Source organism: Homarus americanus, unplaced genomic scaffold, assembly GCF_018991925.1.
Source record: "Homarus americanus isolate GMGI-L3 unplaced genomic scaffold, GMGI_Hamer_2.0 scaffold21314, whole genome shotgun sequence".
NCBI classification, from domain to species: domain Eukaryota; kingdom Metazoa; phylum Arthropoda; class Malacostraca; order Decapoda; family Nephropidae; genus Homarus; species Homarus americanus.
The window spans coordinates 918,447-1,206,804 of NW_024720811.1; the positions used below are offsets into that span (position 1 = coordinate 918,447).

Sequence of the window (288,358 nt, forward strand, 5' to 3'; positions counted from 1 at the left end):
CGTTTTCCAGGCAGTTCATTTTGATGTTGTCTAGGTATCTTGTTTTGGAACCCCATGCTATAAATATTTATTTTCAGGAGCATCTTTAAATATAAAAGTTCATTCTTTAAAATTGTGCACTGTAATGCTGAGAGTTGGTTACTCCTGCATGTAAGCCAAGGATCAAAGTAATATTCTTAATTGGAAGATATTCCACCTTCTCAATGTGGAAAATGGTATTAAGCTTGAGAAACTTGTCAAGTCAAGAAAGCTACAGGCAATGACCAATATACAATGGGGTTAGGGACCTCATAAAGCCATTGATGAGTGATTGATCATGTATAAATACAGTGAACCCTCGAAGATTCAGACCCAGTAAATCCAGATTTTTTTAAATTTCGGACAAAATTTGGGGGTTCCCGGAGCTAAGAAGCATTCCCAAAACAGAGCAAAGATCATCTTAAGGCCCATGTAACTATGATGTCAGCGTGTGGGACACAGGTGCCCGAGGAGGTGGGAAACATAAACTGAGTTGTCAATTGTTGTTTGTGGGAATATTAATTAATTCACTCTAGTAATGATACAATGTTTCTTACATGGTTTATGTACTGTAGTTTGTTTATCACTGTGCCCATCACTGTTTTTAAATTAGACTCTAAGTTTGTCTCCCATACGTATTTTGATCATATGCATGGCAACAGGAGCGTGTAAGGGCAGTGAGTGAATGCCAGTTAGCGCGTCGTCTGCAGTATTTACTCTCCTCGCTCCCTGCCATATTTCACTGGATTTACTGTTATTATTAGTGTTTACTGATATAATAGTGCTTAATAGTGATCATACATGGTATTGTAGCCAGGTTAGACTCTATCACTGTAACCACCAGGCAACTGGGCCAAGCTGAGAGGTGTTATGGTTGTTTTTCAACCCATATTTTTGGGTAGACATACAGTACATAACTTTCTTCATTTATTTTTACTCAGTTACATACACACACTATCCTACATACATATTGTGAAAAAAGTAAAAGAAATAATTGTCCTAAGGTCAAACACATAAAGGGAATATACACCTCTTTGTACACTAATTAGCTGACTGAGTGAAGGCGTGTGCGTAGAGTGCATGGGTGGAGAGCGTTGTTAGGGAATTGACGGAGGTAACATCCTAGCTGGTTTCCGTTACTGTGGTGAAGCAGGGAGTGTATGCAAATGGCAACTGTGTTAAACATTCATTTGTCTTTTATTTACTGGTTTGGCAATACAGTAGTTTTTATTGTAACTTATTTATTGGTAATATTTTTATTTATTCCTCACATTTACTGGTACGTACTCTAAATATATTATTTTAAGAAAACAACATCTACAGGAGGAAAATACACACAAAGTTTATTCCTAAATAGTCACTGCTAAAATGGGGTGTGTGTTTTATATGGCGTAAAATTCTGTACTGCACAGTTTTGTGTTTTTGGTGTTTTTTATGTCATTGTTTATCGTTTTTATACATTTAGTACATTCGCCGGAAGGTAGGGGCACGCGTTTTTTTCAAACAGGTGGACCCCCCTTTAGTCTGGATCTTTGAGAGTTCAATGAATTAATAACTTAGGTTCTGTTTCTAAGGTCCTGAAGAGCGCAAACAAGTCCAGTATCTTTCTGCTATAATGATTAAATAATATCTAAATAAATCAGATAAGTTATAAATAGTAGACAAAATGAATAGATTTTTACAAAATAAAGAATTTATTTTAATTTACCTTAAATGATATGTACAGTCCGTAGTAAGTTGTGAACCCCCCAGCTGTCACTACAAGTACTTTCAGGGAGATATACAGTACATAATTTATTTATTATTTTTTTTTTTTTTTAATTTATTACAAGTATACACAATCTTTCATACAGAATGTGAGAACAAAAAATTAAGGTAAAAAACATAAAGGTAATAAACATCCCTTACGTTTGCGGGACTAATCACAGAGTGGGGTTAGACGTGTATATTTTATTATTATTATTATTATTTTGTTTTTGTTTTTATTATTATTGCTACATGCACAATCTTTCATACAGAATGTACAAACAAAAATAATAAAAAGAAATTATAAGGTAAAAAACAAATGAAGAAAATGACATTTCTTATGTCCCAGGGATAGTGTGTATCATGTGAATGGGGTGTGACATTGGGATCTCATCCTCCCCCCCAGCTGTGAGCTGTGCTATTGTTATTACTGTATTCAACTTGCAATTTTGGATGTACAGTAAGTCCTCGCTTAACGTCGGGGTTACGTTCTTAAAAACGTGATGTTATACAAAACGACGTTAAATGGATCAATTTTCCTCGTCAGAAACAGATAAAATACGGGAGTTATGTTCCCCAGCCTCCCTTTGCCCCATGAAATACATTACTTATACAGAAAATCATTGTCATTTCTATAGAGAATAGTGCATACATATACAACTACTAAGCTTGTATTGGTATTCACCGATGGGCGGAGGTGGTAGAGCGAGTGTGTGGTGAGTAGTGGAGCGATGGAGGAGGATGGTGAGTCACTGAGACTGCGGCTGCCTCCTGCTCTGACTGGGGTTCCTCTGCCGCTGTTTGCTCCTCCTCACTTGCTCCACACCATTCCTAAATATTCTGTCTATTACACCATCCCATACACAGGCCCACCCAGTTTCACCCTTAGAAATAAACTTAAGAAGCTTCTCAATGAATTCTATACACAAATTTCTCTTACACTAGTCTTCAAAACCCACAGGTTAATTAAAAAATTCTTTAAAACTAAAGACACCATACCCACACACCTGCAATCCTCAGTTGTTTATCAATTTACGTGTGCTAGCTGTAAGGCAGCATATATAGGTAAAACAAAAAGACACTCGATAACTCGCATCCAAGAATAGTTGGGCTGTTCCGTCCGAACAGGCCAGTTAATAAACACAACCACCACATTCAGCTGTCCGTAACCACGCCCACCAACATGACCACCCGCTTTTGCCGTCTGATTTCTCAGTTCTTGGCAGGAGCAACTGTGAGACGGACCTCCTCATTATGGAAACCTTGCATCAGTATAAAGTAAAGCCATCCATTTGTGTTATGGCTTCCTGTGAATTGTTGTTTTTCACACAAAGGCCCGTCTAAATTAAGGTAATCCAATACCTCCTGTATATTTTAGTTATTTTCTGTTCTTAGTTTTGTACGTAGATCTCTCGTCATTTGTATTGGTTTTAAATTATAATTCTTTTTTATTAATCTTGCAGAAGGTAAATTTTGGTATAATGTTATGTTTTTATTGTATATATCACCTGTATTTTTTGTTTTTTTTTAAACTTTTTGTTTTCTAGGCTCTGATGATGGAAAATGATTTTCCGAAATGTTAGTGATTAAAGAAACCCAATTTAGTCAAGATGTTTGTGTTTTCCCTGGCTCTCCTCTTTGTTTTATATATATATATATATATATATATATATATATATTTTTTTTTTTTCATTAGCCCAATAAAGCACGCGGACTTCTACATGTTGGCATGGCGAGTTATTGCTAGGCATTAACATACCTAGGTATAAGCTAGGCGTCGCATTCTGGACTATATCACAAAAACGGGTTTTTAGAAAAAAACAGCTTTTTTTTCTTGATAACATAAATAGGTAAATCCTTTCAACAGTCCTGCTAATTATAGTTGCAGTTCAAATAGACCCCATGACCTAACAATTACAGTAGGATTGGGGCCCATTTGCACTGAGCCCTACTCTAAATGGTCCAGTTAGTTTAGTTGGGACCTAGTAGGATTGGGGACCTATTTGGTCATTCACTATTACTGTTTCCTTCTGGACACACAAACCTCAGTTGTATGTCATTGGTATTAATTATTGTGTGAATAAAAAGTGCAGAAGCCAAATCCATGTTTTGGGGTTTAGGTTAAAATGGCTTTTGATCATGGTAAAATATCCAATGTCTTCTGTAAATTATAAAATGGGGGTTTTGCTGTGTTCTTGGGGTATGGAAATGGTTATATTAAACACTTTTGTATTCACTTTAAGATGGGTGAGATGTATGAACATGTTTCCAGGTCAGAAACCATGTTAATTTGCAGTTATATCTCTGTTAGCCGGAACAATTGGTGCAGACCACTTTCGGAAATGAGAGATTTCCAGGTAATGAGACGACTCTCAAAGCCGGAAAAAATGCCCCATTCCTGGAATTTTTCCGGGTATATACTGAAAAAAAGTGTTTTTGAATTTTCCGAATAATGCGCATTACAGGTACTCCCCGACTTACGACCGACTCGACTTACGTCCACCCACACTTACGACCGCCTCAGTCGTACCAAAAGTTGGTCAAATTATGTATTTTTGAGTCCCAAAGTCAGTACACAGACAAAATTTTCATCTGTAATTCACTTTAAAATGGCTGGCAAGCTTAAAAGTGAGTGTTTTGTGGTGCTGAAAAGAAAAAGAGACCCAAATTTTTTTATTTTCTGTGTTATTTAAGCATTTACGACTTACGACCTGGATGTCGGTCCCTAACCCTGTCGTAAGTCGGGGAGTACCTTTATTTCATTCTCGGAATTTGCTTCCAGACCCGGAGGAAAAAACTGGCAGAGTTTCTAGAACTTGGAATTTTCCAAAATTACACATTATTTCATCCATGAAATTTGCTCCCAGACCCAGAAAAACAAATTTAAAGAGGTTTTTGAATTTTTCTTGGAATTGTTCAGAAAATGCACCTGATTTTCAACCTCGGAAAATCGTTCCCAAACCCAGAATTGAGATAAATTTTCCAAAAAAAATCTGAGTAAATTTCAATTGCAGGTATTGGAGAGTTCTTACTAAGAGGGATTCTGGCTAATGGTGATATTACTGTACTGTATTCCTATGATGACAACCTACTAATGTGATATACTGTACTCATATTTTGTGTAACTCCTCTGCCTTGCTTGCATTTATTCTTTGAACAATCAGTCCTTTTTTTTTACAAAACACTTTTAAGAGTAAGCAAATAAATCGTTGATGTGAATGAATTTAAGGAATTAGGAGGTAGCTGTGGGTAGTTTTAAATCATGGTGTTTAGTCTGTTCAGTTCCTCTTGCATAAATATGGATGCACAGATTCATCTTCCAATGTTAAAATCTTCATTCTTTTCCTAGATAATTCACCTTTGGCTGTAAAATATATCAATCCACAAAGTCAGGTTTCTCATTTACTAAATGTAACTGAGCAAAAGCTTTATTTGTTGTACCTTATACAGTACTGTACAGTACTTGAAGTTCAGTCTTAATGTCAGTCAAATAAGTTACTTTACATTAAAACTGTGTCTTGTTACAGTCTTCATTTATTACAAGAAACTTTACTGAAATTTAGTGTTGTACTTATGCAGTAGTTCAAAAGATTTAATACAGTATTTTGAAGAGAAGAATATTTGTTAATTTTTTCTATAATTTCATTAACCCTTTCCACTTGATTAAGGGTCTCAGTGGTGGTGCATCAATTATCTCTTGTGCAATATCTGTGAAGACCACACTTTCATTACCCGTGTCTAAAGAAATAAATCCATCATCTCGGTGTTAATAGGATATAACCCAGTGAAAATGAACACTTGCCAGTTTATCATTTTTCCCGTTTGTGAACTGGTTGGTGTAGCCACAACTTATACTGTATACAATGACACCAGTCAATCATCTGAAGGGTTAAAGAATACATGTTTACAACATTAATTTTAAAGTTTTAATTTATGATGCAAGTGTGTAATTCTTATTGGTCTGACATGAAAATGGAATAGTATTACATTTGATGAACTATGTGTCAAGGAAATACAGTAAATAGATTATTTGTTATACTCTACTGTCAAGAATATGTAAATAGCCACATGTATTGTAAATTTGTCACATTAAATATTGTATAAAATCAAGTGATTATTTGTATAATTTATTTTTTTACAAACAATATTCCACCATCAGAATATACCTTACAGTATTTACCTAATGGTCACCCAAACTACAGGAAAGGAGGCCAGTGACTTGTGTAGGACAATATTAATAATAGCTGATCTTTTATTTCTCAAAAGCACCAGTTAACGTAAAATCAGATGATTCATATTACGCTTAATAACCCACAAAACATGTAGCTATGCCTTCTTTATTGAGTCCCCCGTCTGAGGCATTAGTTTTCTCATCGCTTCAAGATGCCTGAGTCCTCCGTTTTCCCTCAATCTTACAGTGCACCCGAGAACCTTAGTATAACGACACAAAATTTGAAATTGCAACTGTAGTCTTATCTGTTTAGGCAACTTAACTAAATATGTCGGATTACAGATGGAACATTCAAGATCCCTTGTGAGTGATGTTGAAAGCTTCAACTGTCTTTATTGTTAGTGAAACTTGTCAAGTAAGTGAGTGTCAAGTCTGCCAGTACGAGCGGCATGTCCTTATATCATCCTTGGGGATACCCATGAGTTTATAAGTGCTACTGAAATTAGATCATTTTGATACCCAAACATCAGAGAATCTGGTGTTTGTAGTTTAGTTAGTGTCAGTTGCCTATTTAAGAAATTTATTAATCTCCTGAACTATTCCATCAAACTGTATAATCTCCAAAATCTAACGTATGTCTGTGAATAGTTCCTTGTTCGTAGTTTTGCTGAGTTTGTGAAAATAGTGTTCTTAGTGTGTGTATTTGACGTCCATTTCACTTTTTCCTGGCAAGCTCAATCTCTGATTAGATTATAAAAATAGACGTAAGAATTTCACCTGACCCATGGCATTGATTTTCATAGTTAAATATACAGCGACTGAGTTGAATGTAATTTCTGTCATTGCGCGATTAGCGTTTCTGGCATGTGTAGCGCACAGGCTTGAGTTGCCAGTTAGCCATATATAAACTCGTGTACGAGGAGCAGCGTCACATCTCTGACGCTGTTCAATCATATTTCAGGTATGTGTATGTTCTCACACCTGCCTTATTAAGTCAGTTTTAACTCGAATGTAAAGTAAATATTGTCTGTCATTGCCAGACGAAACATTATTTGTGATTGAGTTATTTTTTACATCTCTGACGCTGTTCCATTATATCCCAGGCACAGTGTGTGTGTTAGTTGAATACCCGATAGTCACCGGGGGACTGGTAGCTGTGTACCAGCTGGCTGTCTTGCAGTATGTTGTTAATTCGGCAAGATTAAATTGTGTGAGTCCGCACCCTAGGACCTAGGCCTGAACTCCCTCGCAGTGTGTCGGACTGCAACCAACCCTAACAGCGCTCTTTGTTTGTTGTGGTGACACCAGTGTTACATCCTGGGGCACTCCTTACAGTTATATGGGCCAAAGTATTATTGTTGTATATGAGTGGGGATAATTAGCAGAAATATAGTTATCCCATGTTGAGTAATGAACCCATAAATATTGATAGTACCAGTAATAACGTGTCATGTGGGTTGTGAGTACATCATTTATATGTTCTACCAACTGAGGGAAAAGTGCCATGTTGTTCATTCCAAAATAACATGATGTTATAAATAATATGTTAATTTGAGATATTGTCTAGTGTGTCATATAACCATCTGTATTGACAATGAAGTAATATAATGGTCGTTTAACGTTGTAACCAAGAATTGAAGATTTAATTTGCTACTTGTAAAAGTAAGACCTAAGGGTCCAGTCCTATCTGAGCATGTAAAATAACCACCTTATTTGTCAAAGAAATAATATAACAGTTGTTTAATGATGTAATAAGTAACTGAAGATCTATTTTATGAATTGTAAAGTAAGACCTAAAGGGTCCAGTCTTGTCTGAGTGTACTTATTTAACATGTTGTTCACTCCTTATGTTATTAAATATTGAAGTACTGTATAATCATCCATATGTGTATGAATGTGTGCGTGTATGCCCATGTATGAGTCATGTCGTCCTCAGCTCGTCTTTATTCACATCACATGTTTGACAGTCATAACATAACATGTAGCTCTCACGGCTGATCGGTCCCGTGTAGACAACAGTATTGACGCCCGGCCACCTGCTGAACCACGTGTTCTAAACTAACAAGTGTGAATTATTGCTGTAAAAACTTATTGTGAGATTAATCAAATGTTAGAGTCTTATGTAAATGTGTGTGTGTGTGTCATTTAATTTTTTACTTTGTCACTATGAAAATATATGATATATATTATGGACACAAAACAAACAACAACACACACACACACCTACACCTACATCTATGGGTCAAAAGACAAATGTAGACACACGAGGAAAGTAATTTATTTTGGTGAAAAAAAAAACAGCAGTGAGGAAACAACACCACAATAATAATAAAAAAATATAAATAAAATAACAACAACAACAACAATAATAATAATAATAATAATAATAATAATGATAATACTACTACTACTACTACTAATAATAATAATAAAACCAAAATATATAAACAATAAACCAAATATTTCCAACACAACTTTTAAACTTTTAGAGAAAATATGACCATAAAAATCTGATAAAACCCCAACATCCCGAGGGTGTAGGAGTGACTGGACGTGACAGGGACTTCATCGTAACTACCATTTTTTTTCTGAATATTCTCTCCATCTATCTATCTGGGTTTGTAACTGTCTCTCTTTCTTTCTCTCTCTCTCTCCATTTATCAACTTGTATTTCTCTATTTCTCCTCCTCTTCATCTGTCTCTTTTTCTATGGGTGATGGGGGGTCAGGTGAGGGGTGATGGTGGAAGGGAGGAGGGGACAGCTGAGAAAGAGAGAGAGAGATAATAACTGTTGTAGCCATAAGCACTGAAGGCAATAGGTAGTACACTAAGAACCTTTCCCAGCCACAGTCATCAGGGTACCAGTGTGTGTGTGTAATAATAATAATAATAATAATAATAATAATAATAATAATAAAAAACGGTTTATTGAAAAAGTTCAGCAGCCCGAAGGCTGAAAATAAACATTGAACAAAAATGACTTTTTACATGCAAAGACATGGGGTGGGTGGGTTGTTTAACAAAAGCTTTCATGACTGAAAGAAGGAACATGCAGTAAACATACAAATTATTATAGTTTACAGTTGATGGCCCGAGCTGGTCATGGAGACACCAGGTGGTGTGGTGTTCATGTGGTGTAGTAACTCGTCCGTAGGTGTTGATATGAAGGACCTCACGTGGTCATGGAGAAACCGGGTGGTGTGGTGTTCACGTGGTGTAGTAACTCGTCCTCGGGTGTTGATATGAAGGACCTCACATGGTCATGGGGACACCGTGTGGTGTGGTGTTCACGTGATGTAGTGAATCGTCCTCGGGTGTTGATATGAAGGACCTCACGTGGTCATGGGGACACCGTATGGTGTGGTGTTCACGTGGTGTAGTGACTCGTCCTCGGGTGTTGATATGAAGGACCTCATGGGGACACCAGGTGGTGTGGGGTGGTGTCACAGTACCTCACTCTGCTCGGTGATGTTGTGTTATCTCGTAGTCAGGTGCATAGCCGACCTGCTGTTATTCCCAGGGTGGACGGATTAACATTGTCTGGTCAGAGGATGGTTCACAGGGGTGTTTATCTCAGTGGTGGGTCGCGGCTCTCACTGGTACTGTCTAGTGCTGAATTCACTGGCTTAAACACTGTTCATCACTGACCCCACTTCTTTCCAAAACGAAATTGTTACTTTTGATTATGTAGATATCCCGGTGGTGAGGATAGGTCAGGGAGAGGGACTTCAAGAATGGCCGAACATGGCGGGTGTGTGAGTGTTTGTTGATAGAGCAGCCGTCATCATGGGTCTTCTGGTGGGCAGTAAGTAGCCTTTCACGAGATGGACGAGGAGGAGTAAAGTAGGGGAGGTGAGAAGGAGTGAGGTAAGGTAGAAGAGGAGGAAGGAAGGGGGCAGGAGGTGAGGAAGACCAACACAGCCACCTTCTCTGAGTGTCTGTGTTTTCGTTGTATATGTCTGTTTTTGTCTCTCTCTCTCTTACTATCTGTACTTCTCATTTTATTACTGTTTTTTCCTGTTCCTGTCAATTAATATTTTTCTACCTTTGTACATCTGTTTGTCCCTATTATGTAAGTACTGAAGTTATAAACACCTAAAATAAACTTAGCACCACAGCTAAGTTATGAACCGTTTGTGAATAGTTCTTACGGTAGTTTGTATGGACTTCAGATCTCCCGGTAGTTATGAACTTCATACCTCAGCGGTGTTAGTGAATATGAGCCATGGAATATATGTAATACAGGGGGCCCCAAATTCGCGGTTCTCGTTATTCGCGGATGACACCCTGGATGTACCCAAGAATGTCTGTGGGTTGTTTTAAAGTTGCCGGCATTTTTGCAGTTGGGACAGGGAGCCATTCGTTCTGGAGACAGTAATTTCTTTTACCTGTATTGTAAATATGTGTGTGTGTGTGTGTCTACACACACACAAACAAAACACATATAAATAAATAATAATGGGAAAATCCTATCACAAGTAATCAGAAAAAATTTATTAAAAATGCGTGTCTACCCTCAAGTCCGTGCTCTATTAATAAAGTACTGTACTGTAATAGAGAACGGACTTGAGGGTAGACTGTCATATTTTTAATAAATCTGTTTCTGATTATATGTGATAGAATTTTCCCATTATTATTTATTTCTGTGTTTTGTGTGTGTATCTACACACACATACAATACTACAGGTAAAAGAAATCATTGTCCTAAGGGCAAACACATAAAGGGAACATACATTTCTTTGTACACAAGTCAAAATGTATCCCCCCCCCCGTCTGCAAATGTTATTCGCTGATTTGCGGCCATTTTGAGAACCTAACCCCAGCGAATTTGGGGGGTCCGCTGTAAAACTTTATTTATGCTTTGTAATACATTAATTACTTTTATATTAAAATCAATGTGTATTTGTCTGCTAAAATATTATCTATAGCATCACTCCCCTGCCCCTTTTCATATTGGCTGCAAGTGAGCATTGAATCCACACTGAAAGAGATTACATCAGTCAATCAATATGGGTATCAACTATAAATTCTTATTTTCACTACAGTACTGTGAATCCAAGGTTTATTTTTTATAGGCATATAATGTATACATGAATTTCTGTGATAAAATATTTAAAAGGAAGTTTCAGAAACCATCACTCCATGTACATTTACCCAGTTCATTAATTATGCAAGGTTCACTCTCAAGTGGTGAGCAGACATTGCAAAGGTCCAACACCTCAAAACTGAAAGGATTCATTCTTAAGTCTTATGTACTTGCTAAACTTTGCTGTTCATTTATGATTTACCAGTGGCATCCCTTACAAGCATGAGTGCAAAGCAAGCATTAAGTGACAAGACTGCTTCAGTGACCAAAAAGCAGAGGAAATTATTTTATGGTGAAAATGTAAGTGAGTGAGTTGGATGAATTATGAGGTGGCAGCTGTTCTCATGCGGACTACCGAAAGTGTGTGTGTACTGTACTGTGTATTGATGATATTAAGAACGAAGTTCTTAATGTCATTACTACTAATTGAATGAGATACTTACCAATAATACTCCTATCTTATTCACACCTCTAACCAAAGGACAGATAAATTTACCTGACAGCTGCATGGAGTCTGTCACTCTGATCTTGATAGTCATACAAACAGGTTCACAATCCATGGTTTGTAATAGGCATCTTTGTAGAAGATTTTGGAGAAATCATCCACAATTACACTACATATGTATTATGTACTACAAGAAATGTGTATGTGCCATTATGTGGTAAAGTAAAGTAAGTAAATAAAGAAATTATACTTTTATTATGTAAATACTGTACAATATTTTCTTTGGTATTGTTTTGTATATGCTGAAGGCTTAAGTGTTTGCAAGTTTGAATAACAACCCTTAATTTTCCAGCATGAAATACATTTATCTGTAATACAAAATATACTTGATTTACATACAATTACTGTATATACATGTTCTATAATCAGCTGAATAAGCTTCCCATAAGACAAACTTTCAGATAACTAAAGGAATGCTTACTTAAAAACATAGTTCATAGAAAAGGCTTAGATGTGTGAGAAACTTGGGTCTGACCTACTAATATAACTCCATCAGTAGAGGAGGTCAGGGTTATGGTGGGGTCTGGAGGGGCAGTGATGGGCAGTAGGTATCCAAGCTGCAGTGCCGGGGGAGTGCCACCAATGGTTATACATCCAGGACCTGGTACAGAATGACAAGAATAACAACACAAGGTTTTAAAAGATTTTACAGAACTTTAAATTTACTGTAAGCCAACAGTTATGACAAAATCAACAAAGTTGTGATTTATTTTGTTTTACCAAACAAAGAAAAATATGATTCCCGTTTCTTGTCAAGTTATAGTGTATTGGCAGAGGAAGACACAGTCCTGTGTGTGGTCATGTCATTTAAATATTGTAGCTTTATAGGGTTGATTTAACAAATTTCACAATACTTTTTTGAGTCAACTTATGGAGGTGCAAAATAAATACACATACAGCTACTCCCTGACTTACGACCTACTCGACTTACGACCACCCGGACATACGACCGCCTCAGTTGTACCAAAATTTTGTCAAATTACATATTTTCGAGTCCCAACGTCAGTGATTGTGCTGTGTACTGAAAAAATTTTCGTTTGTAATTCACTTTAAAATGGCTGGCAAACTTAAATGTGAGAGTTTTGTGGTACTGAGAAGAAAAAGAGACACCCATTTTAGTTTTTCTATGTATTATTTAAGCATTTTCGACTTACGACCTGGATTTGGGTCCCTAACCCCGTCGTAAGTCGGGGAGCAGCTGTATACTCTATATCAGTCTATAAACAACAACTATCAAACTGCAATTACTGATGATTTAATTGTATTTAAGTTTTTATAGAGTTATGTAATGCAAAGACATGTCATGATGAGAATGTTTACTAATGCCACTGCAGCTCTCACTCTGAAGCGTTGGTGTGGCAAGAGTAGTCGTGAATGATGTGTGGGAGGCCATCAGTTCTCTTCCATCACTGGCATCCATTTCACCCCCACAGCCCACAACTGGTGCAGTACTGCCAAGCAACAGTGACCCACCATCACTCCCCTGTGTGAGGTTACGGGTGTCATAGCTGTGATCTGGCCATACCTGAAATGTTCAAGTTATCATCAGTGATAAAGGTAAAACTAACTACAGTAATCCTGTGTTTTTCGCACTTTTTTTATCGCGTTTTTTTTTACTAAAAAATTATATTCCTGTATATATAAAATATCCTTAAAAAAAAACAAAAATTGTGCCATTTTCGATATTCCCCACTGCGGTGCAGCAAACAGACGCCACCTTTTCCCGCCTCAGACACCCTCTGCTCCGAGAAGCCTCAGTCCACACGTGCCTACCGTACTGTGAACGCTACTGTGATTACCTCTTCTGCTTGTCCTCCCACATGGCTCCGGGACGTAAGCCAGCCTCATCAAAGGCAAATATTACTAGCAAAGACTCTAAAGTGACCAAGAGATCAAGAATAGTGATGACCTTAACGGAAAAAACAGTTTTATTGGACAAGCTCAGAGGTGGTATGAGCTATGGCTCGAGATGTGGTGAAGATACAAGTCTTCAAGTGAAGGAATGTGGGTGGAAGTGGACTGGCTGGCTGGCTGGCGTGACTGTGTGAGGGCGGGCAGACGCCGGGGCAGCAGGGAGAGGCTGGAAATGCGGGTGTTACCGACCTCAGCGAAATATACATTTTTTTATTTACTTGTACAGTGGTCCCTCAGTTAACGAACGGTTCGATTAACGAAATTTCGGTTAACGAACAAGGATCTTCAATTCGGTTAACGAACAAAACTTTGATTAACGAAATCCTTACAAACATGTTTTGTTGTGAGCTCAGCTGATGGGCTAGTCTGCCAATTCAGTAATCTATTCTATGTTTACATTCGTTTCCAGTGGAGTAAATATCAAGAAATTTGTGCTCTTTAATATTTTTGCATTTTATATATTAAAATTATTAGTCATTTTAAAATTTAGTTAACATATTGATAATATATGAAGTACAAGGAACTAGTTTTTTGTGCGCTCATCAGCCGCTTGACTCAGCCACCAGGCGTCAGTTTGGCTTTGTTGACAGTGGAGTGAACATCCATTTTGTTGGTGTCTTGAATATTTTTGCATTTTTACATTGAAATTATTGGTCATTCTGAAATTTAGTTAACATATTGATAATACTGTATATAGCGCAGTGCAGTGTTGATTTAAATAAAATAATCTTGAATTACACCTAGTGAACTTAAAATTTTATTGCTGAAATTACTGCATCGAGCATGGGTCCACTGAAAGGTGATTTCTCCTCCATCCCCACTTCCTTCTCTTCTTCCTTCTCCTCCACCCCCACTTCTAATTCCCATCATCATCATCAACCAGGAACCTTCTACATACACACCTCAAAGTAAGTGTACCTTACTGCATTTTTTTTTACTTTGTATGTACTTTTCTGTGAGCTGGAACCAATTACCCATATCCCATTGAAACAATGGATTCGGTTAATGAAATTTTCGGCTAACAAATGACTCTGTGGAACGAATTGTGTTTGTTAACCGAAGGACCATTGTAAATTATTTTTTTTTGTACTGTATAACTGTGTTTACGTTTTTCCATTATTATACTACAATATGATTAGTTTCAAATAATGATGTTAGTAAATGCCGGTACAGTGCATCAGTGATCAGTGTGACCACTGGGACGTGAATGGAGAGCATGGCGTGATTAAGTGCAAGACCTACCTGAGCTGTTTGGTGGCCACAGGTACAGTGATTCCTAAAAGAGTATTCGCGGTTTTGGCTATTCGTGGGAGTTTCAGGAACGTAATTCCCGTGAAAAACACTGGATTACTGTAGAAGTAAATTTGAAACGTAGCCTCGTCATACAGAAAATGCTTAAATGAGCTTGTTAAATATATTCTTGCTTTCCTTATTGGGGGAAATTTAATGCATTGAATCTTTGAGAATCAAATTCTTGGCCATTACTCATAACTACAGTACATTAAGGCAGTATGTAACAGTGATTCTCTAACAAGATGCCCCACGACAACTACAGCATGTAGATGGTGTGAAAGGACTATATTGAGCATGTTATCTATTGACTGCCTTTACTACTCTCCTACTGCTGCATGGGACAGATTAAGGTGTACAAAACCTCAAATAGGGTGTGGAAATAACAAAGGAGAATGATTACAGGACAAGCGAGTACAGCAGGAATGGGTTAAGTCAGCAAGTAGAAATAGCATACTGTACACACGTTGACCAAAAAGTCACACCCCACAGGGATCATAATTAATACAAGATTAAAATATGAGTCAGATGCAATACAAATATATCACTCTACCTGTAATTCAGACACTTCTGGTCCCATCTTGATTTTGATATCATCTAGGCAGGTAACTTGAGTCGCCTCTGGTGTATTTTTAAGAGGATCAGTGGGGGTTTGGACAACTGATCCTGCCTTCACTTTTTTAGACTTTCCTGTAAATATTTACAAATAAAAATTATTTTACCAAAGAAATTAAGAGAATGACAATTTGTTTCTCAAAAGGAACAATATTTTTTTTCACTGGCTTCTAAAGAAACTAGAAAATAGTGGTGATATACAGTTCCTTTCAAGCCTTTTCCAACTACAGTGTATTAGTGTCCTCAAAATCAGGAGTAACACAGACTCACTCATTCATGGAAATACAGTAAACAGACAGACAGACCGACACACCTGAGCGAGGCAGCACAGGTCCCCGCGCCCGTGGTACACCAGCACCCTTCTGGTCCTCTATCTTGTGAATCTTGTGCAGGTGAGTCTGTATCACAACTAGTTCTTATTAGAAACAATTACTATGACATGCAAACAACTTATAGGTAGATGTATACAAAGATGGTCATGGGGAGTGATGTGTGATGACAATACCACCAAAAACATATTACTGTACCTAAAGCCCATTTGTATACACTTATATTGCATCCATTCATTCAACTTTCTGTATTAGAACTATGGATAAGAGGTTAAAGTCACAGAGAAAACAGAGAAAGTTAGTTAGTTTCACACTCAGAAGACTTTTCCTACCATAGTGTACCGGTAAGGTTGGGTGACCTGAGTTGAGAACAAACACACTTCATTGTGACCACATTTTTACTAATAAAATGGGAATAGTCTGTGATGGTATTTTTATCCACACTCAGGCCCTATCTATCAGATTACCCCTGTAGCCTTACACAACCCAGCATCAGCCATCAACAACACATTTATATCTACAATCCACTTGGTGTTGTGTTGTGCACACACACACACACACAATGGAACCAGTGTTGAATAGTGGTGAACAGTGCTTAAGTCAGTGAAAAACAACTCGACAGTTGAGTCTGAGCCAAGCTAACCTTCACACAGTGAGGTCCCAGGTACCCAGTGATAATTCCTCTGAGAATCCACGATAGAGAGGCCTGGGACCACACCTCACCCACTTGAGTGAGTGAATTCCTGTGACAGCGGACCACGTGGTGTCCCCATTATGCACGACACCGCATAGTGAATGAGTTGCTACAGCATCAGTGAAGTTCCTCATAACACCTGCGAGGGAATTACTACACCACGTGATGCCCCTCATAACACCATCCGTGAGGGAATTACTACGCCATGTGATGCCCCTCATAACACCATCCGTGAGGGAATTACTACGCCATGTGATGCCCCTTATAACACCACCTGTGAGGGAATTACTACACCACATCAGGCCCCTCATAACACCATCTGTGAGGGAATTATTACACCACATCAGGCCCCTCATAATGCCATCTGTGAGGGAAGTACTACACCACATCAGGCCCCTCAAACACCATCTGTGAGGGAACTACTACATCATCAGGCCCCTCGTAACACCACCTGTGAGGGAATTACTACACCACGTCAAGCCCCTCATAACACCACCTGTGAGGGAACTAGTACTCCACTCGATGCCCCTCATGACGCCATCTATGAGGGAGTTACTACACTACGTGTCTGCTGTTCAACACCTCAGCTCACATGATCTACGTGTGTAAACATTAATCTGTATGTTCACTGTATATGTTCCTTCACCTTTCTCTAATGAAGGTTTTGGTTAAACCACCAATGTATGTAATAAGTCATTTATGTCCAACGTATATTTTCAGCCTTCGGGCTGCAAACTTTTTCAACAAACCGTTTATTATTATTATCATCACACACACACACACACACACACTAGTTGCTTCCTTACTGTGACATTATTTCATAGCATTACAAATAGAGCATCTTGTGTAAATTCATTTCAAATAAAAGGAGAAAATCCTGATCTTGCATTGTTGTCCCATTTCCATAGATTTTTGTACTCCATGATCCACTGCACACAACTTTGAGGGGATTAAGATAATGGATTAAGTCTGAAACTGACCTGTAAGTTGTCTTTGCGTCTACAAGTATACCCACACATATGACACATGAACGGCTTCACATTATTGTGTTTATACATGTGGTCTCGTAGACGTTTGCTATCTGCATACTGCTGGCCACACTGTTCACACTCAAATGGCTTCTCACCGGTGTGACTTCGACGGTGACGCCACAAACTACTCAATGTTGGTGCACTGGAAAATGACACGGACACATTACTGTTATTATACAAGATACATATAAGAACGTTTATACCAACCTCATCCCAAGCTGGAGGGTGAATGTGGATCTGTTACTCAGTTATTAAGAAAGCTCAAAACATAAAAATACTGTACAAACATAGTGGAGAAAAAATACTAGCTTGCAGGGAAGACAAACTACATCTTCCACTTGATGAATGTAAAGTGAACAAATTGATGGAGGTTTACTCGCTGCTGCAGTTTTTATATACAAATACCACACAATATCAATCTCACTATGGTCTTATATCTTCATCTATGAGCTATTGGAAACAACAAAAGGAGATTCTATGTGAGGGCAAAAAATTTTAAGACAATTTTAAGAAACAAATCATAGTATTGGTGGTTATTTTATAGTTGGTGATGAATAAACCAGAGAAAATGCACAACTTGTTTAACTTACTGGAATCCACAAGTTTCACAGACATATGGCTTCTCCTTCGTGTGTGTTCTTATGTGCTTGGCCAGAGCCGTTTTCTCCGTCGTTGCATACGTACAGTGATTACACTTGAAAGGCTTGTCTATTGTATGGCGACGCACCTAAGGAATATTATGTTTGTAATTATGTCAAGGAGTTATCAGTCTCATCCTTAGTGAAGATGTATTTTCTGTAGCAGCAAAGTGATTCATCTGGTCAGGATGATTTAAACATTATTAAGGATATTCACTTGACAGTCCAGTTTTGATATCTTCAAGAAATAATTACATCATACTTCAACATAATTCACCAGTTTATGAAATGTTCTCTAACCCATTATAGTATATGCTTTTGAAAACTGTGATAGTAAGTGTAGAATATAGATTTATACAAATACAGTGTACAGTATATAGCATGTCTAATCTGTGTGTGTGTGACAAATTATGTGAACTGCTTGTACAGTAGTACATCATACCAGAACACATCTATGGCAGTAAGAATGAATGAATGACAATAAATAAATGTATAATGTGTGTGTGTGTGTGTGTGTGTGTGTGTGTGTGTTTGATCACCTGCAGCTACACTTCATAAAGCAGGAAAAGGACTGAGGAAAATAACTGCTCATGGGTTACTACTATTTCTACTTGAGAGTTGACAATATTACTGTACTGTGTCAGTACTGTACAGTACCTGTAATGTTCTCAATAAACAAATTATTACTTTGCTGCTTTAATAAAACCATCATTTATTCATCAGTGAGATACAGTGTTCTTCAGAGTCAACAGATCAGCTTGCATAGTCATTACTGAACACAGGTTAGTCACTATACTGTATACTGCATTGTTCAGTGTCTTAATTATTTTCATAAATTTGAAAGAATTTAAGAAAAGCTGACTGGATTTTTGTTATACAGTAGAGTCCCCTTTCTTTGATGTAATTATATTGGTATTTACTAGGTTGTTCTAAAATGCAAAAACTGTACTGTACTATGAGGTGAACAACATCTCTAACTTACAGTGTGGGCCTTAAGCTTGTAGTCAGCGAGGGTAGTAAAGGCACATTCAGGGCATGAGAGGGACTGAGTGAGGGGTCGACCCTCTGCATCACGTTGGTGTTTTGACGCCAAGTGTTTAATTAGGTTGAACTTCTGGCTATACATCACAGGACAACATTCACACTGTTGAGAATAAACTATATTAGACCAAACATCAGCACTGTACATCGGTTATTCATAAATCATAACCATTGGTTTAAAAAAAAATAAAAAATAATATTCTTTTTAAATAATATTATCTCGGTTTTAATAATTTTCAAGTATTTGTAGCCCATTTTATAATCATAAACAATACATTCTTGATAATTTAGCAATCATTTAACTCTTTTCCATGAAAAAAAATAACTGAAAAGGACAAATTTGAGAAACCCAAGCTTTGATCAGTCATCCAGACTCATCCTGCATGCTTAAAGGCAAAACCTAAGTCTAAGTTCAACTTAATGCATGAAAAACTACTCTACTTTTACAGCTGAAAGCTTTAAGGAATTAATTTAAGTACAGTTGAAGAGAGAGATGGCATTGGCAACTTGACTTATATACTGTATATATATATATATACTGTAGATAAAAAAAAACATGTTTTTTGTTTGGTTTAAACAATGGTTTAAATCGGACAACCCGGTCCTAATCAAAGGAGACCATCACTAGAGCCCACCTTGTACATGACCTCCTCCCCGCGATGTACTCTCAAGTGGGTCTTGACTGTAGCACGAGTCTTGAACTTTTTGTTACACACAGCACAGGTGTTACAGTCTTTGGTGATGTGAGAATTTGCATGTTGTACCAAGGAACTATGTAGAGGACTGCTGAAGTCACACAGCTGACCTAAAAATTGGGTAAACACGCACATTAGTTAAACAAATTATTGTATAAATAATTGCCAATTAATGGAAAATTGAGTCTGCACAACATTTACTACAGGGATCAAATTAAATTTTTTCTAATAACATTTGATGAAATAATCCCACAACCTTAGTATAGTCTGGAGTAAGTTACGGATTTACTGAAAAAGAGACAAAAAAAAAAGGATGAAAATTTTTTAAACCCACAAAACATAGTATTTAGGATCACCTAAAAATTAGACCTCCTAACATATTGTACTTCGAGATTAACCACTCTGATGATAACCTAATCTAAGTACCCCAGGATGTACTTAGGTCTATTCTAGGTATGACTATCTGACCCCTGTGTTCAGATTATTATTCAGTTGTAAAACTGTACCTGGTACTAAGTTGGGCACAACGAGTGTTAATGTCCATCTTATTACAGTACAATGCTTCACATATACTGTACTCTTGTCTACACTAAGTTGAGTCATTTGATGATAAATGGACCAACTACAATACTGTAATGCTAGAGTGTACACTATGTTATGATGTTGGAAATTTTGCATAAATGTTTCAACTCGGTCCAAAACTTGACATCCTTAACACTATCCTCAAGTGAACATTTTGCCATTACAGTACTTACATTTGGCTACAGTACCAATTTCATGTTCATTCCACAGATGAAGGGTGAGTTTATCCAAGTGCTTGAACATTCTAGGGCACTGTGAACATTTATGGGCGTCCTCCTCCTCACTACCACTGTGTTCTTCTGGCACTAATCCAGGACTAGAGGGCACAGTGCCTGATGGGGTGGTGTTGGCTTTACAATTGTTTGATGACACTGTGGTGGTAGTGGTTGTGTTGACAGTGGGAGTGACAGAGGTTGATGTGCTGTTATTACATGTGGTTACACTCTCAGAAATGTTAACAGATGAGTTTACAGTAACTGCTGAAGATACTGGCTGAGCACTGATGTGTGGTGACAATGATGAAGAGGAAGTTGATGTTGTTGTATTACTACTACAAGACTTAGATGTGGGAGAAAGAGAAGCAATGGGGGAGTGTGTCAGAGAAGTAGTTGTGTGTGACAGGTAAGGGGAATTTGGCCAAGTTACTATGGGCGAAGAAGTTGCAAATGAAGAAGCAGAAGTGAGAGAGAAAATAGTATTTGATGAGGAAGAGCTGATGTTTGATACAACAGAAGGGTGTACAGAAGGAGTTGACATAATTGGTGGATACATAGTAGGAGCTGAGCCAATAGAGGGCTGTATTACCAATGGATTAGAAGAAGAGGATGAGTGAGAGAGCATGGGTGTTGTGGATATGGAGGACATGGCCAACTGTGGAGTGGATAGGGATGACTGAGTAAGAATACTACTACTGGAATCTGAAGATGGCAAAGCAAGTGAATTTGATAAGCTGGGGTTAGAAGCAGAAGACCCAGATGACTCTATAATGAGAGGAACTGTGGTTACTGATGAGTGTGGCAGAGAGGAAGAATATGTCGAGGTTGTAGGTGTCCCTGACTGTGTGATGGGGGTCAGGATTGATACAGATGACTCACTTAGAGGAGATGGTGTAGGACCTGAAGACTGTATGTGAGAAGGAACTGATGATATTTGTGACAAAATGTGACCAGGTGAGACAGATGACTGAGTGAACATGGGGCTGGTTGACTGGGAATAAGAATCTGTAGGATATGAAATACTAAGAGCTTCACCATCTACAGACTGAACAGGGACAGCCTGCATAGGAACAGTAGATAAAGTATGATGAACTTGTGAGAGGTCTGGCTGATTAACAACAGCTGTGGACAAGACAGATGGCTGAAGAAATGGGGTGAAAGAGAAGTTAGATTGGGTAAGTAGAGGAGTTGGGTTGGGGAGAGAAGACTGTGCTAACAATGGATTACTATTAGCAACAGTGGAGTGACTAAACATAGATAGACTACTTGGACATGTAGTTTGTGTTAAAAGTGGAGTAGCCATAGACATGGGGGAGGCTATTAAGGGGACCGTGTTTGAGGCCGTGGCTCGGTTTAAAAGAGACGAATTGGCCAGAGAGGAATGTACGTGTAGAGGCCCCTCGTTCAATATTTGTGGCAACGTGACGGTGTCAGTGATGGATGGTTGTGCATGAAGAGTGTTGGCACCAGGTATGTGGGGAATCACTGGAGGTCGGCCTTCTGGTAAAACTACCATCCAGTTTTCCTTGTTGTTCCTTGTACTTGTCTGATCTTCTGGGCTGTAAGAGACAAAAGTCACTATAACAGTACAAACTACACAACAGGTAACAATAAAGAAAGACAAAATAAAAGGAACTAAGAAAAAGTACAAGTGATCCTATATTTACTTCAGATAAAAATTTCCTTGAATGATACGAGAGCGTAGAAGAAATCAAACAATATGCACAGGCTGAAGTACCTAACTGAGGGGAGCGATGAGAAAATTGCCGACTGCCGCTGAGACGTATCTTGAAGAGACACACCGCCGATGCTGTCCTTAACCTTTAGTCTTACTCGAGAATCTGCAGTAGCCCGGAGAGACCTCCGAGATCGCAGCCACCTGGGACTGATGGTCATTTTAGCCTCGTCAGACAGAAGAATGCTATCCATGTCCACCACTGATGGACTCGGAGCTGTTGCGTTGAAGAGGTACAGTACAGTACTGGGAAACATGATCACTACATTTTGCACATCACATAATCATTAATACTTCCAAACCTTAAAAGAGAATGGAAACATTAAACAACTGCAGGGAAAAAAAAAGAGGCCAAAAATGTAATAAACTATCTTGTACAATTGCTATTACTGAACCTTTACAACTCTGAAAGCAGGACATAGTGCCTAATTTTCCTCAGGCATTTATGATTCTATTTATATACTTGCACATTTAAAAAAATTATGATGATCCAATATTTATTTAAATCATCAATAATTAAATACTGAAGAACTGAAACAAGCTAAAATATTTTTGCATACTGTATCAACTGTATTACAAAATCAATTCCACTTACTTGTACAAAAATTTAGGACTGTAGAAATATGAGCTGTATTTAGAAAAACTAGAGCAGGCAGTGAATGTAGAAGTAGGGGCGACTTATACAATACTGGGGTTAGAGAAATAACACAACACCTAACATGTCTTATTGACCGAGGGGGATTCTACAACCCAACCTAGGAAAATTTATTCGTTTTTGACACAGACGAGGCTAGCATGAGGGTCGCTTTATGACAACACTGCATCCTACTGTAAAACATATCTGAAAACATTATATAAGAAAGCCAACACAAATGAATGCTGGGTCTTGAGTCTTCCTGACATGCATGAAGAATCAAGTATACTACACATATAGAGCTGTACAGGGAGGAAGTGATGTCTATTTAACATTGAAGAGAATTATTAAAGTGAGAACTGAAATAACAATAGATGCTGGTCTACCACACACACATATATAGAGATAAGTACTTCACTTGTGACTCCACCTTACCATCTGCTGCCAGAGCCTCCAGCAACATGAAAGTGTTATAAGCATCATCTGTGTCACCTTCCAGGACACACGTGTTAGAATGTCGAGGGTCTATCTGAACACTGCGCTCCTCTTTTCCATGTTCTTCTAGTGTTGTGTTCAATATCCTTCCACCTTCAATAACAACTTCAGGTTCACCCCTAAAATTGAGAACGGTTCCCGTGTACACCACGTCCCCGTCAGGCTTGCCGTACACCTCGCCACACTCCGGTGGTCTGCTCTTGAACACTGATGTGGTTTCTTCTAACACTGAACTTTCAAATATTGAAGGAACATTATTCTTCATCTGATTGCACTGAATGGCAAAGGCATCCCCATCTGTCCCTGGTGCAGTGCACAGTTCACTGAATGACATGTTGGTGGAGGAGCCAAGTGCATTAATGTTGGTGTCTATTTTTAGTGGCTCAGAATATTTAGGAGGGTCCTGTAGTATGCCTTGTTCATGGGGTTTAACAGCCACCAGAGGAATGGTTGTGTTGTCACCAAGTCCACAATTGCTTTCAGTTCTTTCTAACTGCATGAGGGAATTATCTGTGGTTATTTCCATCACACCTGAGGTATCTATTGATGTGTAGTTCATGTCAGCGTGTGCTATATACTGTGGTTCTGGTCCTGTGATATATCCTCCTGCATCCGCTTGGAATCCAAAGACTTGAAGGGAGCGCACAAGAGCCAAGACATGCGGCAAACGATGGTGAGGCACCAAGAGTTCTCCACAGTACATGTACTCCACCACTGCACGCAAGTCATCTGTAAAACACAATGTGTTCAGTAACCTACAGTACTAAAGTACTTTTAAATCTTGCATTGGACAAGAGGCAACTACAGTCCAAACTGCAAGACCAGAAAGCTATTGTGATTATCAAGATTCATTTAAATCTACTTCAAGATATTCAACATTATAACCTGAAATTGACTTAACTAACTAGATTGGGTTAGGATGGGTTTGATCAGATTTTTTAATTTCCAGAAATAGTGTTCAATAAATCTCAAAATTTACAAAATGTTTTCTTCAATAAGGCTCAAAGGAAAACAATAAGACCTTGCAAGGCAAGCTTAATATCACCAAAACTATTACTGAAAAATTGTAGTATATATGTTTACTTACTTGGAGCAATGAGCATGCCAAGGTTAGCAGTGGACATGTGTAGCTCTACCATCCCTGAACCAAGTGACTGTAGGCGATCCATGAAGAACCGACTCCCGGCAGCCAGCACCGCCTTATGTGCATATATGTGAGCCTCATCACACACCAGCCTCACGTCCAAGAGGCACGACTGAGCATAGAGGCGATACAAGCTATTGGCCAGCACAAGACTGTGGCCTGTCCACGAGAGGCGGTCACTGTCACAGGTAGCCATCTTGATCCTCAGTGAGTCAGCACCTCTTCCTCTCCATATCTTCCTTACACCACTTCCTGTTCATAAATATTAACACATTGTAAATCAACAAAGTATGACATCCTACTGAAATAAAGATGTTATTTGGACAGTCGATATAATTCATTATGTATCAACAACAACAGCCACACACTGTTCCCTGTTGGCCACCGATTATTTTCTTTTAATAAAAAAATTTCAAATTACTTAAACAAAAAGTGTTAATTACTTAAAGAGATAAAACATTGCTTGATCTGGGTAAAGTTTTACTCAACTCAACCAGCTGAACAAACACTTGCTTATAAATACAAAGATCAACAACAAGTGATCACTGCAAACTTATAACAAATAATCAATACTATATATGGATGATCACAACAATAGTATACTAACAATGTACTTAAGTGACATACGTGTACAAACTACCGTTCAATTAGTTGCAGAGGGATCAAGTAAAATTACCCCAAACCCATCATTATGAAGATTCCTCTCTATATACTTTTATCCTCTTCACCACTGATCAGTTCGTTAGCCGCTTGGGTGAACGGTCACGTCTCTTTCACACACTGTTGGCAAGTACTGGGCATGTACTGGCTCCTGAACGTATCTGAAGCTACTCCAGATAGTGTGGTAGTGTGGTAGGGATCCAGCCTCTGTTTACCCTCCACAGCTGATCAACTCTCGCTACCATAACTTCCAGCACAAATCGCTATATCTGTCTCCTCCAAAACTCCCCTTTTATATCAGAGTTATCATTTATTTCCAAACAACTTTCATCCTGTCTTTATCTTTATCTGTAATGTAAAATTTGGACACTGCAATCAATATAAAAATCCTAAAGTATATCCTTGTCAGTAAATCTAGCGAACTTTGCTAAAACTCTTGGATAGGGTTAACAGGGGCTCGGTAAATACTATATATATTTTTTAATTTTGTTATAATGTGAATAATTATCAGTTTACTTATAATACCTAACAAAACTACATAAATTGATACACTGACTGTCCACCTGGGGCAGTGTGTGTGCTTAGCGATGATGTAAAGCCAAGAATCTCTTTTAGGTATTGGGATAACCTTAGTTTTAACTACAACCCTTCATAGCTGTAATTTCTGCCTTGTACTATGACCTGAGAAGCTTTTGTGCCCTTGTAACCATATATTATTTAAAATTCGACCTAATTGGTAAAGAAAAATACAACTACCCAGGTATTCTTTACTGCCTGGACATTATTTTCATCTCCCCGAGACTGAGTCGTGCAAGAGATTTAATGTGAGAATGATCCTTCAGAATGTGAACCACCAGTAACAAAAAAAACCAGATAGTGGAGGCAGCAGCAGTGTACCCAGTTCAGGTCCTGCCGTCCAGGAGTCAACAGGTGAGTGAACAGTGTCCTTGGTCTAGCAGCATTCTAGTTTACCTGCTTTAACTCTCAATTATCATCCAGAATCAAACTATGTACATTCGAAAACCACAAGTGAAAGGTGTTGATCATTACAGTTTCAGGAAGTGACACAGGCCGAGTTATACATATACTGAAGTTAAAATAGACAAGACTGAAGTTGTAGTTAGTGTATGTGTTTTTCCAGTGATCTATAACAGGCCCTGGGATTCCCCTGAAAGGCTGAAAAGTATAAATTCTTCGATGGCTATAGAGTGTGTTTCTTTGATATAATACTACTAGTCTGTGTAAGAGAGGAGGAGATTCACCAGTCATTGTTATTTGGCTGTATTTCAGGAGGAACTCTGAACATTGAATTAATTGCTGCCGGCTTGCCAGACGTAGGAAATAGGAAAATTGTAAAGCTCGCCCGTTTATAGACCAAAGTAGTGTATTAAAATATATCTCTCTCTGTATTATATGTATATGTATGTATGTATATATATATATATATATATATATATATATATATATATATATATATATATATATATATATATAAACTTGTGTGATTTATAACAGGGGAGAGGATCGTTTGCAAAAGCCTTTTTATTAGTGTAATAAAAAGAGGTGTGAACACAAATTATCAATGTGTTTGTGTGTCGCCACCCTATAGGGATTATTTAAGTAACATCGTTGACCATGAATAGATCAAGGATGTTGTAGTATGGGAGGCTGGTGGGCGGCAGTTTTCACCCGACAATAACTTTATTATTACACTATATACTTTATCTTCTTCTGATCGGATAGTTAGCCACTGGGGCGGTCGGTCACGATTGTTACACACTGTTGGCAAGTACGTACTAAGCTTGACCCGACTCCAGAACACACACACACACACACCACACAAAGCGGTTTAACCCCCAAGGTTCAGTGGGAACAGACAGTTAAAGTATGAATTTTATTTTAATGCTCTGTGTAATGCAGTACAGTGAGCCTCTTTAGCCCCCGGACCTGCCACTGTTACAAACCTTAATGACCAGATGGGTGGGTTGGTTTTGGTAGTGGAGGGAGTCTTTAATAGAACTGAGCAAAGTTTACTAAATATGAGCGAAGTTCCATTAAGTTATAGCAAAAAAAAGTTATTTCGACAAGGTGAAGATGCCTGTGCTGTTTTGTTTTAAGATTTAATTAAATTATTATTCCCACTTAATGAGTCACACACTGATGGTTTTGTTTTATCTCGATTACAATGAACAAATCTGCCGTGATAACTTATGGGAATCCAGATCCCTTGGCTGACGAAATCAAGGCAGAGGCATGGCTGCTCTGCCTTGTCCTTGGTAATACTGTTGTTGAGCAATAACGAATTACAGCATCTGTCCTTGATTTCGCCAGCCAAGGGACCAGGATTCCAATAAGTTATCACGGCAGATTTGTTCATTGTAATAAAGAAAAAACAAAACCACCAGATTGGCAGACACCTTGTGGGATTTCGAGATGTTGTCTCACACTCAGGATGGGATGGAGAAAGGAAACTCACAATGTGCTCTCTGTTTATATATTGTATTGGATGTACAGTCGGAAACCATAATCTCTAGCCCACCTGGGTCGGTGCTGGAGGTTAGCACAGCGTCCCTTCTGGACGGGGGCCCAGTCTAACTATCACGAGGACTGTGTGTTTGTGCGTGTGTTGCCTGGTGATAGAGTGGGCCCCCTTCCAGAAAGGACGCTGTACTAACCTCCAGCACCGACCCAGGTGGGCTAGAGATTATGGTTTCCGACTGTACAGTGCAGCTTGGTGCTTAGAAATTGCAGCGTGGTTACAAGTGTGATGTACACACCTAGGTCCTTCTCACATTCAGTCTCAACTTGTGCAGTTTCTTCATCCCGTTGGGACATATGATGCGCCACCTTACCGTTGGTACGCCACAGGTGCATCCTCTTACACTTCGTGACATTGAATCTCAGCAGCCATTTCTTTGACCAGTCCTGGAGCCCACAGAGATCCTTCTGCAGCTCTTCTCAGTCCGCTTGGTTCTTGACTTTCCGAAATAACTTGGCGTCATCGGCAAACATTTGTGTGGAGGAGTGTACAACGTCAGGCATGTCATTTATGAAACAAACAAACAACAGCGGGCCCAATATGCTCCCATGTGGTACTGTGGGGTAACATTTGTTTGGTGTTCTCACTCAGGATGGGATGGAGAAAGGAAACTCACAATGTGCTCTCTGTATACATGTTGTATTGGATGTACAATGCAGCTTGGTGCTGGGAAGTGGCAGCGTGGTTACAAGCGTGATGTAGAGAGAGCTGGTTGGTGAGGGTGCTCAGAGGAGGACAGCTTGTGGGTCGCCATGCTCGCCGGCGGGAGCGAGGGCCGCTAGGCAGCGGCGGAGGAGGAGGAGGACGTGTTGCTTGCTGGTTGATGGAGGTAGAAAGAGAGAGCTCACCACGAGGTCAGGTCTTAAATAGCGGGGGTAGGCGTGGCTTAGTAGTTGACCTCCGTGATGTATGGCGGGGCTGGTTGACCTAGCCCATGAGGCATCCACTGGAGAATTCGTGGGGTCGGCTACTCAGCGACAAACAGAGTTTGTAGGGGAGAAATCCACTACAATACTCCCTCCTTCCCTCCAGGCAGTGTAGGAGACTTGTTGTCTGCAGGGTTGCATAGCACATGTGAGGCAGAACGGGCGGTGCATGCCTCATGTGAGACAACGGCGATGGCGTGGATGAGCCGGTCGCTAGAGACAACTGTCTAGATACACAATATCTGTGGGAGTAGAGAGGGAGAAAAAGGGTGTGTGGAGGCGATGAATGTTGTGCTTCCCTCACGGCAGGTACAGAGTCGTCAGATGCGCCTGCTGGGGCGTGTGGGCCTGGGTCAGGAGCAGGGGCTGCGTCAGCAGAAGCGGATGAGGGCTCGTGACAGCAGCTGGGTCCACGACAGCAGCAGGGTGCAGGACATTAGCAGGGAGTACCTGAGGGAGAAAAGAGGGGTGTGTGGGTCCGCACTCAGGAGCAGGGGCTGCGTCAAGAGAAGCGGCAGGGGGTACTGCTGGGCCGGGGCGGCGTCTGAGGCAGGACGGGTGTGTTGGGGTCGGTAGGACATGGTGCTTGGGGCAGGAAGAGGAGCGGCTGTCTGCTTAGAGTAGCAGAGCTGCTCTAGGGTGTCTAACCTGCGGTTTAGAGACAGTAGCTGTAGAGCCGATGAGAGCTGCCTCTGTGTGGATAAGCCAGTCTTCCATGTTGCTTGGAGACTGGGAGAGTGATCTGTTTCTCCTCCATCCTGTGTGAGTGCGAATCTCCGGGGGTCACCATTTGTGAGGAACAGGTTGTTTGGTTCACACTCAGTATGGGATGGAGAAAGGAAACTCACAATGTGCTCACTGTATACATGTTGTATTGGATGTACAATGCAGCTTTGTGCTGGGAAGACAGCATGGTTACAAGCGTTGAGTAGAGAGAGCTGGTTGGTGAGGGTGCTCAGAGGACAGCTTGTGGGTCGCCATGCTCGACGGCGGGAGCGAGGGCCGCCAGGCAGCGGCGGAGGAGGAGGTGTAGCTTGCTGCGGCTGTAGCTAGAAGAAGAGCGAGATCACCACGAGGTCAGGTCTTAAATAGCGGGGGTTGGCGTGGCTTAGTAGTTGACTTCCGTGATGTATGGCGGCGCTGGTTGACCTAGACCATGAGGCATCCACTGGAGAATTCGTGGGGTCGGCTACTCAGCGACAAACAGCGTTTGTAGGGGAGAAATCCACTACAGTACCCCACTTGTGACAGGTACGGATGATGATTTCGTGCCATTAATCACCACACACTGCTTGTGGTCATGTAGAAAGTCTTCTATCCACGCTAGGACATTTCCCCGAATTCCGTTCCCTTCCAGTTTGATTTTCAGCCTTTCATGGGGTACACTGTGACTCTCACATTGTGGTCACAAATGGAAGATGAACCTGATAACTATATGTACTGCCGGCCCAGGGTCGTAACTGCTCTGTCACTGCTTGTGGAGTATGTAGTGTATATAATATCTTATTTAGTCTGATGAACTTTCCCTCACAGGCAAGATGGCGAGGGTGTGGATATGGGCGTTGATGGTGGTGGTGATGTGGGCAGTCGTGGTGGTGCTGGGTGATGGCCAACAACACCAGGAGCCACAGCAGGAGGAGGTGGAGGAGAAACAAGAACAGCAACAAACAAAACAACATCCACAACAGCTGAAGCAACAAGAGCGTCGACCAAATGTGGTGGTGCTGATTGCAGACGACCTGGGCATTGGGGACCTTGGGTGCTACGGTAACACCACCATCAACACCCCAAACATAGACAGGTATGGTGGTAGTGGTGCTGGTACTTGAGGGGTCAGACCACAGCTCTTGATACCACTTTCACAGTTTCCAATAAATAGTATGAGGCCAATTTTATGACCTCTGAGCTGATCTCAAGATGTTAATTAGTGGTAGTTGGGAGAGTTCAATCATTACCATCATAAACCTTAATTACAATAATCATAAAATTATATCTTCATTCAAATTTAATTTTTGAATTTATTTCTCGTGTAAACTTAAATTAAAAGTACTGTACTGTATTGTTAGCCATTTATTTCTCAAACCAAGTGTTTTTGTGTGTGTGTGTGTGTGTTTGTCGCCCCGGCAGGGTGGCGAGTGAGGGCATACGGCTCACCCATCATCTCGCTGCATCTGCACTCTGTACCCCCAGTCGTGCTGCCCTGCTCACTGCCCGCTACCCAGCACGCTATGGTAACTTGTGTGGTTGTTGGCAAAATTTAACAGTAAATGTTGGTATATGTTAACATACATACATGATACATCATTGTATTATAAAGAGTGTACTGTAACGGAATTTTAATGAAAAACTATTACATGTATAAACATCAGACACCTGTAGGAAGTAAGTGCTGCTGTAGTAACACCCACACACATCACAGGTCTGGTGGGAGACAAGAGCACACCACCGGTCGTGGTACACGTCGCCAGTAAAGTTGGACTCCCTGTGGACGAAGTGACCCTCGCTAATGCCCTCAGCGCTGCCAACTACACCACAGCTGCTGTTGGTATGTACTGTATCACACTCAGGCATTTAACGATGACCTTCTGGGATACACAACTCTGAAAGGTTTATTCCCATGATGTAGAAGTGATCCTTGGCCTAGCCTAATCTAAGAATATACTGTGTCATTTTCTCCTTCATACATAATTAGTGGTTTGTTTGCATAATAGACAATGTCTAGAATAAACATAATGCAAGTAGTAGCCATTCTGAGTACAGTAGTAGTAGCCATTCTGAGTACAGTAGTAGTAGTAATGAGAGGAGATAAAATTGGAAGCTTTCCTTTAAAGTTCAGTTTTGTATTTTATTTTCTAAGTTTTGGGGTGCATAGATAATGAGACTTACATCACACCCTCAGGCAAGTGGCATCTGGGCATGAGGTGCGGGCTGCTGGGACGTGGGTGTCGGGGGCCCCAACAACATGGCTTCCAGTCTTTCTATGGCATTCCTTTCACCCTTATTGAAGACATAGCAGGTTCCCACCCCTTCTGGATATTCCCCTTGGAGGACCGCTTCTACCAGGTATATATACTGTTTCTACCCTTTCTAGCTAAGGCTCAAATCAAAGTGTATTTTACAGTACAGGTAATTGATTATGAGTCTTGTTGCTGATGTATGGTGATGTTTTAACTAATTTCTTTCAATATTTATTATGTGATTTATGTTTGTAGCCTACACCAGGAAACTACACTACACATACTACATCAGGAAACAGTCAGGAACTGTCCAACTGTATTATAAACTGGAAATGAGGAAAAATGACTTTAGTTAGAGTGAACAGTGCTTTCTTTTTTTTAGCTTTTATCCTCTTCACCACTGATCGACTCGTTAGCCGCTTGGGCAATTGGTCACGTCTCTGTTACTTTTCCCTTTCTTTTATCCTCTTCACCAAATGATCGACTCATTAGCCACTTGGGCGATCGGTCACGTTTCTGTTATGCACTGTTGGCAAGTACTGGGCATGCACTGGCTTCTGAATGTACCTGAACCCGTTCCAGTGTTGATCAAGTCTTGTCTTGAAAGAGCTCACACTCGGTGCCGTCACAACACTTTCTGGTAGATTGTTCCAAGAGTTCACAACTCTCACTCCGAAAGAATTTTGCTCTCACAGTTTTCTGAACCTGCGGCTTCTTCAATCTTGAGCTGTGACCCCTTGTGGGGCGAGTGTCCGCCAGCTCCAAGTAAGGACACTCGACTGAGTAGTGCCCCCTGAGATGCTTATACACCTCAACTAGGTCACCCCTTGCCCGTCTATAGTATAAGCTAGGCAAGTTCAGGCACTCCAATCTCTCAGGGTAGCTGAGGTGCCGAAGTGCAGGCACCAGTCTGGTGGCCCTCCTCTGAACATTTTCAACCAACTGACAGTCCCTAGCATATCTCGGGGACCAGACGGGGTGACAGTATTCCAGATGGGGAAGCACTTCACTCTTCAAGATCGTTACGAGGAACGGACTGTCTAGATATCTGAACGACCTTCTTATAAGACCCAATAATTTATTTGCCTGATTTACCTTCTTCTCGCAATGGCCCGAGAACTTCAGGTCATTGTCAACATACACACCTAGGTCCTTCTCACATTCAGTCTCAAATAGTGCAGTTTCTTCATCCCGTTGGGACATATGATGTGCCTCCTTACTTCAAAGGACTCTGTAAACACAAACTTCAAGGGACTTTCTAAACACAAACTTCAAGGGACTCTGTAAACACAAACTTCAAGGGAGTCTGTACGGTAAACACAAACCTCAAGGGACTCTGTAAACACAGCATATATTTGTGTCCCCAGATGCTGTTATCATTGTGGGTGGTTAATGCCCTGACGCTGTGCTGGCTGCGGTGGCGTCGAAGGACAATTGCCGTGTGCATAGGGGTGGTGACGCTCGCCCTCTCCACCAGCTGGTTCCTGCACACCCACTACCGCTTCCATACTGCAAGATGGTGGAAGGTTAGTGTGCCCTTATATTATTGTCATGGTTAACAGTTATATATTGTTATGGTTAACAGTTATACAGTATAGTCTGGGTTTAAGCGGATATTTTATACGCGGACGGCCATTTACGCGGCACCTGTCCAGAAGCGATAATTATTATTTACGCAGTAAATGGCATCATATACGCGGCAAGCGGCGGGGCAAGGTGCTGGGCGCTGATGTCACCGCTGACGTCAGACTCGTGCCGGTGACGTCGCGGACTGTGATTGGGCCACATATCCTTACCACCCACACACCTCCTCCTTGCCACCCCCGCCACCCTCCCTCTCCACCGCCGCGTCAGTCTCACTGTCTCCGTGTATATTCACTTGTGCTCAGGAACCAGTGTTTTTTTTTTCTTTCTACATAATGGCTACTGCGAGGCTCGGTCTGTTGCTGTAGCATTGGAGAATGCAAAAGAGGCTGCACAGGGTGTTAGAGCTGCAGGCTTCTCCGAGACCACCGACGACGACATCCTGGAGGTAATCAGGCAACCTGAGGTGACTGCAGACGAGATGTTGGAAGATGATGACATCAGTGAGCAGCGAGGTGTTACAGAACAACAAGAGCAGAAACTAACACATGCTGATGTGAAGGAAGTCATCGAGTTAGCCGAGAGAATGAAGCTCATTCTTGCCAAAGACCCAGTCAATCATCGCCACGAAGTGTCTAATAACCATCTGTTGAAAGCCAGGAGCCCTATGTTATGTTCAGCTGTATCACGACCACATCAATGCTAGCCGTCAACAAAACATCACCGAGTTCTTTACCCCTCAACCACTACAGCCAGCCCAAGTCAGTGATAGTGAGGATGTGGACTTCGAGGGGTTTGACAAGGAGGCCCTGCTAGCCTCTTTGGTGGATAGAGAGACAGGTGAGGGCCAATAATCTGCCTCGGAACCAACCCCCCATCCCCGTGTGCCCAGCCATCTCTTCTACTAACGTAAGTGTTAAAAAAATGAATATTATTGATATTTCTCTTATATATTAATTGTGTGTGCATACCATCATAAAATTAAGATGTTATTTTTACTACACTGTACAGTATTGTGTCTGTGATAGCCAAAAAAAGGGTAGTCTGGCGGTCGGCCCAGTCTCTATTTCAATTACTGTAATCCCATAGGTTCTCTTATTTTTTTTATGCATTTCACTTTAGACGCGGACCTCCATGGGTTTAATTAACCGCGTAAAACCAGACTATACTGTATACTCTTATTGTTATGGTTAACAGTTACTGTATATATTGTCATGATTAACAGTTATATTATGGTCTTGATTAATAATTACTGTATATTATGTCATGGTTAACAGTTACACATTGTTACATTAACAGTTATATACACAGTTATTGTCACTGTTAACAGTCGTATAATGGCACGGTTAACACAGGTGTCCCCTTGGATGGACCAACACATGAACGGTCTGGTGATGCACAATGACCGGGTGGTGGAGCAGCCACTGAAGCTGGAGGGTCTCTCACAGCTCCTGGTGGACCACTCCGTTAGGTTCATCGCCGACCATGCACAAGACCAGCGCCCCTTCTTCCTCTACCACTCCTTTGCTCACGTCCACACGCCCATGTTCTCGGCCCCAGAGATGGCGGGACGCAGCAAACACGGAAGGTGGGTTTAGTTCTTCACTTTTATTGTAACGAGATTTATTTTTATATTTTATTGTAACGAGATTTATTTTTATATGTCTTCATATTATTCTTGTTCTTTTTTGTTCTCTCCTTATTTTCTTTCTCTTCCTTTTTCACTCAATACGTTAGGGTGATGGTGGTTACTCCTTCACTAATCTTCTCATTTTATTTCATCATCTCCATCTGATCAACTTTATTGTATATTCAGACATATACCTCATTGGTCAGTTCATAACGCCAGTACCCATTATAGTTCTCCATATGCGAACGGTTTGGTTTTCCTTAAAATGACCGCTTTGACTTCATTCATGATTTCAACACATTTCCTCTGGCAATTACCTCCCCTGGCACCTGCCAACACCGGAGGACAAAATTTTCATTAAAAAGTCTGAAATCAAAAGTGTTAGTGTAGATGGTCACTACATGTACTGGGCCCAGATTCTCATAGCTGTGTAGGTTGGATTTTCTCCTTAATTAGTAAATATTGGTTCAGGACAAATGGATGATTTAATAAAAGTTCATAAACACCTCAAAGGGAATTACTCAGTCACACTCCGGAACCGAGTGTGACGGAACTCCTTAAAGACCGGATTACATCATTGTGGAATATCTTCAGGTACATACAGCACAAGAGCCTGGACATACCGAGTAGAAACACAACACACACACACACATTGATCTCGTAATTACATATTATGGTGGTAACAAACTCACTATGCTCTCGTTGTTACAGGTATGGTGATAACGTTGAAGAAATGGATGCTGGAGTTGGAAGGATCATGGCTGCCCTCAAAGAACACAGCCTCGACCAGAATACGCTCGTGTACTTCCTCTCTGACCACGGGGGCGACCTGGAGGTTGTGGGTCAGGACGGTCAGCGTGTGGGAGGCTACAATGGACGCTTCAAGGGTCAGTAACTTCAACACTCCTTGAGAACAGTAAATTAACCCAATGAATACAATATCATCATGCGTGGTGAATTGGTTAACACTATCATATTCAAAGTGTGAAGCCACCATACTCAAGGGCTTACATCATTGTATGCAAGGGCTGAAGTCTCTGCACTCAAGTGTATGAGTTGGTGGCTCACACACATACAGCAGCTAACACAACTTGACAAAAGATGTACAATACAAACATAATAATTAACTTGATAAAGCTAATGGAAATATTAACGACCAAATTACAGGCGGCAAGAGAATGGGTAGTGCCGAGGGTGGGATCCGTGTGCCAGGAATCTATCGCTGGTCAGGTCACATCCCTGCTGGGGTAATAGGAGATGCCCCTACCTCTCTCCTGGACATGATGCCCACCATCCTTGACCTGGCTGGCCTCCCTCCCCTGCCTGACCTTCTCCCTCACCTGCCTCCCAGAGTACGTATAATACCTGTCTGTATTAAGTCAGTTGGTTGTGTCCAATCCGCCATAATGCTGCCTTATGTTGACCTAACTGATGGATGTTTTCCGTGTGTAAGGTGTTTATTGTAGTGGTGCCTCACACAGTCACTGGCCAACTCCTGCTCACCTTATGTTGTACAATGAAATGATTCCTTAACTGAAGTTTTCTCAAGCATAAAGATCAACTACATAACCGAACACCTCCACCAACCTTCACCATCTTACACCAGGGTACAGCACATCAGAGGCCCATTGAGTCATTGTACACCTTGATTTTAGTTCTCTTACTTAAAAATCAGAATTATACAAGACTTCAGTTATTCTTTCCTCCCTTGTTCTGTACAGTAAGTCCTCGTTTAACATTGCCCCCGATAATGTTGTTTCGTTATAACGTCGCTACTCTTTAGATACCAATAATTCGGTTAACGTCCCAACGACTGAATATAACGTCTTTTTCTGCATTGTCACAAGCTACGTTTTACGGCGCATTACCCTCTCTCGTCTTGGCACACTACCTCTCACTAGCGTCAGTCTTTGTTAGGCTTCTACAGCATTCGTGCATGCTTAAGTGTTTTTGCTCTTAATACTGTACTCTACCAATTCGAAATGGCTTCCAAGTGCCCATCAAGTGCTACTGCTAGTGTTGTGAAGAAGCAACGTAAGACCATTAGCCTTGCTACGAAAATGGAAGTTTTAAACCAGGAGAAGGAGCCACCCACCAGGTCTCAGTGACTCCCCACCCTCCTCCTCCGCTCCCGCCCTCCTCCTCCGCTCCACCACCTCCGTCCATGTATTTCATGTAATGTATTTCATGGGGCAAAGGGAGGCTCAGGAACATAACTCCCTTATTTTACCTATTTCTTATGGGGAAAATTGATTCCGCTGACGTTGTTTCCGTTAACGTTGCAGTTTTCAGGAACAGAACCACGACGTTAAGCGAGGACTTACTGTACTGTGAGATAACTGGTGTAGTGTACTGGTGGTGATGAGTGGTGATGATGAGAGGTAATAAGTGGTGATGATGAGAGGTAATAAGTGGTGATGATGAGAGGTAATAAGTGGTGATGATGAGAGGTAATAAGTGGTGATGATGAGAGGTAATAAGTGGTGATGAGAGGTAATAAGTGGTGATGATGAGAGGTAACGATGATAATTGATGAAAGATGAGGAGTCATGTTACTTACTTGATTGCATCCTTACATCGAGTGACTGAAGGCAGAGTCTGTACGGTAACTTATTGAGGCCATCCATCAGCAACTTCTAGGAGTGAAAAAACCTACAATTGAAACCTCCATATAACGGACTTCTCCCTCTCTCTCCATGTAGTTCGCTATATGGAGGTTTCACATCTAAAGGACCCTTGACATAGTGGACTTTCTTCACCATATACAGTACAGTATTCCTTTAAATAGAGGTTTCACTGCATCTTTAATCTCCCTCGCAGGAACTGGACGGTGTGAGCATCGCTAACTTACTGACCAAAGGGGAACATCCGCCGTCCCGCACACTAATACACCACTGTGGTCACGAGATACATTCTGTCAGACTCACTTCAGGTAACTGTAATGTGATCCAGGTAATAAGTAGTTCAACTCCGGGTAACTTTAACCTGATTGAGGTAACGAGTGTTTAAGGCAGAACCCTCCATGGTCTATGTACACCATATACTGCTATACCTGCAGGTACTATATAAAGTACATAGTGAAATGCATACAGTACCTGCATTGTCTACATACAGTATATACATGCCAATCCAAATGTGAACCTGAATGACAAATTTACCTCACAAATATTTTATTATTTTATGTGCAGCAGTCAAGTGGATACAGCGTTTGCCATCCTGTGCCATGGGCTAATGGTTCGATCCCCCGGCACTCACAGTTCTCCCAGCTGTAAATGGGTACCTAAATTTACAGCTTGGGGAAGGGAATGCAGTCTATTGCAATACCGGCCATGTTGCCTCCTTGTGTAATGAAGGCTTAGCATACGGTGTTGTATTACCCACACTGTCCCTAATGGGCAGTCATGCCTATGGGACCCATTTTCACTTTTTTCATGATGATTATTATTATTATTATTATTATCATCATGTACAGTAGTAAATATAGCTCCTGTTAATATATTCCCTCCTCCTCAGGTAACCTGGCATACAAAATGAATCTGGTGGGGTACAATTGGGAGAAGGATAGTACACAGCATGGCTGGGGCATCAACACCCTCCGTTCGTGTTGGGACTTCATCGACTACGGTTACGAGCCTCAACTATTTAACCTCTTCAAAGATCCATATGAAGATCATCCTATTCCTGTTGATTCAATTGAGTAAGTCGAGACTCTTCCTGGTATAATGCTGGGTTAAGTTTGGTTAGGTTAGATATAATGCTGGGTTATATACTACAGTATATTGTCGTCTTTGTCTCTTAGTTCATTGCTGTGTGTAATAGCATTAAACATTCTCAGGGTTAAAGATTTGGTAATTTTACAGGTACATACAAGTGACCGGGATAATGAAGCAGTTTGTGGCCGAGTGGAAAGCGCGGGTACCATATCCTCCCTCACAGATGTCGAATGTTGCTAACACCATGCACTCTCTCTGGCTCCAGCCATTCCGTTCACTGTGGTAACACTTGTTTACATTATGACTGACCACTAGTACCAAGATGATAAGTCAACCTGCAGACAGATGAACAATTATCAGATCTCCCAGCTCTGTTTTGTTCAGTACAACAAACAAAACAGAGAGGAGGTGTCGTCATCACTGTGTATAGACTGTAGTTGCAGGCTGGCTGTGATGTAGTACTATACTAGTGGACTCATACTGTCACCTCTTAATTAAATTCATCCCTTTTGAGTGTTAATTTTATCACATTCTTCATCATTTCCCAAATGATCAAATAATACTGTACTGTACTGTACTATTTCCTTAACCTTCATTCTCGTTACATAAATTATCACATGAATAAATTGTCGTGACAGTAAGTAAATTCTGACATTCTCAGAGTGGTCGATCACACCTCCGTCATCTTCCTTGCCTAGCCACATGTGCTGGCACATCTCTTGCTCACTTCTGAAATTTAAAATAAATAAATTTTTGGAAACAAACTTTTGTGTTACTCTGTACAATATGTCCTTTTATCTGGTCACTCCACACAACCCTGATGCTCACCCCACAGTCATAGATTGTGTGTGGATAATTATGTGTGATTCAAGTGTTTTAGGTGTGTGTGTGTTACAGTTGTCTGCTTTTACTTTACTTTTATCCTCTTCGCCACTGATCGGCTCGTTAGCCGCTTGAGCGATCGGTCACGTCTCTGATTACTTTTCCTTTTCATTTATCTTCTTCACCAAAAGATCGGCTCGCTAGCCGCCCGGTGATTGGTCAAGTCTCTGTCACGCACTGTTGGCAAATACTGGGCATGCACTGGCTCCTGAATGTACCTGAACCCACTCCAGTGTTGGTCAAGTCTTATCTTGAAAGAGCTCACACTCGGTGCCGTCACAACACTCTCTGGTAGATTGTTCCAAGAGTTCACAACCCTCACTCCAAAAAAGTTTGCTGCAGGTTTGTGACTCAGGTGAGATGTGTGTTACACAGGGGCAGATCCAGGAATATCAAAAGGGGGAGGGGGTCCAAAAAGTTGTGGTTAGAGGAACTTGGCAAGCACAGCGAGCCCACCCAGCTGGGGGGTGGGGGGGGGGGCGCTATTGTGGGGTACGGGATATTTGGTTCACACTCAGGATGGGATGGAGAATGGAAACTCACAATGTGCTCTCTGTATGCATATTGTATTGGATGTACAGTGCAGCTTGGTGCTGGGAAGTGGCAGCATGGTTACAAGCATCATGTAGAGAGAGCTGGTTGGTGAGGATGCTCAGAGGAGGACCAGCTTGTGGGTCGCAATGGTCGCTGGCGGGAGCGAGGGCCGCCAGGCAGGAGGAGGAGGAGGAGGTGTTGCTTGCTGATTGGTGTAGGCAGAAAGAGGAGAGGTAGGTCACCACGAGGTCAGGTCTTATATAGCAGAGGTAGGCGTGGCTTAATAGTTGACCTCTGTCATGTAAGGCAGCACTGGTTGACCTAGACCACGAGGCATACACTGGGAATTCTTGGGGTCGGCTACTCAGTGACAAGCGTTTGTAGGGAAGGAATCCACTACAATACTCCCCCTTCCCTCCAGGCGGTGTAGGAGACTTGTTGTCTGCAGGGTTGCATGGCACATGTGAGGCAGAACGGGCGGTTCATGCCACATGTGAGCCATAACGGCGAGGGCGTAGATGAGCCGGCCGCTAGAGGAGACATTTGTCTAGATACACAATATCTGTGGGAGTAGAGAGGGGGAAAAAGGGTGTGTGGAGGCGATGAATGTTGTGCTTCCCTCACGGCAGGTACAGAGTCCTCAGATGCGCCTGCTGGGGTGTGTGGGCCTGGGTCAGGAGCAGGGGCTGTGTCAGCAGGAGCGGAGGAGGGTCCACGACAGCAGCAGGGTGCAGGACATTAGCAGGGAGTACCTGAGGGAGAAAAGAGGGGTGTGTGGGTCCGCACTCAGGAGCAGGGGCCGCGTCAGGAGGAGTGGCAGGGGGTACTGCTGGGCCAGGGCGGCGTCTGAGGCAGGACGGGTGTGCTGGGGTCGGTAGGACGTGGTGCTTGGGGCAGGAAGAGGAGCTGGTTTCTGCTTAGAGAAGCAGTGCTGCTCTAGGGTGTCTAAACTGCAGTGTAGAGACAGGAGCTGTAGAGCCGATGAGAGCTGCCTCTGTGTGGATAAGCCAGTCTTCCATGTTGCTTGAAGACTGGGAGAGTGATCGGTTTCTCCTCCATCCTGTGTGAGTGTGAATCTCTGGGGGTCACCATTGGTGGGGTATGGGTTGTTTGGTTCACACTCAGGATGGGATGGAGAAAGGAAACTCACAATGCGCTCTCTGTATACATATTGTATTGTATGTACAATGCAGCTTGGTGCTGGGAAGGCAGCATGGTTACAAGCGTTGAGTAGAGAGAGCTGGTTGGTGAGGGTGCTCAGCAGAGGACCAGCTTGTGGGTCGCCATGCTCGCCGGCGGGAGCGAGGACCGCCAGGCAGGAGGAGGAGGAGGTGTTGCTTGGTGGCTGTGAGTAGAAAGAGAGCGGTAGGTCACCACGAGGTCAGGTCTTATATAGCGGAGGTAGGAGTGGCTTAATAGTTGACCTCCGTCATGTAAGGCGGCGCTGGTTGACCTAGACCACGAGGCATACACTGGGGAATTAGCGGAGTCGGCTACTCGGCGACAAGCGTTTGTCGGGGAGGAATCCACTACACTATAAACCCCCCAGATTTTTTTTTAAGTCCAATCAACATTAAAGGCATTTTTAAGCCATGTGCACTTAATATTAGGAGATATTCTAAAGTCAATAGTAGTTACTGCACTAAAGACAAAGCATTGGAATTTTCTGATGAAAATGGGGGGTCCAGACCCACTCAGGTGTGTGTCTCAGGTGTTAGAGGAGACTCGGGTGTGTCTCTCAGGTGTTAGAGGAGACTCGGGTGTGTCTCTCAGGTGTTAGAGGAGACTCGGGTGTGTCTCTCAGGTGTTAGAGGAGACTCGGGTGTGTCTCAGGTGTTAGGAGGGTGTGTCTCTCAGGTGTTAGAGGAGACTCACTCAGGTGTTAGGAGAGACTCGGGTGTGTCTCTCAGGTGTTAGAGGAGGGTGTGTCTCTCAGGTGTTAGAGACTCAGGTGTGTCTCTCAGGTGTTAGAGGAGACTCAGGTGTGTCTCTCAGGTGTTAGAGGAGACTCGGGTGTGTCTCAGGTGTTAGAGGAGACTCAGGTGTGTCTCTCAGGTGTTAGAGGAGACTCGGGTGTGTCTCTCAGGTGTTAGAGGAGACTCAGTGTGTCTCTCAGGTGTTAGAGGAGACTCAGGTGTGTCTCTCAGGTGTTAGAGGAGACTCGGGTGTGTCTCTCAGGTGTTAGAGGAGACTCGGGTGTGTCTCTCAGGTGTTAGAGGAGACTCGGGTGTGTCTCTCAGGTGTTAGAGGAGACTCGGGTGTGTCTCTCAGGTGTTAGAGGAGACTCGGGTGGGTGTTACATTGTAAGAGCGCCGGTTGCTACTACTTACTGCTGAACCACTGAGGCCATCAATTGTAAGAACGCGCAACACAAGCTGCCCCCCTGTGAGGGCTTGGCACTCTTACAACTTACGTTGATACTCTGACCTGGTAGCGTGACGTGAGAGGAAGGCCCATGGGTTCATGTAAATATAGTATCGAGTATTAGGGAAAGAACAAGGGTGAATACTATAGGTGAATCATAGACCCACATACAACAAGTGTTACGGAAACCGAGCAGTCAAGAAGGCAATTTTCTTAAGTTACTTTACTTTATCTTTTACTTTTATTCTAATCTAAAAATTTAAAGGATTTCTTTACCTGTGTGTGTCTAGGGGCTTTTGGGTTGAAATAATTTAGTTATAATACCTTGTAAAACTCATGACCAATTACGTAACAAATGACAATCTGTTTGTATTGTAAAGTTTTCTCGTTTGTTTTTACTGTTGGGTTTAGTTATTACAGCATTACTTGGCTTAATTGAATAGTTGATACCACACTCATGGTTGACAGGCAGTACCCAACACTGTATAAATATTAGGACGTGAAAAATATGCAAGTGATTTTTCAGTATTATACTTAATATAAAATAAACACAAAAACATATATACAAGGGTGAAAAATAATGTACTCAGCTGTAATGATACACGTTACAACTAGAGGGTCTTTTGATTCCTCGTGTACAGGTTAGTGCCGGAACAGTGGATCACGTCACGACAGAGCAACAGAAGCCGACGGTGGTGAGAGCCGAACTGCCGGGGTCATTTTGCTCAGAAGGGACATAGATGGCGTCCCAAAAGCCGGCAAGGTTTTTCACCAATCAGGTACCAACTCCTGTCTCGTTTTTTTCATAGTTTGCCTGTTAGTAACTTGTGGTTTGGTGGTAGTGGAGTAAGCCGTGCAGATAGAGGTGACGGCGCGGTGTATGTACAGGGGACTCGGGTGTGTCTCAGGTGTGTTGCAGGTGTGTGGCTGAAATGTGTGTTACAGGAGACTCAGGTTTGTGTTGCAGGTGTGTGAGACTGAGATGTAAGTTGCAGGTGTGTTACAGGAAACTTAGGTGTGTGTTGCAGGTGTGTGACAAAGATGTATGTTGTAAGTGTGTTACAGGAGGCTCAGGTGTGGCTTAGGTGTGCCTTGGGTGTGTGGTTGAGAAGTGCGTTACAGGACTCAGGTGTGTGATGCACGTGTGTGGCTCAGATTTTTACCGGGGTCAAAAATATTTTCTTTCTCCTCTCTCGCCCGAAGACCTGATGAGGTATCTACTTGGTTCAACTTATCCAACACGAAGAGAAGGTTTCACTGGTTCACCGAAAATATCTACCTGGTTCACATTGTGCTCAACAGATGTGATCTTGTACCCCGATACCAATTAAAAGACCTATTGTTTTACATCATCTGAGGCTAAAATTGTTTATATTTTCGGAGTTTAAGTTTAATTTAACTTTTCTTGAATTTATCCCAGCCAAATTTTTTGTTTATTTATCAATGCTCAGCTGAGACTGGTTGACCTATCATAACTCGATATTCACTTTGTAAAATATCAGTTAATGTCATGGCAGCTTCCTCCAAAAATGTCTGTTGCAGGTGGTGTGAGTTTTTAACCTTCTGTTTCGGGAGAATGTGGGCGGTGTAGTTAGTCATGTGTGAGCTTAAAACACGTAAAATATAATAATCTGAAGAATGCTATAAGGACACCATGTAGGTTTACTTTATTTTTTTAATTTTTGGGAGGTTTCTTTGTTTCACTGTTCGCACGTAAGTCCACACGTAAGTTTATTAATAAGGTTAAGGTAGGTTGGGATAGATGAGGATAGATCGAGTATTTTATTTAAGTTACATTAGGTTAAGTTAGACACGACAGGTTAAGTTAGTGTTTGTAATAATGACACGATTTTCCGTGATGTTGGGTGAATGTAACACTGCCAACAGCTGCTGTGACCACTGCCAGAAACATCTAAACTCTAAAAACTTATAATAATAATAATACGGTAAAGTACTGTGTTTAGCGTGTTCACACTGAGTGCCACAAGCTGTAGATTACCTCATAACCTGCATGTTTGTATATACATACCACCTGCATGATTCACTCACTCGCTCGCCACACCCAAACAAGAAAATAAAACTTTAAAGGTTTCACGAGTACACAGGTGAGTGACGCAGTGTACAGGCCAGGTGGTGTCATAACTAATGCCTCCCTTCCCTCGTGGCCACACAACACGGGGATAAATAATTCTCTATTCTTAATATAAAAATAAGTGTAGATACACACACACACATACTAGTACAGGGACATATACAAATCCAGGTACAGAGATACATGAACAGATACAACTGTAGAGTTTTTAAGTTACAACATTAGGCAAAACCACCCACGATCAATGATGTTAATAATTTACCATCACCTCGGAAACAGCAGCTCAGGTATACAGGTACAGCTACAAGTACAGGTAGACACGCAAGTACAGGTAAAGAGAAGTACAGGTAGAGGATCAGTGAACACTTCCGTCCTGTGACCTTGTACTGAGGGGCTTGTTCAGTACAGGTCTACGAATCACCCTGTACACACACACACGCACACACGCACACACACACACACGCACACACACACACACACACACACACACACACACACACACACGCTTTTGACTGACTGGATGGATGGATGACTGGCAGACTGAGTGAGTGAAAGATATAGTGACTGACAGACAAGACATACAGACAGACTGATTTGAGAGACCAATTTGACCACTCTCTCTTTAGCTCTCCAGTCTTCTCTCGCTCTCTCTCTCTGTTTGTTTGTCTGTCTGTCTCTCTCAACAACACTGAACTGGTGAGGTCAGCTGGGTGTAAGTGTGGGTCCAGAGGTAAGTATGGGGACCCTGGCACAGGCTGGGTCACTCCGGGTACTTATAGTCAGGCTGTGAGGGCCGCTGCTTCACTCCTCAACACGAGCCACACGCCAGCAGTCCTCCCCGCCACCTGTACTGCCATACACACTCGCTCTGTACCACCGGGGGCTCCTCCAGTACCACACACGGGTGAAACTGTAGTAATAGCCTGCCTGGCGCACGGTCGTCACTGCAGGCAAAAGATAGTGGACGTCCGTCTGCCACGAGAAAGTTATTGCCGAGTGCAGAGGAACGTTAGTCGCTGTTGACTACCCTTACTAGCGCTAATTTTATGGTATTATCTTATTTTGCACCACTGTTGGGAAAAGGCTGGCGAATGTTCGTCTGGCGGTATACCCTCCCAGGTTCTACTACCATTACTACTACCTCGTGTTGTCAACTACGATAATAGTATGAACCAAAACCCTGCCAAGATGACTCTACTGTTCACCACAGCAGTACTCTCTCTCTCGTCTGGCGTTACTAGCGCCAGGCTGGGCATGTCGTGGCCAGACATGCAGCTACAGGAGGCAGCCACCAGGACGCTGCAGGAGGTGGTGGAGGGGCCGCTGAGGGGACACAAGGTGACGGTACTGATGCATGTCGAGGTGGAGGAGGTGGTGGTGGTGGATGCCCTCCTCGCCGCCCTCAACATGGACCTCCACGTCATCAGGATAGGAGGCGGCGACGTAGGCCACTTTAACCTCAGCCTCCAGGATATAGACGTTCACCTCACCGTGCTGGAGGGGGACCAGCTGGAGGAGGCAGAGAACGCCACCTATGACCAGGATCCACCAATCACAGGTAACTCCTTACCTTCACCTCCTCATCATAAGTTCACAGGTAAATATAACTTCCTCCTGGCGCACTTGAGGTAGTATCCAACAGACACATTTAAGCCACGACACAAAGATGGATTCTCAAAGACTTGGACATAGTAACTGCCTTAACTAGACATGAGGACACACACACACACACACACACACACACACACACACACACAACTGCTCACCAAAAACAGACAAAATAATGAATTCTTAAAAGTTTGCAGGTAAACATCTCTCTTAACCACAGACACTGATAAAGTTCCCTTAACCAACGCCTCTGCTAGACACTCCCTCAAACATTTATACAGAAACCTTCACTACTAACTAAAGATGGCGTCGGGAGTGCACTGAGACTCTGGTCACTAGAAGCGTTTATACATCTCCAGTCAGAGGAAAACTTAACTCGGTGATATTCGAGAATCAGGATCTGTTGGCTGGTCAGGCCTTAACAACAACTGTACGAGGTTGTCAACTCCTCCACAGCTCTGACTGATCCACTGACTGACTGACTCACTCACTCACTGATCCACTGATTTATTCTCTAACTCACTTACTCACTGGCCCACCGAGAGAGCTTTTCTTCTCCGTCACCGCCCCCTACCTCCTCGCCGCGGGTTGCTCACTAATATTGTTCACGTCGTGGTTGTCCAGACACTCGAGACAGTGGCTTGGTGGACCTCATGGAAACACATTTTAAAATCCTCAATATTAAGGAGTGTATAACATGATCATTTTCTTCACGACGTCACACACACAAACAAACAAACAAACAAACAAACAAACAAACACACACACACACACACACACACCTACTTCAGGGCGGATCCAGGAATATCAAAAGGGGTGGGGGTCCAAGAAGTTGTGGGTGGGGGACTTGGCGAGCACAGCGAGCCCACTCAGCTGTTTTTTGGGGGGGAGGGGGGCGCTGTAAGCGCCCCAGAATTTTATATTTTTTTAAATCTGACCAATATCATGGACATTTTGAGGCCATTTTGTAGTCATGTGCACTTGATATTGGGAGACATTCTGAAGTCAGTAGTAAATAATCTTTACTATACAAAAATGCCTGAGTACAATACTGCATTAAAGAAGTACAGGAATTTTCTGGTGAAAATGGGGGGTCTGGACCCCTTGGATCCGCCCTTGCACCTACACACACACACACACCAGACATAACAGATATAAGAAGGTTGTTAACACACTAAGTGATACACCTGGTATGGAACAATTTACCTGGTGAAGGTGTACAGTTTAGGCAACACCTCAGTCAATATTAACACTGAACAAACTTATCTGGTGGAGGACCATAACCCCCCGACGAGGCCACTAGCAGTTGTTAAGTGGCAGGTAAACAAACAAGGTGTGTGTGTGTATAGGACCTGTTATACATTTTCCTGGTAAGACTCTGGTACCCCGCTCTACTATACAAACAAAAGGTGTACACACTGGCCTACTGATGCCATGGCTCTTGGCATAAAAATAATTCAAAATAACTAGAAAATTTTTGCATTAAATATAACTTTATAAGTTCCATAAATAAGAAAAAATCCTTCATGTTAAATGAACAGTAAATAAAATCCTCGCCTGTACGACATTTTTCCCGTTGTCTTTAGCTCGCGTCTCAGCCAATCTTCCAAAGACTATATACGAAAGATAGAAAAGCTTGAGCTTTTGGGTGTGCGTGTAGTAAGGGCCTCTGAGGCAGAGGGCAGAGAGCATCCCTGATCACCATGAGGAATTTAGAGCCTACCTGCAAAACAGACAGCAAAATGAACTATTCTTATCCCCTGTCACAGCAGATGAATTACTGGTCATCATAAAAATGTCCAAAGATGCAGCAGCAGGCGAAGACAATATACCAATGAGCATCATTAAGAAAGTAGCCCACTTATTACTACCTGTTCTCCTCCACATTTGTAACTCCTCCTTCACTAGCGGTGTCTTTCCTGATAAACTGAAAATTGCTAAAGTCCACCAGGCATATAAATAATCTGGGGACAAAGGTCTCTTCAAGAATTACCGCCTATATCAGTCCTCCCAGCCTTGAGTAAGATACTGGAAAAGCTAGCATGTAGTAGACTAAATTCCTTCTGCAATGCCAATAACATCTTTACAGACTCACAGTTTGGATTTAGAGCTAGAAGGTCGACTGAGAGTGCTCTGCTATCCTTTACTAATAACATCTTAAATTCCTCTGATGACAGTCAGTTCACAGTCGGTATATTCTTGGACCTCTTCTCTAAAGCCTTCGATACTGTCGACCATACCATCCTCCTTTCAAAACTTGAACATTACGGCGTTAGGAGCCTGTCCCACAATTGGTTTACCTCATATCTGTCCAGCAGGATGCAGTATGTCTGTTATAATAACCACCAATCTGACTCCTCGCCAATCTTGTATGGAGTCCCCCAAGGTTCAATTCTCGGTCCAGTACTGTTTTTGTTGTACATAAACGACATAGTCCACGCCAGCTCACTCATAAAATACAACTTATTTGCAGACGATAGTAATCTCTATGCCAGCAACTCAGACCTCCATTCCTTGAGAACTATGAGCACTGAATTAAATAAAGTCGGGACCTCTGTAATACGTAATAAACTGACCTTAAACCTTGAGAAAACCCACTACACGATCTTTCACAGAAGAAAAAAAAATACCTCCAGACTTGAACCCCCCTGTACCTTGGTAATATAGTCCTCAAACTCGAACAAAATACTAAATTCCTCGGAGTTATTGTTGATGAGAAACTTAACTGGAGAAACCACATACAAACCATTCACAGTAAAATCAATAAACAGTGCGGTATCATGTATCACACTCGACAGTCACTCACTCTCACAGCAATGAAAGAAATCTATCATGATCTTGTTTACCAACACCTGATACACTGTCACACACTAGGGGGGGGGGGGCACTGGCTCTTCAAAAACACAATCTCTGGTTACTGCACAAAAGAGAGTTGTACGAACAATGACCTCCTTGAAAAAAACAGATCACACAGATCTGACTGAGGATCAGAAGATTCCAGGTTCGCATCCTGGCAAGGTCGCCACTTGTAAAGGCCTGGGCCTTAGGGATAGAAATCCCTTACCAGGCTAATCAGGATCTTAATAAAGGAAAGTCAAGGACCCTGGTTTTCTGAGGAATAACAAACAACCGTTTGAGATTGACATCTCTTTACTATAAAAATATAACACAAAACTCTGACACCACTCAACAAACATCAAATAACAATTACGGGAGTCAAACAATTAAGTCAAGTCAACAGTTAATGGAGTCAAACAATTAATGGAAGCAAACAATTAAAGGAATCAAACAAATAATGGGAGTCAGCAATTAATGGATTCACACAATTAAATGGAGTCAACAATTGATAGAATCGAACAATAAAGGGGAGTCAGCAGTTAATGGAATCACACAATCATGGAATCAAAATGAACAAATATTTCCTAGGGCAGTGGCCCTGGGGGAAGGTTCTGGAACACGGTGATGCACACTCAGGGTAGGGAAGCGTCCATTCAACTCCACACTCAAGAGACGTCTTGAAATGGCAGGAGAACACAGGGACACAGATGGAATGAGATGAACTGGCAGTCGTGGTATGGTAGTGGTAGATGACCAGAGAATTGACAGTCGATAGGTGAAGGTCTGGGGACACAGCCCACGAGTCCAGGACCTATGATGAGATCATAGCCAGAATTTGACGAACAGCTGGGTAGCTAGATAGTGACTGTATGGCGGCTGGGTTGAATCTGCCGGTGACGCAGATAGTCGCTGCCGTTCTCACCTCTGTCCAAACCGTCCCAAGTGTCGTCCGCACCAGCAAACAAGCGAGATAGCAGCGGTATCCAGCAGGAAGATCGTTTCCGCCCTTACAATCCCAATCCCCAAGTAAAATATTCAAGACAGCAGTACTATTATTTTGGATATCACGCACTGTACAACTCACCAACATACATTATTACTACAACATGACCTAAACACAATCTAAGGTGGTCAACACCTTCGTTACCTGAGGCATAACACATACACACACATTACTTGTGATATTTACTAGACAAACACTACTCGCCCTCCACACTGTATGTATATATGTATGTATGTATGTATTTATGTATGTATGTATTTATGTATATGTATGTATATGTATGTAATAATAATAATAATTAACGGGTTATTGAAAAAGTTTTGCAGCCCGAAGGCTGAAAATAAACATTAGACAAAAATGACTTATTACATACAAAGACCTGGAATAGGTGGGTTGTTTAACAAAAGCTTTCATTACTAAAACGAAAAAAAAATGAACTGAACATAAATTATTATAATTTGCAGTTGATGGCCCGGTCTCTTGCCATGCTGTGTGAGGTTACGTAGGCCACGTAGTTCAGTAACTCGTCCGTATGCATGTATGTATGCATGTATGTATGTATGTATGTATGCTTATGTATGTCGAGCCAGAGTATAAAACGTGACCACTTTGATAAATGACCATCAATTCCCTTCACCTGATGATGTATGGGGCTGTTAATCAGGGTCACTCGCCTGAACCCGGTAATAGCATCACTCAGATATGTAAGACTTAAGGGTTCGGGGAACACCTGATGATTAATTAACTCTTCAACCAGCTTATTTCACCTGGTGATTCAACACCCTAATTTTTGTATGTTGGTTAGATTAGGTTAGCATTATGATGTTTAATCATCAGTTGAAATTAACTTTGTGGGCTAATTTTCAGGTGATCCGTTGTTGGGGAGCGGGTCATGTTCCATACTCCTGACGAAGGCTGTGATGGAGGTGTGGCCAGGTGGGGGTTGGGGTTGTAGTTAGGAGCCGTCCCAGGTGCATAGACTACCAGGCTATTTAATCAGTAATGACTTAATAGCCACAGCCTTTTTACTGCAGTTTTTCATGTTGAATACAATACACTTTTATCATTCCACTCAGAATCGACGACTCTACCTATTGTTATGCGAGACACAAAATATACTGTTTCCTGAATGTACATTGAGATATTACAGTACAGTAGAGTACAGTATTGAGAAAACTGTGAAGTCTGCACACTGTAACTCCCATTTAAGCTGTTGACAAAACGTTTAAAGTTTATTCATAACTAAAACTCGATACCACCACATTTTAAAACGGAAGACGTCAATGGAGACTTAAACGCACCTACAGTGATTTACTTGCATATATATATATATATATATATATATATATATATATATATATATATATATATATATATATATATATATATATATATATATATATATACGAGACAAGAAACTCTCAACCCTGCCCATAAACTCAATTAGGGAAATGTTAACTAAGCCTATAGGTAGCCCTAGGACGGCCATCCTCCAATAGGAGGGACAACCATTATTATTATTATTATAAGGAGAAAAAGTACAAGTTTGTATTATTTTATCGTCAGTGATGTCTGCCGCCTCCCAAGTTACAACACAACACAACAAATTGAAACAGGAAGAGTGTGAGTTGATGTGATGCTATGGGTAGACGATAACACACCCCATCACACCACACTCCACCACACCACACCACACCCCAACACACCCCCCACCACACCACACACTCCACCACACACCACACCACACCACACCCCAACACACCCCCACCACCACACTACCACCGCACTACACCACACTACACCATACTACACCACACTATACCACACCACACTACACCACACCACACCACACTACACCACACCACACTACACCACACTATACCACACCACACCACACTACACCACACCACACCACACTACACCACACCATACTACACCACACTATACCACACCACACTACACCACACCACACTACACCACACTACACCACACTATACCACACCACACCCCCAACACACCACCCACACACACCACACCACACTACACCCACACCACACACACCACACCACACCACACCACAACACACACCACACCACACCACACTACCCACACCACACCACACCACCACACCACACCACACCACACACCACACACACCACACCACACCACACCACACCACACACACCACACACCACACCCCACCACACACACACCACACCCACCACACACACACCCCAACACACACACACCACACCACCCCACCACACCACACCACAACACACACCCACCACACCACACCACACCACACCCCACCACACCACACCACACCACACTACACCACACCCACCACACACACCCACAACACACACCACACCACACCACACCACACACACCACACACACCACACACAACATACACACACCACACACACCACACCACACCACACCACACCACACCCCACCAGACCCCACCACACCACACTACACCACACCACACCACACACCCACCACACTACACCACACCATCCCTTGATAGTGATGATAGTCGTCACAGGTGAAGTTTACAGTATTACCATCACAATGAAGAAAATACCCCTTGGTAAGTCATCACAATTATGTCAAGAAAGAAAAAGTAATTGCGTGCTCCAAGTTCTTGATAATTGAGTGTGTTGGTGAGTGAGTGGCAGACAGGCATCATTCCACACCTCACCTTTGTGCCGACACTAATCAATGGTTCCTAGTTAATTACCAAGCGCCAATATTACGTGAGGTGACAATCGTGTTCCTGTTCTTTACCATGCTTAAAGGTATCGATTAATTATACAATATTACTGTAGTAGTTTATCTAATTTAATATCTTGTAAGTGTCTTTCTTTGTTCTTAAGTCTTTACAATGTTTAGTGTTCATGTCTCACACACACACACATATGAGGAACATCATATGAGGAACAAGAGCCATCTCCAACACCCTGTGTTGGAGATGATTATAGGAATAAAGAAAGGAATTTATGAGAAATTAAAGGGAGGGAGAGCAGCTCAGAACTAGGTATAATGAACTATCTAGGAATGTTAAGAAAAATGTAAAGAAAGCAAAGAGAGACTATGAAATCAGAATAGCAAGAGAATCCAAGGCGAATCCCAAGTGATTTTTCCAGGTATAGAGGACAAAGGTCAAGGACAAAGTTGGGCCTTTAAAGTCAGGGAGGGGGGAAGTGATAAATGGCAGTGAAGAAATAAGCAAAGCATTGAACAGCTACGTCTTATCAGTTTTCACAGAAGAAATTCGCGAGGATATTTAGGGAAAGGAAGAAGAGAAATTAAAGAATATCACTATCAGAAAAGAGGATGTTCTTAAGAGGATAAATAAACTAAAGAAGAAAAAATCCCCAGGGCAGGATGAAATTTTCCCTCGTGTTTTGAAAGAGTGTAAGGAACAGATTAGCGGACCCCTCGTAAATTTATTTACAAAATCATTAGACACGGAGTTGTGCCAGACTTGTGGAAACAGGCAAATGTAGTACCCATATTCAAAAAGGGAGACGGAGCATCAGCGTCAAATTACCGGCCGATCAGTTTGACGTCAGTAGTGGGGAAATTTCTTGAATCAATTATAGCAGATAGCATCCGATCGCATTTAGAGAAAAGCAAATTAATCTACGACTCTCAACATGGGTTTACAAAGGGAAAATCTTGTCTAACAAATCTGCTGACGTTTTTAGGAAAGTCTTCGAGGTAGTAGATAATGACGAAAATTACGATGTTATTTACTTAGACTTTAGCAAAGCATTTGACAGTACCGCATCAGAGGCTTCTGAGAAAAGTTAAGGCTCATGGTATCGAGGGGAAAGTTTTAAATTGGATAAAATCATGGCTCACCGATAGAGAGGTGCAGAGGGTTCCCCAGGGGTCAGTACTAGGCCCACTCTTGTTCATAATCTACATAAACGATCTAGATACTGGGATCAGCAGTGACATAAGCAAGTTTGCGGATGACACCAAAATAGGGCGGCAGATTAATTCAGGGCAGGATGCAAATGCACTACAGGAGGATCTAAATAAATTGCAGGGGTGGTCTGAAAAATGACAAATGAAATTCAACACCAGCAAGTGCAGCGTACTTAATATTGGAAGAACAAATACTTTCAATGTATACAGCCTTAACAACATCAACCTAGAGAAGTCGACTTGTGAAAGAGACCTAGGGGTACTTGTAAGCCCGGACCTACAGCCTAGAAAATAGTGCGTTAATGTTCGAAATTAGGCAAACAGAGTATTGGGTTTTATATCTAAAAGTGTAAGTAATAAGAGTGCAGAGGTCTTATTGGAACTATATCTTGCGCTAGTCAGGCCGCACCTCTATTATGCGGTTCAGTTCTGGTGCCCTTATTATAGAATGGATATCAATTCACTAGAGTCAGTGCAACGAAGAATAACGAAAATGATTCCGGGACTTACCTGTAGAAACCTTCCATATCAGGATAGGTTAAAGAATCTAAACTTGCATTCCCTAGAAAGACGAAGAGTGCGGGGAGATATGATAGAAGTATTTAAGTGGGTGAAAGGAATCAATAAAGGGGATATAGATAAAGTTCTTATAATATCCGAGCAGGATAGGACTCGGAGCAACGGATTTAAGTTGGATAAGTTTAGGTTTAGGAGGGAGATAGGAAGGAACTGGTTCACAAATAGGGTGGTGGACGAGTGGAACAAGCTTAGCAACTTTGTAGTAAGTGCTGGAACGCTGGAAAGTTTCAAAAGGAGGCTAGATAAATTCATGGATGATAGAGAGTGGTAGTAACTCTCGACAGGAGCTGCCATGCACAGACCAACCGGCCTATTGCAGACTCCTTATTTTCTTATGTTCTTATGTGTGAGCTGAAGGACCTACCCGGACCACGTGGTACATCTGCAGCTGTAGTGAGGTAGCGGCTTAGCAGTCAACCAAGTGACTCACTCCCCGATATCACCATATGTAACTTATCATCTCTGTTCATTGTATATTTTCAGCCTTCGGGCTGTTATGTTTTCTTAATAAACCGTTAATTGTTATTTATTATTATTATTTATTATTACACACGCACACACACACAGTTATTCCTAATACTGTACACATGAATGTACCATCGCTGCAAACATTACAATATACTGTACATGGTACTGTCAATCATGGAAACCTTGCACCATCCTATTGTTCATTATACCATTAATGGCACCATGGCACCATTCCTGGCAGCATTCCCAGTAACCTAGCAGCTGCCCTCCTCCCTCAGACACCCTGGTGGCGCTGGTCAACACGGAGCTGCCGTGGCCGCTGTTGACGCCTCCTCAGTGGTGGATCTCCTCCACGCTCCTCCTCCTCCAACTCAACCTCACCTGCAACGCCTCCCGCTTCTTCGAAACCCGCCTTGCCCAGCAGACCCCGTCAGTAGTGTTGTTGTGTCCCGCCCACCACCACCAATGGCCAAAGGAACGGAACGACACACACAACAACACTTATAATGACGGCGACGACCCCCAAGACTATCCTCTATGGAAGGACGACCTCGTATCCCCTGGTGATGTCTCCTACAATGACATCGTCTTAGAGAACGACCTCATCTCTCTCACCATCTACGACCTTCTCACCGACTCCTTGGAGGAAGGGACCCTCGTTTTCAGGGTCCTAACGTGGCTGCCTTACGACCCTGACTGTAAGTTGGGATATCTAGGGACGTGGGACCCCTGGGTCTTCACGTCCTTCTCAGGCTTGTTCTACGACCGCTTCCAGTCCATGGGGGGGACGACCCTCCACGTCTCCAGTGACGACGACGACGCCCCGCTCCTCTTCCTTGATGACGATGGCGAGTTCGAAGGAACGTGTAAGAGGATCCTTGACGTGTTGTCTGACTGGCTCAACTTCACGTTCACACTCACCAACGGAGCTCCTGACAGTGAGTGACCCTACAGTATGTCCCCCACACCGTCTGCCCACCGCACTCCCTCTATACTAACACTACCACCTAGAACAGATTGTAAAAGACATGTATCTAGCAAAACACACACACACACACACACACACACACGTATCTATTAAGGTTACTGAAAATACAAAACACATACTATCCAATATTAAATAATTCATTCCAGCCTGGTGTGAAGCCCTCAGTAAAATGTAACAGAATATCACGTCTGTCAGTCACTAAACCTAACCTAACCTGTCCATAATCTACTGCCTCTCTACCCCCCCCCCCCTTCTCTCTCTCTCTCTGACAGGCAAGTGGGGCGAGATAGAGAACGGGACGTGGGTGGGGCTGCTGGGAGAGGTATATAAGGGCAACAAGGACTTGGCCATCAACTACTTCACCATCACCCATGAGAGGACTCGCTATTTCGACACCTCCATCTCTTACCTGACGGAGGGGTGAGTCCTCGTAATGGCTTCACTCTCACTCCACCGTACTGCTGCCCTCACGCTTACTCCCTCTCACTCTCTCCCACTCTACCGTACTGCTGCCCTCACTCTCTCACTCACAATCTCAGAAATGAACGAATTGACTGTCTTGAACACAACATTTTATAACAGTATAATATTTGGCATCACCATCACCCGGCCTCTGTTAACAATTGGCTGTTCATATGCCACTGTTTTAACATGATTGGTTTTCAACATGATACGTCACTAAATGGCTGTCCATTCCCAGATTCGGTTTCGTCCTGCCGACGCCACCTGAACTGCCACGATGGCGTAACCTGGTGTACCCGTTCACCTGGGTGGTCTGGGTGTCTGTGGGCGGCGTGCTCTTCACCTGCGGCTTCTCCTTCTACATCCTCACCTACCTGCAGCCGCACCACCACACCGCCCACCTCTTCGTCTCCCTCGCTTATGTCATGAGGGTACGGCCACCCATCTTGTGTAATTATAATAATAACTTTTCCGAGAATTTGGTACATAACCACTTGATCCCGTGTATGTGTGTGTGTGTGTGTGTGCGTGTGTGTGTGTGTGTGTGTGTGTGTGTGTGCGTGTGTGTGTGTGTGTGTGTGTGTGTGTGTTCAACAATAACACCACCAAGGCATAAATGGGCTGCCCTACAACTTCACGTCCTTCAAGTAATACCGAGAATTAAATGGTCCGAGAATTACCTTTACACCTGGCAAACAACACACCAAACCAACAGTATACTGACCTAACCTAATGCAAACAGCTTTAACCTAACTCATCCCCAATAATCGAACGTAACTTAATCTAAACCCAGTCCAACTAACTTAAACCTAACCTAACCTTGTAAGAGAATTTTACTGAATATCTATCTATACACTTATATATTTATTTATCTAACTACTACCACTCTATCTACGGTAATTATACTACAGTGTATTATCCCGGGGTCAGGGGCTGGTGAACCAGTCACACATTCAGGTGCCGCATGAATGGTCGCTGAGAATGTTCCTGGGTGGCTGGTGGATCACCGCCTACGTCCTCGTCATCTCCTACACGTGTAACCTGATCGCCGTGCTCACCGTGCCCGTCTACCCCACCAGGATCAACACCCTGGGGGAGCTGGCCGAGAGTAACTACAGGTAAGTGAGTTAAGTCAAGATAGTATACACCCATGGAGGAGTGGTGAAGGCTCCTCCTGCAAACCTGTAGTAGTTACTTAACCTAAATTAACCAAATAATTTAACCTAACTTGACGTGAATAACCCTTCCTACCCCGATCAAATAAAGTGATTCAAAGAAACCTATTGTAAATAACCAAACCAACCTTGCTCTAACACGAGCTGATACATTCGTGCCTGGCAGCCTTACACCGGGCAAGCATCTCGCCAGACAATTTCCCGTTGGAGGAAATTTTTCCAACGGACAAACTCCACCAGCTGAATTCTCTTGCAAGTCTTAATATTGTTAGCTTAAGTTAGGTTGGTCTATTCTAATAACTGACTAGTTTAGTCAGGTTTGGTTAGGTTAAATTAGGCTGCACGTTATTCTGGTCCAGGGCAGTACAGTATAGGCTACGTTATGAACTACAGCAAATAAAACTTACTTTCACTGTTCATGCTCACTTGTTCTAGTGTCAGATCATTTTTTTCTAAGAATCTCCTTACTAAGTACGATACATTAGAGTCTTTATGCGTAATGTTCTTCGAGGCCAAGAATTTTTTGCATTGTTTCTCAGGGCTCACTTTCCCTTAAGCTAAGCCACGTCTGTTTACGGTAAGAAATTCACCAAAAGCATTAATTGATGATTTTAGACAGACATTTCTTCTGGTATCATGCAGTGTGCATCATTCTATTCATTAAATCATACATGTTAAAATAAAGCTTCATTCATTTTAACTATGAATTACAGCATAATATAAACTTTTCCTTTTCTATTTTTGTTTATTTTTTTTTCGCCCCCAAGGCCCCGATGTGGGTCGGTGACCTGTGCCCCAGTGAGCTATTCCCCTTAAAAAGAAAAAAATAATAATACTGAAATAACAATACGACTATTACTATTAATATGCCTATATGTTTTCTGATTTTTTATGTTCTAAACTATTTTGTATTGTAATGTAAATGTGATGAATTCCCAATAAAATCAGTCAAACACGCGAGGCGAGTTATTAAAGCATTAGTGTCTGTATAGAGTGATAAGACCACTGCCATAACAATGAGGCTTTATCACGTGTGACCAACATTATTATGAAAAGTATCATCAAATAATACCAGTACAGTACAGTATCAGTGTTGGTCATTATCAGGTAACACATAAGGCTATCAATATCGTGCAGCTTTATGCTAAACTCTGGTGTGTGAGCCAGGGCGAAGACTAAATTTAGCAGTGTCCTTGGTACAAGAGCTCTTGCGAGACGGCGGAATCGCTGTCATGTCTGTCAAAAGCAAACAGAAACATTCACTTGAGGATGAAATTTCAGGCATCGGAGATTTTTTTAAACAAATATAACATAAACCATTATTGATTTTCCTACTGACGTAATTGTTGACCAACTTTTGAAGAGCTGACTAATTTTCGAATTCCACTTTTAAACATGCCCCCTCCTCCCTCCTCCACACAGACACGTGTCCAGTGAATAGATCCAGAGTGAAGGTTGATGCATCACTCATTGGTCCTTCATTATGAGAGAGATGTCGATGTAAATACTTGTTTTGTTTTAGAGGAAATATCACACATAACCCAATGGTGTGAGTAGTGAAGCGCGTGAAATTGCTTTAGGAGAGAAGATCTCGGAAATGTTTCATGCACCTTCTTCCTCAGTTTCCATAGTGCTTGACTGCAGGGAGGTTCGTATTAAAGTTTGTCTTTACACTGAGTGGCTGTCTCCCATCACTAGGTTGTGTATGTTGAACTACGGGGAGTTTGTGCCCGACGCCCTGGTCACCTCCTCTGATGCTGAGATGCGGCGGCTGGGGGGCAAGATGGACCTGGTGCCCGTCAAGGAGGATGGCTACTATGGCCAAGAGGACTGTGCCGCTCTCGTCCTCGATAACAAAAACGCTCACACAGAAACTTATGCTTACCTCAAACTTACCTACGTTGATATGGATTTAGGTGATAACGTGTATTTTATGAAGGAACAAATATATGAAGGCAATCTGGCTTTCATCTTCCAGAAAAATACACCCTGGAGGACGGCCTTCAACAAGGGACTCAGGCGTCTACTGGAGTCTGGCTTCATCCAAAAATGGCAGAAAGATATAATGGAGGAATATAGCAGATCCCAAGCTAAGGTTGGTTCCTCTAATGGCTCTTTCTCCCTTATCATTAATATTTTTCACACCTGGAAGACTTCCATCGTCTTAGGTCAACATTCTTCTACTACCCCACGACACTGTGTTTTAAATCTCCCTCTTCTAAATAGGTTACGAGCCTTTGAAAATCTACACCTGAAGAAATGAAGCCAAAACTCACTGTTATACCTGTAATACAGGTAAGACTCATATAGAAGATTTAGGAAAACATTTATAGAAGGAGGGTTGTAAAGTGAGGAAAGTTGGTAGTGTGGCCGATTAGCTATTTAAACTTGGACACATTAATAAATCATTATATCGAAGTTACTAGACAATGATTCTCTTACACAAACATGAAATGGATACACCTCCCACCGATAGTAACTCACCCTAAGGATAACTCTGACAATAACTCACGTGTGACCTGAGGGAGGCCCAGCAGGTGCTGCTGAAGAGAGTGCTGGACTATGTCTCCTGAGGGAGGCTGCTAGCTGGGGCTCGATGATGGGGAGGGAAGTTTCCCTCCAGACCTCGACCAGTGACGAGCATTACTTCTGTCTTCTTCCGAGTTCTGTCTCTGGGGAGGAGCTGTCGGCCCCTTCTCTGTTATAATAGTAATGCTAATGCTCCGTGGAAGGAGCTGCAGGCTCTTAAATTGGCGGTCACGAGCTGGAAGATGTCGTCACTAATCTGGGTGTGTGTGGCCAGGTGACAGGTGTACTGGATGGAGGGTAGCTTCTTAAGTAACACGGTCATGTCGCTGGGTTACCTAATGACACGGCGGTGAGAATTCTGGTTCATTGTGACCGTGACCTCTCTTGGGTCAGGTCTTAATCTCACTTTAATTACGAAGGGTTGGTCAACTTATGAGGGTGTATACACCTGCGTTTCCGGTCACTGCTATATGTGCTGTTCTTCTCTGGGCTGTAAGCTGTGGTCTGGTAAACAATCATTACAATTCCTTGATTATCCTGCTATTGACAACGTGTTACAAGTTATGGTCACGGGGTCAGTATTACTTGTGGTAGCTCTGGGTTACCATAATTCATCCCTACACATGTGATACTAACATTAACATTTATAGTACACTCATTCGTTTGCAGGATGGGCAGGGGTCAGTGCCACGACCTCTGAGTGTGGGTCACCTGCAAGGAGCCTTCTTTATCCTGGTGCTAGGTGTAGTGTGTGCTGGCTTGGTGTTCACGGTGGAGTACTGCACCAAGACTCCCACCATCATCACCAGCCGACCATCACCACAACCATTCATCATGCTGACCCACTAATGTTAACTATTGCTTTAAAGTCCGTTTATTAAATTCATATAAAAATGCGTGAATATGGAAGATGAACAAAGAATGATAATAATTACACCTACCTGGATTATATTAAATTGCCTTACTTAATTTTAACCCGAGATCTGTAATGGTATAAATGTGTCTACACCTAAGGTAATGGGGGGTCCCACAGACCCCAGAGGAAAAGAAATCACCAAAAACCAGGAAGTTACATCCAATAAAATTTAAAGGTATATACAAACATTTAAAGGTCTTAATTAGGCTTCTCGCTGAAAATTAAACAAAATAAAAATAAAAATAGCTGAATATATGAAAATATAGATTGAATTTCTTTTACCCTTTTACACTTATGTTTATTTATATATATATATATATATATATATATATATATATATATATATATATATATATATATATATATATATATATATATATATATATATATTGTTACGAACCACGCCATCTATTGTCCTGATCTACCTACCCAGCACTACGAGCACCGCCATCTAGGGACGAGACCCGAGTATGACTCGTCTTCGCACTCCGGGGTTTCCCTTCTCCATATCCTGGTTGTTGCGTCACTTCCTCCTCCAAGTCTTCTTCGTCAGCTCCAGTTCGAGGAGAGGTCAGTACACTCCGGGAAGTGACCACAGGATCATCTATCCTCTAACCCTACGGCACAGTGACTACCTACCGTCTTCTACAATACTCAGCCTTACTCGTCAGCCATCTCAGCTCCTCACTTAAGTATTTGTAATCTTGTATTGCCTCCCCCACCTCCACCTTGCTTCAAATTATTGTATGTTGTATTAATATGTATATACTGTTAATGTTTAGGTTAAGTTTGGTTAAGGGTAAATTATAGAAAGCTGAATATTATTTTAAGGAATTTATGGTACTTTATTATACACAACGAAAACTCTCATCCTTTGTCTACCCTTTTATAGTCCAATTGTTTTTGTTTTTTATTGTTGTTGCCTGTTGGGATCTGGGTAGACTTTTAACTATATTCTAAATCACCAACTCGTAACAACATGTATACAGAGAGAGAACATTGTGAGTTTCCTTCATCCCATCCTGAGTGTGACCCAACCACCTGTTCCTCACACTATAAAAATCTAATGTAAAAGGTATTCAAAACACACCGAAACCCATTGCAAAAATTATCCCAAACCTAACCTAACCTAACCTTGAACGTAATTTGCGCCAGAAATACCATTGAAGAAAGGTGTCATAGAATTACCAAAACTACCAACTACATCTATAAAGTTTTCTAGATCCTTATAGTATCAACAAATGAAATAATACCTACAATTTTAGTATTAATTAACCAGACAAGGCACTGTTATATAATTTAAATAAAGAATATTCACTTAATAAATATGTATGAGGTGAGGAGCTGTAGTATAAATAATGTAATTAAATCCAGTTTATCAAGCCCGGATAGCTCAGTCGGTAGAGCGTTAGGCTTTTAACCTAACGGTCCAGGGTTCGAGTCCCTGTTCGGGCGAGGTAGGTTTTTATCTTACATTATTAACCTTTATTCTTATTATTTTTACTATGTTTTAATGTTATTATAGTAAATATTTATTAGATTGTTATTTTTATATACTAGAGTGCGTTAATCAGGAGTCCTTGGTGATATTCTGGTAGTTTATCCTTAATTATCTCCCTACCTCCCTCCCTCTTTTTATACTTAAGACATTGGGTGGTTAATGATGATTGTAGTTGTGGTAGAGAGGTACAGTAGGAGGGGGTGTTACTAGTGGTTGTGGTAGAGTTGTAGGTAAGGGAGTAGTTGTGGTAGGAGTAAGGTAAGAGAAGTGTTCTTTAAACTTGCTCTTAGTTGTGGTAAGAAGCGGTTGTTTGTTGTGGTAGGGAGAGGATAATGAGCGGTTGGTTGATGGTTGTAGTAAGGAGAGATTGGTTGATAGTTATAGAAGTTACATGAAGTAAGTAGCTAGTGGCGGTTGTTTGTGGTTGCTTCAGGCGGTTAATAGTGGCCCTGTGGCGCAATGGTAGCGCGTCTGACTCCAGATCAGAAGGCTGGGTGTTCGAGTCACTCCAGGGTCAAGTAGGTTTTACTGTTTAATATATATTTTTGTTGTATAGATTTTGTATTTTAGTAATCCTCTGTTTATAAATATGTTCATTTTTATCACTGTTTGTTGCTTTGTACTTGTTAAATGTTTAGCTAATCCAGCTGGGTCAATACTTCTACACGCGACTTATTTTGGTCTACATTCTGTAAGTCCGGGAGATGGTAGGTAATTGTGTGTGTACAGTATATAGGAGGCAAGTTTCTTTACGCCATTTGCCTCTGTCTACCCAGTAGTAATTGGAAACCTGGACATTAATCGATTTACGGATCGTGTTCCGGGGTAATGATTAGCCAGTGCAGTTGGCGAGTTGTCCGGTCTTCTCTGGCACTGGGTCATGCAACTCGTTACTAAGGGTGTGGTTGTTGTGTTGGCGACAGCTTCTGCACCTTAAACAAATTCATGCCTAGGTGGCCCAAAAGCTGGCCATCCTCGTTACATGAGAGGCAACCATTATATAGGAGACGTTAATAATAATAATAATTAACGGTTTATTGAAAAAGTTCTGCAGCCCGAAGGCTGAAAATATACATTGGACATAAATGACTTATTACATACATCGGTGGTTTAACAAAAGCCTTCATTAGAGAAAGGTAAAGGAACATACAGTGAACATACAGATTAATGTGTGTGTGTACAGGAGACGATAAATAATTCATCTTAATATTGTCAGCTCTACCTGGGAACGACTTAAACTGAGGTATGTCGTGTCAGTATAATATAAAAAACTAATCAGTATTTGTTAAGAACTTTTTATTAATTTGTTCACTGATGACAACTTCAACATTGTTATTTTAATATGACAGAAATACTTGTTTAGTATGTTTGTGGATGTTTGGAACTACCGGCCATCGATAGACTCCGAGACCAGGGTGTGTGTGTGTGTGTGTGTGTGTGTGTGTACCCGAATCAAGGGGAAAAGCATGTATCGTAGTTTCTGTGTAGTTTGATAATATGACGAGGATGTGGCTGTTAATAGACTCTCGGGGAAGTTATAAAAGGTGTTCAACTGCTTCTTGGTTTTAGCCTTTATTGTGTAGAGTTTCACTGTGTTGGCTGTATAACATCTGGAGTAATACCGACATGTTTCTTGTGGATGCTGGTGGTAGTTAACTCACGGGTCAAAGGGTTCAGCTAACAGTGAGGGATGATTAGGTGAAAGCTATAATGTTAATGTCTGATTTAATGATGATGAATTAACCCTACAATGATAATGATCACTAGTAAAACACCTCTAATATGTCCACACATCTACACAGTACTGTACTGGTCCAAGTGGAAGAACACATTTAAGTGAAGATATATGTTTATGTATAGATAGATGGTGGTTATTATTGATAGAGTTGTGTTAGTGAGACTCCTGGAGCCACCGTCACGTATCTGAAGAGGTCGTCGTGAGTAGCGAGGAGGGCTGGGGTCACTTGGCTGTGGCGTGGAGGGGCGGTGTGCTGTACTGACGACATGTGGTTTGGTCCCTGATCCAAGAGTCCTCCAGGGGTGTCTGAAGGTGGTGGTGGGATATTGTGGTCTGCTGCTGTTAAAATGTCTCCAGAGGTGATGGCAGCCGCAGCAACCCGCCGTAGGTAAGTCACTTCCTGCCGTAGTGTGTCTCTCTCAAGGGTCGCAGCTCTCACCAACTCTAGCAGCTCAGAACTCTGTAGTGAAACACGAGATATTCATTATATACAAACACACATTTTACTGAATTGATCACTATCAGTAATTTATCACAAAAGGTATACAGTATATAGTCAGGAACATGATGCCTAACTGACCTCCATGCTGGCACTAACATACTAAAGAAAAACTAGTTATCGACTCACTTTAAAAACAAACGTGGAAGCACTGGTCACTTAACTCACTACCATCCAAGTTAACAACAATTTTGGAACACTTGGGCCCCGAATACTCAAAGGTTCGTGCGTTAAAGTTTACCACAACTGGTGACACAGATGCATCTGTCTGGCTCACTAACACACTGATACAAAGCTGGCGGCCATAATGGTTTCGAAATTGGTCTAGAGACGCTAACGTTACACAGTATGTTGTCTTGCCTATACAGCTGAGGGTAAATGTAAGAATTTAAGAAGCAAAAAGTGTCACAACTAAACGCGCTTTCGTGTACTGTATCCAATAAGTGGAAAATGAAGTTTCTAATTCAAGATTCTATCAAAGTTGTGTGCTCACTCATCCAGTAACCCCTCAAACCTTGGAGAATCCGGCCCCAGCTGACACCCGCATGCAACTAGCTATGCAGTACAGTCAGGCAGTCTAGCCTATAACTGGTGTGTTGTATATTATAGAGGCTTGTAACAGCCCACCTGCGAGATAGTGCATCAATCCTGTCCCCCAGCAAGTGAGTATACTTGTCAACACTATTTAGTCTGTTGTCGGCGGCCCACAGCATAAACTGGTACTTGAGGCAGTTTTCACACTGTGAGCTGTACCGCTGGATTAACCGTCCCAGGCGAGTCTCCTGTTTGTTCATGTCCACTTGTAGACCATCGACGACGCCTCCCACAACCTCTAAGATCATCATCAAGGTCACACATTTACCGCACTCCGTCTTACCCTCTTCTGCTCCACCGTAGCCAGGTTTTGCGTCATCACCCTTCCTTACTTCGCTGGAATCTTCACTTATACCTTCTTTATCTCCTGCTTTGCCTTCTTTCTCTCCCTTACTTCTCGAATCTTCCTTTTCTCCATTATTATCTACTTTGAGTGTTGAGTCCTTGTTGTCTCCTGCAGTTGTCTCACCCTGTCTCGCGTTATCGTCTTCCGGTCTAGTTCCTCCTTCGTCGTCTTTCTCATTGTTTCCTCTCGACTCATCTTTCTCTTCAGTCTTGTCTTTCCCTTCTTCGGTCTCTGTAGTATCTGTATCTTTTTCTTCTGTCTCTCCCGTCTTGTCTTTCGTTTCTTTAGTCTTCCTCTCTTCCATCTCTCCTTTTTCTGAATCAATATCTTTGTCTTCAGTCTTGTCTTCCACCTCTTCATTCTTCTCTTCCACCTCTTCATTCTTCTCTGTTATATCGATATCTTTTTCTTCTGTCTCTTCCGTTTTTTCTTTTATGTCATCCTCGGGTACAACGTCATCCTCGGGCACAACGTCATCCTTGGGCACAACGTCATCCTCGGGCACAACGTCATCCTTGGGCACAACGTCATCCTTGGGCACAACGTCATCCTCGGGCACAACGTCATCCTCAGGCACAACGTCATCCTCAGGCACAACGTCATCCTTGGGCACAACGTCATCCTCAGGCACAACGTCATCCTTGGGCACAACGTCATCCTCGGGCACAACGTCATCCTCGACCTTCGTGTTGTCACTGTTGTCTCCCGTCAGTTCTCGTGAGTCTGATATCTCCTGTGTGTTTGGTATGCTGGTGTCGGGGACGCCTGGTGTAGTGGCAGCAGCAGCAGTAGGATCGGTAGAAGGCAACGTGGTAGTGGTGTTTGGAACTGCAGGTGTGGAGGGCAGTCGACTATCACCCTCTGATACGCCCTCAGGAGCCCTTGTGTTGTCATCATGTTGGGTGGGTAGCGATGGCGAGGTAGCAGCAGTAGTAGTAGAGGCAAGGGCAGCCAGACCTCGACCCACCTCCTCCAGCCGTGTCCTGCAACAACACCAACATTACTAACGTATGATCTATACATACCTGCCGCTCCGCCTGCGTCGCTGTCACTTCTGCGCGCCTGAGTTTGCCGAGAGACTGTTCGTAGAGGGAACCATGGAGCCTCGCCTGTTGCTGCCCCTGTTGGATCTCCCTCTGCGCCTGTTGTAGTTCATCGCGAAGTTTGGACATCTCTTCTTCCTGCTGCGCGCGCATGTTCCTGTATACACCCGAACCCGCCCCAGAGTTTTAAACCACTCACCAGTTTTACCTCATATTTCTAGTACAGCATATATAGTATAGTACATGCAGTACAGCATAATAGTGCAGCATTTACAGTACAGCATATACAGTACGGTAAATAGATTTAAACACCACAAAAGCAAAAAGCAACTATTTGTATATTTCAAGGCGTCCTTAGAAATATTTACATTACACACGAAATTTCCTGTTAGAAAACTGACGGATTGAAATAATATAACAATACCTCTATTATTTAACTTAAGAATTAGTAATATATCGAGGGATTTACCTGTAACAAAGACATTTACTTGTAATATTGATGGATTTACCTGTATTAAAAAGAGGGATTTACCTGCAAAAGAGGGATTTATCAGTAATATAGAGGAATTTACCTGTAATATAGAGGGATTTACCTGTACTATAAAGAGAGGGATTTATCAGTAATATAGAGGGATTTATCAGATTTAGAGGGATTTATCTATAAAGAGAGGGATTTATCAGTAATATAGAGGGATTTATCAGTAATATAGAGGGATTTATCAGTAATATAGAGGGATTTACCTGTAATATAGAGGGATTTAATATACTATAGTTACCACTCCCAAAGAGAGGGAGTTACTTGTACTATAAAGGAGGGATTACCTGTAATATAGAGGGATTTCTACTCTGAACTATAAAGAGAGGAGTTACCTGTAATATATAGAGGGATTTACCTGTACTATAGAGGGAGTGAATTTACTCTGTATATAGAGGATTTATCTGTACTGTAAAGAGAGAAGGATTTATATGTAATATAGAGGATTTATCAGTAATATAGATGGATTTACCTGTAATATAGAGGGATTTACTGCGTAATATAGATTTTATCAGTAATATAGAGGGATTTATCAGTAATATAGAGGGATTTATCAGTAATATAGAGGGATTTACCTGTAATATAGAGGGATTTACCTGTACTATAAAGAGGGGGATTTACCTGTAGTTCTCGCTGTCAAGAGCCAACTGCTGCCTCATCATGGTGACCTCCTCCCTCAGGGCCTCCATGGCTTGGCTCTGTTGTCTCGCCGCCTCCTGCAGTGACGTCACCTCCTCCTCTGTCACACCACAGAGCATTAGTAGAGCCCTTTGGACATTCTAACTTGTCATTCACTCTATTAGACGTCTGCATTAAACCTTGTCAACATTCTTTGTCATTCATCACGTGACATACCGCATCATTAGTAAACATTCTAAACATTTTACTCTGTGTAATGAGAAAAGCAACACATACAGCAGTAACCGGAAGCTGTTGACCCACCCTTCGTAATTAAAGACCTGACCCAGCAAAGGTTATGGTCACAATGAAACAGAGGTCTCACCGCCCCGTGATTGGCCTGACCGGCGTTATGACCGTGTTAATTCACGAAACTACCCTACCAGTCATATCACCTGACAGCTGGCCAAGGTAGAATGGATATGTTAATTGACCACAGCTTTCATTAAAAATATTACACAAGGTGCAAACAACATATTTGAATACAAAATCATCATTGTAAAATATTAAAAACAATAGACTACTGTAGTCCGTCAAATAATCTTTAAACCACATTAAACAAATTAGAAATGTAGAAAGCATGAGTTGAACAAGGAACATCAATCATACAACCATAAAATGTCATGGATAATCTTACATACAATATTATTTGTGAACTTGGAAAACAGATCACATAAGGAATTTATGTCATAAAAGTCACTAAAATATTGAGTGTCAGGACAAGCCTCCACAACCTGCCTCTCGGTGTGCACGAGGCCACACACACACAGGCGCTCTTCCAAGGGGAGGCGGCCACGCCCCCGCCTGTTTCACCGTCCTGTCTCCACTGCCAGGCTGTGCCCAGACACTCTAAAACGTGTAAAAGATAATCTTTGCAAATCATTAATTGCATGTTTCTTGATGTAAGCATCATGCACTGCAAAGCTTGGATTAATTTCCTTATATACATTGCATCTTGATGTGTCAGCATTGGCAATGGCATTATGTACATTTCCAAATAACACAGACATTGGGAACATTATTGTGTATAATATCGCGTACAATTTTCCCAACAGGAGTATTAGAGGAAATAACGGAATTTATGGCAAATGCCAAAGGATCATCATTCATGTTGCTTCTCTCAAACAACATTATAAGAAAGAATTTACATTGTCTATATTTAAGTAAGTCAGGTAACATACTGAGTTGGGTGTTGTTCTCCTCACTCCCAACATTTCTTTTATGGCCCAGTTGTAAAGTTTAATTACGGGTTTAACATCATCCCCTACCCACGATTCACACCCATACAGGAGCGATGACATAAGGGCCGCGTCGAACACGCGACGCTTTACGATAAACGGTACATTATTGTTCCTTTTAATAAATGAGGCAAACTTCAACATGTGATACAGTTTGTTTCTTGCATGTTCTTTAACTGCCGATGACACGGATCCGTCACACGTGAATGGTGAGCCTAGGAATACATAACTTTTCCAGTGTTCAACGACTAACCCATCCACGCGCAGCGGCTCAGCATCACCAGCTTCACCATTTATTACGAAAAAAAAATTTCTGCCAGCATAAGTGACGACATCTGCCGGCCTGACACCTCCAGTATAAGAGGCCTGCAGCTCCTTCCGACAGACAGACAGGGAGAGTCAGAACTGAGAGGCAGGCAGAGTCACACTCGTCACAAGTTGAGGTCGGGAGGGGGACTTCCCTCCCCAGTACCGAGTCCCAGGCTAGCAGAGTCTCCCGCAGGAGACAGAGTCCAGCACCAGCCGGGATCACTCTCTTCAGCAGCACCTGCAGACAGATTCCCCAGTCGCTGGGCCTCCTTCAGGTCACACGTGAGTCATTGCCATAGCGATCCACAGGATGAGTTACTTACGGTGGGAAGTGTATCCATTTTATGTTTGTGTCTGCGAGTCATTATCTAGTAACGTAAATATAATGATCTATTAATGTGTCCATACCTTTGAGTTAACTAATAAATAGCTGTATCTAGAATTGGTGTTTAGAAGATTTCCCCTACGCATATATATTAACGGTCAAATAACTAATCCGCCACGTTACCAACTTTCCTCACTTAACAATCCTCCTACTTACACTTCTCACTATACTTCCTACCCGAGTTTACCCTCATTACATCTGCCATTCACCTAAACATTCTACTCTGCCATTCAACACAACATAGATCATTAATAAACATTCTACTGTCATCCACTAAACATTCCAAACATTCTACTCCACCAGGCACTACTGTATAATCAACTCTGAATTGTCATGTGCGTGTACAGTACTATGAGGTCGCTAATGCACTCCTTCACAGCACATATAGAGATGGAAATAGAGAGTAGAGAGAGTTTAGCTAAGAGGGAGATATAATTGAGAGTGTTTAGCTGATGTAGAGAGTAAAGAGTGAGTGAGTGAGTGAGTGAAAGTTTAGGTTCAGAGTGAGTGAGAGAGAGAGAGAGAGAGCAGAACACAAGGTTGTCCAGTAAGATTAGATTGCAATACTTGAGACAGCACGTGAGGGTCATACACACGCCCTTCACTTTTTTTCATCAATAACAATCATCACAAGTGGTCGCGTGTTGACTCAGGCCCACACTACACTACACTACACTACACTATACCCCAAACATCAGGTGACTATAACACAATCAAAGAACTGTATAAACATAAACATCAAGGGACTTTATAAATACCTTGCACTGTACTGGTAACAAAGTGTGAAAAATAACACCAAATAATCAAAACTTCCGTGTATGTATTGATTTACCATAACCCTCACTTAGCGGACACACTCTTCTGCTCCTGTTATCACCGTATATCTCATGTCTCTTATTATCTATCATCTACCATATTGATTTCTGTCAAAGTCGAGCGTGATCAGAGGGTCTATTTGGCAGACAGGGGGGTTGACGTTTTATTGCAATTTTTAAATATGAATAATAGTCCAAATATATCTTCGTTTATGGGAGTTGTTATGATAAGAATGTGAACTTATATTGGCTATTCTGATTGGTCATTTTGCTGCCTGTAATATAAAATTCTTTGTGATTGGTATCTGTGAGTCTCCCCCTCTATCGCCACCACTTAAACGCCACGTGCGTGTATGATAATTACAGCAGATATTGGTTGTGCACAAGTGGTGAATACTGCATGAGTGTGGACGAGTCATCGATGTGAGTAACTGGTGGTGGTGGTCGTGACTCACCATGACGGGACTGGAGGGCTGTCAGGGCCGCCCCCAGCTGCTGTCCCGCTGCCAGACGCTCGCTCTTAACATCGTCAGTGGTGTCTGCTTCTACATTCCGGCCGCCCTAGAAATATTTATCAATTTTGTGATTTTATTTTCATATTATAAAGAATAATACAGTAAAATTACAGGAAGAAAAACAGTAGGACAAGTATAATTATAAGGAAATACGTTAATTTTAAAATAGAAACTACACAGAAATGGCAAAATATTTCAAGTAAATGAGTAACTTCGTATAGATAAGAACATGAGAAAATAAGGAGTCTGCAATAGGCCGGTTGGCCTGTGCATGGCAGCTCCAGTCGAGAGTTACTACCACTCTCTATCATCCATGAATCTATCTAGCCTCCTTTTAAAACTTTCCAGCGTTCCAGCACTTACTACAAGTTGCTAAGCTTGTTCCACTCGTCCACCACCCTATTTGTGAACCAGTTCCTTCCTATCTCCCTTCTAAACCTAAACTTATCCAACTTAAATCCGTTGCTACGAGTCCTATCCTGCTCGGATACTATAAGAACTTTATCTATATCTCCTTTATCGATTTCTTTCACCCAATTAAATACTTCTATCATATCTCCCCGCACTCTTCGTCTTTCTAGGGAATGCAAGTTTAGTTTCTTTAACCTATCTTGATATGGAAGGTTTCTAAGTCCCGGAATCATTTTCGTCATTCTTCGCTGCACCGACTCAAGTGAATTGATATCCATTCTATAATAAGGGCACCAGAAATGAACCGTATAATCGAGGTGCTGCCTGACTAGCGCAAGAAATAGTTGCAATAAGACCTCTGCACTCTTATTACTTACACTTCTAGATATAAAACCTAATACTCTGTTTGCCATATTTCGAACATTAACGCACTGTTTTCTAGGCCGTAGGTCCGGGCTTACAAGTACCCCTAAGTCTCTTTCACAAGTCGACTTCTCTAGGTTGATGTTGTTAAGGCTGTATACATTGACATTATTTGTTCTTTCAATATTAAGTACGCTTCACTTGCTGGTGATGAATTTTATTTGCCATTTTTCTGACCACTCCTGCATTTTATTTAAATCCTCCTGTAGTGCATTTGCATCCTGCCCTGAATTAATCTGCCGTCCTATTTTGGTGTCATCTGAAAACTTGCTTATGTCACTGCTGATCCCAGTATCTAGATCGTTTATGTAGATTATGAACAAGAGTGGGCCCAGTACTGACCCCTGGGGAACCCCACTGGTTACACGGCCCCACTCAGATTTAACACCATCTACGCTGACCCTCTGTGTTCTATCGGTGAGCCATGATTTTATCCAATTTAAAACTTTCCCCTCGATACCATGAGCCTTAACTTTTCTCAGAAGCCTCTGATGCGGTACTCTGTCAACGCTTTGCTAAAGTCTAAGTAAATAACATCGTAATTTTCGTCATTATCTACTACTCGAAGACTTTCCTAAAAAAAGTCAGCAGATTTGTTAAACAAGATTTTCCCTTTGTAAACTCATGTTGAGAGTCGTAGATTAATTTATTTTACTCTAAATGCGATCGGATGTTATTTGCTATAATTGATTCAAGAAATTTCCCCACTACTGACGTCAAACTAATCGGCCGGTAATTTGAGGCTGATGCTCTGTTTCCCTTTTTGAATATGGGTACTACATTAGCCTGTTTCCACAAGTCTGGCACAACTCCCGTGTCAACCAGATGAACAACGATGCCATCGAGAAATCCGACTGCGAGAGAGATTTAGGAGTAATGATAAGTAGGAACCTTAAGCCAAGTAAACAATGTGTTTTTGCTTGTAACAAGGCTAATAAAGTACTTGGGTTCATACAAAGGAGTGTTAGTTACAAGACTAGCGAGGTCATCCTAAAACTGTATCTTGCTCATGTGAGACCACACCTGGATTACGCAGTTCAATTCTGGTCACCGTATTACAGAATGGATATAGAATCCTTGGAAAGAATTCAGAGGAGAATGACAAGACTCATCCCGGGCATTAGGAACCCTGAGTATAGAGACAGGTTAAAGCATCTTAATTTGCACTCCCTTGAGAGACGTAGAGCGAGGGGCGACCTGATAAAGGTTTATAAATGGAAGTCAGGGCTAAACAAAGGGGACATTACAAAGGTACTCAAACTATCCAACCAGGAGCGAACTCGTAACAATGGTTTTAAATTAGACAAATTTAGATTTAGGCGCGAAATAGGTAAACACTGGTTTGGAAACAGAGTAGTGGATGAATGGAACAAGTTACTAAATATCATCATTAACTGGAATACGCTGAATAGCTTCAAACATAGGTTGGATGCTTATACGAGCAATCGGGGTTGGGTGTAAACGGGACTGCCCAGTATGGGCCAATACGCCCGCTGCAGTTTCCTCCATTCTGGGGATTTTGTCTTCTTTAATTTATTTCTCTTCTTAAGAACATCCTCTTTTCTGATAGTGATATTCTTTAATTTCTCTTCTTCATTTCCCCTAAATATCAGTTCCACCTCTGGAATTTCCTCGTGAATTTCTTCTGTGAAAACTGATAAGAAGTTGGTTCAGGTAAAAAAAAATTTTTATGTAGGAACTAAATAAAAATGAATAAAGCGGTAAGTGGATAACGTTACGACAGCAGAACCTTATTTATATATTATAGAAATAGCATATATAAATTAATCATTAACAATACCATTCCCTAGATCACCTTGGAGATATTGAGGGAGGAGAACTAGGAGAGACACATGTCGACTAGATATAAGAGACCTGCTAGGAGATCCAGGAGGCGTGGAGAAAGGGAGAGACGCACTTCAACAGGGGAGAAGACTCACCTGGGCAAGGGTGGTGACAGCTTGCAGGAGCCTTGACGTGTCCTCCCTGGCAACTGTCAATCTCTCCTCCAGTTCCCTCGCTCTGGCTGTCCCGGCTGCCGCCTCCCCGCTCCTCCTGTCAACCACACACATTAGTAATAAACACTTGTTACTCACACACGTTACTTACATCCATCAGCATTAGTTAACACCTAAACATTAGTTATACCAAGTATTCTATACTCTAGTCTAGGAGGATGGCCCACCCAATGTTTGTATGGAGAAGCTATTAAGTTAGGTTAGGCAGTACTGTAGGCAGCTACCAAACAGGGAGGTACTACCGCCTGGGAAGATATTGGAAGCATAATGTGTTGTCTAATGGTAGACCCTGCTGCCATATGTGACCAAGTCCCAGGTTGATGATCTGACTGTCAGAGCGATCCAGGGGTGAGTTACTTACGGTGGGGAGTGTATCTATTTCATGTTTGTTGTCCGAGTCATTGTAATGTATAGTAACGTCGATATATTGATCTGTTATTGTGCCATTGACCTGTGCCTTGATGGACTAAAACAAATACACTCCTCCTTAACAAATGTTTACGGACGATGCCAAGTTATTCGGGGAAATTAAGAACCAAATTGACTGTGAAGAGCTACAGAAAGATCTTTGTCAGCTTCAAGAAATAACTTTTAAGATTCAATGTCACCAAGTGTAAGAGGATGCAAGTGCGCCTGGGTCGTACTAACAGTAAGGAGGTGCATCACATGTCCCAACGGGACGAAGAAAATTTATTAATAAGAAACCAAATGTGAAAACGTCCTGGGTGTGTATGTTGACAACGAATTGAATTTCTCAGGCCATTGTGGAAGGTGAATCAAACAACTAAGCGAGTAGGTCTTATAAGAAGCTCATTCAGATATCTAGGCGCTTCCTTGTCATGTCCTTCATGAGTGGGGTGCTTTTCCGTCTGGTCCCCGAGATATGCTAGCCAGATTACCCTCGCCTAACACTCACGTGATGATGATCTGGTCGAGCCTGGCGTGGGCGTCCCTGGAGTGCTGTCTCTGTTCCTCCAGCTGAGCCTCCAGACGGGTCCTGGCCGCCCTAGCCGCCTTCAGGTCGTCCTCTAGATCAGCCACCCGCCTCTCCCCGTCCCTCACCTCCTGCCGTAGCCTCGCCAATAGTTCCTCCTGTGCATCGCGTGCATCCTGTAAGGTCTTGATCCTCTGCTGTTGATGGGTTACCTGCTCGTCCTTCTGCTCCTGCTGCCGCTTCTGCTTCATGTCCGCTTCGTCCAGTAGTCTCCGGAGCTCTTGTCCCTCCTGCTTCGTCGCCGTCAGCAGGACAGTCAGCTCTTCTATGGCCGATTCGCTACTGGCACGAACCTGGGAGAGGCGGCAGGAGTGTGCTAAGAAGGCGACCTGTTAGTGCAGTCATATTCCCTAGTTATGTATCTATCTGTCTGTCTGTCTGTTTGCTTATCTATCTATCTACCCCTCTGTCTATCTATATCTAACTATATCTACCTCTCTATCTATCTATCTGTCTATCTATCCTCTATCTATCAATTTATTATCCATACTCTTCTCCAAAAAATGAAGAATTGAAATCGTGATTATGGGTACCGTGCGTGGATCTAGTTGCAAGGATCCGTCTATAGCTGACGTGACTCATCTTGTGTGTGACCTCACCTGGGCTGTGTGTGAGTGTGTGTCCTCGGCGAGTGTGAGAGCTTGTCTAAGTTTTGTCAACGCCTCCTGCTCTCTCTTGGTCATGGCTGTCAGGGAGGCATCGAGGCGGCTCACCTGGTCTGCTAGCGCCGCCTTCTCCCTGTTTTCATAATATAAGAAGAATTATTTTTTTAATACCCCCAATAAATTCCTGCCAACATAACTTACGTGTACATCTGAACTTTTATAGTGAAAAAGCGGTTGCTATTATTATTATTATTATTATTATTATTATTATTATTATTATTGTTGTTGTCTTACTTTTACTCTTACTTATCACCATTACTGTTATTACTATTATTTTTATGGAGACGTTATTGTCACTATTATTTATCAAACGGAGGAGGTAAGATGGTAATTCACCGAGTAAGAGTAGCTATCCTGGAGTTAACAGTGTCTTTGTCCCCGCTCTCTCTCTCGCTACTACTGCTGGAGGTGATGGTGGTGTCCAGATGCTCCCCCTGAAACAACCACACACATACAGACACCTCTACACTGACCTACAGGCTACAACACAGTAACAATTAAGTATATATATATATATATATATTGATAAAATCACACAGGGAAAAGGGAAACAATGGGGCACTTTACCTTTCGTCTTTACTCGAGACATCTTCAGAGGCAACTGAATTACAAAGACTGAGGGAGAGCTTATGTACACAGGGTGACCTTACAAAAGGTCACCCTGTGTACATAAGCTCTCCCTCAGTCTTTGTAATTCAGTTGCCTCTGAATGTCAGGGCTGTAACGGCCAGGATGGTTGCCCACCGCTCGTTTACTTATTCGCGTCCCCCACTTGGTGGGGGGTAGACGGAGGTGAAAGGGTCGCTGCTGCCTCGTGAGAGTCGCACGATACATCAGACACTACCCAGCCATCAGTCACAGCTGTACCTGCACCCCGCTGTTCGTTCAAATTCTGGTTGTGATCTCATCATAGGTCCTGGACTCGTGGACTGTTTCCCCAGACCTTCACAAATCGACTATAGTCGATAGCTATCAATCTCCGGACACCTACCCCGGCTACAACCGTGGCTGCCACGTCATCGCCACACCCTCCACACCAGTTTTGTGTTATTTTCATAGTAAAGAGATGTCAATCTCGAACGGGTTTGTTATCCCTCAGAAAAGCATGGTTCTTGACTTCCCTTTTATAAGATCCTGATTAGGCTGGCAAGGGATTTCTATCCGTAAGTCCCAGGCCTTTACACTGAAGATGTCTTGAATAAAGACGAAAGCTAAGGTTCTCCATTGTTTCCCTTTTCCCTGTGTGATTTTATCAAGATTTATCTTGTCCACGTGTCCATTGTGGATCTGCATGATATATATATATATATATATATATATATATATATATATATATATATATATATATATATATATATATATATATATATATATATATATATATATATATATATATATAAATTCTATGAAAATATTACTACTTCACACTAAGCTATAAATTTTCATAATATTACTAGATGTAAGTTTCCTCTAATATATCACTAGACACGAAATAGCTTGACAAAATAATTCGATAATCGTAAAGCCGAATCAGAAAAAAAAATATTCCACTGTAAAACATCTTGAGTGTGGTGAGTAAGGCAGGTATAAAGGTAGGAGGTGAGGTACTGACCATAGCGATGGCTTGAGAGAGGGCATCAGCCAGGCGACGATTGAGTTCTTGATTTTCCTGACCCATCGCCTTCACCCCCTCACCCACCGACAACACCTCCCTCTGTACACAACAATACGGTAATACTTATTATACTAAGAGTATGTAATAGCCGAGTCATAGTATATTATATAGCTAAGTCATAGTGCATTACACCGAGTCATAGTACAATACATAGCCAAGTCATAATACATTATATAACCAAGTCATAGTACATTATATAGCCGAGTCATAATGCATTATATGGCCGAATCATAATACATTACATAGCCGAGTCATAATACATTATATAGCCAAGTCATAATACATTATATAGCCGAGTCATAATGCATTATATGGCCGAATCATAATACATTACATAGCCGAGTCATAATACATTATAAGTACACTCCAATTAATATTAATTACTATTTACAATATTATGTGATCAACAGCATCGTCACTGACCAACATAAGTATTATACAGTACATAATATATTAATACTACTAAACACACACACACCACCTGGGAGGGAACTACTACACCACGTCAAGCCCCCCATAACACCACCTGGGAGGGAACTACTACACCACGTCAAGCCCCCCATAACACCACCTGGGAGGGAGTTACTACACTACGTGTCTGCTGTTCAACGCCTCAGTGCACATGATGTACGTGACCTCCACTGTAAACATTAATCTGTATGTTCACTGTATGTTCCTTTACCTTTCTCTAATGAAGGCTTTTGTTAAACCACCAATGTTCTGCAGCCTTCGGGCTGCAGAGCTTTTTCAATAAACCGTTAATTATTATTATTATTTTTTTATTATTAATCTCACCCAGCTGACTTGCCCTGGATCACACCTCGGATCAAAAGACTTATGCAACAGAGAGACAGAGCCTTTTATCTCAATGACCACAACCACTACAGGTCCCTTCGCAACAGTCATCCGCAAAATACGCACTGCAGAGAAGTCTCACTACCCAACCAAACTGAAACACCTGAAGCAGATCAACATCAGTCAGTGGTATGGTAAGCTTAAAGAACTCTGTGGACTAAACAATAAGACACACAACCTCCCCTTCCTTAGCCTTCTCACTAATGTTGACGCAGCTGAGCAAACAAATAACCATTTCGCTACTATATGCCAGACGCTCCCCGGGCTTGACACAACCTGCTTACCTACCAGCCCCCTTTCCCACTGACTTAGAAGAATTTGAAGTAGTAAAACGTCTGGACAAACTGAAGTTAAAACGCTCCACCACCCCCGTGACTTACCAATGAAACTCTTCAAGGAGTTTTCCCCGGAGCTTACTAAACCCCTCTGCTCCATCATCAATGCTTCCCCCAGTCAAGCCAGATGCCCAGCTGACTGGAAGACTTCATATGTGTCACCAGTGCTCAAGTCAACCAGCCCACAATCCTTAAATCAGCTACGACCCATTGCCATCACCCCAATACCCAGCTTAATCTGTGAAAGTTTTGTGTTCGACTGGGCTTATGCTGATATTGCAGGAGCCGTAGATCCTCAGCAATGTGGTGATATGAAAACTTCCTCCACCACTCACTGTCTTGCCAGCTTTCTCGACTACATATACCGCCATCTGGAGAATCGAAAAACGTCTGTAGCTGTCGCCTTCATTGACTTCACTAAGAAATTCGACCTAGTCGACCACAATTTAATCATCAACAAAGGTATCGACCTCGGGTTTCGAAGAAGTCTTATACCATGGCTTACAGACTTCCTCAGTGACCGACGCCAAGCTGTACGCTTCCGAGGGGCTGTCTCCACCTTTCAGCCACTCACCTGTGGCGTCCCCCAAGGCACCAAGATGGGACTACTATGCTTCCTTATGCCTATCAATGATGCCCTAAGAGAAACCCTGATCGCTGGAAATGTGTCGACGACTCCACCATTGGGATCAGTGTCAACAATTCTGCTCCCCACTATACCGCCCTTCAGGATTTATTGAAGAGTCTCCAAAACTGGGCCACCAACAATCACGTCACCATCAACCATACCAAGACCATGATTATGCACATCAACCTCTCCTCCGACATTGTCCCACCCCCTTCGACATTGTCCCACACCCAGATCCCTAATTGCTGCTGGGTAGACAGAGGCAAATGGCGTAAAGAAACTTGCCCATAGTTTCACCCTGCCCGGGGATCGAACCCGGGTCACTCACACACACACACACACACACACACACACACACACACACACACACACACACACACACACACACACACACAAATAATAATAATAATAATAATAATAGTAGTAGTAGTAGTAGTTATTGTAGTTATCATGGTCAGGGAAACACACACATATTAGTCTTAAGGTGGAAGGTAACAAGTGGTTTAGGTTACTTTACAGTTTAGTTAGATTATTGTTTGGTAGATCAGGTTAGATGTTAACTGACCTTCAGGAAATCATTCTCCTTCTCCAGCTGGGCTATAAGTTCTTCCTGGTGCCTCAGTAGTTCCAACAGCCAGCGTGACGGCCCCTCCACCCCGCCCACGCCCACACCACGGACTCCACCCACATCTGAACTGACTGCAAGAGAAGGGGCCACCTTACACGTATGCTGGTCTGTCAACACCTTTCAAAAATTGTGTTGTTAATTGCTTTTACTTATCAAAATACTGCAACAATGGAAGCTAACTACTTTTAGAACAAAGCCGAGGCATTGAACAGCTTCTTTTCCTCGGTGTTCACAAGAGAGGGTGCGAACAATCTCCCTGCGTTTGAGGACAGGCGGTATGACACAGCACTGATCCACATTGTGTTCACAGAAGAGGTTATAAGAAATAGACTGTCAAAGCTAAAGGTCCATAAAAGTCCCCGCCCTGACATGGTGTATCCCAGAGTGCTGAGGGAGTTGTGCAACGAGCTTGCTGAGCCCCTGAAGATCCTGTTCTGTAAATGCCTGGATGAACGAAAGGTCCCCAGTGATTGGAAAATGGCTCATGTGAGTCCTATCTTCAAGAAGGGCGATCGTCACTCCACGAACAACTAGAGACCAGTGAGTCAAACAAGCATAATATGTAGAGTACTTGAGAGCATTATAAGAGATGCCATGATGGGACATCTAATACGAAACAACCTCGTAAATAATTGCCAACACGGTTTTATGCAGGGGCGCTCCTGCTTGACACAATTACTCAGGGTAATGGATATTTGGACACAAATTCTAGATCAGGGTGGTAATATCGACAATATTTACTTAGATTTTGCCAAGGCTTTCGACAGTGTACCCCATGAAAGACTAAAAACTAAACTGGAAGGGTACGGAATTCGGGGAAATGTCCTATATATAGCGTGGGCAGAAGACTTTCTACATGACCGCAAGCAGTGTGTGGTGGTTAATGACATGAAATCATCAACTGTACCCGTCACAAGCGGGGTACCACAGGGCAGCGTATTGGGTCCGCTGTTGTTTGTTTGTTTCATAAATGACATGCCTGACGTTGTACATTCCTCCATACAAATGCTTGCCGACGACGCCGAGTTATTTCGGGAAATTAAGAACCAAGCGGACTGTGAAGAGCTGCAGAAGGACTTCTGTGAGCTCCAAGAAAGGTCGAAGAAATGGCTGCTGAGATTCAATGTCAAGAAGTGTAAGAGAATGCACCTGGGGCGTACCAACGGTAAGGAGGCGCATCATATGTCCCAACGAGATGAAGAAACTGCATTAAATGGGACGGAATGTGAAAACGACTTAGGTGTGTACGTTGCCAGTGAACTGAAGTTCTCGGGCCATTGCGAGAAGGTAAATCAGGCAAATAAGTTATTAGGTCCTATAAGAAGGTCGTTCAGATATTCAAGAGTGAAGTGCTTCCCCGCCTGGAGTACTGTCACCCCGTCTGGTCCCCGAGATATGCCAGGGACTGTCAGCTGATTGAAAATGTCCAAAGGAGGGCCACCAGACTGGTGCCTGCACTGCGGCACCTCAGCTACCCGGAGAAATTGGAGCACCTGAACTTGCCTAGCTTACAGTATTCTACAGACGGCAAGAGGAGATCTGATTGAAGTGCACAGGCATCTCAAGGGGCACTACTCAGTTGAGTGTCCTTACCTGGAGCTGGCTGACGCTCGCCCCACAAGGGGACACAACTCAAGGTTAAAGAAGCCGCAAGTCCAGAAAACTGTGAGGGCAACTTTTTCGGACTGAGAGTTGTGAACTCTTGGAAAAATCTACCAGAAAGTGTTGTGGCGGCACCGAGTGTGAGCTCTTTCAAGACCAGACTTGACCAACACTGGAGCAGGTTCAGATACATTCAGGAGCCAGTGCATGCCCAGTACTTGCCAACAGTGCGTAACAGAGGCGTGACCGATCGCCCAAGTAGCTAACGAGCCGATCGGTGATGAAGGGGATAAAAGTAAGTAAAAGTAACAAATTCGATATAATGGGAAAAATAACCATGAGCATTAGGAACAATTTACATCAAAGATAAGAAAATCAGATAACTGGATACTAATAGCACAAAAACGGTACCTGAGGCGTGGTATGTGTGGTGGTGGAGGGAGTTGGTAGTGGCGGTGTGGTGGACGGAATTGGTGGTTGTGTGGTAGTGAGAGTCTTTGTGGGGTGGTGTAGAGGGCGACTCCGAGCCTGGGGGTTCGTACAGTAGCCTCTTGAGCCTGGTCACAGCCTCCCTGTACCTCACACTGTCCGCCACCTGCATCCTGGACTCCACCACACCTTCAGGCATATGACTCTAATAGAAAGACAAAAATAACACAATAAATTACCCACATCAACACTGTCAATATAAGAACATCGTAACGAAAAAGTAAAGGGTGAATGATTAAGTAAGTACCCACATGAACAGTGAAAATAATAATAATAATAACTATTACCATTGCCGGTACAGTAACTGACAATTATAAAGCGAGCAAATAAATAAAAATTATACACCAAAACAAATGAAAAAATTATTCAAAACTGGCCATACTTAATAAAGCATCAAATATAGATAATTACTCGCATTAGATTGATGAGTAAGGAAAGTACGGGTAAATAAAATCAATTAATTACACTTAAAATATTCGCACAGGTAAACGTGCTCATAGAAAAGTAAAAAAAAAAAAAATCCCGGGTTACCTGCTGGTAAATCAGGCGCCTGAAAAGTAATTAAAACAATTTACCTGCACGACCTTCTCAAGACTCCAGGCAGCATACTCGTATATTGGGCCACCTTGTATAGCATTATTAATCCCCAGCTGGAGGGAGGGACCACTGCTCTACGCTAGGTGCGCATTAATCCTTTGATAATTCTATGCATATACTCGTAGTTTTGTGTCCAGGCAGAGACCGGAGTGCCAATAATTATTTTACAGTTTAGTGTTGCATAATGAAACACGGAGTCTAGTCCACGCTCTTATCGTCTGAACCAAAGGTGATATGTGTGTGACAGACTACTAACAGGTCACCGCGGGCGTTTAATGGTACTAATGGCTTATCATTGTTTATAAATCCTAACCCTGGATACACAATAGTCTTTATTTGACGGTGGACGTTAATTAATCCCGTCATTGTAGAACTAAATGGAGCAGATTCACGAAAGTAGTACAGTACATCTATCTGCAACCCTTTAAAATGACGTTTAATGATGGTATGAATATGAACCTCAAGACTCGACTTTAAATGGATATGATCACTCAACACCCGACAAAATTGAGTTATAATCTGCTAAAGAAAATTCTCTGCCTCAATTACGTCTCCTAACTTTAAAACTGGTGCTTTTTAGTGAACGTTATCAAGCTAAGGTACAGCCTCGTTATAATTTTGCGGACCACCTGAAGAATCTCCACCCCAGTTTATTTCACCAAACATTAATCACCCTAACGCTATTTGGAGGGAGAGAGGTAAGGACAGATAGAGTAAGGTTAGGTAAAGTTGGGTTAGGTTAGGGTGGTTAATCCTTACGTGATACATGCTGGGGTAGAGATTCTTCATGTGACAGTATATCCTTACATCTTGAATTACTAGGAATATCCATCGTAGGATCCTTTGTAATCCTTCCCTGGCACCATGAAACTTAACACACCTCCGTAGAAAAGTTGTCGGGAAAACTGGCAAGTATTGATTACGTCTAAATATATACACGAGATACAATTACCTAACGTAGTCCCAAGGCCACCAAGATCATCAACCCGAGGAGCTTAACAGATAGTCTTACTGTAAAAACATAACCGTGTTGGTGACTTAAAGCTAGCGGCTAAGAAGACGACCAAAATTAAATGGAAAACAGGTTATGAACTTAGAATTTGGTTAGGAATGATTTAACCCGTACTGGTAAAAACATCCTCTCGCAAAAAAATATCTGAAAATAAATAAAAGGGAAGGTACGTAGTATACAAGGCTGGCTAAACATAACGATAAATACTGTATGAACTTATTTAAACACAGAAAATAGCATCATAAACAGGTCTTTCTATTCTCGAGAGAAAAAAAATGACTTGGACTGTAATTCTCAGAACCCCTCCCTTACAGTGCAGGTACAGTATTTTACAAGAGTATTAAAGCCTCGTGTCGTAAAAACTGAACCGAAAAGGCGACTGGATCATTATTCTCTAAAGTTCTTGCGTTGAATTTTTTCCTTTGTGCATTAGGAAGCATTTATGCTAAATTCTCAGTGGAAATTTTACTTTAATTTAGTCCCCATCTTTGTATCCTTATTAAATTAAGTTAGATGTTTTGTCACATTCACCTAAGCTTCGGCAACACCTGGTCGAAAATTCATTTAAAATGTTTGTTGATACTTTGTGGAGATCTTGGGAAGGATTATCTTACGCCAGATTAGAGGGAAGACTCCGAGGAATTTGGTACACTAGGCTAACTCGAACGGCGGTGAGCTTAAGTATTGACACGAACCTCCTTACCTCTCCTGCCCTCACCCCCCCCCCTCTCTTCCTCCGTCTGTCTGTCTGTCTCCCTCCCTCTCTCTAACTCCTGACCACAGTTTAACTCACACCTACCCTTCCCTTCTTCCATTCCATTCCCCTCATCTAAGCATCTAAACACTCTCCCCTTCCTCAAACACTTCCCCTTCCCCCTCCACACGCACTTTCTCCTCCCTACACACTCGCTTCCTCCTCCTCAAACACTCTCCCCACCCCACACACTCTCCCCATTAACCCCAACTATAATCATTCTCTATAATCCAGGGCCTGTGTTATCCTGCTGAACTAACCAACTCCAGGTACACTAAACTTAACTCACTAACATGGCTGCCACAAGGATTTAATATTTGATCGCAATTTTAGGAGATTTTCATCGTTGAACAAGTTGCTTAATGGTCATAATCTCATTTTATAGTTAAGTTTCAAAAGTATTCAAGAAATGGGTCTGTGTTCATTAGTTTACAGGTTAGGTAGTGTTCAATGAAACAGAATGTTCAACAGTGTATGCCCCCTTGTTGCAGACATGCACCAAAATTAATAGCTACAAGACAGGAGGGGAAGGGAAGCGGTGGCTGTAGGCAAAGGTTAGAAGGTATGTGTCACGCCATTACACTGAACATCATCTAAACTCCTTTAAAGCCTTCAACACCCAACGGTCTGGTTCACAAAGGTTCGTACGCTAAATTTATCTCCCAACTGAAAATATGAAATTTGGTTGAATTAAACTACGACATAAAGATTGATTCTCAAAGGTTCGTAAGTTAAATTCTCTGGAACTAGATAAAAACGATGCCTTACTGACTTACGTAAGTTAAATAAGATGGCGGGAAATATAATGTAAAGATTGCTATAGAACATTACTGGGGAATTGGAGATATCATCAGGTGGTCCCGTAGTGAGTGCAACCAAGTGTCACAGGACCACCCCTCCCCTGTTGTCCTCTTTAATAATAACTTACTGTTAAGGTTTGTGTGGGACAGTATTTTGTTTGAGTGTGAAATTGATGTGCCTTGACTTTCAGTGTACAAAACACTGTAACAATATTATACATTGAAACTGAACACAGTGTTAGTGTACTGCTATCATTTGAAAACTTTATTTGAGCCTGAACTTCAACCTGTAATGTCCTTTCTAAATCTTTTAAATAAAATAAAGTAACCTGATAGAATATATGAAGGTACTGCTGTAGCGTTTGCCTTACCTCGGAAGTTGGCTGTAGGAGTTGTCAAGCTCTCCCTCTGGCAAGATGTAAGTACTGTCACTCTAGCTACTGTTGTACTCTAGGCGCCATCACTCTACCCATCTGTACTCCACAACAGGTACCAATTTTTCAAACATCATTCACGTCACCACCGTCACACTAACATGTCCCTCTTCATTCGTCACCGCATCGTCGACAACTTACTAGTTCCGACTAGATAATAAGAATTCGGAATCGATATCTTGGTGGTGGGTGAATTATGAATGAGTACGAGAGTGAGAGGAGGGAGGAGTGAGCGTGGATTGAGCGCACATGGCGGAGTGAGAGCGACTGGGCTTCGCCACCCTGGCCAGGTGAGCCAGGAATGCCAGCTGATCGATTCCCTCACCTGCAACCCGTCTCCTCTCTCTCTCTCTCTCTCTCTGTTTTTCTCTCTCTCTCTCTCTCTCTCTGTTTTTCTCTCTCCCTTACAGTCTCCTCCACTCGTCCACGTCTTGTATCTCTCCCATTTAACACACGACTTTCCTTCCTTGACATTTATTGATGTAATCATGTCACCCATAGATTAAATAAGAAGGTATTAGACGAGACATTTAGTACTTTATAATGACATCAAAAGTCATCAATCAAGTTTTGTTTTGTTAACCTATGCTTATTGTAGGGCCCTGCACACCTCAAGACCCTTATCTCTCAGGACAGCGCTAATCACCACTCTGAAAAATAATTCTGTCTCGTTAACCATGGAGGAGAGAGGCAGGGAGACGTGTATGTGTGTGTGCTTGGAAAATTATTGTCTCGGGAGATTTTAGTAAGGTCTCACCCCTCCCGTCTTGGACCACCGCTGATGGCTACAATTACTGTCAATAATTGTTTATAATAATGTCCAGCGGAGGATTTAGGAGGCTATTAGGAAATATCCTGGAGGGGCAGGCGAGGGTGGTGGTGGTGGTGGTGGTGTGGTGGTGGTGGTGCTGGGGTGGTGGTTGTGGTGATACTGTATTGCTGTGGTGCTGTTGGGGGTATTGTGGTGGTGGTAGTAGTGGTGGTATTGGGTGGTGGTCTCAGTGCCCTTAGGGTGGTGGTAGTAGTGGTATTGGGGTGGCAGTGGTAGGGTGGTGATAGTAGTGGTAATGGGGTGATGCTGTTGTTAGGGTAGTAGTAGAGGTGTTAAGGTGGTAGTGGTGCAGGGGCTCATCCAGGAATATCAAAGCGGGGACCAAGAAGTCGGGGGTGGTGGAACATGGCGAGCACAGCGAGCCCACCCAGCTGTGAGCCCCTCCCCCCCCCACCCCGATTTTTTTTTAATCTGACCAATATCATGGGCATTTTGAGGCCATTTTGAGGTCAATAGTAATTACCTTTTACTGTACAAAAATGCCTGAGTACAATACTGCATTAAAGAACAAGTACAGTACTGGAATTTTCTGATGAAAAGGGGTCTGGACCCCCAGGGCTTCCCTGGATCAGGCCCCCGTTAATCAGATGGTAGTAGTAGTGACATTATGGAGGTGGTAGTGGGGTGTAGATTTGGTATTATGGAAGTAGTCCTGGCTGCTATGGGATGGTGGTGGTGGAAATTTAGTGTTGGTGGTGGTGGTAGTAACTGTGTTGAATGCGCTCACACGTTGCTGTGGATGGTGTGGCGGTCACAGTGGTGCTGTATCAACCCAGGTTACTCCGCTCGGGTGTACTACAAGATAACTTTTACTTTTACTTTTATCCTCTTCACCACTGATCGGCTCGTTAGCCACTTGGGCGATCGGTCACGTCTCTGTTACGCACTGTTGGCAAGTACTGGGCATGCACCGGCTCCTGAATGTACCTGAACCTGCTCCAGTGTTGGTCAAGTTTGGTCTTGAAAGAGCTCACACTCGGTGCCGTCACAACACTTTCTGGTAGATTGTTCCAAGAGTTCACAACTCTCACTCCGAAAAAGTTTGCCCTCACAATTTTCTGGACGCATTCAGTCTCAAATAGTGCAGTTTCTTCATCCCGTTGAGACAAAGAAATGGCTGCTGAGATTCAATGTCCACAAGTGTAAGAGGATGCACCTGGGGCGTACCAACGGTAAGGAGACGTATCATATGTCCCAACGGGATAAAGAAACTGCACTATTTGAGACTGTGTGTGAGAAGGACCTAGGTGTGTATGTTGACATTGAGCTGAAGTTCTCGGGCCATTGCGAGAAGAAGGAAAATCAGGCAAATAAATTATTGGGTTTTATAAGAAGGTCGTTCAGATATCTAGACGGTCCGTCCCTCGTAACGATCTTCAAGAGTGAAGTGCTTCCCCATCTGGAGTACTGTCACCCCGTCTGGTCCCCGAGATATGCTAGGGACTGTCAGTTGGTTGAAAATGTTCAAAGGAGGGCCCACCAGACTGGTGCCTGCACTTCGGCACCTCAGCTACCCTGAGAGATTGGCGCGCCTGAACTTGCCTAGCTTATACGACAGACGGGCTAGGGGTGACCTAGTTGAGGTGTATAAGCATCTCAAAGGGCACTACTCAGTTGAGTGTCCTTACTTGGAGCTGGCGGACGCTCGCCCCACAAGGGGTCACAGCTCTAGATTGAAGAAGCTGCAAGTCCAAAAAACTGTGAGGGCAAACTTTTTCGGAGTGAGAGTTGTGAACTCTTGGAACAATCTACCAGAAAGTGTTGTGACGGCACCGAGTGTGAGCTCTTTCAAGACAAGACTTGACCAACACTGGAGCAGGTTCAGGTACATTCAGGAGCCGGTGCATGCCCAGTGCTTGCCAACAGTGCGTAACAGAGACGTGACCGATCGCCCAAGTGGCTAACGAGCCGATCAGTGGTGAAGAGGATAAAAGAAAAAAAAAATATGATAAACCTCCTTATCGTTGGTACGCCCCAGGTGCATCCTCTTACACTTCGTGACATTGAATCTCAGCAGCCATTTCTTCGACCATTCTTGGAGCCCACAGAAGTCCTTCTGCAGCTCTTCACGGTCCGCTTGGTTCTTTATATCCCGAAATAACTTAGCGTCATCAGCAAACATTTGTATGGAGGAGTGTACAACGTCAGGCATGTCATTTATGAAACAAACAAACAACAGCGGGCCCAATACACTGCCCTGTGGTACCCCGCTTGTGACAGGTACGGATGATGATTTCGTGCCATATGTAATTCCTGGCTGTAATTTGTTTTTATCAAGGTTTTTCAGGTAAAATTATGGCAAAATTATAATTTAATCCCTTAGTTAAAATTGCAGATAATGTCGGTACTATTACTAAATAGGAATCACTGTACCTGAACCTTTGTGTCGTAGTTAAAGCTATAAATGTAATTGAATGACAATTTACCGTTAGTGAGGTAAGAGATATATTAAGATATTACATTAAATGACCAAAAAGACTAATTGCGCATCACGACCTTCACCTCTATAGACCGCCACCTAAAAGCATTGTTGCCAGCCATGGAGTATTATCCCCAGATTTAGGGAATCTGTGACACAAATGAGGAAATGGGAAAATCAACTGTAAATTTGGGAAATTTTGGCAGGGACAGAATATTTGATGCAGTTACCCATAAAAATTGAATTCTAGTGCAACAGCAGAAAGGATTTTCTCAGCTGTAAGCGTTTTGAAAAAAAAAACACTCCTTGGGCTGCTCCATTCTAGAAGCAGTATGTGGAAAAAAAAACGCTCCAGTATTTCTGTTAATGATAAGCTAGTGAAGAAGATAGCTTTAGATACGCATAAGGACGGTGATGCTGAGTAAGGCAGTGAAGGTATAAACACTGAACAGGGTGTTGTTATGAAGTAGCCCAATAGGAATGGGTTGATAAGCTTGAAGTTATTCATAATTTATGCCTTCCTTGAAAATCAACCATTGTAATTATTTGTTTTTGTTATACTGTATAGTATCTGTACAGATAAGGAAACATGAAGTGATTTAGTTTTACGTGTTATTACTGTGACTTAACTGCTGTTATTTTGTAATTTCTATTGTGTACGTACTTTGCATTTTTTTACACTTTACACTTCTATGAATGAAAAACAATTGAATGAAAAGCAATGGAAGTGATTATATAAATCACTTACATTGCTTTTCATTTCTTTGAAGGTGCACTGTATACAGTATACAGTGCACCTTCACTGTATAACACCAGTGAAGGTGCACATTTAGGAGAGTAAAACGGGTGATATTATTTATTTTATATTATTTTCAATCTTCTAGAAGAATCAATTATTATTTTCCTCGGGTTATAAGTACTGTAATGTACAATAAGATATTATGTTTTACTGTTATCCTTATTTTTACTTAATAAATTGTTAATAACCCATTTTGGTATTTTATATTTTTAGTGTATCTTCTTTATTTGGACATTTATATTAACTTGTCCATTAAGTGCGAGGACATAACCCTTATGTTAAATGGCAACACTGATTAAAGGTTCCCGCGCTAACCATGGCCACTGTACAGCCCAAGGAACAGCTCACTTTAGGTAAATAACACCCTTATATACCTCTGTACCATAATGATACACACTCACAGTAATTAATATTAATAGATGAATGTTTTAACTTACAGATAGTGCCAATGAGCAAGGGTTCCTGTCCTTCTACCAGAGTCTACCTGAGGTGAGACACAACACTTCCCTCACCTTGTGTTAAACTTTGTCTCAATATACCAGTAGAATTCTGTATCACTATATCACTACCGACTTCATTAAATAGTTTGTAAAAGGTTTAATAGGATGGTAATATGAACAAGGATGCCATTAAACTATGATGTGTGTGTGTTTATAGATATTTTTACTGAATGTTTTTTGAATATTTCTTGTAGGGATGGAATTATGGTTTCAGTGTCAGAAATGTAAAAAAAAAAAAAAAAAGAATTTCGTAACATGATTTGGCCATAAGTGTTGGATATATAATTGTAAGAGGCATTATTAGGTTCCCTCCATTGTTCTTGGTAATTTTTTCAAGGGCTAATTTGAAGCCCAGTACTGCTCTGAATTCCACGGCTTGGGCTGGTAGATCATATTCCATACCTTATCTTAGTAAATATCTGTGCTGCAGCAAGTTAGAAGAGGCTGTTACTGATGTATGATCTGATTTTAGTAGGAGAGGACCACTGATCATTGCCAAATGAGTAAGGAAGGGCTTATTAGCTTTTTTTCTTGTTAATTCTCTAACAATTTGTATTTTCTTCACATTTTACATTTTCCTCGCTCAGAAAATTACCACGACTGTGCGGGTGTTTGACCGAGGAGACTTCTACACTGTTCATGGCCAGGACGCGCTGCTGGCCGCTCGAGAACTTTTCCGTACTAATTCAGTGGTCAAATTACTTGGATCAGGTCAGTTCTAGATAATGTTCTTCATTTTGAATGATTTTGTTTGTAAAGGTAGGTCATATCCCCCTCACCAAGCTCCTCCACAACCAATGATTATTAATATATGTTGCTAAAGGTCAATTGTTTGCAGGTTTTCCAGAGTTACCTGCAGACACAATTATATTGAATACCAAGTCATGTCACCAGATATTTTAATGTTTCTGTTGGTTTTATTGTACAGTACAGACAGTCCCTGAGTTACTAACACCTGACTTACAGATGTGATCCCAATACAGCACTATGCTGTATTCATCACAAAAACTTTAATTAAATTAAATTTTTTACATTACAGGTATTTTATATTGTTAAGCATGACTTTACTTACAGGTATTTATATACATTATTTCTTAAGTATGAGATCTTAGGCTGTTGTTTTGTAGGGCAAGGTTGTATTTTAACCTAACCAAACCTCCCCTCACCTCACCTTTGGGATTAACACCATTCTGACTTACAAACTGATTCATTTATGAATAGGGTCAAAGAACGTTCACAACTCAGGGATTGCATATAGTATTTGAAATTTAAATAACTTGTACAGTTATTAAAAAAATTATACAGTACATAATTACCATATATTTTTAAAGAAGGTTTATATTACACTGCTGTACATAAGGAATGGTGTTAAACGTGATGTGGAATATTCACTAGATAATAATTTCTTTTCTTTTTTTAATTTTTTTTATTGGGCATTTTACAAATTATTAGAAGTTAATAATATTATTTTCTTACTTGATCCAACCCAACATGGAAGGAACAGAGAAAATAGATACAGTACAGTAGATAGATAGAACTGTACTGGTAACTAGAAGTATCATAGTACTGTACTGTGTCTATATATTTCACAGGTGATAAGAAGTTGGAGTCGGTGGTGCTAAGGCGGCTGAACTTTGAGTCTTTCGTTAGGGACCTCCTGCTGGTGAAGCACTACCGGGTAGAAGTATACAAACAGAAGTCTACCTGTAAAAATGACTGGGAGGTGGAATATAAGGTTAGTTCTTGTGGTCCATTTATAAGAGATACTGTACTGTACTCCTCAGTAACTCTCTTTCACAGTTTGAAAAATAAGATGATCAAGAAGTAGTGATCAAAAATCATATAGAAGATATAAAATTATGTACATATATTAGAAACAGTGTATGATTATAATCAGAAAGGTTATACAGTATTGTATTGCAAATATTGAGAAAGACTTAATGTATGGTCCTGTGGTGAGGATTGTTCTATATGGGAAGTAAGAACAAGTATTACCAGATCACTTATAAGCAAAATAACATTACTTGGTAGTCCAGTAGATGGTGTATGAATGATTTTTTGGCGACCTGTGGTGTATGGTCAGCATGCTTGCCTCGCAAGCGATGGGACCCAGGTTCGATCCCTGGGTAGGGTGAAACTATGAGCAAGTTTCTTTATGACATTTGCCTCTGTCTACCCAGCAGTAATTGGGAAACTGGATGATAATCGATTTACGGATCGTGTTCCGGGGTAATGGTTAGCCAGTGCAGTTGGCGAGTAGTCCGGTCTTCTCGGACTATTCCTTGACACTGGGTCATGCAACTCGTTAACTTAGGGTGTGGTTGTTGTGTTAGCAACAGCTTCTACACCTTAAACAAATTTACGCCGAGGTGGCCCTTGGGTCGGCCATCCTCCCTACACGGGGGGCTACCATAATTATTATTATTATTAAGAATGATTTAATACAAGTACTGTGATGCAAATGAGAGTGTGTGCCTGTATAGTGTAAATTAATACTGTAACTTATATATAACTCTTGTATTTCAGGCTTCTCCTGGCAATCTGAGTCAGTTTGAGGAGGTCCTTTTTGGTGTTAACAATGAACAAACAGTTACCACAGGTGTTATAGCTGTAAAACTAGCTACAGAAAATGGACAGAGGGTAAGAAGTATATATCACTCGCTACCTTATAATGTTTACCCTATTGTGTCTTTACCTCTTGGAGGAGAAAATGGAAATTTTAATAGGCAGTTTGGATCAGTAGTGAATTATCATCTTTCATCAAGTAATCATTTGTTTTATTCATAATTGGTTTATTTACTAAAGGTTGTGGGAGTTGGTTTTGTGGATGTTACCAGCCGGCTGATGACTGTGTCTGAGTTCAGTGACAATGACACCTTCAGTAACCTGGAGGCTCTGGTGGTACAGCTGGGGCCCCGGGAGTGTCTTGTCCCTATGGGTGATTTGGGTCCTGATGGTGTCAAGCTTAAACAGGTAAGCACCTTGTGTTTAATAATGGCAAGTGACCATAAACAGTACAGGCATCCCCTGGGTTATGGACGGTACAGTATGTGTTCTTGAAAATTTGTCCGTAACGCGAAACCGATTTTCCCAAAGAAATATTTTCGGCACATACAATGATTATTTTATGATATAATATGATAATAAACATACGAAACACTTGAATTTAACTTACTACAAACGGTGTTGAGTGCTGCGTTAGGTGAGGTGGTGAGGTAAGGTGGTGCAATCGGTGATACTGGGAGGGAGACGGAGGGACACAACTGGATCCTGCCTCCCCCTGTAAACCATCATCATCAAACAGTAGGTTGGTGTGGCATGGGTACGCGGCGTCCCCTCTGTACAGTCTTGTAGCAACCACCAAGAAATCCCCACAAAATAAATTTTATTATTTGTGATTTTTTCTAATAGTACAGGTATTGAAAAAAAAATTATAAAATTTATACCCAATTGCTGTAATGGCGAATTTTTTGCCAGTATCCCAGATGTATGGGTCATAATTTACAAAATCCGTAAGAGCGAATTTCCGTAACCTGAACTGCCATCACTTGGGGATGCCTGTATTTTTATTTTTTATTATTTTTTTTATACTGTATACAGGTATCTTTCATTTAACAATGGGGATGCATTCCTGAAAACCAAAATAGTAAGTGAAATTATCTCTAAGTGAGGGATAACAAGGAATAATATCCACGAAGATAAGATAAAGTAAGAGCTTGGGTGTGTATCTGTGGCAAGTGAACATATGCTTGGGCTCTGGGAGGCACTGGACTGGAACTGTGTGTCTGACTAGCCACCCAGTAGCACTCAGACAGGGTGAAGCGGAGCTGTGATTTATGTTATGTTTATTTATCAACCCGTAATTTCAGGTAGATTGCGTTTATTTTTTATTTTTACTCGCGGTCAAACACAATCTTTCATACAGAATGTGCCCCCCCCCTTTCCCCCCCCCCCCAAAAAAAAATATTAATAATCATATGGCTAAAAACCTAACATTTCTCCGTGCTAGTTGTAACCTGTGTTATGGTAATTTTCAATGCACAATTTTAGATTCCAATAATTTTTCTCAGCGTAAACTCATGAAACATTTTATTATTATTATTATTTTTCTTTTTTTTGTAGGTTTAACACCTTCACTACAGGGGGCCACTTTTAATATGTCATTTGGCTAAATCCAGACTAATTTATTCAACTTAGAAGGGACTCTGTACATATGGGGTTAGCAGACTTTCACCACTAACCCCATAACTAAAAGGATGCCACTTTTAATATTTCATTTGGCTAATGCCAGATGATTTTATTCAGCTCAGGGGGGGGGGGGGTCCCTGTACATGAGGAGTTAAGTAACATAAATTCTTTTACTTCTTGAGTGTGTAACTGTGATAGCTCCAAGTATCACATCCTGTTTAGTGTTATTATTTTTAAAAGTTAGGTCTACACTTTGTTGAATTGACCACTTTTTTTCCTCTTCACAATAAACAGTCTTGATTTATTTTGGGGTTATGTTGATTACCATTTACTGATTATAATGCCACAGGTGTTGTCTCGGAACCCATTACTTGTTAGTGAGAGGAAGAGGAGAGAGTTCAACAATAAGGATGCAGCCCAAGACCTAGGTCGTCTGTTGCGTACCAAGGGTAGAGATGCAGCGGCTGTTTCAGCTCGCCCAGAGCTTGATCGTACAAATGCTGTTGCTTCACTGGCAGCAGTTATTAAATATCTGGAAGTAAGTGGTAGAACTAGGACAAGATTATATGGGAAGTACACTTGAGACATTAATCTTTCATGAGAATAAAGTAGAGTGAGTTTCTTGATTTTTGCATAAATGTAAATCACTAATATACAGGGTGATTCAGCAAAGAGCACATTAAATTGGAGAATGAAATCCTTGGATAATTATAAACCACAATGTCTCTATGGTAAAATGCCAGATTCTGCATAGTTTCCATGTTACAAAACATTTAAGATGTTGTATTAATGAGAGTGAATTTGAAGTGAAAGCCCCGTAGGTTTTTGTAATGATTTACTCACAGATCTCTACAGTGTGACCCTTTTTTGTTACAACCTAAAGGAAATGTTCAAAGTTGCCCCCTTCTGCTTCAATGCAGGCCCGTACACATCTGTGAATAAATTATTACAAAAACCTGGGGAGTTCACATCAAATTCACTCTAATTAATACATCTTAAATGTATTGTAACATGGAAACTGTGCAGAATCTGGCATTTTACCATAGACATTGTGGTTTATAATTATCCAAGGATTTCATTCTCCAATTTAATGTGCTCTTTGCTGAATCACCCTGTATACGTAATTGATGTTTTTATTTATTTATTTTTTTCTGTAGGATTTTTGTCTGTAATGATTTGAGAATTCCAATTTTTGTAGCTCCTCGGTGATGAGTCAAACTTTGGGCAGTTCTCATTATCCACATATGATCTGAGCCAATACATGAGACTAGATAGTGCAGCAGTTCGGGCACTGCACGTGGAGCCCATTGGAGGTGCGGAAACATCTGGGGCTGCCAACAAGACGCACACTCTTCTTGGTCTCTTAGATAAATGCCAGACTCCTGTAGGACATCGTTTACTTCTACAGTGGCTCAGACAACCCTTGGTGGATATCAACAAGATTGGTGAGTCTTTTAACTTGAGGTTTCCATAACTTATTTAAAAAACATGTCAGCCGTGAGTTATTGTCTTAATACAGTTAATATATCATTAAAGGAGTGAGATTATAGTTATAGATAATACACTTAACTTTCTTCTGTGTATGATGATGTTAGACACTATTGTAAGATTGAACTGGTCTGTCATGGCAGTTGTTATATGCTGATGACATAGTGCTCACAGCAAATACTATTAAGGAGATATTATAGAAATTTATGAAATGGAAGGAAGGAATGGAGTCAAAAAGTATGGAAAATAATGTTGCAAACACAAAAGTAATGATAATTGGTATGTGTGAAGGACCTGAGGTGGAAAGTGGAAAATAACCATATTTTTATGATGCGTGTAAGAAGAGTGTTGGCAGTAATTTGCAGCGAGCACAGCAGTATAAAACCTGGAAATCAAGTTAATATAAAATATACTAATAATTTGATGTAGTACTACTACAGGTTTTACCTCTCTAGTCCTGCAGTCTGTGGTCCGGAAACTCCCGTTGTCTGGAACAATTTTAGTTTGCCCATGGAGAAAATTAATTTGAGTCTGGTACTTTCGATGTTTGGCTAAATTGGGCCTTATTTACCCTACTATTTTGGGGAATTACTACCTGTAATATAGCAACATCCTAATAAACCCACGAAAATAACACAGATAAAGTTAAATAAATACTAAAAACAACACAGAACAGTTCTTATGTTCTACAGCTTTAGCTAGAGTTGACCCTGATGGCTTGGCAACTTCGTCATCCGAGTAAAAACACACACAACAACATTGGCTGTCTTTATGTTTTCAACTTTACCACCACTGGTGGGTAGAATTTTTGTTTTAAATTCAGAAACATTAATTCAAATATATATGAGCAGTAAATTAGTGTTGCTTTCATATTCTTATGGAGAGTAATGACGATATGTTTTCACATGTGTGCACTTACATACGCGATCTCACTTTTTTTTGTCCAAATAAAAAACGTCGAATTAAAAACTCGAGAAATTTGTGAACCTACTGTACAACATTTAACCCTTCAATATGTCTTCAAAGAGACCACGAAGCAATGAAAGTGGTGCTAGTGATTCTAAGTGTATGCACAAGTCACTATCTATCCAGGAAAAGGGTGAATTTCCATGGTCCGGCACCGGTCAGGTCCTGAGGTTGCCGGACTAGAGAGGTACAACCTGTACTTATAAAAGAAGAAAGACAATTCTTCCCTCTCTTCATTTTAATTCTCTTAGTAATGTCTGCAGGCAGCTGCTGTACTTAGATCATTCAGAGTTTGTATTACTACTACAGTATATTGCAGAAGAGCGACAAGATATGGTTGAGGCTCTGGTGTCATCTGTGGAGCTGCGGCACAGTCTTGGGGAGGAACACCTTCGTCGTGTACCTGACCTGAACCGCCTCTCTAGGAAACTGGCACGCAAGGCAGCCACACTCCAAGACTGTTTCAAGTATGTTTAAGTTTTGTCATGCAGATCTATCATGAGTAGGCTTCATGATACTCTACTATACTGCAATTTCAGTTTAGGAGTCCTTGTATAAGTAGTCATTCCTCACTAACCATGGTTGTGGAGATCATAGGTTTAAAACTCTACTTTTATTTATTGAACATACTGGATGTTGAAGACATAAGCAGCAAATTAATGTTATATAATTATTGTTATTTACAGATTTTACCAATGTGTTGAACGCTTACCGAATTTATGTGAAGCAATAGCCAAATACGATGGTCCTCATGTTGCTTCATTAGCGGCAGTGTTCACAACCCCTGTCCAGGTGAGGCAGATAAGTTACACATGTTCTTAAAATCTGATTGTTTTCTTGTCATGTTTTGTCCTTGCCTTTCAAAATTTTTCTGTCATGTCATAGTTTTGTGAAAATTGTGTGTGGAGGTGAGAGGATGTGCTTTGTGAATTTTTCTTTTAACCATTGAACTTTTTTCTCTCATGCAAAGGACAAGTATTTTACAGTCAGTCTGTAAATACTGTATGTTTAAACTTTAAATCTGTGATGGTGTCTTGTTCTTCAGTTCTTATAAATGTTTTTGTGTCATCTAGGAGGTGCTGTCAGATCTAGGAAAATATCAAGAAATGATTGAGACAACAGTAGATATGGAGCAGGCAAATCAAGGGGAGTACGTCATCAAGCCAGATTTTGATGAATCCTTGGCAGGTAATAGGTGAAATTAAATTGTTTTGTAAATAATGGATGTTAGAGAAACAGTGGAATGTTTCAGAACTAATCTTCCAGAGTGGAAGAGTAAGAGAATACTTAGAAACAGTTAGCTTCAAAAATATAAGAATAGATTTTGATATAAAGTAAGATACAGTAATTTGCTTTGTCATGATTGTGTGGTAAAGCTAGCCCCTTAACCCTTTCATAAGTGAGTTCAAAATTCATTATGGCAAAGTTGCATTTCACCAGCTATATTGATGTATCCTTGGCATTTATTGTTTATTTTTTCTTAGCATAGTTTACCTCTTTGAATGCTGTCTGTCTTGTTCAAGTTCCTGTGATGGGTTTTGAGTCTTTAATGATACAGTATCACTGATGTAGTTTACTTCTTCAGAACTACGAGAAACAATGAATGGTCTGGAAGCAGACATCCAGAGTCAACTGAGGAAGGCTGCGAATGACCTTGGTCTTGATGCTGGCAAGAGTATAAAACTGGAGTCAACTGCTCAGTTGGGTTACTTCTTCAGGGTCACACTCAAGGTATTACTTATGGGTGTACAGTATAAGTAAGATTTTTAAGTTCACCTGAACCAGCAGCTTATAACAAAAGTAATTATGATCTGTTAGTTGGTTGTCATCCTTATTGTATTTTATAAAAAAACATAGGCAGCAAGTAGTAAACATTAGAAAAATTAAAATGTTTTAGATGTCATTTGGACATGTAATTATACAGATATCTAATTGCAGACAACAGATCCTTAATCAGCGTGTTCAAGAGTACATGTACTGAGATTTTAAACAAAATTGGCAGGATCAAGATAATGGCCAAAACAATAAGCCTTACTCCTTATAGGATTTTAGGCCAAAAACATCTTTTTCCCTCAGAATTGAAATTGAATGTGTGTAAATACTTAAGTACATCCAGAATAACACATAAATACCAAAAAGTGACCTTGAAAACCCATAGGCAGCGAGTAATTAGTGTTAAAAAGTAATTAAAATAGTAGAGATGTTATTTGGACAAGTAATTATACAGATACAGTGGTTCCTCGGTTAATGAACACAATTCGTTCCAGAAGGTCATTCGTTAACCGAAACCATTGTTTCAATGGGATTTTGGGTACGGTAATTGGTTCCAGCTCACCAAAAATTACATACAAAGTAAAAATAAATGCAGTAAAGTACACTTACTTTGAGGTGTGTATGTAGAAGGCTCCTGGTTGATGATGATGATGATGATGGGAATTAGAAGTGGGGGTGGAGGAGAAGGGAGAAGAGAAGGAAGTGGGGGGTGGAAGAGAACTCACCCCATGCTTCATGCCGTCATTTCACCCATAAAATTTTAAGTTCACTCGGTGTAATTCAAGATTATTTTGTTTGAATCAACACTGCACTGCACTATATATTGTTAACTGAATTGAATATTCTTATGGAAGGTAATTCGTTAACCGAAATTTCGTTACCGAGGCGTTCGTTAACTGAAGGACCACTGTATTAATTTGAGGACAACAGATCCTTAATGAACATGTTCAGGAGTACATATACAGTAGAACCTCGATGAATTACACTAATTGGGGCAGAACCCCATTCCAAAAAGTGCGAAAATCTGAAAATGCGTATCTATTGGGGGAGGGGGGGTTGGAGTTGGAGGTAACACTGCTTACCTGAACTGTTTAAAGAAAAACAGGCATTGTTTTAATGCTATTACTGTTCTTCAAAATCTAAGGTCTTTAACCCTCAAAAGTCGGGCTCGGAGAATTTTTACTGCCCTTCACAGACGGGCTAATTTAGAAAATTGAAAAAATCTCATGGAATTGAGATATACTGTACAGTACAGTATATCGCTCAATTGGATTTGTTTTATAGACCTGGTGTCAATGAATCAAAGTCTGGAATGTTTGGCACAAAATCTCTCCCATCACTCCAAACGGGTAAAATTTGCCCTATCCAGGGATATATTAGTATCTGGCGGTGAATCAGAGTCACTTACTTGGGTACTATCTGTCACTTTCCTGGGTAGCAGGCACAGCCATTGTTTGTGTTGGTGCGTCATGTGGTATAGAGCGGCATTGCCAAGGTTCATCTTCCTCCACCGAGAAATTACTTGTATCTTCATCACCTGGTTCCCACTCGCTGTCACCACTAGCATCTTCCAATTCTTCCTTCCTTCCCAACTCGAAATCAATTTCTTCATTAGAAAGAAAGGTTTTTCTTTCTTCTATGTCTCTTTTCATGTGATGGTCCGGGCTCTGCTGTGTGGTAACACTGCTGCACTCTCTCTGCTATGCTCCCCACTGGCTCCCACAAGGGGAGATATGGGAGCAAAAGTTGTATTTCCACCTTCCATGACTCTCTGCACCACACTGTGGCATACTGTATGGTGATTGGCTTATCTAGTTGGCTCAAGGGGTTGCTGAAGAAACACCTGGCGGGCTAAATATGAAAATTTTTACCCTGGACATTTGAAAGATGCTTCATTGTCGTATGACCACGCCCGGCGTTTTTTTTTAGTTCATCATATGATAATGACCGTCGTTTGAGGGTTAATTTGATTGTGGGGTAATTAGTGGTTGTAATGACGCTTTGAAAAATTGTATGAAATTTTTTCAATCGTAATTACTCGCCAACTATGGTTTCCTGAGGTGAGATTTTGGAGTTTTTGTTTTATTCTGGAAGTACTTAATTAGTTAAACCCCTTAAATTCCAATTCCGAGAGAAAATAATATTTTGGGAAAATTATTAATTACTGTACCCCGCAATTGGCTCTTGGTTCTGTCCATCTTGTTATTTAATAAGAAAGATTTTGCAGGACTAATAGGAATATTTTATGTATTTGAGTCTTAGTTTTACTATTTTGTTTACATATAGAATTTATTGGTAAAGTATTGTTGCATATAATATTTGCTTTTAATGCTATTTACAGGAAGAACAAGTGTTACGTAACAACAGGAATTACCGGATGATTGACACCAACAAGGCCGGGGTGAGGTTCAGAAATAATACCCTTCAAGACCTTAATGATCAGTACATCTCAGCAAGGGAGGATTATAATGAACAGCAAAAAACTGTTGTTGAAGAAATCATGAATATTGCAGGTTTGTGTTCAACTGGTGGATGGAGATGGTGTCATCTGTACTAAAATATTTATATACAAAAATTATACTATACTGTATAGTACTGAATTTGGATTGCAGACTGCTGCTTTTTTATGTGAGTAAGCTAAAATATTTAAATTAATTTAAGTTGTTGTATTATATAAATAGAATGGTGGAGTATTATTTTGATTAAAAGCAGATAATATCTGTTATGAATAATTGAATATTCTTAGCAACTTGTTGGGAAAAGGGCAGGTTAGAAAATACTGTAGTTCAATTCAATAAATTCTTAATTTATATGGGAATTATAAGCATGAGAAGACTTGTGTAACTATGCAGTATCTGAATTCACGTATATTAAGCAAAGCTTGATGTGGGGAATGGGGTTGTCTCGCATCTCACAAAAAAAGTTGCATGTCTTCTATGACATTGGACATCATTCATTTGGTGATACCTGTGTAGTCAGTCAGTTGCCAGCCTATACACATACAGGTACTGTATTGTATTGGAATAACAAGTACTGTAGTTGTTAAAACCACAACTGGCTTTACCTAGTTCAGAATTAGCATATACAAGTACAGGTTGTACCTCTCTAGTCCGGCATTCTGTGGTCTGGAAACATCCTGTGGTCCGGAACAATTTTAGTTTGTACAATAGGTAGATAGGCAGCTTTTTTTTTCTTTTTTTTTTCTGAATTATTATTATTATTATTACAGGAGTATTAAATTTTTGCCTCTCAGGCCCCAATGTGGGTCAGTGACCTGTGCCCGGGTGGGCTAATCCCCGTAAAAAAACAACAACAACAAAGCCGCGGGAAATTAAGGTTTGTTTACATCCGGCAGTTCGGCTGCTCTCTCTTTCTCTCTGCTTGTCTATACAGAGTACAACATTTAACCCTTCAATATATATGAGCAGTAAATAAGTGTTGCTTTCATATTCTTATGTAGAGTAATGACGATATGTTTTCACATGTGTGCACTTACATACGCTCAGTCTCGTTTTTTTTTTTTACCATTAATGGTTAGCTACTTATATTGTTCCTTTTATTAACATTAAATAACATTATAGGTACTTCAAACAACCATATTAATTTTTTTACATTAATTTTACTACAGCTACAATCAGGGTCTTATTTTCTTCAGTTTTATATGTAGAACCAATCTGACACTGGTTTTGTAAGCTTTAACAAAAACAATGCCGGCAGCCGTCTCGTCTCCTCGTGTGTTTTAATATTCCACGTATTATTAATAAATTGTATTGTTAATTTTGCACACACAAACATTAATTCAATAAAAACAAATTCAGAAACATTAATTAAAATATATATGAACAGTAAATAAGTGTTGCTTTCGTATTCTTCTGTAAAGTACAGTAATGACGATATGTTTTCACGTGTGCGCACTTACATACGCGATCTCTCTTTTTTCTTTACCATTATCGTTAGCTACTTCTATTGTTCCACTTAACATTAAATAACATTACTTAAAACTACCATATTAATTTTACTACAGCTACAACCAGGGTCTTATTTTCTTCAGTTTTATATGTAGAACCAGTCAGTCACTGGTTTTGTAATCAACGAAAACAATGCTGTCTCATTTTCTCGTGTTTTAACATTCTACGTATTATTAATGAATTGTATTGCTCATTTTGCACACACAAACATTAATTCAATCAAAAAGACTTTCAGTAATAAACAATAATGAATCTTTTGTACATAAGAGAAATGACGCTGTTTACACGATTGTGCATGTCTGAACATTGGTGAGCCGTTCAAACCCGTCGAAATTCGAGTTTCCGCCGTCAAAATTTTTAATTGTTTTGTTTTTTGTGTGTGTTCCAATAAAGAACGTTGAATTAAAAACTCGCGAAATTTGAGAAGCTACTGTATGACATTTAACCCTCCAATATGTCTTCAAAGAGACCATGACGCAGAGAAAGTGGTGCTAGTGCTTCCAAGCATAAGCACAAGTCACTATCTATCCAGGAAAAGGGTGAATTTCCATGGTCCGGCATCGGTCAGGTCCCGAGGTTACCGGACTAGAGTGGTACAACCTGTGTTTTATTTTTCATTTATAAGTAAATACCTGACATATTGCAAATAATTCTTGGAACTAAAACTCTGTAAAATTGAAGGCTCACTGTACTCAGTAATTTATCTTTACAGCTGGTTATGTTGAGGTGATTCAGCACTTAGGTCAGATATTGGGAACTTTGGACTGTATTTTTGCCCTGGCATCTGCTGCTGTTTCTGCCCCCATACCTTATGTAAAGCCCAAGCTCCGGGAGAGGGGTACTGGTGTGCTCAAGCTGGACAGTGTCCGTCACCCATGTTTGGAACTACAGGATGATGTCTCTTTTATACCAAATGACTGCCATTTTGATAAAGGTTAGTAACCACTGATATACAGCTGGGTGTAGCCAATTATGTGATTCTCACCATTTTTTCTGGACAGTAATATCTTGGTTATTGTGTACTTTTGGTCACATTAGGGTTGCAAACTTTTTTATTTATATATATATATATTTTTTTTTTCAAGTTAATCTGGTTTTTGCTTCCTTTTGATTTCATGTCTGAATTATGTTGTTATAGTTATTAAATACTACTGTACTGGTATTTTATCGTTTTATATTGCAATAATTTTATTTTATTTTTTGTGATCATAGATTCAGTACTGAAAGTGTATTTTGCTTCCTTACTGTTATTACAATATGATGTTGAACATTGAGGAAAGAAATTGTGTTGCAGATAATGGTATGTTCCACATCATCACTGGCCCCAACATGGGAGGTAAGAGCACTTACCTAAGATCAGTTGGCACAGCTGTGTTAATGGCTCAGGTGGGCTCTTTTGTGGCCTGTGAGGAGGCTGAAATATCTGTGGTGGACAGCATCCTTGGTAAGTTGAGTGTCTTCACTCTTGTTCTTCTCTTTATGTTTAAACCTTTAACCACATTATTCCCGAAGAAAAATTTATAAAACGACACCATATAATTTTCCAATGGCATGGCAACATGCATGAAACACTTCACAAGGATTTTACTTACCAACTTATCTTGTTCTTTTTCCTTCTTATTATTTCAACTCTTATCAGACTCACAAAGCCTATAGTAAAGTTACAGAATGAATACGTAACTTATATGTGTAGAAGAAGCAGACACACTCCCCTCCTGTTGTGAGGTTGCTACTGTCTTCAGTAGATGGCAGGGCCTACTGGGAATGGATCGAGATTCAAACGTGGGAGAATGTGGAATTTTTATGTGGTGGTGAGAAGTTTTTTCACAGCCATGGACAAGAGTCACGATACGCGGCAGCCCAAAACATGAACAGATAATTCAGTTGTTGCCTAGACTTGCCTAGTTTTTTCCTAGCTACTGTGCAGTTATTGATTACATATTCTCACCAGAGATGCCTTTATGGTGTTGTTGGGTTTATGTAATATTTTCCGCTGGCCGCTCAGACAAAATCTCAACAGTTAGTTGATAACTTCATTTAAGTATGAAGCACCCACCTTGTTATCATGTAATACTGCTGTATTTATCTGATGATGTAGCCTTGTGGCCAACTTTGTAGGTGCTTGGGGTACAGTATTTGTTTCAGGACAATGCCTGAACTGGTTTGCTTCATGTTTTATTGTGAAACATTGGTCCTCAGTACAGTATTATGTGGTGTACAGTAGTGTGTTTGGGTGATGGCATCCCTAGATGAAATTGTAGAAAATATATTTTAATTGCACTTAATCTTCAATTTTATCATCAGATTTTACCCACTAAGGTAACTTGTTTTTAATTAATATATTTTTAATAGCTCGAGTGGGTGCGGGAGACTGCCAGCTGAAGGGAGTTTCAACATTTATGGCAGAGATGTTGGAGACGGCGTCCATCCTTAGAGTTAGTTTCTAATCCTTAGTTGTGTTGTTTTATATTTTTTATGACAAAATTTGTTTTACGTCGATGTTGCTACTCTTCTGGTGCCTTGCATTTTATTATTTGTAAAATAGATGTTTGGTGAATTACTTCTTAATAAATCCTCACCAAAGTTTAACCAGTTTCTGTATACTGACTGTACTTGATATATTTAAGGGTACTGTCACCAGGGAGCCTTAGGGGTTCAGACTAGTGGTGTAATTTTAGGACAAAACCTTGGCTGTATTTCATTTGTTTAACTAGATGTTGACTTTTGTATATTTTGCATTTTTTAAGATACTTTACCATTTTATTCACATTTTAATATATGACTTTTTTCCCCACCATAGTCTGCAAGCAATGAGTCTCTTGTCATTATTGATGAACTTGGTCGTGGAACATCAACTTATGATGGTTTTGGATTGGCTTGGGCCATATCAGAGTGAGTCTCTATATGAATTATAAGTCCTCTTTACTATCTTGCACTAATCATTATCTTGTATGTAATTAAAGGTGTTGTAAATTTATAACTAACTGTTTGAAGAATTTGCTGACTAGTTGGTAATTATGAGAGCTAAATTTCCATCTTTGGCTCAATGCATTAAAAGTCAGGAAGCATAGGGAAAATCTACTCAGTCAGATCTTTAAATATCAGACTCCATTTCAGAAGTTCTGCATTTTAGCTTGCCTGTCACAGATATAAAGCATTTGTAACTGAAACAAGAGATGTTGAGAGTTATTTAGTTGATGTAATTGAAGACTAAAAGACAGTTGTGCACACATACGATGGTTGATACATTACTTGCACTCCTGATCATTGTTTGTTAGATGTGACATAAGCAACGTGAAATAAAGTTTATAACTGGAAAATAAGTTAGGAGAGAAATGTTGTATGACTGTGAGGAGACTGGCTGCTGACACCAGTGTAACATAACCTAATGCAAATTGAAGATTAGAGAGTAGTGCTTAATGATTTATGGATCAGGGGAAATATGTAAGAAAGGTTTTGCTTTTGCTTTACCTCTAGAGGAACATTTATGTTTAACCATAAACTTCATTACAGGCACATAGCTAAAGAGATTGGATCATTCTGCTTGTTTGCTACACATTTCCATGAGCTGACAGCTCTTGCAGATGAGTTGAATACAGTCAAGAATTACCATGTGACAGCTACCACAGCACATGGTGCACTTACCCTCCTTTATCAGGTCAGTTTCCTATATTTGTTCTACCCATGTGTCGAGAGAGAGTGTGTTTTAATATGTGTAGGTAATATACTGTACATACAAATAACTCTTAAATTGTTTTGGATTTTAATACAAAAGAAATGATTTCCCGCAATCGGACTTACTCGGTGAATATTGGAAAATTTGACCTTGTGAACAGATCACCTTCACACAGTTGCCCTCAGGCACCATTGATGCTCTACTGTGAGAATAAAATGGATAGAATGCCATTTCTCCCACTAATTAATTCTTTGTGTAGCTACAGTCATACAACTCTTGGTGTACTGCATTACACACTTGCATAGCTTTCCATTTACAATGTGAATGCAGCCGAAAGAAGTTAATTTTCTCTGCAGAGTATACAAAGTTGTAAATAATGTGATGTAGATTATAACTTTCCAGTAGATTATAACTTTCATATTACCCTTCATTACATACTCCAGTTTGTTAGTTTAATAACTTACTGTACACTGCAGGTGTGTCCAGGACCTTGTGACCGCAGTTTTGGTATCCACGTGGCAGAGTTGGCCAACTTCCCAGCTAGTGTGATAGAGGTATGAGTCAAGAGGCACTCTAAGGGATTGATTTTATAATTTATGTATTGCTTGTTGTTAAAAGTATAAAAGATGATCATATGTAAAGAGATTATCAATATCTATCTACTTTATGCATACTTCAACACTGTTACTTTAAATGTATATACAGTATTTATATTCCCTGCCATGTATCTTGTCCTTTAAAGTCCCAGTTGAAAAATTCCTATTTCTGTTTATACAGTATATCCAGACCTTATATACAGTCCTATATGAGTATAATGTTACAGTATGCCAAGAGGAAGGCTGGGGAACTGGAAGATGAATTTGGTGATGACGATGACTCAGAGGAGGCCGTCAAGAGGAGAAAGCTGGAGAAACAGGTGAAGTACAAAATTTAGGTTGAGATGTTGTCATGATGAGGTTTACAGTGAAACCTCCATCTAACGGACTTGTCTCTCCATATAATCTGTCAGATAGAGGTTTCACATTTAACGGTTCTGCTATATAACGGGCTTTCATATCTATATACAGTAGTTCACTAGACGGAGGTTCCACATCTAACAGACCTCTCTCAATATAGTCCGTTAAAAAGTAGTTTTACTATGTAGATTATCGTGGCCATTTTTTATTAAAACGACGTACAGTATTTTAAATTTGTCGGGTATTTCAGGAAGGCGAGAAGATCATTGAAGAATTCCTGGCCAAGGCTGCCGCTCTTGATACAGACATTCTCAGTGATGAGGAGCTACAAGCAGAGGTGAAGAAGCTAAAACAAGAAGTTCAAGGTCGAAATAATTCCTATGTATCGCATCTCTTATCCAGGGAGACATAAATATAAAGGTACTGAATAATAAGTTGGCTTGGTTAGTTAACCTCCATGACAAAGAGCATTTGTATTTTCACTTAAAGTATTTGCCAGTTAGTACAAACCACTAGCATGTAGCAGACTGGAGTCATGAAACTTTATCTATATTGAAAGTGAGGTCATCTGACATCTAGTATGATCTATTATTTATAGTAGAAAGAAAAAGTTCTAATGCTGTACATGTTTAGCTGTAAATGGTACCCAACAAGATATACTCTGCCATACAGGTGTAGGTCCTGTACATTGAATCTTCACACAATAATGTTTCTTATTTCAGAATAAAAGTTTATTCTGCAATCCTACAAAGTTTAAATTACCCCCATATTGTGCATATTGCTTCTCTTTCGATTTGTAATTTTTTTTTGTAGTAGTTGTATATTGGATTGAATGGAATAACATGAGGGCCCATATTCACTAATGGGTTACGAACATCGTAAGTGCTTAAGAGTTCATACTCTCCTGTGGTAGTGAATCACCAAAGACTTACCAAGTCCACAACTCAATTTAAAATGGCTAACTTTTCTTCCTAACTTACAGTGACTGGAGGTCTCATAAGCTTCTGCAAGGTGGAATTAAGGCCATTTTCTCTACTACAGTATACAACCTGTACAAAAACACAAGAGCTGTCAGTGTGTGTGTACTGTATTATCAAATAGTAAACAATTGCTTATCTGAGTATATGTGTTATCACAGAGCTGTTGGCTATAAATACATGATTAAAACTACAAAGTGGATCAAGACTGTCATGACAGTTAATGTCAACTATAATGATTAGAAACCAAGGTTAGGTTAGGTAAGGCTGCCAAGGTTTTAACCACATGAGAGTAAACTTTGTTATATCAAACCAGGAGTAGGAAACTTTACCTTATCTGACTTAGGTTCCTGCGCATCTAAGGCATTTATGGTACAACACAGTAGGTTAGGTTTGGTGATCATCATGACATTTCCTGAGAAATTTCACTTGTAATAATGACATTAGAAAATGATAAGAAACAAGTAGTTTTAACCCATCTAGCAGGGTGTAAAATGTACCATATATCTAGTAGTATGATAAAACATAAGGGATATTTGAGCAATTTCTTTGCAGTGTACAGTACGTGATATGGACCATTTTGTTACTTTAAGTTACCAACAATATTGGTTGCACTGGAAACGCTAGAGACTTGACCAACGCTGGGGCAGGTACAGATACTTTCAGTATCTAGTTGTTGGCCCAGTACTTGCCAACAGTGCATAACAGACAGCCATTTTTTTTTAACATTCGGGTTACTTATTATTATCCTGAAAGCGCCCTCCGAGCCATAATTAATTTTTTTAAACTAAATTTACAGGATTTGGTTCGGGTTACTACTGTATTTAGTAATCTGAATTGTTATTGGAACATTTTGGGCAAAGTCTTCGTATGTGGGTTGGAACCCAAAGACTTATCCTGAAAGTTTCAACTATAGTTATATATGAATAGATAAAAGTCTCTTAAATACAATATATGTAAATTAAAATGAGAAAATAAGGAAAACCAATATTTAAATGTCCTAATAACCAGTTCCGATGGAAGTGTATATATTTTTAAGACACCGTTGTGTACCCCTGTGATGTTTACCTTCAACTCCTAAGATATTTTGTCTCCCCCAATCCCCATCGCACTTCTAACAAATTATCTAGCATCGTATTCCTGCAGACATCTCGTGGCCTCAAGTAAAATAAAGAACACAATTTTCTGTGATAGATAAATGTAACGTCATTTCCAGTTCGTCAAAATATTATATAGAAAAGATCCAAGATGATACAAAATGTGAGACCGACACTAATAATTACATAAGAACATAGGATCATAAGAATGGAGGAAACTGCAGCGGGCCTATTGGCCCATACTGGGTAGTCCAATTTACACCCAACCCCTATCGCTCATATATCCATCCAACCGATGTTTGAAGCTATCCAGCGTGTTCGAGTTAATGATGATGTTTGGTAACTTGTTCCACTCATCCACTGTTCTATTTCCAAACCAGTGTTTACCTATTTCGTGCCTAAATCTAAATTTGTCTAATTTAAAACCATTGTTACGAGTTTACTCCTGGTTGGATAGTTTGAGTACCTTTGCAATGTCCCCTTTGTTTAGCCCTGACTTCCATTTATACACCTCGATCGAGAGAGAGTGCAAATTATAATGCTTTAACCTGTCTCTGTACTCAGGTTCCTAATGCCCGGGATTAGTCTTGTCATTCTCCTCTGAATTCTTTCTAGGGATTCTATATCCATTCTATAGTACAGTGACCAGAATTGAACTGCATAATCCAAGTGAGGTCTCATAAGCACAAGATATAGTTTTAGGATGACCTCGCCAGTCTTGTAACCAACACTCCTTTGTATGAACCCAAGTCCTTTGTTAGCCTTGTTTCGAGCAAATACACATTGTTTACTTGTTTAATATTCCTATTTATCATTACAGTGCTCCTAAATCTTTCTCACAGTCGGATTTTTCCCGTGCTATATTTATTTCACTGTTTGGATTGTTGTTTTGGTGGTGCTTACAGTAAGTATCCTCAGTGTTTGTTAGGTTAGAGTAGGATGAGGTTAGGCTTGGTTACATGAAATATTTTTTAGAGGAAATATTCAAACCAAACCTATAATCAGGGTTGAAAAAAGTGTCATAATCGATTAATGATTAGACACTACTGTATATTGAATTATGCCATATATATAATTTATGAAAACACATGTTTAAACCCCATTCCAAGTTATGTACTTTTAGTACTGTACAGTACTATATACATTATAAGGTAGATAAAGACAGAACACTAAATTATACTTGAATTTAATTTAAAAAGACCCAGAATTACAGTTTTGGTAGGAAAAATTACTTAGTACAGGTAGTTTTAAGCCCGGCCTTATCAAGATAAAATTAAATTGCTAGCTGATGTCTGCAGTACTGAACAATAAATAATTATACAGTGGTCCCTCGGTTAACGAACGCCTCGGTTAAATGAAATTTCGGTTAACGAATTACCTTCCATAAGAATCTTCATTTCGGTTAACGAAATTCTTACGAAAACGTGTCAAAATGTTTTGGCTTGCTCACCAGCTGGAAGATTAGTCCGCCAATACAGTAATCGGTTCTAGGGCTTATATTCGTTTCCATTGGAGTAAATATCAAGAAGGTTGTGTTATTCAATATTTTTCCAAGCTTTATATTAAAATTATGTCATTTTAACACTTATTTAACATAATTGCAGTACAGGGAACTAGTTTTTGGTGCGCCCATCAGCCACTTCACTCACCCACCAAGGCGTCTGTTCAGTGGAGGAAACATCTTGCTTGTGGGTCTCTTGAACACAGAGTATTTTTACGTTTTTACAGTACAATTATTGGTCATTCTGAAATTCATTTAACATATTGACAATATATAGCACAGTGCAGTGTTGATTTGAACAAAATAATCTTGAATTACACCTAGTGAACTTAAAATTTTATGGGTGAAATGACTGCATCGAGCATGGGTCCCCTGGAAGGTGATTTCTTCTCCATCCCCACTTCCTTCTCTTCTCCCTTCTCCTCCACCCCCACTTCTAATTCCCATCATCATTAACCAGGAACCTTCTACATACACACCTCAAAGTAAGTGTACTGTACTGCATTTTTTTTTTTACTTTGAATGTACTTTTCAGTGAGCTGGAACCAATTACCCAATATCCCATTGAAACAATGGATTTGGTTAACGAACGAACGACCTTCTGGAACGAATTGTGTTCGTTAACTGAGGGACCAATGTACTGTACAGTACTGCAAAAAATTTTCTTAATTCAAAATAATTTTGTTTATTTTGCAAACTAAAATAATATATTGTAATATTGTTAACTGGCAATATTCCTGATAACTTCATAAAATGGGGCAGGCATAATAATTCTACAGTACTGTATTGTACAGTACTGCCAATTTTGTCTTAATTCTTAATATTGTACTACAGGTCTCTCTCGCTACACTTGCGTTTGCTCTGCCAATATCCACAGATACAAATATTCTTACATCACTTTCTCACTATACAAAGCACATGGTACAGTACCTGAAAGAGTTTAGACTTCAATTCCAAGATGGCTGACCACTTCCAAGATGGCCAACCACTCCCAAGATGGCTGACCACTCCCAAGATGGCCAACCATTCCCAAGATGGCCGACCACTCCCAAGATGGCCGAACACTTCCAAGATGGCCCTATACTTCCAAGATGGCCGACCACTTCCAAGATGGCCAACCACTCCCAAGATGGCCGACCACTTCCAAGATGGCCAACCACTTATAAGATGACTGATATATCAAGTAAAAACTCGTATAGAAGATACAGGAAGAATTTATAGTTGTAGGATAAGTGAGGAAGATTGATAGCGTGGCCGATTAGTTATTTAAACTTGGTATTATATTCGTAGGGGAAATCTTCTGAACACCAATTCTAGGTACAGCTATTTATTAATTAACTCAAAGGTATGGACACATTAATAGATCATTATATTTACGTTACTAGATAATGACTGATTCAAACATGAATTGGATACACTTCCCACCGTAAGTAACTCGCCCTAGAGATCGCTCTGACAATGACTCACGTGTGACCTGAGGGAGGCCAAGTGGGTGCTGCTGAAGAGAGTGCAGGACTATGTCTCCTGTGGGAGACTCTGCTAGCTTGGGAGTAGGGAGGGAAGTCTCCTTCCCTACCTCGACTAGTGACGAGCATGACTCATGTCTTCTGAGTTCTGTCTCTGGGAAGAAGCTGTCGGCCCCTTCCCTGTTCTAATAATAATGCTAATGCCTCCTGGAAGGAGCTGCAGGCCTTTTATATTGGTGGTGACAAGCCAGAAGATGTCATCACTAATCTGGGTGTGTGTGGCCAAGTGACAGGTGTACTGGCGTCTTGAGTAACACGTTCATGTCGCCAGGTTACTAATGATGCGGCGGTAAGAATCCTGGTTCATTGTGACCAAGACCTCGCTTGGGTCAGGTCTTAATCTCACTTAAATGACGAAGGGTTGGTCAACTTACGAGGGTGTACACGCCTGCACTTCCGGTCACTGCTATATGTGTTGTTTTTCTCTGGGCTGTAAGCAGTGGCCGGGGTCGGTCAGTGATACGAAGAGAAGAGAGCATTAGCTCTGAGGGTGCAAGAAGGGTACAGTACAAGGTACTACAGTGGCCTGTAGTAGCCCCTTAGTTCTTATATAAATGTCAAGGCAGTACATTGGGTGTATATAATCATATCACCCCCTGTAACTTTCCTTTGGCTATGAGGTGACATGGTCACATCACGTGATGGGTAAGTTCCTTGAGGCGCAGCCCTAAGACTTAAGGTTAGCATGTAAAAGCCGGTTGCCTTGGGATTGTCACTCAACACCTCACGCCAACCGGACGTATTTAGAAGAGCTCTTTAATGGATCCTCCGTCCTCATCTTAACACTCATAGCTACAGTGATATACACTTGGAACTTTATATGAGATAGTTCCTCAATAAATAGATAACAGACAATTGGATTTTGCTACTAGAATCCTATATAATTTTACATGTTCCAGCCTCATTAACACAGAAGGAATCAACGGTTAAAGGGCCAGTTCAGGCCTGATAACAATCACCACCTCCCGCCAAGACCAAAGCTTACATACCAGAGAACTGATGACACACATAGACAGTGATCATGGTAATATCATATGCAGTAACTAGAGTAGCCCCTGAGGCGTTAATGCAACTTCGCGTTTTACAAACAAGAACATCATGTATGTATGTTTTTCTACTGGCTTGGTTTGATCTGACAAAACTTGCTATACCTCCTTCCAAGATCAAAGCTTCTATGCCAGGAGAAAAAACACGTACACAGTGAGTGACTACAGTGTGAGCTTAACTGAGCTAAAGATCTTAAGTATCTAGAATAGCATCGGAGAAAATATGCAATTTCACATTCTACAAACAATAACAGGTGATACATGGCCTTGCCTTCCTACTGTATGTCAAAATAATGATAAGCCTCAACCAGCAGTGTGGCTACACCATTGCATTAGGTAGTACAAAACATTGATCAAATGAACTCATAGAAAAGGAGACTAATCCTTCATAAATAATAAAAAAAAAAACAATGTAGTAAATGTTACAAGATGACATAGAATTAAATATTTCGAAATACACAAAAAATGTCAACCACGTTACTTTTTTTTTTAAGCATTATACCTATACAACAGCAATACAGTACTGTGGCCCAGCATGGCTCACATTCTTCACCAGCTGGTATCAGGGATACAGCAGTTGTGGTAGGTTGGTCCTTTCAATGATCCACCTCTTCATCTTTGATTCTTCTTATGTCAGCACAGTACGTTTTTTTTCTTCTCTCTTCAGATTGTATGTTTTTCTTTCTTCAATACCGCACCTTGTACGTTGTGTCTCCACACCTTCTGACTTCTTCTCACTTCCTCCTGGTTTATAATGCATCTTTCCAATTGCATCAGTTTCTATCATATTCCAGATGGGGTTTTCTATCCCCATCTGAGTTTCCTTTGTACAGCATCATTTTCATATTCCAGATGAGTTTTTCAGTTCCATCTGCAGTGTCCATCTCTTCAAGGCCGCATTCCACACGACTTAACTGCCTTAAGTATAAAAATATAAAATGTCCAAGGGAGGACTTGGAAGAAGTGAAGTGGTGTGTGTTGGGTGTAGTGCTGCATTCATCACGCTGCTCCACTGCTCGTATGTGCTGTGGTTGGAGTCAGTGTTTGGTCCATTGTTACCTCTTGATTGTTGCTGTTGTCGTAAGGCGCTGTCATCCTGGCCGATCACTGCATACAGCTTGGACATGCTGGATCGGGGAGTGAAGCTGCTCACTATGCTGAATATTATTTATCACTACGTGTCAAAGAGTACATTATAAATCATTCTAGCATAAAAATACACTGAGTGAAGCTCTGCAAGTATCACAATGTTAAATTACAAGAACCGTCAATTTCAAAGCGAGTGGTGGGTGTAAAGCTTCTTTTTCAAGAGAGAAGGCAACTTGCTTGAGTGAAACAAAATGAGAACACTAAAAAGCGTGATAAAAACACAAAACTACTGTACTGTATTTTATTTTCTATATTTTTTTATGCCTTAGCTGTTCCTTCAATTCTTGGAAAGACAATTATATTATTATTTCAGTATTTTGTAGAATAATTTCATATGTTCTGTGATACTGTTAATTTATTGCATACTCCTACTTATGATAATTACAGTCCTTTGCTTGCCTTGAAATGTATCAGAAATATTCTAAGTGATATTCATTTCGAATTATTTTATTTCTTGTCACCCAAGGAAATAAGGTGTGCAGTTATCAACTTCTGTAAATTAGTACCTAACTATTTGTTACCGCCACACACAATTGTGCACGTAAGCAACATGTAGAAGTGAAGATATAGGCAGAATAGAAAGAATAACAAGGAGAGAGGGTCTCTTTACAGCTAAGATAGCTGACTAAGCAGGCTGAAGGCCTGCCGCAGCTGCCCATCAGACAGCCTTCTCCTGTAGAAGCAACATCTTGATTCTCGTCAGCCAACATTTCTCCTGCAGGACATCGTATATGTTTTCGTAAAAACGTGAGTGTGATTGTGAACTGTTGAATCCCCTGAGAACGCTAAACGACTTTAATAATCGTAGTTATGTACTGTTGTTACATGTGAGATTGTAGTGGGGAACAGGTTGTTTGGTTCACACTCAGGATGGGATGGAGAAAGGAAACTCACAATGTGCTCTCTGTATACATGTTGTATTGGATGTACAATGCAGCTTGGTGCTGGGAAGGCAGCATGGTTACAAGCGTTGAGTAGAGAGAGCTGGTTGGTGAGGGTGCTCAGAGGAGGACAGCTTGTGGGTCGCCATGCTCGCCGGCGGGAGCGAGGGCCGCCAGGCAGCGGCAGAGGAGGTGGTGTTGCTTGCTGGTGGCTGTAGCTAGAAGAAGAGAGTGGTCACCACGAGGTCAGGTCTTTTATAGCGGAGGTAGGCGTGGCTTAATAGTTGACCTCCGTCATGTAAGGCGGCGCTGGTTGACCTAGACCACAAGGCATACACTGGGGAATTAGCGGGATCGGCTACTCAGCGACAAGCGTTTTTAGGGGAGAAATCCACTACATCCTCCCCTACAAGCGCCATTTTTCGCTGAGTAGCCGAACCTTCTCGAATTCCCCAGCCTACGCCTCCAGCGCCGCCTGACGGAGTGGGGGTCAACTATCAACCCACGCCTACCCCCGCCTTATAAGACCTCACACCGCTGTGACCACCCTCTTTCTACCTACGGCCACCAGCAAGCAACACCTCCTCCGTTCCAGCCTGGCGGCCCCCGCCCCCGCCGGCGACCTTGGCGTCCCTCAAGCTGCGTGCCCTCCTCTGGGCACCCTCACCAACCAGCTCTCTCTACTCAACGCTTGTAACCATACTGCCTTCCCAGCACCAAGCTGCATTGTACATCCAATACAATATGTATACAGAGAGCGCATTGTGAGTTTCCTTTCTCCATCCCATCCTGAGTGTGAACCAATATCTCATAACCCCACAAGATGTATCAACAGGTTTTGACCGAATTATATTCTTCGCATCAACGTAGAGGGTTTATATTGTCCTGCACAGCCACAATCGATCCAAGGAGCGATTACAATATTGTAGTTTAGTGCCTAACTACAAGAAAACCCCCAATGTATTCTTAAAACAAATGAAATGAGTTTACAAACAAAAATCTACCTAACTACTGTAAATTAGGATCTATTAACTGTAATTCAGTACCTAATTACTGTAATTTAGCACCTATCACTTTAAGAAATGAATGAAGTATAAACTTTGGCGTTTAAGATAAGAACCATGAGGGGCTACTTGTCTCCTCCCGGTCCTCTCCTTCACGGGGGTCACCTCACTGCTCCTCCTGTTGAGACTTTCAGGAATATTCCCAGTGAACTTATCATTTGAATACTTTTATCTTTTATGTCTTTTTTATGAGATATTTTCTGGGTATATAGTAGCATCAGTAAATTGGTTAAACATTCACTCGGATATCTATCTATAGTTTGTGGATCTCTAGAAGTCGACAACAATCATTTAAAAATATACGTTCATCAGTTGACGAAAACTCATTGATAGTTTCCACTAGACTTTATTATTTTCCAAATAAAATTTGCATTTATATTCATTATTATGAACTGTGGATGTACAGCCATAAATTTACAATCATCAATAATGTCAAGTGTGAGTAAAAATCAACACCTTTTTTAGGTATATAAATTAATTTCAAAGGGAGAAATTTTCTAATATTTTAATTCCAAATAATATCACCTGTACAATACATAAAATATAATTTTATGGACATTTCTTATGAATTTATACTTCAACCTGTTGCTCACTGAAAGGGATCTGTTGGTTCATGCTAAATATATACCACGAACGAGACCAAACTATCTCACTCATATATTAACCTTGTCAATTATTACTCCTTAGCATGTACTCAACCCTCAAGATGTGAATTAGACAAAAGCTCTTGGGAACTTTATGTTTTCTTGTTTCCTTGTGGTTATCATCATATACTGTTCGTGGTATTTCTTTAACAGGAGTGGTAGGAAGGACCCGGTGGCGGCCAACAACTCACAGTAAACAAACCCCAGCAGGAGGACAGTGGCCGTTATGACCTGAACTGTCATTACCAGGTCAGATAACATCATTACTCTTTATATATGGTAGTGATTCATGACCCTGAGTAGTTAGGGGTGTGTGGTTGGGACTATACGTGAGTGGTCTGTTGAGTTAGCTTTTGTATTTTGTTTTATAGTTTTAGGATTTTACTGACAGATTCAGAATTAATTGTTGAAGTTGGATGGCATTCTGTTCATTGTTTGGGTGATTGGAAAAGTCTCCTTAGTTGATAAAATCTTTCTTAACTTGAGAAAAGGACATAAAGTACATTTTGCATAATATCACTTGTGTCCCAGATAGCTTAACAAGATTTGCTTGGGGACAGAAAATAAGGTAAAGTTTTCTTGTAGCTCCGTTCACTTGTAGCAAGTTAAAATTATATTTTTATAGTGTATTTGTGTGTGCTGAGACAGAATATGACCTTCCTTTTTGACGGAAATTAGCCGGGGGTTTTTTTGCGAATTTTTTTCGTTTGACGTTTTCCGAGAAGAAAAAGTGCCAAAGCAACTAAGAAATACACAATAAAACACAAGAAAAACAATAACCAAACCTAACCTAGCCTAGCCTAACCTGACCTAACTTAACTTAACTGACTCTCACCATATGATGGAATCGCCTATTTCTTACCTTATTGGTCTGGTTCTTGTTCGTCGTTGCATTCTGGGATTCTTACACAACTCCACATATGTTGGTGTTTGCGATATTTACATTCAGTCTTGCTCTTAGTACACTTTACTGAGGTTGGAAGAACACCATGCGATCGAAAAAATGCTATAGTTTCTTCGTTTTTTTTTTTCCAAAAACTCGCAATCAGCTCCATATACTTTAAGTGACATCCATCGCAGACTTCCATGGTCGGAACTGAACTTGAATTTCACAATATGAGAGACCAAAAAGAATACTCGAATTTGATTGGGCCAAAAATACTGCGAATTAAACCCCTAAACATTTTAATTGGTTTCAAAATAAAAAAAGGCTTTTGATTGGCCGCGTGACGTGTACAGCAACGCATGCGCAGGATGATTTATGAAGGGGACGCAGGAGACACGCAGTGTTGGAGGAGAGGCAGACGATAATGGCTGGATGTTAATGGAAGAAAATAGAAAATATTTTGGAAGAGCTATCTCCGTTATTATACATTTCCGCCGGTAATGTAATAGATAAAAATTATCTTATAATTAGACGTCTTATTCGAATATGATAATAGATTAGTGGTAGAAATGAACGGAGCTACAAGAAAATAATACCGAAAATAATATTATTTGTATTATTTTACTTCTGGACATAGCGCCTCCGAAAGTTATAAACTACCGAAACATTTAGGTCTCGCTATTCTGAGCATTTTGAATCCCATATATACCTGGCGGAAATTGATAATAGCGACACAATTGATTTTAAATAGTTTTCAGTGTTTGTCTGTGAGATGATGTTATCGGCGTATCACGCATGCGCAATGTTGACTGACGTCATCCAGTCGTGACCAATGAAGTCACGACGCAAATGTTTTTCGACCAATCATATTTGATTTTTTTCAAAGGAAGCAGCCTGGGTAATTTCATTGACCAGTCTCACAATGGCCGTGGTGGAGGTTGTCATTTGTGATCCTACGATTATTTTAAGTTTATTGCCAAGTTTTACGAGAAAGAGGATCATTCTATCCAATTCTTACGTATCCCTGGTCCTTCCACTTCTAACTAATGTATTGTACTTTCAGACATGGCATGCCCCAAAGTTTTAACTACTGAAACATTTAGGTTAGTTTAAGCTAGGCTTACTGCCCCCTGCTAGGGGTCAGGTTAGGCCTACCTGGGGGGTTCCGGGGGCAGAGACCCCCCCCCTAGAAGTTAGGTTAGGTTTTGTTAGGTCAGATGACTCGTTTTCGTTTTCTCCCCCACCCAAAACCCCGATTTCCCAGGCTCTCCCCCTTTGTTGATGAGGGGGGGGGGGTGCAAAAACTAGACATTTCTGCCCAAAATGAAGGTCAGATTCGTTTAAAACACACCAAAATACACTGGAAAAACATATTGGTCAACCCGTAGGGACTCGTGTCCTAAAGTAAAAATTTACCTATTATTTTACTCAAGACTATAAAAGAAAATTACTAGATAAAGGTGGAACAGACCGTTGGCACCAGAAATAACTTATTGAATTGAACCAAAATTTCTGGAGATACTATTTGCATGATACTGAACATGAAAATGGAACAGAACCTGACCTAACCAAAGAAACCAACCTAACCTTTCCTAACTTTGTCTGATATGGTGGGGGTATGACTGGGAAGTTTCCGAATTTTTTAACTTTTACCAAAACCTCCGATGTAATGGTCATAAAATAAAAAAAATAATCCTAGTTATACAAATATTCATTGACTGTTATAAAGACAAGAGACAAACAATATAATATGTGAACACCTAATATTTGGATAGGTGTCAGAAAAAGAAGTTTCCCCTCACATCACTGAGTGGATACTGTTATCTCTGAACAGGTCTCACAATGCCCCTGAGGAATCTCTTCCGGGGCAGAAGTGCCAAATCTTTTCCTGTAAAGATTGTGACTCTGGATGCTGAGCTGGAGTTTAACTTGCCCTGGAGAGCAAATGGCCGGGACCTCTTTGATCTGGTTGGACGGACAATAGGACTCAGAGAAACCTGGTATTTTGGTCTGCAGTATGAAGACTCTAAAGGTGACTTTGCTTGGCTCAAGATGGAAAAGAAGGTGAGTGAGAAGTTATTTCTTTGTTCATGTGTATCATTTACTTTCTGCTCTTGGTGGATCTTTGAAGAACATTAAGTTGCTCATTGAGGAGTTGCAGGCAGTATTGTTCCCCCAAAAGTTAGTGTCATTACTGATGTATTTTCCTGTATTTTGAAACATATATCAACTGCTTAGCTAATGATTTAAGCTCTCACTTTATGTGTAATGTACTTTACCATTACTGAAAATTCCAATTTTGACCAATAGTGCCTACAACTGACAGTGTAGCAGCCATGATTTTAATCTAGCCTGGTACAGTAATATCGTTAATTATAGTGCATTTTTTCTGAAGAGTTACAGCTGATTGGCTGTTGCAAACCTGTCCAATTTCGTCCTGAAGTTATGATGTATTTCTAAATAAGTTTATTCATAATCGTTGGGATGACCGTTTCTGACGAGAAAGATATTTAGCTAAATTATTGTAACAAGTGTACCTTGGGTAGAAGATATAGGAAGAGTATTTATAGAAGGAGGGTTGTAAAGTGAGGAAAGTTGGTAGTGTGGCCGATTAGCTATTTAAACATGGACACATTAATAAATCATTATATCGAAGTTACTAGACAATGACTCTCTTACACAAACATGAAATGGATACACCTCCCACCGAAAGTAACTCACCCTAAGGATAACTCTGACAATAACTCACGTGTGACCTGAGGGAGGCCCAGCAGGTGCTGCTGAAGAGAGTGCTGGACTATGTCTCCTGAGGGAGGCTGCTAGCTGGGGCTCGGTGCTGGGGAGGGAAGTAGATATTACTGTATAGTTAACCTATACTGTTGCAGATGTTTGCTAAAGATAGTAAGTTATCATTGCACTGTTGAAGGTTGTAAGCAGTCTTATAATAATAAATTTATAAAGTAACATCTATTGATAGTGAATAGTTTCTTCCTCACCCTATACTGTAGTGTACAGTAGTCACTAATGGGTGAGAAGCTACTGGGCACTTACTCCACTTCAGTATGGTGGGAACAGATGCCTGCACAGTGTGATTTTGGTGTTTTAGTGTTATTCTGGTAGTACTTAATTAGAATTGGAATTTAAGGGGTTTATCTAATTATGTAGTACTTTCAGAATAACACAAAAACACCAAAATTTGGGCTGAATAATTACATTGGATAAAAAAAAATATTTTTATGGTTTCCTTATCATTATAAGTGTCTTGTTGTTTCTTGCTTTCTGGTAATTTCCTTTATGAATAAGGTTCAAGACCAGGACATACCCCGTCGCTCCCCGGTGCCATTTGTATTCTTGGCCAAGTTTTACCCAGAGGATGTTAGTGAAGAACTTGTGCAGGAGGTCACACAACATCTCTTCTTCTTGCAGGTGCAAAAAAGATCATTTGGTTCCAATCTTTTACGTAGCATCAGTGATTTCAGATTAATGTGCCCTACTCTCCAGGTGTTGGCTCAATAAGATGATTTGTGGTAGTTACTTCAATGTTATCATAGTCATTATTTTACACCTCATATCTTAATGTGTCAGTGTTTGGTCTGAATGAAGTTCTTGGTGTATTGAATTATTATATTTTAAACTTGTATTTATTTGTAATATCAAAACATTACAGCTGCCATGTCTGTAGTTCCGTATTGAGTTTGTGTTGTGTGTTGCATTAATTCATTTTTTTTTAGATAATTGATTGAACAAATTAATTTACTAATGTTATACTTTTATGGATATTAAGGAAGACCTGAATGTCTCTTATGTGTCATGACTTCTGAAATAACTTGATGTTGTGTTGATGACTAGACAGGATTTACACTTCTTATCTTAACTCCTTCACTACGGCTATGCCACATCAGATATTTTATATAGTTAATGCCAGGCGATTTTAGTCAGAAAAGAGAAGCCTCATACATGATTTATGTAACATGAAGGGTTAATGCTTAGTTCCATCACATGGATTGCAGGTTAATGTATAAGCCACACAGACCGACGGCCTCATAATTCCTAACCGGCAAATTCGCTTCTGAAAATTAATATTTTGGGACCAAAAATTAATATTGCTCAAATTCTCAGGGTAGGTATTCCTCGATGTGCATATTAGAGATCTGTGGTTAAAGGGATCAAATTCTGATTATTAATTGTTTTGACAATGGCTGGATTTTGAAAATTTGAGAATTTCTCTGATTCATTTAACATTGTTTTGGTGTTGAAATTTTTCTTATAATCTCAATACTGTATAGGACTTAGGTCGTCCTCGACGCACAGACTAGGGATCCGTGTAAAGTCAGCACTTGCCCCAAACATGTTAGCATGGATAAATAACTTAAAAAATGTATTTTCTTTCTGTTTGTAAAACTTATCCATTATTAATGTGTCTGGGGATAAGCGTTGACTTTGCTCCTTGGCTGACCACCGATTAATTGCCTGGTTTGTGTATTTAGGGAGGCGGGGAAGGGATGGACCCAGCCGGTTAGGAATGTCAAGGCCACCAGTCTGTGTGGATTATAAGTGGTGAGGACTTAACCGAAAATAGATAACTATAAGAATGAGAGAGAATTTTTGTCACTGATGTGCTGTTAAGAGAAGACAAGCCAGTTAATCATATTATTAAAAGACAAATCCTGGCTGTAAGAGACATGACGGACTGTATTAGTGTAAGTTCATAAGTATGATAACTGTAGGACTTAAATTTTATTAGGTGTTAAAGGTCATTATTTCTTTGGTGCTTGGCAGGTTAAGCAGTCCATCTTGAACATGGACATATATTGTCCTCCAGAGATGTCAGTATTATTAGCATCATATGCAGTCCAGGCCAAGTTTGGTGACTACAACCCAGCCACCTACCAGGGGGGTGCACTGTCCATGAAGGAACTTCTACCTCAGCGTGTTATCAGGTCAGCACTCTGCTCTCTCCAGCTGTTGCAGCATCTTCACCATAACTTATAGCTCACCTACTCAAAAACTTTATTGTTGTGGTCATTGTTGTTGGTATAAAGACCTGTTAACATTTTGTCAGTATTTTTTATCATTAATTTTTAAAAACCTTTTTATAAATTAATTATAAATTTCAAATGTGATATAAAGTTTTTCAAGCCAGTATAGTGATGTGGAGTAATATAAACTGTACCTGTTCTTTGTAACAGTTATTTGAATTTTCAAACATTTTCCTGCAGCAATGTAGAATGATACACATTTTCTTCATATGTTCTCATTCATACTTACTGTATCAGGAGTGTTGTTCTGTGGTGCTTCTCTTACTTGATTATCAGGAAATATTTTGTGTATGTATGTATGTATGTATATGACACTGAAAATACTGCTTAAAATCCCTTTTTGTGGGGGGGGGGAATACAGTAATTGTTGTTATTTATGCTTCAGTCAGTATCAAATGACACCTGAGATGTGGGAGGAGCGTATCAGGATCTGGTACGCTGACCACCAGGGCATGACCCGGGACGAAGCCGAGATGGAGTACCTTAAGATAGCACAAGATTTAGGCATGTATGGTGTCAACTACTTCAATATCACCAACAAGAAACAAACTGAACTCTGGCTTGGTAAGTTTTTTGAAGATATATATATATATTAGTCTCTTCATTCAGACCTTGATTACTTTCTCTTAATGTTGTCGCAGACTCCTGGCATTGACTGATGACTATTATTGTGTAATTGTGTGTCATGGTGAAGGGGAGTGATGTAAGGAAAAGTATTTTTAAACTTTAATCATGGTGTCTGTGTAGTTCATGTAATTGTCAAAAAACACTGCATTTGAATGTGACTTTGGCTGTATTCTTACTAGGATGCAGTTGGTGGTTTGGTCTACAGTACATTCCTAAAACCACACCATTGTTTTACATACAGTAAGGTCCTGTTGAATGAGACTTGGGTTTAACGATCGTAGTGTATTAAGTTATCTATTACCATTCAAGGTGTTGAGCTCACACCATCCAACACTGCTTATTGATGTTGGTTCCTTAATAATAATTTTTGTAAGTAATGTGCTCATAAATTTTTTTTAGTAAGTATTATTGGTTGAGATAGGTTCTTGTCAGTGCTGCTGTTATTCTGAGATACTGTACTGTACTCCTAACACCACAGATGATATATTGCCATTTGTAGTAGTGTTCATGTACCACACCAGTGACCGATTGTAGGGTCGACAGTTCTTTGGGCTGAAGCACGTGTAAGTTTATGCCAAGGGGTTTTGGGTCAAAACTTTCTGGGCTGGAAAACATCTCAGCTTTTAACACTGATCCCATTGGACAATGGGGCCCATTGAATAAGAATTAACTTAACAAGTAGTGATTGAGGAACCGATCTGCTTGTTAGGTGGCACCTTACTGTACTATAAATTTGCATTCCCTGCCCTTTGTTGTTTATTCTTATGAACACTTACCTCAGCCATGTGTACAGTAGTATCCTGTCACCCATTGAGTATCCTCACTGAAACTCCTCAATCTTTTTCTTATTAACATCTTATCAGTGATGCCTCACACCGCTAGAGAGCTCCCCTCGGCACCAGGCTGCCCTGCCACTATGTAATATCTTTGCCTTTTTTGTTCCCCATACTCCCTGCCTTGTTGTCTTTGTAATGCATTGTTCTTCACTTCGTGCTCAGTGTAGACAGCCTCCCCGCCTTCCTTACACTCACACCTTTATTATCTCTTATCATTCTCACTTTTGTATCCTATTATTTGTTATTTAGGAGTATTGCCACACCTCTCCTTATCCCTATTCCTTTCGTATCCATGCCAGATAGCACCACACAACCCTTGTATTCCCTCTCTCTCTCTCTCTCTCTCTCATACCTAAAACATCAAGGCCACCATCCATAAGATTTTGTATAATTTCCAATCTCTTTTCTCTGTGGTTCATCCGAATATCATCGTACAGTCACTCCTACAAGTATCTTTATGAATGGGTCAGATCAATTTTAAAATGAACACTGCGACTCCTGTTGTCTTGGTAGGGTTTTCAAAATCCTGTGTGTTGTGTCATGTTGTCTCATACAAAATCATAAATATACTTTTTGGAGGGAGTGTTCACTATATCCCTGTTTTAATTATCTCTTCTCTAAAAGCATCCTTCTGTGCTCTTCTGCCGTCTTTTTGCTATTTACCGCCTCCACCCACGAGGGGCCACTGGTCGGGGGCACACCAAACGCAGTGTTGTTGTCCCTGGAGACCGAGAGAACAGTACCTTTCGCCGGCCGACAACGGCACGCTCCCTACCCTAGGGGATGAGGAGCTAGGTACAAGGTTGTGTCCCTGTACTAACATACCGTACTACCCTACCTGCTGCTGCTACCTCATAACTAAACATACCTAAAACACCACTGCCTGAATTAAATCGAATTAATTAATTTTTTTTAGAACAAGCTCATAGGCTTTGAAAGTCAATATAAAAAGTTACTCTAATTGAAAAAAAAAACCCCCAGCTTTATTTAAAAATTAAGATCTAAAAACCTTAAATGAAAAGAAAAATTAGAGTAGACACTAGGCTATCCAAGTTTTCAAGTCATAAATAGCCGGGGGGCATCTGTCAGTTGCTCTCACTGACCAGAGTGTACAGTACAGTACTAATGAGGCCACCATAAATAGGTTAGGTGGAGCTTGGTTGTTGCCCCTCTTGAGCAGTAACCCACTAGGTGTGTTTACCATAGTTTATTTTTAAGAAAATGTGTTAAACTTTTCTATTTTAGCCTTTAACAGATATGGATAAAACATCCTTAGTATTATTTTACATTCAGCCTCACTGGTAAGGACACTGCCCTTCCCAACATTGTTATTGTTGTAAGGGATGCATTACAGTATACATAAAGAATTCTTCTGAAGACACCTGTTATATAGCATCATCTTTATAGTGTCATTAACTGCCAGAGGTTTATTAATAATAATCTTTGGAACTAAGTGCTAAAGATAGTACAACACTATACAGTAATATTTAGAACTATAAACAGGGGCCCCCCCAAGTTCGCGGATTTTTATTTCACGGTCCTTTATTATTCGCGGATGACACCCTGGATGTACCCAAGAATGTCTGTGGGTAGTTTTAAAGTTGCCAGCATTTTCGCGACTGGGACAGGGAGCCATTCGTTCTAGAGACAGTAATTTCCTTTACCTGTATTGCAAATATATATGTGTGTGTGTGTAGACACACACACAAAACACAAACAAAAAATAATAATTGGAAAAATTCTCTCACAAATAATAAAAAAACAAATTTATTAAAAATGTGAGTCTGCCCTGAAGGCTGTGCTCTATTACTTTATTAATAAAGCGTGGAGTTGAGGGTAGACTCACATATACAATACAGGTAAAAGAAATAATTGTCCGACGGGCAAACACATGAAGGGAATATACATTTCTTTGTGAAAATGTAAACACCCCCCGCGGTCCTCAAATGTTATTCATGGATTTGGCAATTCGTGGCCATTTTGAGAACCTAAGCCCCGCGAATTTGTGGGGCCCCCTGTAGTACCAAACAAAATAGGAATCTGGAACTTTAGCTGCAGAGTTTTGCTTGTTGGTGCTGCCGCTGTAGAAGTTAGGCAATTGCCGTTTGTCTTGACGACATGTTCCTGACAGTGGTGTGAACTGTTGCTAATGCTTATTACGTGTGATAACCAAGCAAACATAAAATTCATAAAGTTTTGAATATTCCCATTTGGTTTTCAATTTAAAGTTATGAAAAATCACAAATTAAATGTTATGGGTAGGCTATCATGTGTTTGTGATCAACACTCACAAACTATATATAAAACATAAGAAAATTATGAATCGTGATGAGTGTCATATGAAAACATTTATATTGTGCTTTGCTACTTTTATCCAGACAGGACCTGATTCTCTTGTTATTTTGGATGAAGAAAACCTGATTCTTTATAGAGGTACTACTATATTATTGTTTTGTTTTTAAGTTCTTATGACATACTTTACTCTACATCCACCTTGTGTTTATCCACAGGAGTGACAGCACTTGGTCTAAATGTTTACGAGAGTGAGAACAAGTTAGAGCCCAAGATTAGCTTCCCGTGGTCTGAGATACGGAACATAATCGTCGACGACAAGAAGTTCACTATCCGGCCCACGGACAAGACTGCCCCCAACTTTGTGTTCTTCTCCAAAAATAGCCGCATGAACAAGCTGATCCTAGACCTCAGTATAGGAAATCACGACTTATTCAAAAGGAGACGAAAGCCAGACACTATAGAGGTTCAGCAGATGAAAGCTGCCGCCAGAGAGGAGAAACTTCGTAGGCAGGTCAGTACACTCCACTGTGATCTGTCTTGGGGAGTTTAAATGGATGATCATCAGACTTCTTTATGTTACTATTCATCTTTTTGAAAACTATATGCATGAAATTTGTCCATCCATAGCTCATAATTGCCAAATTATTTGAATAAAGTCATTGAGTGATTAGTGGGAAAGGTGTGCTGCTAATAGATTTGAGGTCTTGTCATAGAGAAAAGTATCAGTACAGCATGCATATTTTACAGTAATAAGAGTGAATAAAAGGAAAATCAATGTATGTATTTGCTTTTTATTCTCTCTACTGTACCATGCATTAAACGGGAAAAGGCTTGAAAGTACAAAAAGTCTGTATGATGATTATTGGATCAATATCAAAGGCACATAAATGTTTTGGTAACCCCATTATGGTATCATGTCAAAGGTCAGGTGTCTGTTGGTTGATAATCAGTGTACATTTTGTAACTTATCAAAGATGCACCTTGTAGCATATCTACTGAATAAGCACTTTTTTTTTGTACCTATCATTAATAATAGTGTCATAATGTATTAATTTTAATTTTGAGCACTGTAATATAATTTCTACAGTGTTAATTGTGTCATTTTCAAACAAACTAAAGCAATTATACAGTAATGACAATATCTAAACAAGTTATGATCGTTGTTTTGCACCCCACAGTTAGCTCGGGAGAAGCAGCTGAGAGAGGAGGTAGGGAGGCAAAAGGTGGAGCTTGAACAGCGTTTACTTCAGTACCAGGAAGAAATGAGAGCAGCCAATGATGCTCTCAGAAGGTAAAGTGTCCTGTGGCTTCCTGAGTGTTTAATCTGTTTGCTCAATAGTTCATCTTGTCTGGAATATATTATGTTGAGGTTTTATTGGTATTTGATATTTTGTTCTTAACACAGTAGTTGGTCTTGAGGAGCAAATATATCAAACACATTGGTTAGGCTTGAGTTAGACCTTGTATTAGCTGAGGAGCACCATAGCAGAACACGCTTTTTTTCATCAGTATGGGTGAATGATTGACAAAATGAAGAGAAATTGTGTTTACTTTGGATTGCAGACACCCTGTATTGTAAGAAAATGCTTAGAAGATTGAGGGGGGAGCATGGCTTGACATCCCACACTGAAGCTTAGGTAAACTTAAATGTGACATGTGCACTGTGTTTTCTGAAGTATAATTGAAATCACTGTGAATCAACACCACTTTCCTTAAAACAGTTGATTGGGAGGTCATTTATACAAGTGATGTGTTGTGGATTAGTAAATGATGTAATGTGAACTCATGTCTGATAGTGATTTAAGAGTAATAGAGTAGAGTAATTAAATTTTGCTCTCCATGCATTGTTCTGTTACCAACTGCCTTAGGTATTTAAGAGAGAAGCTTGTTTGTATTGGTTATGAACCTAATAACACTTCAGTCATCTGTCAGGAGCCAGCTACAATCTCAATATTTCTCTCCTCAAGGTCTGAAGAAACAGCAGAGCTTCTAGTTGAGAAATCTCGTATAGCGGAGGAAGAAACAATGCTACTAACTCAGAAGGCCTCAGAGGCAGAACAAGAGTGTCAGCGGGCGCACCTCATCTCTGCCAAGACTCAAGAAGAAAAGATGATTATGGAACACAAGGTTAGTGTCTTATTGTTCCTGAAATGACTTGGCAAGAAAAGCAATTATGAAACTGGAGGTGAATTATGTAAAATCTTTCTGAACTTTTTTATTTATTTATTTTTATAATTTAGAAAGGCTGTCATGTTTGTGAGACCCACTTTAATTTTTCACTAAAGGTTTTTTGACAAATTTTCATCCATATAACTTGCAGGGAGTTTTTGTGTTTTGTGTAGGATTTCTCTCAGTCTAGGTTGTAGAAATTTTACTGCTATTCACTCCTTGGTGCCAGAATATGTGTGCAGTACCTACTCTCCCTCAAGAACACTTCTAATGTAACCTTCATTGTATAACCCTCATCATAATCTTCACTCTCCACTCTCACTGTACAAAATTATCATTCCAGTCTCCACTAATAATATGTTTGTTGTGTGTCTTTTGCAGGTGAGGGAGGCAGAAATGCTGGTATCAAAGTTGGTTGAGGAAGGAGAGAGGCGAGCTACAGAGTCTGACCGTCTGCAACAGGAGCTTATCCGAGCTCGTATTGCAGAGAAACAGGCGAAGGAAAAGCTGACTGGTTTTGTACAGAGCTTTAATGCTTCCATTAGTCACACAGCAGTCAACTCTTCTGTTCTTAATGCTTCGCTGCTTAATGCCTCCCTTCTGAACTCCTCCACACCCCACCTGCCAGCGTCGGCACTTTCTCACAGGTAATGTTCATTAATGGATCACCCCACTGAGTGTGTTAGCAAAGCAATATACTTACCTTATATTTACAGGGTAAGTCTTATGTAATTCCAGTGCCTTGCAAAGTTATTCTAGCTCAGTCCTCTCTGATGAGGTGCCAGGTAACAAGATTTATATTTTTTGCATACATTGGTTATTGAAGTGTGTAGTTTATTCAATTGATATATCATGACCATACCCTGGCTTGTATGAATTCATTGCCTAAGTCATGTTGATTACCTGTTATTAATACCTACAGTGAAACAAAATTTTAATCAGTTATGTCTTTATTGGCTGTTTTATTATAAATATTTTATCTCTTCTCTTAGTTTGGTTGTGGGTAGCAGTAATGACATGGCCATTGGGTCCACCGGAGACTTGCCCGACTTGACGTTGGGTGGCAGCACGGACGCTCTGAGCTCTACGTATGTTGGACGCGAACTGATGTCTTTAGACCTGTTAAATGATACGGATGTGGAGCAGCTGAGTCTGGAGATTGAGAAGGAGCGAGGGGAGTACCTGGAGAGATCAAGACACCTCCAGCAACAACTGCGTCATTTAAAATCTGAAATTGAAGTAAGAGTCGTGTAACCTTGTATGTAACAGTGCTCTGCAAGGTGTGTCAGCAGCTAGTGACAATCATGTACCATTAAACTCTAGGATTTGAATTGGATAAAGAGAATGTATTTGTATAGGTAAAGGCAGTCTAAGGGAATAACAATGAAGACCCACGGTATTCTTGGGAACTGAGAATCAGGATCTATAATTTTGGTGTTGAGTGAGATGGAATGTGCATGAGAAAAAAGTGGTGAATAATTCCATAGTTTAACCATAGTAAGTTGTACCTTTGGACCACAATGCATAACACAGTGTTAAAGTTGTTTTAGGGTCAGCTATAGAGAAAAGAACTTTAAGAACTGAAAGTGTACAGTTAGTGGAAAGCTGTTCTGCAACTACTAATACAACACATGAATAATTTTACGAAACTTATTCTCTAGTTAGTACAATATATACGTTGCACTATACTAACCCCTTAATCCCTCACAGGTATTGCCTTAATACTGAACTACTGAGTCTATGCTTTCATATAGCCAACGAGTTTTGTCATTCATACATCTAGCCAAAAACACTTCATGTGTAACCCTGACATAGAAATGACTCAAGTTGGGGCCCATTAGGACTGGAGCCCATTTGTCAGGGCACCTAAGCATTCATAGCTTGTGAAGGAGAGAAAGAGAGAGACATTTTGTTTCTTTTCTCCTAAATATATGTGCTTGGAACTCATACAGGCAGCTTTCTTGTGATTTTATCGAGTTAGTACCCTGGCTGAAAACATATAGTGAAGTGGAAGTTTTGTGTTATTATGATTTTCTTTTCTTCAGGTGTTAAAAGTGGAAGAGAATCAGACTGTCCTGGACGCTGTGTACCACGAGCAGCTGCGGTCAGGAGAGACCAAGTACTCCACCCTTCGCCGCACTCGTTCTGGCACCACGAGGACCCGGGTCGCATTCTTCGAGGAGTTATGAGGTTTTTCATATCCTTGTGTAATGAACTACTGCTTTTGGTAAAGGTAGTAATTATTGTACAAATGATTGGAACAAAATTGGAAAGTTATTTTGCTAGTTTCAAAGCTTTTTCTTTATGTGAATTGCATACAGTTACTTTACACATTTAAATTCTGTCCTAATTCTCTAGTTCCAGTCTCAGAATATTGGGGAAGTCAGTTGTTTGATATTTTCACAAATTAAATTTGCAAGTTCACTGAAGTCCATTTGATCATAAAGATTATGATCATTTAGCACAAATAGTACAGCATTGAAAGTAGAAAACATTTGTTGACGTGTTGGCCATAAAAATACAATAAGTTCTTGCATAACGTCGGGGTTACGTTCCTGAAAACGCGACGTTAAACGAAACAACGCTAGGCGGATCAATTTTCCCCATAAGAAATAGATAAAATATGGGATTTACGTTCGTGAGCCTTCCTTTGCCCCATGAAATACATTACATATACATAAATTCAAAGCTCCTTGTGTGATGCCTGGTGAGGTGCTTGTATGCATTACTATAAAGTAACATTCAATGAGATTTATAAGAGAAAAACTTAAAACTCCTCTTCATGGCAGATAAATAAATACCACTAGGTAACCTTGGTTGGCCAGCGGGCTGGCGCCAGCTGTCATTATACATCACCTCCCTTCCACACTTCCGGCAAGATTGAAGGCGGTTTAGGCTTAAAGTTTTTATCTTATAAAATGGCACAGACTAAAGTTACCAGAATATAAATTGCATTGCTAGAATCCTTGCAAGACAGCAAATAATATGAATATAGACATCATATATTTTGCACGAGAGATAAATTTTTTAGTCCCTTGAGTACATTTAAGTTCTGTACATGTTTTTTCAACTTATTTTTTGGTAGATAAAGTAACTTTCTTCATTAAATTTTACTCATTTACATGCACACACCATCCTAAATACATATTGTGAAAAAGGTAAAAAGTAGTCCTTGAAGACTCAAACTACGTTGTACCGAGTTACCGGGACGTTAAGTGAATTTTTGGTTTCTAAAGTTTAGCAACATAGTACCGAAACAACATTAAGCGGGCCGACATTAAGCGAGGACTTACTGTAGTACTGTAGGAGGATTTTTGTCTTCCATTCATATTTCTCTTCACATGTTATAGTTGCACTGTGGTCACTTGAGTTGTTTGCCATATTGGCTGAACATGAGAATTCTATTTCCTCCCTTTAAACTTATTTGAAATATTTGTTTCAACATATTCCTTTTGTTTTTCCCACTCTCTTGCATCACCACTTTGTAATATTACCACTTTCTTGAGAGTACTTTTTCTCCCTGGTCCACCTGTAGATAGTTGAAGTGAAGATAAAAGGTAACTACGTAAGTTTTCTGGTTTTTCTGTCTTTTTCTACTTTTTACTTAAATCTGTCCCCTTCCTTCCTTCCTTGTGAATCCTTCATAAGGCTAGTCCTTCTTTCTCACAGCCTCTTTAGTGCAGCTATGTGGCAACAGCTTTACCTATCTTTCTGCCAGATCCCCACCTAGACTAGTATCTGTTAATGCCCGTCTTTGCTGTTGAATGATCTCTCTTAACTAGTACGTGGCATTGATTAGCAGCCGGAAGATCGATAAGGTTCTTTTGTGTCTTGCTTCACATACTGGAAAGGGCAGCACAATATTGATTTTTTTTTAACTTAAAGTAACTCGGCTTTTGGTTCAGCCATAATGCTCTTAAATGTTAAAGATGAACCTCTGTCTACTTTAAGTTTAATATGCAGCTGACTCACAACATAAACCTTGGATCTGAACCTCAGTCTTGTCTTTTGTCTTAATTGTCATTATCATTTATTTTTGGTCGGCTGATGCACCATACACAATCAGTTATCAGTTCATGTTTTAACGTTCTTGTCAGTTTTCTGTTATTATTATTGTTATTATTAGACAAGTCATAGGTTCTCAGTGTTGGAGATTGCCCAGGATAATACTGCCAGGTCTTTCACTGATGCATTTCTTTTTCATTCCTTCTCCGATACTCCTGGTACATATGATAACTTATACATTACTTCATAGTTCACTTATCTCATCTGCTTTCCAAAATGTCCCGCCCACTAACACGTTTTGTCAGGTGTCGTAGGGGTTGGTGCAGTCTCTGATGTATTTCTGGGAGTTACCCAACGTGCATTAGATGTCCCTCATTGTGTTTTCTGCATAACAGTATTGGTGCTTCATCTCAACTGCTGTAACCTTCTTTAAGGTAAGGCATTTACCTCTCTCACAGCTGTGAATTTCATTCCTATGTAAAAGCAACATAAATTTTAATATATTTGCTGTGTTATAAAGTTGTTCCATTAAAGATACTAATAGTGTGTAGCGTGTATCACATGTAATGAAAATTGTGATAGTACAGTATAAATTAAAATAGTTACCCCATATTAAGATATTTTATATGGGGAGATGTAAGAGGTGATCCCTGTACAGTAATTACATGTAACAGAGTAGCTACATCAGTTGCCTTGACAGCACACCGTGGTATACAGTATATACTTAGTTAATAAGGTATTTCTCAGTTCATGAAAGGAATGCAAAGGCCTTAACACTAGTTTTGTATTAACTCAATGAATTGACTCTACAGAGCCTTGTGTGCCTACAGGTTAGTTGTAATATATATTGTATAGGAATTGGGTGAATAGAGCTTAAACTTCATCATAACACATATGTATATTTTCTTACATATTTATTGTATTTGAAGTAGTGGTAAGTGTTAGAAGAGATTAACTTGATATATACAGTACTTTACATCTCGTAGAAAACAAGTTTGGTTGTGCCTTTTGGCTGGAAATAGGAAATATTTATGCAAGTACTGTACAGTACTGTATAGTTATATGTCAAACTTTCAAAATTGCCATCACACTGAATAGTGACAATTGGTGTACTAATGATCACTGTTGATGAGGTTACTCAATTGTACAGCTATGGAATTTTTAGTTACAGGATTTTGAGTCAAGGACAACTTTTTAGGAACGTAACCCATCCATAACTCGATAGTTATGCCTTGATGTTAACCAGTGGATCTCAGTCATTGGTTGCTGTGAAGTGATTTTTCAGATTATAAAGTGAATGTGTATACAGTATGGACTATGTGAGGAGAAAAGTCTATTATATGTCAAGGGTCTGTTACATGTGAAACTTCCATCTCACAGACTATATAGAGGTGAAAGTCCATTGTATCAAGGGTCAGTTAGAGGTTAAGCCCCCATCTATAGGATTATTTGGCGAGAGAAGTCCATTATATGGGGGTTTCACTGTATTTGCGTAACCAGAGCTGCCAGAGGTATTTTGATGTACTGTACGTGTGTTCAAAATAACTTTCAATGTCAAGCAAAGAATACAAATGCATTTTTTCTTATGTCGTCTTTTGGTGATAGAGAGAAGAAACACAACATCTTTTTTGAATGAGCAAATTGATGTTTATTTTGTCTTACAGTGACACTAACACTGCTTGTATGTTAAACTAATCTGTAATAAATAATGCTCTTATCTGATCACCAAACTGTGTGTACTATGTTAAAATGGATCATTTGTTTCCCGTAATAGCTCTTTCAGTTTTGACTTCATCCTTCCTCTATGACGATGACCTAATTTACTAATGTTTTAAGTTTGCTATCTCATTCAGCAGCTGTAGGATTATAATGAATAGCTCATCTTTGTAATTATCACTCATGTGGTTACTTAGTTTAGTAGATTTTCATACATTTGTGCCAAAGAAATCATGCTAATGGTGGTTATTATTGACATAGTACAGTATGTATGTATGACGATTGGCAATTTGTCATAACTTTTTATTTTAATTTAGGTTATTTATAGGCCATGCCATCTGAAAATGCAAAGACAAGGCCACATGTGTTGTCTTCTCTTGTTTGTACGTCACCGTAATATTTTGTGGTGCAACACCGTAAGTGGTATTTTAAGAGTTGAAGACTTTAGTATTTTGTCTATTGTTCCTAGATGCCAAAGTAGAGGATGTATAATTGTATGTCTGTTGTGTCTCATATTTGTTGACTTATTCTCATGTATTTCTGCTTTATAAAAGTATTTATAATTGGTCCCTGTCCATATGAGTAAATTTCACCAAACATGAATTTGTGGATCATTTCATAAATTGCAAATCCAGCAACTAGTAAACCAACAAAAGTAATGTTGCAATAATTGCATGAGTGAAAGTTTCAGTACTGTAGTTTTCCCATTTGCAAACATTAGCCCAGTAATGTATGCTGCTGTGTGACCAGGACCAAGAATAAAAAGCAGATATTTAGATATGAATATGATTTATAGAATACTGTACTGAATGTAGTGAGGGTTTTATCTCGAGTAAACACAAAGATAATCATGAGGAGCGAACCTTTGTGAAATGTTTACTCTTGCTTGTGGAATAACAAGAGTGCATGTCTTACAGTGGCAGGACAGGATATATAATTTCAAGAAATTTTGTGTTGGGGAATCAGCAGGAACAATTTTATGATGGGGACTAGTGAAGCTATAGTCTCTAACTAGGTGAGAAAATTTGGAATGTTAAAAATGGAGGATTCTGTGATTGGTTGGAAGGTGATGCATGGGACGTGTGGGGGGGTTATAGATGTTAATACAGGGCATACTGTATTTTTAACACTGGCTGGAGGAGTTAAATTTAGGGCAGTGTTCCTTGGACATGCAGAAGTAATCTATTCTGGTTAGGTTTGCCATAAGAGATGGCTGAAGATTTTTAAGAAAGATTGTACTTTTCCCATGGCTTAAAATTTCTTACATGAAATTAATATTTTTTGTGTTTCTATCTGAAGGATTTCCTTTGCTTACTACTTTTTTTTTTCATTCTTAGGTATGTCATTAGGTGGAAGATCTATTCTTAATATTCTTATAAAAAATTTTTGTCTGTACAGAAGATACAGATTGCTTTCATGTACCAATGGGAAATTTCTATCAAAGAAAATGGGAAACTTTTATCATAAAATTGGAAACTTTCATCATAGAAAATGGGAAACTTTTATAGGAAATGTGAAACTACCAGGTAGCCCTACCAGAGGAGGGGCCCCATGGAACTACCAGGACCAGGGGACTAACTGGCTGCCAGATGAGGGGACTACGAGGTCCAGAGAACTAACAAGCTACCAAGGGTTGCATGGGACTACTTGGGCCAAGGATGCCATGGGACTACCAGGGGGCCCCTTGGGACCATACCAGGGCCAAAGGACTACAAGGAGGCTACCAGGGCCAGGGTATTACAAGGGGGCCCGTAGGGTTGCTGTGGGACTATCAGTGCCAAGGGCCCCATGGAAATACAAAGGGCCCCCAGGGGTTCAATGGGACTGCCAGGGATTCCCAGGCCTAAGGGAACTACCAGGGGTCCAACAGGAGCCCTACCAGAGAACTAACAGGAGCCTCATGGGACTACTAGGGCAGGGGCCCCAAGGGACTGCCAGGGGGCCCCCAGGGAGCATAACAGGGCCAGAGGACTACCAAGGCCAGGGGACTACCAGTGCTCCCAAGGGCCCTACCAGGGCTAAGAGGAATACCAAGATGCCCCATGGGCCCAGAGAACTAACAGGGACTTAGTGCTGAGGCCAGGGAGCCCCCTAAGGCCCCATGGGACTTAGTACTAGGGCCACAGGCCCCATGGAACTATCATAGGGCCTCGGGGCCCCACGGGACTTAGCATTAGGGGGGCCACTAGGGGTCCCATGGGATTTAGTACTAAGGCCATAGGCCCCTAGGGAACATACCAGGGCCAGAGGACTACCAAGAGGCCCCAGGGACCTTGCCAAGGCCAGGGGACTACAAGAGGATCTACCAGGGTTCCATGGGTGTAGCAAGGGGTCCGATCGGGCCAAGGGACTTTAAGGGTCAGAAGTCCAATGGAACTACCAGAGGACCCCAGGACTCACCCCCCCCCCCCGGACTTCCTACCAAGGCCAGTGGGCCAAGAGAACTAACAGGAGGCCCCTAGGGGCCCTGGCAAGTGCCCCATAGGGACCATACCAGATCCAGAGGACTACCAGGGCCAGGGGACTGCAACAGGACCTACCAGGGATCCATGAGACCACCCAGGGCCAGGGGAGTACTAGGGGCCCCTACCAAGGCCTGTGTACTACAAGGGGCACAGCCAGGGCCAGGGGACTACCAGGTTCAGGGGTCCCATGCAACTACCAAGGGCCCACAGGGCTTTAGGCAACTACCAGGAGACCCTAGGGGCCTTGCAAGGGCCAGGAAGCCAAGGGAACTTACAGGGGGCCCCATAGGGACAATTGGGGAACATCAGGGCGCCCCCAGCGGACTGCAAAGGAACCTACCAGGGGGACCCCATGGGCCTTACCAGGGTTCAGGGCCCCATGGGACTACCAAGGGGCCCCCATGCCTCATGGGACTATCAGGTGGTCCCAATAGGGGGGACCCTAGAGGCACCGGGGACCATATCAGGGCCAGAAAATTACCAGGAGGCCATCAGGGGCCTTGCCAGGGGATTACCAGAAGCACCCCAGGGACCCTATCAGGGCCAAGGGACCCCCCCCTCCCATGGGAGGCCCCTCAGGCTGGGCCAGGATCCCCTGAACCTTGGGGAGGCCACTAAGGCCAGGGGTCCCAGGGGCCAGAGAAGAGGGCACAAGGGGGGCAGGGCACCCCAGGGACACTACCAGGGCCAGAGGACTACCAGGAGGCCCCAGGGAACTAATGGGTCTGCAGGGGCCCGGCCAGGAAGCCATGGGAGTACCTAGGCCAGGGGCTCCATTGCACTACCAGGGTTCCCACGAGCTCTACTAGGATCAAAGGCTTCATGGGGCCTGTGAGACTACCAAGGCCAGGGGCCCCATGGGGCTACCAGGGGTTTTGTGAAATATTTTCCAAAAAATTCAGAGAAAATGGATGGGGGGAGTAGTTTTTTCCGGTTTTGAGAGATGAAAATCGGGTGCATTTTCCATAAATTCCGAGAGAATGTCTTTTACCCGGAAAATTCCAGGGATGGATATATTTCCAGGTTCAAGCGCTGATGTAATGGGCAATTTCTTTTACGTTCGAGAAAATTTTTACTTACCCTAAAAATTCCGGGGATGAGGGATTTTTTCCGTCTTTGAGAGAGTGGCCTGTTACCCGGAACTCTCTCATTCCCGAAAGTGATTTGCACCAATTGTTCCGGCTAACGAGATTAATTTACTAAATCGAGCAAAAAGTAACGGAAAAAATGCCTTCCGCTAAATCGAGAGTTTGTTATATCCAATTCTGTTTAATCGTGAGTATACTGTACTACAGTACCAGTCTTGTGGACACTGTTGTCAGCTGTTACAGTTTCTCTTATTGACTGCTTGTGAGTCGAATGTATGCTGTAAAATGTGTGGAAGTAGTAGTTTGTAAATTCTCCTAATCCTGTGGATGTAGTGTTCATGCTGTGCACCTGAGACTAGACAATCTAAGTTTCTTCAGAGGAAAGTTATTTTGAATATTGTAGGAATATTGATAGAAAATACAATATTTTGTATAATAAACAGAAATTAATATGCCAGTACATTTGGAAAGGCTGAACAGTAACTGTGTGAGTGTCTTGCCGAGTTGTTTCATGAGTGTACAATGTCCTACTGCTCATTGTTTACACTGTGATCACAATATCTCTAGAAAAACTCTAGTCAGTACATGTTCGATTGTCATGATTGGCAGGAGACATTTTATATTATTTCTCTGAAATGCTTAATAAGGTTAAACCATATTTCAATGTGAGGTGTGTAGGATATGCTTTGTCAACTTTTGTATGTAGGTCTTAATTTTCTAATATCTGAAGCATGGTTTTAAGAAATTACACTCGGTTAATAAATATAATATACTTCAGCCATTCAATTGTTATTTTCATGAGATTGTAAAACTTTCTCCTAATTTTTTTTTAGATTGTCTGTGAAATTGTCATTTTCCGATACTCATTAAACCTTTAAGTTGATAAGTAGGCGTAAGTATTGGTAGTCAAATAATAGTTAAGTTTACTTATTTTATACATGTTAATTGACAGTCTTCATCTGCATAGTTGCTGCATTTGAGTTGTGAAAATATGGTAGTTGGTTATGAGAAAGGTAAAGATTTCATGAATCTTGGTCACTTATATATTATTTTCTAAATGGCAAGGATGTGATTGAAAGGTAGAGGAATCATGTGCCTTTTTTCATAATGTGGTACTGTACGTTACTCTACGGCCAAAGATTTGTATCACTAATTGACTTAAGGATGTTGATTTAGTCAACTCATGAATTAAGCTAAGGTAATGGAATTGCTTACATTGTTTTAAGACATTTGTAATTAAAGTGTATTGAGAATATTTTTTTCTATTGCCAAACCATATCTCATTATTTTTTCCTTTGTGTGTTGTATGGAGGTGGATGAAATTGGAGAGGACACACCAGTGTGAGGATGGTGTATAGATCAGAATTTAAAATCCGTGTAGGCAATAATTTTATAGGCACTCGGTTAAACCAATTTGTCTGCACATGTATTCACTTAATCTCACTTCTACCAAGTACCTGTACTTAATTACCATGAAAAGAGGGTTTCCATTTTTTATACTGTAGTTTATAGAGATGTGCATACTGTAGTTATAACTACTGTATTACTGTTATGATTTTCCTCAAGCTACAGGATATTATTACCAGGTTAATAATAGAGGAGACTTCTGAATTAACTACCATACTCTACTGTACAACTGAAAATGAAAAATACAATAACTCAGAGAAGATTTTTATTAATTACAATGATGTACTTTTACTTTCAAGGATAATAGGCCAGTGAGAAAGATTTTGCTTATCTGTAGGAAAATGAGACACTTTTAAAATGTAAACATTCTTAAAAGCTTACAGGAAAAACATAAGTTTTCATTACCTTACTGAGTAATGGCAACATATCACCATGTCTTGAATTGAATATAGGGTAGTCACAAGTAGAGACCAAGTAGAAATGACTATTGTCGTGCATTAAGCAAGGAAACGACTTAAAGTGCCACGCTAGTGATAGTACATTGAAGTGCATTCAGGATGTGAAGAGTAAAAGTACCACAAGTAAACTGGAATGAAGAAAAGGCACAAGGAAATACGTACACCAGCAAGAGGCCTCCAATCACTGCCTAAGCACAGTCACAAGGAGGATCACGTTGACGAGTAGGTACTGTACACATGTATCGCAGTTGCTGTCGTTTGCTCAAACTTGTCACACCAACTTTTCAAATTGTTTCAAATAAAATTCACCTTTGGATTAAATATAGCAAGTATAATGCATATATAATGTCATATCTACATGGTGTGTCTATAGAGATTTATACTCCCAAATACAGTTTATCACATAGATCTACATGACTATACAGAGTGCGTGAATAACGAGATCTACATAGTGTAAAATACATCTACGTACATCTTATATAGAGCACATCAATATAGATATATGTATCTATAGCACATCTATATGAATTTATATATCTTTATAAATAGTTTTACCAAAATCTCTTTAAAAGTAATAAAAAAGAAGAGGTATATCTTGTTTGCAGAAAGAGACTTTTATTCTATTACTGTAGTTCTAAACTTTGCTTTATATTATTTTGTTATGGAACATATTTTATATTAAATATCACATAATTAATATACTTTTTAGTGAAGTTTTTCGTTAATATTAAAGCTTGTGAATAAGATGGTTTGCTAATGAAGTGTTATCAAAGATTTTCAAGCCTATGCTTAAAGAATAAATAGTAGTCTAAATTGAAGCATAAACTGCTTAAGAATTTTCTATGTTTAATAAAATTATTAAAAAAAAAAATTCCTTATTACAGTTGTATCCTGGACAACGTTATCTAACATGGAATATGGGATAAGTCGAATATGACACCTTTGTCACATTAGACACACCATAAAGCAGTTTACTGCAGTGGAAACTCTGTTACAATATGATGCACAACATGTAGGCCGTGAGTCACTTATATAAATCATCACATTCAAGCAACCACATATAGAATGGGGCTGTATCGGCTGACAATCTGGTCCCAGTACAGCTTCAAGTCCTAGGCATATATTCTTAGGGTATCACATTCCATTTAGAGGGCAAACATCTGGTTGTCTTTCTCGTCGCGAGCCAGAGTTCGTTGCCGTTGGCCCGAGGATCCTGTGGCAGCGGTTATGGTTGGTAAGGCATCTGCTGCTGCTGCACGCTCGGCCAAAAAGCGGTCAAATTCAGATGATGAGATGCTTTCCTCTTTTGCACCTGCTCCGGGTTTTGCTTCATTTGGCTGTACAATATGTAACTTATTAGTAAATATCACAATGGTTATTTAAAATTATGTAATACTAAGCAATTCAAGACTAAAGAAAATATTTATATAATGTTTTTATCTTTAAAGTTATTAAAAGTACAATACCGTATCATAAACTGTACTCCAAATAACAAAGGAGTAAATTATTAAATTATCACAAACATATACTGTACAAATAATGGAAAATTCAATAATACCTCAAAGTACACTTCATATTACAGTACAATATAATAATCATATTTTTTTAAAAAACAAATTATAAAACAAAATTCCTTCAAAGCCATAGCTACCATACATCTATAGGTACAGTATGTGATACAATTATGAGCTTATTTTAGTATTCATGCAGAGAGAGAAATACTCGGCAACACAAAACAATGAATGAAGGAAGGAATATTTGAACATGCAGCAGCTGTCGATAGCAAACATTACTTACTTGTTCGTTCAGCCACGCCTCCATCTCGTCAAAGTCACTGTCTTTAAGTTGCTGGAAAACGTACACACACAAAAGCATCACATTAGCCAAGTAAGTTTGCGAGAATGATGGGTCGGGGTTTAAAAATATAAGGGGCAGCATCGATCAAAAAACCAATACAATATGTTTTAAGTAACAACACCCTTTCAATTAATTTTCAAGAAACTTTTGGTAAAAACTGAACGTCCCCTATTTTGAAACCCATCTACTTTCCCATGTACAAGTGACTGGCACAAACATAGGGCTAACAGTAATGGGACCCAGCCATGCATAGTTCAGCGATCTTATTACAAACAATATCATCTGATCCAAGAGGACGTTTTTAAGTATTTGAATATTTTAGTATTCATTGGTACAGTACCTTAAGATGTTTACCTTAACTGGCTAAGGAAAATTTTGTAAGTTTTCTTTTCAACATAGGTGGTGTTATACTACTATACTGTACACCTCTGGAGGCCAATACATAACACTACTGTGTCAATGTGTGTGTGTGTGTGGGGGGGGGGATGTGTGTGTGGGGGGGGATGTGTGATGATAATGTGTGGGGGGATGTGTGATGATAATGTGTGTGTGGGGGGATGTGTGATGATAATGTGTGTGTGGGGGGATGTGTGATGATAATGTGTGTGTGGGGGGATGTGTGATAATAAAGTGTGGTACTGTGTGTATCTGTTGAATGTTGTTTGTTTCAATTGGTGTGTTAGTTTTAGTGTGTGTGTTTGTTTTATTTCAGTAATGGATCATTATTATTATTATACACTTATGAGTTATTAAAGCTTGCCTGGGATCTGTTACATATACTGTACATTCCCTTATACTGTAATGTCAACGTGCGGTTAAGATGAGCAAGCTATGGTACTTAACAGAGTAGGGAACTATATACTTACTTACTGCATATACTCATACTGTACTTGTTCTCCCAGATGGATAATACACAGTTTTGCATTTTATAATAAGGTAAGATATGATAAGACATACGCCCCGAGTACAGGAGGCTAAATAACAACATTATTTTACTTGATATGCCATGCTTACATAAGCCAGAATATACAAAGGCTAGGTTAAGGGTATTACTGTATAGTATTGTTAAAAGGAAGGTACTGTACTGTATTTACAAAGGCTTATCTGTGCCATAAATAATCTTTCAAATTTCTGTGATTCTAAACCGATTAAAAGTTGATTTTTATTATTTAAATGAAGGTTGATTAATATAAATATTTTCCAGCTATCTTACAGCTTTCATGATCATGCAATACCAAACACTTGAAGTATTGACCGAAGACAAATTATACAACAGGAATGTCCCTCCTTATACAGTATCAATGTGTATAGACAGCAGGGTGGTGCAACTGTGTTTAACAAGAGCAAGTATGTGGGTGAGGGACAGGTACGATACACAGAGAAGAGAGACAATGTTTACGAAAAATCATTCAATTGTTATTTAATTTTCCCATCACGTGCAGTGAGCTATAGTGCTGACGTCGGCTATATTATACTATAGTAAGCAGAGGGGCTTGCTTGCTATATTGTATTTTTCAAGAAGCTGAGACATATTAAGTGTAGAGTATAACAATGGCAAAAGTTATGCAAGATGTTAACCCAGGAGGCATATGTGCAATGTGAAGAGCTGTGGTTGAGAAAAAATGATTGCCAATGTTTGTGCTGAACATACAGCAACAACCACAAGCGTACAACAAACGGTAACAGGTTTGTCGTGTAGTTCATAGGTGTTTGATCTGAGACCATTGTAGTATAGTATCAATCTGGATGCACTCCCCATAGCAAATGTGTTGTGCAGCACACATTGGTGTAATTAGGCTTCTGTAGCCTTTATAAGGGAGTGAGAGGTGTGGTGTGAGAAGATCAATTTGGGTTTTTGTAGGCATGGGAGTCAGTATAAGTGTGAGTGGCACATAAGTTTTAGGGACTTTGGAGTAAGTACAGGTGACGGTCATGTGTGGGTTCTTGGAGACGTGGGGCGGTTGAGGTAAGTGAGAGTGACAGGTGAGTGTTTGTGGAATTGGACGGTGAGTAAAAGGGGACGACAGTCATGCATCAGAGTGTGTTCTCTCACCCATCGTCACTTCACTGATTTACTGTGGAAGAGGCAGTAAAGAGTCACCAATGTTCATCCCAAATAAAATTTTAACACATAAATAAATGTATGTAAAAGTTACTAATAACTGGGTTATATCCTTCACCTATAAAATGGGGTGAGAGAGAAGTGAGTAATATGGAATTAAATAGAATACATTAGTTTTTCTTTACAATATCATCGCGTACAATTAATTATTTCACACAATGGTATCTTTCTGCAAGACATCCCATTGCTATGTTCCTTTGAATCCATACCAGAAGATTTTAATCCTATGTCCCAAGAGAGGCTGGTGGTCCTTCCTCTTAGCATTAACCCGGGCTCTGTCTTTGATCCATGAAGCCAAAATAAATTTGATGTTACGTATTGAAGAATATAGTATGACACAGTCTGCCCTGGTACAGGTCTTGAGAGTAAGTCAGGATGGCTCCTTTGCTATTAGGCTAAAAAGCAGTCATGGATGAAAATGCTTTCTCTACAGACTAAGCAATGAGAATATTAACACTTAATGCTAATACAGTACATACTGATGCATGCAAAATGCTATACTTGCAGCAGTTTCTACAAATAACATCACACAACAACTATAATTACTGTTTCTGGTAATGACTTTTAGTACTTCCTGATGCAGTTAGTTGTTGGCACTACTGTTGAGCTTTATTATCTAATGTTATATCTTACTATTTTGGTTGATCTACGAGCTACTCTTATCTATATCCGTATCTTGGCCCCCATAATGAAAAGCATTTACGGGACCGTATCTCTTTGTTTACCCTGTAACTGGACTTACAGTCTCCTATCAGTAAACTCAAAACAAATATTTGCATGACGAAAAAATGGAATATCGCAGTGTACTTGTACTGTGCAATGACTAAATTCACTAGATAACGTACACAACTAATGAAACACAGAGGTTAAGAAGGCTAATAAAATAACATAATGTCTACATTGCCGACGAGGCAAAACCAAGCATACACTGTTATACAGTTTGTAAACTTTTTATTTTGTAAGTAAGGAAATCAAATTAAAAGTACTGTACTGTACACTACAATAGCCAAAAAACATAAACCAGTAACAAAGGCATTTCTTATATCTATCAAAACATATGGATACAGTATATAGTTACCGTACTGTAACATCATACGCCTGGCAGCACAATCTATTTTGTTTAAGAACATGTGAAGCATGAGTGAGCGCGCCCGCTCTAAGGCCACTTACGTCTGCTACGTCCCGTTGTCTGAACGGGATTTTTTTTATCCCCATTATTTTCTATGGGCCACGGACGTATATGCGATCGACGTTGTTCGGACAGACGTAAAGCGACGCATGACTATGTATGTATATATACAGTCGAGTCTGGATTTACGCGGTTTTTGTTTCCGCGATTGGTCATTTACGCGGCACCTTGCCAGAATGAAATGTTTTAATTACGCGGTAAATTTCGGCATTTACGCGTGTGAAGTATAATTTGTTTATTTACTGAAGATATATATGTTTTAGCTCATAAATTATAGTATTTACATTGCTGGAATCCTTACAAGATGGTGATCATTTTAAATATAAACATCTTAACATTTGCATTAGACATACAAATTTTAGATGTAATTTAAGGATATCATGAAAATAAGCAAATATTTTATCTTTTGTGCAAAATATATGAAGTTTACATTCAAAATATTCCCTGACCTGCAAGGAATCCAGAAATGTCAATTATATTATCCTAACTTTAGTTTGAGGTATTATTTATTACTAAAAATGTAAATATACTGTTTTCTCCCAAACATTTCTCTGGTAGAGAGGGAAGGTGGGGGGTAGGGACCCAGGAAGCGTGGGGAGAGGGGGGAGCGGAGGTGGGGTATTTTGATTGACAGATAGTGTGTGGGTGAATAATAATTTGTTTATTTACTGATGATATTTGTTTTAGCTCATAAAATTCATACAAATTACCTGGCCAGAATATAATTTACATTGCTGGAATTCTTATAAAATTTTGATTATTTTAAATATAAACATTGGGGAATTTGCATTAGACATAAAAATTTTAGATCTAATTTAAGAATTTTGATTACAAAGCCAAATTTTATCTTTTGTGCAAAATATATGACGTTTATATTCAAAATATTCCTGGCCTTGCAAGGAATCCAGCAATGTCAATTATATTACCCTACCTTTAGTCTGAGGTATTATTTATTACTATACCTTAAAATCTAGTGTTTTCACCCAAACATTTCTCAGAGAGGGAGGAGCTAGCGAGCGTGGGAGGGGAGTTGAGTCCATTATTTGAATGGACATTAACCTGGCAACTGTATTTCTCTTAAATATTAATTGTGTGCGCATACCATCATAAAATTAAGATGTTATTTTTACTACAACTAGGTATTACTTCGGTATTGTCGGAAAAAGTGGAGTTTGGGAGTCGGCCCAGTCTCTATTTCAATTAGTCCCATATGTTCTGTTATTCCGTTTACGCGTTTCTCGTTTTACGCACTACTCCGTGGATTCAATTGACTGCGTAAATCGGGTATGTGTATATATATATATATATATATATATATATATATATATATATATATATATATATATATATATATATATATATATATATACAATATAAAGATAGGACAATCAAACTTGCTCTACTTCTTCACATAATGTCCCTGTACAGCATAGCACTGAACATGTCTGCAGCATCAAAGGATTTGTCCTCCTTAGATCATTTCAGGATATGGGACTTGACCTCATCATCATCTAAGGATTTCCTACTCCACCCTCATATGCATTAAAATGGAACAGGAAACATCTACTGATGATGGCCGCTGTTCCTATAGCTAACTTCCACTTATGATGGCCACCTTTAGGGGTTAATGACCAGAAATCAGTATGAGTCAAGCCTGTTACTGTACTGTACTGCAGTTTGCCTGTTATGGGTCGTGTAAAGGTGAGCATTACTGTGAAGTGTATGACTGCATGTCCACTGTCTAGACAAAATCCATGTAGTCATCAAGAGGAAATACCCAAGTCTACTATTCAAAACTATTCTTCTGTTTCACATATTGCCCTCAACATTTATGGTCAACCCTCAGAATTCAATCTTGGGGCAATCTCTCATTTTCAGTTAATATCTGGTAATATCCACAGTTCGGGCCATTGAAAGAATATTCCAATGAGCTATGATTCCTGTATGATTAGAGCAGAGGGAAGAACCTTTCATGCTGCAAATATTCAAGTAGCAGCAGCACATGGATGACACAAGTGCTGTAGAGAGGTAGGTGCATACAGATCTAAAGGGAAAACATTTAAGCAAATAATATAACGAAACATAAACAACATAATACTGTATAATAAACTGCATAACTAAAGCAAATGTATCAAATATTATGTGGAAACAGTGAATAGTTGTTATATGAACTCAATGAGGCAACTAGTCATTTGTATTTTTCTTATTTATTGAAAAGGTAGCAGAAGACAGTTTATATATTTTGTGATGTTTCATTGAAAAGGCATATTCACTCTTCTTGCTTTAAATGGGGGAAAAAGCACAGTAAACCCTTGATAACTCGGTATTTAATAAATCAGAATTTTATAACTTGGGCTGGCTACGCTCTCAGAATTTATTTAAAAATAACTCGGATAAAACCAAGTTATATAAAATAATCTAAGAAAATCTCGGAATATTTAGTTATTCAAGAAAAATTATTTGTGACCCTTTATTCAACATTCACAGTTGAAATTCAGCTATCCACGAGGCCGTTAGAAATTTTTTGACCGACCGACCATAGTTGGTTAGTAATTAGAATTTAAAAAAGTCAATAAAATTTTCCAAGCAATATTACGACCACTAATAACCCCACAATCGAATTGGTGACCAGAAATTTTTACTCAGCATCCTCGAGACTACTTGTACTGAGATTCTGAACAAAATCCCAGATAGCAACATTTATTGGTCCAGTGACAAAGCATTTTACTCTATTTGAAATTTAATAGGTTTAACTCATTAAGTGCTTACAAAATAGCACAAAACACCCAAAAATCACTTAAGAAAGCCATAGCTGGGAAGTAATTAGCATTGAAAACCTAACCTAACCCACCCAATACACAACATGAAACAGAACATTTTCTCGGGTAATTTACAGATTGCCTGATTTGACACACTCACTCTTACATATTCATTAAAAACTGAATATACTTTGAAAAATTAATATTGTTTTATCCAGACGTCAAGTGTTACAGGTTGAGGCATCTTGGGTCTACAGGACAAAACCACAAAATGTACACTAAGTTCCTTCATCCAAAGATCAGTTTTTATGCTGAATATTACAAATAAAACAAAACTAAATTGAATATGCAGCATAATCTATTGGAAAAAACAAAACTTCATAAAATAAAAGATAAATAAAGCATCAAATGGGAATCAAAAGCTTGCCTGATCAGTATAAGCGGCCTAATACAGTTAATGTCTTTTATAGGTTGACTAAAGTTTTTGACCCAAACCCCTAATGTGGCCAACATGCCTGAATTACACTCCCACTACAAGAACTAGAAATTAAGATGCAATAAATTGTTAAGATTCTGTACAGTATCAACTTTTTACTTCCCACTGACTGCAGTCTACTAAATGCGTGTGAGTGAAGCACATGAGAGAGGCATCGTCTTACCCATAGCTGCTCCTGCTCTTCCACAGTGCCAAGAACCAATAAAAAAAAATTAGGTGAGTCTTTATGAGGGTGGGAAAGGGGCCATATCTCTGGTAGCTTGCAGAACACAGTTTTTTTCATGCCTCACACAAGCTGGACTCAAACATTATGAACAGGGCATATCCCAAACAAAATAAAGGTGCAATATATATGATGCAAAAATAAAAGAAATGATCAAAATTAGAGTTATGAGGGTGTTAGACCTCGAGCAAATGATGAAAACTTAAATACTGATACTGTATTATGTACGATTTACAATAAAATTATAAAAACACAGTATTACCTATTTTTTTTTATCAACCTCAATGATTTCCTGTACTTGTCAGTAACCAATATGATTCAATTCCTCATTTCATAATGTGTGTGTGTCATTACTGTCAATCACAAAGTTTAACAGGCAATAAAATATTGCCGGAGAACCCCAAAAAATAACACATACAAAAATTACACAAACTTGAGTACGGTACTTAGGTTCTATACTTAAACTTACCGGTATATCATGCATGAGACATATCTGAGATGCATATCTTTAACATAAATACAGTATAACATTTCACACTGAAAACATTCACTTGTATTGAAGACAACAGACAGCCTACAGTAATGTTCTAACACAAAACTACCATTAAAATACTCCTGAATTAACTCCTTCATTGGCCTGCCAACATTGTGTTAAATAAAAACAAGAAAAATGTGTCTGAGGCGGTAACAGAAGGACACACAGACTTAAGAGAGGCTGAGAACTGTGACTGATTGGAGTGGTTTTCTTATATTAGTTTTTAAGTGTCCACATTAGCTACCTTAAATGCTATACAATATACAGGCTCCAAATGTAATTATAATGTGGCCCATTAGAAGATTATAAAACATTATTCTAATTTCTCCTATATGATAGACATTACTGTACAGTAGGGTCGGGATATACAGTATAGCAATTTTCTTATATAGCGACTACCAAAATTATCGACATTTTCCAATAAACAGCGATAAATTTATTTACAGTAGACTCACAGCCTACGTGGGGTTACGTTCCTGGGACCTCACATAAAACCAAAAACCGCATGGTCAGAAAAACTGTACAGTACTTAAATGTACAGGTGCTCCTCTACGTACGAACGAGTTACGTTCCTGAGGCTTGTTTGTAAGTCCAACTTTACTCTTGTAGATACCTAACATATTGTAAAAAATGAAAAGACACTGGATATTTAGTACAGCTATACCCTTTAATACAGCCTTAAAACCTGGCTCACTCTTCTCCTATTAGGTAATGTTTTTTCTGTCTGGAATTTTCGTCAAAATAATCCAGTCTCATCCACATTAAACACCTGTTTTGGCAGGTAACCCCCCTCAGTGATGATGATTGTGTCTCTGAAAGTTTGTAAGTTGAACATTCTTAAGTAGAGGAGCACCTGTACTCTAAAAGACAAAAAAATTTATCTCGTGCAAAATATATGATGTCAATGCTCAAATTATTCGCTGTCTTGCAAGGATTCCAGCAACGCAATTTATATTCTGCTAACTTTAGTCTGTGCCATTTTATAAGAAAAAACTTTTAAGCCTAAAACCACCTTCACCCTGGCTCTGAGGATGATTTGTGTTGACAGCCACAGGGAAGGTTTGCGAAGGTTACCTAGTGTGTATTTATCAGTCATACAGTCTGTTGATCCAGAGTCTAGTGTTCATTGGTGCTTTAATTAGTAAGAAAATAAACTTGTTAAGTCAAGTTTAGTCACTTTTATTGGCCTCCAGAACCTAACCCTATTTTCACCATTGATTACATGTAATTATATATCGAGATTTCGTATATAGCGAACATCCTTGGACCCTCTCGTGATATATCCCGACCCTACTGTACTTGACTTAGGTTTCCACTCCAACCACCGATGTACTTTACAATACCAGCACGTAACAGGAAAATCATTTGCTGTGTCCGGAGGTGTAAGGTAATGGTAACAGAATAAGACTGGTGTGTGATGCAAGCAGAGGAGGCTCACGGTGTACTTACTGGATTGTTTCTCAACTGTGCCGCGCGACCCAGAGACACTGATGTAACGTCCATCTCGCTGTTGTCCAAGTATGTGCTCCCACTGTTATAAACATAGACAAACATTTCATATCTTGTTTCAAGGGAGTATTGAGACAATGTTTCACCTTCAACACAAGACGTAAAACATATGCTTAAGAGGAGACTCGAGTATTTCTACATAAAAAATAAATAAATAGTCTGGTTTTTGTCTCAAAACTTTTCTGTCTTTCTACACTTTCATACCCCATCTTTCCTCACCATTTCTCCACTATCTTAAGGTTTACATTTCCTTGATCTTACCCACATAAGTGAGAGAAAAATAGATAACAGATCAATGAGAGATAATCAAGAAAGCTTTTCAAACAGTCAATGACAGTAGAAAAAATAAACCTATCTTGTTTCCAGATTATTGTGTACATGACCAAAGTCTAGTGAGTACAAGCAGCTCTTCTCACTCTCTATCACCATACTGCATATCTATCCAGGACACATGTGAGAAAATTGTTATATTGTGGCAAACATGGCAAGTTTTCTCCAGGTAGCCCCAGTTACCTACTGTACTAACACTGAACAATAAAAGTCATAACAGAGTAGAGTAACATATAACAGAAAGATTAGTAAACTGACAAGTGACGGCATGATAAATACAATTCGGAATACATGAGGATCCTTATTATTTGTGTAACAGTTATAGGCAAGAAATTTTAGGAACAGAATACTGAGGGCCCACTGTCTCACCTGGTCTTGTTATTTTCGTAAGTAGCTGTTCGTGATTGTGCAAACATATCAAAGTCGGCATCTTCATTTTTCTTCGCCTTTGGGGAGTTTCCTACAGCTGTCAAGAAAAATATAATGAAATTACACAAAATAAAGAACTGTATTAGCCCTGGCTATTAGACAGTAGCACTTATATAAATATGGGTTGATACATTTGTGCTATATACAGGTAGTCCTCGACTTACGACTGCTTGGACTTACGACCACCGCAGTAGTGACCATTTTTTTTTTCAAATGACGCACGCATTTTCTATACCGAAACGTTTCCAATTAATGTAGTCTCCATGTATAATTAGAAAATTATGGGGGCCCCATGTGCATTCAGCTGACTACATTAAAGGTAAGTGCTCAGTCACACTGTATCCATTCCTCATTATTTATTACTTTCACTGTACTGTATCCATTCCTCATTATTTATTACATTTACTGTACTGTATTTCACTGTAGATTTTTTTTTTATCTATGTCGGACTTACGACCATTCGGACTTACGACCTGGATTTGGGTCCCTAACCCCATCGTAAGTCGGGGAGCAGCTGTAATTTTCCATGAGCTGTGAGGTATCATGTTCAGAGCACTTGGTGTGTATTTTCCACTCCCAAGTCGCATCTCCAGCATATCCTAGGTCAGTTCTCTTGGAGCGAGCTCACTAGTCAATAGTTACTCAACTCTCACGATAACAGGACGTCGAACCAAAGCTTAGCCCAGCCACACTCCGTCCTCAACTAACACTCACAGCTTAGTGTTAATTAAGGTATTCTCCTTATTGAAGTGTACACTCTCTATTGTTATAAATAAATGGAGAAAAGACCATTTGGGTTTTGCCAACTTAACCCACAAACTTTTTGTGTGTCAAAGTTCAGCTACCTACCCAAGGATACATAAGGCAGCGACGGATATTGAACTAATGATGCATAAATTCATTTGCAACATCAAATCAATGACAACAATACAAACATAACAAGAGTTTCTTAATAGGACACCATTTTCTATCAATAACCCACTCAAAAAATAACACTGAATTTCTGGGCTTTATGGGGGTGACCTCTTACAGCACCAAAAACTCAACACTCAGAGGTACCATACTCCTGAAGGGGATTGGTTTCTCTGAGCAGATACACACACAGAAGAGCCACTTTATTGGTCTCCTGTACAGTACTACAGAATATAGATACAGGTACTCCTCGACTTACGACTTACTCGACTTACGACCACCCGGACATACGACCGCCTCAGTCGTACCAAAATTTTTTAAAATTACGTATTTTGAGTCCCGACATTAGTGATTGCGCTGTGTACTGGCAAAATTTTCGTTTGTAATTCCCTTTAAAATGGCTGACAAGCTTAAAAGTGAGAGTTTTGTGGTGCTGAGAAGAAAAAGAGACACCCATTTTAGATTTTCTAAGTAATATTTTTGCATTTTCGACTTACGACCTGGATTTGGGTCCCTAACCCCGTCGTAAGTCGGGGACTGCCTGTAATGACAAGACTCCTTTCCTTCAAATGTGGCTCTTTTCGAAAATTTTTATCTTGTTTCCATTTTCATGAATCCTTTCTCTTATCTAAGGATTCCTGACTCCACCCCTATATGTGCAAAAATGTAATGGAAGGAACACACTTATTGGCCACTGTCTTTATTGTTTATTTCCACTAATGATGGCCGCCAGCACTACATTTCCATCCTGTGTAGTTGTACTGTACTGTAACAACCTTTACCAGCTAATGAAGTGACTTACTGAGAGTGGCCAGCTGGGCTGAGGGCGCCTCATCAGCAAGGTCTATTAGTGACACTTCTTGTTGTGTAGGTCGTTGTGGAGGTGGCAGTTGTGGAGGCTGTGGAGTGGGTTGTTGCTGTGGAGATTTAGTGGGACTACTGATACCTTTTACCTTGTTCATGTGTCGATCATATCTGCCAAAATATTCATCTATCAATTATTTCACTTTATGGACAACTTTCTTCTGCTTATGTGATGATTATGGGCAAAAAAAATTAGTCCTTAATTAATTATACTTATGGGACTACTGATGTTTTTAATTTCATTAGTAGAACTGATTGTTTTATTTTAACAAACTCAGTTACATATAAAAGTTAATGACAGTACAGTGGGGTATGCTATAACGAACGGATTCTACTACGAATATTCCAATAACGAACGGTTATACCTATAAAATTGAGAATGCTATAACGAACGCAACTCCTACAATGAACGCGGATGAATACGGGACTATTTCGTCTGGTGCATGAATATTGTTGTACCGCGGCTCACAACAAGAGCATCAGATGCCATCTTTGACTCATTGTGTAGCCAGTGCACCACTGAACTTGTTGAAATTTCGTCTTTTGATGTGGAAATTCGTGTTTTTTTATAACTATTTTGTTATACAAGTGTACAATTGTAACAATGAATCGTCAAAAGCGAGTGAGAAAGCTAATAACCCTTGAAACTAAGAAAGAAATTATAAATAAACAGACAAAGTGCCTGTAACACAGTCACCAAAGAGGGCTAGGAAGGATGACTCGTCTCCTTCCACCTCTTCTCCATAATTCTCTCCTCCCCCCTCCACCTCTGCCTCCTGTCCTGCATGCTGAACAACACTAAGGTAAGATAAAGTACCGTATTTTTTACATTTTCCACAGAAAATTTTCAGTGTTAAGTGGTTGTATTTGGGGGCCCGGGACAGATTAATCCTATAACGAACGAATGCTATAACGAATGAGGTTCTAGAACCAATTAGATTCGTTATAGCATAACCCACTGTACAGTAATTTAAACCTATCCTATTAAAGCAACATGTAACATTCTTTGTGATAGACAGGATGAACAAAATTTACAAGAAAGTAATCCTGTCACAACCAGAGACCTTACCTGAGAAAGAGATTATTAAGATCATCATTGATACGAAGGAGGTCTGCCGTCAGAATGTCATCACTGACGCGGCCCACAAGCTCAACCACACGCTGCTGCATTGCTCGACACGTTGCATGTAGCTCCTGTGACCAGAAATTATCAAATGACAATCAACACAAAGTAAGAAAATCAAAACATCAGACACATAAAATACTTGCCCTACATTTAGCAGAGATGAAATTAATACAATAACGAATACAGACGCTCCCTGGGTTAGGGATTTCCAATGACACTCCTGATCCACCTATATGACTCATGATTAATAAGTGGACTAAGCCACTTAAATAAAGTCACTTAATAATATGAACAATTTATCTCTGACAGTACTCATATTAGTAGATATAACCTGTAATATTTGGTTATTTGATCACTAACATGAAATATGAAAGGTGCACAAACAAATCAGTTATTGGAGTGAACTATTTACTGGAATTTGTTCCTAAAAGTTTAATTATTTACCTATTATACAGTACAGCATTAATTTATGGTAAGATTGCTGTCAAAATAAAAATATTTTGAGGTAGAACTGAATTCACATGAAATTCCAGGTCTATTGTAAAATTCCCTGGCTTTTCCAGGAGTAAATTTGAAAAATTCCAGGTACATTAATTTGGTATTTATTATGACAAAATAACAAAATTAGAGGTTTTCAATATGTATATACTATTAGGAAATTTAAAGATGATAAAAATGATATTAACCCCAACGCCCTGATTGACGTTCCAGAAAGCGCGCCTTTTTGCGCCATTGTTTGAATGCCCAGCGCGGGTTATCAGTTTCCAGCATGGACTGTCGAAGAGCTCTGTCCACACGATCAAGCTCAACGAGAAGAAAATTAGAGCAGCCTATGCTTCACCAGATGTTGCCAAGGGTAAACTCCACCTGAAGTCTGCTATGTATGGTGAGATGGAAGATGCCCTGAAGTTATGGGTAGAAGACATTCAGTGCCGCCACAGACACACCACCAGACAGTGATGTAGATAATGAGCTGGCCGAGTTGAGCTCTTCATCTTCAGAGGATGACTTGCCTAACTAAAGGTGGGTGAAAATCTATTTTTGATAGTATAAAGTATAGTATAAAGTAATGAAAAACTAAGTTGAGAGGAAAGTGAAAGCATTTGGTGAGTGTTGAGTGGTGTGTGTGGTGAGTGGTTGGGATGGAGTGAGTCAGACGAGAGGCTGGCAGTGTGCGGCTCCAGTGCGACCACCCTCTCGCATCAGCTGATCGCTAGTAAAAAGTGCAGTACCACGTAGTAACAGCTCCGTCCAGCTCTCAACTTCACTACATGGAATGCTTGCTGTGTGTATATATATATACCCTTGGCAACATCTGGTGAAGCATAGGCTTCTCTAATTTTCTTCTCGTTGAGCTTGATAGTGTGGACAGAGCTCTTCGACAGTCCAAATTTGTGCCCCACACTTGAAGCACCATTTCCACGCTGCAGTGTTTCCAGCACCTTGTTTTTCTGCTCCAGTGTAATTGCTTGCCTTGATTTCTTGGTCTTTGGGGGAGTTAATGATGTAGTGGCTGGCCTCTTGGACATAGTGGCAATGGTTGAAGAACGTGGTAGAAGGAGATAGTGTCACACAATATGTCCGTTCACTAAAGCGTTAGTGTGAGAGCTGAGGATGTGGGAGGGTGGCGGGCAGCCGTGTAGCTGCCCAGAGAGGTGTCTGGCGGGAAACATAAATATTGTTTATTTCCACATGAAGCGCCAGATTTGACTCGCGTAAAATAGGAGAGATTCGCTTTAAATTGATATAGTGTCCTTAATTGTGGGTGTCGCTTTAAATCGATTTTTTAAAATGATTCGCTTTAAATCGACTTTCTACTGCACTGTACTGTATTAATAGGTCAGGGTACAAACATTATTTTGTTATTATATGACATTTTATCACCCTCTAAAGAGGTGGACCATTGAATCTATACAGCATCACACACACACACACACACACAAAGAATATGAGAATATTACCTGCAACAATTGTACATCATCCTGGTGTTCCTTGCCAGGGCTCAATTCACCTAGCATCTCCCCCAAGACTTTAGCATTTGACTCCACTACATCCAGTTCGCTGTGCAACTTTGCTCGTTGTTCAGCTGTCAAGGAGACAGGGGCAGCTGGAGTGGTTGCAGGTTGGTGAGCAGTCTGGCGGCGGGGTGATGTAGCATTTCCTGGAGGTACACGGGGAGGACGGGGCTCAGGAGCAGCTGTCTGTAAATAAAAACCAAACTCTTACTTCCCAACCTTCTTGTCAATGATGATATTAAAAATTATATATATATATATATATATATATATATATATATATATATATATATATATATATATATATATATATATATATATATATATATATATATATATATATATATATATATATATATATATATATATATATATATATATATAATATATATATATATATACAAATCACTGGGGGCGTGATCTAGGTATATGCTGATAACCACAAGGAAAGAAGAAAACACGAAGTTCTGCACATCTTCAGGGGTGAGTACAGACTAAAGAGAAGTACAAAACAAGGTGTATATATACAGAGGAGGGTGAGACCAGGTCCACAATGGTCAGGTATTAGGTAATGACCCTACTAATCTTTAAAACACGCAACGGTCGGTAGTCAGGTCAGAGGGTAAGGTGACCCAACCTTCTCACCTGGTTACAAATCTTCTTAATTACAAAATTGTCCAGTTTGTACATGCCATTACTCAAATTCATGTTGAATGCTTTGGTATGTTTAATGAGACTAGATTCTATGATGTTCCTACTATCAATTGAATTACAAGGTAATATTGAGGAGGCATTATCCCAGTCAATGCAATGCTTGTTATCCCTCAAATGAACAAACAGAGCATTGGATTCCTGGCCTAACACTATATTTATGTTGTTTAAGTCTAGTTACTGTACTATATAAAATTTCCTTCATTCATGCAACTGTGGATCCTGTAAAGAAGCTTTACAGCACATTACATCAAGATGGTTAGACTGTCATGAGAACACTTTTAATGTAACCAAGATGTTTTCTTAGGCATTTTCTATTAAAGTTAAAAAGAAATAAAATAAAAATTCTTAAAGACACGTAAAGTACTTCACTGTAGCTTGAGGAAAAAACAGTAAACACAAGAGTATTGGCAAAGATGGACTTAAAGAGTGGAAGACCAGTGAAAACTGCCAATGGAGGGAAGTGAAAGCGGGTCCCATTAGGGAGTGTGGATAATACAACACACTGTATGCTGAGCCTTCAGTACACATCGTAGCAGCAAGGCCGCAACTGCAATAGACTGCATTCCTTTCCCCAAGTTGTAAATTCAGGTACCCATTTACAGCTGGGTGAACTGTGAGTCCCCGGGGACCGAACCACCGACCCATGGAACTGGAGGCAAGCACTGCGCTTGGAGGATAAGTAGAGGAAGACAAAGAATATAGCAGAGGGATGTGGTTGAGAAGGATGCAAGGAAGTTGAGAACAAGAGGAGAGGAAGCATAAGATCAACACCTGTGGAGGAGAATAGAAGGAAGACATGAACTCATTCCTACTTGCGGAATGAAATTCAGTAATGCTGTATAACATTATATACAACAACAAAAAGAGAATTTGGGACATGAGCAGATGTGTATGGGACATTTCTCCTTATTGTTTTAACAACTTCCTGACACTTTCTACACTTGTCTTACATCATTTCCCTACTATTTTCCCCACTTCTTCAAGATTTCAGTTCTATACCTTTTATTACATGCCATGCACACAACAGTATGGGTAGGCAGATATGTGACAGACCCATGAATGAGTTGTGACACTCAAAAGTAATGTACGTATATACACATTTCTCTCACCCGCTGAGGTGTGATGATGGGGGCCATGGTGTCCAGGTTGGTCATGGGGAACTCCACGCCTTTGTGTTTGAGCTCTGCATAAACCTGAGACACAGAGGATGAAGTGAATTAGGTTTTGTGTTTATTTACCTACCAACTGATTCACCTATCAACTAGGCTTGGTGATGCTGAATACATCCTTGCATCTTATAACAGAAGTACTGTATATGTTTATTAATTCACAGTATAATATAAAATAAAAATAAATAAATAAAATAAATTTTATATGTCTGGATTCTCTAAAATAAGATCCTGTAAACAAAGTGACCAACACAACACGAACCTAACCTCCCACAACAAAGGACCATTACCTGACTGACTCCCGAGAGCTCTGGCTGGTGACGGAAGGCATCAGCCCACGCCTGGATCAACAAGAGGACCTTCTCCTGGATGGCAGCTGGCGGCTCATTCTTGGGCCCTGACACCCACCAAAGATACTCATCATCAATCAGAAACATTATATATGCACTATATATCACTCCAGCACTGATTCTGTACAACATAATAAGGGGTGCTGGTAAATATGTATCAATTAAATTATACAAGAAACATTTTAATCTCAATGATAAGTTTTTTTTTAAATAAAATTAATCATAAACATAGGAGTATCATCACATTTTAAACCAAAAATAAACTATATTCAGAGAACCTTTAAAAATATTATTACAGCACACAGCCTTATATCATGGGACCGACACATCTCCTCAAACATACAAATACTGTACAAATGACCAGCGACAGTCTCTGAATATAAGACAGAGGTTTCAGTCAACCCATCAAGTCTTAATCTCTTTCTTTAACTTACAGGACATACATTATATATACAGTACACTCGCAACTTACGCGGGGGTTATGTTCCTGGGACCCCACGTAAAGCCAAAAACCATGTAAAGTCAGAAACACTCCTAAAAATCCCCTAAATCACCCTTAAATCACTATATATACGTACATATACACTAGAACTCATAAATCACTACGAATTTCCCTCTCCCGAATCTTGATGGATCTCACGCTTGATTTGTTCCGTCCGTACCTCCGTGCCACAGCAGCGATCAACATGCCACCTTTTATTAAGTCTAACACGGCCACTTTTTCTTCCAGGGTCATCACAGAGCGTTGTTTCTTTGCTGGGGGACCAGAAGCAGAGGTTGGCTTGTGTTTGGGCATTATGAACGAGTATGACAGAGGTTTAGGTGCACTAAATTGACACACAAGAGAGGCAGCTGTTACTCCGACAATACACACGCCGCAACTGAGACAGACAGAGGTGGCTAGGTGGGATGACGAGGTGGTGCATTTGGCGGGCTATCAGTAGGCGAGCTTGCGACCCATTTTGAAAGTTTTGAGCTTGCAATTGGAAATTGTAACCTAACCCCGGGGTTATCCACGTATAGTTGAAACCTCGTAAGAAAAATCCGCATAAGTTGAGAGTCTACTGTACTGTACGATACCCTACACAAGTAGTTATTGATAGCCTGACACCAAGAACAGGTTAGGTAAGGTTCCCACACTGCCACTTTTTCTGGGTCATGAAGGAATAACATCTCTCACAGCATAGCACAACACAATAACACAACACACAGAGTCACACTCACCAATGAGCTTTACCAAGTCCTGCACAAAGTCCTTACTGCAGGCCAGAATATGGAAGCGCTTCCCACAGTTCTTGACGCATGACTCCAACAGCTGTACAGGAAGGAGGGGCAAAAAAAAATGAAGATAAAATCTTTAATTATTGGTAGTTAGTATGGATCAAAAACTTATTATGCTAGATCCTGCCCTGTTAGAATTTAACAGATAAACTGCACCATCACCACCACCCATTACACTGAGAGAGAGCTATACATCAGTCAACCACTCTCGTGTCTAGGCCTGGTGAAGTTTCCCACACTGAGTCACATCATCCTGCAGCTGTTGTCTTCCATGCTTCATGTATCGTGAGTTATTATGAACTACTCTTGTACTGTACAGTCTCGTTCAAGATTCTTTGAACACTGCTGGAGACAGCTGGCAACTGAAGGCCATTTGTTAACTATAGTACGTGGTATAATATAATACGAAACAACAAAGCCCAACCATTAAATTAAGCAACGGGGAACTAAGTAACCAATCACAGATCACTTTTACATTTATTCATAATTTTTACTACGTGCTATAGTAAACAAACGGCCTTGAGTTGCCAGCTGTCTCCAGCAGTGCTCGATGAATCTTGAATGAGACTGTACATACAGGGCTGTGGAGTCGGAGTCGGAGGAAATTTCGGCTTGTGGAGTCGGAGTCGGTAAAATTGTCCAGACTCCGACTGAAGCTATTCTGTTCCTAAGAACAAATATATGAACTCAGGCATATTCATTGCAGTGATTCCACTGATCCCACTAATTTTCTTAAATTATTAAAAGAATTTATTTCCATTTTATAAGCATTATTATGAATTTATTGTAGCAGGCACAGTATAGCACTATAATTTTGGACGATAGTCTCTTCTTTACCATTTGAAATTTTGAATTATATCAAATTTTGTTTCGTTGAAAACTGCACAGAGGCTCTCAGCTACAAAACAATTAGCTACAACCTGTTTTTGGTGAGATTAAGGCAAATTTAATTTAATAACTTAATCATGTAAGGTTTATCCATTTTCCTTAATAAGGTATTCATTTCTTTAATGTACATAAATATATAACTTTACTTTAAAAGGAATTGTAGGATCATCATTTAGATCCACATCAGATTATGAGCTTAAACAAAATTCATATGCTGAGATCGAACTTTTAGATATACATGTAAATGGTGTTTTCTAGTTAATATCTTGAATTCTTAATAAATTTATTTTTCTTTTGATTGAAACTTTGAAAGTCAAGCCATCATCTTTTTGTAGTTCTTAAATATCGTCCAGATCATTAATAAAGCTGTAGCAGTATAGCCACGGTGTTTTACTTTTTACCTATGCAGGTTACAACATACAAATTACAATTAGGATGGTAGAAATAGTTGTTACAAATAGGCCAAGGAGTCGGAGTCGGAAGCATAAAAATTTGAGGAGTCGGAGTCGAAGGTTTTGTCTTCGACTCCACAGCCCTGGTACCTATACTGAAATTTTGAACAAAATCCATTTTTTGGCCGAAAATGACAAAAATTGTAAGTCTAAAGCCTTAAAGGATTTTTGGCCAAAAATACGTTTTCTCTCTGAACTAAAATTTAATGTGCCTAACTATTTAAGTACATCCAGAATAATACACAAGCACCAAGAAATGACCTCGAAAACCCATAAGTGGCGAGTAATTAGCATTGCAAAAGTAATTAAAATATTCTAAAAATCATTTGAACATTTTCTAAAAGCCATTTGAACAAGTTATAATCAAGATATCAAATTTTGGTTAACAGATCCTTAAGCAGCACATTCAGGAGTACCTATACTGAAATTTTGAACAAAATCCATTTTTTGGCCGAAATGACAAAAATTGTAAGTCTATAGCCTTAAAAGATTTTTGGCCAAAAATACTTTTCTCTCTGAACTAAAATTTAATGTGCCTAACTATTTAAGTACATCCAGAATAATACACAAGCACCAAGAAATGACCTCGAAAACCCATAAGTGGCGAGTAATTAGCATTGCAAAAGTAATTAAAATATTCTAAAAATCATTTGAACATTTTCTAAAAGCCATTTGAACAAGTTATAATCAAGATATCAAATTTTGGTTAACAGATCCTTAAGCAGCACATTCAGGAGTACCTATACTGAAATTTTGAACAAAATCCATTTTTTGGCCGAAATGACAAAAATTGTAAGTCTAGCCTTAAAGGATTTTTGGCCAAAAATACGTTTTCTCTCTGAACTAAAATTTAATGTGCCTAACTATTTAAGTACATCCAGAATAATACACAAGCACCAAGAAATGACCTCGAAAACCCATAAGTGGCGAGTAATTAGCATTGCAAAAGTAATTAAAATATTCTAAAAATCATTTGAACATTTTCTAAAAGCCATTTGAACAAGTTATAATCAAGATATCAAATTTTGGTTAACAGATCCTTAAGCAGCACATTCAGGAGTACCTATACTGAAATTTTGAACAAAATCCATTTTTTGGCCGAAATGACAAAAATTGTAAGTCTAAAGCCTTAAAGGATTTTTGGCCAAAAATACTTTTTCTCTCTGAACTAAAATTTAATGTGCCTAACTATTTAAGTACATCCAGAATAATACACAAGCACCAAGAAATGACCTCGAAAACCCATAAGTGGCGAGTAATTAGCATTGCAAAAGTAATTAAAATATTCTAAAAATCATTTGAACATTTTCTAAAAGCCATTTGAACAAGTTATAATCAAGATATCAAATTTTGGTTAACAGATCCTTAAGCAGCACATTCAGGAGTACCTATCAGGGCTGTGGAGTCGGAGTCGGAGTCGAGGAGTCGGAGGAAATTTCGGCTTGTGGAGTCGGAGTCGGTAAAATTGTCCAGACTCCGACCGACTCCGACTGAAGCTATTCTGTTCCTAAGAACAAATATATGAACTCAGGCATATTCATTGCAGTGATTCCACTGATCCCACTAATTTTCTTAAATTATTAAAAGAATTTATTTCCATTTTATAAGCATTATTATGAATTTATTGTAGCAGGCACAGTATAGCACTATAATTTTGGACGATAGTCTCTTCTTTACCATTTGAAATTTTGAATTATATCAAATTTTGTTTCGTTGAAAACTGCACAGAGGCTCTCAGCTACAAAACAATTAGCTACAACCTGTTTTTGGTGAGATTAAGGCAAATTTAATTTAATAACTTAATCATGTAAGGTTTATCCATTTTCCTTAATAAGGTATTCATTTCTTTAATGTACATAAATATATAACTTTACTTTAAAAGGAATTGTAGGATCATCATTTAGATCCACATCAGATTATGAGCTTAAACAAAATTCATATGCTGAGATCGAACTTTTAGATATACATGTAAATGGTGTTTTCTAGTTAATATCTTGAATTCTTAATAAATTTATTTTTCTTTTGATTGAAACTTTGAAAGTCAAGCCTATCATCTTTTTGTAGTTCTTAAATATCGTCCAGATCATTAATAAAGCTGTAGCAGTATAGCCACGGTGTTTTACTTTTTACCTATGCAGGTTACAACATACAAATTACAATTAGGATGGTAGAAATAGTGGTTACAAATAGGCCAAGGAGTCGGAGTCGGAAGCATAAAAATTTGAGGAGTCGGAGTCGAAGGTTGTGTCTTCGACTCCACAGCCTTGTGTACATACATGGAGGTGTTACTAGCCCCTGTATGCGTACATTATAAACTTGATTTTATATACAGTACCATAGTTTAAACAAATACAAAAATCACTCCATTCATCATCAATGCTTTACAGCCATTTTCCACACTTGTGAGGGTTAGCCGCACCACAATTACCTGATGGCAGCTGTTGGGTAAAACCATAACAACATGTCCCCCTCTACTCCCCTTCACCATAACCCCAGGGTGCCAGCCCAGACCAGGGGATGGGTACAGCTCTGGTGATCCAGTTACTAACAGACATGTTGAAGCAAAGTTTTAAAGGGGTGTCTTCTCTTCCTAATACCAACCCACAGTTAACATGCAAAAAACATTGTCAAAAACCCTTGAAACTCTATCTAATTATACTCTCATAGCTGCTTATAAATTGGCTAATTACACCGTTCATCAACAAACCTGCCTTAATATTCAAAACTCTATGATTTAAAAGTTTACTTGGAATCGGAAACTGGCATGCATTACCAATTCAGCGCCGTGGTTCTAACAGTGACGTGTGAAAAGTTATATTCAGACCCTACAGGATGTGAATTACAGAAGCTATTCCTCCTTACAATTATATTCACATCTACGGTAAGACATCATTTCTAATATACAGTGAACCTCCATATAACAGGACCCTCTCTCTCCATATAATAGGCGGGGAGGGTCACACCTAACAGGCCCACGATATGACGGACTTTTATCTCTATATAGTTCGTTAGATGGAGGTTTCACATCTAATGGACCCTCGATATAATGGACTTTCCTCTCCAGGCAGTACGCTAAATGGAGGTTTCACTGTATGTCATGAAACACTCGGCCAAACCACCATCTTACGCACTTTATGTTCTTAACTGTTTCTGACCAAAAATAAATAAATAAATAAGCTATCCTTATAAACATCACAGCCTCTTCTGGATCAGCGGGGGCTATCTTGACAGCCACAAAGCAAACTAACCGTCAAGGTGTACATGACGACTGTGTAGTTCTTGGGCTGGGTGGCGAGGCGCTTCCTGATGGCCTTAATGGCGTCGCGGGGACCATCCTCGGACTCATTGATCAGGTCACACACTTCCAGATTAAGTCCCCAGTCCTCTGAAGGCAAGGTCTCTGCTGTTGCCTGTTCTGTAAGTCGTCATCATTATTAATCACAAACATTTTACAGCCTTTTCCAATTAGTTAATATAAATCACAATGGTCTTCACAATCTCTACCTACTGTACTCTTGTATTCATGACACAATACCCTGTACTGTATATTACCATCTTCAGTATCTAAACCTACACCATGAGGAACTCTGCAGTTAGTAATCAAACATTAAAATCATTTTCAAAATCTTATACCTACAGTAATATACAGTATTATACAGTACAGAACTATACAACATATTTTTGGACTACCCGTGGGAGACATCTTAGGATATATAATGATTGAGTTTAAATTATACACGACAGTAACTGGCTCCCTGCTACCATCAACTCCACCTCAACCCAAAGTTAAAATCAGAGATCCATTTTTAACTCTCAAGCTCCTTCCTCTTATCATGCAGTAGAGTTGTTGGAACCAAGAGCAAGAAGAGAGTCTCCCATCACTCTCTGTTATACATTCACTTTTATACGAGTAATTGTGCTCTCTTACTGCAATAAATAAATTAATAACACTGCATTGTATATACAATGTTTTTAGTTACGGATCTCATCAGTGAATAAAAAGAAAAAAGCAAGCCTAGTACAGACTGTAAAAGGCCAAACTGCATCAACTTTTCATTTAAAAAATTTCCCCCCGCTTTAAGCCTCTTCCGGCTGTATTGTACAGACAAACACAGACTTTCCCTCCATCTGTTGTCATTAATTTACTCGTGTGACAGATGTGTTTCCCTTCATAAGCAAAACACATAACAAAGAGAAGACAATAGTACACACAAGTTATATCCTCTGATTAACTTTATGAAATTAATGAAACTTTCTATAGAGCATAATGTACAGTGTTGGAAGTGTTAACCTATGACACCTGAGTATCAGAATAAAGGCACAAAAACACTGAACTGTACCTAATTTCTGCATGAGAGATGAAGATGCCATCACAGAGGACTCTTGGTCTGTTGGAATGTTTGTTATCCTTCGGTATTTCTGTATTGCTCTCATTTGGTCGACTCAAGTCCTACGTGTTCCTTCACACTGACAGTTTTCTCAGTTAATACTAATATGTAATAAAATGACACTAATGAAATTCATAGATTGTACACTGACAGACACACATGATATACTGTACTGTACACACTTACTGTGCCCTGGTAATAATCAGACACATAGCTACATGTACTGTATTACATCTTTCATAAGATTTAGTGCACAAACTGTACAAATCCACACAGGTACAGCACATGCGTATAGTATTATCTCTAAGATCCAAACTAGTGCTATGAAATGTCCACTTGGGCAAGTACACGAGGCAACAAAATATTCGGTCAGACAGACAGATCACTGTGAGAGAAACAATAAGATGATAAAAACCACTCCACCTTCCTTTGTGCTCACATAAACAATGAAACAACAGTGACTCTCCAACAGCCCCCCCACCCCCCACAAAAAAAACACAACTTCCTGCTTCCACATCTTTAAAAACCATCATATTATCAGATGCCTAAAAAATTATAGCACAGTGATATGAGCAACAGCTTTGTTTTACAGCCACACCGTTTAAAAAGCTTTCAAGTTTTATGTTTATGTTCAGTCAATAACACACACATCCTTTGAGACTGCTGCCTAATATGAAACACTTCTTATCTTTATCATAACCCCTGTCTCAGCTTAAATCATCCAGGGATGAGCTTAGAAACACACAACAAATCCTAGCATCAATTCTGTGCCTATAGTATCCTCATCGCTAAATCTGGCTACACTCGCATCATATTGTAACTTGAGTTGGAACTATGAAACACATTTACCCAAAGTACAGTAACCAAGTTATCTAGAGATGTTTAATTGACCCTCTGAATACTGAACTGTACTGTACATTTTGCTCAATCCTTTTAACAGATGTGTCAGGTGTGTACTATACATGTGGAAGTATGGGTTGTTGTAAATCAATAGGACTCCTGCACACCTACTGTACTGGATGACTGACAATAACAAGAATACCACCATAAAGTGAACTATAAAACAGAAAGAGGAGAACTGTCAGGGATGGTGCAAGAAGAACGGACACACAGAGGAGTGACTCATAGTGTACAGTAAAAGGAAAATGTGTAGAACAGTAGGTGAGGCAGTGATGGTAAAACTGTACAACCACAGGAACAGAATCACAAAAGTATAAACATCAATTTCCAGGAAAGTATAACCATGAATTTCCAGGAAGCTGTAATAATCCTACCTACAGAGGCCGACTCTACCGACAGTAATATTAAAAAAGTGAGGAAAACAGGAAAAGAAAGTTTAAAGTGGGTGGAAAATATTAGCCATTACACTACATCTACTGAGAGTTGTCAGCAGTCCTTTACTTCAAACAATTACTGTAGATGAATGTAAGAGTTAGTTCACAGAATAAATCAACTGAGTCTGTAAACAAAGAGTGAACACATCACACACAACTTTCACTTTTCTCTTCTAACTGTACACAACAAGAGAGAACAAGTTAAATACAGTAAACATTTCCCAGTGTTGAATATACTGTATTGTACATTATAATAACAACTTGCACAAGTTCACCCGTACGGTTTTCACAGATTAAACACAATACAAGATGATGTTAGAGCCAGAGCACTGCCAACACACACACACACACAGGTGAGTGAGACAAGACTGGTGTTAGGCAACTGTGATGGTCATACATGACTGCTGACACAGTCATGCTTCCCCACAACCAAATTGCCACAAACTTCCACCCACCACCACTTTTACTAACTTTCTCACCAATTACATGTTCTTCTACATATTATTAACCATAAAAATTGACATGCTGTACTGTGAACCTTTCATGATAAAAATTTCTAATAAACTCATCATTTATTTAATATGAAGTATCAGTGTTTTAATTATGCTCATAAATCACTATACATGATACCATTCTCCAACATATTGTAAATGTTATAATTATTGCACATTAACTGAATGACTATTATATACTGTCCTGTGTATTCTTTCAATCATAATGTCAACTAACTTTCTCTCATTCCTACACTTAAACTAATTTTATGTTTCACTGAGAAAGTAGCTAAAGGTCTGAGCACTACTGACACTTACAAAACACACTGTACACACTGACAATACAATAAACAACAAGAAACACCTCAAGATCAGTTTCTTAGTTCATTTCACCTTTATCTGATCCAACAACAATACCAGCTGTGTTTATCAGTTCACCCTGACATAAGCAAACAAGAAATACCATGTATTAATACCTGGACTCATATCTTCACTAAGGAATTTACCAGTGGCAAAGTAAAGTAACACTGACCTCACAACTCCATGAACCATAAGGTGGTTACCAACTTTATGTACAGTCAGCAAAAAATTATTCTGCACCCTGGGTGCAATGGCTCTCACAACGAACACTGTGAGACTGATGCCATGTATTGGTAAGGTTGGTACCTCCTATTGTATGATTCATTGTATAACTAATGTGCTGTTATTCCTTATATCATGTGTAGTAACCACAGAGAAATTATCAGGAATACATATAAAATCCATAGCACTTACACCAGATAATGTCATAGCATTATATACTATACCGTAGTATTGTACTACGTTTAGCCACCCACATATGGCAGACACTCTAGACACTGAGGTGCTGTAAAGGAATTTCACATACTATGTGATACAACGAAATCGTGTAAATACTCAAGATTATAACCACTATCTGAGAAAGTGATGAGAAGTGACATAATACGAGACCTCAACCAGAAAAAAACAATACCAAACATTTGTAACATAGGAAAGTTATACAATATTACTCATACGTAACCGAGCTACTGGAAAGATGTGAGTTAAGAAACGAGCTACAGTAGAGTATATCTCTTAAATATGTCACAATATATAATAAGGATAGGGGGTTGACCGGGGGTAACTGGTACTGTAGCAAAATTCACAAAGCAAAAGCATTGTTAGTGTTATATAACACAGTGGAGCAAAGAATTTTACCATAGGAAATGTGATCGTTAAAAAGAATGTAATGAAACTGTTAGAAATGGAGCAGTTTCGATCTGTAAAGGACAGATCATCAAAGCAAACAGCAGGAGTCGTAATGGCAATTGCTTTTGATATTAATTTGATTATTTTATAAATATAGCTATATGATGTTAACTGCTCTATTCACATCTTGTAACACATTGTGCACGCAGACACACTTAAACACCTTATGGTAAATACTATCAACAGAGTAACAACACCTTATGGTAAATACTATCAACAGAGTAACTGGCAACTCAGGAAGCCAGGGCTACCAACATCCGCTTTGACTCATGAGTGTTTTCGGAATTCTTGGTCCGTTGTGTCATACTGTAGGAACCCGTAAAGGTGCACAATAATATTTTGCTGACTGTACATTATACAGTACTGTATCTATTAACTAACTCTGTCCAGAAGCCATATACAGTAATATATACACTGTATATATATTTATGCGGTCAATTGAATCCGCGTAGTAGCGCGTAAAACGAGAAACGCGTAAATGGAATAACAGAACATATGGGATTAATTGAAATAAGAGACTGGGCCGACTCCCAAACTCCACTTTTTCAGACACAATACCTACGTTGTAGTAAAAATAACATCTTAATTTTATGATGGTATGCACACACAATTAATAATTAAGAAAAATATCAATAATATTAGGTTTTTTAACACTTACAACAGTAGAAAAGATGACTGGGCACCCGGGGATGGGGGGTTGGTTCCAAGGCAGAGGGCAGATTATTGGCCCTCACCTGTATCACTATCCACCACATAGGCTTGCAGGGCCTCTTTGTCAAACCCCTCAAAGTCCATATAAGTCTATATCCTCACTATCATTATCACTGACTTGGACCGGCTGTGGCGGGTGAAGAACTCGGTAATGTTTTGATGACTGGGCGACCTTGCGCGAACCCTGCCCACGCCACTTCCCGCGTATATGAGTAGATGCACCGCATAAATTGGGTATTCCGGTTCTGGCGGGGTACCACGTAAATGTGGAAACGCATAAACGAGAACCGATATATATATATATATATATATATATATATATATATATATATATATATATATATATATATATATATATATATATATATATATATATATATATATATATATATATATATATATATATATATATATATATATATATATATATATATATATATATATATATATATATATATATATATATATATATATATATATATATTTTTTTTTTTTATGTAACTTTGAATTGTGTAGCTATCTATGTAGCTATCTATTTCCTGACAAACCTTGACATTAATAAATACACCCTGCACTGTTTCAAGTACAGCACCCATTTATTGCTTAACCTCTGCCTTATACTGCACCATGAATGATTCTCTACACCTATTTCACAATTGTTTCACCTTGCCAATGTTCACACTAACCTTAATTTGACTACGTACAATGACTCCAATTACTCTAAAGTTCTAATAACAGATTAAAAATTATCAAAGATACTTAGATTATTATTTCCACACGGTTTAAATTTACAAAATAAACATCAAATAAGTGTAAGGGGATCACCTGGGTCAAGTGACATGAAGGCTTCTTATATGTAACCTATATACTGTACTGTATTTCCGAGTAGTAAATACAGAATTTACATTGTGAATAAAGTAATGAAGTGAGATACAGTGCAGGTATATACAATATTCTGTAATATACTGTATGGTACTATTGCTACAACAAATGTTAATAAGAACTTAATACAGTAGCTAAAACATCAACGAGAAGAATAATGTTACAGAAGCATCCCACCGGAAGAAATACTGTAGCTACAAGAGAGAGGCAAAATTACGAAGAATATTGTTGGTAAAGATAAGATGAAAGGTGTAACATTAAGATAAAATTGGTTAATGACGGACACAGAAACATGGAAGTCTGTGATGAGTTTGGCACCACACAGGATGTGGTTAATAGTAAATGAGGAACTCGGGGGTGGGAAGGGAGGGTGATATGTAGTGTGTATAAATATGTGCGGCGGATGATAAAAATAACACACCTAAATACGGTACAGTACAGTGGGCGATAAACTCAAACAGACAATACAATAATGAAGTAGCTTAAATCTACAGGGGGGGGGGGAGAGAGCTGTGTTAGCAGAAGCCTGAGGGAGCCTATGTGTTAAGGAGAAAGTAGGAACAGACTTAGTGAATGACAGGCCAAGGGAGAAAGCAGCAAGCACAGAGGAGGATGTGTATGATAAGTCTATACAGTATAGAGATGTGAAGATCCTGGTTCCAGAGTAAGGTTCAGCACTGACAACATACTGCACCAGGATCTATACAGTAACAGGAAGAGCCAACACAACACAAAAGGTAACGCACAATGGATCGTTTGAGACTAAATTAACACGTAGTACGGTATACAGTATATAGCCACAAATTACTAAATTAATATAATCACCAGATAAATACTGTATATATTACAGCTGGTGAAAGGTTAAATCAGTTAAAACTAAACTGTTAACTGGAAAATGAATGTACTGAGACATGACATACAGTACAGGTAAGGGAAGAGTCATTAACACAACCTCACCAGTATTGTACCAGTCAGACACTACAGTACCCAACACTTCAGTATGAGGTCCTCAGTCTGTGTAGCTCTCCAACAACTAGCTTTCATTTTAAAAAGCAACAATTTAAACTTTTAACACACATACGTACAGTAACCACATCCTTTAAAACACAGTAACTAATTCTCCTTGGAACCTAACTTTACCTAAATACTGCACAGTACTGTATTAATCTATTTAAAATTTAAGCTAATTTTGTTTCCTTTCATAAGTTTCCCAAAGTATCACTTTCCAAAAACCAGTCTTGTCCAGGGACCATGACCAGAGTGAGAGCGTATAGTGTTGCAGTCCTCAGTTAACCCAGCAGAGCAGCCATGTGAGTCATGGCCATATTTTACAGTGAGCAGTTCAGAACACCTGTACACCATACCTTCACCACCCCCCCCCCCCTCACACACCAACATCTGTACAGTAAATGTTTGCAAGTGCACATATAATGGATAAACTTGTAAGCCACATGGAAAAAAGAAACTAAATGGATGTATGAGCAAATATGTGAACACGCATTTACATTCACATATAAATATGCTTAGTGCATACATAAATTAATGCAAATACAAACATACACATAGAGGAGTGTAAAGTGCCCCACTGCCCAACAACAAACTGGTCAAACCAGCTTATCAAAGGTCAACCTCTGCTGCCTCATTTCATGGTCAACTTTTTGCACTGGTTTATTAAGTTCTCTTCTGTACACAGTCTTTACTGCCCCAAATATCTAATACATCATCAGAGATAAATTGTATAACATTAATTCACCTCATGACAACCAGAAATGTGCTAACTGACACAATCTATTCATAAATCATCATCTTTTTTAATCTGCAGGATAAAACTGCTGTGCAACACCTGACTCCTGACCAAACTCTTCTCCACTGTTTCTGGACATGCAGGTAAATGAAGGCCGAGTAATTTTAATTGGGAATCCTGCAGAACATAATACTTAGTAGTGTACAGACAGACAGGAACATGATGATATTTATTTTTCAGAGCATAATACTGTATGTAATGTACAATGGCCTATGGTTTACTATAAATCAGTAAGTCTCAGTAGACGTTAATGCATCATTTGTCATGGATTTAATAAAGATGAAAAAGATTAAGTAAAAAAAATATATTTACCGAGGTGATAAAACGAAACAAAATCTATGCCTGTACTGTATTTACTGAGGCGAAAAAACAATCAACCTTTCTTGTAGTGAGATCAATGGGTGACACAATAAAGGTCACAGCACATCTTCATATATTGTTTCCTCTTCTTATACCGTACAGGTTCCAGCATCTTGATTTCTTCTCCCTGCTGTGGCGTCACTTTCAAGCCTCACTCTAGTCTTACTACCCCTTACCAAATTCAAGAGCTTTATATCCAGCTGAGTTTTCTCCTTGAATTACCAGCCACACCTTTCTCATACTGAACCATATAACCAAGTTGTGTGTAATATAAAAAAAGATACAGTATTGAACCATAAAGAAACTGAGTTCATGGTATAGTGCTGTTCACTAATTAAACTATCTATACTGTAGTGTACTCATCTGCCAAACAGCATATGATTCATTTATCACCTTGAAGACTCACATTATTATCACTAGTCTAAATGACATGCATGTGTGGCTGCTTCATAAGGCACAGAAAGCAAGGTTATCATCATCTCTGGCTGTCCATATGTAGGTCAGCAGATAGGCTTCCGTCCTCCACAGAGATATTTAGAAAGTACTGATAATTAAAATATACTGTATGCCTTGTCAAGTCTATCTCAATGACAAAGTCCATTAATTATTATACAAGCAGACAACCAGTGTATTCTTCATTACAGTTACAACGTGTTACTAGTACATCCAAACATGATAATTCAGACCATGAGGAACTGTCAACCAATAGCTTGTGGTGTTAGTTTATGCAGATGCTCTCCACCTATTGTATTCAGACATACAGTATATCCTCTTTCAGTGTTTATGTCAACAAACTAGCAAAATTAGTTGACATACAGACACAAATTCCATGAATAAATCTCCTGACAATACTTGAAGTATATGACAAATGACTGCCACACTACTTATACTGTACAGCTTTAATGGTTTAAGTGACAGAACACTTCCCAGCAAGAAATTAATCTTTCCATACGAACCTTAGTAAGCAAACTTAATCAACCTAGCATAAAATAATATACAGTAGTACAGCATTTCCAGCCAAAAGTAGGCATTTTCGGTAGGTTTTGCTGGTTTGTCTTGTCTACAATAAATCACAATGTACATGTAATAACATTCACTGGAAGTGTTCACGTGTACGGAAAGGACAATGTTGCTGGCAAAAACATTCATGTGTATTGCCACTCTAATATTCTTAGAGAAATTACAAATCCCATTTGTCCTTTTCTCAGGAGAGTCTTCTCAACATAATATTTTATCATCACCGTCTATACAAAAGTTTTCCAAGTCGTAGCTTCTGTTTATCACTGAGGATAATGGTAGTGTTTACATCCATGAAACATTCAATCTGTTCACATAAACAGTTGAAGCTTATATAAACATGGCTTCATCATCAGGTGGGTGGCTCGGAGCATCTTTATTTACAGGAAAAACTCGGAAACAAAATAAAACACAAAGAGTAGTATTCCTTCACCCAATTTGCTTTTTTCTAAAGATAAGAAATAATTTTTCTTCTCCAGATATTTTTCATTAGGTTGCTGGTTAACCCAAGCCCCATGTCCTTTAATATTACCTTTAATTTACCCGAACATGACACATAAGGATCGCACCTTTGGTAACTTGCCCAAAAACCAATGAAAAAATTCACATTTTAGCAGAAACTATACTGAGTAACAATGGACGACTACTGTTCAAATTCAACATAGTTCCATGATTTTTTAAGGTAAAGGTGTAGAAAAGGGCGAACACCAGAAGGAATTGTCCGAATTGGTTGAATTTTTTTTTACACACTAATATGATATTAAACACAAAAATGAAAACGACAACGCATAGAACCAAATAGAACCGGACCTAACATACCCAACCTATGGGCTTGTTAGGTCAGGTTCTATTAGGTTCTATGCATTATCTTGTTAATTTATGTGTTAAACAACTTACCTTAATATTGAGGTTGATATACATCAGCAATGGCAAGGAGCAATACGTGGAAGCGTTCACCATCATTTAGGAAACGTCTCTTGAAAAGGGATTCAGCGATATAAACAACGAAAATGGCGACGAGAGGAGAATTCTTAAAAAATGCTTATTATAATAGAAAGTCGTTGTTTCTTTTAATATACTTAACATCATCAAAACAATATACAGATCAAAAATAAAGAAAATCAACAAACAACTTCTGGTGGTCACCCTTTTCTACACCTTAACCTTTTTTTTTAAATTCACAAGATGAAGCACAACAAATGTGCTGTTCCTGAAATAACTTCAAAGTGTCTGGTAGATTTCCTCGCTAAGCCACATTAACCATCTGGTGTTGTAGAGGTAACACCTACCCTCCTGTCAGTAACCATTTCTGGTCTTCCTAACATCCTATATTATTTTTCCTATCTACCAGAATATTTGTGAAGAACACAGTGAATAAGTCAACTGTACAATAAAACAGAACTTAATACTCAAAATAAAATATCAAATAAATTAAAAGTATCATAATTATGTATAATATTAAGTTCAAGAGCGATAGATAAAGTTAATAATAACTTAGTGATAAGAGAATTCTATACCCAAGTCACATGACAGCTCAGCTCTTCACTCTACTATAAACCTTCATTATCACCAAGCTACACTTTATTAACGAGTAACAGTAACATCTCAGTAAACTATAAGACTCAGAAGTACATTATTAAAGAAAAATAATAGTAATATTGAGTAAGGTATTGGCGACATAAGGCCCTATCATCCCTCCACTAAAACTAACATAATTATGAATAAAAAATCTATATACACCTTCTTACACCCATATATAAACCATCTACACCTTGCTCTCAATAACGGGATCATATGTCACCTAATACAAAGACATTAAAACAAGGAAAATTGTGTATTAGTTATTAGAACATTTGACAACTCGAGTCAGCAGACGACATCAGCTGACTCACACACACAAGACATCAACAACATTTACCACTATAGTTTACACCACAATGCTAAATTTAACTTTTTAATATGAGCTAGGTGTTGTTATGTAGTTTGAGTATGAGTGTGTGTAGTGAGGGAAGGTGTTATAGGGTATTACTCACCGATCTTCTGGCCTACGGGGGTACCGAACGGGTTGACTCCGAAGAACGACATTTTGTTCCGTGACGTCATCATCTCCTTCACTTTCTCTATAATACAAAACACTTGATATTAATCCTTGTTATATATATATATTATCTTATTAAATTAAATAATCATCTAAATCTAAATATGTTCATAGTTTATAATCAATATTTTCTTATGTGGTTAAATTATGTTGTATTTAACACAAATGCCTCGACATGAACTGCAGTTGTCACTTATGGATTTTACTAGATTAAAAATGTTCAGTAATGTGACAGTAAGATACATATAGATATATCTCACTACATTCTGAACAATAAATAACAATGATTCCATACTGAAGTAAATGCAGCAGCTATCGAGTAATTAAAACTTTAAATAAAGCCCATAAACTGATATGTTTAATACCTGTATATACAGTAAGGTGTACCTGATCTGGGCTAAGTATATACTGTCACCTTGACCTGTGTGCAATAACATTATAACCCAAAGGAGTCAAGTCTGCTAGTAATGTTGTACTTGTATTGACAGTAAAACAAATGAAGAAGTACTAAGGTTAGCAAAAAGTTAAAAAGAAATACTTGAAATGTACATAAAAGAAAAATTAAATACCTAATGTAAAAAATTATAATATTGCAGGTACAGTAATTCCCAGGTGGTGACAGTATCATACAGGTCATGCCCTAACATAGATATGATGATTATAAGCATTTCCATAAAACACTTAGCCTTAATAAATGCAAACACTCAACATTGATGAATTAACAGAAACGTGTAAATTGAGTGGTCTAGGGTAGGAACACTCCAGGTATCAGGATCAGGTGTTGGGGAGAGATTGGTGTTTGGGAGACGGAGAGACGGATATGCCGGGTATTTCACCTGTCACCAGTCAGTATTTATATGGGGCGACTTGGAGGTGAATCATTTATCATTACGTCCACTCTCTGCAGTGGAAACCAGTACCCCTCATGACCAAGTGACAGGCGCACCTCCCACTCATTCTGGAAATCATCCTCAACAGTACTAGTTAGTTGTAGCACTTGTGAGTACGTCCCCCACTATTATAACTTTCTTAGATCTTCCCTTTTCACACCACAGTGACCTTGAGTTTTTACTGTTCCTTAATCAGTACCAATATGTACTGGACCGTGTGTGTTACACCCCCTTCAACCATGGTGTCGACACAATACTCCCTCATATCCTGATGCCTTTCTACAAAACTCACTGGGTTACACCAACCCCAATTGTACATATTACTTTCCTGATTCTCCAGAGTTTAGTTCTAGTCTCCTACTACCCCATGCCTTCTCCTTCATTAGCCATAACATCAGCAGTATTCCCCTTCACTTAGATACCTTTTTAGATCAGTGTATAAATTATCTTCTATTGCCCACAAATTTGATGTACTTGGGTTCTGCGAGACCAAACTCACTAACGATATTGACCATTTGTATAACATTCCTAATTATGATAGACACTGCGTCAACACGTCACGACACAGTGGTGGTGTCGCCCTATATGTTGATATCAAGTATAACACTTCTGTAAGAGATGATTTAAAGGTCCAGGAGGAGTACATGGAGAGTGTTTTCACTGAATTACGTAACGACACACGAAATATTCTAGTAGGAGTAATCTACAGAAGACCCCACAATAATGTAAGGAATTTTCTTGATAAATTTTCGGAGTTTATCTCTATCATAAGTTGAGAGAGGAAACTTTGCTACATTACAGGAGATGTCAACCTTGATCTATTAAGATCAGAAACCGACTCCCCAGGATTAGATCTATTCTGAATATATGTGAAAATTAGCGACGGGAATAATTAGACGCGGCGTGGCAAAAAAAATATTGTTTTATTTATAGATATACTTAAAAAAAATTGAATTAATATCTAAAATTCTTATGAAAGAAACAAATATGAATGCAGCCATACCTCGGTAACCATGGTAACAACGACGCCAAAACATTAGGCTGTCTGATACAGCGTTAAAGTGAACACAGTCTACCACTACGCATAATCTTCAAACAAATTAAATGAAAGAAGTTAATTGAAAGATACATATGGCCAAGTGCAAACTTTGTCCATAAACTGAGAAGTTTGTTGAATTTATTGTAGATTCTGAGCCTTAAACCACGTGAAATCGTGCAAGATGAGTATCAATTGGAGACGAAAATCTGATGATGGTAACAGCAATAGGGGCAGATCTATCAGTGAGGACGACTCAGAGGCAGATAAGGATAAGGAAGAAGGTGGTAAACAAGTCCAGAATATTATGAGTTTGTGTAAGGAGTCCAGCGGCATGATGGCCACTGTCACGTCTCTCCGCTCGACGGTAACATGGCGAGGCTGCCACCTCTTAACTTTAATTTTATTTATTTATTTTCTAATTTTAAGCATAACTATATAGTTTTGAATTATATACACATGTAAATATATACAACACTGAAATTCTAGGTCAGAAATTTCTGAAATTTCTGATTTTCAACAGAAGCATATCTAAAATATGACGCCAAGGTGTGATGGCATATGGCATTTTGTTCAAAAGATTAATATATCAGCTGGGAACGTCTTTAGTTACCATATAACAAGTGTTGTTTTTGTTTCTTTACTGCAACAAGTTACACATGTTAGCAGAGACTATTTAATTCCCGTCACCAAGACGCTAGACTGTTATGAATGTTGACAGTAAAGGCGTCTGGCGGCTGTGTGCGGCTGACTGACTTTAAGTACTTCAAGTGTACTTCCTTGGTACTTATCTTGAACAAAGGCTTCACACTCTTACGCTCATATCGACATACGTTTGTGTAAGAAGAATCAATATCAAAGAGGGCAGTCTCGTGGTAGACATTGAAAATATAATTAAACTCTACCTAACACAATATATTTATCTCCAGGCAATAAGGTACAGTACAAGATAATGGTATTACTAATCACAACTGTAATAGCAGGTAAAAACAACCAAGCACTCACATAAACGTACATACCTGAGTGGCTGTACAGTACCTACAGTTTTTACCTCACTGAGTGGTCAGGGACGCATCTAACTCACTGAGAGCCCAAGACCCCTTCATTATGCCTAATGAATGCCTCGTACACTGTATTAACGTCGCTAAGTGGCCACAAACCCATTATCACACTTTTTGAGTACCCTCGAACACTGTATTAGTTCACTGAGAAGTCGAGTACAATTCAAGAACATGATTGGCTGTGAACACTTAACACTTAATGAGTCAACACACTATTGTAGACTCACTGAGTAACCGTCAACGCATATTTAGCTCGTTTAAGGCCGCAAATGGTCTATTAAGTTCACTGAGTGACCGTGTTATGGTCACTTAATGGCCCTGAACACATCAAAAGTGTATTGATTGGTCATAATGACATCTTAGGCTTACTGAGTGTAAATGAACGCAACTTGCACTTACCGAGTGCTTCATTATACTGTTTTTGTGGGTTTTTTTTTTACGGACATTAGCCCACCCGGGCACAGGTCACTGACTCACATCGGGACCCGGGGGGCAAAAATGTAATAATAATAATAATAATAATAATAATAATAATAAAGAACCATAAGGAAATGCAAAAATTAAAACAAGATCTAAAGTGAGAAACAATATGTATGTTGTGTTGTTAATAGTAAGAGAAACAATTGAGACCCTGCAATTGTGTGTAAGTGAGGCAGAAAGTCAGATCATCAACCTGGGACTTGGTCACATGGCAGCAGGGTCCACCATTAGACAACACATTATGCTTCCAATATCTTCCCAGGCGGTAGTACCTCCCTGTTTGGTAGCTGCCTACTACCTACTACCTACAAACAACAGGAAATTTTAACACTATGAGAAGGCAACACCGCATTATGCTTGATGAGTGTGCACACAAACTAACAGCAATATTAATCTTATTATTATCATTATTCCTGCGGTTACTATAATTAAAATTGTTTTCATTATTTGGTTCACCTCAAGATTACTTATCCTAAATTATTTCACATGTTTAAACACCCAACCGCTTACCTAACCTACGCATATGAAATTATATATAAGGGCATTTAATCAAATCATATTTAAAATTTCTATATCATTAATCACTGAGTCAATTACTATTATCAACACGTCATCAATACATCTGTAACATATCTGGGGGCGTGACGAACATTGCACTGTGGTAACTTAATCAAGAGAGACAGAGAGAGAGATGGTTATATTTCATTAGCATTACCTTCACTTCTTTCGCACAGTGACTAATAAACTTAATTAATAACCAATAATATAGTACAGTGGTGTTTTATAAGAGAAATTATATAGTTGTTTCGTTTAAATGTTGTATTGATAATTCAATAAAGGGTGAAATTGGAACCAAGTCTGTATGGGTAGAAATTGCGGAAGGAAGAGAAAAACTAATTATGGGAGTGCAGGGAGATATGATAGAAGTATTTAAGTGGGTGAAAGGAATCAATAAAGGCGATATAGATAAAGTTCTTATAATATCCGAGCAGGATAGGACTCGGAGCAACGGATTTAAGTTGGATAAATTTATGTTTAGGAGGGAGATAGGAAGGAACTGGTTCACAAATAGGGTGGTGGACGAGTGGAACAAGCTTAGCAACTTGTAGTAAGTGCTGGAACTCTGGAAAGTTTTAAAAGGAGGCTGGATAGATTCATGGATGATAGAGAGTGGTCGTAACTCTCGACAGGAGCTGCCATGCACAGGCCAACCGGCCTATTGCAGACTCCTTATGTTCTTATATATATATATATATATATATATATATATATATATATATATATATATATATATATATATATATATATATATATATATATATATATATATATATATATATATATATATATATATATATGTCTTGGATTACTACTATAAAAAAATCCACAGCTACACACATCAAAACGATCGACAGGAGAGGACGGGGAGGAGGAGGTGGGTGTTAGCAGGGGGCGGGAGTGGGGCGAGATCAATCCCTTGACGCTGCAGACACTGAAGGAGGCGCTGGAGGAGCAGGAACCACAACTGCCAGCACTGACGCACGCTAACGCCACCAACACCGCCAGTCACGTCACCTCTCTATCCTTACAGTTCAAAGGTTGGTGTCTGTCTGTGTATTTGAATATCTTTCGATACAGTATGGACTAATAGTAGTCTTAGTAATAATAATAATTTATATCTGAACAGCAATAGTCACGTGAAAAATGGTGAAATAAATAAACAAATAAATAAATGCTTTGGGATTTTATTTCTACAGTTAAATTGTGATTCTGGGTGTTGCCTCAGCTCTGATATGAAAACATAAAACTAAGTTCACTTGAAGATTAGACACCCCCTCTTACTTCACCTGGAGATTAAACACCCTAACGCTACCAGAGAGTGTTGTGACGGCACCGAGTGTGAGCTCTTTCAAGACAAGACTTGACCAACACTGGAGCAGGTTCAGGTACATTCAGGAGCCGGTGCATGCCCAGTACTTGCCAACAGTGCGTGACAGAGACGTGACCGATCGCCTAAGAGGCTAACGAGCCGATCAGTGGTGACGAGGATAAAAGTAAAAGTACAGTGAGTGTTAAGCGTTTGGTGTATCTAATCTTGACGGAATCCAACTTTATCTGACCCAATTAGTGTAACACAACAGTGTATTAAACCCTTGAGTACAGTATTATTGTACTCAAGGGATTAGCCCTCGTATTCATAGGGATAAGCTATCGTAAACATCAGGGATTAAATATTGTACTCAAGGGGTTAAGTGGTCGCACTCACGGATTAAGATTGTAAACCCAGATATAGTGTACTTTTACTAAACTGCACTACTCTTTCTAAGTCACCTGAAGATTAACCACCCTAAACCTTACCCAAAGTAAACATTAGGATGGAGTGGTTAATCAGCAAGTGGTAATAATCTTCAGGTAATACGTGGGGGAGTTTCTGCACTTACTCTTTACCATGGTTCCTCCTCTGACGGGTGGCCACGACTGAGCGCGCCAAGGCCACAGCGTTATCATGTACTGTACTCTGGCCTTATCTCTCTCACACATATTCTTGTCTTTCTCCCCTTTCTCGCAACTAGTATGACAGTTAGGTTAGGTTACATTTGGTTAGGTTAAGTTAGATTAATCCAGGATAGAGTGGGTGGCTAAACTTCAGGTGAAATAAACTGGGGTGCCTTATCTTCACGTGATCAATTTACTGCTGTCATCACTTACACCCGAGAAAAAATAAATAAACTTACGAACTTTTGAGAATTACGGTCATGGTTGTTTTAGTAAGGTTTATCTTTCTTACCGTAGTCTGATTTTTTTGAGTGAGAGTTTTATTAGTGAGTTTATTAATATGGCAAGCTCGAGATAATGGTGTCATAAGCTCGAGATAATGGTGTCATAAGCTCGAGATAATGACGTCATAAGCTCTAGATAATGACGTCATAAGCTCTAGATAATGACGTCATAAGCTCTAGATAATGACGTCATAAGCTCTAGATAATGACCCTTCAGAATGACGAAACAACAACAAACTGTGTCGCGGTGGTGATGGGAGGGGGGAGGGTGCGTCCAATTATCTCACCGAGGACTGAATCATAGTGAACATATATGACTTATCACTTGTCTCATGGTCACCTAGAGAGAGAGAGAGAGAGAGAGAGAGAGACAGAGAGAGAGACAGAGAGAGAGAGAGAGAGAGAAATCACTTCCTGTGTGACTCAGAAACAATAGATTACCCCCTCAATGGTTGATGTAATGTCCTTGTTATTTGTCCTTATAGTCCGTGTTCTTGGTTTGTTCCCTGTCAGCGTCTGGGAGGAAGGGGGAAATCCTCAAGTAATCCATTATGTAATCCAGTAATTCCCAAACTTAATTACATCATTAACCCATTGTCACCTGTTTGCCTCACCTGATGCTAAACGAACTACCTGAGCCATTAACTAAGGTCATACATAACATTGATGGAAGTGTATGTTATAGTTTAATAACAAGTTTTATTGTTTACTTAGCTCTGGTTCCACTTCAAAACAAAACAAACACCTTAATAATGAGTGGGACGGATGGGGTTGTTTTGCTGCAGCCAGTTAGCCAATCAGGGCGGCATGGTGGCGGATACTGTCAGTGACGTGATTAGAGATACACACAGTCAGTTCAGGCTCTTTGTTGCCTGTTGAAGGAAGCGAGAAAACTGGACTCATATAAATATATAATAAAAAAAACAGTGAAAAGTTCCAGCACCTAATTCACGATAGTTGGGTACCCTGTGCACTCTGTTCTTTCCTGATAAATAGGTCAAATTAACCCAATGAGGTAATTCACTATTAGTTTGGGAATCACTGATCAAAGTTATATAGTATCGTGTTGGGTATCCGGTTACAGGTCTGGGCAGTCTGGATTTCTTGTGGATGTTGACGAATATAACTCGACTGGTGCTGAGTAACAACAGCCTCACCGACACCCGGGGACTAGAGCGACTCTCCAAGTTGACCTGGCTTGACCTCTCCTTCAACCAGGTGAGTTACTGACCTCGCGTGACCTTCCCTTTATCTTGGATTGACCTACATTATAACATGCATTATTTTATCGTTGTGTGTATAGCTCTTTATGATACCATCGAGGTTTACTTACGCAGATCAGCCGCATCAGCAGCTTGAAGTCACTGAGGAACTTGGAGGTGTTGGCCCTACACAACAACCTGCTGCGGCGACTGGAGCGAGGCGCCCTCCAGCCCCTCTCTCACCTGCAAGTCCTCACCCTCGCCAACAACAAAATCCACGACATAGATGACGTTAGTATCTTACCAGAGAACTTGTGCATGACGACTTACCACAGTTCTGCCACCTCCCACTGTGTTGGCTGGACTGAATTATAAATCTGTCCATCTTTTGAGACAGTAGATGCATGTAGTTGTTTGTGATGTCTTCTACTATAGTTCCTCGTGTTGAAAACTTGGTCATTAGTATAGCGGCGTTTGTGGTGTCTTCGTCATAATCACTGTTTGTGACGGAGAGCTGAGTAAAACACTTGAATGTTCACAAGGTCAGGGAAACCGTTTGCTTATGCCTGTGGCCAGTTGGTTCCCACCCACAGTAACTGGCGTCCCTAAGCTGTTGTGACCTTGTTAGATCTCCAGTTATTCACATTCATCCTTCTGGGTATTTTCTGTGGTCATAATTTAACCCAATTACCTCTTGTCACCGTATTGAGGACTTCTACCTAACCTAACCCACTTGTCTTATCGTATTTACACACCTTATAGATTCGTTAGAGGCACAAATTCTCATTTCTTATGAATTATGGCACAAATTATTCAAAAATCCGAAAAACATATACACTTTACTAACCAGATATACTGTATGTGTGGTAGGAATGGCTAGTCTTTCAGATGCTCGTGATAACTTTACGGTAGGGCGCAACTAAAGATATATTATTTGTAAGGGAAAAAAGTCTTGAACCTGTTAACTTATTGTTGTACACAGGTACGGACGCTGCGACAGGTCAAGTGCCTGGCGAGCCTTAACCTGGCGAACAACCCGCTGTGCGACCACCGCTACCCTGACTACGTCCTCGCTCATCTGCCCGACTTGGCCTACCTCGACCACCGCCGCCTCACGCCCCAAGACCACGCCCACGCCGCCCAACAGTACAAGTACGCCCACGTCCAACTCCAGTATACAAAATTCAAATATTACGAAGTTGTTTGTTAAGGTGCAATATATGTGCACAATGAACCAGTATTGTGCACAGTAAATAGTATTGTGCACAGTAAAGCATCGTTATGCACAGTGCAGTATTGTCTATACACAAGCTGATCTGTATGCCTGCATGGTCGACTCGCTCTGCTGTATGTACTGTACAGTATAGTAAGTCAAACAAATGTAAACCTGTATAATGATTTTACTGAGTGAATATTATTATTATTACTCCTCAGTTAGTAATTATGGGGACTAAGAAAGCCACTGGCCGCCCTCCTTGCTCTCACACAACTACAGTATCAGTCAGCTTCGCTCACTCCCTTGTGCGTTAGTTTTTCCTTAAAGTCAATCTTCTTTATTTCATTCTTATTTCCATATATAACTGCTATGAACCAGAGTCATCCACACAAAATTTATTTTTTATATCAATAAATTTAAAAGCAAAATTTTAACTTTCGTAGAAATGTTCAAAGTTGGTGTGGCAGCTCTGGTGTTGCTGGTGGCGGTGACGGGGCAGGTGGGGTACTGGGGCGAACCTATAGTGGAGGGCGTCAATGTTGAGCTACCGCTCGACAATGACCCCGCGCCTGTGTTAGGCCCCCAGCTCTCCAACCCCGGGACACAGGTTATTCAGGAAGGTGTGACGAACTCCCCACTGCCTGTGTCGAGTCAACAGTTTGGGTCGGGCCAGCAGTTTGGGTCGGGTCAGCAGCCTGGGTCGGGTCAGCAGCCTGGGTCGGGCCAGCAGCCTGGGTCGGGCCAGCAGCCTGGGTCGGGCCAGCAGCCTGGGTCGGGCCAGCAGCCTCGGCCAGCAGGGTCGGGCCAGCAGCCTCGGGCCAGCAGTCTGGTCGGGCCAGAAGTCTGAGTCGGGTCAGAAGTCTGGGTCAGGCCAGCAGTCTGAGTCGGGTCAGCAGTCTGGGTCGGGTCAGCAGCCTGGGTCGGGTCAGCAGTCTGGGTGTCCCAAGCAGCCTGTATCGGGCCAGCAGCCTGAGTTAGGTTGCAAACCCTACAACCCCGTGGCGAAAATGATTGTAACCGAGGGCGTGAAGTCTCCCCCCAAGGGACTTAAACTCAAACAACTCCTGAAATATCACGAAGGTCAAGAACAGCTTAAGCGCCAGCGCGCTAAAGTTAACCTTGAACGCTCCCGACGCCGCATGGAGCAGCTGCGCCGGAAGAGTGAAGCGAAGGTCAATCGCCAGGAAAAGAGAAAGCGTCAAATTCGGCACTATGATAAAAGAACGATGGTCGCACTGGAGCGACGCTCCATGTTGCTCAAACGTATCTTGAAGAAGCAACAACTCGAATTAAAAAATCCCGCAGGACCATGTTCCCCTGGCGGCCAGCATCGCGCTCCGGCCCTGCCAACCAAGTGCTCATGCCCATGTGGCAGTAACGCCAGCCGCTGATCTGCCAGACCTCACCATTTTATTGCTTATTTCTTTTTCACTATAAATTTCACTTCACGTCACCATGTACACACCAATGTACACAACCGGCACACGAGTATACACAACCTACATACACCTGTGTACGTAATCTACACAAACCAACACACTAACTATGTACCGAACCTACACAAACCTGCGTACGCCTGTGGACGTATCCTGCACACCTATTAACAAAAACCTGCAATTCCCAGTATTGTAGAACTCCTAATCAACTTCCATGATGGCTGTTACCGTTTTACGTATTTTCTGGACGCAGGACTACGCCACCCCTGTATTTTGATTGTGACTCGAAGTGGTCTTGTGGAGATTCTCGTGGCCAAAACACACATCTTGGTCTGCCTAAATGCCAAATCTTCTCTCAAAAGACTGGACACGAGGACGCTGACTACGTGTCACTATAGGAGACAGACTATTACGGTGTTCGTGCGGAACCAAAAAAACATCACCTCTGAGCATGTAAGCAAACCAGCTGAACGCCTGCGAAATAACTACCCAGATTGTAGAATTTCCACCAACTCTTTGTTCAAAATATCGGATTACAAGTGGTGATAGGTTATTTTAATTATTTCCGATTGATTATAAGTATATGTAGGTTAGAATAAAAAGGCCATTGCTAATTGTCACTTGAATTTTACGTTGGCCAAACAAAGGACTATCCCCTTCTCACACCAATAGAAGCCACACTGCTGCATATATGTACAAACCGCACATAGGGGCATATTATCCCTATACTGATAGTTCAGTACTCCATGATATTCTCAGGTCAAGACATTGAAAAATATCGTTATTGAAACTACACATCGGTAGATATTTGTAGTGGCTTATTTTGCCCAGCTACGGTGAAAGGTTGTGTTGTAGCCGATTTCGTAGTGGTAGATATTTCGCAAAATACCAGGGTTGGCCATCTCTGTTTCTGTCTCATCTGTGGTTGTCATCTTTCCTATAAAGTATAACTTCACATTTCCTCTTGTAGTCTCTCTGGCAGGCTAATGGATATCTCTTTGCAAGGGTGAATCCTGGGGGTGGAGAGCGGGTTCTGGGGTTCCGGATCCCCTTTCTCATCAGAAATTCGAATACGTTTTCTTTAATGTAGTATTGTAATCATGGCATTTTTGTATAGTAAAAAGTCATTACTATTGACCCCAAATTATCTCTTAATATCAAGTGCACATGGCTTCAAAATGCTCATGATATTGATCAGATTTAAAAAAAAAAAAATCCAGGGGGAGGCTTACAGCTTCACCCCCTCCCATACAAACCCCCAGCTGAGTGGGGTCGCTTTGCTCGCCATGTTACCCCACCCGCATCTTCTTGGACCCCCCTTTTGATATTCCTGGATCTGCCCGTTTTTGTTATATTTCCTGTTCATGATCTTATACACACTTCTATCACATCTCTGAAGGCAGCGGTACACCAGTGTTGGTAGATCTAATTTCTTCATCCTCTTGGGTTAGCTCAGCTCCTTTATTACAAGAACCAGCTTCGTTGCTCTCCTGTGGACATTTCAATAGTGACAACATCTTTCTTTCTACACGGGGACTAGACTGACTGAGCGTATTTCTGGTTGGGCCTAGCCATTGCCCTACACAGCTATCTCAAAATTTTAATGTCCATTTACTGGAACAAATTGCCTTGTTCACTTAGTCAAGCTTATACTACTCAAAGCCGGAAGAGCCCCCGGGTCTGGATTGCCTTGTTCACTTAGTCAAGCTTATGCTACTCAAAACCGAAGACATTCATTTGCAACCATTCCAAGGTTCCTTTCTCGGTGAACTATATCCAATTAAAATCTCTGCAATTCATTCCCTTTGGGTCTGGCTATTCTACTGTAGATGGTATACTGTGTCTCTGTACCTGCTGTGTACCTTCATGGTCTTGCACTTCTCAAGCTGGAATCTCAACATCCATTGTTAGACCACTCTTATAGTGTATATATTCCATCCAGGTCAGTGGTGGCAGTAGTTGAGGCACAGGAGGAGAAGGCACAGCAGCAAGAGGAGCAAGAGAGACTCACACGTGCGTCACAGGAGGAGCACAGAAGGGCTGGGGTGCTTGCCTTAAACGATGGCTCCCTCTTCTCCAGGATGTTCCGCGGAGATAAGGACATGGGCGTCCTCCTCCAGCTGCCCGGTGCCCACACCCTCATGACCAAGTGAGTCTCCAGATTAGGTCAGCATGTCACCACAACTGACATAGACTCCTAGTGCAGTCCTTGTCTGTCCATTCTTGTGTAATGTTTGTGTGTCCCCAACAATCCTTTTCAAATATATACCGTACTGTACAGTCTTGTCATAATCCCACAGGTACCGGGACCAATTCAATGCAGTGTGCCTGCGGGTGTTCAACGCAGGTCTGGATCATGAGGTTCAACGGCAGACAGAATTAGAACTTCTGCAGGAAGCTCTTGATGTGGCAAAGAATGACGCTGACACATATGCTCGTGGGTGAGTTATTTATTTAATTTTATGTTCCAGCTTGTGATGCACAGGAAAGCTTTAGGCTCCAGCATTTGATGTACAGAAAGGCTGTAGGCTCCAACCTGTAGTGCATGGAAGCTATAGGTTTCCGTATTTCCTACAGGGTGGTGCGGAGGGTGGAGGGGGAGGTAGAGACCGTGGTGGCAGCTGGGCAGGAGCTGAGGGCTGCTGAGGAAGCAAGTCTTGGAGATGACCAGGTGGGTGGTGTACCAAAACTCCAGCAGTACTACTTCGGTCTCTTCTGTTACTTCCACTTCTGCTTTAACGATGACTACTATTACAGACGGGCAAGGGGTGACCTAGTTGAGGTGTATAAGCATCTCAGGGGGCACTACTCAGTCTAGTGTCCTTACTTGGAGCTGGAGGATGCTCGCCCCACAAGGGGTCACAGCTCAAGATTGAAGAAGCCCCAAGTCCAGAAAACCGTGAGGGCAAACTTTTTCGGAGTGAGGGTTGTAAACTCTTGGCACAATCTACCAGAGAATGTTGTGACGGCACCGAGTGCGAGCTCTTTCAAGACAAGACTTGACCAACACTGGAGCGGGTTCAGGTACATTCAGGAGCCGGTGTATGCCCAGTATTTGCCAACAGTGCGTGACAGAGACGTGACCGATCGCCAGGGCGGCTAACGAACCGATCTTTTGGTGAAGAAGATAAATGAAAAGGAAAAGTAATCAGAGACGTGACCGATAGCCCAAGTGGCTAATGAGCTGATCAGTGGCGAAAAGGATAAAAGTAAAATCTTCTGTCATTACTACTGATTAGTGGTTTTTTACCTACAGTATTTACTTTTGTCTGGGTCTTGCCTAATATAAGCCATAAGACTCTTTCCCTATACCATAATATAATCTCCAACAGTTCAGACCATTTGGCTTTGAATATTTTCTTCATTTGATAATGACACACTTGGGTAAGTAGATCAGACAATAATGTTGCCATTTTTGCCAATTCATATGTACAAAAAAAATTAACTGGCTTGGGATTCATATACAGCCTGTTTGCTTCACAGGTTTGTTATTTACTCCATACACCAACTACAGTAGTACCCCGCTTAACGCGGTCAATAGAACCCACAGGGTACCGTGTTAAGTGAAAACCGCGCTAAGTGAACAACAGAACATATGGGATTAATTCCAATAGAAACTGGCCCGACCCCCAAACTCCACTTTTTGACGACACACAACTATGTTGTAGTAAAAATTTTATCTTAACTTTATGATGGTATGAAAAAACAAGTAATATAGAAGAGGTTAGGGTAGGAAAAATAAAGGTTAAGTTAGGAAAAATAAAGGTTAGGTTTGGAAAACTAAAAGTTAGGTGGAACACTTACGTTAGTAGAAGATATGGGTCGGCATACAGGGATGGAGGCTGGTTCCGAGGCAGAGGGCAGGCTACTGGCCCTCAGGTGAGTCACCATCACTGTCATCCACACTTGTCAGGGCCTCCCTGACAAATCCCTCAAAGTCATCTTCACTGTCTCTACCTCTGTCACTATCACTGGCTTGGGCTGGCTGTGGTGGGTTGCGGGCGAAGAACTCAGTTATGCTTTTTTGACGGCTAGTGTTAATGTTGTCTTGATACACCGTGATGTACGGCTCCATAGCCTGCACCAGCCGGGTATGGAAGACTTCATAGCAGTCATCGTCATTGTCGCGGGAAAGGAAGGACTTCATTTTCTCTGCACACTCCATGGCACCCTTAATATCACTATGACTTAAACTGTGTTCTTCGGAGAATGACGCACCTTCTTCCTCCTCTTCACTGACGTGATCTTCTTCCAACATCTCGTCGGCAGTCACTTCAGGATCTCTGATCACCTCCAGGATGTCTTCGTTGGTGGTCTCGGAGAAGCCTTCAGCTGTAATATTGAGCGCAGCTTCTCTGGCAAGGTCCACTGCTACTGCAACAGTCTGAACCTCACCAGTCACAGGTTCACTCCTCCTCTCAGCTGGTATGCCATGCAACACATGTCTCCATGCGTGACGAATCGTAGCAATAGACAGCTAATCCCATGCCTCCACCAAGAAGTCTACAGCTTGTTTGACGTTAAACTTCTTCCAAAATTGTTTGACGAGATTTTCTTGAGTCACCACCTCTTGTTCCTTGTCCTCGTCGCTTTTACTCTCGCTGTCGGTGTCATCCAGCTTACGCAACTCATCCTTGGTGTTGGTAGAGTCGTTCAGGAGCTTGAACTTCTTTGCAGAGTACGCAGCTTTCGCATTGCAGATCAACTCCTGGTCCATGGGCTGGATTAATGACGTAGTGTTGGGAGGAAGGAATAAGAATCTATGTTTTAAGGTAATTGGTTAGACTGTACAGTAATGAATTAATTTACCGACATCCAGATCCCCACGTACTGTATAGTAGGTCATTGTACTCTATACAGCAGTATAGTATAGTTGACAAAATATTTAAGTAATAAAATGTCTTGTGTGTGTGCATGTATGTCTAGATTTCTTGACTGGTCTCTCCATATTTAAACTCTCATACTGTATATAGTATGAAAAAATTTCTTTGAACACCGACATTATCGAAAACCTCTAGTACATCAAGTGCCAGGGACCAGTAGCTATATTTTCTCTTGAAGAAAAATGTTGCTGTTGATTCGCTTGTCAGCCTTCTTGTATTATATACAGTACTGTATTACCAAGTACAGTATTGTCATTTATGATATAAGAAGTGATACCTGCAGGAGGCACACGAAGCCAGAGTGGCCAAGGCCGTGGCACTGAGAGAGCAGTTTGATGCCCTGCTGGATGACGCCTCCCAGGATCTCCTCACTGCTGAGGTCACACTTGCTGACCAGGTCAAGGTCAGGGAACACATTTAAATCATGGAGATGCTTGTTACAGTCACTGTAGTTCTGATTTCCTGCCAAAATATTAAATTGGAACCATTACATGTAAATAATGTACAGTATTTGTAAATATGCATGAATGTTTTCTTGTACCATGTAATAAATAATAAAAGCCCAATATTTTTGTTTTCCACTTCAGTTCATTTTTGTTCTTCCTGATTTATGCAAGTATTATAGTCAGCAGTTTGGTCCAAGAGACAAATTGAACACCTTACAGGATGTGGTAGATCGTGCCAGGGAGGAGTTAGGAACCCTTGTGGGCAACTTCCTGGAGGCGGCGGCTATGGAGCTGCAGGAGGGACGACGCCTCGCCTACACCTTCTACTGTCGCCTCCGGGAGCTAACAGCCAAGGTACCAAATTAGATATAATTAAAGAACTACAGTACTGTTTGTGGTTATTCCAGAAGTTCTTCTGTTATCACTGCTATCTTAGGTAGGTGCTTGTGTGTAGGTAATGTACCATTTCTTATACAGTCGATATTTAAGGAGTTGAAGTGGCTTTCTTTCTGACCTTTCCTCCAAATATCATTCCATTGTGCTGTAAACTAAAGGTTACAGGAAGTTTGTCCATTCACTTCCCTCTAATCATTCTATCATTTCAGATATGAATTGTTTCTCAAGATCAGGACAGATAATAGACATTGTTCTCTCACAATGCAGACTTGGGTTTTCCTCCCTTAGGATCACTATATATACCTGTGTGTATATATATATATATATATATATATATATATATATATATATATATATATATATATATATATATATATATATATATATATATATATATATATATATATATATATATATATATATATATATATATATATATATATATATATATATACTGTGTATATATATATATATATATATATATATATATATATATATATATATATATATATATATATATATATATACTGTATATATATATATATATATATATATATATATATATATATATATATATATATATATATATATATATATATATATATATATATATATATATATATATATATATATATATATATATATATATATATATATATATATATATATATATATATATATATATATATATATATATATATATATATATATATATATATATATATATATATATATATATATGATGCAAGTTTCTTCAGTGCTCCACAACATGACACTGGACATAATTTTATAGGTTCTGTCTTCAGCTACTAAACCTCCTCACTCAACTAATCTTTCTCTCATCCAATACTCCTCATCTGTACACACAGCACTGCCACTCTTGTTTTCCCATTATAACACATTTTTTCATACTTTTAAAGAAAATCATTAATCTTCATATACTTTACTGAACTTCCATAGTTCTTGTCTCTCCATTTACCACTATTACCTTCTAAATCCATCATCTGTGTATACTGTGATCCCAATAACTGGAGAATATCATACATTATCACTACTCTATACTATACAGTATACAGGATGATTCAGCAAAGAGTACATTAAATTGGAGGATGAAATCCTTGGATAATTCTAAACCACAATGTCTCTATGGTAAAATGTCAGTTTCTACATAGTTTCCATGTTACAATACATTTAAGATGTAAATTTGATGTGAAACTCCCTCCCCCTGTAACTGCCTCTATCTCATTCGGTCGTACACGGTCCCTGTCTCACTGCACACGTGTCAGCCATCTGTCTCACGCTGTACTGCTGTACATAAGACGTCTGTGAATAAATTATTGCAAAAATCTACGGGAGTTTCACATCAAATTCACTCTAATTAATACATCTTAAATATATTGTAACATGGAAACTATGCAGAAGCTGACATTTTACCATAGAGACATTGTGGTTTAGAATTATCCAAGGATTTCATCCTCCAATTTAATGTACTCTTTGCTGAATCATCCTATATAAGCAGTGAAACATACAAAACTTTGGATATTTGGTTAACAGTAGAAATTGTATCTGGTAAATAAAACACCACGCCAAGGTATACATTAGATGAGTGTAACAAGTTTAACCCTCTGTTACTGCTGTGTGGCAGATGGTTGATGATGGAGCAGGCGGCAGTGAGGGCATGGATGAAGAGAGGACAGCACGAGTGTTTGAGGGCAGCGACACACTCACATCAGCCCTGGCAGGGATTCATGACCGCCATCTGGCACTGATTGATTCCCGGGAGGCTGACCTGCGACAGCACTTGCAGCAGTGGCTCACACACACACTCCATGAAATTTCTAAGTGAGTCTGTAGATCCTCACTGAGGTGGCTATGTCCTGTGTGACCCATCTTTCAATCATGTATAGAGTATAAATACCTTTCTGTTGAATTATTTAACTGTTATTTCTTTACTTCATACTCCTGCCAATATCTGCACAATATCTCAACAGAACTTCCATGTGCATAAGAAACTAGTGTAATTATCATTGCAACAGGAAGTACTATACACACACAATATTTCAGGAGCATTTAAGCATTAACCTTTTCTGGTAGTAAAGAAAAGTTTTAGGAAGCTTTCATCTGTGATAATTCCTCATCATCCTCCTCCCATAATATTGTTAAAATGAATTCAAGCTGATGATAATGAGTCAGTTACCATCTTACAGAGCAGAGTGGGCCAGGCACCGGAGCCGAGTGGAGGAGATCACAACCCTGACAGCGAGACAACGGCAGCTGCTGTACGATGCTCTGCCCACCACACATGAATAGTGAGCTTCTGGCAAATGAGGGATAATTAAGGGTTCTGTGACAACTACCATCTTCAGCTCTTAACTACCTAGGAAGGAGATAGTTCCTAGTAGTACATCTGAAGCATTAGTAAATTATCTAGGACAGTGTTTCCATTACTTGCCCTAGTAAAAGTATGAAGTCAAATAGATACCCAAAGACGATTCATGTCAATAAAACTTTCACCGAACACTTGAAATAATGGTTGTCATGCCTGAAAAAATCACTATAAAAATTTTGACATGGATTATCACTACCTTAAGTACTGTATCCAACCCCCATTATGCTCTGAAGACTGTCCCGAAGAAAATAAAAATAAATGGTACATTATCAGATCCATAAACCAACAAATGGACTCCTGCCACCGAGTTCCTTGCAGGTAATGGGAAGTGTACTCTGGAACACGTCAATAGGATAACAAAATAAAACAAACCAATGAAACTACTGTATCTTTCTATGGTATATATACACAAAATACTGACTATAGTACTATAAATTCTCACACAATAATCCATGTTTCATGAATACAACTGGATACTTTAAGCATAGTAATAATGGTCTACCTGGTTTGGCTGAAAAAGGTTTTAAAAAATTATGGCCCCAAAGTTTATGGTTTCACAGTGCTGTAAATAACAAGTGCTATTTTATCTATTCTGTGTTAAATGCAAAATAAAAAAATCACTCAATATTCACGAGAGAGAGAGAATTTTTTACTGGCAAAGTCAATGTACTCCTCTAAACTTTTGAATATAGTGCACTTAATTTATATTCCCATCATTAATGAAAATGAGGAGTATTCAAGAGCCAGTCGGTCATGATAAGATGCATTAGTTCAAGTCAGTCCAATAGTTACTCCATTTGTCTGTCCATCAGGCTCTGCATCCACAAAGGTTTATACCAACACACACAATCACTCATGAACACTTTCACACACACATTGATATACACACTGTTACGAGTGTCCACCATAAGTTCTGTTCTGGGTATGAAATATGTTGGTTTGGAGGGTGTGTGGTTGGCTCGAGCAGTTTCGTTCATTACTCGCCCACACTGACTGAGTCATCATTTAAGTATTAAATCTATTTATTACATTGTGTATTGGACTGTATTATGTTTGATTGTATTGTGTATGATTGTATTAAGTTTGTATATAGGTTAGATAAGTGGAATTAATGTCAGTAGGGGAATTTATGTAAATTTTACGTTTTGGCCAATCAGGATATGATACGTCGGTATTTGGCGGTAGAGAGGTGACCGTCTGGTAGTTGGTAGTCAGTCTAGGCACAGCTGTCTGGTGACCAGCTGGTAGTCGGTAGTCAGTCTAGGCACAGCTGTCTGGTGACCGGCTGGTAGTCGGTAGTCAGTCTAGGCACAGCTGTTTGGTGACCGGCTGGTAGTCGGTAGTCAGTCTAGGCACAGCTGTCTTAAGTTAAGTAGTATACCCTCTCTCTGGTATTTTGGGAGTTGGCATTTGACTATTGAGTTTTGTTATTGCTTGATATTGATTTTGTGTTATCTTGTTGTACCTTCAGTCCTTACTCAGCCACTTCCAAACATCTTGTCGTATCATTATTGTTATTTATTTTATGTTATGTACAATGAAAGACAAAAGTCGTGTCGTGAAATTTGGTGAAAACATATGCTGAAGGGCTAAACTTTTGGTCCGCTCTGCTTTGTGGTAGGGGGCTCTCATAATGTGTCGAGTTATATTTAATGTTTGTACAAAACCGCGACACGACTTTTGTCTTTGATTGTACATAGGTGATGGTGGTGGGAATAAGCTAATAAATGTTCATATTTTTATTGACTTGTTTAGATTTTGACCTGTTAACTTGACCTTTGTTGGGAGAACTTGGGAGTAAGAATATAATAATAAATACCGATACATAGAGCTAAATGATGTCACTACACAGGTAAGAAGAACAAATGACGTAAAAACATGGTGAGAGGTCAAGACAACAGTAGAGATTAAAAAAAAAATCTCACTGTAACACCCTACTGCACTGACCTCCCCACCAATTGTAATTCAAGACTAATTTTCACAACAGTTGTAATAAATTTGAATAATAATACTGTAAAAAAAATATATATGAAGGGTAAGTTAGATCAGTAAAAATGTATAAAAACTCCACTGAATCAAACATAAGCTAGGATAAAAGATTGACAATACGATATAATTACCCCAATAAAATATCTTGTTTTCTAAAGCACTACTGTACAATGATATTGTAGTTATTTCCTATAAGAAATGTAAATTCAACAATCCTACATCATCTTATCCATGACTGTACACAACAAACACACACACACACACACACACTTGGTCACTGTTGTCTAAAAAGTTCCAACATTATAAACGATTGGAGTGAGTGAGCGGAAGAGTCAAGATCAGGTGAGGGAATAACCTGACCTAACCTTACCTAATCTAACCTGACCTAACCTTACCTAATCTAACCTGACCTAACCTTACCTAATCTAACCTGACCAAAGCTAATCTAGCCTTACCTAATCTAATCTAACCTGACCTGACCTAATCTAACCTGACCTTACCTTATTTAACTAGACCTAACCTAACCTGTGCCAATTACAAATTCTGTAAATTCTTGTGGGTGTTGATTGCAGTTCCTCAAGTCTATACAACATTCACCAAAGAATTTTCCCCTTGTATTACACTGTACGAAGCAGCACAACATGTGCTAGAACAAGCTCAGTAGGACACTCACCATCAGTCTCTTTATTCTCTGCCTTTAAATATTTTATAGTAGAGAAAACAAACAAAGTTTTGTATAAGATCAAAACTATCTTCTGTGTACAATGGGGTGTGGTGGCGGAGAGAACACGGTCAGTGGCGTAGCTAGAGTGTGTGCCGCCCGGGGCGGCCCTTGAGTTTGCCCCCCCCCATGCCCCCACAAAAAATACATATTGCACAGTGACTCACCTAACCTAACCAATAATTAACCACAGAGAAGAACAGTATATTTTACCCACAACTATTTAATTATGTCCGTAACTTTTGAAAGCCCTTACTGTTGTCAGACAAAAGCCACCCTGATCAAAGTAGGGGGCTTTTGTCTGGGTGGCTTTCGTCTGGGGGGCTTTTGTCTGGGTGGCTTTCGTCTGGGGGGCTTTTGTCTGGGTGGCTTTTGTCAGGGGGGCTTTTGTCTGTACCCCAGTGAGGATAGTGTCTTAGTATAAAATCGCAATGCTGTGAAACAAAATCTTAATATTTAATCTCAGTACCGCAGCAAAAGTCACATCAATATTTTTTAACCAATACTTTAATATTTCTTACCTTATAGTATTATGTCTTCCAACGAAGTAAATAACTGGATCGAAAACACAAGAGAACTTAAAAGTCGTCTAGCCTCCCCTCGTCTTGTCACGATGGAGACTTGTGCAGAACTGAAGTGAATTGCTTGTAACTGGTGGATTGGTCGGCTGTACATGAACTGATATGACCCGAGACTGCATGGTTTTGCAGCTACTGGAGACGTTAATCCTTCCCTTTGTATCGGCGGCAAGTTAATCCTCGTCGTATCTGACCTAACACCTGACCCACACCACATGAGCTCACTGGCGTACTTGTTTGAAGTTGTTTCCTTAATCCTCAACAGGTTACAGGTTGTGTGTGTGGCGGGGGGCCTCATAGCAAGGGTGTAGCTCATGACGTGGCCGTGATGATGTGGGTCAGGTGTTAGGTCAGACACGACAAGGATTAACTTGCCGCCGATACAAAGGGAAGGATTAACGTCTCCAGTAGCTGCAGATATGGGTGATGATCAGACCCAAAAGTGCCGTCCCCCCCTAGCTACGCGAGTGAACACGGTTCTTGCCTCCTGTCCTTAGAGCTACTGGTCACCCTAGATCACCCTTTGATCTTCTAGCTGAGACTGGATACCCGACTTTACAGTTGGGGGAAAGTGTAGGAGTGATTGTACTGCCCCAAACAGCCTGACATGCCTATGGGACCATTTTCATTTAAGTGAACCTGTATAAGATATTAAATACTGTTCAGCAATTCCATTAAATTTTCTAACTTATGTATCCTAAAAATTCATGATGAAATTAACCTTCTGATGGTTATACCAAACAACAGAATAAGATACCTATTCTAGTAACATGGCACACTGTACTATACTGATGTAACCCATCCTGAGCTCATGAGTGGTGGTGTAGGAAGCCTCACTGCAGACTAAGAGAGATCTGAATATCAGTAACGGTATTCACATCTAATTCAGTGTCTGTAATAATTTCCAAACTTGATAAGAACATCTGTAGTATAATTAATTATCACTACCGTACTCAATGATTCATCCCTAAGAAACAGTTAATTATCACCAAGAAACTTCCAAGATGGTGCAGATGCGTGTAACCATGACACCACTTTCCATCCATCAACAATAACCTTCCCAGCTAAAAATAATACTTATGTACAGTATTTAAAAAGTATAGTTAAATTGTATACAATCTCAATGTAAGAGTTATTTACATAGCTGCATATTACTATATATCATGACATGTACTTACCAGAAATGAACAAAGTATTTTTAAGAAATACCCATATAAGATTATTTCTGCAATTAAAAATAGTTGTGATAGATTGTAAGTTAATTTTTTACAATGCTCATTTTAATTTTACAGTGGAAGTGGTTGTCATGCCTCAACACACACTGCACCACCTCAAACACTACCCAGCAGAGGTACACACGAGTCCTATCACACCTGAAAAACACTCAAATACTCGGGCACCTTTCATTACATTTCTACGATTATGCATACATGTAAAACTTACTAATGGAAGACTAACAAGTACTGTATAAAAGTCATGGAGATTGTAGTGTAGTACTACATAACAATTGTAATCTCTTAAATCAGTATTCTATTAGTGGCAACATATCCCCATCTGTACTATATTCCACATTCTTCAACAAACAACTTACTGTACAGATTTAAAAAAAAGTAAAACAGTTGCCTAAATATAAACTGTCCCCCACAACAGCATGAAGTGATTTTTTTACAGAGTATAATGAAGCAATGTTGGTTCAGTCAATAAGTGCTACAACAAGTCACTCTTCCCCATTTATGTACAGCACAAGAAATCAAGAGTCCTGTACTACTGTGTTAATCACTAACAAACACCAGGATCAAACATAACAATTTATCTATATTTTCTAAGCACAACCTGAGCCCAAACCTCGCCTCTCCCCCAGGAAGAGACTTTAATGTTAAAATAAACTTGTTCTATCTACTTTTGACAGAAAACTTGCACCCTGGTAGTCATCTGGCTCTTGGAACACCATATACAATTGATATCTCCATTAGCTGTAACAATTGGTGCTGAGCACTTCCGGGAATGAGAGATTTCCGGGTAACGAGACGACTCTCTCAAAGCCAGAAAAAATCCCTCATCCCCAGAATTTTCTGGGTAAAGGAAATTTATTCACGGAAGTTCCAGAAATTTCCATTTCATCATTTCTCAAATCTGGAAAAACGTCCCACATCCCCGGAATTTTTGGGGAACCGGGAAAATTTTCTCAGAATTTCTGGAAAGTGCACCTGATTTTCATCTCGCAAACCCGGAAGAAAACTCACCCATCCTCGGAATTTTCTGGGCATAAGGAAAATTTTCTCTAAACTTTCTGGAAAATGTGCCCCTCGGAAGATCATTCCCAACGCCAGAAATTTCCGGAAAATTACGGCTTTGGGAACGATCTTCCGAGAAAATTTCAATTCCGGCTATAGGAGAGTTCCGGGTTTGAGGGATTCCGGCTAATGGAGATATTACTGTACCAGTAAATACAATATAACTAAATAAACACAAGGATGAACATCATTCCTCACTGAAAAGAGTATAAATGCACAGAAGCCAGATGTCAGTAATATTCACACTTATAACAGCTACTACTATATTAAAACCTGATAACAAAAGAATGCATCATCAAACTGAAACACCTCCAGCCTGAACCAATGACTACCAAGATGTCTGCCACAGGTCACTGCCTCATCACAACCTACAGTCTGGAGATATTTCTAATACATGAACATTGGCAGAAAATGTGAATTACTGTATACTGGAAGAATCAACCTAAGCAAACTCCGCTCTAGAACCCAATCCATAACATTAGCTGAATGAACCACCGAGGAATGAGTAAACCTGAGTTATATACAAGTTACAAATGGCAACAAAATGAAATATTAAAAGAGGGCACTAAAATAGAGCATAAATGATACAACACCATAAAACACATTGACCCCTTCACTCCGGGCACACCACTTTTGATATTTTATTTGGCCAATATTACCAGGTTTTATTCATCAGAGAGAGGACCCCGTACACAAGGGGTTAAACACAGCAGGAAAGCAGGGGAGGGGATTCTGTTCTTAGCATCAAGTCCCACATACAGGAAAGATTAAACAGAATTCCATAAGTGATCAGAAGGGAAGGGAGAGACTAAGGACAGAGGAAGGATAATGTAAGCAAGTCATGAAAAGGAGATACAATAGAGCCTGAGATAAAACTTAAAAAAATATATATATATATTCAAAAGTCAAAGGAAAACATTTCACTCCTGTTGATGAGGATTTTGCGTTAAACAATATGACACAATGGACAAGGGATTTTAACAACCCTACCGAGACATAAGGAGTTGTGGCGTTCATTTTGATATTTACCGGACCCCCCCTTAAAGATACTTTTGGAATGTGTGTGTGTACGTATATAAGCCTTTACGTTTGTGATAGAAAATGTCCTTAACCCCCTGAATATGATGACTTAACCACCTGCTTAAAATGGTATCTTATTAAAGGGAATAGGTCATGGTACTCAAGAGTGATTAAGTCAATGTACTCAAAAGATTAAGTCAGGATTTAGTCACTGTATGGGCACCGCACACAAGAGGTTAAAATACCTACTGTACATACGAGGAGAAAAAAATCACTAAAAACAAAATGTCATGAAGTTGTCAATAAGAGGCCCATGTGTGTAAAATTAAAAGTACAATTTACATCATTAACTTATATAAGCACATTGATTAATCTGACAGTGCTTAACAAACAGTAGAGCATAAACTTTGGGAGGCAGACTGGCCTTTACATGACAATGGAAACTTAAATAATAAACAGACACACAAAAGCTGCAGTAATGTTTGATCGTGATACAGTCTATTAACTCACAAGACATCACCAAGCATATATCTTATTTCCTCACAAGACATTACTGAACATATGCCTTATTTCATCACACAAAACATCACTGAGCATATGTCTATCTCTTCAAAAGACATCACAGAGCATGTCTTATTTCTTCACACAAGACATCACCGAGCATATGCCTTATTTCTTCACACAACAGCTCACAAGACATCACTGAGTATATTTTTTTTTCCTCACACAACAGCTCACAAGAGATCACTGAGCATATGACTGAGCATCTTTAATATTCACAGGAAGACATTGTGATCTGGGATAAGACGGTTCGTAACAGAGTATCTCTGGCTCGTAGTAAATATGCAGAATGATAAAGACTTATAAAATATATTTGGCTCGACATTTACAGAAAAGCTACACCAAAAGATATGATTTCACTGTAAGTTTTGGCTAAGTTAAAGCTCCCGTCTCATTCTATAGTCTGATGCAAGTTGTTGAATTCTATAAAGGTGTTGGACTGTGTGTGTCTGTCTGTTGATATTTCTGCATCTGCTTCTTACTCCCCCCAAACTGTAGTAATAGGAAGTTGGTAGCAGGGATACACAAAAGAATGAGTACAGATTATGGGATTATAATGTTGTTTTATGTGGGTATATCATGTACTGTTTGTGGCACAATTGTTCCAATATCCTATAGAGTACAGTACTTTATCATGGTGTTCTTCCTCCTCCTCCTCCCATCTAATGTTGACAGTGGACCGTGGGTGAACCAGATTGTTCTTGTTGTTCTATCTACTGTACATCATGTGGCCAAAATTCATGACTGATACTAACATTTTTATCTTGGTTTTACCTAACAACTGCCTCACACATGTATGAGTACAGGTACACATTAATGTATTATGTACAGGTACAGCGATTTCTGTGAAGCGACAGTCACCCATACTGGAAGGTTTTACCTAATGTTGTGAGAGTTGGTGTGAAATACGTATCATTTTTGTGTGTAGACATATGAGGAACATAACATGATACCACATATTTGTGGTTAAAGTTCACATGCAACATACACCTAGTCTTGGTCTCGTGTCACAACATAACATACAAATTCATTTAAGGGGTGATATCAGGGTTACAAAGCTGGCATGATTATATATATATATATATATATATATATATATATATATATATATATATATATATATATATATATATATATATATATATATATATATATATATATATATATATATATATATATATATATATATATATATATATATATATATATATATATGTGTGTGTGTGTGTGTGTGTGTGTGTGTGTGTTCAAAGGAGATACATGTCATGCACCAATGAGTTAAATAATAAGCAATATACCAACTTAGAGTTATTGAATTTTTGTACATGTTTAAAGGTTGGACTCATGGTTGGCATGACTGATCTTTGGGCTTACAGACACACTATAAATATCCTCATTGCACACACACATTTACAAACACATACATACTTTGAACCACTAATGTCACCCCTTTACTAAGTACTTCCATCCAGTACATATGTCAAAAGTGAAATTGAACAGATCATAAAAGAATTAATCACAACTGAATCCAAGTATATTATCTACACTAGGAGTAACTTATTCTTCACAAGTAAAATAAAAATCTATAATGTTTTCGTCACTGTCACCAATCAACATCATATATCCTTCAACAACTTAAAATAATATCAACATAAGATATGAAGATCCATTTCCCAAGCTACAGAAATGGTCATGAAGTGCAAGACAATAATCACCAGGAAGTGCCTTGACTTTTGGGGGGCATCCACTCCTAACAACCAAGACACCAATCATTTTTTCTCTATGGAACAAAAACATAAATGCATTACAAACTAAAATACTAACCCAGGATATCAATAGCAAGGTAAAGTAACTAGCATGTGTAACAATAACATACATAAACACATTAATAATTATCTGGCATAAGGTAATAAATAAGAGGAAATGTATGAGACACAATGATCCCCCCTCTCTGATGAGTAGCTGAGGTCCCTATACTGTGGTAATAGAGAGAGGAAGGAGTTCTAAGGGGTCACTGAGAGGGCCAACAAAAGAATAAGATAATGAGAGAGAAGAGAAAGAGAATGATGGTGTAGGAAGAACTCAAGGATAAATAACAAGATAACAAATTAAGAGAATATCACTAACGAAAAAGCATAACTAGGAAAAATGACAAATTACCGATAACTGAAGACTGATGAGTGACGATAACTACTAAATCAAGTCACAAAGAATCGTATTAACTACTGTACATCAACTGGACTAAATGAATCAATTTATAAACAAGTGTCAAATTATCTCCTGTAAACATCCATTCAAGACTTCTATATAAATGAATCATCGTGATGAAGTTGATTAGTTCAAAATACCGTAACACGTCACAGTCAATTAATTCAATAACAATGTATAGTTTCTAGTGGCATCTTACTATATAAATAAAAAAAAATATCAATGTATAGTAGTTGTGAGATAAAAAAAAGAGAGAAATTTTGAGTAAATTCGCCAATATGTCACCAACGGATGTTTCCTTACGTTACCACGCCAGAGATGGATAAGTACAAAGCTACCTTGTTTGATGTTTATGTCTATCACAAATAATGCCCTTAAGATTAAGTCATGGTTCTGGACATGATAAATATTGCACACTGTATCTATATATATAACAATACTATACAATAAACAATTATCTTCTTTTTGCCCATTAATAAACTATATCTCCTAAAAATATGCAGGAACAAGAATTACTTTAAGTTTGGCTTTCTTGCACAATATCTACAAACAATTATATATAAAAAAACATGTAATAATTCATCTACCAAAAGAAAGGCAAGCAGCAGTACCAGCAGATGACTTGACCTACAGTTCCTCTAGTACTTAATGTGAGTAGGATGACCTACTTGCATCTTGGCCACTAGTGCTGCCTAAATGTGGATGGATCTTTGGGGGTTCGGGGATATCGGATTATACTCGTAACTTCAGATCAAACCCGGTTTTCCCGAGTATCAACGGCCACACAACCAGAAAGTGAAAGATGTCGAGCTAGAGCCGCCACCAACTGTACCTCCATCGGTGATATGCTACGTTACTGTACATCCCGAGAACAAACAGCAGCGGACACAGTCACACACGTCGTACTCGAGTTCCAATAGTGACAGGTAATTCCTAGACATTCACATATTACAATTGTTAAATTATTCCTCTGCCAACAACATATTAAAAGACTTCATATTCACTATAGAGTCACTCTCTTTTATGTACTGTACTGGATGTTATCTGGGAAATGGCTGGACGTTTCAGGTTCTTAATAAACCTGGACACTACAGTTTCTTAAATACACTGGGAATACCTCTGTTACTTTCTCTCCTTTATGATTCATTGGTCAATTTACTTTATCTACTAAAAGTCCTACTTGACAAAACCACTTTCAACTGTATCAAGTCACCTAAATCACAAAAACTCACTGGAGGAATTTTATTTGTCATGTTGATTAAAAAAAAGTATTTAGTAGAAAAGAGGAAGCCAAAGATTTCAATACCTTTGAAATTGGAATTGACTAGCACCATAAAAATACTTTACACATCCAATTTCACTACATTTAAAAAATACTTTCATTTCATTTAAAAATACTTGTTTCATATAAAAACCTTTTACTGGTACTATTTAAAAATACTTGTCTGTCACTCTAGTTCCTGCTTGGTATAAAATAAGGACGGCTGTTTCAACACCCTCATGGGTTCTATGTCCAAGTTTCCGTAGGGAGCAAAGATTCCTTGTTCCACCCACCGGGCTTAAGGACCTCGTCTTTCAGAAAGTCGAGTGGGAATTGAACCAAGTGCCCCTGTGTGAGAAGAAAAAAAAGAGAGAAATTTGTTATGCAGTATATCAGAGATAAATACCTAAATATTCTTCTTATCAGTCTTGTTTACTTTTAAGCTCTTGAGTGTAATACCTTAACCCCTTGAGAACAATGCAAATTTCCTGAGTACAGTACAATAAAGTTGCCTAATGAGTACAAAGTCTTAAGCCATCCCAAACTGATAGAAAATAGCACACCAAGTCAGGTACCAAGATGACAACCCCTTGAGGTAGTGTCTTAACCCTGACTTATTCCTGTGAGTAATATAACACTTGTTTTGTACTTATGTTTTCCTCAGTCATCCCATTAGGTGTCTCGTTTTCTCTTGACACCCTATAATCACTGTGAAGGTTAAAATCTTCTTAAGTTTGGGATATATGTTTTGTTTTTCTGATTTGTGATGTTTTAGTAACTGATATGATTAAAGAACATTAATACAGTGGTCCCTCGGTTAACGAAAGGTTCGATTAACGAAATTTCGGTTAACGAATTAGCTCCCATAAGGATTTTCAGTTCGATTAACGAAATCCTTATGACAAACACGTTTTGTTGTGCGCATCCGCTGATCGGCTAGTCCGCCAATACAGTAATCGGTTCTATGTTTACATTCGTTTCCAGTAGAGTAAATATCAAGGAGGTTGTGCTCTTTAATATTTTTGCATTTTTTATATTAAAATTATTAGTCATTTTAAAATTTATTAAACATATTGATAATATATGCAGTACAGGGAAGTAGTTTTTTGTGCGCCCATCAACCGCTTGACTTACCCGCCAAAGCGTCTCTGTTTAACTTTGTTTACAGTGGAGGAAACATCGTGTTCGTTGGTCTCTTGAATATTGAATACAGAGTATTTTTATGTTTTTACATTAAAATTATTGGTCATTCTGAAATTTAGTTAACATATTGATATATACAGTATAGTGCAGTGCAGTGTTGATTTACATAAAATAATCTTTAATTACAGCTGGTGAACTTAAAGTTTTATTGGTGAAATTACTGCATCAAGAATGGGTGAGAAAGATGATTCCCCTCAGTGTTCTTCTCCAAAAAGGAGAGGATTTTCATGTTAGAGAATCTGTCAGTCCAGAGGTTCCTGACATATTATGGAAGGTGACTCGCCTTCCAAGAAGCATTAAAATGCTTCTCTTCTCCCTTCTCCTCCAACCCCACTTCTAATTCCCATCATCATCATCAACCAGCAACATTCTACATACACACCCCAAAGTAAGTGTACTGTACTGCATTTTGTTTATACTTTGTATGTACTTTTCTGTGAGTTGGAACCAATTACCCAATATTCCAATTAAATAATAGATTCGGTTAACGAACGACTCTGTGGAACGAATTGTGTTCGTTAACCGAGGGATCACTGAATATGATTTTGTGAAACAGTTTTTAATGTGAGAATATTGCAGTGGTTTAAATGAAAAATGTAAACAAAATGTGGATAGGTTAGTGATATCGTATTAGAACATGGAGAATAAGCTCTCTTTCTCTCTCCCTGGGTATTATTGGTGAAGGACATGGTATTTTGTATCTCTAAAAACCCACAGGTTGTAAGGGTAATCCAGTGTTTTCTGGAAGTCATAAGAAATTGTAATCTATTTGTGAAACATATTTGTAAAGTAGAGAGAGAGCATATTGTTGGATTAAGATATAAGACTGATATTAATGTAAACTTTGTGGAAGCTATCAGCAAGTGTGAAGCCATTATGGTTTAATATACTTTTTATGTAAATGTTCTATTTCCCCATCCTGATTATATTTGTTACACCATAAGAGAAACTGTGACACACTGTACTACTGTACTCGGGTTCAATTCGTCGCATTCTGGGTTTCCTCTAAGTTTGATATCCTGTTGGTAAATTTGGAGGATTAACAAAGAGCCGGTTTCACTCAGTATGCTGGGGATGGGTATATAAATAAATAAACACTGGCATAGATATATAAAGACAATAATATATACAAATAGATATATAAATAAATAGATAGATACCCGGTAGACCAGTAGATACGTACAACAAATAAGAAACTGCAGTTGTATTTTCTATCTTTGGGAAAGATGGTAGATGAGGACAATAGCTGTCAATAGCTTGCATAACAAAATACAAATGATCTTACAGCCCAGCTTGTGACAACACCAAATGAACATTTCAAACTCCTATAATATTTGAAGGCACCAAAAAATTATCAACAAAACTATATAATATGAACCACACCTTACTAACAGAACTGAAAAAATATCTGGCTATCTACAGCACATACAAAAATATACGTAAAGCAACACACAAAAAAGATGCCAATTTAACAAAAGAAGGTCACCTGAATTTCCTTTAGCCTTGCTTGTGCTTCTGTTGGGTTGACCTCAGCAAGAGTTGTAGCACTTCTTAACTTATCCACATCCTCAAATGTCTTTGCACTATTGCATGGATAGCAGGAAAACACCTGTACATAAAAGAGATATTAATCATACCATAAACAAGACAGATATCAGTGACACAATTTCAGAATAATTTTCCTCATATTAAATTCATGAGGACTCTTATCACTAATATTTCCTTCATGTCATAAAAGTTCAAAGATCTGGCACTCGGCTAATACTGCATCCTCAATCACTCCACTCGACAGCATCAAAAATTTACAATCTATCGCTTTAAACCTTCAACACTAAACAAATTCTTCGCGCATTAATGAGGTTTTCCTTTCACTCTTGCTAAATCTTTTTCACTAAAGTACAGCTCCTCCACGACTTACGACCTGCCTCAGTTTTACCAAAGTTTTGTCAAATTACGTATTATCGAGTCCCAATGTCAGTAAACAGACAAAATTTTTGCTTGTAATTCACTTTAAAATGGCTGGCAAGCTTAAAAGTGGGAGTTTTGTGGTGCTGAGAAAAAAAAAAGAGACACCCATTTTAGATTTTCTATGTATTATTTAAGCATTTTCGACTTACGACCATTTCGACTTATGACCTGGATTTGGATCCCTAACCCCGTCGTAAGTCGGGGAGGAGCTGTACTCAATGGCATGAGATAAATAGACAACAAAGTACTGTATTCCATAACTAATTACCATTCAGGTATCTCTAATTTAAGAAACCACAGTATGAAACAAATATACCTGCAAGTGTAGAGAGAGTTAACGAGGGAAGTATTGCAGCTTATTCTGTGAGTACTCAGTAAAATCTTGGCTAAGTATGTGAAAAAAATATTGAAATTGATTTTACAAAGGGGACATGAAATTAGAAGAACAGAATGAGGAATGTAGGAGTCCGAGAGAATCAACTGTGGCACAAGTTTACTGTCAAGAAAAGGTTGGTGTGATGACAGGACATGACTCAACCAGGTGATAGTATGTGGCATGATCAACACCATCAGGTAAGCAACACAGAGAGAACAGTAATCTCTCAGGTGGACCAAAAATACAGGTAAAGTAAGTGTGTTTTACTATCAAACACAAGCATGAGACTGTGAGGTGAGTAACACGTGTTAAGTCTCAATGAATAACTACATGATTTAACTGGTCAACATTATAAAAATATTAGACTTGAGAGCATAAAAATAAAGTGTCTTACCTCCTCATAAATTAATGCGTTTTTGCTGGCAATTGACTGCCAGATGTCTATGAAGAATGTGTCTGAGATGGGGTCAGAGACATCAATGGAAGGCGTTTCACTGTCTACAACACCAAGATGTTCACTGAACAAATATTTCCTCATACTGCCAGCAAACATGCCAGCATCATAGTGGTTTCCGTTCATGACTCCGTCCTCAAACTCCTGATCCTACAACAAACATTACTCATCAGTATATATATCTTTCATATGACTGATGTGTAGCAGCAAATTTGTATCCCTAATATTGTAGCAGAGTTGAATCTTGAGTGTTTAGTAACAGGTAAAATACAGTAACCAGATACAAGAACAAGTAACATGTAAGACAACTACTGTACAGCATTATGCAGCCAAACACACAATATGCAATACAAAATGTGCATCAAATACCTTCAAAACTACAAAACCTTACTGTTCAGTTAAGAGGCTAAAGTTAAAGATCCACATTACTGTACTAGTACTTTTCCTTGTTTTGAGGTATCATTATTACCATCAAGTATTTCAAGACTTTTTGGCAGAGACTAAGAGCATCATCACACTCCCTATAATCAGCACCACAGGTTATTACACTTGATATACTGTATTACACTTTTCCCACTACAGTGCCCCCTGTACTGTACCGTACACTGCAGGTGGCTAGGACCAACACACTCCCTATAATCACAATCACTGATTCACTCTTATTATTCTTGGTCAATATACTGTATATATAATGGTAAAGCACAAATCATCTTTTTTTTTACGGGGATTAGCCCACCCGGGCACAGGTCACTGACCCACATCGGGACCTGGGGGGCGAAAATGTAGTAGTAGTAATAATAATAATGATGATAATAATAATAAATACAATTTATAATAAAAATTACAAAATTTAAAATAAAATAATAATTATAACAACAACACTGTAAAATACTACTACTAATAATAATAGTACAGGTTGTACCTCTCTAGTCTGGCATTCTGTGGTCCAGAAACTCCCGTGGTCAGGAACGATTTTAGTTTGCCCAATAGGTAGATAGACAGCTATTTTTTTTTTTTTTACTTATCTGAATTATAATTATTACTGGAGTATTATATTTTCGCCCCTCAGGCTCCAATGTGGGTCAGTGACCTGTGCCCGGGTGGGCTAATCCCAGTAAAAAACAACAACAACAAAGCCGCGGGAAATTAATGAACAGTAAATAAGTGTTGCCTTCATATTCTTATGTAGAGTAATGACGATATGTTTTCACATGTGCGCACTTACATACGCGATCTCACTTTTTATCTTTAGCAGTAATGGTTAGCTACTTATATTGTTCTATTTATTAACATTAAATAACATTACTTCAAACAACCATATTAATTTTTACATTAATTTTACTACAGCTACAACCAGGGTCTCATTTTCTTGTTTTATATGTAGAACCAATCAGTCACTGGTTTTGTAATCAAAGAAAACAATGCTGTCTCATTTCCTCGAGTGTTTTAATATTCTACGTTTTATTAATGAATTGTATTGCTCATTTTGCACACATAAACATTAATTCAATAAAAAAGACATTCAGTAATAAACAATAATGAATCTCTTGTACATAAGAGAAATGACGCTGTTTACACGATTGTGCACGCCTAAACATTGGCGGACCGCTCAAACCCGTCGAAATTTGAGTTTCCGCCGTCAAAATTTTAAATTATGTAGTTTTCTTTTTTGTATGTCCAAATAAAAAAACGTTGAATTAAAAACTCGCGAAATTTGAGAAGCTACTATACGACATTTAACCCTTCAATATGTCTTCAAAGAGACCACGAAGCAGTGAAAACAGTGCTAACGTAAGCGCAAGTCACTATCTGTCCAGGAAAAGGGTGAATTTCCATGGTCCGTGAGGTTTCCGGACTAGAGGCACAACCTGTAATAGATAACCGCAAAGAAATACTAAAATGAAAAAAAGATCAAAAGTGAGAAACAATATTACTGTATGTATGTTGTGTTGTCAATAGTAAGAGAAACAATTGAGACCCTGCAATTGTGTGTAAATGAGGCAGAAAGACAGTTCAGCAACCTGGGACTTGGTCACAATTTTCGTGATGCCATATGGCAGCAGGGTCTATCATAAAAAAATATTTTATGCTTTCAATATCTAACCAGGTGGTAGTAACTCCCTGTTTGGTAGCTGCCGACTACCTCAAGAGGAAGAAAGTTGAGAATTAACACAAAGTTGAAATTTTTGTTAACAATACAAACACAGTAGTGTAGAGACAACAAGAAAACTGCCAGAGTTTACAAAAAGCCAAGCAAAGTGCTGAAGCTTATTGGCTGTCACAACTAACTATGCATTACTGTAGCCTCTACTTATTCATAATTAAACACAGTAAGAAGAGATATAAAATCAGAACAAATCACAGAAATTTATCATCAGAACTTGAGAACAAAACCAACAAATCATTTTAAAATCTGATATAATGATCAAACAATGCCTAAAAAGAAGCCCACAACAATTCAACATGTCTAAGCTGGGTACAGTACTTTTGCTTATCCTGTTGACAACTTAGCTAGGATGGACAGATAGATGAGCAAGTGCCTCCCACAGACCCTGCACACAGTGGGGCATAAAAAGATTTAAAATACATTGTATATTAAGACCAGAAAGAATATGAAGAAAAATAAACTGAACTGCTTCAAATGAAATTTGAATAAATATGATTTCAATAATACAGTAAAAAAAGAAAAGAAAAAGACCCCTACTCTCATAACCATCATCAATGTTTTACAGCCATTTTCCAAGCTTGATGACAGCTCTCCATGGAGTGCTGTCTCTTGCAGCCTTTCTCACCAGGTTCTCAACTTTAAATGTTATTTCTTACATGTTATTGAGACATTAAATTTTTTTTACGATAAGCAATTCTAATTTACAAAACACTAACATCAAAACTTGTTGACACAAAAACATGGCTATTATACAGTGGTGTTCCGACTATTAGCTCATATAGTGAACATAAACAAATAAATAAGATTCAACATAATACTGAACTGAGAGGTCTCCACAGAGGACACAGGTTCTATGTAAAGTACAGTATGGTATCCAATCCTTCATCTCTCAAACAGTATATGTGAAAGTACAGTTCTTTACCTTAATGACGAGACACACTTCTGAATCCCTGTTTCCATTAAGACTGCGGTCGTTGATGTTCGCCGAACCAGCGATGACATATCGGTCGTCCACGATCATAAGCTTGGAGTGGATATATACAAGTTCAGACACTGGACGGTCTCCAAGGTTCTCGTGTGTACGCAAGGAACAGAAAGACACGTATCGCTGCCACTCTGTGACGCCACGTTCTTCCAGGCAATGAATCACACTTGATTTCCCGCTGTCAGGAGTACCATAGTAAATTATCCGTCATACAAGATGACCAAGACATTCAATAACATTAATAAATTTAAGTGTACAGTACTGTACTGTACTTGTGAACACCAAACTCGGTCAAAATTGCCATAACCACAACTTTGGTACCAGAACATGAAAATAATTTTGGGTGTTAGATTTCCTCAATAAAAGTAAGCTGTTTAATTACCTCAGTTCAAGTACAGGTTGACAACCCTTTATCCGAAATTCCGAACTCTGAAAACCGAAAGTTCTTTTGTGGAGGATTTTTTTTTTATTAAACAGGCCTTATCCCACCCAGGCATAGATCACTGACCCACATTGGGGCCTGGGGGTCGAAAATGTAATAGTAACACTAATTATAATAATAATAATAATAATTATTCATAGTAAATAAAATTTTTAATTAAAAAATACACCAAAATAAAATAATAATGATAATAATAATAACAATAATACTGTATTAATAAAATAATAATAATAATAATAATAATAATAATAATAAAGAAATACATGAATGAAAAAAAGATAAAAAGTGAGAAACACGACCAAGACCAATAAATTATTATTATTATTATTATTATTATTATTATTATTATTATTATTATAATAATTATTATTATATTTTCGCCCCCGAGGCCCCAATGTGGGTCAGTGACTTGTGCCCGGGTGGGCTAAAAAAATAAAAAAATAACCATTCTGAAAACCGAAAAATTCCGAAATCCGAAATGCCTCTGGCCCCAAGGATTTTGGATAAGGGATTGTCAACCTGTACAGGCATAACCCGATAACCGACGCATATAGGGACCATGTAAAGTCGTCGGTTAGTGAATCAACAGTTATCAAAGCAATTAATCCCATAAGAATATAACAAATTCAGGGGGTTAGGGACTGGCCACCCCCAAAAAACTCAACTCCCACCTACCCTTGATATATCTCTGTCGTGCACACTGCCATGCAAGAAAATAAAGCAGATATATAAAGCCAGAGTAATAAGCATTAAATAAGGAATGTAAAGCACGAAATTAGACTGTTATTTACCTGCATTGTGGATGGTAGAGACAGTCTAGGGTGGCAAGTTCAAGCCTCTACCAATCTTTGTTGGTCCATCACCACTCTCATATTACACCTTATCACATCACATCAAGCCAGCATAAGACAAACTATTACAGGGGCATTTAGGCATGTTTGCATAACACACAAATTCGGAAATAAAAAAAAAATACGAAGTCGGAGAATGGTAAGCGTAAACAAGAGTCAGAGGCAGTGCGCAGAACCCTCTCGTGGCAGGAATTTGCACCACTCCACCGCCCGCCAAATTCAAAACAGCTCTGATGCTCCTCTCTCGATCGAGGATCTCTGGGGTATCAAAAAAACTTGCGCGGTATTTCCCCTATATGTAATCATAGGTTATGCGATTTTTCGGTTATTGGGACGTCGGTTATCACGGTATACCTGTACAGTAATGTGTACCAGTGATGATGCCTTGTTCATATTTAAATAAAAGATTCGTTGAAAAAATGGTCTTCAATAAAATATATTTCCCTAAAACCACAAAGGAGAAATATATTATTGGTCTACCTAAATTGGGAAACATTTAACACAGTAAGTAATATATCAACTAACTCTCCCCACTTTAAGTTTGTTTAGCTACTGTTACAATCTATGAGACTAGAGGCTGGTTGTTAAGTAAGGTTGTAGGACAGGTCATCACCGGTTCAGTATAAACTTAACCATGGCTTCATCGCCTCAAAAATAAAGATATTTTCATGTATATTTAATCAATACAACATAGTGTTCAATACACCAGTGACTAGTTGTCCGGTAATGAAATGTCCGCCCACCATTACGTCACATCACCAAATTCAAGGTCATTTCTTTCTTTTCAACATCAAATAATACAGTATAACATGATGCTGAGCTGGGGTAAATGCTAAGGCAAAACTTGAATGTCATCACCTCACCGGCAAATGCTGACATAATTCCAGTACACAATGTATTGCATTGCAATGCCGCTGGACTTGCCAATCATCCCCTCAAAGGCCGGCAGGAGAGGCAGCATGATGTACACCCGGAACACTTCACCTTTTCTGTAAATGAACTTCACTTAACAACAGTAAAAATACTTCATGACACCTCAAGCTTACTAAGAAACAACTAACATAAGCCACAACTCAAAATTACTATATCACTTCTCTAAATGTAAACACAAGATCTACAAGATACAAAAATCCAGATAACTACAGGTACACTACACTACACTACACTATATACATAATTAGCCCAATACCACGAAGAATAATCTTACTTACTCGTGAGCCTGAACGATGCGATTCACAATTTCATGACCAATGCAGTTCATAACCTCCATATGTGCATTATCGTTGCTACAAGTAATGAAAAACTGGTTTTCAATGTATATGTAATGTTTGGCATTACTGATGAGATGAACATAAGCAGAAAAGATGCTGGATTCATCTTCATCGAGTCCTGCGCTCCATTTACCTACACTACGTACAACCTGAGGAAAGATAAGAGTAATATCTCCGTTAGCCGGAATCCCTCAAACCCAGAACTCTCCTACAGCCAAAATTGAAATTTTATAGGAAAATCGTCCCCAAAGCCAAAATTTTCCGGAAAATTCCAGCTTTAGGAATGATTTTCCGGAAAATTCAGAGAAAATACTCAATTATTAATTATCTACATATTTATCAACCAGTATGGTGATATAAAAGAGGTCAGGCTGAAGCAGAGGAGCAACAGCCCTTCACTTCAATGTGTACAGTATCATAATGCATCAAATATATCATCTCAAAGGAAATACAGGTAAACTAAATTCTCAGGTCGGAAGATCGGTAAAAATAGACAAATTATAAAAAAAATTACACTGTAGAGAGGTTCGCCTTACATATTTAGAGAAGTCGGTGTACTGAATAAGAATGAAATACCTAAAATTAATAGACCTTAATAAGCTGAGTTATTTATGATTGAAGATCAATCAGTAAATCTATATATAGTACTGTACAAGTAAGATGCTGGAAAAAATAACTTAAAAAATAAGGGTAAAGCAGCACACTGACACCTTCAGCTAATACTGAGGTGAGCTTATAACTCTCTTACCTGACATTTCACTTTGTGTTTAGGGTGAAGGTTAGAAGGCACAAAGTTCTTCTTGTCATATGACCTCGGCAATAGGTACGGGTAATTGGGATTCGGTTTAGCCTGGAACACAAAGGAAGAAACAGAACTGACCATAAAATATATACATGTAAATCCATACAAAATACAGGGTTACAAAAGTTCAAGTTACAGACCAACTTTCAGGAACGTGACCCTTCTGTAGCTTAAGAGACGCCTGTACTGTACCGTATAAACCATCACTTACGGTATGTGAGGAGGCAAACTTCTGTTAGCCGTCCAAGTCATCCACCAGTTAAGAGTTTGAACATAATCATCCTTCTCAGACAGTCTTGTGCTCTCAGGTTACACGTGAGTTCTACCCATATGGGAGGTATTCTATATAATACTTACAGAAGACTGAAGTAAAATAATAATATCTTGTTCATGAGTGCCTTATAACTGTTGGGTTGGCCTTGTATAAGTACTGTATGCAGTATTAAGAGAAAAGTTGTAAACAAGTTAAAAATGATAAGTGGGAAATATTATGAGTGATTATCGTTACTTACAGCTGCTCAAGATGTGAAGTTTTCTTCATCTTCTTTGATGATGCAGAGGGAATGAAGATCCTCTAACCCTCTCTCTCTCTCTGTCTTAAGCAGCATTTAAAGCAAAAATAGAATATTCAAAGCAGAGCAAAATTCAAACAAAGCAAAGCTGATCACCATTATGTCTCTCTTAAGAATAATTTGCAGAAGAAATATATATAAACTGTGTGCCTTACATTTATATAACAAACACCTACTGTAGAACATTGGTTTAAGGCTGACACTGGACACATTCTCCGACAAAAAACATCGGTAACAAGAGGAACAGATGACCTGTACATGTACCTACAGTGGCTATGATATAACCAGAGGCAGTACAGTATCAACATACACCACCAGGGAACTCTATTTGATATAATCACTAGTGGACAAATATCAAGAGTTAGGTTCAGGAAATTGGATAAATGAAGGTTAATCCATCTTTCTCTGCCTGTTTCACCATACCTTCTCAGTTTTTATGGCATTCCAGCGCTCAATGAAATGTCTTGCAGCATCACGAGCAGCTGGTCCCTCAACAAACAGACCAATGTCGTGCCATGGCATTCGTGGAGTTTGGTGGCGGTCTACACTATCTGAGAGAATTTAAGATTATTAAAATTTTGTGTTCATATTTCTCTCTATACATATACACTGAATACAAGATAAGGTCCCCCTTTGTACACTATAGTACAGAAAAACACACACAAGACAATGTCCCCTTGTAGATTCCACAGTCTCTTCACTTGAACCTTGCAACTGAGGCCTAGGATCAGTTTGTAGCAAGGCAGCTGATTGGCTGGCTGATGAACACCTGAAGAGTCACTACAATTCTTCAGTATTTAATCTACTGTATTTATATTCTGATATTTTAAGGGATAATAACTATTCTATGTTGATGTCTGATAATATTACAGCCTTAAATACTCACATCACAGTAATATGGTACAGTACAGTACTGAACCAATATTCAACCATAATCTTACCCTTGAAAGGCTCGTCCAAGTTATCTAGATCTTTACTGATCCAGTTGACGTAGTCCTTCCCAACCCAGAGGTGAGTAGAGGTGCTGTCCTCCATGGTGACCACATTGTGAGCCTGGGCCAGTGAGGAGCAGCTCTCCAGCCTGTTTCTGAAGTTCAGCTTGTGTTTGCGGCGCCTGTAGAACCTGATGTGGCACAAGGTTATGTGCCGGTCAATACACAACACTAAGAAACACATCATCATCATCAAGTGTGGATAATGACCATGTGAAGGGGTTAATAGTACACTACATACTATACTGTACTGTATTTCTATTTCCTGATGAAGCTTCTGAATATGAATTAACAATATCTCAAATTGTGTTTGAATATAAGAGTAACACTGACATTTACTATTAATAGAGTATAGGGTGGAGGATATGTGATCTCAAAAATATAAAGATACATACAGTACTTTAATTATAACATTATTCTACATTGTAACCTCTCCATTACTTAGAACTACTGTAGTAGAGTCAAAGACACCAACAGAGGAAGTACTGTAGAACAAACCTATTGCGCGAGATCTCCACGTTCTCTCTCTCATCAGAAGAGCTGTCTGAAATGTCAGAGTCCGAACTGTTTCTCCTGTGAATCAGAAGCGTGCAGAAAGATTCCACACTATTAGTATCTTCCATACATTCATATTTATTTCAAACGATCATGCAGGAGATAGATATTAAGTGAAGTGGTTCAGAACTCTAACACATACTGTACTCTTATGGATTATCTTAACGTGCATGAACTGTGTTAAGTCTATTTATTCTAACTATTTACTGAAGCTCATTACAGAAACTTCCCTCACAATAAAATTCCTTTAATAAACACTTAGCAGCTTCATGCAAGTTCACATTACAACGCCTTACACAGTGACAGTCTCATATACTAATGTTATGCTAAATATGTAAACTAACCAAGTGTAACACATCAACACTCTAAGCAAGTATTAACACAAAACACATCAACTGGTTAGCTTATGGGTGTGTGGATGCAACTTCAAGTGTCAACTATCTTTTATTTGAGAGCTAAGTTATGTATCCGATCATCATCAGTTAGACCATATTGTAGGACTCTGGATCATGGTTTAGGTAAGGAACTTGCACAAATTTTTTAAAGTTTTATGAAGTATGGCAGGTTAAGGGAAGTGAACTACTAAAACCAAAAAAGAAAAGTTAGCAAATTATTGTATTGAATCTAACTTACCGGTGTAACTGTGGGAGCTTATGGGCAGTCCAAGCCCGCACCTCTCGACCCTTCTCCTTTACCTCCTCCACCAGATCCATGCCCAGCCTCTTCACGTCCCTGATGCTCTTCCCCACCTTCCCTTCACGGTACTCGTCATCGCTGCTCACTTCGCCGGCGTTGGAACTTTCTTTTACCAATTTTGGGTCACGCTTAAAGAATCTGGTCCTGGCATGTGACCTCTTGGAGCAAGGTTGTAATGCTATTGTTTCAACAACCGAGGAAACTTGGACACTGTCTCCATTCTTTATGTTACTATCTGGATATTTGGCTTTAGTTTCATCGATGTTGAGTTTTGTTTCTCCTATCTCCCTGTGATCTACAGTGTCATCACCGGGGTCACACACCAATGGAGGATTTTCAACAATGTCTCTCTTGCGGGTTTCATCTCGTCTGGGAGGCGACTCTAACTCGTTTGGGTTTAAGTGAAGCGAACTAATGTCAGTACTGAACGTTGTGTCGGCGCACGTGGAGGCATCAAGGGAAGTTCTTCTGCTGCTGGGTGTAGACTGTGTCATTGTGTTCACCAGCACCTCATTTGTTCCCCGTACCAGATGCTGCAGCGCCCCCCCCAGGAACCCTTGAGGACTTTGAGACACATGTACCCCACCATGGCCAGTGTCTTCAAGCCTGTGAAGAGATGTTCAATCATAAATCATATACAACAGTGGTTGGTATAAGAAGAGGGTGCAGCTTTATACCAAGTACTGTATGTCTCTTAAACACCACAGTCAGTATCTGAGAAACATCCACATGGTAATATACTATATGATAACCCCTCAAGTAAGTTTCTTTAGTCTCACCTAAATCTTAAACAATGACCATCCTAAGAAATTGGTTATTTAGGCCAGTGATTCTCAAACTGGGGTCCACAAAAAGTTTTGAGAAATAGTGTGTTTATCGTTTAAGAGAGATTTGCCGATTCCAATTCGCAGGATATTTTGGTTTTGGGTTGAAATGAACAAATGCTTTGGACTATGATTTATTCTTTGATTATTGACAATATTTATATAAGGGGTCCTTGGTTGAAAAAAGTTTGAGAACCCCTGGTTTAGGCTACTTAGTTCTTCACTATACACACACTAACCCTCCCTATCCATATCTTCATATTTTGTAATCTTGGTGCATTTGTTCCTCCACTTCTAGCTTGGGATGGATTAAAGATAACATGTAATTAACTGAACAAGTCTCTTCAATAGTTTTTCTTGAAGGGTTGAACATGATGCAAGTCACACATGTGTAAGGTTATGGCTCAATATAACTGTAACCCATCTGAAAAACTTACAAGCTCCCCAAGTGGATAAACAAGTGCTAAAAACTCATGGAAATTATCTAAGTTATTCTTCATATACTGAAGAAAACTAACAGCCCAGAGCATCATAAAACACTTTAAGAAAACTATCCAGTGATCATACTTGTGTCTGTAATCATCCCATCGTCCAAAAGCCAGGTCAATGCCACTGACGAAAGCATACATCTGGTCGATGATAACCAACTTCTCATGGTGAGCCCAGTACAACACTCCTCCGGCCATGTGGTCAGGGTGACGCAGTACCTGTGTCACATAACAAAAATTTACTAATAATCTATTCTGTTTATATTCAAAGTAATAAAAAGAATAACAGATTCTTTTACACTAATATAAAATGCTAAATACATCCTACTTCATATCATTGGGAAACAGTTTATGAGAAATGTCGGCATGAAGTTAGTTTACTTACAAGAGAGTTTCCTATATCTAAATAATTGCACACTAGACTTGCACCTTCCTAACCAATGTTCCTCTAATTAGTAGTGCAATGTATATGTAGTTTTACCCTGTTGTGTACAGCAGTCCTTTGAACTGTCATAGTTCTTACACTCACAACTTGAACAATCATGAAACATTAATTTAGACCACAGACTCAATATCCACCAGCTGGCCTCCCTAAGTTTTGACCCAAGGCAGGAGTGTTTAGAAGAAATGTTTGCACCACTTGCCCCAAGCTGCCGGGTGTGTCATGACCAGCCACACCCTGGTAACTTCTACTTTTTACAGTTTATAACAAGAGGGAGTCACCATCTTCCAAGAGTAGTGACATGGTCTCCCACACAGCTTCTCTGCATTTCACCACAAAATATTAACCTTGTCTTTCAATAAATCATCTCCTTGTAGCCTGAAATGTAAAGTTGTTGATCAGAAAGCTCAATTGGAAAGTGTTGGCAGAAGAATCCCTCCCTTAGGACCCAGATACAGATAAAATCACTGGCTCCCCTGACCAAGAATGTTACAGTATTACATGTCACCTTACCTTTGTGAACTGATTGACCCTCAAAATTAGTCTCCCTCTAAAAAGCACAAGTGACTCAGTACCTTGATGTTTGGGTGAAGTTGGTTAACAGTCTGCTTGGAGTGGAGTGAACTAATGCCAAGAGCCAGCTCGACCTCCTTGTACAGCAGGATGAACACTCGCACCCCACTTTCAGCTTTTCTTTTCAGGACTTCTTCCAACCTGAAACCACCAATTCATTACCTATTGTTACGAGTGTCCACCATAAGTGTCTGTTCTTGGTATGAAATATGTTGGTTTGGATGGTGTGTGGTTGGCTCGAGCAGTTTCGCTCATTACTCGCCCACACTGACTGAGTCATCATTTAAGTATTAAATCTGTTTATTACATTGTGTATTGTACTGTATTATGTTTGATTGTATTATGTATGATTGTATTAAGTTTGTAAATAGGTTACATAAGTGGAATTAATGTCAGTAGGGGAATTTATGTAAAGTTTATGTTTTGGCCAATCAGGATATGATATGTCGCTATTTGGCGTTAGAGAGGTGACCGGCTGGTAGTTGGTTGTCAGTCTAGGCACAGCTGTCTGGTGACCGGCTGGTAGTCAGTAGTCAGTCTAGGCACAGCTGTCTGGTGACCGGCTGGTAGTCGGTAGTCAGTCCAGGCACAGCTGTCTGGTGACTGGCTGGTAGTCGGTAGTCAGTCTAGGCACAGGTGCCTTAAGTTAAGTAGTATACCCTCTCTCTGGTGTTTTGGGAGTTGGCATTTGACTATTGAGTTTTGTTATTGCTTCAGTCCTTACTCAGCCACTTCCAAACATCTTGTCGTATCATTATTGTTATTTATCTTATGTTAAGTAAATAGGCGCTGGTGGGAGAACCTGGGATTAAGAATATAATAAATACTGGGCTTTCAATAGTCTTTATTACCCAGCATTCTTATCCATTTAAAACTGCCACAGATACCAGATAAAAGGTGTCTCCTGTTTACTATCAAGTATTTATTCTGATGAAAGATGTTTTAGGTCCTGCTATAATTATACCAACTAAAAATCAACCTATCATGTTGTATGTCTTGACAGTAACTTATTATGACATGAACCTGTACTCTTATGTCCACTCAACATGATGATATAGATTCATATATTTGTGACATGTTGTAGTACAGTGCGTCCATCAAATACTGTAGCGACAAATATCAACAATGTACGTCATTAATGTTGCAAAGTCTGGTACATATTGTTCTGCAAGTTTGCTCATTGCATTACTGGAATGATGAAGCACATTTTTTAAAAATTCTGAGTGAGTTTATAAGCTTCAGTTTACATTCACCAACAAGGTAAATGAAAACAGTGGTTGTAACACACATTCCAGCTTCACTAACCTCCACTTGCATCCAGTGATGTCCGGCCGCTTCAGGTAAATTTGTGGGCTCATCCACCAATCGGTGATGAATATCTCTTCTTTTGCGGCCTCCAGCATGTCGGCCACATCCCACATGTATCGTGCACCGTCCACGTACCTAACACACACACAACACCTAAATTAATACTCATGAAAGACATTACATTTGTGTCACTGTACCCCCCAAAATTATTTTTCTCATATCTTCATCCTAAAGCAGTAAATTTACTCTCCAGTTACAAAAGACTCATTATAAATATTAATAATAACAAACTAGACAAAAACCATCACCCTAAAAGCCTGTAGGACTTCTTGGTGAAGTCTCTTGGTACTGTAAGTCTTATCTACTGTACTGTACAATATTAGTCATCCTACACAAGCAATAGACCCAGGAAGGTTCTCTCAGTATAAATCCGGGGTCAAAAGTTCACTCCCTCCCACAGTGAAGCAGTATCGACCCCAAATGAGATAAAACACCACACCCACACCTGATGACAGTCAGGGTTCAGAGACCCATTCCCTGATTCAGTTTCACAGCGGGAAGTAAACTTTTGTCCCCGACTGTACCTCAAGTCACCTCACATACTCACTCACCAGCGGGCATATGATCGATCACGGACTGGAGCAAAGGATCCATAGCGATTCCCTTGGTTGGTAAAGTCTTTGGCTGTATGAAAAAGATGCGTACTCTAGGTTAATATTGTAAGGAATTTTAATAGTGAACAATAACAATTATACCTGAGAAGGGTCAAGTCATCTCTCCTTTGATGAGGATAAATGAAAGAAAAACAGACACATTTCTCCTTAAGAACACAAGTCCAATCAAGACAAGACAGGACAGATGATTCTAACAGGGAGGAAGGACTGTTGTCAAGGTAACAAACATCAGTGACTAGTAGTGAACATGACTTAGTGGTGGAAGGGGAGGGTCAAGGCTCAGGTAAATCCATGATCTAGAATGCATATATGAGATAGGAGCAAAGGGCACATTTTTAACCACTCAAATTGGCATCTTTAACCTGTTTGGGTACAACTGGCATTTAAGGCAACAGTGAGGGAGAATAAGGACCAGCAGTGAGGGAGAATAAGGACCAACAGTGAGGGAGAATAAGGACCAGCAGTGAGGGAGAATAAGGACCAGCAGTGAGGGAGAATAAGGACCAGCAGTGAGGGAGAATAAGGACCAGCAGTGAGGGCGAATAAAGACCAGCTTTTAGAAAAATTTTCTGAGGGGCAAATTTTCCGGTTACCCAGAAAATTATGGGGATGAGGGATATTTTTCCAGGTTTGAGAGATGATGTAATGGGTAATTTCTGGAACTTCCGAGATAATTTTTCCGTTACCCGAAAAATTCCAGGGATGAGAGATTTTTTACCGGCTTTGAGAGAGTCGTCTCGTTACCGAGAAATCTCTCATTCCCGGAAGTGCTCTGCACCAATTGTTCCGGCTAACGGGGATATCACTGCATTACTCATAGGTCTGTAGTCATTACACATCCCTTTTCCCCTCAGCACTAACTAGCAAAATACATTAAGGTGTTTTTCCTCGTCTTTATCGACCACTATCATTATTCACTACAGGTATAAGCCAACTGTTGATATTTCTTTAACTATTATCAATCACCCTATTCAAGTTCCTATAGTTAATCCAGCATTATATACAACAGTGTCTCATATACAGTCTGACTTAATTATTGTATGCTCATGTAGTTAATGCTCAGTCAGTTGTTATATACAGTAGTTATTTCTATTTTAATTCAATCAGTTGCAACACATAGGAAAAGTAAGTGTAAGTGTGTGTGTGTGTGTGTGTGTGTGTGTGTGTGTGTGTGTGTGTGTGTGTGTGTTTCCCCCAATATAATATCCTCTTCATCTCAAAGTTTCAGTTCACTTCAGTTCAGTTATATTCAGTAAAATTGACATGCAAATTTACAATGATTCAGCATGTGTATAGATAATGTATGTACAGGTATACAATTCAACATCTGTATAGGCAATGGAAGCACACAATATTACATACCTCGACAGTGCATGTATAACAAACATACTTTAAAAACAGAATTAACGTACACAAGCCAAAATCATTCGTAAAACTTACAGAAACATAAAACATGGAAACACTCACCATATTTATTTTGTGTGCTGGTGATAACCGAGCACCATTCCTTCTTGCTGGACTCAGAGTCACACTTTATCACCAGAGATCTGAAGGAACATTACAACATCACAACACTTTATCATGAAGGGAAGAGGTTATAATCTGATCAATGCTTAATAAGAAAAGCACCTGTACACCAGCAGAGACAACTCACCTGGAGTGATTAGATATACGGAGGTTACGAGCCCCAGTGAGCCTGTTGTTATAGGCCACTTGGAACCCGGAGTCCATGAGCATGACGGTACGCACTTGACCCGTCTCTGGGGACAAGAAGAAGAGGCAGGTCTCCTTCAGCACCAGCCACCGTTGTTTGTACTTCCTTGTGCAGGGAGCAAAACACCTGGAGGGGCCACATAGAATAGTGTACAAGGTGTTTAATAATTATCTGATCAACTTTAGAAATTGCTAACCTCAAAATTTTTCGAGTAATAAACAATAGCACATGTTGAGGTCTACTACTAAAACAAAATCCTGAGGAGAGCAAAAACTATTTCATTTGTAGAGACATTTTGGGACAGAATAGGATACAGTATCTCTATATTTATATTAGATTAAGGGTCTAATGCTACACAGGATGTTGAGTTATGTCATTATCAAGTTATTAGATTATTACTCTCAACAGCTTTACTTTATAAATGACATTCACTCAGCAGCAATTCCCTCACCAGGTACAGCAGCCATTATCACTGTTGCTCCCAGTCCTCTTCTTCACATAGCCTTCCTTAATCTTGGTTCCCAGTCCACTGACAAATGACACAGAGGACACCTGGAACATGAACACTTTATACAATACACTAATATCTCACTCAGAGCTCAGGGTGTATTCTTGACAGTAAACACAGAAACTGATGGCTATGAATTTTTGTTTGGTTGGTGACAGTTTTAGACACGTTACTGACACAATTTTTTCTTATACAAAATATCAAATGTCTTCAAGGATTTTCTTTATATCTTTTGTTTTTAGCTCTCATGATTCATTGTTATTAGAAGCAACACTATGAAAGTTATGACTGTATATATAAGAATAACTGGTTTAGGCAATAATAATAAAACTCAAATACCTTGAGGTCATAAATGTAACTCAACTTTTGTTATCAACTACACAGAGTTCCTGTCATCAAACACAACACAGTAACTAACTACATTAAGTACCTCAAAGAACTCGAGGACAGCCTGATGACTACGGAAGAGCGAGTGATGGAGGAGATTCTTGAGGTAGATTTCCAGGTCTGCTCGGACAGATTCATCCATTGTCTGCAAGGCTCGTCGAGGAAACCTGAGCCAAGCACAGGGTAAATTAGTTAACACCAACAAATGCCTACTATTTCTTAACTCATCAAATACAATATTATCTGGTTAGTTGAGACTTCACTATGGATATATACACAAGACTGAAAAGAAGAATGTAAAGCCAATGTAAGTGAAAGACAGACAATGTTCACTCAGCCTTCACTCTCTGTAAGCCATCTGCTATACGGTAGTGCTGGGTAGGTGGAAGCTTGATGACGGACAGACAGACAGACGGACGGACACACTCACACACACCTCTGAATATCATCATTTTTACTCATCTTTCTCTTCCCATTCTCTCAATATGTCTATACGTACCACCTTCATATAAAAAAAACTCATCAGGAAGTATTCAAACAGTTTCAAAATAAAATTGCAAGATTTTAAAATATACAATTAAGGATAAATTATAAGACAAGCTAATGTTCTCGTCACGTACTTGAGAAGTCTTTTGTTAGGCAATGGATTGACACCATCAGTTGAGTCCACATTTCTATCCGCCTGCTTGATCTGTTGCCTCATGCTCTGCCTTCGTAGCCTTGTTCCTCTTGTTGCTGCGGGCATTTTCAGCCTCGTTCTGTAGTTATTACCGAGATAATTATTATTTCATTACAATTAAATGGTATAAATGTACAGCACAAATACTCCACACACAATTTTAATGATAACTTATACTGTACTTTCTGATACAGTGAAACCTCTACTTAATGAACTACAGGAAGAGTAAAGTTTGTTTTGTCGAGGGTCCATTTTAGATGTGAAATCCCCATCTAATGCACTATATAGAGATGGAAGTCCATTATATCAAAGGTCCATTAGATGTGAAACCCCCCATCTAACAGATTATATGGAGAAAGAAGTCCATTCTATGGAGGTTTCACTGTAGTAAACCAAAGTGTAGGAGGAAATTGATGCTAAGCCAAACCAGATGGCACAAGATGACAACTTAAGTGTTATAAGAAAAATCACAATTGACTCACAAAACCAACACTTAAAAATAAACGCTAAACAGGAATTCACTCTGACAGATGATGCATCAAAAGGGAACCGGCACAATATTGTAAAGCTTTGACAGATATAATTAAAGGTTAAGAACATGATGGAGAGACTCACCTAAGGAGCATCAATACACTGTGCAGGGAGGTCACCTGTCTCACCTTCTTCCTGACGGTCCATTTGTAGTCACCGTGCTCTAGACTGACCACCAGCCTGCGGGAGACAATGACACCTATGTAACGGGCGGAGGGAATATTTCCACGTGTGATGATTAACACAAAATACTATGAAAAGAGGGAATAGAATAGGTTAGGTTGGGTAGGGTTGGGTAGGGTTGGGTTAGGTTTGGTTAGCATTGCAGTGGTTAATCTTTAGGTGAAACAAGCTGGGGTGGATATTCTTCAGGTGATCTGAGACAGTTTGGCTTGGGGTCATACAATAATAACTCACATATGTCTATTGAAGATATGTATATGAGTATGAACAGCCTCCACCTTGGTGATCTTTAGCTGCACAGAGTGTTGGGGGACAAACACATCGGGCATCAACTCGGAGAACTTTACTATCTGGTACAACCTGATGTAAGGCAGTGAACCGTTACCTGGAACGCAACAAACACAGAAAGATCAACGAGATTCACACACTATTCTTATTGCTAGCCCTTCCCTACACAGTACAGGGTGACCCATCATCCTTAATTAACCAATCATTCAACTCATCAATCAATAGGTTAAGTTATGTTTGTGAAATGACTCCCAATTCTAAAAAACAATTCACATACTGACACCCAACTCTTAAATAAAAGCCAAGTAATAATCTCAACCCACAAACTTACTATCATTATTATCTGGCAAAGGGTCTGGTGTGTAGTCCAGGTACCCTAGTATGTCCCGATCAGAGTCCGGGGAACCTAAAACAGGGCTCTGGGCTATGGCGGTGATCTTCAGGGAGGGACGATTCTGTAAACATGCGGAACAGAGAGATTAAATTTTGGCGAGTAGTTCCGAATATGTCAGATGGTATATTTTCTTACCAATTTAAATGATACTGAACACCGATCTGATATAGTGGGTGTACACGAGCATTTATATGTACAATAATGAACAGTGATCTGGCATAGTGTGTATACAAAAGCATTATTATTTGTTTTATAAGCATAGAAGTGATAATCCACACCAATTTCTCAATACTTTACAAGTTACATCACTAAAACTTTCACTCCCCACAAAAAACTTTCTATAACTTACTGCAGTAATTGACCAAATAAAATAATGCACAACAACATCAAGAGACATTTTAGACCAAAGACTAATTAAAACACATAAATTACCCAAATATAATCACAAGTACAAAGGCAATTTTATTTAATTATGTAATATAGGTCCACATCAACTAAATTTCTTAACAAACAAGTTTATATAATGAAATAACAACAATAAAAATAATAATAAGCCATTCAAAATAACTACAAAGTCAAAACACACACTCGAGGTATGATATTTCTTCACACTGGTTCTGTCCCGTTCCTCACGTCACAAGACAACCCAACATAAAAAACATACCCCTGGACAGGTTCCATTACACACTAAACATGACATGGGTGGCCACATCCTTGGGTCTGGTGGTAGTACAGTTGAGTAAAGTGACAAAATCTGTAAAGGTGTACCTGTACCTGTTTTCTTTTCTCCTTAGTGTTAGAGTGGAGGCTTGCTTTAACACTGAAGTCGGTGTCATCAGTGGGAGATAATGGCAGATCTACAATAAATGAAAGATCATGGAGTAGTTTCTTTTGTATATCTCACTTAGAGGCTATTGGCTAATTCCTCTGTATATCTGATTTACTGGTTAATTCTTTTGTACATCTGACTTTGAGGCTATTGGTTAATTTTTCTGTATATCTGACATACTGGTTAATCCCCGTATACCTGAGGTACAATATTGGTTAATCTCTGAATATCTATTTTACTGGTTAGTTCTTTTGTACATCTGACTTAGGCTACTGGGTTAGTCTTTTGTACTGTATATACAATATATTTTTTACTATCACTTCTCACTTTCATCCAGACTCTCTCTCTCTCTCTCTCTCTCTCAGTATTCAAGAGTCAATAGTCCACGACAGCTCCTACTTACTTCTTATACAGTATAGCCCATAAGAACACCAAACATGGTGATTATTAACTAAAGCTTATACCTGCACCATGCTTCTCACCTGTTGGGAGTATCAGCATCTACCTTACAAGAGTCATTCCTACAATGCCACACCAACATGCTTACCTAACTATAATTGTCCTCACAACTACGCTCTCTCCATTTTTGACATCCTTGATAGTTTGTGGATGCTGTTCAATTGCTTGTTGTTAAGTAAGTCACTCTGTTATATCGGTAAATTAACAGATTTGTTTCTAAATTCCAAATTATTATATTTTTTTAGCCATAAACAATGTCGCTAGTGGCAAAAAAAACAACCACATTAAACATTGACAAGGAAAAATGGTCGGGAATTTGACAATGTAGTGACAGCAACAAACTGTAATGGTTTCTAAAAGCAAATTCTATATGCATGACAGTCCATTAGGGACAGTGTGCATACAGCACAATACTGTACTATACAGTAAGAGTTCAGTACAATGTATCCAACACTGTGCTTCACCACCTTCTCTTCCCAACCATAAAGTTACAGCTGAGTGGACTGGTGGGACCCTGGAATCAAACCAGCAACTCTTAGGCCAGGTAGTATGTGCCGTATTCACACAGCCGCTACATATCAATTACGTCTAAGGTCAAAAGTGGGTGGAGCTTAGTTATCAAGTCAATATTCAAAATATTTCACTGATAATGAATGACTTGACATGGTTTTTGTTTGTCAATACTGTATTCTGTAACCTAAAACATGCCAAAACCAACACATAGCCTTAAGAATAAATAAAATCCCAGCATAAACAAATACCGAGGAACTAACCTGTTGGTTGAGGAGTCGTGCTACGTCTGGCTGCCTCACCGATCTCGGCATTTGAGTTCGACTGAGATGAAGACTTCCTGGTTTCTGGAAAAATAACGAAAAGTGTGACAACCTTAGATCATAAACACACACGCAAGCATAAAAAACCCACAAGTGTCTTCCAGAGCAAAATATATCTTTTTAACTATTAACTACACCCATAAATACAGCTGAAAATGTGGGTATGTCGAGTACAGTATTGGCAAGCTGAAGAGGAGTGGGGGAGGCATCATCACTACACAAAAACCTGAGAAAGGTAATCAGATTCCCTCAATGATAAACTACACACCCATCTAGAAATTAAACTACAGCTAACTTCCAATGATGGCCTCCATCTCTACAACTACCTACCACTGATGATGCCTGCTGTTTAAGGGTTCATATATAACACCACATGATCCCTCACCTCCATGGTTGTCAAGTTGGTCCTCGTCATCAGACTGCAGCTGTGGGGTGTCCTCAGGGAACTGGTAGTGAGTTCCTCCATAGTCACGGGGGGAGTCAGCGCCTTCCTCACAAGCAGCTAGTGGTTCCATCTCCCGCCGCACATCCCTCCTGCTAAGCTGAAGGGTATGGCAAGTAACAGTTAGATGATCTTGTGACAGTACTGCACTGTGATACAGTTAACTTGTTTGCAATTTTAGTGATTTCCTTGCACTGTATACATATATTTCTCTGTAGATGATAATGATTTTATTACAGTATGCTGTACAGTGATCCCTCGATTAACGAGCGCCTCGGTTAACGAATTACCTTCCATAAGCTTCTTCACTTCGGTTAAGGAGCAATCCCTCGATTAACGAATTCCTTACAAGCGCCCCTCAACATGTTTTCGCTTGCTCACTAGCTGTCGTATTAGTCCGCCAATACAGAAATTGGTTCTAGGGCTTAAATTCCTTACTATTTTAGTAAATATCAAGAAGATTGTACTATTCAATAATTTTAAAAGTCTTATATTAAAATTTTTAGTCATTTTAACAATTATTTAACATAAATGAAGTACAGGGAAACTAGTTTTTAGCGCGCCAAACAGCCCCTCAACACACCAAACAGGCGTCAGTCTTTTCAGTGGAGGTAACATCTTGCTTCAGACTTTCTTCAACATAAACTATTTTTTTCCGTTTTTACAGTGAAATTATTGGTCATTTTGAAATTTATTTTATATGTTGATGATATATAGCGCAGTGCAGTGTTGATTTAAAGAAAATATTCTTTATTTACAGCAATTAAACTTAAAATTTTAGTGATGAAATTGTTATCGAATCCAGCATGAGTCCAAAGAAATCTAGAAAAGTGATTTCAATCCAGGTGAAACAGGTAATTATTAAGAAACATGAAGAAGGCATTAGAACAAATGTGCTTAGCAAAGAATATGGCATGTCGACATCAGCTGTGTCGACAATTCTTTCACAGAAAGACAAATTCAAGGAAGTGAAAGTGAGAGACAAATCTACCAGAGTGTTTAAAGGTAGATCCCTAATAGCAGAAACAGAGAGGTTACTTCTCATTTGGATTAGGGAAAAACAGATGAAAGGTGATTCAGATTCGACCGAATTTATTTGTGAAAGAGCCAGGGAGATTTACGAACATTCAAAGACAAATCAACCTGGTTCTTCAGGCACAGAATTTGAAGAGTTTAGGGCCAGCAAAGGCTGGTTCGAAAAATTTAAGAAAAGAAGTGACATTTTTAGTGCTGTTAGGCATGGTGAGGATGCCAGTGCTGATAAGGAAGGGGCAGCAAAATTTTTAGTGGAATTTAAAGAACTAGTGGAAAAAGAAAATTATCTTCCACAGCAAGTGTTCAATGTGGACGAAACTGGGCTGTTCTGGAAAAAGATGCCCAAAAGGACATTCATAACCAGAGATGAAGCCTCTTTACCTGGGCATAAACCCATGAAAGACTGTCTCACTCTATTGCTTGGTACCAATGCTTCAGGGGATTTCCGACTGAAGCCTATGCTTGTCTACCACTCTGAAAACCCCAGGGTGTTCAAGCAACAAAAAGTGGTAAGAGGACGGCTTGGAGTTTATTGGAAGTCCAACCGTAAGGCATGGGTGACAAGACAGCTCTTTAATGAATGGGCAGTTGAGGTGTTTTGCCCTTCTGTGAAGAGCTACCTAACCACCAATAAACTCCCTTTAAAGGCTCTTCTCCTCATGGATAATGCCCCTGGTCATGACCCTGAACTTGCCAGCACTTTGGAGTCTCAATTTGACTTTGTCAAAGTGTTGTTTTTGCCTCCCAACACTACATCAATCTTACAGCCAATGGACCAGAATGTGATCAGCAACTTTAAGAAGTTGTACATGAAGAAAATGTTCAGGAGGTGTCATCAGGCAACTTCCACTGATCCTGAACTAACACTGGCACACTTCTGGAAGACACAATTTAACATCCTGGAGGCTGTAAAATTGATTGTGTCCTCATGGCAAGAAGTCTCCACTAGATCCCATAATTAATATACTAAGTCTATTAATACAGTAACAATACATTTATCTACGACTGTGTATTTCATTAAGACTGAAATAAAAAACTCTGGGCAAGACAGTGATCCACAGGAAGGTTAGGTCGTGGGCGCCTTCTTTTAAAATCTTGGTGTGGTAGTTTAGTTACCCGGACTGTATAGTATAGTACAGTATCTCCCTCAACACTTATCTTCTTCACTGTCTTATCTGTGTGTGTGTGTCCATGCATATATATGTACTGTACCTGTGTGCATCTGTTTGTGTGTATGTGTTTATCTGCATGCGTGTGTGAATGTGCATATTTATGCTGCATCTGTGTGTTCAAGTGTACAATATCTGTTTGTATGAGTGTGTGTGCATATGCACATTTGTACTGTATCTGTGTGTTGTGTGTGTGTGTTTAACTGTATGTGTGTGTGTGTGTGTGTGTAAACATACTCAATACCATAACCCTATAATTTGCCAAACAATTCCATAAATTTGTCTCATAATTCACCGTACACTACAACCCCACAATGACAAGACCTGACCTAACCTAACCTCAGCCAACCCCACAATGACAAGACCTGACCTAACCTAACCTCAGCCAACCCCACAATCACTAGACACACCCGACCAGCATCACCGATTCAACCAAGCTAAAGCAGATCTTCAACATCGTGTTGAGTCATGAAGGCTATCGGAGAGACCCGTTGACAACCTAATGAATGTAATCTTATCAGTGGTAAATGACAGTGACTGTGACAATACGTTGGTGGGGTAGGGTGAGGGGTGGTGTCTTTACATTAACTGCAACTGTTGGGTGCATGGCAGAACCTCTTGGCCTGATATTAGCTTTTTATTCCTCCCTTTATCAGATTATCCTCAATCTTTTTTTTTCATTCAGATTAACTGTTTCTTCTCCTCACTCTCAGAATTAGTTGTTACAAGGGGATTTCCTTTACATAATTCTTCTGTCTTTATGTTTCTCATTTTCTCTTTGTAATTCTGTGTGCTCTCTTTCTGATGCATTCTCACTCTCTCACTCTCTTAGCAAAGTACAGTATACTGTACTCTCTCTCAAATGCATTCTCACTTTCTTAGAATGTATTTCTCATTTTCTCTCTCACTCTTTCTCTTCAAACATAGATATAAGGAGCCTTTGTCAGTCATCCCTTGTCGAATTGCCTTACCCGGTACTGTTCACCATTGTTTGCATACCTGCACTGATTATATATAGTACATTGTTTGTATATCTGAATGTTCTATGTACACTGTATATTACCTGCACTGCCTAAACAATTACCGGAGCAAGTGCAAACGTGTATGATGATTCTACTGGACACTTCTCTATCTATTTACTGTACAGTCAGTCCTTGACTTACGAACGGGGTTAGGGACCGACAACCAGGTTGTAAGTCGAATTGGTCGTAAGTCAAATATGGGCGTCTCTTTTTCTTCTCAGCACCACGAGAACTCTCACTTTTACGCTTGCCAGCCATTTTAAAGGGAATTACAAACAAAAATTTTGTCAGTACACAGCGCGATCACTAACGCCGGGACTCGAAAAAACGTAATTTTAAAAATATTTTATACGACTGCGGCGGTCGTAAGTCGAGTGGGTTGTAAGTCGAGTGGGTCGTAAGTCGAGTGGGTCGTAAGTCGAGGAGAACCTACTTACCTAACACAGTGAGTGCCAAACCCTTGTGCCTATACTGATGCACACAGATGAATAATGCATTTTTATTCAATTCCAACACTTATCAGGTTACTCCAGTATACTGTACTAGTCATTGGGGCAGCAGGTCTGTTCCTTGTTGCCGCCCAGAGTCCCCAACTTTGTTTTTACTCCTCATTATGTATTTAAGCCTTTCCTACCTCTCTAATATTCTTATACTATTCTGTAATTGATATCATCCCTTTTTCTCTATTTGATAAGTTTCTTTTGGGATATAAATGACATAGACCTGTATTGTATGATATCAATAAGCTATGAGTTTAATACTGCTTGCATTTATGGCACGCATACCTATGCAAATATTGCTTTTAATAAACACGATTTATGAGCATGTGTGTTAAGGTATTTCAGTATATTCTAGAGTAATTACATTCTGCCACAGTATATAAATTATTCTTTCTGTGCACATGGCAACCAGAAATGGCAGTCTCTATCCACCTGCACATAACTATCTGAGCAGCTGTGAGCTGGCCAATGGCTAAACACAATTTGCCTAATACCAACACATTCTCAATATTGAAAAGAACACAAGCATAGCCTTACAATAATAATACTATAACTTCATATGCAGTAGATGCTTCTGTAAAGTCATATACTCCTGACCTAGCCTAAACTAACACTAATTACTCTATAAACATTTGGATACGATTTAAAGAGTAATTGGCAGCGAGTCAATAATTCACCCAGGTGCTCACAACATACGGTACACCTGTGGAGCAATTATCTAGTGGAGATGGGGGAGGGGAGGTGGGGGAAGGTCACATTATGTCTCCAATACAGAGACATCCAGATTTAGTCATCATCTTCCTTAATAACAAACCTGATATAATACAGTACAGTGGTCTGGTTCACAGGTAATCATGGGTATATTTAACATGCTTGTGGATCTGTCATTCCATTACATGTGACACGAAATGCTCTCTCTACACCTGATATAATAAAAGGCAATATATCCACTGAATGATTTGTTAGCGATTCTCCCAAACTTTAAATTCTTTTATTTATAAATCATAGGTACAGTACTTTCTATGTAATGACTGTATTTTCGTTCCAGTAAGTACAGCACCGTAATTTGCTAAAATTATTTAAATCTATCAAGGGGATGACTTCTACAATGAGTGTGGCTAATGTGAAGTCCTCCCACTTTACTGACCCAACCCTCCCCCTCCCAATGCCCCTCCTTCCCCTTAAGTGCACGCATGATAATAATCCAAACATCAAGTCTCGCCACAACACTCACCTTCAGTTGACTCATAGTAAAAAACAGCAAAACCAGGGATGATCTTATGGCTTCCCACACAGTTACCCACTTGAGGGACACACTGCATTGTCCTGTACTTTAGTGGGGGAGCAGAGATATAGTGTGGTAAAGTTAATTGCTGGGATTTCCTTATTATAGGTAGTAGGCAGCTACCAAACAGGGAGGTACTACTGCCTGGGAAGATATTGGAAGCATATGGCATCACCAAAATTGTGACCAAGTCCCAGGTTGCTGATCTGACTTTCTGCCTCATTTACACACAATTGCAGGGTCTCAATTGTTTCTCTTACTATTGACAACACAACATACATATATTGTTTCTCACTCTTGATCTTTTTTTATTTTATTTCTTTATGGTTCTTTATTATTATTATTATTATTATTGCAGTGTGGTGATGGCTGCTTGTCATCCATAGTACAAACACATCCTTAGAGATAAAAGTGACTGCATATATCAGCTAACTTAATGATGAAGGGGTTATGAAGGAGGTACCAATGTAAGTTGGTGAAAGGACCCTGCATGTGATGACTTCGTTGGGCTATCTCATACAGCACTTCATCATAATCGTCATGGGTTAGTGTGGTCAAAACAATTTCCTGCTTACCACCGTTTTATATCTGCAATAGCTATGTACGGTACATTATATTCCTGCAATGTTAATATATACAGTATACTGAATCAATGTAAACTTGTATGACAATTATATTTAATATCTATCCGTCTATCTATCTATCTGTCTAGCAATATTTATCTATCAATATCTATATATTCAAGGTTACAGGGTACTTAATAATGCCAATAATGTTGAACCGAAATAAGAAAAAAATAAAACTGAGTAAACACAAATTACTAATGTCTCTAGGGTCAGTAAGGCACACACTGCACTAAGATGGTCCCAGCAGCTTATGTTAAGGGCCGAGACACCAACGAGCGAGAGAATTTACACCAAAAGGCAATGTCAACCCTGTGTTAGCATTAGTCATGTTGTTATTGTGAGGTGCTATACATACATACATACACACGCTGGTATTCTCTCATCGCTGGGTAAATAAACCCTGATGGGTCCGTTTACTCAGTCGCTGTTTACTAGTTATGTGGGAATAAAATAAGTACTGTATTACTACACTATTGCCTTTGTAAACACTATATATAGTTAACCTGAGGAGCAATACCACTTTACTCTTCCATCCAACTGTCAGAAGGTAATATTTTTTCCCCCCAAAAATTGTCCAACTTTTGCACATGAAGTTTGGAAACACCTTCATCTTGTTGAATCACCAAAACAACAATTACATTATATAAAATTAACTTATGGCCATCAGCCAATCACATGTAATTAATAATATACAGTACGTACTTGCGATGCAATAATTCATAAACTGAAATACAATGACTCTTATCCATATGAATACTGTCCTGTACTGATCTTCACACTAAATTTCTCTTATTCTTTGATGTACAGCAGATAATAAGAGACAAAAAGACACATATAAGTGAGCATAAGCCTCAGCGCAGCATTACAGATTAATACAGGAGTGGTTAAAGTGTTTTACTGTACAGTACGTACTCACCTTCCTCCGAATATCTTTTAACACGTTCCGGGGTAGAAGGGACATTGTGACGCTGGAGTAAAGGACAATTGATGGCGTCACAACTCCTCCTCCTCCTCCACACTAGCTACCACAATCCTTCACTGGGAGCGAACACTCAGAAAGATCAGTCAAGTTATCTTCATTATAACTCACACTTGAATCACTTCACATCTCCATTTTCAGAAAGTTTATATATATATACAAGTCCAATATCATCTCATGTGATAATATATAAACAGTATTCACAGAGTAAAAGCGGCTATACAAACAAATATAGTGGGAGCTATATAGCATATGCTTCTTACAAACGTGTGCATTCAAATCACTCCCCCAAAAATGCCACAAATTTACAGGTTAGGTGACTTCATTCAACTCTGCATTGATCACACAAGTTACAGCATTAGAAAGCCTCACAAAAGTGAGTTCTAGTGTCAATAAAATCAACAAAATACTGTGGTGAAACACTAAGTGTGCAGTGACGACCGGCTCACACCACACTGAGAGCGCTATACTGTACCCAGATCAATCAATATTTGAAATTACCATCATGTGGGCTACACAGGTGTGAGTGACTCTCCCACACGCACTCTGCCTGCTGGTTCCCCTCCCACCCACCATGCCGACTCAACCCCCTCCACTCCACACTGCTTTATTAACCCCCTCCACTCCACACTGCTTTATTAACCCCCTCCACCTCACACTGCTTTATTAACCCCCTCCACCTCACACTGCTTTATTAACCCCCTCCACCTCACACTGCTTTATTAACCCCCTCCACCTCACATGGCTTCACAAGTGGGCGCTCATGTTTAACTACAGTAAGTTCTCAAATTTCGCGAATTTTTAATTCAACGTTTTGCATTTAGACAAAAATAAAACAAAAAACTACGCAATTTCAAATTTTGACGATGGAAACTCGAATTTCGACGGGTTTGAGCGGCCCACCAGTTAGTTCTTAGCAGCGTTGCCGAATTGTAGTCTTCTAGTGACCTTTGGCAAGTAACGGAGGGGGGGGGGGAATGCCAGCAGCACCCTAACCCAGGGCTTAAGGGTTAAATAAATGTCTATTTGTTATAGCATTTACTTATGTGCATCAGAATCAGTAAAATATCTACCACGACATTGCGAAGACCTCATCAGAAATATTTATACACACTTCTCCCATAGTGCCAAAAGGAAATATGAACTTAAACTTGCCCAAACTTTTCTGGACCTTAAGCCACACAAAATCTTACATGCTTGTGCCACTCAATGGCTGTCGTTGCACGCAGCAGTTGAGCGCGAGTTTGAACAGCGAGATGCTTTAAAATTATAAAGTAGTACTACCGTCTCCTACTGGTGTTAATAAAAAGAAAGAAAGAAAACGTCCCCCACTCCCTGTGTATCATTCTCCGTGTTTGTTCCCTAAACACTCATTCCACAGTCAGTGTGGCTTTGGCGGCATCGCTGGTTCTTAGTTGTTTGTGGCGCTAGCAGCGCCATTAGTTCCTTCACGCCCACGCACTGAGACACCCAGAACTTTATCTCTTGGTGATCTCGTGTTCAGACGCTCATTTCGCGCCCTTGATATGGCAAGTGTTGAGCCAGTAGGTGGTGGGGGTCAACCTGTTGTGAATGGAACCCTCCTAAGCGCCCAGAACTGCCAAAGGCAAAAAGGGAGTCCAGAGTTGGCAAGAAACATGCACAATATAGTTTGGCTGACAAGGCAAAAATTGTGGAATACACCGAGAAAGGCATGAAGACCAGTGAAATTCAGCGACTAACAGGTGCACCTGAAAGTACAATAAGAACACTGAAGCAAAAGAAAGGTACGTACTATTAAACAAATAAAAATCGGAAAGAAGTATTTCGGCACCCACGAACGAATGAGTACAATGCAGTGTTATTTTCGTTGGTTTATTAGGATGTTGCTTTATTACAGGTAGTAATTCACCAAAAAAGTAGGGTAAATAAGGCAAAATTTAGCCAAACATCAAAAGTACCAGACTCAAATTAATTTTCTCCACAGGAAGTTGTATTTAACTTTGGACGATTTGAATTTCGCGAGGTTTTTACAGTCTAAATAGGTGTCCAAATATGAGAGCCTACTGTAATCTATTAACATTCTTTTCAGCTGTTTACGAATCAGTAGACGAGGGGCACGACTATGATGTGGTATATCTTGACTTTAGCAAAGCCTTCGACAGAGTCCCCCACGAAAGACTAATAAGAAAAGTGGAGGCTCGTGGTATTGGATTCTAAAATGGATTAGTGCATGGTTACAGGACAGAAAACAGCGAGTGAGCATTAACGGCACTAAATCCGATTGGAGTAACGTCACAAGTGGAGTACCCCAAGGCTCAGTACTTGGACCATTATTACTTATTATATACATAAACGACATAGATATCAACGTAGACAGCAACATAAGTAAATTTGCTGATGACACTAAAATAGGACGTGAAATTAAATCTGACGAGGACTCTGCAAAACTACAGGAAGATCTAAGAAAAATTTTTGAATGGTCTGAAAAATGGCAGATGAAATTCAATGTGGACAAATGTAATGTACTTAGTCTAGGAGATGTAAGCAGAGAAACCAGATATCAGATGAACAACGATGTTATAGAGAAAGATTTAGGAGTAATGATAAGTAGGAATCTTAAGCCAAGTAAACAATGTGTATTTGCTCGAAACAAGGCTAATAAAGTACTGTACTGTACTTGGGTTCATACAAAGGAGTGTTAGTTACAAAACTAGAGAGGTCATCATGACTACCGCAAATCTTGCGCTTGTGAGACCTCACTTGGGTTACGCAGTTCAATTCTGGTCACCGTATTACAGAATGGATATAGAATCCCAAGAAAGAATTCAAAGGAGAATGACAAGACTAATCCCGGGCATTAGGAACCTCGAGTACAGAGAAAGGTTAAAGCATCTTAATTTGCACTCCCTCGAGAGACGTAGAGTGAGGGGTGATATGATAGAGGTGTATAAATGGAAGTCAGGGCTAAACAAAGGGGATATAACAAAGGTACTCAAACTATCCAACCAGGAGCGAACTCGTAACAATGGTTATAAATTAGACAAATTTAGATTTAGACGCGAAATAGGTAAACATTGGTTTGGAAATAGAGTAGTGGATGAATGGAACAAGTTGCCAAACATTATTATTGACTCGAACACGATGGATAGCTTCAAACATAGGTTGGATGGATATATGAGCAATAGGGGTTGGGTGTAAATGGGACTGACCAGTATGGGCCAATAGGCCCACTGCAGTTTCCTCCATTCTTATGTTCTCTTAGGCACTAGACAGGCTGAGATGGATTGGGCATGTGTAGAAAATGGGGGACACCAAGTCCACATTTTGGACTTTTGAATCACTCTGTACAGTAGTGCTTGAACGACTGCAACCTCAAGAACAAGATAAGCCACAACCACAATTAGTGCTGCTTCATATAAGAATATACAGTACCGTACTGGTATATTATTTTTCAGTTATTCTTTAATTTCAATTTATCTCTTCCACCGCTAGTCAGCTCACTAGTGGGTGGGTGGTCAGATGAGGAAAGTTGGATTATTGGGTATTTATTTACTTTCACACCCGATAAAAAACTTACCATATTTTCGATAGTCCAGACAATTCTAAGACACTTTTCTTCTATAACGATATCGTCGCCAATTACTCCGCGAAGCCCCAACTAGGGAAGTTAGGTAAGATTTATCAGGAAAGTTTGCAAACCTATTATTGCATTTTCGCTCATATCAATTCTCCCCACTCAAAACCCCGAGTTCACACAATAAACAAATGTCAAATTCATTTCGTTAAGGAATAATTTGCGACAATATCGTTATAGAAGAAAAGTGTCTGAGAATTGTCTGGACTATCGAAATATTTTAATTTTTTTATATAACGTGAGACGGGTGTGAAAGTAAATATTTACCGAATATTGTGTAGCTACCAGGAAAAAACACTGTCTCTAAAGACCTTTTACAGGATAATCACAAGCGAACATTCATCCACTTTCTCATAAGTTAGTAGAGGTTTTTATTACTCGTATCGAAGAAACTTATGGATAACCTGAAGAATATTCACTCCAACTACTTCACCTGAAGATAAACCACCCTAACACTAACCTAACCCCACCCAAATAGTGTTATGGTGGTTAAGGTGAAGTAAGCAGGGGTGGAGATCATTCAGGTGAACCTACTTATTATTTTACTCTTAAGAATAAAAAAATAACATAATTTTAAGTTTTCATTAAATATGGAGTCATTACAGCTGAAAAGTCTAATTTCCATTCCACTTATGAAGCAACATTGTTCTCACCCACACTAACAAAAACAATCACTGAACTATGTGTTAGTTTCAGCAGGAGTGAAGCTTTGAAAGACTTGAACACACATCACCGGGTGGGTTATACCTGCTAAAATCAGATATAATTCAGTATGGTTTGTCTGCCTTCACCACAGAAAGCATAAATCAGCAGCTTATTTCCTACATACTTCATATGCACCAAGTTTTTATGTTGCAAAAGTTTTAAAAGCTGGGAATTTCTCAATCTCACCCTACAGTAATTCGTAATATAAATCACGAAGTGTTCCTGTAAAACATAATCCATTAAGTAATGTACCGGGTAAGGTAATTACTGAAGACTGTAATGTAATACTGCACTAATTCTGTTTCTAATCCCTTTACAAAATAATAGACAACCATATAAATATAAGAACATTTAATATGTGTGTGTTTAGTAATAAAGTATATCATAACTAAACCGGAATCACTGATAATTGCATAATACAGTAGTAAGGTTGAATGAATCACACACAGGGATCACTTCCTTCCTGCAGTCACGATATACATGTCCCAGCATCATATGAATGCACCATAACGCTTCTGAAAAGTATACTTTACATCCATTAGATGAATTACCCGCACATGCGACTCTCTGATATTGATATAATAACTCGATTCTAAAATAAATCATTACGTATACTTTTTTTCAGAAATATTGCAACAGCACCATACATGCAAATCACTATAACGCGCAAAGCCACAGAATTAAATTAATATTTTTATACAATAAACAACACCAGAATGGATTCACGCACCTAATAATCGATGAATACCTGTTGAATCATCACTAGTGAGTATTTAGTTCACATAAAGAGACAAGAAGGAAGTCCTAGCCAATCCTCCTTCACCTTCTGTTGTCTGTTTGGCAACTCGGGTACACCGTATTAGTCAGGGCGAGTATAACGTTATCGTCTGTTTTGTTTAGTATTGTTATACTCTTCTTCATTGTCGTACATTACACGAACTAAACAACTTCGAAAATATTATAAAAACGCCACAAAAACATAATAATTGCATTCAAAATAAAAAATATTCCTAAATATATGCTAATTGATAATAAATATTCGACTATACTATACAATTCTTACCCCATGGGGGACTGTACCTATTATACAAACCAACATTTTAACTATTACAATCATAAAATAAATATAATAACGAAGAAATTTGTATTTATTTCAGAATGTATCTTCTATACAATTTTGTTAAAGTTTTCCCTGCTGTGGGTTATTATGCAGGTCACCTTCCTCTCCGCTGTAATGTAGGACTCGTAATTCGTATATTTTTTTGCATATTTGTAAATCTATTGGGTATTTTTCAAGTAGGATTACTGTAGTAAAGATAAAACAGCGTCTATGTCTCTCTTTTATATATCTAACATTAATAACATATTTACTTGACCCTCTTCACCACTGGCAAGTACTGGGCATGACTTAAGCTCCACGATGTACTGAACTATCTTTCTAATACACACACATACATATCCTTCTGTCAGTCTCTTACCTTTCCGTGATATGATAACAAAAGTCACCTAATCTAGGTCAGACAATTCGTGGCACAGTCAGACGGAGGTGTAGAGCAAGCGTTGGGTCACAGAAGGTCACTTGTGAAACTTAACTCCGCTAACCTTTACAGTTTTGCGAAAAAATGAAATGTCAAAGGTCAATAATAACGAAAATAAAAAGAAACGATGAATATAATGAGATATATTTCATTAATGCCATGGCTGTTTATGAATGATGTTAGTGCTCGGATTTTAGTTGAGGTTAGGTTAGATTATTACTGATCAATAAAATAAAATAAATGACAAAACTACAGAGATAAACGTGATGAATGACAATGCATGTATACTAACCAATGTGGCACACTGGATACCTCATCATATTAGACAAATATAATGAAGAATAAAGACAAAATGGCATAAAAAAAACGCTTGTATTTATAACAATTTGTGCCATTATATTAAAATCACGAAGAAAGACTGAATATCATCAAAAGTAATTATCATAAACACCGTCCGTGTTGTCTGTGTGTGTAGGTGTATGGCATCTGCCCATAGTGATAAAAATGTCACTTGAGCAACCTGTGTTTCCGTCCGGATGTTTTGGTTAATCTAGCAGCTTATAACTTGATTATTTACAGCGGGTGTCATTGATTTCCACCGTTATTATGTCAAAAAGGTAATCTCTCTCATTTCAGCTATATCCGAGGCTGTTCCTTTCTCTAACACCAAAAATTACGAAGCATAACACGTCAAAATAAACTGTGAAAAAATCCTGTTTTAACTCAATAAGTTTGTGGATAGACTAGCCTGTATATATTTCAAAGCTCTAATCTGAAATTTTTATAAGGACATAACATGCCACCAGAAGTATTCACAAAGATGATCTAATATTGACCTTCAGTGACCCTGTAGTGGTCTGGGTCAACCAGGGCCGCCATACATCACGGAGGTCAACTACTAAGCCACGCCTACCCCCGCTATTTAAGACCTGACCTCGTGGTGATCTCTCTCTTCTTCTAGCTACAGCCGCAGCAAGCAACACCTCCTCCTCCACTCCTGCCTGACGGTCCTCGCTCCCGCCGGCGAGCATGGCGACCCACAAGCTGGTCCTCCTCTGGGCACCCTCACCAACCAGCTCTCTCTACATCACGCTTGTAACCATGCTGCCACTTCCCAGCACCAAGCTGCATTGTACATCCAATACAACATGTATACAGAGAGCACATTGTGAGTTTCCTTTCTCCATCCCATCCTGAGTGTGAACCAAACCACCCATAACCCCACAACCCCACCCAAAACTTTTTTCAGAAGAACAAGTAAACTGAGATGTCCTCATAAATCCCTTAAAGTGGAAATTACATGTTACATGTATGTATAAGTATATGTCAAAAGAATATAAATATCAAGAAGACAACAAAAGAGTTATTATTTAGTTAGCAAGCAGATTTTTCCCATATGGCGGCACACTTGAAGGTAACAATAATTTCAGTTTGGGGTTATGATGCAAGAGTGTGGGATATCGTGTATATCAGGTTATTATTATACACACTTGTTGCTGGCGGCGGTCGCTTACAGCATTTTACACAAGGTCGATCACAGCTGATGGTAGAGGTTGCACATTACCATTTAAGTTTATGAGGTTTTGATGATGTGTGATCACGTTTGGCCCTAAGTTTTCTTCTTGGTCGTATCTTTAATATTTTGAGGCGCAATAGTTGTGCCAGGTAACGTCAGATGGTCGAGAGGTGTGAACTTAAATACATAACTTTTCTTATTTCATTTGAATCCCTACCAATTGCTACATTTTCAAATTCTGGCAAGTCGGCAAGTTCAGAATGTGTTTTCCGCTATTTTTTTTTAAATATGACAGTAATATGGTGAACCTGTACACACTTTTAACTACATAAATTAATTATGCGGCCGACCTGTGCATACGAATCACTTTCAGTTGCGCTGCTTGAAGGCCTATATAGGCTATATAGAAAGTGTTTGTGTGTGTGTGTTTATTTAGGCCTATGTCTTGAAAGAGCTCACACTCGGTGCCGTCACAACACTCTCTGGTAGATTGTTCCAAGAGTTCTACAACTCTCACTCCGAAAAAGTTTGCCCTCACAGTTTTCTGGACTTGCGGCTTCTTCAATCTGAGCTGTGACCCCTTGTGGGGCGAGCGTCCGCCAGCTCCAAGTAAGGACACTCGACTGAGTAGTGCCCCCTGAGATGCTTATACACCTCAACTAGGTCTCCCCTTGCCCGTCTGTAGTATAAGCTAGGCAAGTTCAGGCACTCCAATCTCTCAGGGGTAGCTGAGGTGCCGAAGTGCAGGTACCAGTCTGGTGGGCCCTCCTTTGAACATTTTTAAAACTACACACACTTCCTTCCTTTACTAATCCAAACAACATTAAAAAGGAAGTAGGCTAAGAGAAAAAGTGGGGGGAGGAGGAGGGAGCCGTACAATAACTGCAATCGTCCTGTCGGTTGACAGAGTACAGCGACATCTTTTGCCAGCGTAAATAAAATGGTTAATTAATGCCTTCCTAAAGAAACCATCGACATGGGACCAGGTTTGTTCCACTCTACGAATTTTTTGCAATTTTTCCACCAAGCTTGATGAAAAACGATTGCGCCGTTTCGGCTGCCCAGAACAGACACACACACACAGGCAGACAGACAGACAGACAACCACACGGCTAGTCCTATAGTATATTAGATTGGGTTGTATTTCGTTAAACTTATCATTAGACAGTTACATTTTGAAGTTATTGATGTGTCGTAATAATAATGATGACTTTTGACGTGTATAAGCCAAATCTTAAAGAAATTGTGATTGTATAGACCTTTATTAAACTAAAACATTTACAGTAGGCTATATTGTGGTATTATATTAGCGATGTTTTCTGAATTAGTACCCGATCTCTTGAATTGTCGATGTATTAACGCCATGATACTAAATCACAATACACCTTTACTGAATATACTTGTATTTCTGATATATAATTCTTTAGCCAAATTTACGTACAGTACCTAACGTCCTAATGACTACCCTAACTGGATGTTAATGTCGGGGTTTATTGATCTTTTAGTTGTGTAATATGACTTTAATTAGTTATAGTTTTACAATAGAAGTATGAGTAGAAGTAGTGGTTATAACTTCTTGAGGACAATAGTTTAAATTAAATTATCATCTACCAAGGATTCAATGGTTGCCTTCAAGGAGTTGCATTGCCTTCAAAGGTTTAATATTTGGGCTAATAATAATAATGATAATTAGTATTTAGTGAATTTGCCCAAGGATAGCCGATAAAGCCTCCATGAGATGCTTATATCCAGTAGGGCCCTTCAATTATTGCACTCGGTGATTCAGTTTGGAACACAGTGGACGGCTCATGATTACGAATAATTAATTGCAATTCACGATATAGACGTCAGGTTCAGTAAACTTACTCAGAAACATCAACATAATACCACATAATGTTTAACCATGGAAAACAGTTGTGACTTCGTACCCACGGAAAGAAAAAACATCGTCAGCATATGTTTACGATTATCTTCTTTAGGATTCAGATGGATAAGTAGAATTAATGAACATGGTAATTAATATTGACGCGATAATAGGTGTTTGTGCAGCAGAGAGAGAGAGAGAGATTTGGGTCGTCATGGTAACTTTAAGGGTACTTGGTATTCATGGCCATCACAGAAAACGGAGAGGAGCATTTTTTTTGTATATATATAAAGGGGAGAGTTAGCTAAAAGTTATGAACGTGTATTCAACATCTGAACACCAAATTAATTAATATAATTACTTAAGGCTGTTTTGAACGAACTTATTGTGGCTGTAAGGGAAGGGGATGGTGGGGAGGACACACACACACACACACACACACACACACACACACACCAATTACTCGTTAAAGGTCATTTTTATCTTCATGATTGGTCTTGTTATATTAGCTTGTCATGGGATTCTATGTTTCTCCATATCCTCTTGTCATGCTGGGTCGTGAGTGGACCTTAGATACGGTGATGTATTTTGAACATTTTTATTTATGTGTTTTAACTCGAGTGTAGGAGTTAGTTATTACTTTACTTGAGAGGAAATATTCATCTTTTGAGTGAAGTGTAGTGAAGCGTTCAGTCCTCAATACTTGAAATTATGTATTATTCTTTTAGCTTAACGTTTATATTAAGTTAAAATTAATACATTACGTATTTAACGTTTTTAGTTCCATAAACCTTTTCAAAGTAAAAAGATAAAGATAAAAATGTTATAAAATATGAGTAACATTAATTATTATTTGAAGTGTAGACCAACTGTGTTACTAAATCAGTGTGAATATATTTCCATTATGTGTTAGTTAATGTATGCTGCTGTACCATCACTAATTTGTGGACTATACATGTAATTAGCTAATGGTTGTTGAACCCTGTGATTTATTATAAATTATGTCTGAATAACACCAAAGAAAAACACTTTAATATATATATATGAATAAATGATTTAAAGTGACAAGTTGTGCATTTTTTGTGAAGATATCTAACTTATATTGGTCGCGTGTCCTTCCTCCACCCATTAAATATTTCTGGCCACGCCATCTCTTCATTTATCAGTCTTCTATTCTCTTATTCACCTCCGACAAGTTTACTCTCGCTATGAATTATCAGAGAGAATGTTGGCGTGTATTGTGATACTCAGTTACAGACTGGGATGCAATCAGGCTTATTTGGTGAGAAAAAAATGGAATTGTTTTCAGGTATTGCGGAAGCCAAGTAAAGTTAATAGGCTTATCCCTCTCCTGTGTTTGTGATAGATAGATAGATAGATAGATAGATAGATAGATAGATAGATAGATGATGTTACGGAGGCGAAAAACACATGGGATTGAAACAAAAGTTGAAATATACCAAACTAGGCTCTTGGTTCAGTCCCGTTTGACTCCACATTCACCCAAAATGAACATGTCAGGGTATCCCAGGTCCCACACCATAAGAGAAATTAATGTTCATATCTGTTTTATCAGTTAGGATATGATAAGAGACGAAGTGGATAGAGAAATTAAACACTAGACAAACTCCACACCACACCAGACACCGTTCAGTTATAAAATAGTGTTTATATTAGCGTGGGAGGAGAACGTAAATAAATAATAAGATAGAGTCTCAATGTTACTCTTAATAAAAGTTATTGAATAAGTCATGAGCTGGGGGATTAAAACATTAACCTAATAATTACAAATAAATATCAAAACACTATAAGATTTTTCTCAGACAATATTTAAGAGATCACCTGAAGATTACCCCCCGCTTATTTCGCAGTAAGATAACCACCCTAACCTAACCTAATTTATTTATATATTAATTAATTAATTAATTTATTTATTTATTTATTTATTACAGAGTTAGGGAAAATATATTTGGGGAATCTTCATAAGATACTCGACACATTGTAAACAGACTGGATAATTATGTTGGCTTAATAATTACTGTTGTATGGTATTTAGAAATAGATGATTATAATGATACTCCTTCACTCCTTTAGTTATAATGTGTGTGTCTGTGTGTGGGTGTGTGTGTGTGTGTGTGTGTTTGTAAGAGAGAATGTTATATTGTATTATTACACTTCAACAACACAGGTCTGATGTGGGTATTCTTGATTATTACGAGCACCGGTCATCAAATATTAGAGAGAGAGAGAGGGAGTGAAGGGAGAGAGAGAGAGAGAGAGAGAGAGAGAGAGAGACTAACTGAAAATTGTGCACCTTGTATAACTAATTAGGTGGTTCAACAAACTACAGGGTGTTTCAAGTAGGGCTAACGAGGTGGAAAGTGTTCACATTAAGCAGCAATCTTTATATAACTCCTGCTGTTGTAATTTAGACGATTTAAAATGTCGTATATTTTAAGGTCAGTCTGTACACTAGGCAACAACCATTTCAAATTAAGATAAGTTGTATGTGTGTGTGTTGAAGTAGATTCCCTAATGTTATATAGAGGGATTTTGGTTAGGTTAAGTTATATTGTACTATGTTAGGTTAAAAGCTGTCAGGATTGTTTAGGTTAAGTGACATAATATTAAGTTAGGTTAGGTCATGTTACGATAGGGTAGTTTAGTTTAGGTTAGTTTAGGACAGAGTTAGTGTAAAGACTGTAGACAATATTGAAAGTAAGTTAGTGTAGACATAAACAATATACAGTATATTGATAATGTCGTAACTTATCGAAAATTAAACATATCTTCAGATTTGTGGTGGTAATAACTAAGTTGTGTGTGTGTGTGTGTGTACTGATCATCTCCGCCTGTTTAAGCCTAGAGTTACTCGTATGTCCTGTCACTAGGCTCGGAGGATTGGTAAGACTCTAGGGACACTGGGTATGACATTTAAGTTAGGGTAATAATTATTGTCGTAGTGTTTTTATCACCCGTTTTGGCTCAAGTTGTAAGGTGATCAACTTGACATTTGTACTGTGGTGGAGGAGGTGGAGGAGACTGTTTCGGCGCGAGTCTGTTCCCGTTGACTTGCGTGACATTAACAGTTTGAGTATTATGACAAGGGTACGGGTGGGTGGGTGGGCGGGTGGGCGGGGGAGACACTGTTGCATGGCTGGGTACCTCACCGCCAACCAACCCGCCCCATCTCTTGCCTCTCTTCCCACTAAAAAAAAAAACCTCACTAAATTTATCTATCACTCCCGAAGACTAACCAGGGAGGGTCTAGCTGTAGGGCGAGGTGGTAATCGATGCTGAGTGAGTGGTGTGCAGATGGACCGAGTTAGAGGCTAATGAGTGCTGAAAGCATTTAAAAATTATATAAAAGGGATGGTGAGAGAGGAGAGGTATCTGGCAACAGCGAGGCGCAAGAGGGGAGCTGGTGGTGTCTGGGCCGAGCGACTCCGGGAACGAGTGGTAGTTGTTGCGCGGACTCTGTGGTGATTACACGCGGCACTCTCACTCTCTTTTCTGCTTTTAAGACTGAAACCGGTTCTCGAAACCAGTTGGTGACGTTACGATTCTCCATGATGATCTAACCGTACGAGTGGTCCATACATAACCGGGATTTACGCGGACAGTGATCAGGGTCATACTGTGCTGAGAGAAATACGGAGATAAAATAATTTTTATAATTTTCCGTAATATGTGATGATAGTGGTGTAAATACCAGAACTAAACAGTACTGAATAATTACACGAGAAGATTGTGTTAAGAGAGGTGTGAGCGAGGCTACACTCTTATCAGGTGAGAACACACAGTTTCCGCTCACAGCGTCATACGTACAGATACACACACAGACAGGTGTAGCGCATGTGCACCCACGCCCACATGATCGTGTGAGCTCTAAGAATGGTACATTCATGTAAATAGGTTCTCATGTGCACATGTGCACATGTACACATGTGTAGGCTTACATTCCAAATTCATGGACATATACATACAAACACACATACATTACAAACAAACATACATACATACATACATACATACAGACATACATACATACATACATACAGACAGACAAACAGACATACATACAGACAGACAAACAGACAGACATAAATACACATAATCATATACACAAACACATACATACATACGAGCTTTTCCCCATCTAGTTATTATATGTCTTATTTGTGTCACTTATGTCACTTGTATATTATTTGTAATTCGTAACCCATTCCCCAAATATGTAACTGTATATTTTCAGCCTTCTGGCTGCCAAGCTCTTTCAATAAACCGTTAATTATTATTATTATTATTATTTACACTCCCGTTATGAATGAAATAATCAATATTTTTCATTACCTTCACCGAATAACTCACAGGTAACTCGGTTAACTAATTAATAATAATTATAATAATATAATAATAATGATAATAAAAAAAGAAGAAAAAATAATATAATAATAATCTATCTTAATAATAATAATAATAATAATAATAATAATAACAATAATAATGATAATAAAAATAATAATAATAATAATAATAATAATAATAATAATAAACAATAACAATAATAATAATAATAATAATAATAATAATAACAATAATAATAATAATAATAATAATAATAATAATAATATAATAATAATAATAATAATAATAATAATAATAATAATAATACAAAGGACAGGGATATATAGTTATTTTTCTAAACAATGATTGTGTTGTACATTATAATTATGGCCAACCCTGTAATGAAGCCATACAGCATGTGTGTGTGTGTGTGTTTTGTGTGTGTGCGTGTGTGTGTGTGACTACAATAAGGAAGACAAAGCCACACCTGGCCACCCCGTCTCTCACCTGTAATAAGCTCCTTTCTCTTACCTTAACTCTCTCTCTCTCTCTCTCTCTCTCTCTCTCTCTCTCTCTCTCTCTCTCTCTCTCTCTCTCTCTCTCCATGTTTCTCCACGTCATATGAAGTTGTGTTCGTCTGTTTGTCTCTCTGTCAGTCGTCTCTCCGTATGTATGTATGTCTGTATGTATGTATATATGTATGTATGTATGTATGTATGTTGTCAGCTCCCCATCAAACACTATCACCAAGTTACCAGTTTTTTGGCCTAACAGAGAGAGAGAGAGTACACCTACCACACTGTATCGTAGTTTCTCGTTACACAATGTTTTAATGTAGCTATCGGTTACAATAAGTCGACTGTAACGGCAGCAATGTTATTAAAGTTAACCAATTAGACGTGACACTTCCACTTCTGACGTCACTGAAATATAACAGCCTCAAGGATTTCTCGTATTAACGTCACTAGAATATCAACCAATCATAAGGATTTCTGCCTGTGGCGTCACCAAAATATGAACCAATTACAAGGTGTTTGTCTTTAATGTCACGAAAATTTAACCAGTTGGCTACAAAGGCTTCTGCTTATGCCGTCACTAAAATTGAACCATTCACAAGGAATCCTGTCTTTAGGTCACTAAAACTGAGCCAATCACAAGGAATTATGTCTTTGGCGTCACTAAAACTGAGCCAATCACAAGGAATTATGTCTTTGGCGTCACTAAAACTGAGCCAATCACAAGGAATTATGTCTTTGGCGTCACTAAAATTGAGCCAATAAACAAGGAATGCTATGTTTGACGTCACTAAATTAATGTATTGTGGCGTGAAAATCTAGGGTGGTGTTGTGGCCCAGTTCACTAGCTCACTGTGCGTCACCTTCTGGAGTGTTGGCTGACCTTTGACCTTACAGTATATTGTTTGACCTCAATACCTGGAAAATATGGATCCATCTATGTTGTAAACCTGACCTTGTTAAAGCCTTGTACATTGCTTATTACTCACACACAGTCACACATACACACAGTTATACATCCACATACACGGATGCACACACACACAGGCAGACAGACAGACAGGCACCAAACCTGTCCTATTGTTTCATGTTAGATAGTAATAATAATAATACAAATAAGTGATAATTGTCTATTATTATTATTATTATTATTATTATTATTATTATTATTATTATTATTATTAAAATATTTCATTCAACCCAATTAACTTTTATAAGAGTTCCAACATTATGACCGCTGATGTACACACACACACACACACACACACACCTCGCGGTTCATGGAGCCAGGTGAGGGCAGCCAGAGGGGGTCTAGGGCAGTTCACCTTTAGGCGTGAACCTCTCGCTGTGAGCCAAGTGGGGGGTTCACACACACACACACACACACACAAGTAGGCCTGTTACTTGTAAGGCCTGTGAGGAGTGGAACTGGTCAGTATACAATCCCACATAAAAGGTAATTTGCTTGTAGTCATTTAGAGTCCCCAGTAGGGTGTTGTTCTATGACTGAAGAGTTTTCGGTGTGAGTCGCGTTGTAACTGAGGCAGGCTCTTATGTCAGGCGAGCTCGTAGATCTTTACTCTTTGGGGTCCAGCTAAAGGACTTGACTACGTATGCCACACCCGTATAGAGTAATTCCCGCACTCGCCAGTAGAGAGATCTATGAGTCAAGCTCCTACTAGGTTCTCAAAGGAGGAAGTTTCTCTACTCAGTGGAATGTCAAGCCAAACAACAGTCTACCTTATGACTCACTCTTAACTGGCGGTGTCATTATCTATATACCACTTATCTAACTATCTTACACACTTGACGCATTACAAGTGTGAAGTAAAGTATCCAATTACCACATATGAGCAATCTATTTAGTGTTTAAAGAATTACCTACTACTGAGAGAGAGAAGATTCATTCCTGCTAACATGAATCTCTCTTGTGGACCACCTGTCGTGTCTGTCTGTCTGTCTCTGGCGTGTCTGTCTGTCTGTCTCTGGCGTGTCTGTCTGTCTGTCTCTGGCGTGTCTGTCTGTCTGTCTCTGGCGTGTCTGTCTGTCTGTCTACGTGCCTGTGTTATTCTCGGTAATTCATTGTTGGATACATAATTCCGTCTATCGATCTATGTTATTCTGGGTCAGCCAATGTTTGTTATTATTATTATTATTATTATCATTATTAATACACAAACACACATATACATACATACCATAGTTGGCATAATTAAAATCAACCCATTTTAACTTATTTTAATCGATTATAATCAGAAAAAAAAACCAAATTCTAATCAAAATTATTTTTATTTTATTCTCGCTCTCTCTATTTACCTTCTAAACGTCTATAATAACATACAAATAGGCACAACACATTTACTTTTGTTATTGTTTATGTTCTTGTATAACTGATGAAGTTATTTATGTATTCAGTCTGCATTATTACCTCACTGAATTACTGTGTATTTAATGGTTACTATGAACTTTGTCTTCTATAATCTCTACTATATAACCTATACTTTATGAACAAAATTTACTTTAGGCTCTTGACAGTATAGTTAAAAGAAATTTGATTAAATGTTATTATTAGAAACAAATTTAATAAAAGATAAGTTTTTCAATCAAGTGTATAATAACCTTTCATTAAAAAGCTAAAGCAATTTTCATATATAAGATAATAGCTTTAAACGTACTGTATAGAAAAAGAACCTACATATATATATACATACATACATACATACATATATACAAAGGCTTCTCTTACACGTAAAACATCCATTCTTTTATGTCATATACCGTATGTGTTCATGTTTTTGGTCTGAAACTTTGCTACGTTGTGAGTATAAAAGCTGAACCTCTCTCTCTCTCTCTCTCTCTCTCTCTCTCTCTCTCTCTCTCTCTCTCTCTCTCTCTGTCTCTCTCAGGTAGGAGGGGAAACACTAGACCTAGCTCCTGCTGCTAATGGGGTGAACCTGTTTGTGGTGTTGACATATTATGGCTTATAGGGTTAATGGTGCCGAGAGAGAGAGAGAGAGAGAAAGAGAGAGAGTTTGAAAGGAAATGAATAAGAAAAATGAAGAGAAAACAGAAGGAAAGTGAGACAGAGAGACAGGCAGAACGAAACACAACACTCCACAACACGAGATATGGATCAATAGTAAACTTTGATTGGCTGTCGAGATATGGATCAATAGTAAACTTTGATTGGCTGTCGAGATATGGATCAATAGTAAACTTTGATTGGCTGTCGAGATATGGACCAATAGTAAACTTTGATTGGCTGTCGAGATATGGATCAATAGTAAACTTTGATTGGCTGTCGAGATATGGACCAATAGTAACTTTATTGGCTTGGATATGGATCAATAGTAAACTTTGATTGGCTGTCGAGATATGGATCAATAGTAAACTTTGATTGGCTGTCGAGATATGGATCAATAGTAAACTTTGATTGGCTGTCGAGATATGGACCAATAGTAAACTTTGATTGGCTGTCGAGATATGGATCAATAGTAAACTTTGATTGGCTGTCGAGATATGGACCAATAGTAAACTTTGATTGGCTGTCGAGATATGGACCAATAGTAAACTTTGATTGGCTGTCGAGATATGAACTCACTAGTAAATCCTGATTGGGTTGTCGGAGATATGACCAATAGTAAACTTTGATTGGCTGAAAATGAGATATGAATCAATAGTAAACTTTGATTGGCTGTCGAGATATGGACCAATAGTAAACTTTGATTGGCTGTCGAGATATGGATCAATAGTAAACTTTGATTGGCTGTCGAGATATGGATCAATAGTAAACTTTGATTGACTGTCGAGATATGGATCAATAGTAAACTTTGATTGGCTGTCGAGATATGGATCAATAGTAAACTTTGATTGGCTGTCGAGATATGGATCAATAGTAAACTTTGATTGGCTGTCGAGATATGAATCAATAGTAAACTTTGATTGGTTGTCGAGATATGGACCAATAGTAAACTTTGATTGGCTGTCGAGATATGAATCAATAGTAAACTTTGATTGGTTGTCGAGATATGGACCAATAGTAAACTTTGATTGGTTGTCGAGATATGGATCAATAGTAAACTTTGATTGGCTGTCGAGATATGGATCAATAGTAAACTTTGATTGGCTGTCGAGATATGGATCAATAGTAAACTTTGATTGGCTGTCGAGATATGGATCATCAGTAAACCTTGATTGGCTGTCGAGATGGTGGATCAATAGTAAACTTTTGATTGGTTGTCGAGATATGACCAATATAAACTTGATTGGCTGTCGAGATATGGATCAATAGTAAACTTTGATTGGCTGTCGAGATATGGATCGGGTCAGTAAACTTTGATTGGTCATCGATATGGATCAATAGTAAACTTTGATTGGCTGTCGAGATATGGATCAATAGTAAACTTTGATTGGCTGTCGAGATATGGATCAATAGTAAACTTTGATTGGCTGTCGAGATATGGATCGATAGTAAACTTTGATTGGCTGTCGAGATATGGATCAATAGTAAACTTTGATTGGCTGTCGAGATATGGACCAATAGTAAACTTTGATTGGCTGTCGAGATATGGACCAATAGTAAACTTTGATTGGCTGTCGAGATATGGATCAATAGTAAACTTTGATTGGCTGTCGAGATATGGATCAATAGTAAACTTTGATTGGCTGTCGAGATATGGATCAATAGTAAACTTTGATTGGCTGTCGAGATATGGATCAATAGTAAACTTTGATTGGCTGTCGAGATATGGATCAATAGTAAACTTTGATTGGCTGTCGAGATATGGATCAATAGTAAACTTTGATTGGCTGTCGAGATATGGATCAATAGTAAACTTTGATTGGCTGTCGAGATATGGATCAATAGTAAACTTTGATTGGCTGTCGAGATATGGATCAATAGTAAACTTTGATTGGCTGTCGAGATATGGACCAATAGTAAACTTTGATTGGCTGTCGAGATATGGACCAATAGTAAACTTTGATTGGCTGTCGAGATATGGATCAATAGTAAACTTTGATTGGTTGTCGAGATGGGATCAATAGTAAACTTTGATTGGTTGTTGAGATATGGATCAATAGTAAACTTTGATTGGTTGTCGAGATATGATCAATAGTAAACTTTGATTGGTTGTCGAGATATGGATCAATAGTAAACTTTGATTGGCTGTCGAGATATGGACCAATAGTAAACTTTGATTGGCTGTCGAGATATGGATCAATAGTAAACTTTGATTGGCTGTCGAGATATGGACCAATAGTAAACTTTGATTGGCTGTCGAGATATGGACCAATAGTAAACTTTGATTGGCTGTCGAGATATGGATCAATAGTAAACTTTGATTGGCTGTCGAGATATGGACCAATAGTAAACTTTCTCATGTTTATAAATATTACAAACTGATCCTTCAGTCCTCAAACCGAGTGTCAGGTGTGTATGAGTGAGTGTCAGGTGTACATGAGTGAGTGTTAGGTGTGCATGAGTGAGTGTCAGGTGTATATGAGTAAGCGTCAGGTGTGTATGAGTGAGTGTTAGGTGTGTATGAGTGAGTGTCAGGTGTGTATGAGTGAGTGTCAGGTGTGTATGAGTGAGTGTCAGGTGTGTATGAGTGACGTAATGCTTGAGACACCAGCATTAACAAATTGAGTACGATAACATAACCCCTTGAGTACGATAACATAACACCTTGAGTACGATAACATAACACCTTGAACTTAACCCATTTGACCACATTAAATTAAACCCCCTTGAGTACATTAACTTAAGTCAGAGTACTCAAGGGGTTAAGAACTTTGGAATGCACTTTAACAGGATCGATATAAATGTTTAAGGTGATATATTCTGTTAAAGGTGTTGTAAACTTCATGAATTATCAGATGGTGTTTTGTTTATTATTGATGGTGTGTGGCGGGTTGGGGTCAGGGGGGTGAGGGAAGTGGGGTGAGGGAGTGGGTCAGGTGAGGGGGGTGGGAGAGGGGGGAAGGGAGGGTCAAGGAAGGAAGGTGATGAGGGCGTGGGGTGGGTATGGGGTGAGGGCGTAAGCGGTGTAAGAGGGCGGGGTGGTGTGGGGTGAGGGGCGGGGTATAGGATGAGGGCGTGGGGTGGTGGGGTGAGGGGGTGTGGGGGGTGGGGTGAGGGTGGGGTGGTGTGGGGAGGGCGTGGGGGTGAGGGGTATGGGGTGAGGGGGTGGGTGAGGGGCGGGTGGTGTGGGGTGAGGCGTGGGGTGGTGCAGAAGTGTGGGGTGAGGCGGGGGAGGGTGGTGGGTGAGGAGTGGTGGGCAGGGCGGGTGGTGTGGGGTTAGGCGTAAAGAAGGGGTGGTAAAGTGATGGGGCAGGGGTGGGGTGAGGGCGTGGGGTGGGGTGAGGGTGTGGGGTGGTGTGGGTGAGGGTGGGGTGAGGGCGTTGGTGGTGTGTGGTGTGTGGGGGGTGAGGGTGTGGGGTGACATCGTGGGGTGGTGTGGTGAGGTGGGTGAGGACGGGTGGTGGGTGAGGGGAGGGGTGTGGGGTGAGGGTGTAAGTGGTGGGGTGAGGGTTTATTTGTCACAACCAATAGCCACAGACTGAGGTGTTGTTATATTAGGTACTCACATAACCGCCATTGGTCGTATTTTTTCTCTTTATTCTGATTATTGTCGATCTCAACGTAGCTGCCATCAAGATTGGTTCTTCATCTGCATATAGAGAGACGATTGGTTCACGTTAGCAAATACATTGGCTCTCAGTGTAACGGGAGGTGATGGGTTATTGACCTTTTTAACGAGATAGCTGATTGGTTGTCTATCTATACGTAACGATAGCTGATTGGTTGTCTATATACATGAAACGAAAGCTGATTGGTTGTCTATACGTAAAAAATTTATGCCTCTCTCTCTCTCTCTCTCTCTCTCTCTCTCTCTCTCACCTATGCCCTCTGATTGGGTGTTATTTCCGTCAGTCGGTTTGTCATTGGCTCGTCATCAATGCTTCCCCGCGCCTGATTGGCTGCTGGGCCATTTTATAACTTGGCATTCATTGGCCGCTTACATCTCCTTCCGTATCTCTGATTGGTTCTTGAGTTTTATGTCTGGAACAACTATTGGCTCCCGCTTTCTATCCTCGTTTCTGATTGGCTCTTGAGTCTTAACCCTGCTTTCTATCCTCGTTTCTGATTGGCTCTTGAGTCTTAACCCCGCTTTCTATCCTCGTTTCTGATTGGCTCTTGAGTCTTAACCCTGCTTTCTATCCTCGTTTCTGATTGGCTCTTGAGTCTTAACCCCGCTTTCTATCCTCGCCTCTGATTGGCTCTTGAGTCTTAACCCCGCTTTCTATCCTCGCCTCTGATTGGCTCTTGAGTCTTAACCCCGCTTTCTATCCTCGTTTCTGATTGGCTCTTGAGTCTTAACCTGCTTTCTATCCTCGTTTCTGATTGGCTCTTGAGTCTTAACCCCGCTTTCTATCCTCGTTTCTGATTGGCTCTTGAGTCTTAACCCCGCTTTCTATCCTCGTTTCTGATTGGCTCTTGACGTTTTTGGTCCGGCTCAAAGATGTGTAAAGGATTTTTTCTCCGTATGTTTGTGTGTATGTATATATGTATGTATGTACGTATGTATGTATGTATATATATGTGTGTGTCTGTATTTATGTATGTATGTGTGTGAGAGAGAGAGAGAGAGAGAGAGAGAGAGAGAGAGAGAGAGGCCAGGGAGGAGCCTTTTAAAAGTACAGTCGACAGTAGTTAATGGTAGTGATGGCTGGCTGGCTGGCTGGCTTGTGGCTGGCTTACTGGCTTGTGGCTGGCTGGCTGGCTGGCTTGTGGGTGGCTTATGAGGACAGGGAGTGAGTCTGGGTGGCTTATTAAGGAGCGTAGATTAAGTGAGTGGCTTTTTTGGGTTGGTGAAGGGACGAAGAGTTTGTACTGGTGGGTGTCCGTCAGTCTGTTTGGCCGTGCGTGCGTCAGTGTGGCCTTCCGTCGGTGCGTCAATGCGTCGGTGCGTCAATGCGTCGGTGCGTCAATGCGTCGGTGCGTCAATGCGTTTGGTGCCATTATTGTACAGAATTATGGCACCTTGGGACTGTATTATGGCACTGTGTGGGATATTGAGCGTTTGGTGCCATTATTGTACAGAATTATGGCACCTTGGGACTGTATTATGGCACTGTGTGGGATATTGAGCGTTTGGTGCCATTATTGTACAGAATTATGGCACCTTGGGACTGTATTATGGCACTGTGTGGGATATTGAGCGTTTGGTGCCATTATTGTACAGAATTATGGCACCTTGGGACTGTATTATGGCACTGTGTGGGATATTGAGCGTTTGGTGCCATTAGTGTACAGAATTATAGCACCTTGGGACTGTATTATGGCACTGTGTGGGATATTGAGCGTTTGGTGCCATTATTGTACAGAATTATGGCACCTTGGGACTGTATTATGGCACTGTGGGGGACATTGAACGTTTGGTGCCATTACTGTACAGAATTATGACACCTTGGGACTGTATTATGGCACTGTGGGGGATATTGAGCGTTTGGTGCCATTATTGTACAGAATTATGGCACCTTGGGACTGTATTATGGCACTGTGGGGGACATTGAACGTTTGGTGCCATTAGTGTACAGAATTATGGCACCTTGGGACTGTATTATGGCACTGTGGGGGAGAACTTGCACGCCACTACCTTGTTCATTTCAGATTTGAATTATGATAAATACATATAAAATTTTGTAAAGAAAATGTGAATGGAAATTTTAGTATGTGTTAGTCTCTCTCTCTCTCTCTCTCTCTCTCTCTCAACACACACACACACACACACACACACACACACACACATCCTTGACCACCGAAGGGTCAAGACGTACCTGGCGCTCCTCTCGGAGCAGCCAGGTCAACTGTTATGTTGGCCCATACCAACTCCCTCCCCTGAACCCTCCTCCCCACCGGAATATCAACAAGTTCACGCCAGAAGTTACTATTTCATTTAGGAAAGAAATGGAACCAGTGTTAAACAGAGGTGAACAGTGGTGAACAGTGCTTAAGTCAGTGAGAACAACTCAGCAGTAACAGTGGTACCCAAGTTGACCTTTCACACAGTGAGGTCCCAGGTACCCAGTGATAACGGCCCGTGAGACCCAACTACCAGCGATGTGTTAATCCGTCTACGATAGGAAGGCCTGGAACCACACCTCACTCATATAACACCATCTGTGAGGGAATTACTACACCACGTGAGGCCCCTCATAACACCATATGTGAAGGAGTTACTACACCACGTGAGGCCCCTCATAACACCATCTGTGAGGGAATTACTACACCACGTGAGGCCCCTCATAACACCATATGTGAAGGAGTTACTACACCACGTGAGGCCCCTCATAACACCATCTGTGAGGAATTACTACACCACGCCAGGTCCCTCATAACACCATCTGTGAGAGAATTACTACACCACGCCAGGTCCCTCATAACACCATCTGAGGGAATTACTACACCACGCCAGGTCCCTCATAACACCATCTGTGAGAGAATTACTACACCACGTGGGGCCCCCCATAACACCATCTGTGAGAGAATTACCACGCCACGCCAGGTCCCTCATAACACCATCTGTGAGAGAATTACTACACCACGTGAGGTCCCTCATAACACCATCTGAGGGAATTACTACACCACGTGGGGCCCCTCATAACACCATCTGTGAGGAATTACTACACCGTGAAAGGGCCCTCCTGCCCCTGCATCTGTGGGGAACCAACACACCACCACAGTGGGGGCCCCTCATAACACCATCTGTGAGGAACTACTACACCCACGTGAGGTCCCTCCTAACACCATCTGGGAGGAGTTACTACACTACATTTTTGCTGTTTGTACCTACATTAATCTGTATGTTCACTGTTGTTCCTTTTACCTTTCTCCTGTAGAGAGCTTTTGTTAAATACACCAATATGCTTATTAAGTCATTTATGCCCAATGTATATTTTCAGCCTTCGGGCTGCAGAACTTTTTCAATAAACCGTTAATTATTATTATTATTATTATTATTATTATTACACACACACACACACACACACTGGCTGACACAATTATTGCCTAACTCATGTGACGTCATTGTTGCAAACAGTGTAGACAACAAGAGTTCCATTATCTCACTCTGTAGTGTTGCAAGTAGCAGGTTGTTTCTTCACTGTGGACAATGTTGCAGACAGAAAAGATTGCAACATTGAACTGACTCTGGGTGTTGTGGGGACCTGATACTTTATTAATTTTGTTTAGGTTAGGTTAACTTGGGTTAGGTTAGGTTAGGTTAGGTTAACTTGGGTTAGTTTATGTTAGGTTATATTAACTCTCTCTCTCTCTCTCTCTCTCTCTCTCTTTCTCAGTGTGACGTATATATACTGTCTATATATTTATTTTACTAGTACGAGTGTAGATATTTGTTCCTTATTTACTCCTCCATTTTTATAGATATACAAACACACGCGCCCTTTGTTGACACACACACACACACACACACACACACACACACACACACACACACACACACACACACACACACACACACCTTAATGTTGACTGGGGTGAAATCAATGACTCAGCGATGATGTCAACTTAGCAGAAAAAGTTACATCGAATTTTACGATTTTTTTGTCGCTATATTTTGAGGATTATAATAAATTTCGGCTATATTACAGATGATATGGATTATTAGTAAGATCTCTATTGACTTTAGTGGACTATAACGAATTTGTGGTGATTGGTCGACTGTGCGTCTTTGTGATGATTGAAGGTATGATTATCCTTGTGCTGATTGGTCGAGGTTAAGTGCCCCTTTGGTCTGATTGGTCGAGGTTAACTGCAACTGTGTGCTCATTGGTCAAAGACATGAGTGTCTTAATTCTGATTGGTTTAAAACATGACGAACAAAATCAAATAAAACCTACAATAAATAATTAATTATGACACAAAATAATGTTTATTTATTTATTTTCAGGTGAGTGTTGAAGGTGACAGGTGAAGCCTCTGACAGGTGAAGGCTCTGACAGGTGAAGCCTCTGACAGGTGAAGGCTCTGACAGGTGAAGCCTCTGACAGGTGAAGCCTCTGACAGGTGAAGCCTCTGACAGGTGAAGCCTCTGACAGGTGAAGCCAAATTGAGGTAAGTTGAAGGCAAGATGAGGTTTCTATCTATCTATCTATCTATCTATCTATCTATCTATCTATCTATCTGTATTGTTAGCGATAGGTTAGGTTAGGTTAGGTTAGGTTAGGTTAGGTTAGGTGTGGTAAAGTGGGAGGAAGTCCAGATGCCAGCTGTTTAGTTTTTATTTAATTTTTTTAATACGAAACGTCAGACCTTTGGCTAGTTCATGAGAGAGAGAGAGAGAGAGAGAGAGAGAGAGAGAGAGAGAGAGAGAGAGAGAGAGAGACAGCTTCCCCCACCCTTGTTTTTGATAACTGTGGCTACCCTCATCAGCAGTATTATCACGTAACGTTATTGTACTATCGTGGTTGTGTCGCTCTGATAGTAACTGAGAGCTTATTAAAATAGTATAAATAATCCTTATAAATAATTGAGAAGCTGTCGTAACTGGTTCACTTAACTTAAAAGTGGATTCTCAAAGGTTCCTAAGTTAAATTTATCTTTTAACTGATGATGTAAGAACATATTTAACTGGTTTATTTAACTTACGACACATACAAGGATTCTCAAAGGTGCTTATGGTAATTATTGTCTAATTTCTTGATTTCACGATACCAAGGTGGCGTCAGAATTGCATGTGTGTGTGTGTGTGTGTGTGTGTGTGTGTGTGTGTGTGTGTGTGTGTGTGTGTGTGTGTGTGTGTGTACCTAAAAGTGTGTTATATCACCTTTCAACACCTGAATTTAAAACCTGTACATTAATACAGGTGTGCTGGGAAGACAAACAAAAAACAAACAACAAACAAACAATCAAACAAAAACAAACAAACAAACAAACACTAATTTCTGGAGCCAAAACAGATCTATCTATACGGTACATGATTATTTAAACCCTAAACAGACATACTAACGGGACAACTTATTAATACCCACAAATCATAGTGACGTGGCCTTCAAACACACACACACACACACACACACACACACACACACACACACACACACACACACACTAATGAATCACAAACAAACACTGATTATACGGTGTTTGTTTTAGTTCAGTGACTAACATATATGTGTCGTGTGTGTGTGTGTGTGTGTGTGTGTGTGTGTGTGTGTGTGTCTTTTTCAAAACAAACACTCATAACACACAACAAACACTCATAACAAACAACAACCACAACAACAAACACACTCATAACAAACACTCATAACACACAACAAACACTCTTAACAAAACACTCATAACACAACAAACACTCATAACACACAACAAACACTCATAACAAACAACAACCACAAACAACAAACACTCATAACAAACACTCATAACACACAACAAACACTCTTAACAAACACTCATAACACACAACAAACACTCATAACAAACACTCATAACACACAACAAACACTCATAACACACAACAAACACTCTTAACAAACACTCATAACACACAACAAACACTCTGTAACAAACAACAACAACCACAAACAACAAACACTCATAACAAACACTCATAACACACAACAAACACTCATAACACACAACAAACACTCATAACAAACAACAACCACAAACAACAAACACTCATAACAAACACTCATAACACACAACAAACACTCTTAACAAACACTCATAACACACTAACAAACACTCATAACAAACACTCATAACACACAACAAACACTCATAACACACAACAAACACTCATAACAAACACTCATAACACACAACAAACCTCATAACACACAACAAACACTCATAACACAACAAACACTCATAACAAACAACAACCACAAACAACAAACACTCATAACAAACCTCATAACACACAACAAACACTCATAACAAACACTCATAACACACAACAAACACTCACCAACAAAACACTCACACACAACAAACACTCATAACAAACACTCTCAACACACAACAAACACTCATAACACATAACAAACACTCATAGCACACAACAAACACTCATAACAAACACTCATAACACACAACAAACACTCATAACACACAACAAACACTCATAACAAACACTCACTTACACAACAAACACTCATAACACACAACAAACACTCATAACAAACAACAACCACAAACAACAAACCTCATAACAAACACTCATAACACACAACAAACACTCATAACACACAACAAACACTCATAACAAACAACAACCCTACAAACAACAAACACTCATAACAACAAAACACTCATAACACACAACAAAACACTCTTAACAAACACTCATAACACACAACAAACACTCACTAACAAACACTCATAACACACAACAACACTCATAACACACAACAAACACTCATAACAAACACTCATAACCACACAACAAACACTCATAACAAACACTCATAACAAACACTCATAACACACAACAAACACTCATAACAAACACTCATAACACACAACAAACACTCATAACACACAACAAACACTCATAACAAACACTCATAACACACAACAAACCTCATAACAAACACTCATAACACAACAAACACTCATAACAAACACTCATAACACACAACAAACACTCCATAACAAACACCTCACTAACACACAAAACACTCTTAACAAAACCTCATAACACACAACAAACACTCATAACACACAACAAACACTCATAAACACTCGTAACACACAACAAACACTCAACACAGGAGAGGTTGTTTCATGTCAGCTTTGACCCGACATTACCACTCGTCTGGTCACTTTATAGAGGTCAGTAGAGGGTGTTTTAAGGTCTGTGTTCTCTAAAGGGTCATAGGGGTCATAGTTGGGGGTTAACGATGAAATGGCTAGTGTGTGTGTGTGTGTGTGTGTGTGTGTGTGTGTGTGCCTACCCTACCTTACCCTACCTACCCTACTACCTTGCCTTACCCTACCTTACCCTGCCCTACCCTACCCTACTCTACCTTGCCTTACCCTACCTTCCCTACCCCTACCTACTCTACCTTGCATACCCCACTCCTACCCCACCTCTGCCCACACCTACCTACCCCTACCCTACCCTACCCCTACCCTACCCTACTCTCCTACCCCTACCCTACCCCTACCCCTACCCCTACCCCTACCCCTACCCCTACCCCTACCCCCCCCCAGTAGTGTCAGGGTGTTTAATCCAGAGTGAGATAAGCTGGGGGGGGGGGCTATTCTTCAGGTGATCCTTTATTTTTTAAGTGATGTCAGAGTGTTTGGTGGATGAGGTACACAGATGGCCAGGTACACAGGTGTGGCCAGGTACACAGATGGCCAGGTACACAGGTGTGGCCAGATTCACAGAGGTGGCCATGAGGTATATAGGTGGCCAGGAATGAGGTACACAAAGGTGGCCAGGAATGAGGTACACAGAGGTGGCCAGGTATGAGGTACACAGGTGTGGCCAGGTATGAGGTACACAAAGGTGGCCATGAGGTATATAGGTGGCCAGGTATGAGGTACACAGGTGTGGCCAGGTGTGAGATTAATGGACTTACTCACTAGTCTGTCTGTCTCTGGTTTGTAAACATAGTGGTTTATTTATCGATGTGTGTGTGTGTGTGTGTAATAATAATAATAATTAACGGTTTATTGAAAGAGCTTGGCAGCCAGAAGGCTGAAAATATACAGTTACATATTTGGGGAATGGGTTACGAATTACAAATAATATACAAGTAACATAAGTGTGTGTGTGAACTAACATGAAATAATTCAGTTAGATGTTGACTTGGAACCCCTAGCCCTCCTCACACACACAGAGGGCGGCGCTGTAGGGCTGTGCTATAGTGGTTGGTGTGTTAATTAAATATTGTGTGGTGCAGAGGAGTCTTGGGTCGAGTGTTGCCGGGTGGCTGTGTATGTAACTGTTTGACTTTCTGTGTGCGTATCTGTATGTGTGCCCTTTGTGTTTGTGTTTGTTTTGTGTGTGTGTGTTTGTGTGCACACTACACAGGGTGGTGAAATGCGTCTAGTATGGCAGCATGATGTCAGTGTTTAGGTGCAGGCACTGCTTGCTCCCTCTCGCTTTCAGCTGCCGCCGCTGGCTCGCCCTCGTGGCGAACAGGGAAGCAACTTGCATAAGTCTTCCCCTGCCAGTACACAGCCTCCTCACCATCAACACTCCTGCTGTGCCTCCTCGTGGCAACACAGGGTAACTGGGTGCCTCGTGGGCCCAGGCTAGATGAGCAGGGGATCTCGGAGTAGTAGTGGGCCCCAGAGGGCGCATAGGCCCACTGGCATGTGGACACGTCCTGGCGCCTACCAGCCACCTCCCCGCTGCCTTGCAGATTAACCAAGATGTGGTTGCAGCCTGCGCTCCTGCCTCATCACATAAATCAACTCACACGCAGCCATCACCCAGCTCACCATACCTCTCATCATCATGAAAACCCCTATACCCCCAAAAGTCCTATGGCGACGGACGAGTGGCGACGGGGACAAGCAGAGATGACTTCCGGGAGTCTCCAGTCACAACTCTGCACATGGGCGGCACAGATAAGATGGTCGCTTATGCACTGGGATCTAGGCAGCAGTGCAATCCGGTCCTGTCTGTGCGATTGAGCAGCCCTTACGAGGAGCCACTCTGCTCACTCTGCCCAACCTGACTGGGTAACCGCACCCAGTAAGGTCATCCTTATGCGGTCGAAACAGCATCAAAATCACAGATCCAAACAAAAACAAACCATACAACCTCTTATGGTCGCTGCATGGAGTGTCAGGACCCTTCTCGATACTGACACAAATGCGCATCCTGTAAGAAGAACTGTCCTTGTGGCAAGGGCTGGCTAAGTATAATATCGACACCACCATCAGTGAGTCCCGGCTCCCAGATGAGGGCCAACTCACAGAATGGGGGTCTGGCTACACCTTTTTCTGGAAGGGTAAACCTGCTGCAGAGAGAAACCGCATTTTTGGAGTTGGCTTTGCCATCCGCCAATGCATCCTACACAGGCTAACTGAAATGCTTATTGGGATCAACGAGCGCCTTATGATGCTTCGAGTCCCACTGAATCACTCACGTCATGCCTTCTTCATCAGTCCATACACCCCAACACTGGATGCAGAGGCTGACATCAAGGAGGCCTTTTATGCCGACCTCGTCAGAGTGCTAACCTATAACCCCAGAGAAGACAAGGTTGTGCTCCTTGACGACTTCAATGCCAGAGTTGGCAGAGATGCTAACATTTGGCAGGAAACCATAGGGAGAAATGGATACAGGCAAGTGTAATCCCAACGGCCTCTCCTCTTCAGCAAGTGTGCTGCTACAACCTCACTATCACCAATACCTTGTTTAGTCAGGCCGACAAGTTCAAGGGTTCGTGGCATCACAATCCAAACACTGGCATCTCATTGACTACACCATTGTCAGAGAAAGAGATCGCCAGTCCTCATCACCCGGGCCATGCGTGGCTCAGACCACTGTGACACTGATCATCGACTTGTCAGATCCAAGTTCTCACTTCTGTTGCCCCAAAACGGCAAAGGCAGCAAGCCTCAAGAAGAGGTTTAAATACTAGCGTCTGGAGGATCCAGCAGTAGCATATGGTGGTAGTGGCAGGTGGTGGTGTGTGGCAGGTGGTGGTGGTGGCAGGTGGTGGTGGTGGCAGGTGGTGGTGGTGGTAGCAGGTGTGGTGGTGGCAGGTGGTGGTGGTGGTGGATGGTGGTGATGGTGGCAGGCGGTGGTGGTGGCAGGCGGTGGTGGTGACAGGTGGTGGGATGCAGGTGGTGAGGTGGTGGTGATGGCAGGTGGTGGTGGTGTGGCAGGTGGTGGTGGCAGACTGGCAGGTGAGTCAATCAATGGACAGTGAGCATTATTACGTCCCTGCCCGACACATTAGTCCGTCGTCAACCTGATCGATCAATACCCACACACAACACACACACACACACACACACACACACACACACACACACACACACCTGTTCTTCCGTCACACACTTGTTCCTCCTCACACACCTGTTCCTCCTTCACACACCCTCCTCACACACCTGTATCGCCGCCCTGTGTATACAACATCATAACATATCATACATACATACATACATACATACATACATACTACGTAACATACATACATACATACATACACATAACCTGCTCCTGGACCCAAGTGTCGTCAAAATTTAAAGTTGTTTCATTAACGTTGTCAATATGTTTGTGTGTGTGTGTGTGTGTGTGTGTGTGTGTGTGTGTGTGTGTGTGTGTGTGTGTGTGTTCTGCAGTCAACACAGATACTACATGTTTGTATAGTTAACGAGGGCGATATGATAACGTTTGATAACACGGAGAGAGAGAGAGAGAGAGAGAGAGAGAGAGAGAGAGAGCGCTTTTCAAATTTATTCATCTCTCCCCTCTCTCCTCCCCCTCCTCCCCCTCCTCTCTCCCCACACAATACATGTCTGGACCATTCACCTCTCACAGGAAAAGATGACGCCCTCACCTGTCTTCCCCACCTGTCTCCCCCTCTCACCTGTCTCCCTCACCTGCCTCACCTGTCTCCACCTGTCTCCCTCACCTGTCTCCCCCACCCCCTCACCTGTCTCCCCTCTCTCACCTGTGTCTCACCTGTTCTCACCTGTCTCCCACCTGTCTCCCCTCTCACGTGTCCCCCCACCTGTCCCTCACCTGTCTCCCTCACTCTGTCCCCCCTCACCTGTTTCTCACCAGCAACACACACACACACACATACATGGGGGATGGCGGATGGGTAGGGGGGAGGAGTGAGGGGGAGATGTGGCGGGGTAGGGGGTGATAAGCGGGGAGGGGAGGAGAGGTGAGCGAGGGGAGATTAACGGGGAGGGGAGGAGAGAGGGAGATTGGCACGGGAATTCAATATGGAGAGAGAGAGAGAGAGAGAGAGAGAGAGAGAGAGAGAGAGAGAGAGAGAGAGAGAGAGAGATTTAACTGAATACAAGTTGGTGTGTGTGTGTGTGTGTGTGTGTGTGTGTGTGTGTGTGTGTGTGTGTGTGTCTTTGCAGCAGCGAGTGTGAGGGCGTGTGGGCGTGGATGTGGTGACAGCACCGTGGACGTGTTGGCAGTGACAGTGGTACTGTGGGGGCAGTAGAGCCTTGAAGGAGGGGAAGGAGGGGTAGGGGAGGGGAGGGGAGGGGAGGGGTGGGGGCTAGGTGGGGAGGGGGGAGGAGGGGGAGGGGAGGGTGGGGGCTAGGATGATGGCTAGGTGCCAGTCTCTCTACTGTATATATCTATCACACACACACACACACACGTAACACACGTACACACACACACACATATGTAAACTCATCATAATTTGTGCCACTGGAAATATTGTTATGAATACGAGATGGAGATAGTGGTGGGTTAGGTTAGGTTAGTGGTGGGTTAGTGGAGGTTAGGTTAGGTTAGGGGAGGTTAGTGGAGGGTTAGGTGAGGTTAGTGGAGGGTTAGGTTAGGTTAGGTGAGTTAGTGGAGGGTTAGGTGAGGTTAGTGGAGGCTAGGTTATCGGAGAGCTATTTCTGAAGAGAGAGAGGCGTTATTGTTCACTCGAAAAGATGTTGACGGAGTTCCTTTGTTTTGGTCTCAGTGATGTAACAAAGTCGGCCATGTTTGTTTTGGTCTCAGTGATGTAAACAAAGTGCTTGTTTTGGTCTCAGTGATGTAAACAAAGTGGCGGCCATGTTTGTTTTGGTCTCAGTGATGTAAACAAAGTGGCGGCCATGTTTGTTTTGTTTTGGTAATTTTTGTGTATTTTTACTAAACTAAGTAACATACATACATACATACATACATACATACATACATACATACATACATACATACATATATACAATAAAAGGCGAATTTGGCGATTTCATCAAATTTAACAACGGCGAACTGAGATAATTTGTTGGACTTAAAAACATTAAAGTTGGCGATCTTAGAGCATTCGAATAAAAAAAAAAAAAATGGCGAATTAAACTCACAGACGGGACTGGTGAATTGAGCTCTGAGATTAGAAGATTGGCGAATTGAGCTCAGATTAGAAGATTGGCGAATTGAGCTCAGAGATTAGAAGATTGGCGAATTGAGCTCAGAGATTAGAAGACTGGCCAACTGAGCTCAGAGATTAGAAGATTGGCGAATTGAGCTCAGAGATTAGAAGATTGGCGAATTGAGCTCAGAGATTAGAAGATTGGCGAACTGAGCTCAGAAACGATAGAATTGTATTGGTTTGAGGAAAAGATTAAATTCTGAATGGTAAGAATTTGGCCCAGGAAGTAAATCATAGAGTTAGGGAGAATTTATAAAACATCAGTGACATAAATTCTGATAAATGTTGGACAAATTGAGAGAGAGAGAGGAGTATACATCACAAGATTATGAAGAAGCTATAAAATATCTCACGACTGAAGAGGAGGAGAGAAGATGGTGAAGGAGGAGAAGGAAGAGATGGTGAAGGAGGAGAAGAGAAGAGATGGTGAAGGAGGAGAAGGAAGAGATGGTGGAGGAAGAGGAGGAGGAGGAAGAGAAGGAAGGAAGAATAACAGAAGAAGAAGGAGGAGGAAGGAAAAATAAAAGGAGGAGTAAAGGACTATTTTCACTACCTCTCCTCCCTCCCCCTCAACTTGGGAGAGGGAGGGGGGGATATCCGGTTTCTTATCTTCCTACCCTCTTCCTCCCTCCCTGTGCCTTCCTTATTCCTCCTTCTATTCCTCCTTCCATCGTCTTTCCTCTCCCTCCCTCTCCTTCCCCCCCTTTCTTCCTCTTTCTCTTTTGTCTTTCTTGTTCCCTTCCTCTTGCTCTCTTCTCCTCCCCCCTCCTCCCCATTCCTCTTCCCCCTCTCCTCCTCCCCGGCCCTCGTTTTCTCTATGACAGTCACGTACGTTATGTTTAATGGGTCACTCTTCTAACCTAACCTAACCTAACCTAACCTTATAACTCGTGTCTTTAGTCCTGAGAGAGAGAGAGAATATCCCTCCGTTATCTCTTAGTCAGAAGATTGTGAGAGAAGAGGGAGAAGAGTCACCAATTATGGGTTTTATGAGGTCATTGTCGCCATAACAACAACAATAAGAAACAATAGACGCCTGTATCCCTGATTTCCCACAACACCGGAGACGACAAAAGACTATCGCGTGAATATTTATTTATTTAATTTTTTTTGGAGCAAGTCAATGAAAACAATTCTATTAATTTACCCAAAATAATGAAACAAACCACGAACGTCAAGAAGATGTAGAAAATGTAAAAGTTCACGTCACTGTTTCCCGCGAGAAGAAAGATAAGACTCGTTATCTCAGTTTTATTAGTAAATGATAAACAGATATATTTAGAATAATAACAATAACAGTTCTCTGTTTTCCTCCTAAAGAAAACTAGAAAAACAAGGAAGTCGCTCCAGTTTTCGTTAAAAGGTTTGAAATTATGTAACAACACTTATTCTTCTCCAACGCTGAAAAAAAGACAGTCGCACCAGCCTGGAAAATATAAACGACTGAATCTCTTTTCCTACACTACTAAAACAAAAGACAGTCGAACCAACGAAAATATAAACGACTGAATCTCTTTTCCTACACTACTAAAACAAAAGACAACTATTTATGGTTGAAAAAAAGACGATTGGGCTACTCTATCAAACCTCAGTCAAGCTCACGGCAGCAGTCTCGGACCACATAATAGCTCAGAACGCAACAGGGGAGGTGGATACCAGTGAAGTAAATAAGATTCAAAGGTCCATTACGACAGAACGACAGCACGGCCAAAGTGATAAGCTGCAGCAACTGTTGCTGCAAGTACCAGAGAATTTGAAGAAAAAAAAAGTAGCTATAGCGCAGGAGGTGGGCGCCTCGAACTGGTTAACTACGTTACCGATATGGGCAAATAGTTTCAGTCTCAATAAACAAGAATTTACTGATGCCAATGCTCTAAGGTATGGTAGGCCAATAGAAGGTTTGCCCTCCCAATGCGTGTGTGGCTCTTCCTATGACGTCGATCACGCCATGGTGTGCAAGAAAGGGGGTTTCATATGCATGAGGCATGACGAAGTAAGGGATCTCACAGCAAATATGTTGAAGGAAATCTGCCGTGATGTCAGGGTAGAACCGACCCTCCTTCCATTGGACGGTGAGAATTTTCAACATAGGACTTCAAACACATCCAACGAAGCCCGTGTTGAGATCAGTGCTCGAGGATTCTGGACGCGGGGACAGCGAGCCTTCTTCGACATCAGGATTTTTGATCCCATGGCTGCATGTCACCGTAACTTAGCTCTCGATGCTGCACACAGGAGGAACGAGAACGACAAGATAAAGGCATATGGGGAGAGAATTCAGAACGTTGATCAAGACAGCTTCACTCCTCTAGTGTTCACAACCTCTGGTGGGATGGGACCAAGTGCAAGATGCTTCTACGCCAGACTCGCGGAGGTGCTATCCGAACAGAAGCAGCAGCAGCCCAGAAGTTATGTTACAGCCTGGATGAGATGTCGACTGTCCTTCTCTCTCCTTTGGTCGGCTTTGCTCTGCCTCAGGGGAACGAGAGCATCGGCCCCAAAGCCGACAACAGTTGCAGATATTGATTATGAGGCAACAGTCACTGAACGCCGCATAGATCTGCTGCTCAACTAACTCAACACAGCTAGGATAGCTACTTATGTATTAGGATATTTAATTTTAAGGTAATAAAATGGCGGCGAAAGTGTGGCTATAGGGAGAGGCTGGAGGCCACTGTGTATGTGGTAGTAGTGGTGGTGGTAGCTAGGGCTGGGCAAGAATCATTAAAATTGGAATAGACTGTTCCGATTCTCAGTGCCAATGGAATCGCTGGAATCGATTCTTCAAAGTAAGCAAATACTGTCATATAGTTATAGGCCCCCCAGGCCCTGTTGTGGTTCGTTTGACCTGTGCCCGGGTGGGCTAATTCCCGTAAAAAATAAAATGGCCTCGTCCCCCATGCCTCACGGTCACGGGGCTGCCAATCTGTGTCATGTCATCACGGCTGTCTTGGAAGGACAGCATGTAAGTGTATTAAATATTTACATTTTATTTTATTTTGGGAATACAATAAACTTTAGAAAGTAATGAAAGATGTTTATTCCTTACTTCTTTGGTAGATCAAATATTTTTTTTAATTACCAAAATCTAATTTCCTTTAAAAAATAATATCAATAATTTGTAAATAAACATGTACTTCTTATCGGTTTACATTACAGAAATATAAATTCCCTAGTATAAAAATAATGCCAATCATTTTATAAATAAATACATACTTGTGATCATTATAAACATTACTCCTTCACAGTTCACACATACACTAATACCAACTGCTGATCAATCATAATAATTAATTGAAGCCTATATTGGGAACGTAATACAGTTTTTATTCAAACACATTCATGCAGCTGTGTAATGACAAAGAAACCAAAAAAACTGTAGGTAACAAAAATATTTGTTATCACTCTAACCTCTTAATTAATTAGAATTGCTAATTAACAAAACAGTGTCTCTTTCCGTAAGAAATGACTGCAAAACACAAGGAGTGTTCTTGTTAAGGAAGAGGATCGTATTCACGTTTTTGTCCTTTAGACAGCTACGTCTTTGGGACACTAGTTCGCCAGCCTTAGAAAAAAGCCTTTCTGAGGGCACTGGTGATGCTGGGGAGCAGAGGAACATTTTCGCTTGTTCTTGGAGTTTGGGGAAAAGTGCGGCATGTTTTTTCCACCATTCCAGCGGATCTTCTTCTCTAGGAATTGGCGATTCTTCCATATATCTTCTCATTTCAATATAAGGCCTTGTAGACGGGTGTGTTAAAGAAACCAGTGCATTTTTTTCAATCTTGGCATCGAATTTAGCCCAGAGTGAACTTTTCTTTGGTTGTGTTGTAACAGTTTGTGAGGAACCTGGGGACTCCGCTTGTACTGACATGCTTGTACATGGTTCTTGAACTTCTGTTGTTTGTGTACATCGCATTCGGCTAACTAAACTCTCCTTAATTATCTTCACATTTGTAAGATCTGCAAAGACACTCTTTTGAATCTAGGATCCAATAAACTTGCTGCTCCTACAAAAAAACTTCCTTCCTTAGTGTGAGATCTTCTTGTCATTTGCTGAAGGAGTTCCATGCCAAGAGGAAATGTTCTGTACAACTGATAAACTTCCTTGTCCTCGGTGGAGTCCATATAGTCTTGTAATCCCTTAACCATAGGAATTATTTTTGATAATGAGGTGAATTTTTCTGCTGACATCTCTCTAGTAGCCTCCTCAAATGGCTCGAGAACAGCCACAGTCTTGGTTATCAGTTCCAGTTCCTCGTTATTCAGACACATGTCATTTCTTCCCATCAAGCAGAGTAGTGGTAATAAGCTGGCTTTATTGTACGAAGCGCTGCATCATGTAGTAAGTCGAATTCCACCTTGTTTCAACATCTTGGATAAGTTTCTTGACGGGTAGACAATGTTGTTCTTGAAGCTTACTCAATTTAGCCGATGCCTGTGATGAAAGTAAGTGACGACCTGTTTGACTTTCTCTTGCAAATGTTTAACTTCCTCAGTGTTTTTAGTAGAATCTCTTACAACCAAATTCAGTGTGTGTGTGAAACATGGTGGATGGCGTAGCTTCATGATGTTGCTCACAGCTGAAGTTATATTGGCTGCATTGTCTGTAACAAAAGAGCAGACTGTTCAAAATGTTCCAGTTGTTACAAATGGTTGTTAATTCCTCGGCAATATTAGCTGCAGTGTGTGTGCTTCCTGCATCCTAATTGTCTCCAGTACCACCAACTTTAATTCCCATGTCGGCGAAATGAAGTGAGCCGTTACTGTGATGAATCCTTGTGTAGTTGTAGAGGTCCATATGTCTGTGGTCAGTGAGACAGCATTTGTGTTCTCCAACTCTTTCTTTACTCTTTTAACTTCCTGGTCGTAAATGTTGGGAAGGTGGCTTCTTGTTAATTCTCGCCGACTAGGGAGTTCAGACCGTGGATAACTGACCAGACGTTTAAACCCTTTGCCATCCACCACTGAAAACGGTTGTAAATCTTGGACGATCATTTGCATGACAATTTGGTCCAATTCTCTCTTCCGAGAAGAATCTGCTTTGTAAGTTTTCTTCTCGTTGATTGTTTTAAGTAAATTGGACTGTGTCATGGTTTCTTTTTTGCTTCATTTTCCTGCCAGCTCCAGCACATGTCCTTCTTGCTCTTCTTGCAGTTCTGCATACAGTACTCTGTTGGATGTTTGGTGTGTATATGTTTTGTCAAGGATGAAGTGCTACCGCAGTATTTGAAGCTGTCTTTACAGAGGACACAAACAACACTTCCTGGGTCAATTTTTTTCATGCGAGTCCACACAGGGCTCGTCCTGAGAGAGAGAGAGAGAGAGACTTTCGGGCTCTTTCGTGATAAATTTTGAACATTAAGCAGAACATTCTACATATTCATATAATATAACTATACAGTACACTCCAGCTAGAAAAAGGGGTACTAGTGTTGCACTAGAACTCAATTACATTTGCATCGAGCCATCGACATCCACCCTCTGGGCCCTCTGACATGAATGATGAAAGGACTGGCAGTGGCAGTGGAGTGACGACTGACGACCGACGAGTCAATTCAACTCCGCGTACGTGAGGCTCGTAAGCGACTGAACGTGAGGTAGGCCGCTGCGCTTGCAGAGTACACTCGCAGTCTCGCACTGCCACTGTCTGTCGCAACGGTTACGCGCCAGTGCGGCGCCACCCACAGGAGGACAGGGTAGGACGGTCGGCAACTCACTCTCACTGTAGTGTTAGTGGAATCGCTTCATGGGAACCAGTACCAAAATTGGGAACCGATTGTGAGGTAACTCATCAGAATCGCAGGAATCGATTCCTGCCCAGCTCTAGTGGCAGCCGCGTCACTGAGGATCACACAACAAGTGTTGGGCGACACATAATCCTCTTAACTGTGTGAGCCTGGGAGGCTGAACGGGGAGGGAAGATGGGAAGGAGAGGTGAGGTGGGGAGGAGAGAGGAGATGTGGGGAGGATAGGCGACGGGAGAGGAGGGGACAGAAGGTGTGTGGTTTAGGAAATCGGGAGGGGTAGGGAGGGAAGTGAGGGGGAGGGGTGGAAAAAGTTCTTGAAATGGAGGATGTGGAAGAGGTGGGAATGGCGTGGGGAGATTCAGGAAGAGAGAATTGGGAGGGAGAGGTGGGATAGGGAGGGGAGAGGAAAAGTAGGGCCGGTGAGGGAGGAAAGAAGGGGAAAGGTAGGATGGGGAGGGATGGAAGAAGGGGAGGAAAAGTAGGGCCGGGCAGGGAGGAAAGAAGGGGAGAGGTAGGATAGGGAAGGAGGGAGGAGAGAAGAGAGAGTATAAGGGTTGTCAATGAGATGTTGGAGATGATGTCACACACACACACACACACACACACACACACACACGTCAGGTTAGTTGAGATTTTATTAAGTTAAGTTTGGTGAGGTTAGGTTAGGTTATGTGGGGGTGGTGGTGGTGGTGGTAGGGTGTAAGGTGGGGTGAGAAGGAGATGTGTGGTGATAGTGGTGGGGTAGAAGGGGGTGTGTGGTGGTGGTAGGTAGTAAAGGTAGGGAGTACAGTGAGGTATTCCTTCTTGAATTGAAACAGTTTCTTTAGCGCTAAAAACACAGATACAGAGTGGATAATTATAGCAATATTAACATGGCTGAGACAGTTGAGAACCTGAGCTCTCTTTTAGGCACCTGATATATACTATACATTTATCTTCAAGGAAGTATTACGTAACATTTAATATCATCTGGAATAGTACAATAGCATGGTGGTAATAAGAACATCTCATAATGTTACCACGGGCAGCAGTAGGTGTTAATATCTTCGAGTTTTAACATTTTCAATTTAGCAAATTTTTCGTTTGTGTAATCTGTTTTTTTCAAGTAGGTCATTGTCCATACAACTCTCTTTTGTGCAGTAACCAGAGATTGTGTTTTTGAAGAGCCAGATGCCCCCTATAGTGTGTGACAGTGTATCAGGTGTTGATAAGCAAGATCGTAATAGATTTCATTGCTGTGAGAGTGAGTGACTGTCGAGTGTGATACATGATACCGCACTGTTTATTGACTTTACTGTGGATGGCTTGTATGTTGTTTCTCCAGTTAAGTTTCTCATCAACAATAACTCCGAGGAATTTAGTATTTTGTTCGCGTTTGAGGACTGTATTACCAAGGTACAGGGGGTCCAAGTCTGGGGTCAAGTTTTTCCTTCTGTGAAAGATCGTGTAGTGGGTTTTCTCAAGGTATAAGGTCAGTTTATTACGTATTACCCAGGTCCTGACTTTAGTCAATTCAGTGTTCATAGTTCTCATCAAGGAATGGAGGTCTGAGTTGCTGGCATAGAGATTACTATCGTCTGCAAATAAGTTGTATTTTATGAGTGAGCTGGCGTGGACTATGTCGTTTATGTACAACAAAAACAGTACTGGACCGAGAATGGAACCTTGGGGGACTCCATACAAGATTGGCGAAGAGTCAGATTGGTGATTATTATAGCAGACATACTGCTTCCTGTTGGACAGATATGAGGTAAACCAATTGTGGGACAGGCCCCTAACGCCGTAATGTTCAAGTTTTGAAAGGAGGATGGTATGGTCGACAGTATCGAAGGCTTTAGAGATGTCCAAGAATATACCGACTGTGAACGGACTGTCATCAGAGGAATTTAAGATGTTGTTAGTAAAGGATAGCAGAGCACTCTCAGTCGACCTTCAAGCTCTAAATCCAAACTGGGAGTCTGTAAAGATGTTATTGACACTGCAGAAGGAGTTTAGTCTACTACACGCTAGCTTCTCCAGTATCTTACTCAAGGCTGGGAGGACTGATATGGGGCGGTAATTCTTGAAGAGACCTTTGTCCCCAGATTTTTTATATGCTGGGTGAACTTTAGCAATTTTCAGTTTATCCGGAAAGACACCACTAGTGAAGGAGGAGTTACAAATGTGGAGGAGAACAGGTAGTAATAAGTGGGCTACTTTCTTAATAATGCTCAGTGGTATATTGTCTTCGCCTGCTGCTGCATCTTTGGACATTTTTATGATGGCCAGTAATTCATCAGCTGTGACAGGGGATAAGAACGGCTCATTTTGCTGTCTGTCTTACAGGTTGGCTCTAAATTCCTCATGGTGATCAGGGATGCTCTCTGCAAGATTTTTGCCAACATTAATAAACTATTCATTGAAGTGGTTGGCAATGGGGGGGGGGGATCCGTTACAACTGAATCATTTATCATAAAAGCTGAGTGGGGGGCCGAAGGCTGAGTGTTCCTGTTCTGATTAGAATTTATGACATTCCAGGTTTTCTTACTGTTGCCTGATGCTGACTGGAGCTTATTTGTATAATAGCTTCGTCTGGCATTTCTAACTGCTTGAGTTACTCTATTTCTGATACTTCGGTAAGCATCACCGAAAGTTATGGGTCTTTTTGCAAATTTCCTTTGGAGTTTGTGTTTTTCTTTTATCATTATCTTAACTTTACTTGAGATATAAGGCTTGGAAATAGATACAGTTTTCACTGACTTAGTCTTGAGCGGGAAGCATTTACCAAAGCAAGCATTGAAGATGCAAGAGAAGTTACAGCTGTTCACGTTAGGGTTGTCGGAGGCATAGACAAGATCCCAGTTAGCATTCATTAAGTTGTGTTAAAAAAGGAGCATGTTGTCGGTGCAGTAGTCTCTGTACTGTACCGAGACTCTACTAGACCTTTCAGATCTTGAGGTAAAGTGTGAGGTGTGAGGTAAAGTGTGAGGTGTGAGGTAAAGTGTGAGGTAAAGTGTGAGGTGTGAGGTAAAGTGTGAGGTGTGAGGTAAAGTGTGAGGTGTGAGGTGAAGTGTGAGGTGTAAGGTGAAGTGTGGCGCTAATGAAGAGTGTCGTAACCTGCCTCCCACATGATACATAGAGACGGGGCGGGGGGGGGGGCACAGTGCGGTGCAGGAGGCAATATGCAGGTTAGGATAGGTTAGGTTAGGATGGGTTAGGGGACATCATGCGGGTTAAGTCAGGTTAGGATAGGTTGGTTAGGTTAGGATAGGTTTGGTCAGGTTAGATTTGGTTATTAGGGGACAACACGTAGGTTAGTTTAGGTTAGGGGATAACATGTGGGTTAAGTTAGGTTAGGATAGGTTGGTTAGGTTAGGATAGGTTAGGTTAGGTTAGGTTACAAGTGGGTTACTGAGTGGGGTAATAAATGTGGAAGCTGCGACTGTGGTTGGGTGGATGGGGGGGGGAGGGTAGTGTCGTAAGGTTAGAACACGACAGAGACAGACAGTACGGGTGGGCGTGTTATGAGGTCACACGACTACACAGGAGTCCCGAGCTAAGGGTCGAGTGTTACCTCTTCTTTAGTGTTATCCTCTGTTATAGTCTATCCCGAGAGAGAGAGAGAGAGAGAGAGAGAGAGAGAGAGAGAGGTTCTCCCACCAAGCCATTCTCACAAGGAACATGGAAGGTCTGAGTTAGGTTGACGACTCACGCACCCACACACCCTCTGACGACGCATGCACCCACACACCCTCTGACGACGCACGCACCCACACACCCTCTGACGACGCACGCACCCACACACCCTCTGACGACAAAGTGTACAGCAAAAACAGTATTGAGTAGTCCCCCCCGGCACCACCCTCCCGGCGCCTCACATATCAGGCTGTCAGCGAGCCTCAAGTTCATATATAAATACCCGTAGTCCAAGTGCCTCAGGCCTGGAGCTGTCAGCGTGCTATAAGCTTCTGCCTCTTGTTGTTTCTTGGTTTTACGGTTTTCTTTCTTTCTTTCTTTCTGGGTTTAAGAGAAGACGATAATAATAAAGTTTTGTGTGTGTGTGTGCGTGTGTGTGTGTGTGTGTGTGTGTGTGTGTGTGTGTGTGTCATGCCCTCGTTGGGTATTTCTGGTAGTGTCTGTCTCTCTCTCTGTCTCTCTGTCTCTCTCTCTCTCTCTCTCTCTCTCTCTCTCTCTCTCTCTCTCTCTCTCTCTCTCTCTCTCTCTCTCTCTCTCTCTCTCTCTCTAGTATATCTCTCTCGCTGTCTCTCTGTCTATCTCTCTCTCTATCTCTCTCGTCTCTCTGGCGTTGCTATGGTTCTGAAATGTCTTAAGTGATAAATTACTTCCTGAGTTGCCAGTGTGAGACGAATTAGACAGACAGACAGACAGGACAGACAGACAGGACAGATTACAGACAGACAGACAGAAAGCTCAGATAGACAGACAGCATCTAACAGCAGCTGTGTTTTGTTAAGCGCTGGAGACCATTAGCCTTGGGTACAGTGTGAAGTGCTCTCTCTCTCTCTCTCTCTCTCTCTCTCTCTCTCTCTCTCTCTCCGCCATGGTGATTGAGACATCATCACCATGGCAACTGAGACAATTACCTGACAGCTTAAGGTAATCATTACGGCAACTTAGATAACACAATCACCATGGTAACTTAGATAATTACCATGGCGACTCAGGTAACACAATCACCATGGTAACTTAGTTAATTACCATGGTAACTCGGACAACAATCACCATGGTAACGAAGGTCATCATCATAATACAACAGCTTATGGTAATGGTGGTAATTATATTAAGACGGCTGTTAGAGTACAGTTGTTGTGTGTGTGCGTGTGTGTGTGTGTGTGTGGTAGTGGTGTTGGTGATGTGGTGGTGTCGTGGTGGTGTAGTGGTGGTGTTGTGGTGGTGGTGTAGTGGTGGTGTAATGGTGTAGTGGTAGTGTTGTGGTGTTGTAGTGTTGTAGTGGTGTTGTGGTGTTGTGGTAGCTGGTGGAGTTGTAGAGGTGTTGTGGTAGTGTTGTGGTGTTGTAGTGGTGTTGTGGTGGCTGGTGGAGTTGTAGAGGTGTTGTGGTGGTGTTGTGGTAGTGTTGTGGTGTTGTAGTGGTGTTGTAGTGGTGTTGGTGTTGGCTGGCGGGCTGGTCGGAGCGCAACACCTGATATTTATAACTTAGAACGTGTATTTCCGCCCCAGAGTCAACAGAGTAGCTCTGATTATCTCTCTCTCTCTCTCTCTCTCTCTCTTTACCTTCATCTCTCTTCCTCTTTCCCTCACTTCCTATCCCATATTTCACCTATCTTCCCTTTCCTTCCTCTTCTCTTCCATCCTCACTTCCCCTCCTCCTCCCCTCTCTCCCTACTCCACCCCCTCCTCCTCCCCTCTCTCCCTCCTCCTTCTCCACCTACTCCACCCCCCTTCTCCTCCTCTCCCTCTCCTCATCCTCACCTCCTCCTCCTCCCCCTCCTTCCCCTCATCCTCCTCCTCCCTCAGTCTACGCGGGTGACCCCTGACCTTTACTTTACATCTTGCCCTTAAAAGCATTAAAGGTCAAATGGATGATGATGTATTGTAGAAGTGGGCGTGAGCGAAGTGTCTCAGTAGTGGGTGTGGGCGTAGTGTCTCAGTAGTGGGCGTGAGCGAAGTGTCTCAGTAGTGGGCGTGGACGTAGTGTCGAAGTGTCTCAGCAGTGGGGCGTGGACGTAGTGTCTCAGTAGTGGGCGTGGACGTAGTGTCTCAGTAGTGGGCGTGGGCGTAGTGTTCAGTGGTGGGCGGACGTAGTGTCTCGGTAGTGGGCGCGTAGTGTCTCAGTAGTGGGCGGGGCGTAGTGTCTCCAGTGGTGGGGCGTGGACGTGTCCCGGTGGTGGGCGGACGTAGTGTCTCAGTAGTGGGCGGAGCGAAGTGTCTCAGTAGTGGGCATGGACGTAGTGTCTCAGTGGTGGGCGTGGACGTAGTGTCTCGGTAGTGGGCGTGGACGTAGTGTCTCGGTAGTGGGCGTGGACGTAGTGTCTCAGTGGTGGGCGTGGACGTAGTGTCTCGGTAGTGGGCGTGGACGTAGTGTCTCTGGTAGTGGGCGTGACGTAGTGTCTCAGTAGTGGGCGTGGGGCGTAGTGTCTCAGTGGTGGGCGTGGACGTAGTGTCTCGGTAGTGGGCGTGGACGTAGTGTCTCAGTAGTGGGCGTGAGCGAAGTGTCTCAGTAGTGGGCATGGACGTAGTGTCTCAGTAGTGGGCGTGAGCGAAGTGTCTCGGTAGTGGGCGTGGACGTAGTGTCTCGGTAGTGGGCGTGGACGTAGTGTCTCAGTAGTGGGCGTGGACGTAGTGTCTCAGTAGTGGGCGTGGGCGTAGTGTCTCAGTGGTGGGCGTGGACGTAGTGTCTCGGTAGTGGGCGTGGGCGTAGTGTCTCAGTGGTGGGCGTGGACGTACAAGTAGTGTCTATGGTGTGTGTGTGTGTGTGTGTGTGTGTGTGTGTGTGTAATAATAATAATAATAATTAACGGTTTATTGAAAGAGCATGGCAGTCGGAAGGCTGAAAATATACAGTGACATAATTGGGGAATGGGTTTCGATTTACAAATAATATACAAGTAACATAAGTGATACAAATATGATATATAATAACTAGATGGGGAAAAGCTCATACTACAGGGTATTTCAACATAGTGACAGTGCAAAAAGTAGTATTTACTGGGAGTGAATACACTGGTTGATTACAAGTTTTTGATAATTTTTACAATGGTTGGGACTGGGCTGTTCTTATAGCGATCAGTTCGTGCTCGTATGGGCTGGATGCGGTTGTGGTGTTGAACAGCAATTCTCGGACAAGGGATCTCAGGTGGTAGTAGGAGCCGGTGTCGAGGATGGTGCAGAAGCTTCTTACCAAATTTGCAGATGAGGTCGTGGTGATGGTCAGTGAGAGTCGAAAGGGTCAGTGTGTTGAGCGCTTCTTGATATGTGGAGTAGGAAGGGGAGAGAATAATCTTGCTGTATGCGTGTGTGTGTGTGTATGTGTGTGTTTGTTTAGGGTAGTAGAGGGCATCGGGTATGGGCGTGTGAGGGTGGGCGTGTGGGCGTGCTGGTGGTTGCCACACGCCACTAACAACTACAGGTCATGAGGGAGCGTTACAAGGCTGAGTGGTTGATTATCTCCCCTGCTGGGCTACTGGGGTCTAACCACGACAAGAACCACGACGAGAACCACGCCATCAACACAGAGAACCACGCCAAGAACAACGCCATCAACACAGAACCACGCAGATCTACGCCATCAACACAAAACCACGCCATCAACACACAGAACCATGCAGAACCACGCCATCAACACAGAGAACCACGCCAAGAACAACTCCATCAATACAGAACCACGCAGAACAACGCCATCAACACAGAACCACGCAGATCTACGCCATCAACACAAAACCACGCCATCAACACACAGAACCATGCAGAACCACGCCATCAACACAGAACCACGCAGAGCCATCGCAATCAACACAGAACCACGACAAGAACCACGCCATCAACAGAACCACGCAGAACCACGCCATCAACACAGAACCACGCAGAACCACGCCATCAACACAGAACCACGCAGAACCACGCCATCAACACAGAACCACGCCATCAACACAGAACCACGCCATCAACGCAGAACCACGCCATCAACACAGAACCACGCAGAACCACGCCATCAACACGCCACAAACACATTAAAGGAATCGACCTCTGAGACTACCTGAGGAGCTCGCCAAGATGATTCGTTTCAATTTACCAAGACCTGACCTGACCTGACCTGACCTGACTTGACTTGACCTGACCTAAACCTACCTGAGGAACACCCCCAAAACACGCCAAGATGATTCGTCTACAATTTACCAAAACCTGACCTGACCTGACCTGACCTTACCTAACCTTGCCTGTGCCTGATATGGCCTTACCTGACCTGATAGATAAATTCTAATAAAACAAACTGTTTAAAGGGTGAATTTACTCAAATAAATAACTAATTATCGAGATTTTAATGATAAAAGTAAAGACAAATAAACCAGTAAAAAAATAAATATTAGAATCGAGAAAGAATAAATGATAAAAAAAGACAATATAAACGCCGCGTTCCTTGTCCTGTGTTGTAGACGATGCGCCATTGTTTTTGTTGACACGGAGGGAGAATGTATATAAATATGGCCTCCCAGCTCCCCACTCTGAGACTGTCAAGGCCACTCTCTAGAGCTCTCATCACGAGTCAATGACGCGTCTAGCACTGTAAAGGGAGGACCTACATGGATACAACTCAAATGTATATATTAATGGTTCCTTGAAGTCTTTTTTTTTATTGCGAGGTAATAATTTCGCTGGAAGGGACCTGATTCGTTGTTTATAGAGAGAGAAAGTATAGGATTTTGGCGGGAAGGGACCAGATTCGTTGTTTATAGAGAGAAAGTATAGGATTTTGGCGGGAAGGGACCTGATTCGTTGTTTATAGAGAGAAAGTATAGGATTTTGGCGGGAAGGGACCTGATTCGTTGTTTATAGAGAGATAAGTGTAGGATTTTGGCGGGAAGGGACCTGATTCGTTATTTATAGAGAGATAGAGTGTAGGATTTTGGCGGGAAGGGACCTGATTCGTTATTTATAGAGAGAGAAAGTATAGGATTTTGGCTGGAAGGGACCTGATTCGTTATTTATAGAGAGATAGAGTGTAGGATTTTGGCGGGAAGGGACCTGATTCGTTATTTATAGAGAGATAGAGTGTAGGATTTTGGCGGGAAGGGACCTGATTCGTTGTTTATAGAGAGATAGAGTGTAGGATTTTGGCGGGAAGGGACCTGATTCGTTATTTATAGAGCGATAGAGTGTAGGATTTTGAAGGGAAGGGACCTGATTCATTGTTTATAGAGAGAGAAAGTATAGGATTTTGGCGGGAAGGGACCTGATTCGTTGTTTATAGAGAGATAGAGTGTAGGATTTTGAAGGGAAGGGACCTGATTCGTTATTTATAGAGAGAGAAAGTATAGGATTTTGGCGGGAAGGGACCTGATTCGTTATTTATAGAGAGATAGAGTGTAGGATTTTGGCGGGAAGGGACCTGATTCGTTGTTTATAGAGAGATAGAGTGTAGGATTTTGAAGGGAAGGGACCTGATTCGTTATTTATAGAGAGATAGAGTGTAGGATTTTGGCGGGAAGGGACCTGATTCGTTGTTTATAGAGAGATAGAGTGTAGGATTTTGGCTGGAAGGGACCTGATTCGTTATTTATAGAGAGAGAAAGTATAGGATTTTGGCGGGAAGGGACCTGATTCGTTATTTATAGAGAGATAGAGTGTAGGATTTTGGCGGGAAGGGACCTGATTCGTTGTTTATAGAGAGATAGAGTGTAGGATTTTGAAGGGAAGGGACCTGATTCGTTATTTATAGAGAGATAGAGTGTAGGATTTTGGCGGGAAGGGACCTGATTCGTTGTTTATAGAGAGATAGAGTGTAGGATTTTGGCTGGAAGGGACCTGATTCGTTATTTATAGAGAGAGTATAGGATTTTGGCGGGAAGGGACCAGATTCGTTGTTTATAGAGAGAGAAAGTATAGGATTTTGGCGGGAAGGGACCTGATTCGTTGTTTATAGAGAGATAGAGTGTAGGATTTTGAAGGGAAGGGACCTGATTCGTTATTTATAGAGAGAGAAAGTATAGGATTTTGGCGGGAAGGGACCTGATTCGTTATTTATAGAGAGATAGAGTGTAGGATTTTGGCGGGAAGGGACCTGATTCGTTGTTTATAGAGAGATAGAGTGTAGGATTTTGGCGGGAAGGGACCTGATTCGTTATTTATAGAGAGATAGAAAGTATAGGATTTTGGCGGGAAGGGACCTGATTCGTTATTTATAGAGAGGCATCAGATGAAATATGGTGTTTATATCAAGGTCATGGAGATGTCGTGTGGAGATAAAGACAAAACAAAAAAGAATCTTACGTAATGTGATCATAGGTTCTATTTTTGTTACCCCTGTGTGTGTGTGTGTGTGTGTGTGTGTGTGTGTGTGTGTGTGTGTGTGTGTGTGTGTGTGTGTGTGTGTGTGTGTGTGTGTGTGTGTGTGTGTGTGTGTGTGTGTGTGTGTGCAAGAAGTTTATTCCTAGATAACCTACCTGAGGTGAAATTGAACGTCTCCTTGAAGGCACCTACCCTAACCTAACAACCTTGAGGGTGAAATTGAACGTCTCCTTGAAGGCACCTACCCTAACTTAACCTAACCTTGAGGGTGAAAGTGAACGTCTCCTTGAAGGCACCTAACCTAACCCAATCTAACCTTGAGGGTGAATGTCTCCTTGAAAGCATCGCATCTCCCTCGACCGCCCAGAGACACCCGAGGAGACACGGCAGGAGAGGTTGTTTCTTGACGCCCCCACACATCACCAGGAAGCTCCGTGTGTGTGTGTGTGTGTCGGGGAGAAAGTAGACCCAATATACTCTCACAAGCTCCTCCCGGTCAGTGCTCCTCCCGCGGTAGAGAATGAGGGCATTACTCTAGTGCGTGGAAGAGTCTCAGTGCAGTATCGACGCCATTTTCACCCGGAAGCCTCCTCATAGGTTTAGTGAGGCGTGAAGTACCTCTTTCGTATCTAGCAAGGAGGAAAATTTAACGGAAGTGAGGGGGGTTGTAGTGGTGGTAGTGTGGTGGTGGTAGTGGTGGGGGTGAAAGTGATGGTAGTAGTGATGCTGGTGGTAGTGGTTGTGGTGTTGGCCGGTGGGGGGAGGATTGTGGTTGTTGTGGTGGTACTGGTTTGTGTGTGTGTGGATGTTGTTAGCACGTGTCTCTGAGGGGAAGGGGGGGTTAGGGAGGGGAGGGAGTGAGGGGGTAAGTACCTGGTGGGGGGGAGGTAGTAGTAGGAGGGGGGGGTGACCAGGGGCGACGTGATAAGCCAAGTGTAGCCAAGATGGGCCAAATATGTACTGTGTGTTTGTTTGTTTGTGTATCTGTGTGTGTGTGTGTGTTTGTTTGTGTACGTGTGTTTGTGTTTGTGTACCTGTGTGTGTTTGTTCGTGTACCCGTATGTGTGTGTTTGTTTATGTACCTGTGTGTGTTTGTTTGTGTACCTGGATGTGTGTGTGTTTGTTTGTTTGTGTACTTGTGTGTGTTTGTTTGTGTACCTGTATGTGTGTGTGTTTGTTTGTGTACTAGTACGTGTGTGTATGTTCGTGTATCTGTATGTGTGTGTTTGTGTACCTGTGTGTATGTTTGTGTATGTGTTGCTGTGCGTTTATATTTGTTTATATGCTTGTTTGTATGTTGGTGTGTGTATGTAGGTGTCTATATGTTGGTGTGTGTGTGTGTGTGTGTGTGTGTGTGTGTGTGCAGGGAAGTAACTTGCATAAGTCTTCCCCTGCCAGTACACAGCCTCCTCACCATCAACACTCCTGCTGTAACTCCTCGTGGCAACACACGGTAACTGGGTGCCTCGTGGGCCCAGGTTAGACCAGCAGGGGATCTCGGAGTAGCAGTGGGCCCCAGAGGAACGGTGCAAAGGCCCACTGGCATGTGGACACGCCCTGGCGCCTACCAGCCATTGCCTCGCTGCCTTCCGTATTAACCTTGGCAGGTATAAGGCTACGGGAGTAAACCCCAAACGAAAAATCTGCGGTGGCGCCCCGCATCAGGCAGACATGCTTACAGAGCTCCAACAAGACCCCAACGGTGGTATAGGCGGAAGAGGTGACCACCATGGAAACCCAACGACTACACCGGCGGACGAAGGCAAAGCAAGATGGACAGGCTACTAAGGCGAAACCCAACAAACTGGGCTATCGGCAGTCCATTACAACGCTCCTTCTCCCTAGTCGTTGCAACACTTGCACCACTGGATCAGGAAAAGGGAGAGCCAAGATGTGTGGTTGCAGCCTGCGCTTCTGCCTCACCACATAAATCAACTCACTCGCAGCCATCATCCAGTTCATCATAGCTCTCATCATCATCAAAACCCCTATACCCCCAAAAGTCCTGTGGCGATCGACGGGGACAGGCAGAGATGACTGCCGGGAGTCTCTAGTCACAATTCTGCACATGGGCGGCAAAGATTAGATGGTCGTTTATGCACTGGGATCTAGGCAGCAGTGCAATCCGATCCTGTCTGTGCAACTGAACAGCCCTTTCGAGGACCCACTCTGCTCACCCCACACGGGAAGGGGGCTAGAAAAGGTGCCCTAAACATAGCCTGCCTATAAACCCAACCTGACTGGGCAACCGCACCCAGTAAGGTCATCCTTATGCTGTTGCAAACACAACCAAAATCACAGATCCAAACAAAAACAAACCATACAACCTCCTACGGTCGCTGCATGGAACTTCAGGACCCTTCTGGATACCGGAACAAATGAGTGTCCTGAAAGAAGAACTGTCCTTGTGACAAAAGAGTTAGCTAGGTATAACATCGACATAGCAGCCATCAATGTGTCCTGGCTCCCAGATGAGGGCCAACTCCAGAACATGGGTCTGGCTACACCTTCTTCTGGAAGGGTAAGCCTGCTACAGAGAGAAACCGCATTTATGGAGTTGGCTGTGGAATCTGCCAACGCATCCTACACAGGCTAACTGAGATGCCTATTGGGATCAACGAGTGCCTCATGACGCTTCGAGTACCACTGAATCACTCACGTCATGCCTTCTTCAACAGTGCATACGCCCCAACACTGGATGCAAAGGATGACATCAAGGAGGCCTTTTATGCCGACCTTGACAGAGTGCTAACCTCTAACCCCAGAGAAGACAAGGTTGTGCTCCTTGGCGACTTCAGTGCCAGAGTTGGCAGAGATGCTGACATTTGGCAGGGAACCATAGGGAGAAATGGACGAGGCAAGTGTAATGCCAACGGCCTACTCCTCCTCAGTAAGTGTGCTGCGCACAGCCTCACTATCACCAATACCGTGTTTCGGCAAGGTGACAAGTTCAAGGGTTCGTGGCATCACCCACGATACAAACACTGGCATCTCATTGACTATATCATTGTCAGAAAAAGAGATCGCCGAGATGTCCTCATCACCCGTTCCATGCGTGGCTCAGACCACTGTGACACTGATCATCGACTTGTCAGCCAAAACGGCGAAGGCAGCAAGCCTCCAGAAGAGGTTTTAACACTCAGCGTCTGGAGGACCCAGCAGTAGCACATGCTTTCAGAGAGCAGCTCTAACATGGGCTTATAAAGAACCCAACAGCAAACAACGCGAATCCCAGTGCCGAATGGGATACTCTCAACACTGTTAAAACAAAAACCTGCAGAGAGACCCTCGGCCAGATCAAAAGAATACACCAGGACTGGTTTGATGAAAATGACCCGGCAATCAAAGTTCTCGTCGATGATAAACGTGCTGCTTTTACTGACTGGCAGAACAACCCTCAGTCTCAGACGAAAACTGATACCTACCGCAAGAAGAAAGTGGCAGCCCAGCGGGAATTTTGCATTCTACAGAACGACTGGCTTAAAAATAAAGCATGTGAAACACAGAAACATGCACAAAATGAGCGAATTTTTCAATTCCATTAAAACATTTTATGGGCCACCGAATCATGGCACAGCGCC

The 288,358-nt window shown here is 40.1% G+C and overlaps 12 protein-coding genes and 2 non-coding genes across 40 annotated transcripts in view; 10 read left to right on the plus strand and 4 right to left on the minus strand.

The window, feature by feature from the left end:
- Positions 1-11,702: 11,702 nt before the first annotated feature.
- LOC121861196 (serine-rich adhesin for platelets-like) lies at positions 11,703-25,461 on the minus strand. Of its 4 annotated transcripts, none has more exons than XM_042358793.1 (13): positions 25,292-25,461; positions 24,522-24,830; positions 23,375-24,163; positions 22,309-22,522; positions 20,529-22,129; positions 19,714-19,883; positions 19,020-19,181; positions 17,990-18,126; positions 17,349-17,541; positions 15,659-15,743; positions 15,284-15,420; positions 12,868-13,051; positions 11,703-12,127 (listed from the first exon to the last, which is right to left on the minus strand). In XM_042358793.1, exons 2-13 carry the CDS (start codon positions 24,772-24,774, stop codon positions 11,961-11,963), a joined length of 4,092 nt encoding a protein of 1,363 aa, XP_042214727.1. In that variant the 5' UTR covers positions 24,775-24,830; positions 25,292-25,461; the 3' UTR covers positions 11,703-11,960. The 4 variants fall into 4 exon arrangements, with proteins under 4 accessions (XP_042214727.1, XP_042214726.1, XP_042214725.1 ...); XM_042358792.1 differs by having other exon boundaries at positions 25,255-25,461; XM_042358791.1 differs by having other exon boundaries at positions 25,219-25,461.
- A 571-nt stretch (positions 25,462-26,032) lies between these two features.
- LOC121861197 (arylsulfatase H-like) lies at positions 26,033-39,351 on the plus strand. Its single transcript, XM_042358794.1, has 12 exons — positions 26,033-26,168; positions 30,237-30,504; positions 30,831-30,934; positions 31,123-31,248; positions 31,603-31,766; positions 33,028-33,186; positions 34,600-34,832; positions 35,586-35,761; positions 36,042-36,226; positions 37,695-37,806; positions 38,388-38,571; positions 38,735-39,351. The coding sequence occupies exons 2-12, from the start codon at positions 30,242-30,244 to the stop codon at positions 38,871-38,873; spliced, it is 1,845 nt and encodes a 614-aa protein (XP_042214728.1). The 5' UTR covers positions 26,033-26,168; positions 30,237-30,241; the 3' UTR covers positions 38,874-39,351.
- A 5,607-nt stretch (positions 39,352-44,958) lies between these two features.
- LOC121861198 (glutamate receptor ionotropic, delta-2-like) lies at positions 44,959-61,232 on the plus strand. The gene is made up of 7 exons (XM_042358796.1): positions 44,959-46,017; positions 55,178-55,837; positions 56,160-56,307; positions 56,588-56,780; positions 57,280-57,467; positions 59,223-59,619; positions 60,723-61,232. The coding sequence occupies exons 1-7, from the start codon at positions 45,627-45,629 to the stop codon at positions 60,900-60,902; spliced, it is 2,157 nt and encodes a 718-aa protein (XP_042214730.1). The 5' UTR covers positions 44,959-45,626; the 3' UTR covers positions 60,903-61,232.
- A 1,119-nt stretch (positions 61,233-62,351) lies between these two features.
- Trnak-uuu lies at positions 62,352-62,424 on the plus strand. Its single transcript has one exon. It is a non-coding gene; the product is annotated as a tRNA-Lys (tRNA).
- Positions 62,425-62,915: 491 nt separating this feature from the next.
- Positions 62,916-62,987, plus strand: Trnaw-cca. The gene has a single exon. It is a non-coding gene; the product is annotated as a tRNA-Trp (tRNA).
- Positions 62,988-64,534: 1,547 nt separating this feature from the next.
- Positions 64,535-85,778, minus strand: LOC121861199 (myosin-11-like). 6 transcript variants are annotated; one of them, XM_042358799.1, is made up of 12 exons: positions 85,423-85,778; positions 81,811-82,033; positions 79,735-79,868; positions 77,289-77,390; positions 76,013-76,110; positions 75,611-75,749; positions 74,934-75,304; positions 73,940-74,054; positions 71,106-71,211; positions 67,847-67,964; positions 65,335-66,630; positions 64,535-64,668 (listed from the first exon to the last, which is right to left on the minus strand). In XM_042358799.1, the coding sequence occupies exons 2-12, from the start codon at positions 82,025-82,027 to the stop codon at positions 64,653-64,655; spliced, it is 2,712 nt and encodes a 903-aa protein (XP_042214733.1). In that variant the 5' UTR covers positions 82,028-82,033; positions 85,423-85,778; the 3' UTR covers positions 64,535-64,652. The 6 variants fall into 6 exon arrangements, 5 of the variants coding, with proteins under 5 accessions (XP_042214733.1, XP_042214734.1, XP_042214735.1 ...); XM_042358800.1 differs by having other exon boundaries at positions 64,556-66,089; positions 66,162-66,630; XM_042358801.1 differs by having other exon boundaries at positions 64,556-64,668; positions 65,585-66,630.
- A 3,357-nt stretch (positions 85,779-89,135) lies between these two features.
- Positions 89,136-107,792, plus strand: LOC121861200 (DNA mismatch repair protein Msh2-like). 3 transcript variants are annotated; one of them, XM_042358805.1, is made up of 21 exons: positions 89,136-89,157; positions 89,975-90,024; positions 90,623-90,746; positions 91,628-91,770; positions 92,562-92,675; positions 92,841-93,008; positions 94,573-94,761; positions 95,422-95,668; positions 96,997-97,144; positions 97,364-97,469; positions 97,751-97,865; positions 98,263-98,408; positions 100,792-100,963; positions 103,131-103,352; positions 103,713-103,862; positions 104,771-104,853; positions 105,219-105,310; positions 105,932-106,076; positions 106,571-106,648; positions 106,918-107,010; positions 107,301-107,792. In XM_042358805.1, exons 1-21 carry the CDS (start codon positions 89,151-89,153, stop codon positions 107,460-107,462), a joined length of 2,754 nt encoding a protein of 917 aa, XP_042214739.1. In that variant the 5' UTR covers positions 89,136-89,150; the 3' UTR covers positions 107,463-107,792. The 3 variants fall into 3 exon arrangements, with proteins under 3 accessions (XP_042214739.1, XP_042214737.1, XP_042214736.1); XM_042358803.1 differs by lacking the exon at positions 89,136-89,157 and adding an exon at positions 89,235-89,274; XM_042358802.1 differs by lacking the exon at positions 89,136-89,157 and adding an exon at positions 89,774-89,888.
- A 9,285-nt stretch (positions 107,793-117,077) lies between these two features.
- LOC121861201 (merlin-like) lies at positions 117,078-135,783 on the plus strand. Its single transcript, XM_042358806.1, has 11 exons — positions 117,078-117,184; positions 119,656-119,885; positions 121,125-121,247; positions 122,601-122,761; positions 123,246-123,424; positions 126,834-127,129; positions 127,797-127,909; positions 128,586-128,745; positions 129,169-129,434; positions 129,780-130,026; positions 130,833-135,783. Exons 2-11 carry the CDS (start codon positions 119,664-119,666, stop codon positions 130,974-130,976), a joined length of 1,911 nt encoding a protein of 636 aa, XP_042214740.1. The 5' UTR covers positions 117,078-117,184; positions 119,656-119,663; the 3' UTR covers positions 130,977-135,783.
- Positions 135,784-136,171: 388 nt separating this feature from the next.
- On the plus strand, positions 136,172-136,579 carry LOC121861243 (collagen alpha-2(I) chain-like). Its single transcript, XM_042358891.1, has one exon. It carries the CDS (start codon positions 136,172-136,174, stop codon positions 136,577-136,579), a length of 408 nt encoding a protein of 135 aa, XP_042214825.1.
- A 478-nt stretch (positions 136,580-137,057) lies between these two features.
- LOC121861244 (collagen alpha-1(I) chain-like) lies at positions 137,058-137,591 on the plus strand. The gene has a single exon (XM_042358892.1). It carries the CDS (start codon positions 137,058-137,060, stop codon positions 137,589-137,591), a length of 534 nt encoding a protein of 177 aa, XP_042214826.1.
- Positions 137,592-139,716: 2,125 nt separating this feature from the next.
- LOC121861203 (TOM1-like protein 2) lies at positions 139,717-181,471 on the minus strand. 9 transcript variants are annotated; one of them, XM_042358810.1, is made up of 14 exons: positions 181,406-181,471; positions 175,433-175,519; positions 164,395-164,561; positions 159,750-159,840; positions 158,466-158,572; positions 158,116-158,199; positions 156,239-156,478; positions 154,221-154,345; positions 153,090-153,262; positions 151,316-151,412; positions 150,557-150,638; positions 148,513-148,524; positions 141,724-141,774; positions 139,717-141,263 (listed from the first exon to the last, which is right to left on the minus strand). In XM_042358810.1, exons 1-14 carry the CDS (start codon positions 181,413-181,415, stop codon positions 141,072-141,074), a joined length of 1,518 nt encoding a protein of 505 aa, XP_042214744.1. In that variant the 5' UTR covers positions 181,416-181,471; the 3' UTR covers positions 139,717-141,071. The 9 variants fall into 9 exon arrangements, 8 of the variants coding, with proteins under 8 accessions (XP_042214744.1, XP_042214743.1, XP_042214747.1 ...); XM_042358809.1 differs by having other exon boundaries at positions 148,513-148,548; XM_042358813.1 differs by lacking the exons at positions 175,433-175,519; positions 181,406-181,471 and adding exons at positions 165,487-165,635; positions 167,150-167,239 and having other exon boundaries at positions 148,513-148,548.
- On the plus strand, positions 177,408-195,311 carry LOC121861202 (dynein regulatory complex subunit 3-like). Of its 2 annotated transcripts, XM_042358807.1 has the most exons (12): positions 177,408-177,790; positions 180,355-180,562; positions 182,829-182,962; positions 183,082-183,237; positions 183,929-184,098; positions 187,541-187,747; positions 187,899-188,039; positions 188,176-188,269; positions 190,765-190,884; positions 191,147-191,281; positions 192,969-193,165; positions 193,531-195,311. In XM_042358807.1, exons 1-12 carry the CDS (start codon positions 177,608-177,610, stop codon positions 193,631-193,633), a joined length of 1,848 nt encoding a protein of 615 aa, XP_042214741.1. In that variant the 5' UTR covers positions 177,408-177,607; the 3' UTR covers positions 193,634-195,311. The 2 variants fall into 2 exon arrangements, with proteins under 2 accessions (XP_042214741.1, XP_042214742.1); XM_042358808.1 differs by lacking the exons at positions 177,408-177,790; positions 180,355-180,562 and adding an exon at positions 180,987-181,029.
- A 6,782-nt stretch (positions 195,312-202,093) lies between these two features.
- Positions 202,094-241,021, minus strand: LOC121861204 (phospholipase D1-like). Of its 5 annotated transcripts, none has more exons than XM_042358819.1 (27): positions 240,902-241,021; positions 229,178-229,334; positions 228,733-228,816; positions 227,446-227,528; positions 226,609-226,732; positions 226,224-226,374; positions 225,891-225,986; positions 225,217-225,354; positions 224,640-224,763; positions 224,153-224,253; positions 223,642-223,827; positions 223,455-223,534; positions 221,925-221,997; positions 221,311-221,448; positions 220,008-220,146; positions 219,070-219,209; positions 217,616-218,284; positions 216,926-217,000; positions 216,377-216,558; positions 215,859-215,986; positions 214,810-214,911; positions 214,002-214,210; positions 213,654-213,779; positions 211,435-211,675; positions 208,286-208,495; positions 207,034-207,156; positions 202,094-204,692 (listed from the first exon to the last, which is right to left on the minus strand). In XM_042358819.1, exons 2-27 carry the CDS (start codon positions 229,305-229,307, stop codon positions 204,591-204,593), a joined length of 3,954 nt encoding a protein of 1,317 aa, XP_042214753.1. In that variant the 5' UTR covers positions 229,308-229,334; positions 240,902-241,021; the 3' UTR covers positions 202,094-204,590. The 5 variants fall into 5 exon arrangements, with proteins under 5 accessions (XP_042214753.1, XP_042214752.1, XP_042214756.1 ...); XM_042358818.1 differs by lacking the exon at positions 240,902-241,021 and adding an exon at positions 235,788-235,994; XM_042358822.1 differs by lacking the exon at positions 227,446-227,528.
- A 7,515-nt stretch (positions 241,022-248,536) lies between these two features.
- Positions 248,537-288,358, plus strand: part of LOC121861205 — an 84,779-nt gene continuing 44,957 nt past the window's right edge. For 2 of the 4 annotated variants that reach the window (XM_042358825.1, XM_042358824.1), the window contains exon 1: positions 248,538-248,878. The gene's annotated coding sequence lies outside the window, so the exon portion shown is untranslated. Of the gene's footprint in view, positions 248,879-260,924; positions 261,089-288,358 lie in introns of all 4 variants that reach the window. The other 2 variants (XM_042358826.1, XM_042358828.1) reach the window with 2 other exon arrangements.

Bases quoted from the DNA above. Each gene is read 5' to 3' on its own strand.
- LOC121861199 (XM_042358797.1), bottom strand. From the start codon at position 82,027: ATGCCTGAAGGTGTGGTGGAGTCCAGGATGCAGGTGGCGGACAGTGTG. The intron at 76,111-77,288 runs GTCAGTACCTCA...TGGTTGTTTCAG, and splicing joins TCTCTCAAGCCATCGCTATG to GGGGAGCATCTGGACACCAC. The intron at 75,305-75,610 runs GTGAGGTCACAC...CGCCTCTCCCAG, and splicing joins CACACTCACACACAGCCCAG to GTTCGTGCCAGTAGCGAATC.
- LOC121861243 (XM_042358891.1), top strand. From the start codon at position 136,172: ATGGGACTACCAGGGGGCCCCTTGGGACCATACCAGGGCCAAAGGACT.
- LOC121861204 (XM_042358818.1), bottom strand. From the start codon at position 235,832: ATGTCCCTTCTACCCCGGAACGTGTTAAAAGATATTCGGAGGAAG. The intron at 214,912-215,858 runs GTATGGTGAAAC...TTTGTGTTCCAG, and splicing joins ATGCCATAAAAACTGAGAAG to GCTAAACCGAATCCCAATTA. The intron at 213,780-214,001 runs GTAAGTAAGATT...GTTCATTTACAG, and splicing joins CGCATCGTTCAGGCTCACGA to AAAAGGTGAAGTGTTCCGGG.
- LOC121861244 (XM_042358892.1), top strand. From the start codon at position 137,058: ATGAGACCACCCAGGGCCAGGGGAGTACTAGGGGCCCCTACCAAGGCC.
- LOC121861202 (XM_042358807.1), top strand. From the start codon at position 177,608: ATGAGTATCAATTGGAGACGAAAATCTGATGATGGTAACAGCAATAGG. The intron at 188,040-188,175 runs GTGAGTTATTTA...TATTTCCTACAG, and splicing joins GCTGACACATATGCTCGTGG to GGTGGTGCGGAGGGTGGAGG. The intron at 191,282-192,968 runs GTACCAAATTAG...GCTGTGTGGCAG, and splicing joins TCCGGGAGCTAACAGCCAAG to ATGGTTGATGATGGAGCAGG.
- LOC121861201 (XM_042358806.1), top strand. From the start codon at position 119,664: ATGCCCCTGAGGAATCTCTTCCGGGGCAGAAGTGCCAAATCTTTTCCT. The intron at 123,425-126,833 runs GTAAGTTTTTTG...GTTTATCCACAG, and splicing joins ACAAACTGAACTCTGGCTTG to GAGTGACAGCACTTGGTCTA. The intron at 130,027-130,832 runs GTAAGAGTCGTG...TCTTTTCTTCAG, and splicing joins ATTTAAAATCTGAAATTGAA to GTGTTAAAAGTGGAAGAGAA.
- LOC121861196 (XM_042358793.1), bottom strand. From the start codon at position 24,774: ATGGCTACCTGTGACAGTGACCGCCTCTCGTGGACAGGCCACAGTCTT. The intron at 24,164-24,521 runs GTAAGTAAACAT...TGTGTTTTACAG, and splicing joins TGGCATGCTCATTGCTCCAA to ATGACTTGCGTGCAGTGGTG. The intron at 22,130-22,308 runs GTACTTCAGCCT...TGTCTCTTACAG, and splicing joins TCATCGCTCCCCTCAGTTAG to CCCAGAAGATCAGACAAGTA.
- LOC121861200 (XM_042358802.1), top strand. From the start codon at position 89,852: ATGGCCACTGTACAGCCCAAGGAACAGCTCACTTTAG. The intron at 95,669-96,996 runs GTGAGTCTTTTA...AGTATATTGCAG, and splicing joins GGTGGATATCAACAAGATTG to AAGAGCGACAAGATATGGTT. The intron at 98,409-100,791 runs GTATTACTTATG...TGCTATTTACAG, and splicing joins TCTTCAGGGTCACACTCAAG to GAAGAACAAGTGTTACGTAA.
- LOC121861197 (XM_042358794.1), top strand. From the start codon at position 30,242: ATGGCGAGGGTGTGGATATGGGCGTTGATGGTGGTGGTGATGTGGGCA. The intron at 30,505-30,830 runs GTATGGTGGTAG...TCGCCCCGGCAG, and splicing joins AACACCCCAAACATAGACAG to GGTGGCGAGTGAGGGCATAC. The intron at 36,227-37,694 runs GTACGTATAATA...TCTCCCTCGCAG, and splicing joins TCCCTCACCTGCCTCCCAGA to GAACTGGACGGTGTGAGCAT.
- LOC121861203 (XM_042358809.1), bottom strand. The intron at 164,562-175,432 runs GTGAGTAATACC...GACGACTTACAG, and splicing joins CCCCGTAGGCCAGAAGATCG to AACAGGCAACAGCAGAGACC. The intron at 150,639-151,315 runs GTGAGACAGTGG...TGTTTATAACAG, and splicing joins TACGAAAATAACAAGACCAG to TGGGAGCACATACTTGGACA.
- LOC121861198 (XM_042358796.1), top strand. From the start codon at position 45,627: ATGAACCAAAACCCTGCCAAGATGACTCTACTGTTCACCACAGCAGTA. The intron at 46,018-55,177 runs GTAACTCCTTAC...CTCCTCCCTCAG, and splicing joins CCAGGATCCACCAATCACAG to ACACCCTGGTGGCGCTGGTC. The intron at 56,781-57,279 runs GTACGGCCACCC...TCCCGGGGTCAG, and splicing joins CCCTCGCTTATGTCATGAGG to GGGCTGGTGAACCAGTCACA.